Raw genomic sequence first — 288,358 nt, 5'->3', positions numbered from 1 at the left:
CATCTTAAAATCAAGAATTCTCGAATTTCAATACCCCAAAACAGAACTCACCAAACCATGCTCTTATAAAACTCTTAACGGCATTAATGTCGTGAAATACACCGTAACAACACCACTTCCAAAGGAGATACCCTACTCGGGGACACTACAGTGGAAACTTATAGATCTCTCAAACAAAAATTTCTCGGCAATAATAGGCCAAAATTTCTTAAAAGCCTTCAATGCTCAAATCAACAACACAGAGCGATATGTACAATTACTCGATAGAAAATTTTATTTTTTGGATTACGAATACCCAGAAGCAATGCACAATGCTTGTGCTCTGCAACCCGTGAACAGAGAAGAAATACGAGATCGCTTCAACCTCGCTCATTTAAATGACGAGGAACGTCGAGCCGTCGAAACCCTATTCGCGGAATCTGACGACTTATTTTTTCAAGAGGGGGACGTTTTGTCAGCAACAAACCAGATTTCCCACGAAATAATTACCACAGTGGATAGGCCTTTATATTCTAAAATATATAGATATCCCCAAATACATGAAAAAGAAATAAATAGACAGATAAAGGAAATGCTTGAGCAGAACATAATAAAAAAGAGTAACTCACCCTACAACAGTCCCTTATGGATCGTCGAGAAAAAACTAGATAATTCAGGGTCAAAAAAGTTCAGAATCGTCATCGATTACCGTAAATTAAACGAATTCACGGTCGATGACAGATTTCCAATCCCTAATCTAAACTCTCTATTGGATAAATTAGGTAGATCCCAATATTTCACAACCCTCGATCTGGCGAAGGGTTTTCACCAAATTCTCGTAAGAGAGGAAGACAGACCAAAAACGGCATTTTCAACACCGTCAGGTCACTATGAGTTTGTCAGAATGCCGTTCGGACTAAAAAATGCTCCATCGACATTCCAGAGGCTCATGAATGAAGTCTTGAAAGATCATATTAATGACAACTGTGTCGTCTACATGGACGACATATTAATTTTTAGCACTTCCCTTCAGGAACATATGACCACCCTAAGGAAAATATTTAGAACCTTGAAGGAGGCAAATTTGAAAATTCAAGTAGATAAGTGTGACTTTCTTAAGAAAGAAACACAATTTCTTGGCCACATCCTGACCACTTACGGTATTAGACCGAACCCAGACAAAGTAAATATTATACAAAATTTAAAATTACCCAAAACGGCAAAACAGATTAAATCATTCCTGGGAATGACAGGATTTTACAGAAAGTTCGTTAGGGATTATGCAAAAATAGCATTCCCCATGTCAAGGTATCTGAAGAAAAACGAGACGATCAACACTGACGACCCAAGCTATATAGCTGCATTCGAAAAGTTGAAGACACTAGTTACAAACAGTCCAGTCCTACGATACCCAAATTTTTCCAAGAAATTCACTGTCACTACAGACGCCAGTAATTTCGCGGTGGGAGCAGTGCTATCTCAAGAGAGCCACCCAATCGCATATGCATCCCGAACATTAAATCAACATGAATGCAACTACTCGACTATAGAGAAAGAGCTTCTAGCCATAGTGTGGGCCGTAAAGTACTTTCGACCGTATGTTTATGGTAGAGAATTCGACCTCGAGAGCGATCACCAACCCTTAAAATGGCTGATGGCTAAATATACGGGCAAAGATATAAGCCCAAGACTGCAGAGATGGCTCATTAATCTAGGGGAGTACAAGTTCCATATAGAATACATAAAAGGAAAAAATAATAATATTGCTGATTTTTTGAGTAGGATTAAAGAAGACGAAATTAACCTAATGGAGGTCGAATCAACAGACGAAGAAGACAACAAATCCCTGACTGAAACGGTTCACTCTAAAGAAGAGGATCAGGGTTTTAACATGCCCATACTAGAAACGGCAGTCAACAGATTCAAAACACAAATAATTTTCACAGAAAAGAAACCCAACACCATAGTACAAGTGTTTGGCAGAAAGAGAATTTATATTAGCAAAAAAGACTTGGAAAACAACCAAGCAGTAAACATCCTCAGACGAGAAATAACAGCAGGAAAGATAGGAGTTTTCTCACACCCAAGCGACCATGAATTTTACCAATTTCAAAAAATATTAACAAAGGAATACACTTCCAATCCAAAAGTAAGGTTCGTAAAATGTACCAGGTTCGCTACAGACATAGAGTCTGAAGATGAGTTGCACACCCAAATAGCTCTGTTTCATAAAAACGAGAGTGGCCATTGCGGGATAGTTGCTACCTATCAGAAACTTAAACTTAAAATTTACCATCCCAATCTAAAAACACATATCCACAGAATAATAAATAATTGCGACGTTTGCAGTGGTGGGAAATATGATAGGAAACCCATTAAAAACAACTTCCATCTAACAGAAACACCAAAAACCTGCAATGAGATAATACATGTGGACACATATGTGAATTCAAAACAATCTTTCATAATATTCATTGATAAATTCTCAAAACACGCCACTTGCTTGCCACTGACCGATAGAAATAGTATCACAATAGTAGAACACATTCAACAGTTCTTGTCCATTAAAGGGAAAGTCCAGAAATTTGTCTTCGACAACGAATTCAATAGCTTGAACGTCAGGGAATTCCTGGAAAAAGAAGGCATAGAATACCACTCAACAAAGCCAAATAGTCATACTGGCAATAGCGATGTCGAAAGACTTAATAATACATTGACAGAGAAAATTCGTACACTAAATATAGAAGAGAAAAGACCCATAATTGAACAAATGGCCAGAGCTGTATACTTTTACAACAATACACACCACACCACCACAAAATCTACACCGTTCGAAGTACAAAACCATAAAGTCGATCACAAAGAATTATATGACAGAATGTCAGCACAAAAAGCTGAAAAAATAGCAAAGCTAAACAATAACAGGGAAACTTACATAGAAACCAGAACAGAAGAATTTATAAAAAATTACAAAAACTTAAGACACAAGGAAGAACCCAAATTTAGGAAAACAAAATTACAAAACATCCATACAACAAACATTAAAAGACCTACAAAATTTTCAGATAACGCTGACACTCCTCATCATGTGCCTGCTGCCAACATTGTCGACGGCAATGATCAACATAACCCCGATCCAGGCTGAAACCGGATTCATATCGCTGGGGGAAAGTACGGTGGAGCTGGTTAGCGAATTCAAAATGGTCCTACATATAATAAGTCCAAAAGAAATATTAGAATTAACCAACATAATCCAGAATAATACGAAAATTCTGGTTAAGAAAGATAGGCAATTTTTTCAACAAATGTATGATATAAAGATTTATTGGAAATTGTAAGGATTTCTAAATTAATAACTTAAAATACATTTATGTTATTTTAATTTAAATTCATTTACACGAAACCACTATGAGAGAATCCCAGGACAGTACTATGTATTTAAAATGTAAAAATAAGAACTTTCATTATGTAGGATTATTTATTTACTACGCTTTTTTCTATATTAGGCATCGGAAATTGCATTAATTCAAGTAGCTGAATTCAATTGGGGCTTAATAATATTACAATGCACTTTGGCTAAACGAATGCCAAAAATAATAAATTTGGTATATCATAGACATATATCGTCACAGTTTCGACCGAATCCATCACACTATAGAAATGGCTGACCATCCACGTCCTTCTCGAGGCAACCATCCCTGAAGTTCAGCTGGTTCAGTTCGCCGTTGAGTTATTAATAACTAAGTCAATGAACTAAATTAAAATCATAAGAATTATTGTTAAAATATAGAATAAGCAATTTGTAATTTGAGTTCATTAGAGTTACTATTAAAATATAGAATAAGCAAATTGTAATTAAATTGAGTTCATAATATACAGAATAAGCAATTTTACAATAAATTTATTATCATATTACCGATTGCCGAATTAACAAAAACTTGTAAAATGCTAATTAAGCAATATTAACATTATTGAGGAATTGATTTAGTTAGTATTTAATGCAGAATAAGCAATTTTGTAATTAAATTAAAAGTTTCATTTTTAAACACTTTTAATAAAAGAATCAGTTGTAATTCAGAGGTGAAAGAAAGTAGTGTATTGTTTTTTTTCTATCCTTTAAAAGATAGGAACATAACTGGCGCAGTCGGCTTAAGCCTGGTGGACGACTTCGATTTACAGTAAAAACAATTCCTGAAGGACTGTGAGGGAACATCACAGAAGCAGTACGAAAATAACTTCGAGGGAATATCGAAGGAAAATTTAAAGTACCCCCTGAAGGACTGTGAGGGCACATCACAGAAAAGCGTTTTGAAGAAATATCGAATATCGGAGAATTTCAATTCCTTACCACCAGGAGCACCATGTTCAAAATCGTGCTCTTAATTTGGTGAGTAAAAATGGTGATGCGTATAAATAATTATATATAATAAAAACAAAAACAAAAAATTATTACAAACAGGCTTGTACAGCCTTAACTAAATACAACAAACTGAGATTCCTATCGAAGGACCCTCCAGTATAACAGAAACTCAAATCTGCGATTCCGTAGCCTTAAAGCCGGACCCTCCAGGTTAGAAGAGCCTATAAAAAAAAAACTTTATTATTATTATAAACAGGCTTGTACAGCCTTAACCAAATACAATAAACTGAGGTTGCTATTGAAGGACCCTCCAGTATAACAGAAACTCAAATCTGCGAAAACTAACTAATAACTTATTATTAGAGCTTAAAATGCATAGATATTCTTTTTTTTACTTGAGGTTCAACATGGTTAATACAACTAATACCACTGAAAAAACACTTAATATTATATCCATTAATGTGAATTCCTTAATCACAAAACCTAGAGGTATGATCTTGATAAGTTCTTCACACTAAACCTATCGACATATTATATTTAAAGCGTTTTTCAGTAAGAGCGTTTCAACCTTTTTTTTTGAATTAAACACAAACGGTTTGACTTTTTTAACTAATTTTTTTTATTATCGAGTTTGAACATATACATTTAAGTATGAAATTCGATTTCTTTTGCATGACCACCGCGTGCGCGTTTTACGAAGTCCAATCGTTGAACCCAATTTTCGTTCAATATTGGCTCTGAGCTCACAAATCGTCGCCGGCTTGTTACTGTAGACCAATGACTTCACATAACCCCAAAGAAAATAGTCTAGAGGCGTCAAATCACACGAGCGCGGCGGCCATTCGACCGGTCCATTTCTGGAAATAATGCGCTCATCGAACTTACTCTTCAACAAATCAATTGTAGCGGGTGCTGTGTGGCTTGTGGCCCCGTCCTGTTGAAACCACATGTCGTCTAAGTCCATACCATTCAATTGCGGCCAAAAATAATCGTTTATCATGTCGCGGTATCGATTTCCATTCACAGTAACGTGGCGATCGTTCTCGTCAACGAAAATATGGGCCAATTACGCCGTCGGCATGTAAACCGTTTCAAACAGTGATTTTTTCGGGATGCAACGGTGCCTCATGAATCACGTGTGGATTGCTTTCTGCCCAGTAACGCATATTTTGCTTGTTGACAAAGCCATTGAGCCAAAAGTGAGCTTCATCACTGAAGATGATTTTTTGGAACAGAACGATATTTTCATAAAAACAACAGAACGATTATTTTCATAAAAAATTTGCACGATTTGCAATCGTTGCTCAAGTGTGTAGCGTTCCATGATGAAATGTATACTAATGAAGTTTACAAATGACAAGCGAAAAATAAAAAATATTGCGTCGTTCGCCCTCCCTATCGGAAAAAAGTTGAAGCGCACCTATTGAAAAACGCTATATATGTATACCTATTTCTACCGATGGCGGTCAAATGACTGCCTTGAAATAAGCATTATAATCTTTTCCAGTTGAATGTAATTATTTCAGAATTTAGCATAAACAATAAACACAAAATAATTATAATATAATATTTAAAAAACATTTATTTTTCGGGCTTTAGGAGTACATTTTTAGAAAGAAGGCTCAATCAACTGAATGTGAAGGAATTCTGATCGTTTCCTTCACATTCATCTTCGGAACTGGAGAATAATCTCATTCTTTTTCGACCCCTACGAGTGTTCACAATGTTCTCATCCTCATTATCCGTAGCGTATAGCTCAGAGTCAGTGTCTAATGGATCATATATGCTATCCCCACTCCCAGAATTCTCTTCTCCATCTACTTCAGAGCATAGTTCACTTATATTATTTATTTCTTCCAGCAATTTGCATTAACATTTTAGGGCTAATTGTTTTGAATTTGTAATTCGAAAATTCACCAATAATAAAATGCAGAAATGAGTACTTACTATTTTTATTTGTTTATTACCCAAACTTTGCAGCCTATTTTATTATTACAAATATAACTTATTTGTAATGCCGCTTACAGAGCCAGTAATCTAATTTGAATGATCGTTATTTTGCCTCAACTCGTGAGTTACCAGCAGTCGCTCTGTCCTTGCATAAAATAAACTGCAAGCATGGCGTTTTCCTAGAACACAATCGCATGACATTTTCTTGGAAAACTACTGTTTTTGTGTTAAGTTTGAGATTTCAATGCAGATAACTTCATAAAATTTCATTGGTGTATTCAAAAAGTATCGCAAATTTCGTGGTTTTTCAAAAATTAATTTATTTATTCATTAATATCTATTTTGTCCCCATCAAATTAATCCCCATTAGATGTTATGCACTTGTGCCAACGTTTTTTCCAATATTCGAAGCACTTCAAAAAAGCGTTTTTTTTATCTTGTTCAGCTCCTCCTTCGATGCCGTCTTTATCTCGCCAATCGTAGCGTAGCGTCGACCTTCCATGGGCCTCTTCAGTTTCGGAAACAAGAAAAAGTCACAGGGGGCCAGATCTGGGTAATACGGTGGCTCTGGTATCATTAGTGTGTTGTTTTTGGCCAAAAAGTCGCGCTCAAGCAACGATGTGTGAGCACGCACGTTGTCGTGATGCAAGAGCCAATTTTTGTTCTTCCACAAATCCGGATTTCTGGCGGATTGCTTCGCGCAAATTACGCATAACTTGCAGGTAATATTCCTTATTGACCGTTTTACTCTGTGGGCAGATTTCATGATGCACATTGCCCCTGCAATCAAAGAAACCGAACTTGGCGCGCTTTTTTCGGTCTTGGTTCGTGCGGTAGCTTCCATTGAGATGATTGAGCTTTGGTTTCAGCGTCATATCCATGAACGATTCGTCACCAGTTATGACCCTCTGAAGTAAATTTGGGTCATCACGGACAGAGTCCAACGTCTCATTAGCAATGTTCATGCGATGCTGCTTTTGGTCGAAATTGAGCAGCTTTGGTACAAATTTGGGGCGACCCGTTTCATGTCGGAATCATTGAAAAAATCGAATGGCACGAGCCAATCATGTCTAAGTCCTCAGCAACTTCTCTAACGGTGATTCGACGATTAGCCAATACCGTTTTCTTCACTTCATCAATTTTTTCGTGTGTTGTTGAAGTGATCGGGGTAAGGCACGCTTTTCGTCGTTCACATCTTTTCGGCCTTCTGAGAACATTTTGTACCACCGATAAACGCTGCTTTGGTCCAAAGTAGCTTCTCCGTATGACAGAGTCAATATTCGGAATGCATCCGCGCACTTAACTTGGTTTTTACAGAAAATTTTATACAGGTTCTTTGATGCATCTTTTCGAATAGTTAAAAATCGAAGACGACCCGAAACACGTGCAAGCAAAGCGGCTGTCAACAATTAACTGAACATTCGAAGTGAGAGACATAAGTTTCAACATAACGCCACAAAAAAATCGAAATTCGAATATACGTAACATGCGAAAATTCAAAATGCGCGATACTTATTGAACACACTTCGCATATTCTAGCGGTCAAAAGACCGCTCAGGCTAGACAACGGTAGAGTACATATCATTATCAGGAAAAACGAAAGAAGAAGAGAAATATATATTGAAACATTAAACAGCTATATATTATAGAAAAAGTCGTGCAGTCTCAAAAGCGGTCATTTGACCGCTCTGGTAGGTTTAGTGTTACATCGTTCTATTGAACGAAAGCACAGACTTTGGTTCAGTACCTATATTCTAATACGCAAGGATAGAGCTAATTCATAAATACATAAACGTTACAAGCATCGGAAAAATGTCATGTTTAGAATCTTGTATTATAAAAATACCTACTGCAGATTAAAAATCATTATATGTCGTAGCTGTTTACTACCCAAGTGGTAATAACAATGATCATTTCGAGATGGATTTTAATATTTTATTTCAAAACTTGTGGCTAGAAAATCCCGACAATCTCTTCCTAATCGCGGGAGACCTAAATAGTAAACATGGTAACTGGGGAATGCAACTAGCAACCAAAAAAAAAGAAATTCTTCATACTATAAATGGATTGAAGAACACCAAATTAAATATCGCTGGGAACTTTACGCTTCAGCGCCATCTTTCCCCAGATCCAACTCTTTTCTTGAAGTAGGTATGTATAATAGATTCCAGACTATCTTTTAAATACTACGAATTCTCTCAGAAACTATGATTATAGGAGAACAAATTGGGATAAATTCAAACGCAAAATCATACAGAAATTATCATATGATTCTCTGGTACCCAAAGAAAGAAATTTAGAAAATACAGAAATAGGCGTTCATTTAAACGCACTATCTAATATAATATTGAAGAATATGTTCCTAAATTTCCGAAAATTGACACATATAAAATATACCACAATACTATCATCATAAAATTGCATAAAGAAAAAAGTAGTATTCTCTCTGCAATAAAAAAAAACACAATAGAAGAGAAATAATACTCCGGGACGAAATACTATCACAGCTTAAAGGTAGGCTTAAATTAATTGAGGTTTTACTATATTAAAAGAAAACATAAACTTATTATCGAATTACTACTATAAAAGAAAGCTGACTGCAAACTCGTTGGACATGTTTAAAAAAATGTAAAAAAAAGTTTTTTGAAATTAAAAACAAATTTGATATTTTGGATTACACAAAAGCTACATTTAACGAAAATAGGAAATCAAATATGCTAGAAGACAATCAGACCATAATTACTTCGCCACTTCGGGCACAATAACCGATATTTTCACGAACCTTCCAGCAAACCTGTCATCTGGCCTGGATAACATAAATAATTAATATTGTTCTAAAAAATTTACCATATATAATGACGTAAGAATGTTGCTCGCTGATTAATAATATGTTGAATAGCGCTTATTTTCCCCAAAATTGGAAAAAGGCGAAAAACATCGTTATACCCAAAAGAGACAAAGATCATAAGCCTTCTCCCTAATATCAGCAAGGTATATGAAGCTCTCATAAATAATAATATAAACAAATTTTGTGTAGAAAATAAACTTGAAAGTGAAATACAGCTTGGTTTTAAACACAGACATCTACCACTCAAGCAATTCAGTGTCTCGTCTCATACATAAACTGGAACTAGCATAAAAAATGTTGCACAGGTGCATGTCTGATTGATTTAGAAGCTGCCTTTGATAGACTATGGATAAAACGTCTAATATTTTAACTAATTAAATGCAAATTCCCTTTACATCTGTTGATGTTTATTTACAATATGATCTACAATAAAGAATATTTAGGAATAAACCTGGACAAGTTTTTATACTTCAATCAAATCACGCAAATCAACAGTTGGAGCGGGCCACAAGGGCATTCTTTTTATATAAACAATTATTCTCTTCATGACACATATCCTCTAAAATGAAAATAATCATGTACCAATGTATAATGCGACCTATAATTACATACAGTGTTCCCATATGGTTCAACATATCTACATCCTTCAAGGAAACGCAAATGTCTCAGAGCATGCACGTCAATATACAGAACTTCACATAATGATTACACAAAATACTATTCTAATAGTCACCTCTATAAAATATCTGAAGTTCACAGAATAGATAATTACATGATTAATCTCATAAAGAAGAGCATACAAAGACGCCTAAACTGCAATATGAACAATCTCATAAATGGCTCATTCTACACTAACGAAGAGTACATAAACAACTCTCCGGAACTATGATTTATCCCCCTGAGGCCTTGATCTTCTTCTTAATTGGCGCGATAACCGCTTACGCGATTTTGGCCGAGTTGAACAAAGCGCGCCAGTCGTTTCTTTCTCGTGCTAACCGGCGCCAATTGGACACACCAAGTGAAGCCAAGTCTTTTTCCAGCTGATCTTTCCAACGCAGAGGAGGCCTTCCTCTTCCTCTGCTACCACCAGCTAGCACCGCATCGAATACTTTCAAAGCCGGAGCGTTTGCATCCATTCGGACGACATGACCCAGCCAACGTAGCCGCTGGATCTTTATTCGCTGCGCTATGTCTATGTCGTCGTAAAGCTCATACAGCTCATCGTTCCATCGTCTGCGATATTCGCCGTTGCCAACGTGCAAAGGTCCAAAAATCTTACGCAGAATCTTACTCTCGAACACTCCAAGCGTCGCTTCATCGGATGTTGTCATCGTCCAAGCTTCTGCGCCATACGTTGGGACGGGCATAATGAGAGTATTGTAGAGTGTTAGTTTTGTTCGCCGAGAGAGGACTTTACTACTCAGTTGCCTACTTAGTCCAAAGTAGCACTTGTTGGCAAGAGAGATTCTACGTTTAATTTCAAGGCTGACATTGTTATCGAAGTTAATGCTGGTTCCTAAATAAACGAAGTCTTTTACAACCTCGAAATTATAACTGTCAACAGTGACGTGGGTGCCTATACGCGAGTGCCCCGACTGTTTGTTTGAAGACAGGAGGTACTTCGTTTTGTCCTCGTTCACCACCAGACCTATTCGCTTTGCCTCTTTATCCAGTTTGGAGAAGGCAGAACTAAGAGCGCGGTTGTTAAGGTCAATGGTGTCAATATCATCGGCATACGCCAGTACTTGTACGCTCTTATAAAATATTGTGCCTGAACGATTAAGTTCTGCGGCTCGTACGATCCTCTCCGACATTAGGTTAAAGAATTCACAGGACAGCGAGTCACCCTGTCTGAAACCTCGTTTGGTATCAAACGGCTCGGAGAGGTCCTTCCCAATTCTGATGGCGCTGCTGGTGTTGAGAAACGTCATCTTCCATAGCCGTATTAGTTTTGCGGGGATACCAAATTCAGACATCGCGGCATACAGATAACTCCTCTTCGTACTGTCGAATGCAGCTTTGAATTCGACGAAAAGATGGTGTGTGTCGATTCTCCTTTCATGGGTTTTTTCCAAGATTAGGCGTATTGTGAATATTTGGTCGATGGTAGACTTTCCAGGTCTAAAGCCCGACTGATAAGGTCAAATCAGTTGGTTGACGGTGGGCTTCAGCTTTTCACACAATACGCTCGCTAGAACCTTTTAGGCGATATTTAGAAGACTAATCCCGCGGTAATTGGCACAGATTGCAGGATCGCCCTTATTATGGATTAGGCAGAGCACACTTAAATTCCAATCGGCAGGCATGCTTTCCGGCCTTGATCTATCTTGACAAAAACAAATTGGTGCAAAATGATGAGGCTCTATCGATATTACTCCACAGATACCGCAGAGCTAAAGATAAATCGATAAACTCCTCTAAACCTAACGGAAATGAGCTTAGATTCGATATGACTGTTTAGGCCACACCCTAAAGTCTCATAAATGTTTAGGCACCCTAATGTTAATTGCGCCTACCGTTCCGACTGTTGCAAACCACCGGTTCCAGTCGCTGCAACGTTAAAGCCGTTAACCTTGGCATTTCCCCGCCGAACAGTTAAAACGTTTACCGTGTTAAACGCTGTTCGGCGAGGTTACTTTCGATTTTTCTAACCCAATGACCAGGACGTGTCAGCCGACCAAGGTAATTATAATTTCATACCATCGTGTATTGTATACTATTAATACATAAACTAGTATGTAACAGCCGAAAATCGGGTGGGCTTTTTCCCCACGGAAAGTAAACAGCATATGTGACCCTTTTATATATTAAAAGTTATGATGATTAGAAAAGTGTATATTTTTATTCATATGTAATATGTAAAAACTTATGCATATAACATTTTTAAAATTTTTTTCAGTTGGGGACTATGTTCATGAATACATATTTATTAGTAAAGAGAACAAAACAAAACAATTATTGAGAATCCAAATGTATACAATGCTGTGCTCATTAGAAAGAGAGCTAAACAAAGCAAACGTACTCATATATATGCGTATATGTGTGTGTCATCCCGCTTTGCATAGACACCGCTGTTATCAATATGAAAATTTTGATAACTTTACACGCAAATATTTCATGAACAAATTAACCAACTTTAATTTTTATAATTTTCCGGAAATATGCTCATCAAAACCTTTCTTTTGATATATATTTCATATCTGTACATATTGTAGTTTAGTCAGAATAAGCACCATGTTTTAAAATAATACTATAGATAACTCCGTGTTATTATATATTGTATGATATTGAAACATTTATATTTACATACATACAAATATTAAAAAAAACTGATAATAGCTCGAAATTGACACGCCTCTTACTTTTCTTTTTCTTTAAAACATATCATCGGAGCGACCGTGGAGGCCCCTCATTTTTAAGCTTCTCACCTGCGTAGCCCTAAGATGAGAACAATGACTATAACTTTCAATGAACGTAAAGCTTTAGAAGACATTAAACGCCAAAATTTTTGATGGCAAAAGGACAGCAGGGACAGCACCTTAGAATATCAAGGTATAGCTGTCCGGTCAGGCGATGCCGAGCTCGAAATACATAATATTTATATACCCCCTGTCACCTGCTTCCCGGCAGGATATCTCCCTGATATTGGTGCGCTCATCAGGGGAGAAAGCCGATTGGTAGTAGGTGACTTTATCGCGCATCACGATCTTTGGCATTCAAGCCTGCCAAATGATCGTAGGGGACAGCTATTGGCAGAGCACTCCCCCCCCCCCACTAGGGTAGTGGGCATTTGCAGCAGCTCGCCTGACATCACAATTGCTAGCGCAGGTCTGATAAATAGCATAACCTGGCGACCTATGCTATCGCTTGCATCAGACCACTTGCCCATTATCAACTCGATCGAGAAACCTGCCGACTTTGTTTCCGCGGATCACCGGTCATACAACAACTTTAACAAAGCTGATTGGACCAGATTCCCGGAATTTACTGAGGACATCTTCGCAGCCCTACCCATTCCCACCTGAAGCAGCTGTTCTGGCGAACGAGCGTGATCCCCTACGCCAGGCCGATCCCGGGGATCCTCGAATAAAGGACCTCAATTCGGAGATCCGGCAACTGGTAACCCAACACATAAGGTCCCTGTCGAACCCGACGAAGCACAACGACAAGGTGGATATCCCCTTCACCGGTCGAACTTCGTCGGATCCGAAGAGATCCGCGAGCTACTTAAGCCGGCAATTTATACTGCATCCTCCGGTCGACAGATCCAAACGTTGTGCCACCAGACGGTTGCACAAACTGCCATACAACAGCGCACCGCTTGCTTTCTCCAGCGACGAGGTTCAGGGGGCCATCAAACACATGAAACCATCTAAAGCCATTGGCCCTGACATCCTGATGTAGAAAAAGCTGGGTCCACTGGGAGTAGAATTCCTCACTAAGGTCTTCAACCTGTCTATGGCCACTCTCATCATTCCTGATAAGTGGAAATTAGTGATAGTGGTCCCTCTACCGAAGCCTGGGAAACCCGCCAACCAAGGGGAGGCCTATCGTCCGATAACTCTCCTTTCCCCAGTAGTGAAGACGCTTGAAGCCCTTCTACTCCCACTCATCACAAAACACCTGACTCCAGCCTCACACCAGTATGGTTTCCGAAGAGTGCACAGCACCACCACGGCACTCACCGTCATAAACACCCAGGTAAACCGCGGACTAAACCAACCAGCGTTGGATCTACAAAAGGCTTTCGATACAGTCAGCCACGCCACGCTACTAGATGACATTTTACAGTCGACACTCCCACCAGGGCTGAAGAGGTGGACCGCGAACTACCTGAGTGATCGTCACTCGTCGGTGATATTTCGAGACCAAACGTGAAAACAGAGAAAAAAAAAAGAGCAGGGAGTACCGCAGGGTGGTGTCCTTTCAGCCTTGCTTTTTAATTTCTACATTTCGAAACTCCCCCAGCCACCAGAGGGAGTCTTACTGGTCTCATACGCCGACGACTGCACGATAATGGCGTCGGCCAATGACGTTGATGGCCTATGCACCAAAGTAAACGACTACCTCGCCCGCCTTTCTCGCTTCTTCACTGCGAGAAACCTAAAACTTTCTCCCACTAAATCCACGGCGATCCTTTTTACCACCTGGACAACGGAGGTCAAGCTGAAACTTCAGGTACACGTCGATGATACCCCAATACCGACGGTAAATAACCCTAGAATATTGGGAGTCACCTTTGACAGCTTGCTCTCCTTCTCCGCGCACACAACCGCTATTTCAACGAGAGTACAGAATCGCAACAAGGTCCTCAAGTCGCTTGCCGGCAGCACTTGGGGCAAAGGCAAAGAAATGTTGCTGTCGACTTTCAAAGCAATAGGCTGACCGGTTCTTAACTATGCTGCGCCTGTCTGGTCGCCTGGAGCCAGTGATACGCAGTGGACGAAGCTCCAGACCTGCCAAAATACTGCTATTAGGACCGCGACAGGATGTCTCCTGATGTCCCCAATCGAACACCTGCATGATGAGGCTCATATGCTTCCTGTAAAGGAACATAACAAACTGCTCAGCAAGCAGTTTCTGCTCCGGTGTCACCGAAGGCCTCACCCAAGCAGACACCTGCTTGAGCCTGAACCACCTCCCCGGCACATCAGGAGGCACTTCCTCAACTACGTGGACGAGATCCAGGACAAAACAGACAGACCACTCCAGGATCAGGCAGTGTACAAACAGGCCATAAACGACATTCATCGGGAGACCCGAATGCCGTTATCGGAGTCCAACCACCACCTATTGCAGACGAAAAGCTCCAGCTTCCCCGAGAGCCCCGCGTAACCTTGGCACAATTACGTTCCGGATACTGTAACAGGTTAAACTCCTACTTATCCAGAATTGACCCCGACATACTAAACAAATGTCCGGCGTGTGAAGGCACCCCGCACGACACTAACCACCTTTTCACATGCCCCATCAAACCCACTCATCTACCTCCTCTCTCCCTCAGGACCCCACCCGTCGAAACAGCTAGTTTCCTGGGCCTACCGTTAGATGGGCTAGACGAAGACGACCGGTGATTATACTACACTGACAGGGCGAAGATACTGCTACAACAACTACAACAACATGGCAAAAGGAATAATATATGTGCATATATAATACTAGCGGACCCTCACCCGCTTCGCTGGGTGAAAGAAAAATATTAATGAAAAGTGTTCTTAGTTCTTTTCTTGTTTCATCATTTAATTTATGCTCGGCCATTATTTTGTGACTTATTCTAACAACAATCTTTTATTTATTTTAGTGACTTACTCTAATGATTGTAAACTAACAACTTATTCTAAAGCCTTCTGATACACAAAATTTTTTTTTTATTTTCATGCGGTGTATAAATATAAAGTAACGATGGTTTCCCTACTCGAGAACATCCTACATACAGTTGCCCATGTCCAAAGCATGGATAAGTTCGGTCAATTCCACATAAGTGAAGTGTTTGACCTTGAGACTTATTGATTGTAGTAGCAAAAGCAAGGCGAATGGGAAATTGAAGTCGCTTAAAATCAAAAGGCAAATCTGTTGAAATCATTGGAATGCGCGGAATCAAAACATCTTCACCTTTAAATTTGCCTTTCAAAATTGTTGCTTCAATTACATTGTTCATTGTCCGTTTCACTGCTAAGCTTGTCCCATTGCATAGTTTCTGCTGATTGATATTTCGCAACATAAGGATCACTGCGCCGACTTTCAATTGCAAACGATGTGGTGGCAAACCAGGCAAATTAAGTGAATTCAAAAATTCAATTGGATAATTCACTACATCGTCGGGATAAGTGATTGAATCAATTGATTTATAGGTGACAACTTCACCTGGAATTTGAGTCAAAACACTGGTATTGATTTCATTGACATCGACATTTTTGGCAGCTAATATAGCTCTCTCGCTTTTGTGCAATAGTTGGGAATACATTTTGCACTAATTGTACTCTTGATTCTGTTACGGTACAAAAATTAGTTGGAAGTGTGATCATGCCTGTATTCTTATCAATTGGCTTTCGTCCATTTCCAATTTGCAACAAATGTTCGGAAAATTCAGCAGCTGTTGGATCATTCTGTAACTGCACACGAACATTAGTAGTTAATGTGAGTTTTTGAACATATCTCCACAGATTAGAAGATTTAAGGCACGCTCTCAATTCATCAGCTGCTGTTGATTTGGGAATAACAGGCAAAGTTTTTCCAAAATCACCGACCAATAGAATTAGTGCACTACCAAATATGTTTGTGTTATTTCGAAACTCTTTCAGTGTTCTATTTAAGGCTTCCAGTGACTTTTTATGAGTCATAGTACATTCATCCCATACAATAATTTTACATGTTTGTAAAACCATTCCCATTCCAGAATTTTTAGAAATGTTGCAAGTTGGTTCTTCATTTACTTGCATATTTAATGGTATCTTTAATGCAGAATGTGCAGTGCGACCGCCATCCAATAAAGTTGCCGCTATTCCAGATGATGCCAAAGCCAATGCAATATTATTCTGTGATCGAATGGTGGCCAAAATTAACGACAACAAAAACGTTTTTCCAGTCCCACCTGGTGCATCTTAGAAGAATATTCCTCCTCTTTCATTTGCAACATTGTCTATAATTGTGTCATATGCCTGCCTTTGTTCTGTGTTTACCTTTGGTAGGTTTGTTGTTACAAATGTGTTCAGATCATTTCGATCATATTCTTTTTCACGTCTTAATTCTGCATTGTATGCATCATGCATCGGACGATTTGGTGCGATCATACCTAACTCACTCAGAGTTTTATTTGCAATCATGAGACAAAAGTCTTCGATTTTAATTAAAGCCTCATTATATAATTCATCTGTATAATTCAAATTTGGATTTGCAGTAATGCGAAGTACTTGATGTAGGATATCTTCTGTCATGTATTCTTGGTAAGTACTCCACAATTCTTTTGGGTTTGCTGGGAAACATGTAGCAATAATGATGGCAAATAGTGTTCTTATGTGGTGTGGGGAACTTGTTGCACATGCATCCATAAGAGTTGCATCCCACTGATTATGATTTTCAAGCAAATTCAATTCTTTGTATGCTTGCTGATAAGTACAACAAAGATGACCATTACCTCGTTTCAAACTTTCGAATGATCTTGGGACGGGATTATCAACTAAGAGCAAACGTAAATAGAAACATTCTACTTTACTTGGATGCACAGTGTAAAGTCGTCCGATTGCATCACCCAAATGAACACCTGGATATCCATCTACAAGTATTCCTCGTTGCCTTCGTACCCAGGACCTTGATGATGCATTCGAAGTATAATATTTAGGAACATTTGAATAGAGCAATGTTCTTGCAAATTAATCTGTTTCACATAAGTTGAAAAATGCAGTTAGTGTTGTTGCTGGTGGTCGTTCGGCCATTTGTTGAGCAGTATTTTCAGTGAAATAAACACTTTGTTCATTTTCTAAATGGACTGACAAATGAATAACAACCGGATGGCGATCTTGAATCGGAAATGATAATATTCTCCAAACTGCTTCGTTGCTACTAATGTATCTTCCCATTTGGTAATTAGTAATTTCATCATTTCGATTTACAACTCCAAATACTGCCACGTCACTTCCTTTATTGATATATTTGCATATGTGCGTTAAATGCTTTCGATAATAATTTGGAATACGGAACTATCCAACGGTTATCGATCTCCACATCTTGATCATTTATTTTCACAGTGACTGTTTTTCCATTATCTTCTGGTGATCTTCTACGGTACAATGGATATCCATCATTTCCAGTCATTGTTTCAGCAATTAATTGCCTTGGGTAGTTTTTTGAACATTTACCATCAACCATACATGGAGAATTTTGATTTAACGTACCAAACGGTCCATGAATCATGTTTTTGGTTACAGTAGTATGTAATTTTGGATCTTTATTTATATCTAGAATTTCAGCACATATAATATGATAAATTTTATCTGTGGTTACTTTTTGTTTTAACCAAATCAAAATATGCGCATGAGGCAAGTCTGTTTTTTGCCATTCCACAGAATACATGAAACATTGTACATATCCGTAAACTTTATGTTTTACAATGAAGTCCATTAGAGACTGTAGCTTTCGTCTAAACACTCTTGCAGTAATGTCATGCCTATCAGTAGCTGATTGCCCAGTATATAAATGATTCTTATCATCCCATTTCGGATTGCATGTGAAAGTTATGAATAAGTCGGGTCGACCATAACATCTGACATAACACATTGCATCTTGGGCGTATTCATGCATATGCCTTGGACTGCCTGTATACGATGAAGGTAATATTACCATTTGACCAATGTTATTAACGTTGGTATTGTTGTTAATTGCATCTCGTAAATGTATGTATTCGTCACAGCGTAATTTTCTTTAGTTGAATCTAATGTAATTCAATCGTTCTGTTTCTATTTTCGCATACATGTCAACAATATACTGATGAAATAATTTACGACATTTTAAAATGTGATTCTCTTGATTTTCTCTTATCATGATTCTGTATGCATAATAATTCATTGCGCTTACAGTTTTATTTGTTTCTTGACCATTTGCTGGATTTATTTGTTTATATCAATCGAATAACCATCTTCACCACGACAGAACATAAGAGGATATTGTAATGCATCATATTTTCGATGCGTTTCATTAACACGTTGCAGTGTATCATTTCTTCTTTGCAAAACCATATCTCTTGGTTGAAATTCATCTCCAGATATAACAATTGCAACCTCGTTGCTTGAAGTTGGTTGATTGTATCTTCCGCGATGTTCGCTGGCAGGCGTTTTATTTGCATCAATTTTAATTTTATGATTATTAGATGACAATCTTTCGATTGTTGTTTTAAAACTTTGCACCAAAACATTGTGTGTGTGTAATAAATCTTGTAACTCTCTCATAATGACTCTGTTTATATTTCTGGAAAATGCACACCGTGCTTCAAGTTCATCATCGTTGTCATTAATGAAATAAATTTGCAAAAATTTTGACTCTTGATCGGGTAGTGGTAGTAATGAACCTATTAAGTGATATGCTTGCCCTTGAATCTGAAAAAACCCATAATTTGTGTTCATAAAATCTAATGATACATTAGATATGTCAGCGAATGTTGTTGAACGTTGAAGTTTATGTATTACCTTGAACGTTGCCATGAAGTTATCGGTTATATTGTAATATTTCCAGCACCAAAAGATGTCATTTGAAAACATGAATTATATGTGGAAATTTTTTGAAGAAAATGTTTGGAATCGGGTGATGTTCCCGATAATAATGTAGCTAATGGTTCGGGCGGATATTGTATGTCTGGTAAACGAACTTTTTCTGCAGCGCTTCACATGCCTGGTGTTTCAGTTTTGAATTTCAATGCTTGACAAAATCCGCAAATTTTATCCATACTTCCAATGACAACGTATTTGTGAGATGAATAATCAAGTTGTGGATTATATTGAAATGCTGCACCATTCAAATTTACAAAACTGATATTTATTGGTCGATTCTGAGAACGTGACCTAGTACGATCTCTTTGTTAACTTAATCTATCAGCATGATTTTCCTCACTTCATTTTGTCTGTGATTTTGCACATTTCTATTGTGACGTGTATTACGTCCGATGTTAGCATGTCTTCTGCCTCTTGGCATTTCTTTTACCGAATCAAAGTGGTCTTCTTTATGTCACTCTTAGCTCTTGATTGCTACTTTTCTTGTTTTTAAACTGGAATTCAAATTAACATACTGTTAGCGCCATCTTTTAAAAATATAATTGAACTGTGAGCACGCGTTGAAATGAAAATTACACAGAACAGAAATGGGAAATGATCAGCAAAAATAATATATATTTTTGAAATTTTTCTTGAAAATATCTACGGAAAGTGTGAAAACAATCTCTTTTCTTAAATATCTTAAGTAAAAACTTCTAAAATATTAATTATTTTTGCCGATTTCGGTTGTGTGTATTTTTCACACGATTTATTCACTGTTTCACTTGTTATCAATCATTTGCAAAATTAATATATATTTTGTAAATTTTTCGTGAAAATATCGTTGGAAAATGTGAAAACAATCTCTTCTCTTAATTATTTCTGACGCACTTTTTTATCTCTTTGGTTGATGCCTGGAAACTGCTTCACTTGAACACTTTACCAAATAAAACACTTTCTTGTTAGTTTTAACACTTAGTTTCACTATGAACTATTACTGATAACCTTTGGTAATCTTCTAAGAAAACGGCCTTGCTTAAGTACTTTTTTAGCGACGACCTGTTCAGGTTCGTTGGGCTAATGGTTTTGCTTCGGTTATCCCGAAGTGTGGGTGTAAAGAAGAAGTATTTAAGCAATGTGTTAAGTTAGTCACAGCAGCATTGTGTTACGGTTAATTATTGCAGGCGGTCAGCTACAGCTGTGCCTGCTAATTTGTATGTTTCTATTCTATGCGAATGCAGGCGTGCAGCCACTGCTGTATGAATATATGTATATGTATGTATGTTTGCATTCTATTGAAATGTATGTAATGGAATGAAAATTTAGGCATAAATACTGTTGCGTTAGTTTGTACATATGTGAGTAAAATGTACACTCCATGCGACCGTTTACAATAACAACCCCACGCGTAAAAAGAACGCTGCCTCGTGTAAACTGTGTGTTGACGAAGAAGTAAAGAAGATTTTAACAAAACATAGTTACAAACCTTCTCCACATGTGTCTCTTCAATGTGGCTAAGTTTGGTTAAAATCGGTTGAGCCATTCTCCGTAAAGCTCATCACAACGCAAAAACGGCTGAATTTTTATATAGGTATGTATATAGATTAGGTTTTGGTTTTTTAATTTGCATCGTCTGTTTCTATCTTATACCCCATTAACTTGTTGCTTGTATAATGTTTTTTTTATTGTTTTTTTTTTTTTGTTTTCATTATATACCTAAAATAATCTACGTGTTTACTAATGATGAATGTGCAACCTTTCTTAGTAATTACTTAGTTAGTTAGTTAGTCAAAGATGCTGAGAGCTCAACTTTTGACATTGTATCTTAAATTTTTGTTTAAATTTATTAATCTTGTTTATTTAGATTAAGGCAATTTATGTACGAAATTTTTTCAAATAAACAGAATAAAAAAACCGATTCGAGGAAGACCGTTCAAAAGACCTCAAATTCCGGAGCATATTGAAAAAGCGCTGTTCTCATTATTACACATAGAAAAAAGACTTGCATGGGCCACAACAAATTCAGACCAGAATTGGGCAAACGTAATATTCACGGATGAAGCTTCTTTTTAGGCGAGTAGTTCATACGTCACTGCTGCTGATAATCGGTGTATTGCGGATACTCGACAGCTTCAACAAACTGTTAAAATAGATGTAGTGCAGTTTAATGTTAAAATCGTGCATTGCAGTTTATTAGAATCGAATTGGTCAAATAGTTTTCAAAATATGGCGGTCACGCTCCTATAAGATAGACTGTATATATGTATTTATGTCTAATGGCAGTTGTTGTCAGTGTTTTTCTGTAGCTAAAAAGTAGTTTTAGGTAGGGCGTTCTTTATTACTAGTATGCAAAATAACGTGCCGAATACAAAAAAAGGCAATTCACAGCATTACTAATACGTATACTTATAAATATAATATATTTCTAATCTATATTTCATTGTGAAATTATGAATTTTATATTTCAGATCTATTGGGCGAATTACATCTGCGAAAGGTAACAGCAAATACGGTCTTACAATTCAGCTATTAAAATGTTGGTTTTTTTTCACTCGAACTTTTTGCTTTTTTCCATTAGAACTAATTACTTAAGTTTAAGACGCCAGCAGTCAATTAAATTTTCTCAATTCTGACAAGCTGCAAAACATGTTTGCGATGTTCCGATAAAAATGCAGTAAAACAATTAACAGTATTGCAACTATTTAATAATAAAACACATTGAAATGGGTTTAGGGTATGATATTTAAATGGGCAGCAAGATAAAAAAGTTAGATACGGTGGTAAAGTTATATAAACACCCGCGTGTACAGTAATTGTCACAAAACGAAAGGTCAAATACAACATAATAGAATATTTTCGCATATCTCTGGAAGCGATAAATGATTCGAGCTATCCCGCCGACGACGAATATCGACCAAATGCCTTTCGCTTCCGTCTATTAAGATAGAGAGAAATCTCCGGAACGTTTTAATACTACACATTAAATAGTTTTTGAAATGAAACTGAATTCTCTATTGTACAAAAAAAGGCTTTAATCTGAAAAATAATGAAATTGAAGCAAAATGTGAATCAGGTTGACGATATCGCACAAACAATTAATGATATTTCCTTTTCATGAAGCAAAACAATTGTCAACATGATTCGTGATTCATTCTCTGTTTTAAATGTGTTACCCCACCCTCAACATAAACCCAAGACGACCGTGGTTTACCATTTTGATACAGAGGCACTTCTACCTTAAAGTAGTTAATAACTCTTACCCTACGTCCTCAATAAATATACTCCACCGTAATCAAAAAGTTCTGGAAATAAATATAGTAAAAAATTCAAAATACAAAGTTATTTTTCTTAAGTGGTATTATCGCCATCAAAGTACTGTCCATCAACTGCAACGCACATATTCGAGAATTTGATTCCTCTCTCGAAAAATTTCGGGAACTCTATTTTCGATATACCCATCAGATCTGTCTTTGATTTTTACATTACTTCCATTCGGCGGTTGACACCCTTAATGGTTTTTGATTCGATCAATCAGAAAAAAATCGTGCTAAACGACCTGATATAATTCGTCGACTACTGAAGCGTATTCGTTTCGTTCTTGGTGAAAATTTCACGGATAATGATGGCACTGTGCGACAGTGTGTTATCATATTGCAAAATCCACGTATGCGTCTCACAACGCCAAAATAAAAGTCCTTATTAACTGTCTAACCTTCTAGCAAAAATTCGTGATGAACAATAACGTTGCAATCCATAAAGTCGTAGATATCATTTTCTTTTTTGACTAAAAGCGACGTAGTTATTTTTGTCTTTGGAGCTGTCTGGATTGCGTGTCACACTCAGAAGCCAGCGTCTCGTCCCCAGTAATAAAGCGTTTGATGAATTTGGGTCGAATTCAGGGAACGTACACGAGAAAATGCGGTTGAACTCATAAACGGCAACCTAACAAAAAAGCCAAATGAATTTGCAGTTATTGCGGGAACTTTTTTATCAAGTAGGTTTACCAATCAGGATTTTGCCATATGTACTTAAAAAATGTGTCAATGTTATTTGATTAAAAAATGTATTCCTCTTTAATTGATCATATTTGCTTATTCATCGGATATCATTTTCATTGTTGTTTTTATATTTTTTCAAAATAATTTCTATAAATATACCTATATAAAATTTGTGCACATTTAATTATCAAAAATTAAACATGTTTACATTTTCTCATTGAAAGTGTCACTTACACTATATTACAATACTTTCTTTTATAACGATAATGTGGGGAGTTAGCAATTATAAGCTGTAAAAACACAAATAAATGCTAAAAACACAAAATATGTTGAGCAGCAAACTACATATAATAGAGTTTTGTGTACATAGATATCAAAGTAGGGATTCTTCTGCGAATTTCGATTTATATGTATCGGCATATTTTTTCACTTGCAAAAGACTCGGCTGCTGCAGCATTAAATTTAAACTGCTAGAAATATTAAAATCGATAGAATATTTTCAGTACTGAATCAAAGGTTTCTTTAAATCAGTAAACATAATAAACGAATCTGTATAAACGCGATTGAATGTAGAGAGTCGCGTACGTCGTTCAGCGGCTCTCGATGAATAGCATAAGTGCAAGGATACAAATGTCTCGAGGAGCGAGTTGGCGTAGTCGACAATGTAAAGTAGATATTTCACATCTCTGGAGTAAAACCAAAGGCAGGGAAGATGATTAGGATGTTCTGTGCAGCATGCTAATATTGTTAAAGTGAGTCGAGTCGTGTTTAGCATAGCAGAAGTGAGGTTTTAATTAGCCAAGAGGCTAATGAAGTTCTACTTAGAATACTATATGTAAGTATAAGAAGGGAAGTTAGTCTTATGTCTATGTTCCTATCTTTCATGGTCTATCGTCATGGTCTTCGCTGAGGTGATTCTCTTTTCTGGTAATTAATACAATTCTGTATGTTTCCGTTAGGGTGGAATGTAGTCTTTCTACAGGAGCGTTGCTCGTGCTCTGTTGAAATGAGGTAATATGCAAGTGAATTTGGAATTGCCTACAAAATTCTTTGAAAATATTGGCTGTGAACTCCGAGCCTTGGTCAGCAACTATTTTTCTTGGAATACGGTAAAGGTTAATGAATTGTTTTAGAGATTTTAGTATACATACAGAATGTCTTGATGGGAGTGTGTATGCTGCTGCAAAGTTTGAGAATTTGTCAATAACTATTAGCATTTGTTTGTGGTTTATGCTGTAGATGTCTATATGTAAGATATCTAAAGGTTTTAAGGGGGTTTCCGGTTTTTCAAACAAGGGTTTTGTGGGATTTCTGTCATATTTAAGGGTTTGGCATTTGTCGCAGTTGTTAACAATCTGTGTTATTTTGCTTTTCATACAAGGGAAATAAAATTGTCTTTTAAGATGGAGAAGCATTTCGTTAATTCCGCGGTGGTTATTATTTTCATGGTAATTCTTCATTAGTTCCTCTTGTTTGTCAGTGTCTGTTATGTCGTAAAGTATTTCTTTACATTGTATTAAACGATACATTTTATTATATTATTTGAAAAATATTTTGAGTAAACGGACTGAATAATGCGAAAAGTGTCATCGTCAGCAAATATAGCGGACAACTTATTTCGATTGAGACATTTTTTTAAAATATCTATTATTATTTCTTCTGTGTATAAAGGTTTCCTGAATATCCTACGATGCATGTTTTTGAATGGCATAATAACTGACATATCTGGAGTTTCTGATGATTTTTCGAATATGAGCTGTAGGTTAAAGTCGTTTAGGGGTTTCTCAGGGATATATATGCCGTCATTTAAATTTTCTTCTGCTGAATGCACTGTGGTGCCAGACGTACCTTTATTTGAAGCAGCATCATTTACGTTTATTTCTGACAATTTAGGTATATCTATTTTTATTCGACATAGGGCATCAGCATTTGTATTTAATTTTCCTTTCTTGTATACTATCTCATAGTCGAATTCTTCCAGTTTGAGGCGCCACCTGACTTGAATTAGGCTCTTTTAAACTCATTATCCACGTGAGTGGTCTATGATCAGTCACAATAAAGAACTTACGTCCAAACAGGTAAGGGCGGAAATATTTTGTCGCCCATACTATCGCCAATACTTCTTTTTCTATTGTTGAATAATTGCATTCGGATACTGAGAGGGTTCGACTAGCGTAGCATATAGGTTTATGCGCCCTTGGGATAGTATAGCTCCTAACGCAAAGTTGCTTGCGTCCGTGGTTAGTGTAAAGGGTTTTGCAAAATCAGGATATTGTAGAATGGGGTCGTTAGTTAAGATAGACTTACATGTTTCAAAAGCGTTCATGTATTTCTCATTAAAGTCTATGTTTTTACCCTTCTTGAGGCATTCCGTTATGGGTTTGGTTAATTTGGAAAAATTACGAATGAATTTTCGGTAATACCCGACGAGGCCAATGAAGCTTTTAATTTGCTTCTGAGTTCGGGGGATTGGAAAATTTTTTATAACATCAATTTTGGTCGGATTCGGTCGTATTCCCTCTGTTGATATAATATGCCCGAGAAACTTTGTTTATTTTTCTAGAAATTCGGATTTATCTGTTTGAATTTTTAGGTGGGATGATCGAAGCTTTTCAAAAACTAACTGGATGTTTTGTATGTGTTCTTGTAGGGATGTGGAATATATTATAATATCGTCTAGATAGACTAGGCATATTTTACCTACTAGTTCACCTAAAACGTTATCCATGACTCTTTGGAAGGATATGGTTTTCTCATTAAGTTTCCTGTAATCTATTACCAGCCGCCATTTTTGTTTACCGGTGGCATCGAGTTTTTTTGGAACTATCCATACAGGGCAACTCCAGGGAGAATAACTTGGGCGTATTATTCCCTGTTCTAACATATCTGCTATTTGTTTTTTTACTTCAGATTTGTATACTTGAGGGTATCTATAGAGTTTTGTATGCATAGGGATATCGTATGATGTTATTATTTTATGCTTGACTTGATTGGTGAAAGTCAATTTTGTATTTTCCTTAAAAAAGATATCTTTATAATTTTGGCAGAGTTTTAATAGGTGTAATTTTTCTTCACTGTTTAAATGCTCTGTTCTAAGTGTTTCTAGAATATCGTATTCACAGTTTTCTGTTTGAATTGATTCGAAGTTAAAGGCTTCTATGAACTCATGACAGTTGTATTTAGTAACTTTCAATGGTTGCTCTATGTATAATATCTGTTGTTCGTCCGAAATGTTAATAATTTCAAGTAGACTGTGCCAGTCTTTTGCTTGGTATATACCTTTAGGTATATAAAGTGAAGCAGTGATAAAAGTTTTTTCTATGTAGATATCTCCGTCCCTAACGTCTACTGGAATTTTTTTTATAAGTTTGGAATTATCAGGAATAATATGCTTCCCTGATGAGAAAAGGAATTATTGAGTTCTTTGTTACAATTTTATTTTTTTCCAAATCTATTTTGGATTCTAATTGTGAAAGGATGTCAATGCCTATCAGTCCATCGAAATAACTATGAAAATTAAATAAAAGAAATCTTAGTTCACCTGGTTCGTTAAACTCAACGAAGTTTGGAAGTCTAACCTCTTTATTTAGTTCATATTTGTTGAGGATCGCTGTTATAGTAATTGGTTTACATGTTATTTGATTTGAAGGATTTATAAATCTTGGGTTTATAAATGATGAGGAGGCTCCCGTGTCAATTAGGAATTTAAGAGGTCGTCCAAATGGGGAAGAGATATTAATGTAGCCTAACTCGTTACCATGCTTATTTATATCTAGGTATCCTGTCTGTTGCTTGAGGCTAAGTCGCGAAAATTTGTGTTGCCCTCAATGTTCGAATGATCTTTTGTTTCTTGGTACTGATCTAAGTTTTGTTGGTAACCTGCGATTGGTGGTAATGAATCTAGATAGTTGCTGTTTTGAAGGTTATAAAGCTCCCTACTCTTATATTGATTTCCGGATGCAGGAGTACGCATCGTGTGGTCGGTTTTAAAGGATCTTTGAGTTGTTGTTGGTGCTTGAGTTTTCACATAGCTGGAGCTTACACCCATAGGCTCTGGCTTACTGTATCCTTGAAACGTGTTACCTCTAAATGGGTTCTGGTTATAGTTTTGGTTCGGGAAGTTGGAGTTTATCCTACGTTGAGAGGTTTGAGCGTTATAATTCACTATTTCTTTTGACTGTTGGGGACGTGTATATTGATTGTTGTATGTAAACTGGTTTTGCTGCGGAAAAGGTGTAAATCTATTATTATACCTGTTTCCACCATAAAACGAAGTGTATGGCCTTGGCTGTCATTTATTTTGGGTTGTAATGGGATCTGTTTTCATATAAAAAATGTTTTGTTCTTTAATGCATAATGAAAATGCTTCTGCTAGTGAGTCTGGCTTGGATGCCCTTATGGTCGAGCCTAGTGATTCCCTTAATCCAATCAGAAAGCTATTTAGACACATTTCAGAATAAAGTTCTTTCTTAGATCTTACTACCCTTTCGTCTCTTTCGTGTATTTGGATATTGTTAAGTAGAGCTGCCTGGATTTCTATTATTTCGCTGTAAAATTTTCTACATTATTGAATTTTTGGCGAATATTATGGAGGTCTCTAATTAGAGAAGTTTCGGTCCTTTTATCTGAGTAGTGCAGGATAAGGTTTTGTTTAATGTCATCCCAAATAAGAGGTGTTCCGTACATATTTAACACCTCATTAGCTTGTCCGATGATTTTGTTGCGGATGGCTCGCAATAGTATCTGACCCTGTGGTGTTGCAACACAGGCTGTTATGTGAAGCAAAATTTCTTCCACGTTGTTAATAAATTCATTTAAGAGTCTTGCGTTGCCTTCGTATGTTGGCAAGTCCTTTATAGCGTCTGGAATACGGAGAGATTCAAGAGAGAATCTAAGGGGAAAATTTGGGATAGGGTTCCCTACAGTGTTTGGCTGTTCGCTTGGAGGAGTAGCCATATTATTTGCTTCTAATCGAAAAGATGTATCTGTCAAAGGAGATTCTTCGGATATTGAACTTAAACTCCTACTTTTAAAAAGTATTCCTAGTGTATTTGGGTATGGTCTAAATGAAATAGATTTACCTGTTTTCCGCTTGTTCATTTACTAGCAGTATAGTTATTTTTGCTCTATGGGAAATCAATCAATACGTGAATAATATTTAATTTTTTTTTTTGTTTATTTATAACAATAAAATATAGTTCTTAAAAATATATGTATATATATTTTTTTTTGTTTTTGTATGTAGGAATATATATGTATGTAAATATTTTCTTTTTTTATTATTGTATTTTTTGTTTCTTAATTCCTATTTTTTCTTTAATGCGTTCAAAAATTCTTTTTATTTAACATGTATGTATATATACCTTCCTCGTTTTGTTTTTTTGTTTTGTATTTGAAATAGATACAATATTTCCTTTTCTTTTTTTTTTTTTTGTGTTTTTTCAAAATTTTGATTTTATTAAAAATTTCCACTGTTTCACTTTTCCCTTATTACTTTATTATTGTATTTATTTATTTACTTACTAAGGCTACGGAATCGCAGATTTGAGTTTCTGTTATACTGGAGGGTCCTTCGATAGGAATCTCAGTTTATTGTATTTATTTAAGGCTGTACAAGCCTGTTTGTAATAATTTTTTTTTTTTTTTGTTTTTATTATATACATTTATTTATACGCATCACAATTTTTACTCACCAAATTAAGACCACGATTTTGCACATGTTGCTCCTGGTGGTAAGGAATTGAAATTCTCCGGTATTCGATATTTCTTCAAAACGCTTTTCTGTGATGTGCCCTCACAGTCCTTCAGGGGTACTTTAAATTTTCCTTCGATATTCCCTCGAAGTTACAATATTTTCGTACTGCTTCTGTGATGTTCCCTCACAGTCTTTCAGGAATTGTTTTTACTGTAAATCGAAGTCGTCCACCAGGCTTAAGCCGACTACGCCAGTTATGTTCCTATCTTTTAAAGGATAGAAAAAAAACAATACACTACTTTCTTTCACCACTGAATTACAACTGATTCTTTTATTAAAAGTGTTTAAAAACGAAACTTTTAATTTAATTACAAAATTGCTTATTCTGCATTTAATACTAACTAAATCAATTTCTCAATAATGTTAATATTGCTTAATTAGCATTTTACAAGTTTTTGTTATTTCGGCAATCGGTAATATGAAGCTTATAAATTTATTGTAAAATTGCTTATTCTGTATATTAATAATTCTTATGAACTCAATTTAATTACAATTTGCTTATTCTATATTTTAATAGTAACTCTAATGAACTCAAATTACAAATTGCTTATTCTATATTTTAACAATAATTCTTATGATTTTAATTTAGTTCATTGACTTAGTTATTAATAACTCAACGGCGAACTGAACCAGCTGAACTTCAGGGATGGTTGCCTCGAGAAGGACGTGGATCAGCCATTTCTATAGTGTGATGGATTCGGTCGAAACTGTGACGATATATGTCTATGATATACCAAATTTATTATTTTTGGCATTCGTTTAGCCAAAGTGCATTGTAATATTACTAAGCCCCAATTGAATTCAGCTACTTGAATTAATGCAATTTCCAATGCCTAATATAGAAAAAAGCGTAGTAAATAAATAATCCTACATAATGAAAGTTCTTATTTTTACATATTAAATACATAGCACTGTCCTGGGATTCTCTCATAGTGGTTTCGTGTAAATGAATTTAAATTAAAATAACATAAATGTATTTTAAGTTATTATTTTACAAACCCTTACAATTTCCAATAAATCTTTATATCATACATTTGTTAAAAAAATTGCATTTTAATATGTTTTTATATACGTTAGTCTGTCAAGAACGTGGTTCTGCTTCCCACTAAAATTGCAAACATCTGTGAAGAGTTTTTGGAATGAACGACTGAAGTCATGGAACTCTGCACACGAGAAGTCATGACTAAATCACCAGTAGCCAGATTTTTATAAATAGCTGCATACTTGTAGTTTTAAATTTGGTGGTAAAGATGGTTTTTGGTGGTAGATACATTGTACATACAAATTTGTAATTTATGAAGACGTGTGCCAGTTATTTACCTTACAAATGCTAAAATATATTTATATTTGTAATTAATTTTCCCAATAGGTTGCAACAAGCTCAGTTAAGTATTTTACTGGCATATATGTACATAATTGTGTGCGTATTATAATTATAATTTAATATTTATTAATTATATAATGTATTGTACTCACCACTTGAAAACAATAAACTAAAATTTTCTAAATATATATTGTCCCTTTTTGTGTAATATAAAATATTTAAGAAATTATTTTCAATCAATTGTGTTTTTGATTCAGCTAAAGGATCTTCATACAGATGTTAGCAAGCAGAGGTTTCTTCACCACCTAAAGTAAATGCCACATTTTCCAATTCAGGCAATAAATGCATTTTTTTGCAATTAACATCGGTATCCAAAGTGTGTATTTTCTATGGAAAATATATAAAGCATACAAAAACTTACAATTAGCCAAAAAAGTTAATATATAAAATTTTAGGGGGAGTTGTGCCATGGTACAGAAGCGTAAACGAATAATAATTTAAAGGTGAAAATTAAGGTTTTCTCAAAGTTATTCTTCGATTTTGTTTCCGAATATATGTAGATAGGGCTTTAGGGTTGCTTCATAACTTTAACGAGTACTTGTTTATTCGTTTCTTGTTAGTTGATCCCGCTGTTTCTTGTTTGTTGATCTCGCCGTTTCTAGTTGAGGGAAGGCACTTTAACATTAAACCCAACCTTTGTTGACCTATTAAAATGTGGCTTTCAGCAATTACTTGCATATATGTACTAACATAAAAGAAAATGAAAATCCGTGATTGGTAGCCTTGGAAGGTAGCCACTAACGATGCAATTTCATTGTGCCCTCGAAAAATTTACGAAGAAATTACCAAAAGTACTCGATTTCAAGGTAAAAATAGAGTTTTTATATACTTCCCTATAAAGAGGCATCTTGTCAAATATGCGCTACATTGTTACGAATTTTGTTACGTTAAAATCCAAATAAATAATTCCTCTGAGTTCGATAACTAGATTGTCAAATAAAAGTCACAAATTATTGGCAACACAACTTGCTTTACTTTATTTCCAACACTTAACTTCTTTACTTTACATGTACACGATCACTTTAAGACTGAATACCCTATGCGCATGCACCTCTGCTTATGTTCATGTGCCTAATAACTATCGTAATTTCTAGATCTAGAAGCTCATATCTTCTGGCGAGTTCCGTCCGCCATCTGCTGCCGTCATCAAGCAGAATTCATGTTTTTGTTTAGGTATATATGTATATAGTTGGCGCTACACCCTTTTTTGCGAGCTTGGCCGAGCCCGTCTTCTATTTTTGATGTGCGTCTTGACAGTTTTCCACAAAAGGAGGAAGCAAAAGTTTTATGCCACCTCCGACCATCAGGTGGTACAAATACACTCGTATGTTTGCCATTGCCAGCCGAGGAGCGGCCGCTATTAGAAACAACTTTTTCTGTCATTAAACGGGTTGTGCCCGGGGTCTCGAAGCCACGCAATTCCGGATGCGAATTTCACAATGAGAATAAAATTTTGGAATTTCATAGAGAACAGTCCCCACTCCTTTATGAGAGATTAGTCAAATTCAAACTGGAATTATCCCGGCTTCATGGACGCCAGTGCGGAGCCGTTGCGATTGATTTTACTGCAAATTATGCGGCTCGTCTGTGGATTAGCTATTGAAATTTATTGCAGTGTGCTTCAGATTTAACAGTTAGTGGTTGTGTTGCCATTAATATCTAGTTGTAAGTAGCACTTATGTATGTAGAATGTTCATGTTTTTTTCTTTGTGAGCTTACGTTAACATTGTTCATATCACAATTTCACAACGCACGCGCGTTCATTGACCGTTCGAGTATCCTTTATTTATGGTGTTAAGGGTTTAACACTAGAAAGACCGAAATTTTGAGTTACCTGAAAAGGCCAATGTTGTATTTACGTTTCATGCTTTTATACTTTTGATTTAGTCATTATTAACTTAAAGTAACATATAAAAGTAATGAATGAAGCATAATTTTCGGAGCACCGAGGACATTTGGATATGTTCTATCAAAAATTTGATTGCGGTCATTTAACAGCTTTGATCTATCTTGTGTTACCATACTTCTTCCTGTGTACCGGAAGAAAATTGCGAAAGGTGTTAACTGTAAGTGTACCTATGAAATCTATTACATTCCGTGATTGAAATCGTTACACGTTCCATAGTTTCGTACTCAATTTCGTGGTTTTAATTTTTATTTTCGCTACTGCTCTCAAATTGAGCAGATCTTTAGTAAGTATTGCAGATAGCGCAAAACGTTGTAGCAACTGCTTTGCTCTGCTCCAAGTAGTGTTAAGTTTCTGCTAGTAGCACACAGCAATAGTCACAAAATGTTATAAGATGTTATTTATTTAAAAAAATGGATTTTTTCAATTTATTGTGATCAGGATAAGGTTTCGAATAAAATTTTATCAACACATGGTTTATTGACATTTGATAATTGAAACCAACGGAAATAGGGGTGTCTGTAGATTTTGTCCATCAGCCCCGAAGCCTTCCAGCAGGGGTGAAGCGGGCGCAGCATCTGTGATCCCCTTGTGTAATGCCCTTTCGCCTATGTACACATCAATGGGAATGAGATTGGTGTTGCTTTAGTAAGCTCTGAGGAGCCGCGGAGGTTACGATTGTAGTGCTCGCCTGATGGCAAGAGCGACATGTGGGTTCAACCGTGTGGTCACTGTGAGCCTTAAGACTTGAGAAAAAATATGATGAAGCCCTACCCGTATAATTCCAATAGCCGAGATAAGCAAGTTTTTGAGAATATTGTAGAGCACTCATCCGGTATTCCGCCAAACTGATCTGGTATCTTCCTCACTCCACTGGATTTAAAAGTCGAAACGGTACAAAGGATTACTTTTAACACGCGTTCCCCTTATGGTTTTTGATTCGATATTGTTAACAGTTTCCCGTTCGGAACAGTATGTATATAGCTTATCCGTAGTGTTGTGTGCTTGACCGAACTCTGTCTTCTATCAGTTATGCAACCCAGTTTGCATTTATTGAACAGACAATGGATAAGGGAGGAGTTGAACATTTTAAAACGGAATTGAAAACAGAGTACCGAAAATCTTGGCTTATCAAGAACGTTTTGGTTCCAAGAAGATAACAACCCGAAATACACAGCCGCGACCATTAAGCTTTAGCTCTCGTACAACACTCCAAAACAGATCAAAACACTCCCACAGTCGCCGAATCTCAATCCTATGGAGCATTTCTGGGATCCAAAACATGTAATAACAAATAAAGTAGCTTTGTGAAGTGTTATGCGGGCAGAAGGGGCAAATATTCCAACCTAATAAAAAGAGCAGTTAGTCAACTTAATGAAAAATATACTGAGTGAGGTCCTAAAACATTGTGGCTATCCAACAAAATATTACTTTTTGTTGTTGTACATTATTTGCTGCAATTACTTACCGTTATGTAAACAATGAAGTGAGGAATCTTGTTATTTTCTTTTGCTTTTGTAGCTTAGGAATGTAGTAAAAGAATAAATAAATAAAATAGGTTTTCAAATATAGATTTATATTGTGTTTTTAATCAATTTAAAAATATTTGTAAGGTATATGCAGACTTTACGGGCTATGTCTATACAGTCTGTCGCACGGAACTGTCACCTGCAAAATTCAAACTTAGAGTTCTGTTATAAAAAATTTAATTCCTGCTAAATCTATATATATAAAAATTAATGCCATTTTTCGTTGAGACTTTATAACTCAAGAACGGGCTCACCTATCCAAACCAAATTTTTAGGCTTTGTTTGGACTATTGAGTAGATGGTTTGTGTTTTGAAATTTTAATAATCGGATCCCAGCGTCTCGAGAAATAGGCCAAAACATGAACCCGGGTAACCCTAGGATGTGTTTGTACAATATGGGTAGCAAATGGGAGCTGCTGATGATTCTATAGTATAGAGTATTTTTGATGCCGCTCCGTGACTAGGGTCTCGAGATATCGGCCAAAATGTGGACCCCGATAACTTAAGGATGCATTCGTACAATATGGGTAGCAAATGGGAGCTGTTGATGATTGCTATAGTATAGAGTATTTTTAATGCCCCTCCGTAGCTAGGGTCGCGAGATATAGACCAAAACGTGGACCTGGATAACCCTAGGATGTGTTTGAACCACATGAGTATCCATTGTAAGTTGTTGATAAATGCTAATGAAAAGAGGACTTTTATTTTCGCTGGGTAACTAAGGACTCCAGATATAGACCAATTGGGAACTCGCCTTCAGGTTAAGAGATTGCATTCTTATGTACTACACCCAGTTAAAATGGTATATTCAATCACATAACAATATATTCTTTTTACCTGAAGGCGAGTTCCCAATTGCAAAATCAGAAACAGAGAATCGGCCGTTGGAATGTATCAAACAACTTTTTTATTGTACTTACCTTTCTACTTCCACTCATTTCGGTGTAAGAATAAGCACAAAGTATTTTTATTTGAGAATGGCACATTTTGTTCGTGCTTACATTTTGTGTGAAGAGATATGTGAACGTAGACAAAAATGTTAATCAGCATGTTAAAAACAAATCAAAACAAACGTCATTACTTATTTCCTTCATTTCAATTTATCATCAAGCTGGTTCGTTATTGCCATACCCCGACGCTGATTATCAATTTTTGCAAATATATTTTATTGGTGATGAAAATCGTGAATTGGATCAACGTTGTGCAATTGCTTTGAATACAAGGCGAGAAATTATTTGTGAGCTACAAAGGTTTTTCCATCAACATAACGCATTAGTTCAATTGTTCAAAATTGCTCTCGATCGTATGCCATCTAATAATCACAAAATCGTAATAAGGGCTGATAGAACACCTTTTGGAGAGCATGAAAGGCGATTCAATGCACCGACAATTGATTAGGTTGCAATTGTAATTCGTGGTGATCAGTTTCAATCGCCTGATATTATACTTCATCGTAGAAATGAGCAATTGCAACGTGTTTCGGAACTTCATCGTAGTTACGACGCATTACAATACCCAATATTGCACTGGAAAGGTGACGATGGCTACCATATCAATATACCAATGATTGATCCACGAACAGGTAAATAATATTTTCAGTGAGTTGACATTTCATCATTTGTAGAAATTTCTTAAGTCACATGTTCCACTTATTTTCATGTTTACATGTACAGAAAAAGTTAGTGCCATGCATTTTTATTCTTATCGATTGATGGTTCGTCCACAAGAACAAAATTATATCTTGAGATGTCGTAAACTATATCAACAGTACATCGTTGATATGTATGCCAAAATAGAAACAGAACGTCTTAGATTTATTCGTTTCAACCAAGCAAAATTAAGATCTGAACAATATATTCATTTGCAAGATGCGATAGCGAATGATGCTAATATTGATGACATCGGACGTTTAACTATATTGCCATCTTCGTATATTGGTAGCCCACGGAATTGAACGAATATGCACAAGACGCAATGTGTTATGTACGCAAATACGGTCGACCGGATCTGTTCATTACATTTACATGTAATCCCCAGTGGGATGACATCAAAAACAATTTATTTGCAGGACAGTCGACAACCGATCGTCATGACATTACTGCGCGTGTTTTTCGGCAAAAATGTAAAGCACTTATGGATTTAATTGTGAAATTATATGTATTTGGGGAGGTACGTTGCCATATGTACTCCATAGAATGGCAGAAAAGGGGATTGCCGCACGCACATATGCTAATTTGGCTGGTACATAAAATAACTCCGGATCAAATCGATAGCCTTATATCAGCTGAAATTCCTAACCACACTGCTGATCCTGAGTTACCCAAGGCAATTTACTTCAGACACAATAACGGGCAATGACGGAAATCCGTTGTATCGACGTAGATCACCTAATGATAATGGCGAAATGGCAATCATTAGAATGCATAACCAGGAAGTTGAAGTTGATAATCGTTGGGTGGTTCCGTATTGTCCATTATTATCGAAAATATTCAAAGCTCATATAAATGTGGAATATTGTAATTCTGTCAAATCCATTAAATATATTTGCAAGTATGTAAATAAAGGGAGCGATATGGCTATTTTGGTGTTGCTGGTGATAATAGAAATGATGAAATTACTCAGTATCAAATGGGTCGCTATATTAGTAGCAATGAAGCTGTCTGGAGGATTATGTCGTTTCGAATGCACGAAAGACATCCTGCGGTTGTTCACTTGGCTGTGCATCTTGAGAATGGCCAACGTGTTTATTTTAATGTAGCAAATTTGTTGGAAAGAGCAGCGCAACCCCCAGCAACTACGTTAACAGGTTTTTTCAAATTACGCGAAACTGATACATTTGCGATAACTTTGTTATATTCTGAAGTGCCTCAGTAGTACACATGGAATGTGTCTTCGAAAAAATTTCAAAGACGTAAACAAGGAACAGCAGTTCATGGACATCCTGGAATTTTCCAAACAGATGCAATTGGCAGAATATATACAGTGCATCCAAACAATGTTGAGTGTTTTTATTTGAGATTGTTATTAGTTAACGTGAATGGCTCAAAATCATGTCAAGAATTGAGAACAGTCAACGGTCAAACATACCGTGAAGCATGCCAACTTTTGCATTTGTTGGAGGATGATGCACATTGGGACTCAACACTTCATGATGCATCTATTTCGGCTCATCCTCAATAAATACGAATGCTGTTTGCCGTTATATTATCAACATGTATGCCATCAAATCCACTTGAATTATGAAACAATTATAAACATAATATTGCAGAAGATATTTTAATTCGTATGCGTCATCATCCAAGAAATCCTGATTTGTTGATAACTTTGGAAATGTACAACGAAGCTTTGATAATAATTGAAGATATGTGTCAACGGATTGCAAATAAAACATTAGTACAATTGGGTATGACCGCACCAAATCGTGACATGCATAATCTGTTTGATCGTGAATTGCAACGTGAGCAGGAATTCAATTCTAATGATTTGCGTTTATTTGTACAATCGAATATAACCAAAATGAATATTCAGCAAAAACATGTATATGACACAATCATGCAAGCTATTTCCAATAATGCAGGTGGGTTATATTTCTTGGATGCACCTGGTGGCACAGGCAAAACGTTCGTTATATCACTGATTTTAGCCACTTTTCGATCGGAACAGAAAATTGCATTGGCACTTGCATCTTCGGGAATTGCTGCTACATTATTAGAAGGTGGTCGGACAGCGCACTCTGCATTAAAATTGACATTGAATGTACAGGTGATTGAAACTCCAACTTGCAATATTTCAAGAAATTCTGCTATGGCAAAAGTTCTGCGATTAACGTCAATTATTTTATGGGATGAGTATACAAAGGCGAATAAAAAATTACTAGAAGCATTTAATCGAACAATGCAAGATTTACGTGGTAACCAACAGCTTTTTGGTGGTGCTTTGATATTACTGTCAGGGGATTTTCGACAAACATTGCCTGTCATTCCTCGGTCAACTCCTGCTGATGAAATAAATGCCTGTTTGAAGTCATCAGCTCTTTGGAGATGTGTACAAAAATTGCCACTGAACATTAATATGCGTATTCACCTACAAAATGATCCAGCTGCCCATGAGTTTTCAAAACAATTGTTACAAATTGGTGATGGCAAAATACAAATCGACAGAACCAACGGATTGATTACTGTACCGAACAATTTTTGTACAATTACGAAATCGATAGATGAATTGATTGAATGTGTTTTCCAAATATTCTTCAGAATTACAGAAATCATGATTGGTTGAGAGAACGCGCCATTTTAGCACCGAAGAACATTAATATCAATGCCATTAATTTTCAAATTCAAGCAAAACTACCAGGTGTAGTCACGACATATAAATCAATTGACAGTGCTATGAATCAAGATGAGGCAATGAATTATCCAACTGAATTTTTAAATTCATTAGAACCGGCTGGTATGCCACCGCATTGCTTGAATCTGAAAGTGGGTCTTTTGATTATATTATTGCGAAATATTAATCCACCAAAACTGTGTAATGGCACCAGATTGGCAGTGAAAAATGTATTGTCAAATTTGATTGAAGCTACGATCTTAACTGGTAAATCAAAAGAAGAAGTTTGTTTAATACCGCGTATCCCTATGATTCCAACTGATATGTCATTTGAATTCAAACGATTACAATATCCTGTGCGTTTATCATTTGCGATGTCCATCAACAAAGCTCAAGGGCAAACACTTAACGTTTGTGGTGTGAATTTGGAGGAATCATGTTTTTCACATGGCCAACTTTATGTTGCCTGTTCCAGAGTCGGTACCCCCAGGCGTTTATTTATTCATGCTCAAAATGGAAAAACCAAAAATATTGTTTATTCAAATGTTTTGGATTAAGTTTTAAAATAGCTAGCAAATAATTAAATATATTTTTTTTTTTTAAATGAGTTTGATTTAATATTTCACTTTATACGTAGCGAAGCACGTACCGGGCCGCTAGTAGGCGTATAATTTTCCTATATTTATGACACATTTAAAAAGCATACGTTGTTTTTACAAATGAGCTCCTCGTATTTATTTATTTATGTATTTATGCATCTGCACCAAAAATATTTGAGCTCGTTACAATTGAATGGGTGCAACAGTACACCGAATTTAAAAACACTGACGATTTCCCCGGATCAAGGCAAAAACGACCTCTCCGAAGCAAGTTCAGAAGATCATTGATTTAATTTTGAGACAACCCAACTTATCTTTGCGTCACGCTGAGCAGTTTTAAAGCAGTAATAGACGTCTACCGTTTGCGACAGTATATTATATTCGTGTTCATTTAAGACGCCACAGAATCAATTAAAAAAGTTATTTCACAAACATTTAAAGAACTGTTTATAAGGAAAAAAACACTAATTGGTCAAAAGTTACGAATAATCATGCTCAAAACTCAAGTAACTTAATGGTCACTGACCACATGTTTTCTGTAAAAGTGCAAAATAGAAATAAAAGAAAAAGCAACAATATGGAAGGACCATCCGCTGTCAAGCAAATCAACAATAATAACGAATGTGTAATAAATTTCAAAGAATATGGACACAAAAGCAAAGCAAAATAAGTGGCGAGCAAATAAGCTCCAACAACAAATCCGCACTGATCGAAAAATGACAAGTGCACAGAAACAAACAAGTCATTGAACAACACCAGAAGTGACAACAAGTCTAAAAACAAAGTGCCCCAAAGTCCTTGAAAAATAAAACATATTTATTAAAAGGGCTAAATGAAAATATAAATCCGAAGCTTACTTTAAAAGAGTTAGAAGAACACCAAACTGACAATTAAAAATTCATAAGGCACAGTTTTCTCCGAAAAAATCCAGGCATAACGCAACCGCATTGCCAATCTTTATGGCACACATAACACCTGAAAGTAGCATAAATGCACTCAAAACAAAAAAAAAACCATTCAATATAGATGCATAAATTGGGAACGCCTGAAAAAGAAGGTATTGCACAATGTGGCAATTGTCAAGGTTTTTTTATAGCGCAGCCAATCGCCACCTACCGCCCAAATGCGTTTACCTCACAACAGCAAAGATTGCAAAATGGAAAAATCTAGCGATAACGATGAAACCAAAGTATGTTGTGTTTATGTAAAAATACGGGCATCCTGATTCATACAAGGGATGTGAAAAATATACTAAGCTTAAATTGAAGCTTATTGAAAAGAAAAAGAACATTGCAAAAAACTTATTAAACAACAAAACTTTATTAACCCAATTATAAAATTTACCGATCTCTTTGCTAAATCGACATCCACTCAAAATGTTAGTAATAATGAAAAACTAACTAATAACTTATTATTAGAGCTTAAAAAGCATAGATATTCTTTTTTTTTACTTCAACATGGTTAATACAACTAATACCACTGAAAAAACACTTAATAATATATCCATTAATGTTAATTCCTTAATCACAAAACCTAGAGGTATGATCTTGATAAGTTCTTCACACTAAACCTATCGACATATTATATTTATATGTACACCTAATTCTACCGATGGCGGTCAAATGACTGCCTTGAAATATAATCTTTTCCAGTTGAATGTAATTATTTCAGAATTTAGCATAAACAATAAACACAAAATAATTATAATATAACTAGCGGCCCGGTACGTGCTTCGCTACGTATAAAGTGAAATATTAAATCAAACTCATTTAAAAAAAAAAATATATTTAATTATTTGCTAGCTATTTTAAAACTTAATCCAAAACATTTGAATAAACAATATTTTTGGTTTTTCCATTTTGAGCATGAATAAATAAACGCCTGGGGGTACCGACTCTGGAACAGGCAACATAAAGTTGGCCATGTGAAAAACATGATTCCTCCAAATTCACACCACAAACGTTAAGTGTTTGCCCTTGAGCTTTGTTGATGGACATCGCAAATGATAAACGCACAAGATATTGTAATCGTTTGAATTCAAATGACATATCAGTTGGAATCATAGGGATACGCGGTATTAAACAAACTTCTTCTTTTGATTTACCAGTTAAGATCGTAGCTTCAATCAAATTTGACAATACATTTTTCACTGCCAATCTGGTGCCATTACACAGTTTTGGTGGATTAATATTTCGCAATAATATAATCAAAAGACCCACTTTCAGATTCAAGCAATGCGGTGGCATACCAGCCGGTTCTAATGAATTTAAAAATTCAGTTGGATAATTCATTGCCTCATCTTGATTCATAGCACTGTCAATTGATTTATATGTCGTGACTACACCTGGTAGTTTTGCTTGAATTTGAAAATTAATGGCATTGATATTAATGTTCTTCGGTGCTAAAATGGCGCGTTCTCTCAACCAATCATGATTTCTGTAATTCTGAAGAATATTTGGAAAACACATTCAATCAATTCATCTATCGATTTCGTAATTGTACAAAAATTGTTCGGTACAGTAATCAATCCGTTGGTTCTGTCGATTTGTATTTTGCCATCACCAATTTGTAACAATTGTTTTGAAAACTCATGGGCAGCTGGATCATTTTGTAGGTGAATACGCATATTAATGTTCAGTGGCAATTTTTGTACATATCTCCAAAGAGCTGATGACTTCAAACAGGCATTTATTTCATCAGCAGGAGTTGACCGAGGAATGACAGGCAATGTTTGTCGAAAATCCCCTGACAGTAATATCAAAGCACCACCAAAAAGCTGTTGGTTACCACGTAAATCTTGCATTGTTCGATTAAATGCTTCTAGTAATTTTTTATTCGCCTTTGTATACTCATCCCATAAAATAATTGACGTTAATCGCAGAACTTTTGCCATAGCAGAATTTCTTGAAATATTGCAAGTTGGAGTTTCAATCACCTGTACATTCAATGTCAATTTTAATGCAGAGTGCGCTGTCCGACCACCTTCTAATAATGTAGCAGCAATTCCCGAAGATGCAAGTGCCAATGCAATTTTCTGTTCCGATCGAATAGTGGCTAAAATCAGTGATATAACGAACGTTTTGCCTGTGCCACCAGGTGCATCCAAAAAATATAACCCACCTACATTATTGGAAATAGCTTGCATGATTGTGTCATATACATGTTTTTGCTGAATATTCATTTTGGTTATATTCGATTGTACAAATAAACGCAAATCATTAGAATTGAATTCCTGCTCACGTTGCAATTCACGATCAAACAGATCATGCATGTCACGATCTGGTGCGGTCATACCCAATTGTACTAATGTTTTATTTGCAATCCGTAGACACATATCTTCAATTATTATCAAAGCTTCGTTGTACATTTCCAAAGTTATCAACAAATCAGGATTTCTTGGATGATGACGCATACGAATTAAAATATCTTCTGCAATATTATGTTTATATTTGTTTCATAATTCAAGTGGATTTGATGGCATACATGTTGATAATATAACGGCAAACACCATTCGTATTTGTTGAGGATGAGCCGAAATAGATGCATCATGAAGTGTTGAGTCCCAATGTGCATCATCCTCCAACAAATGCAAAAGTTGGCATGCTTCACGGTATGTTTGACCGTTGACTGTTCTCAATTCTTGACATGATTTTGAGCCATTCACGTTAACTAATAACAATCTCAAATAAAAACACTCAACATTGTTTGGATGTACTGTATATATTCTGCCAATTGCATCTGTTTGGAAAATTCCAGGATGTCCATGAACTGCTGTTCCTTGTTTACGTCTTTGAAATTTTTTCGAAGACACATTCCATGTGTACTACTGAGGCACTTCAGAATATAACAAAGTTATCGCAAATGTATCAGTTTCGCGTAATTTGAAAAAACCTGTTAACGTAGTTGCTGGGGGTTGCGCTGCTCTTTCCAACAAATTTGCTACATTAAAATAAACACGTTGGCCATTCTCAAGATGCACAGCCAAGTGAACAACCGCAGGATGTCTTTCGTGCATTCGAAACGACATAATCCTCCAGACAGCTTCATTGCTACTAATATAGCGACCCATTTGATACTGAGTAATTTCATCATTTCTATTATCACCAGCAACACCAAAATAGCCATATCGCTCCCTTTATTTACATACTTGCAAATATATTTAATGGATTTGACAGAATTACAATATTCCACATTTATATGAGCTTTGAATATTTTCGATAATAATGGACAATACGGAACCACCCAACGATTATCAACTTCAACTTCCTGGTTATGCATTCTAATGATTGCCATTTCGCCATTATCATTAGGTGATCTACGTCGATACAACGGATTTCCGTCATTGCCCGTTATTGTGTCTGAAGTAAATTGCCTTGGGTAACTCAGGATCAGCAGTGTGGTTAGGAATTTCAGCTGATATAAGGCTATCGATTTGATCCGGAGTTATTTTATGTACCAGCCAAATTAGCATATGTGCGTGCGGCAATCCCCTTTTCTGCCATTCTATGGAGTACATATGGCAACGTACCTCCCCAAATACATATAATTTCACAATTAAATCCATAAGTGCTTTACATTTTTGCCGAAAAACACGCGCAGTAATGTCATGACGATCGGTTGTCGACTGTCCTGCAAATAAATTGTTTTTGATGTCATCCCACTGGGGATTACATGTAAATGTAATGAACAGATCCGGTCGACCGTATTTGCGGACATAACACATTGCGTCTTGTGCATATTCGTTCAATTCCGTGGGCTACCAATATACGAAGATGGCAATATAGTTAAAAGTCCGATGTCATTAATATTAGCATCATTCGCTATCGCATCTTGCAAATGAATATATTGTTCAGATCTTAATTTTGCTTGGTTGAAACGAATAAATCTAAGACGTTCTGTTTCTATTTTGGCATACATATCAACGATGTACTGTTGATATAGTTTACGACATCTCAAGATATAATTTTGTTCTTGTGGACGAACCATCAATCGATAAGAATAAAAATGCATGGCACTAACTTTTTTCTGTACATGTAAACATGAAAATAAGTGGAACATGTGACTTAAGAAATTTCTACAAATGATGAAATGTCAACACACTGAAAATATTATTTACCTGTTCGTGGATCAATCATTGGTATATTGATATGGTAGCCATCGTCACCTTTCCAGTGCAATATTGGGTATTGTAATGCGTCGTAACTACGATGAAGTTCCGAAACACGTTGCAATTGCTCATTTCTACGATGAAGTATAATATCAGGCGATTGAAACTGATCACCACGAATTACAATTGCAACCTAATCAATTGTCGGTGCATTGAATCGCCTTTCATGCTCTCCAAAAGGTGTTCTATCAGCCCTTATTACGATTTTGTGATTATTAGATGGCATACGATCGAGAGCAATTTTGAACAATTGAACTAATGCGTTATGTTGATGGAAAAACCTTTGTAGCTCACAAATAATTTCTCGCCTTGTATTCAAAGCAATTGCACAACGTTGATCCAATTCACGATTTTCATCACCAATAAAATAAATTTGCAAAAATTGATAATCAGCGTCGGGGTATGGCAATAACGAACCAGCTTGATGATAAATTGAAATGAAGGAAATAAGTAATGACGTTTGTTTTGATTTGTTTTAACATGCTGATTAACATTTTTGTCTACGTTCACATATCTCTTCACACAAAATGTAAGCACGAACAAAATGTGCCATTCTCAAATAAAAATACTTTGTGCTTATTCTTACACCGAAATTAGTGGAAGTAGAAAGGTAAGTACAATAAAAAAGTTGTTTGATACATTCCAACGGCCGATTCTCTGTTTCTGATTTTGCAATTGGGAACTCGCCTTCAGGTAAAAAGAATATATTGTTATGTGATTGAATATACCATTTTAACTGGTTGTAGTACATAAGAATGCAATCTCTTAACCTGAAGGCGAGTTCCCAATTGGTCTATATCTGGAGTCCTTAGTTACCCAGCGAAAAGAAAAGTCCTCTTTTCATTAGCATTTATCAACAACTTACAATGGATACTCATGTGGTTCAAACACATCCTAGGGTTATCCAGGTCCACGTTTTGGTCTATATCTCGCGACCCTAGTTACGGAGGGGCATTAAAAATACTCTATACTATAGCAATCATCAACAGCTCCCATTTGCTACCCATATTGTACGAATGCATCCTTAAGTTATCGGGGTCCACATTTTGGCCGATATCTCGAGACCCTAGTCACGGAGCGGCATCAAAAATACTCTATACTATAGAATCATCAGCAGCTCCCATTTGCTACCCATATTGTACAAACACATCCTAGGGTTACCCGGGTCCACGTTTTGGATTATATCTCGAGACCCTAGTCACGGAACGGTATGAAAAATACTCTATACTATAGAAATCATCAACAGCTTCCATATGCTACCCATATTGTACAAACACATCCTAGGGTTACCCGGGTCCACGTTTTGGATTATATCTCGAGACCCTAGTCACGGAACGGTATGAAAAATACTCTATACTATAGAAATCATCAATAGCTTCCATTTGCTACCCATATTGTACGAACACATCCTTAAGTTATCGGGGTCCACATTTTGGCCGATATCTCGAGACCCTAGTCACGGAGCGGCATCAAAAATACTCTATACTATAGAATCATCAGCAGCTCCCATTTGCTACCCATATTGTACAAACACATCCTAGGGTTACCCGGGTCCACGTTTTGGATTATATCTCGAGACCCTAGTCACGGAACGGTATGAAAAATACTCTATACTATAGAAATCATCAACAGCTTCCATATGCTACCCATATTGTACAAACACATCCTAGGGTTACCCGGGTTCACGTTTTGGCCTATTTCTCGAGACGCTGGGATCCGATTCTTAAAATTTCAAAACACAAACCATCTACTGAATAGTCCAAACAAAGCCTAAAAATTTGGTTTGGATAGGTGAGCCCGTTCTTGAGTTATAAAGTCTCAACGAAAAATGGCATTCATTTTTATATATATAGATATTTAAAAACCATTTATTTTTCGGGCTTTAGGAGTACATTTTTAGAAGAAGGCTCAATCAATTGAATGTGAAAGAAACGATCAGAATATTGAATTCAATGTTCTCATCCTCATTATCCGTAGCGTATAGCTCATAGTTAGTGTCTAATGGATCATATATGCTATCCCCACTCCCAGAATTCTCTTCTCCATCTACTTCAGAGCATAGTTCACTTATATTATTTATTTCTTCCAGCAATTTGCATTGACATTTTAGGGCTAATTGTTTTGAACTTGTATTTCGAAAATTCACCAATAATAAAATGCAGAAATGAGTACATACTATTTTTATTTGTTTATTACCCAAACTTTGCAGCCTATTTTATTATTACAAATATAACTTATTTGTAATGCCGCTTACAGAGCCAGTAATCTAATTTGCTTGATCGCTATTTTGCCTCAACTCGTGAGTTACCAGCAGTCGCTCTGTCCTTGCGCAAAACAAACTGCAAGCATGGCGTTTTCCTAGAACACAATCGGATGACATTTTCTTGGAAAACTACTGTTTTTGTGTTAAGTTTGAGATTTCAATGCAGATAACTTCATAAAATTTCCTAGTTGTGTTCAAAAAGTATCGCAAATTTTGTGGTTTTTCAAAAATTATTTATTTATTCATTAATATCTATTTTGTCCCCATCAAATTAATCCCCATTAGATGTTATGCACTTGTGCCAACGTTTTTTCCAATATTCGAAGCACTTCAAAAAATCGTTTTTTTTATCTTGTTCTGCTCCTCTTTCGATGCCGTCTTTATCTCACCAATCGTAGCGTAGCGTCGACTTTCCATGGGCCTCTTCAGTTTCGGAAACAAGAAAAAGTCACAGGGGGCCAGATCTGGGGAATACGGTGGCTCTGGTATTATTAGTGTGTTGTTTTTGGCCAAAAAGTCGCGCACAGGGAACGATGTGTGAACAGGGGCGTTGTCGTGATGCAAGAGCCAATTTTTGTTCTTTCACAAATCCGGGCGTTTCTGGCGGATTGCTTCGAGCAAATTACGCATAACTTGCAGGTAATATTCCTTATTGACCGTTTTACTCTGTGGGAAGAACTCATGATGCACATTGCCCCTGCAATCAAAGAAAACGGTAAGCAAAACTTTTACATTCGTGCGAACCCCATTCAGATGATTGAGCTTTGGTTTCAGCGTCATATCCATGAACGATTCGTCACCAGTTATGACCCTCTGAAGTAAATTTGGGTCATCACGGACAGAGTCCAACGTCTCATTAGCAATGTTCATGCGATGCTGCTTTTGGTCGAAATTGAGCAGCTTTGGTACAAATTTGGGGCGACCCGTTTCATGTCGGAATCATTGAAAAAATCGAATGGCACGAGCCAATCATGTCTAAGTCCTCAGCAACTTCTCTAACGGTGATTCGACGATTAGCCAATACCATTTTCTTCACTTCATCAATTTTTTCGTGTGTTGTTGAAGTGATCGGGCTAAGGCACGCTTTTCGTCGTTCACATCTTTTCGGCCTTCTGAGAACATTTTGTACCACCGATAAACGCTGCTTTGGTCCAAAGTTGCTTCTCCGTATGACAGAGTCAATATTCGGAATGCTTCCGCGCACTTAATTTGGTTTTTCAGACAAAATTTTATACAGGTTCTTTGATCCATCTTTTTGAATAAAAATCGAAGACGACCCGAAACACGTGCAATCAAAGCGGCTGTCAACAATTAACTGAGCATGCGAACCCGTCGGCATGAGTGAGAGACATGAGTACCAACATATCGCCACAAAAAAAACGAAATTCGAATATACGTAACCTGCGCAAATTCAAAATTCGCGATACTTTTTGAACACAATTCGTATATTCTAGCGGTCAAAAGACCGCTCAGGCTAGACAACGGTAGAGACATATCATTATCAGGAAAAACGAAAGAAGAAGAGAAATATATATTGAAACATTAAACAGCTATATATTATAGAAAAAGTCGTGCAGTCTCAAAAGCGGTCATTTGACCGCTCTGGTAGGTTTAGTGTTACATCGTTCTATTGAACGAAAGCACAGACTTTGGTTCAGTACCTATATTCTAATACGCAAGGATAGAGCTAATTCATAAATACATAAACGTTACAAGCATCGGAAAAATGTCATGTTTAGAATCTTGTATTATAAAAATACCTACTGCAGATTAAAAATCATTATATGTCGTAGCTGTTTACTACCCAAGTGGTAATAACAATGATCATTTCGAGATGGATTTTAATATTTTATTTCAAAACTTGTGGCTAGAAAATCCCGACAATCTCTTCCTAATCGCGGGAGACCTAAATAGTAAACATGGTAACTGGGGAATGCAACTAGCAACCAAAAAAAAGAAATTCTTCATACTATAAATGGATTGAAGAACACCAAATTAAATATCGCTGTGAACTTTACGCTTCAGTAACGCCATCTTTCCCCAGATCCAACTCTTTTCTTGAAGTATGTATAATACATTCCAGACTATCTTTTAAATACTACGAATTCTCTCAGAAACTATGATTATAGGAGAACAAATTGGGATAAATTCAAACGCAAAATCATACAGAAATTATCATATGATTCTCTGGTACCCAAAGAAAGAAATTTAGAAAATACAGAAATAGGCGTTCATTTAAACGCACTATCTAATATAATATTGAAGAATATGTTCCTAAATTTCCGAAAATTGACACATATAAAATATACCACAATACTATCATCATAAAATTGCATAAAGAAAAAAGTAATAATCTCTCTGCAATAAAAAAAAACACAATAGAAGAGAAATAATACTCCGGGACGAAATACTATCACAGCTTAAAGGTAGGCTTAAATTAATTGAGGTTTTACTAAAAGAAAACATAAACTTATTATCGAATGACTACTATAAAAGAAAGCTGACTGCAAACTCGTTGGACATGTTCAAAAAAATGTAAAAAAAAGTTTTTTGAAAAACAAATTTGATATTTTGGATTACACAAAAGCTTTATTTAACGAAAATAAGAAATCAAATATGCTAGAAGACAATCAGACCGATAATTACTTCACCACTTCGGGCACAATAACCGATATTTTCACGAACCTTCCAGCAAACCTGTCATCTGGCCTGGATAGCATACCTAATTAATATTGTTCTAAAAAATTTACCATATATAATGATGTAGGAATGTTGCTCACTGATTAATAATATGTTGAATAGCGCTTATTTTCCCCAAAATTGGAAAAAGGTGAAAAACATCGTTATACGCAAAAGAGACAAAGATCATACTGTTATAAATAACTTACGCCCCATAAGCCTTCTCCCTAATATCAGCAAGGTATATGAAGCTCTCATAAATAATATTGTAATATAAACAAATTTTGTGTAGAAAATAAACTTGTAAGTGAAACCAGCTTGGTATTAAACACAGACATCATACCACTCAAGCAATGCAGTGTCTCGTCTCATACATAAACTGGAACTAGCAGAAAAAATGTTGCACAGATGCATGTCTGATTGATTTAGAAGCTGCCTTTGATAGACTATGGATAAAACGTCTAATATTTTAACTAATTAAATGCAAATTCCTTCTGCATCTGTTGATGTTTATTTACAATATGATCTACAATAAAGAATATTTAGGAATAAACCTGGACAAGTTTTTATACTTCAATCAAATCACACAAATCAACAGTTGGAGCGGGCCACAAGGGCATACTTTTTATATAAACAATTATTCTCTTCATGACACATATCCTCTAAAATGAAAATAATCATGTACCAATGTATAGTACGACCTATAATTACATACAGTGTTCCCATATGGTTCAACATATCTCCATCCTTCAAGGAAACGCAAACGTCTCAGAGCATGCACGTCAATATACAGAACTTCACATAATGATTACACAAAATACTATTCTAATAGTCACCTCTATAAAATATCTGAAGTTCACAGAATAGATAATTACATGATTAATCTCATAAAGAAGAGCATACAAAGACGCCTAAACTGCAATATGAACAATCTCATAAATGGCTCATTCTACACTAACGAAGAGTACATAAACAACTCTCCGGAACTAGGATTTATCCCCCTGAGGCCTTGATCTTCTTCTTAATTGGCGCGATAACCACTTACGCGATTTTGGCCGAGTTGGACAAAGCGCGCCAGTCGTTTCTTTCTCGTGCTAACCGGCGCCAATGGACACACCAAGTGAAGCCAAGTCTTTCTCCACCTGATCTTTCCAACGCAGAGGAGGCCTTCCTCTTCCTCTGCTACCACCAGCAGGTACCGCATCGAATACTTTCAAAGCCGGATCGTTTGCATCCATTCGTACGACATGACCCAGGCAACGTAGCCGCTGGATCTTTATTCGCTGCGCTATGCCTATGTCGCCGTAAAGCTCATACAGCTCATCGTTCCATCGTCTGCGATATTCGCCGTTGCCAACGTGCAAAGGTCCAAAAATCTTACGCAGAATCTTTCTCTCGAACACTCCAAGCGTCGCTTCATCGGATGTTGTCATCGTCCAAGCTTCTGCGCCATACGTTGGGACGGGCATAATGAGAGTATTGTAGAGTGTTAGTTTTGTTCGTCGATAGAGGACTTTACTGCTCAGTTGCCTACTTAGTCCAAAGTAGCACTTGTTGGCAAGAGAGATTCTACGTTTAATTTCAAGGCTGACATTGTTATCGGAGTTAATGCTGGTTCCTAAATAAACGAGGTCTTTTACAACCTCGAAATTATAACTGTCAACAGTGACGTGGGTGCCGATACGCGAGTGCCCCGACTGTTTGTTTGAAGACAGGAGGTACTTCGTTTTGTCCTCGTTCACCACCAGACCCATTCGCTTTGCCTCCTTATCCAGTTTGGAGAAGGCAGAACTAAGAGCGCGGTTGTTAAGGTCGATGGTGTCAATATCATCGGCATACGCCAGTACTTGTACGCTCTTATAAAATATTGTGCCTGAACGATTAAGTTCTGCGGCTCGTACGATCCTCTCCGACATTAGGTTAAAGAATTCACAGGACAGCGAGTCACCCTGTCTGAAACCTCGTTTGGTATCAAACGGCTCGGAGAGGTCCTTCCCAATTCTGATGGCGCTGCTGGTGTTGAGAAACGTCATCTTCCATAGCCGTATTAGTTTTGCGGGGATACCAAATTCAGACATCGCGGCATACAGATAACTCCTCTTCGTACTGTCGAATGCAGCTTTGAATTCGACGAAAAGATGGTGTGTGCCGATTCTCCTTTCATGGGGTTTTTCCAAGATTAGGCGTATTGTGAATATTTGGTCGATGGTAGACTTTCCAGGTCTAAAGCCCGACTGATAAGGTCAAATCAGTTGGTTGACGGTGGGCTTCAGCTTTTCACACAATACGCTCGCTAGAACCTTTTAGACGATATTTAGAAGACTAATCCCGCGGTAATTGGCACAGATTGCAGGATCGCCCTTATTATGGATTAGGCAGAGCACACTTAAATTCCAATCGGCAGGCATGCTTTCATCCGACCATATCTATCTTGATCCGGCCTTGATCTATCTTGACAAAAACAAATTGGTGCAAAATGATGAGGCTCTATCGATATTACTCCACAGATACCGCAGAGCTAAAGATAAATCGATAAAATCCTCTAAACCTAACGGAAATGAGCTTAGATTCGATATGACTGTTTAGGCCACACCCTAAAGTCTCATAAATGTTTAGGCACCCTAATGTTAATTGCGCCTACCGTTCCGACTGTTGCAAACCACCGGTTCCAGTCGCTGCAACGTTAAAGCCGTTAACCTTGGCATTTCCCCGCCGAACAGTTAAAACGTTTACCGTGTTAAACGCTGTTCGGCGAGGTTACTTTCGATTTTTCTAACCCAATGACCAGGACGTGTCAGCCGACCAAGGTAATTATAATTTCATACCATCGTGTATTGTATACTATTAATACATAAACTAGTATGTAACAGCCGAAAATCGGGTGGGCTTTTTCCCCACGGAAAGTAAACAGCATATGTGACCCTTTTATATATTAAAAGTTATGATGATTAGAAAAGTGTATATTTTTATTCATATGTAATATGTAAAAACTTATGCATATAACATTTTTAAAATTTTTTTCAGTTGGGGACCATGTTCATGAATACATATTTATTAGTAAAGAGAACAAAACAAAACAATTATTGAGAATCCAAATGTACACAATGCTGTGCTCATTAGAAAGAGAGCTAAACAAAGCAAACGTACTCATATATATGCGTATATGTGTGTGTCATCCCGCTTTGCATAGACATCGCTGTTATAAATATGAAAATTTTGATAACTTTACACGCAAATATTTCAGGAACAAATTAACCAACTTTAATTTTTATAATTTTCCGGAAATATGCTCATCAAAACCTTTCTTTTGATATATATTTCATATCTGTACATATTGTAGTTTATTCAGAATAAGCACCATGTTTTAAAATAATACTATAGATAACTCCGTGTTATTATATATTGTATGATATTGAAACATTTATATTTACATACATACGAATATTAATAAAAACTGATAATAGCTCGAAATTGACACGCCTCTTACTTTTCTTTTCCTTTAAAACATATCATCGGAGCGACCGTGGAGGCCCCACAATTTTAAGCTTCTCACCTGCGTAGCCCTAAGATGAGAACAATGACTATAACTTCCAATGAACGTAAAGCTTTAGAAGACATTAAACGCCAAAATTTTTGATGGCAAAAGGACAGCAGGGACAGCACCTTAGAATATCAAGGTATAGCTGTCCGGTCAGGCGATGCCGAGCTCGAAATACATAATATTCATATACCCCCTGTCACCTGCTTCCCGGCAGGATATCTCCCTGATATTGGTGCGCTCATCAGGGGAGAAAACCGATTGGTAGTAGGTGACTTTATCGCGCATCACGATCTTTGGCATTCAAGCCTGCCAAATGATCGTAGGGGACAGCTATTGGCAGAGCAGATAGACGATTCGACATTCAGCACTGTAAACGACGACGCCCCCACTAGGGTAGTGGGCAATTGCAGCAGCTCGCCTGACATCACAATTGCTAGCGCAGGTCTGATAAATAGCATAACCTGGCGACCTATGCTATCGTTTACATCAGACCACTTGCCCATTATCATCTCGATCGAGAATCCTGCCGACTTTGTTTCCGCGGATCACCGGTCATACATCAACTTTAACAAAGCTGATTGGACCAGATTCGCGGAATTTACTGAGGACATCTTCGCAGCCCTACCCATTCCCACCTGAAGCAGCTGTTCTGGCGAACGAGCGTGATCCCCTACGCCAGGCCGATCCCGGGGATCCTCGAATAAAGGACCTCAATTCGGAGATCCGGCAACTGGTAACCCAACACATAAGGTCCCTGTCGAACCCGACGAAGCACAACCACAAGGTGGATATCCCCTTCACCGGTCGAACTTCGTCGGATCCGAAGAGATCCGCGAGCTACTTAAGCCGGCAATTTATACTGCATCCTCCGGTCGACAGATCCAAACGTTGTGCCACCAGACGGTTGCACAAACTGCCATACAACAGCGCACCGCTTGCTTTCTCCAGCGACGAGGTTCAGGGGGCCATCAAACACATGAAACCATCTAAAGCCATTGGCCCTGACATCCTGATGTAGAAAAAGCTGGGTCCACTGGGAGTAGAATTCCTCACTAAGGTCTTCAACCTGTCTATGGCCACTCTCATCATTCCTGATAAGTGGAAATTAGTGATAGTGGTCCCTCTACCGAAGCCTGGGAAACCCGCCAACCAAGGGGAGGCCTATCGTCCGATAACTCTCCTTTCCCCAGTAGTGAAGACGCTTGAAGCCCTTCTACTCCCACTCATCACAGAACACCTGACTCCAGCCTCACACCAGTATGGTTTCCGAAGAGTGCACAGCACCACCACGGCACTCACCGTCATAAACACCCAGGTAAACCGCGGACTAAACCAACCAGCGTTGGATCTACAAAAGGCTTTCGATACAGTCAGCCACGCCACGCTACTAGATGACATTTTACAGTCGACACTCCCACCAGGGCTGAAGAGGTGGACCGCGAACTACCTGAGTGATCGTCACTCGTCGGTGATATTTCGAGACCAAACGTGAAAACAGAGAAAAAAAAGAGCAGGGAGTACCGCAGGGTGGTGTCCTTTCAGCCTTGCTTTTTAATTTCTACATTTCGAAACTCCCCCAGCCACCAGAGGGAGTCTTACTGGTCTCATACGCCGACGACTGCACGATAATGGCGTCGGCCAATGACGTTGATGGCCTATGCACCAAAGTAAACGACAACCTCGCCCGCCTTTCTCGCTTCTTCACTACGAGAAACCTAAAACTTTCTCCCACTAAATCCACGGCGATTCTTTTTACCACCTGGACAAAGGAGGTCAAGCTGAAACTTCAGGTACACGACGATGATACCCCAATACCGACGGTAAATAACCCTAGAATATTGGGAGTCACCTTTGACAGCTTGCTCTCCTTCTCCGCGCACACAACCGCTATTTCAACGAGAGTACAGAATCGCAACAAGGTCCTCAAGTCGCTTGCCGGCAGCACTTGGGGCAAAGGCAAAGAAATGTTGCTGTCGACTTTCAAAGCAATAGGCTGACCGGTTCTTAACTATGCTGCGCCTGTCTGGTCGCCTGGAGCCAGTGATACGCAGTGGACGAAGCTCCAGACCTGCCAAAATACTGCTATTAGGACCGCGACAGGATGTCTCCTGATGTCCCCAATAGAACACCTGCATGATGAGGCTCATATGCTTCCTGTAAAGGAACATAACAAACTGCTCAGCAAGCAGTTTCTGCTCCGGTGTCACCGAAGGCCTCACCCAAGCAGACACCTGCTTGAGCCTGAACCACCTCCCCGGCACATCAGGAGGCACTTCCTCAACTACGTGGACGAGATCCAGGACAAAACAGACAGACCACTCCAGGATCAGGCAGTGTACAGACGACATTCATCTTAAGCTCCCGACCCCCGAATGCCGTTATCCGAGTCCAACCACCACCTATTGCAGACGAAGAGCTCCAGCTTCCCCGAGAGCCCCGCGTAACCTTGGCACAATTACGTTCCGGATACTGTAGCAGGTTAAACTCCTACTTATCCAGAATTGACCCCGACATACTAAACAAATGTCCGGCGTGTGAAGGCACCCCGCACGAAGTCGCTTAAAATCAAAAGGCAAATCTGTTAAAATCATTGGAATGCGCGGAATCAAAACATCTTCACCTTTAAATTTGCCTTTCAAAATTGTTGCTTCAATTACATTGTTCATTGTCCGTTTCACTGCTAAGCTTGTCCCATTGCATAGTTTCTGCTGATTGATATTTCGCAACATAAGGATCACTGCGCCGACTTTCAATTGCAAACGATGTGGTGGCAAACCAGGCAAATTAAGTGAATTCAAAAATTCAATTGGATAATTCACTACATCGTCGGGATAAGTGATTGAATCAATTGATTTATAGGTGACAACTTCACCTGGAATTTGAGTCAAAATACTGGCATTGATTTCATTGACATCGACATTTTTGGCACCTAATATAGCTCTCTCGCTTTTGTGCAATAGTTGGGAATACATTTTGCACTAATTGTACTCTTGATTCTGTTACGGTACAAAAATTAGTTGGAAGTGTGATCATGCCTGTACTCTTATCAATTGGCTTTCGTCCATTTCCAATTTGCAACAAATGTTCGGAAAATTCAGCAGCTGTTGGATCATTCTGTAACTGCACACGAACATTAGTAGTTAATGTGAGTTTTTGAACATATCTCCACAGATTAGAAGATTTAAGGCACGCTCTCAATTCATCAGCTGCTGTTGATTTGGGAATAACAGGCAAAGTTTTTCGAAAATCGCCGGCCAATAGAATTAGTGCACCACCAAATATGTTTGTGTTATTTCGAAACTCTTTCAGTGTTCTATTTAAGGCTTCCAGTGATTTTTTATGAGCCATCGTACATTCATCCCATACAATAATTTTACATGTTTGTAAAACCTTTCCCATTCCAGAATTTTTAGAAATGTTGCAAGTTGGTTCTTCATTTACTTGCATATTTAATGGTAACTTTAATGCAGAATGTGCAGTGCGACCGCCATCCAATAAAGCTGCCGCTATTCCAGATGATGCCAAAGCCAATGCAGTATTATTCTGTGATGGAATGGTGGCCAAAATTAACGACAACAAAAACGTTTTTCCAGTCCCACCTGGTGCATCTTAGAAGAATATTTCTCCTCTTTCATTTGCAACATTGTCTATAATTGTGTCATATGCCTGCCTTTGTTCTGTGTTTAACTTTGGTAGGTTTGTTGTTACAAATGTGTTGAGATCATTTCGATCATATTCTTTTTCACGTCTTAATTCTGCATTGTATGCATCATGCATCGAACGATTTGGTGCGATCATACCTAACTCACTCAGAGTTTTATTTGCAATCATGAGGCAAAAGTCTTCGATTTTAATTAATGCCTCATTATATAATTTATCTGTATAATTCAAATTTGGATTTGCAGTAATGCGAAGTACTTGATGTAGGATATCTTCTGTCATGTATTCTTGGTAAGTTCTCCACAATTCTTTTGGGTTTGCTGGGAAACATGTAGCAATAATAATGGCAAATAGTGTTCTTATTTGGTGTGGGGAACTTGTTGCACATGCATCCATAAGAGTTGCATCCCACTGATTAACATTTTCAAGCAAATTCAATTTTTTGTATGCTTGCTGATAAGTACAACAAAGATGACCATTAACTCGTTTCAAACTTTCGAATGATCTTGGGACGGGAATATCAACTAAGAGCAAACGTAAATAGAAACATTCTACTTTACTTGGATGCACAGTGTAAAGTCGTCCGATTGCATCACCCAAATGAACACCTAGATATCCATCTACAAGTATTCCTCGTTGCCTTCGTACCCAGGACCTTGATGATGCATTCGAAGTATAATATTTAGGAACATTTGAATAAAGCAATGTTCTTGCAAATGAATCTGTTTCACATAAGTTGAAAAATGCAGTTAGTGTTGTTGCTGGTGGTCGTTCGGCCATTTGTTGAGCAGTATTTTCAGTGAAATAAACACTTTGTTCATTTTCTAAATGGACTGACAAATGAATAACAACCGGATGGCGATCTTGAATCGGAAATGATAATATTCTCCAAACTGCTTCGTTGCTACTAATGTATCTTCCCATTTGGTAATTAGTAATTTCATCATTTCGATTTACAACTCCAAATACTGCCACGTCACTTCCTTTATTGATATATTTGCATATGTGCGTTAAATGCTTTCGATAATAATTTGGAATACGGAACTATCCAACGGTTATCGATCTCCACATCTTGATCATTTATTTTCACAGTGACTGTTTTTCCATTATCTTCTGGTGATCTTCTACGGTACAATGGATATCCATCATTTCCAGTCATTGTTTCAGCAATTAATTGCCTTGGGTAGTTTTTTGAACATTTACCATCAACCATACATGGAGAATTTTGATTTAACGTACCAAACGGTCCATGAATCATGTTTTTGGTTACAGTAGTATGTAATTCTGGATCTTCATTTATATCTGGAATTTCAGCACATATAATATGATCAATTTTATCTGTGGTTAGTTTTTGTTTTAACCAAATCAAAATATGCGCATGAGGCAAGCCTCTTTTTTGCCATTCCACAGAATACATGAAACATTGTACATATCCGTAAACTTTATGTTTTACAATGAAGTCCATTAGAGACTGTAGCTTTCGTCTAAACACTCTTGCAGTAATGTCATGCCTATCAGTAGCTGATTGCCCAGTATATAAATGATTCTTAATATCATCCCATTTCGGATTGCATGTGAAAGTTATGAATAAGTCGGGTCGACCATAACATCTGACATAACACATTGCATCTTGGGCGTATTCATGCATATGCCTTGGACTGCCTGTATACGATGAAGGTAATATTACCATTTGACCAATGTTATTAACGTTGGTATCGTTGTCAATTGCATCTCGTAAATGTATGTATTCGTCACAGCGTAATTTTCTTTAGTTGAATCTAATGTAATTCAATCGTTCTGTTCTATTTTCGCATACATGTCAACAATATACTGATGAAATAATTTACGACATCTTGATTTTCTCTTATCATGATTCTGTATGCATAATAATTCATTGCGCTTACAGTTTTATTTGTTTCTTGACCATTTGCTGGATTTATTTGTTTATATCAATCGAATAACCATCTTCACCACGACAGAACATAAGAGGATATTGTAATGCATCATATTTTCGATGCGTTTCATTAACACGTTGCAGTGTATCATTTCTTCTTTGCAAAACCATATCTCTTGGTTGAAATTCATCTCCAGATATAACAATTGCAACCTCGTTGCTTGAAGTTGGTTGATTGTATCTTCCACGATGTTCGCTGGCAGGCGTTTTATTTGCATCAATTTTAATTTTATGATTATTAGATGACAATCTTTCGATTGTTGTTTTAAAACTTTGCACCAAAACATTGTGTGTGTGTAATAAATCTTGTAACTCTCTCATAATGACTCTGTTTATATTTCTGGAAAATGCACACCGTGCTTCAAGTTCATCATCGTTGTCATTAATGAAATAAATTTGCAAAAATTTTGACTCTTGATCGGGTAGTGGTAGTAATGAACCTATTAAGTGATATGCTTGCCCTTGAATCTGAAAAAAACCATAATTTGTGTTCATAAAATCTAATGATACATTAGATGTGTCAGCGAATGTTGTTGAACGTTGAAGTTTATGTATTACCTTGAACGTTGCCATGAAGTTATCGGTTATAATATTTCCAGCACCAAAAGATGTCATTTGAAAACATGAATTATATGTGGAAATTTTTTGAAGAAAATGTTTGGAATCGGGTGATGTTCCCGATAATAATGTAGCTAATGGTTCGGGCGGATATTGTATGTCTGGTAAACGAACTTTTTCTGCAGCGCTTCACATGCCTGGTGTTTCAGTTTTGAATTTCAATGCTTGACAAAATCCGCAAATTTTATCCATACTTCCAATGACAACGTATTTGTGAGATGAATAATCAAGTTGTGGATTATATTGAAATGCTGCACCATTCAAATTTACAAAACTGATATTTATTGGTCGATTCTGAGAACGTGACCTAGTACGATCTCTTTGTTAACTTAATCTATCAGCATGATTTTCCTCACTTCATTTTGTCTGTGATTTTGCACATTTCTATTGTGACGTGTATTACGTCCGATGTTAGCATGTCTTCTGCCTCTTGGCATTTCTTTTACCGAATCAAAGTGGTCTTCTTTATGTCACTCTTAGCTCTTGATTGCTACTTTTCTTGTTTTTAAACTGGAATTCAAATTAACATACTGTTAGCGCCATCTTTTAAAAATATAATTGAACTGTGAGCACGCGTTGAAATGAAAATTACACAGAACAGAAATGGGAAATGATCAGCAAAAATAATATATATTTTTGAAATTTTTCTTGAAAATATCTACGGAAAGTGTGAAAACAATCTCTTTTCTTAAATATCTTAAGTAAAAACTTCTAAAATATTAATTATTTTTGCCGATTTCGGTTGTGTGTATTTTTCACACGATTTATTCACTGTTTCACTTGTTATCAATCATTTGCAAAATTAATATATATTTTGTAAATTTTTCGTGAAAATATCGTTGGAAAATGTGAAAACAATCTCTTCTCTTAATTATTTCTGACGCACTTTTTTTATCTCTTTGGTTGATGCCTGGAAACTGCTTCACTTGAACACTTTACCAAATAAAACACTTTCTTGTTAGTTTTAACACTTACTTTCACTATGCACTATTACTGATATCCTTTGGTAATCTTCTAAGAAAACGGCCTTGCTTAAGTACTTTTTTAGCGACGACCTGTTCAGGTTCGTTGGGCTAATGGTTTTGCTTCCTTTATCCCGAAGTGTAGGTGTAAAGAAGAAGTATTTAAGCAAAGTGTTAAGTTAGTCACAGCAGCATTGTGTTACGGTTAATTATTGCAGGCGGTCAGCTACAGCTGTGCCTGCTAATTTGTACGTTTCTATTCTATGCGAATGCAGGCGTGCAGCCACTGCTGTATGAATATATGTATATGTATGTATGTTTGCATTCCATTGAAATGTATGTAATGGAATGAAAATTTAGGTATAAATACTGTTGCGTTAGTTTGTACATATGTGAGTAAAATGTACACTCCATGCAACCGTTTACAATAACAACCCCACGCGTGAAAAGAACGCTGCCTAGTGTATACTGTGTGTTGACGAAGAAGTAAAGAAGATTTTAACCAAACATAGTTACAAACCTTCTCCACATGTGTCTCTTCAATGTGGCTAAGTTTGGTTAAAATCGGTTGAGCCATTCTCCGTAAAGTTCATCACAACGCGAAAAACGGCTGAATTTTTATATAGGTATGTATATAGCTTAGGTTTTGTTTTTTTTAATTTGCAACGTCTGTTTTTATCTTATACCCCATTAACTTGTTGCTTGTATAATGTTTTTTTTTATTGTTTTTTTTTTTTTTTTGTTTTCATTATATACCTAAAATAATCTACGTGTTTACTAATGATGAATGTGCAACCTTTCTTAGTAATTACTTAGTTAGTTAGTTAGTCAAAGATGCTGAGAGCTCAACTTTTGACATTGTATCTTAAATTTTTGTTTAAATTTATTAATCTTGTTTATTTAGATTAAGGCAATTTATGTACGAAATTTTTTCAAATAAACAGAATAAAAAAACCGATTCGAGGAAGGCCGTTCAAAAGACCTCAACTTCCGGAGCATATTGAAAAAGCGCTGTTCTCATTATTACACATAGAAAAAAGACTTGCATGGCCCCAACAAATTCAGACCAGAATTGGGCAAACGTAATATTCACGGATGAAGCTTCTTTTTAGGCGAGTAGTTCATACGTCACTGCTGCTGATAATCGGTGTATTGCGGATACTCGACAATTTCAACACACTGTTAAAATAGATGTAGTGCAGTTTAATGTTAAAATCGTGCATTGCAGTTTATTAGAATCGAATTGGTCAAATAGTTTCCAAAATATGGCGGTCACGCTCCTATAAGATAAACTGTATATATGTATTTATGTCTAATGGCAGTTGTTGCCAGTGTTTTTCCTGTAGCTAAAAAGTAGTTTTAGGTAGGGCGTTCTTTATTACTAGTATGCAAAATAACGTGCCGAATACAAAAAGAGGCAATTCACAGCATTACTAATACGTATACTTATTAATATAATATATTTGTAATCTATATTTCATTGTGGAATTATGAATTTTATATTTCAGATCTATTGGGCGAATTACCTCTGCGAAAGGTAACAGCGAATGTGGTCTTACAATTCAGCTATTTTTCACTCGAACTTTTGCTTTTTTCCATTAGAACTTATTACTTAAGTTTAAGACGCCAGCAGTCAATTAAATTTTCTCAATTCTGACAAGCTGCAAAACATGTTTGCGATATTCCGATAAAAATGCAGTAAAACAATTAGCAGTATTGCAACTATTTAATAATAAAACACATTGAAATGGGTTTAGGGTATGATATTTAAATGGGCAGCAAGATAAAAAAGTTAGATACGGTGGTAAAGTTATAAACACCCGCGTGTACAGTAATTGTCACAAAACGAAAGGTCAAATACAACATAATAGAATATTTTCGCATATCTCTGGAAGCGATAAATGATTCGAGCTATCCCGCCGACGACGAATATCGACCAAATGCCTTTCGCTTCCGTCTATTAAGATAGAGCGAAATCTTCGGAACGTTTTAATACTACACATTAAATAGTTTTTGAAATGAAACTGAATTCTCTATTGTACAAAAAAAGGCTTTAATCTGAAAAATAATGAAATTGAAGCAAAATGTGAATCAGGTTGACGATATCGCACAAACAATTAATGATATTTCCTTTTCATGAAGCAAAACAATTGTCAACATGATTCGTGATTCATTCTCTGTTTTAAATGTGTTACCCCACCCTCAACATAAACCCAAGACGACCGTGGTTTACCATTTTGATACAGAGGCACTTCTACCTTAAAGTAGTTAATAACTCTTACCCTACGTCCTCAATAAATATACTCCACCGTAATCAAAAAGTTCTGGAAATAAATATAGTAAAAAATTCAAAATACAAAGTTATTTTTCTTAAGTGGTATTATCGCCATCAAAGTACTGTCCATCAACTGCAACGCACATATTCGAGAATTTGATTCCGCTCTCGAAAAATTTCGGGAACTCTATTTTCGATATACCCATCAGATCTGTCTTTGATTTTTACATTACTTCCATTCGGCGGTTGACACGCGTCCCCCTTAATGGGTTTTGATTCGAATCAGAAAAAAATCGTGCTAAACGACCTGATATAATTCGTCGACTACTGAAGCGTATTCGTTTCGTTCTTGGTGAAAATTTCACGGATAATGATGGCACTGTGCGACAGTGTGTTATCATATTGCAAAATCCACGTATGCGTCTCACAACGCCAAAATAAAAGTCCTTATTAACTGTCTAACCTTCTAGCAAAAATTCGTGATGAACAATAATGTTGCAATCCATAAAGTCGTAGATATCATTTTCTTTTTTGACTAAAAGTGACGTAGTTCTTTTTGTCCTTGGAGCTGTCTGGATTGCGTGTCCCACTCAGAAGCCAGCGTCTCGTCCCCAGTAATAAAGCGTTTGATGAATTTGGGTCGAATTCAGGGAACGTACATGAGAAAATGCGGTTGAACTCATAAACGGCAACCTAACAAAAAAGCCAAATGAATTTGCAGTTATTGCGGGAACTTTTTTATCAAGTAGGTTTACCAATCAGGATTTTGCCATATGTACTTAAAAAATGTGTCAATGTTATTTGATTAAAAAATGTATTCCTCTTTAATTGATCATATTTGCTTATTCATCGGTTATAATTTTCATTGTTGTTTTTATATTTTTTCAATATAATTTCTATAAATATACCTATATAAAATTTGTGCACATTTAATTATCAAAAATTAGACATTTTTACATTTTCTCATTGAAAGTGTCACTTACACTATATTACAATACATTATTTATACTTTCTTTTATAACGATAATGTGGGGAGTTAGCAATTATAAGCCGTAAAAACACAAATAAATGCTAAAAACACAAAACATGTTGAGCAGCAAACATCATATAATAGAGTTTTGTGTACATAGATATCAAAGTAGGGATTCTTCTGCGAATTTCGATTTAAATGTATCGGCATATTTTTTCACTTGCAAATGACACGGCTGCTGTTATTTAATTTTTAGCATTAAATTTAAACTGCTAGAAATATTAAAATCGATAGAATATTTTCAGTACCGAATCAAAGGTTTCTTTAAATCAGTAAACATAATAAACGAATCAGTATAAATGCGATTGAATGTAGAGAGTCGCGTACGTCGTTCAGCGGCTCTCGATGAATAGCATAAGTGCAAGGATACAAATGTCTCGAGGAGCGAGTTGCCGTAGTCGATAACGTAAAGTAGATATTTCACATCTCTGGAGTAAAACCAAAGGCAGGAAAGATGCTGAGGATGTTCTGTACAGCATGCTAATATCGTTAAAGTAAGTCGAGTCGTGTTTAGCATAGCAGAAGTGAGGTTTTAATTAGCCAAGAGGCTAATGAAGTTCTACTTAGAATACTATATGCAAGTATAAGAAGGGAAGTTAGTCTTACGATTGTGACACAGCGCGCCCTTTTGGAAAATCTACCATGATAACTCAACGTCGAACTGAACCTGCTGAACTTCAGGGATGGTTGCCTCAAGAAGGACGTGGATGGTCAGCCATTCCTATAGTGTGATGGATTCGGTCGAAACTGTGACGATATATGACTATGATACACAAAATTTATTATTTTTGGCATTCTTTTAGCCAAAGTGCATTGTAATATTATTAAGCCCCAATTGAATTCAGCTACTTGAATTAATGCAATTTCCGATGCCTAATATAGAAAAAAGCGTAGTAAATAAATAATCCTACATAATGAAAGTTCTTATTTTTACATTTTAAATACATAGTACTGTCCTGGGATTCTCTGATAGTGGTTTCGTGTAAATGAATTTAAATTAAAATAACATAAATGTATTTTAAGTTATTATTTTACAAATCCTTACAATTTCCAATAAATCTTTATATCATACATTTGTTGAAAAAATTGCATATTTATATGTTTTTATATACGTTAGTCTGTCAAGAACGTGGTTCTGCTTCCCACTAAAACTGCAAACATCTGTGAAGAGTTTCTGGAATGAACGACTGAAGTCATGGAACTCTGCACACGACAAGTCATGACTAAATCACCAGTAGCCAGATTTTTATAAATGAGCTGCATATTTGTAGTTTTATATTTGGTGGTAAAGATGGTTTTTGGTGGTAGATACATTGTACATCCAAATTTGTAATTTATGAAGACGTGTGCCAGTTATTTACCTTACAAATGCTAAAATATAATATATTTAGATTTTTTATTATTGTAATTTTCCCAACAGGTTGCATCAAGATCAATTAAGTATTTCCCTGGCATATACAAAATTGTATGTGTGTTATAATTATAATTATAATATCGTACTCACCACTTGTAAACAAATTGGTACCTCCACTCAAATTTTCTAACAAATATATTGTCCCTTATTGTGTAATACAAAATATTTAAGAAATTATTTTCAAACAATTGTGTTTTTGATTCAGCTGAAGGATCTTCATATAGATGTCAGCAAGCAGAGGTTTCTTCACCACCTAAAGTAAATGCCACATTTTCCAATTTATGCGATAAATGCATTTTTATGCAATTAACTTCGGTATCCAAAGCGTGCATTATCTATGGAAAATATATGAAACATACAAAAACTTACAATTAGCCAAAAAAGTTAATATATAAAATTTTAGGGGGAGTTGTGCCATGGTACAGAAGCGTAAACGAATAATAATGTAAGGGTGAAAAGTAAGGTTTTCTCAAAGTTATTCTTTGATTTTTGTTCCGAATATATGTAGATAGGGCTTTAGGGTTGCTTCATAACTTTAACGAGTACTTGTTTATTCGTTTCTTGTTAGTTGATCCCGCTGTTTCTTGTTTGTTCATCTCGCCGTTTCTAGTTGAGGGAAGGCACTTTAAAATTAAACCCAACCTTTATTGACCTATTAAAGTGTGGCTTTCAGCCATTACTTGCATTTATGTACTAACATAAAAAGAAATGAAAATGCGTGTTTGGTAGCCTTCGAAGGTGGCCACTAACGATGCCATTTCATTGTGCCCTTGAAAAATTTATTACAACTCATGAAAAGAGTTACCAAAAGTACTCGATTTCAAGGTAAAAATAGAGTTTTTATATACTTCCCTATAAAGAGGCATCTTGTCAAATATGCGAATTTCATATATAATTACTAGCAAACCCGGCCCGCTTCGCTGGGCACACTAAAATAGAATAGATATGGTTTAGAACAGAAAAGATATAGTTTTCATATTATTTATTTCTTTATTCTCATACTATTTATTTATTTATTCAATACCACGTTTTGGTCTCTATCTCGAGACCCTAGTCACGGAGCGGCATGAAAAATACTCTGAACTAAAGCATTCACCAACAGTTTCCATTTGATACCCATATTGAACATACACATCCGAAGGTTACCTGAGTCCACGTTTTGACCTATATCTCGAGACCCCTGTCACGGAGCGGAATGAAAAATACTCTGAACGAAAGCATTCACCAACAGCTTCAATTTGATATCCATATTGTACAAACACATTCTAGGCTCCATGTTTTGGTCTCTATCTCGAGACCCTAGTCACGGAGCGGCATGAAAAATACTCTGAACTAAAGCATTCACTAACAGCTTCCATTTGATACCCATATTGTACATACACATCCGAAGGTTACCCGGGTCCACGTTTTGACCTATATCTCGAGACCCTAGTCACGGAGCGGCATTAAAAATACACTGCACTAAAGCATTCACCAACAGCTTCCAATTGATATCCATATTGTACAAACACATTCTAAGGTCCACGTATTGGTCTCTATCTCGAGGCCCTAGTCACGGAGCGGCATGAAAACTACTCTGTACTAAAGCTTTCACCAACAGCTTCCATTTGATACCCATATTGTACATACACATCCGAAGGTTACCCGGGTCCACGTGTTGGTCTCTATCTCGACGCCCTAGACACGGAGCGGCATGAAAACTACTCTGTACTAAAGCTTTCACCAACAGCTTCCATTTGATACCCATATTGTACATACACATCCGAAGGTTACCCGGGTCCACGTTTTGACCTATCTCTCGAGACCCTAGTCACGGAGCGGCATGAAAAATACTCTGTACTAAAGCATTCACCAACAGCTTCGAATTGATATCCATATTGTACAAACACATTCTAGGGTCCACGTGTTGGTCTCTATCTCGAGGCCCTAGTCACGGAGCGGCATGAAAAATACTCTGTACTAAAGCATTCACCAACAGCTTCGAATTGATATCCATATTGTACAAACACATTCTAGGGTCCACGTGTTGGTCTCTATCTCGAGGCCCTAGTCACGGAGCGGCATGAAAAATACTCTGAACTAAAGCATTCACCAACAGCTTCCAATTGATATCCATATTATACAAACACATTCTAGGGTCCACGTGTTGGTCTCTATCTCGAGGCCCTAGTCACGGAGCGGCATGGAAAATACTCTGAACTAAAGCATTCACCAACAGCTTCAATTTGATATCCATATTGTACAAACACATTCTAGGCTCCACGTTTTGGTCTCTATCTCGAGGCCCTAGTCACGGAGCGGCATGAAAAATACTGTGAACTAAAGCATTCACTAACAGCTTCCATTTGATATCCCTATTGTACAAACACATTCTAGGCTCCACGTTTTGGTCTCTATCTCGAGGCCCTAGTCACGGAACGGTATGAAAAATACTCTATACTATAGAAATCATCAACAGCTTCCATTTGCTACCCATATTGTACATATACGGCCGAAGGTTACCCGGGTCCACGTTTTGACCTATATCTCGAGACCCTATCTACCAATAGGTATTCAAACTATACGGAAACCATTTTCAATACCTACTTAACAATGTGTGTAAGTTTGGTTTAATTCGGTTTAAAGACACGGCGGGTCCACGTTTTGGCATATATTTCGAGACCATAGTCATCAATAGGTATGAAAATTACCCCACATTAAAGCACTTATCGACAGCTTTCATTTGATGCCCATATTGCACATCCACAACCAAAGGTTACCCGGGCCCACGTTTTGACCTATATCTCGAGACCCCAGTCACGGAGCGGCATGAGAAATACTCTGTACTAAAGCATTCACCAACAGCTTTCAATTGATATCCATATTGTACAAACACATTCTAGGGTCCACGTGTTGGTCTCTATCTCGGGACCCTAGTCACGGAGCGGCATGAAAAATACTCTGAACTAAAGCATTCACCAACAGCTTCCATTTGATACCCATATTGTATATACACATCCGAAGGTTACCCGGGTCCACGTTTTGACCTATCTCTCGAGACCCTAGTCACGGAGCGGCATTAAAAATACACTGCACTAAAGCATTCACCAACAGCTTCCAATTGATATCCATATTGTACAAACACATTCTAAGGTCCACGTGTTGGTCTCTATCTCGAGGCCCTAGTCACGGAGCGGCATGAAAAATACTCTGAACTAAAGCATTCACCAACAGCTTCCAATTGATATCCATATTGTACAAACACATTCTAGGGTCCAAGTGTTGGTCTCTATCTCGAGGCCCTAGTCACGGAGCGGCATGAAAAATACTCTGAACTAAAGCATTCACCAACAGCTTCCATTTGATACCCATATTGTACATACACATCCGAAGGTTACCCGGGTCCACGTTTTGACCTATATCTCGAGACCCCAGTCACGGAGCGGCATGAAAAATACTCTGAACTAAAGCATTCACCAACAGCTTCAATTTGATATCCATATTGTACAAACACATTCTAGGCTCCATGTTTTGGTCTCTATCTCGAGACCCTAGTCACGGAGCGGCATGAAAAATACTATGAACTAAAGCATTCACTAACAGCTTCCATTTGATACCCATATTGTACATACACATCCGAAGGTTACCCGGGTCCACGTTTTGACCTATATCTCGAGACCCTAGTCACGGAGCGGCATTAAAAATACACTGCACTAAAGCATTCACCAACAGCTTCCAATTGATATCCATATTGTACAAACACATTCTAAGGTCCACGTGTTGGTCTCTATCTCGAGGCCCTAGTCACGGAGCGGCATGAAAACTACTCTGTACTAAAGCTTTCACCAACAGCTTCCATTTGATACCCATATTGTACATACACATCCGAAGGTTACCCGGGTCCACGTGTTGGTCTCTATCTCGAGGCCCTAGACACGGAGCGGCATGAAAACTACTCTGAACTAAAGCATTCACCAACAGCTTCCATTTGATACCCATATTGTATATACACATCCGAAGATTACCCGGGTCCACGTTTTGACCTATATCTCGAGACCCCAGTCACGGAGCGGCATGAGAAATACTCTGTACTAAAGCATTCACAAACAGCTTCCAATTGATATCCATATTGTACAAACACATTCTAGGGTCCACGTGTTGGTCACTATCTCGGGACCCTAGTCACGGAGCCGCATGAAAAATACTCTGAACTAAAGCATTCACCAACAGCTTCCATTTGATACCCATATTGTATATACACATCCGAAGGTTACCCGGGCCCACGTTTTGACCTATATCTCGAGACCCCAGTCTCGGAGCGGCATGAAAAATACTCTGTACTAAAGCATTCACCAACAGCTTCAATTTGATATTCATATTGTACAAACACATTCTAGGGTCCACGTTTTGGTCTCTATCTCGAGACCCTAGTCACGGAGCGGCATGAAAAATACTCTGAACTAAAGCATTCACCAACAGCTTTCATTTGATACCCATATTGTATATACACATCCGAAGGTTACCCGGGTCCACGTTTTGACCATTTTCCCGGCAATTATTCAAATTTTTCTCACCTTTTAAACCTTCCCTAGACCTCCAGGAATAATTCAAGACCAAGATAAGATAAATCCGTTCAGCCATTCTCGAGTTATAAGCGAACATAGGGACAGATTTTCACATTTATATATATAGATAGATAGATAGATATATGTATACGCTATATTGTTACGAATTTTGTTACGTTATAATCCAAGGAAATAATTCCTCTGAGTTCGATAACTAGATTGTCAAATAAAAGTCACAAATTATTGGCAACACGACTTGCTTTACTTTATTTCCAACACTTAACTCTTTACTTTACATGTACTCGTTCACTTTAAGACTGAATACCCTATGCGCATGCACCTCTGCTTATGTTCATGTGCCTAATAACTATCGTAATTTCTAGATCTAGAAGCTCATATCTTCTGGTGAGTTCCGTCCCGTCATCTGCTACCGCCATCAAGCAGAATTCATGTTTTTGTTTTGGCATATATATAGTTGGCGCTTACACCCTTTTTTGCGTGTTTGGCCGAGCTCCGTCTTCTATTTTTGATGTGCGTCTTGACATTTTTCCACAAAAGGAGTGAGCTACAGTTTTATGCCACCTCCGAACATCAGATGGAACAAATACACTCGTATGTTTGCCATTGCCAGCCGAGGAGCGGCCGCTATTAGAAACAACTTTTTCTGTCATTAAACGGGTCGTGCCCGGGGTCTCGAAGCCACGCAATTCCGGATGCGAATTTCACAATCAGAAAAAAATTTTAGAATTTTATAGAGAACAGTCCCCACTCCTTTATGAGAGATTAGACAAATTCAAACTGGAATTATCCCGGCTACATGGACGCCAGTGCGGAGCCGTTGCGATTGATTTTACTGCAAATTATGCGGCTCGTCTGTGGATTAGCTATTGAAATTTATTGCAGTGTGCTTCAGCTTTAACAGTAAGTGTTTGTGTTGCCATTAATATCTCGGTTGTAAGTAGCACTTATGTATGTAGAATGTTCATGTTTTTTCTTTGTGAGCTTACGTTAACATTGTTCATATCACAATTTCACAACGCACGCGCGTTCATTGCCCGTTCGAGTATCCTTTATTTATGGTGTTAAGGGTTTAACACTAGAAAGACCGAAATTTTGAGTTACCTGGAAAGGCCAATGTTGTATTTACGTTTCATGCTTTTAACTTTTGATTTAGTCATTATTAACTTAGAGTAACATATAAAAGTAATGCATGAAGCATAATTTTCGGAGCACCGAGGACATTTCAATATGTTCCGTCAAAAATTTGATTGCGGTCATTTAACAGCTTTGATCTATCTTGTGTTACCATACTTCTTCCTGTGTACCGGAAGAAAATTGCGAAAGGTGTTAACTGTAAGTGTACCTATGAAATCTATTACATGCAGTGATTGAAATCGTTACACGTTCCATAGTTTCGTACTCAATTTCGTGGTTTTAATTTTTATTTTCGCTACTGCTCTCAAATTGAGAAGATCTTTAGTATTGCAGATAGCGCAAAACGTTGTAGCAACTTTTTGCTCTGCTCCAAGTAGTGTTACGTTTCTGCTAGTAGCACACAGTAATAGTCACAAAATGTTATAAGATGTTATTTATTTAAAAAAAATGGATTTTTTTCAATTTATTGTGATCAGGATAAGGTTTCGAATAAAATTTTTTCAACACATGGTTTATTGACATTTGATAATTGAAACCAACGGAAATAGGGGTGTCTGTAGATTTTGTCCATCACTGTATGCCCCGAAGCCTTCCAGCAGGGGTGAAGCGGACGCAGCATCAGTGATCCCCTTGTGCAATGCCCTTTCGCCTATGTACACATCAATGGGAATGGGATTGATGTTGCTTTAGTAAGCTCTGAGGAGCCGCGGAGGTTACGATTGTAGTGCTCGCCTGATGGCAAGAGTGACATGTGGGTTCAAACCGTGTGGTCCACTCACTGTGAGCCTTAAGACTTGAGCAAACATTTGATTAAGCCATGCCCGTATAATTGCAATAGCCGAGATAAGCAAGTTTTTAAGAATATTGTAGAGCACTTATTCGGTATTCTGCCAAACTGATCTGGTATCTTCCTCACTCCACTGGATTTAAAAGACGAAACGGTACAAAGGATTACTTTTAACCCGCGTTCTCCTTATGGTTTTTGATTCGATATTGTTGCCAGTTTCCCGTTCGCAACAGTATGTAAGCTAACGCAATACTTCACACACCTCAACCAAAATATCATGCTAACCCAACACTCCACACGCGCATCGTTTTAGCTAACGCAATACTTCACACACCTCAACCAAAAAGTCATATTAACCCAACACTCCACACGCGCAACGCTTTTGAGGAAATACCAGAGCAGCGATTGGCGTTCCCGTGGGAAACGCCTACTCAGCAAAGTACTGGTCACGTTGCAAGCAAACGGCCTTAGCTTTTAGTCTTAGTATTAGAATTAAAATATTTTTAAGTTCAGTTGTAAAGAAATTATGAACGAATAAAGACCGGTCTCGTCCGGAACAATTTTTTTTATAAACTACCACGACCGGGTAGTTTAACTGGCGTCCAACGTGGGGCCCAGTCGCAAGTGCAAAAACAAAGGAAAATTTCCAAAACCCCTGGCGGAATATCCTTCGTCGCGAGTGAAAGGAAGAATAAAATTTCCAAGGCCCCTCAAGTAGTGGCGGAATATCCTTCGTCGCGAGTGGAAAAAAAAGAATAAAGTGCCAAAGGCACCTCAAGCAGTGGCGGAACAATCTTCAACACTTCAGCACCAAAAATAGCAGTAAGCGACTGGGCAGCCACAACCTGGAGGAACGCTTCAGTCAGTGGACACAAAGCGTGTGCGGGTACAGGACCCGGAGTCATCGCGGGAAGAACCCTCAGAACAAAACGAATAAGTCCTGCACGTCACCTCACAGGATGGAGATCTATTTAATTGTGTAAGTCCTTAAATTCAATATAGTTTGTAAGTTTAAGAAAATCAATGTAATTAAATAAAAAATGAAGGAAAAAATCTAGAAAGAAAAATTTTGTAAGTTTAAGAAAATCAATGTAATTGAATGAAAAGTGAAGAAAAAAAATCTAGAAAGAAAAAATTTTGTAAGTTTAAGAAAATCAATGTAATTAAGTGAAAAGTGAAGAAAAAATCTAGGAAAAAATTTTTGTAAATTTAGAAAATTTAATGCATGTTGATTAAGAAAAAAAGGGAAAAAATCCAAAAGATAAAAAGAAAATCCAAAATGCGTGACGACAATATATCTTCAATACTCAGACCTTCCGTGCTGAGCACTGGCACCGCGGCCAGCAGCAGTGCTTGACAGGATTAGAAGACACAATCCGTAGAGTAGTCAAAAATATTTTTCAAAGTGAAGGACAGAAGCTGCACAAGTTAGTTGCACAAGGGACCACAGATTCGGACCGTGTCCCAGAAATAGCTGGAACAATAAGAGAATTTGCAGGAAATCCAAGTGAGTTTAGTTCCTGGAAAAAAGTATAGAGAGACTTTTAGAGTACTATGGACAGTATCAGGGGACTCCGAGATATTTCGGGATACTTATGACAATAAGGAATAAAATTGTAGGTCATGCAGACGAAGTTTTGGAATCTTACAATATTGCATTAAATTGGACGGCCATTCGCTCCTGTTTAACTTGGCACTATGCTGATAAACGAGATCTAAAAACTCTCGAGTACCAACTTTGTAGCTTGGTTCAGGGATGTTTACAGATTCGGGATTTTTATCAACTAGTCTATTCCCACCTGTCCTTAATATTGAATAAAATATCTTGTATGGAGGAGAGCCCAGAAGCTATAAGAGTCTTAACGAACATGTATAGAGAAAAAGCTCGAGATGCTTTCATAAATGGACTCAACGGCGATATGCCAAGGCTTCTAGCGGTAAAGAAACCAAAGGACCACATTCACTTCATCTATGTGAAATCCTCGAAAACCAAGTAAATTTTTCCCCTCATAATAGGTCAAATAGACAGGCACCTCCAGCTCCTGTAAAGTTAAATGAACAAGGGAATATGCCTCTAAATACGCGAGCATCCTACCATATTCCTCGACCATATCACCCACAACAAACCCATCCACCTCTACCACCCAGAAATATGTCACAACACTGCCAAAGGACTTCACCTGCTCAATTTGATTGGAATACACAACGACCTTCTCAACAGTATCCTACATCCTTTCAACTGCCAACTCAACCCTGGCTTTCTCAACCTTACCCTCAGGTCAGAAATACATTCACACCCGCTCGCCCAGTAGCTCCAAAACCATTACCGAGACCGGAACCCATGGAAATTGATCGTTCCATGCAATCTAAGGCAATTAATTACATGAATAGACCAGGACCAAGTAAACCAGCTGAAAAGAGGCCATCCAACACTTCTCATCAAATACCATACAAGTCTCAGAGGAACTTTCATATTGAAAGTGAACGGGAAGAACAGGAAGTCCAACAGGAAAGAAATCCAAGCCATCCCGATTCCACAAAATCCTGGAGAAATCGTCCATTTACTCCACAGAAAAAAGGTTTATTCTCACTTCTGTTGACAAATATTCCAAATACGACAAGTAAAAATAATCCCATCCCGAGCAGTAGAGCACATAAAAGATCCAATACGTGAACTAATGATTGCATTTGGAATTCCCAAACCTGTTGTAATTGACAATGAGAAATCACTGAACTCTGCCTCAATTTCATCGCTATTGAAGGATCAAATGAACATCGAAATATTTGTTACACCGCCTTACGCTAGCACGACAAACGGACAAGTGGAGAGATTTCACTCTACTCTTTCTGAAATTATGAGATGCTTAAAATCCGACAACAATAGTCTGACTTTCGAGGAACTACTTTTTAAATCTGTTAAAGAACACAACTCGTTAATTCATTCAACCACCAAGAAAAAACTGCTAGAAACATTTTTCGGTACCAGAGTTACCACAGACCCCCAAGAGTTAGAAAGACATAGACAACAAAATATAGAATTACTTACAAAAAAGCAAATAAAGGACCTTGGCTACCACAATAAAAACAGGAAAAAAACGAATGATTACTTCGTACGTGAAGAGATATTTGTCAAAATAAATAAAAGATTAAGCTCTAAACTATCATCAAGATACAAGAAAGAAATAGGTGCAGAAAATAATAGGACTACAGTCAAAACCCAATCAGGCCGAACACAAAAGTAATATCAGAAGGTAACCTTATAGTCTAAGAGCTGGCTACATGAAAGTGCCCGCATCAGGTACATGGCTAATTTATTTTTAAAATAATAGTATTAGTGTAGACGAATATAAAAATGAATGTCTGCCATTGCAAAACTGGGGCGCAAAGGGGGGATACGCAGTGAAAGGGGTGAATTTTGGGTGGGAAAAAATTCATAAGGTACAGGGATTCTATGTACGGGAAAAGTTTGGTTATATATTTGAGAAAGTGTAAAAAAATTGGCAGACATTTTGCGAGGGGCTAACTCGCCGGCAGACTGCGCTGAAGATTGCAAAAATTAATTAAAAAAAAATCATAAGGTAAATGAATTCCAATTATTGTATTTTAAAGTTTAAACATTCCAAAAGTCATTTACAAAATGGCAGACAAAAAAGTGAGGGCTAAGGCCGCGGCAGACGACGTTAAAAAGTGCGCTACACATCAACATTTTTAGTCACATTCTTGATATGAAATTCATTATTTTATAACTTTTATTTTTAGGGAATTTTATAAACAATTTGTTTTTTTTTTCAACGTTAATATTATGGTTGTTTATAAGTATATCAATTTAAAAGCCATGGCATCCGATCAACTATTGTATCCCATACATTCGATGTAACAGGCTTAAAAAGAAGTCAAGATATCACCGGAGACTTAGAAAAACACCAAATTAAAAAAGTACTACTCAGTTGCAGAATTTTATAACTATATTAAAACAAAATATGAATCCTTTCAACACCGAAGATACTCAGAGTAGCGAAGACACTCAGAGCAGCGAAGATACTCGGAGCAATGAATTGTTTAATATTGCAACTGGACGAGCAGCATCGAAAGAAGTGAGCGACTTTTTATTAAATATGGAAAGAACTGACCGTGGTTTAAGAGAAAAGTTTATTTCTGAATGTGCTGCGTCTGATGATCGTTTCGAATTAACTATTAAACAAAATAAAATACTGAATTTCGCTACTTCAACCCAGAAAAGATTTGTCTCGATAAATAATAAAGTTCAAGAAGTACGACTACAGCGTGACTTGTTCGGCCGAATGTTAGCTATTTCAATGAATGACAATGCTAATGTTGAAGAAATATTGACTAATCCTCTAACACCCGTTCCAATGTGTATGTGTCACTTGGATGGATCGATTTATAAAACAGATAAATCTGTTTTGTTGAAGTCGTTGGAAAAAGATGTTCAAAGTACAGCCCCAAGCTACACTGACATTTGTTTAACAGACGGATTCTTTCTCATACATTGTATCAAGGATTTACCAAAAACATTCGGAAGTACCTCCAAAAAAATACTTCAAATGGTATCTAACAATGCAGCCCGTGAAATTCATGTAATTTTTGATAGATATTGGTCCCCATCTATCAAAGATTACGAAAGATCTCAGCGAAGCGGTTCCTCTGGTAATCGTATGTACGTGATTTCTGGACCTGAACAATCAAGACCATCAGACTTTAATAAAGAACTGGCAAAATCAAGAATTAATTCCATTCTTTCAAAATAAAAAAGTGCTACTAAATTTTGATAACTGTTATCAATATGAAGCTGTGAATGAAAGCATATTATTTTCAAAAAATGATAAGTTTACTCTCGATTTGCATGAAGAGGCGGATTCAAAAATAGTATATCATGCGTGCAATATCGAGTCAACAGCGAACATTCTAATAAAATGCTCAGATACGGATATTTTAATTATTATGTTGGCTAATATGATTCACGTACAACACAATAGCAAAGTTTATATTCAAACAGGGGTTTGGAATAAGCAACGAATAATTGACGTATCGACGTTGCATGAAAAGTTAGGCGAGATGATGTGTCAATCTCTGCCAGGATTTCATGCTTTAACTGGCTGCGATTTTAATCCCGCATTATTTCGCAAGGGAAAGCAACGTCCTTTACAGATTTTAAAGAAAAATGAAGACTTACAAAAAGCATTCGGTCAAATTGGACATGAAGACTGTGATGAAACCGCTGTTTTCCCGATTCTTGAAAAGATTATCTGTAATTTGTACAACTTTCCGTTGTTGAGCTCCGTAAATGAAGCACGATTCGCCTTATTTTTTAAAATATATAAGGTCAACGATTTGGAGGAACCTTTCCAGAAAAAAAATTGCAGAATTTTGACTCATCCACTTTGCCTCCTAGCCAGGCTGAATTAACGCAGCATTTATTGAGGACCAAATATATTGCTACAATATGAAAAAATGCTCATAAGAAAATTCCATCATATTTACGACCAGAAACTTGCGGATGGATATTAGTAGAGGGAAAGTATACATTTAAATGGTTCGACGGACCACAGCTGCCTAGTACAATACTAGATATTATTGATCCTGGAACAAACGAAGGTAATATATTTATCCACAGAACAATCCATTCTATTAAATGCCTAAAAATCATTTGGCTTTGTGCTTTGTTACAGGCGATGAAGACGTTAATGCAGAAAGCGAGTCAAATGAAGATGAATATAGCGATAGCGAAGGAGATATCACGTCCGAATCAGATTCCGATTGCGAATGTGACTAAAAATGTTTATGTGTAGCGCACTTTTTAACGTCGTTTGCCGCGGCCTTAGCCCTCACTTTTTTGTCTGCCTTTTTGTAAATGACTTTTGGAATGTTTAAACTTTAAAATACAATAATTGGAATTCATGTAACTTATGATTTTTTTTTAAATTAATTTTTGCAATCTTCAGCGCAGTCTGCCGGCGAGTTAGCCCCTCGCAAAATGTCTGCCAATTTTTTTACACTTTCTCAAATATATAACCAAACTTTTCCCGTACATAGAATCCCTGTACCTTATGAATTTTTTCCCACCCAAAATTCACCCCTTTCACTGCGTATCCCCCCTTTGCGCCCCAGTTTTGCAATGGCAGACATTCATTTTCATATTCGTCTACACTAATACTATTATTTTAAAAATAAATTAGCCATGTACCTGATGCGGGCACTATCTATGTAGCCAGCTCTCCGTCTATACCATCCAAAGCGTACTTGGTTCACCAGGCCTCATAACAAGAAGAAACATCACAAAAAAAAAAAATATATATATATTTTAATTATAGAAAATTTTTAAGCTTGAACTCAATTTCTTCATATAAATTTAAATTCGCATCCATCGAATTAAATTAATTTCAAGATATTAAACCAAACTTAGTTCTATTAAATTGAATTAATTTTGATACAATTAAAATCAAATGAATTTTAATATGATTAAATTGAATTTGAAAATAATTAATGTAATCTTTAGCGAATATGAAAAATCGAGTAAAATGCCATAGGCGTTCGATCATTAGATAACACTAGTTTACAATTTTTCACTTTTAAAAATGGTCCTCGACCAAAAAGCGTTTTTTAAACTAATTTGACGTCGCTGAAACCAAAAATGAATTTTATTTTTTTTTTTCAAAGAACGGTTTTTTGGGCAATAGTGCAGATATTACCTGCAATCTCGAAAACAGTGCGCGCCATTTGCATAATAATGGCAATATATAATTCGTGTCAATGGAAGCCGTAGTTTTCGCAAAACAGGTGGTGAAAGTAAAAAAAAGGCATTTTTGTCGTTTTTTACTAAATTCTCAAAGTTTATTAACTTTTTTCTGGAACAAAAATTTTTTTTATATCGACATAAGATAAGTTTTCTGAAAGACAATTTTCTCACCTACATTTCAAGCCTAAGTTTGTCTGAATCGACGAAAAATTGTAGAGGTTATAACATATTATGTGAATGAAGACAATTTCATCATGTGTCATATATCCTTTTGATGTATACAATACGGTTTCGAACAAAAGTAAATCATGCCAGCCTGCGTATTGAGTCACGCAAAATAACTGTTCTTAGGCTCACTATAATTAAAAACAATATTTATTTCATACAAATAGATATATATATTTATATACACTGAAGAGCAAAAGTGGAACAATAAATTAAACAATTCTATTCGAAGTAGTATATTGTTTTTATTAACTAACTTTTTTCAAATTTAATTTTATATTTCGGTTTTTTAATATATTTCTTGTCATAAATTCACATAAAAAGAAAGAGGTTGTCTGTAAAGTCGGTTTACTGACGATAGTTTAACGTGACAGCGTCATAAGAAAATACTAATGTAATGGTTGCAATTTTCAAAACAAAATTTTAATTTTATTTGTCTGATAGATATTTTGTATGGATATAGAGGAGGAGGTAAATGGAATTGCAATGGAATAGGTCAAGTTACATTTACACAAACGTGAAAAATGACGAAACATTTATCAAATTCATGAAAGATATGTTCAATTTCGATTGTGCATCAGACGTTAATAAGTCAACAACACTAAGATGCACCATCATCGATTTGCCTTTTTCAAGACACTTTACACTCGAAACACTCCCTTTCATTTCCTACTTTTTCTATCATCGTCCTATTCTCAACAAAGAAATGGTTCATTACCATGCACACAGCAAGAAGGCATATTCAAATACAAGTATGTGAATTTATATACAAATGCGCATATACATACATATATATGCTCACTCAAGTAGGACAGAGCCAGATGTCGAACGTTGCCGAACGCGGGGCCCGATTGTGCTCTTTGTCGTTCGTTCCGCGCTCTCGCTTGCAGTTCAAGCACATTAGCTTACATTTGCTTGCGTACGGAATAGATTCATATATTTGATATGTCCATATGACTTGATGCATACAAGATTTGTTCTTTTTGAAAATTGCGCGAAATTGTATATGTATATGCATATTTATATACATATATTAGTGTACAACATATCTTATAAGGTATATGGTAAATATTACCATACATTTTTTCCTTCATATATAATAAAAAAATTAATAATAATAACATTAAAACAGCAGGTATTATTAACAAACTTGGTTTTATTTTAAATTCTTCAAGTGAATAAAATGAATAATAATCAATAAAAAGGCATATGCAAATACAAATACGTTAATTTATATATGTACATATGCGCATATACATACATATATACGCTCACTTAAGTAGGAGAGAGCAAGATGTCGAACGTTGCCGTTCGTTTGCTTTTTTTCCTTGTCGTTCGTTCCGCGCTTTCGCTTGCAGTTCATTCAATGCAATGAGCAAGGTAACGGCAATGAGCAAGGTAACGACATATGAGCAAGGTAACACTAATGAGCAAGGTAACGACATATGAACAAGGTAACACTAATGAGCAAGGTAACGACACATTTTTTCGTGCGTGCAGCCTGTTAAATCGAATTATAAGACGTTATCACGTCAAAAGAATAAAGTATACAGATGAAAATAAAAAAATCGCTTGAATATGGAATTAACTGGATTGTTCCAGTTTTGCACTGGATGAAAACTTCTAGATGCTCCACAAGTAGTAGTATTTTGTCCACAACCCCCTCGATTTTTTTAGGTCCTGGAGTCCACGAGGCATGCTTTCATACAAGTTCTGTATATAGTCTGGTGGAATCGCGAACCACTCCTCCTGTATCCGCTCCCAAAGCTCTTGCATGCCTTTGGGTGGGTTTGCGTAATTTGCCAACTGCCGCTTCAAAAAACTCCACAAGTTTTCAATTGGATTCATGTCTGGACTTTGCGGCGGTCACTCCAATGTCTGAAAAGCTTGGGATCTCAACCAATTTTGCCCTACTTTTGACGAATGTTTTGGATCGATGTCCTGTTGAAAAATAACACGCTTCTCTTGCATACGTAACATATCGACAGCAACCGGCAAATTCGTTTGCAAAATTCTTAAGTATTGGTGTTTGTTCATTTTACCGTCGATTTTCACAATGGGACCAACTCCAAAGGAGTAATGCATCCCCAAACCATCAAACAACCACCTCCAAATTTAATCTTTTGATTAACTTGGTGTGCTTGAAGTGGTCCATTGGAATTTGTCCAATACCAGGACCTCCCGTCAGACTGGAAACGGTTAGTTTTAGTCTCATCGGACCAAATTACCTTAAAAAAAAAGATGAGAAATTAGAAAGCTCCTATATATTAAAATAATTTGTCCGTACTCTTTTCCAGTCATCAACTGTCCAATGCTCTTGACGTCTTAAAAAGGCTTTTCTAGCAGAAATGTTTTTAGCTGATAAAGCAGGCTTCTTTTGTTTCTCTTTTGCTTTGTATCCTGCTTGCCTTAAGGCCCGTCGTAAAGTCCACACGCTTACTTTTTGGTGCAAAAGAGATAACCCTTCCTTCGGCGAAGACAATTTGTTTGCATTTAGAAGCATACCAATATGTCTAGCATCGCGCATGGTAATTTTTTTTGGTCTGCCTCCTTTGCTGACTCCGATCCTTTCGACATTATTTGCTTTTCCAAGCCGTAAAACCGAGGTATGGCTAAGTTGCAGCTTTTTTGCAATATCACGGGCAGACTGGCCGTAACGTAAAAATTCGAGCACTCTTTTTTTTAAATTTGCACAAAGAGAACGTATTTTTTGAAAATTAATACGTTTTGCAAAAAAAAAATCACCGCACATTAACGAAAATGACAAATGAGATTAAAAATTCATCCGTTACTATGGTCGAGCAAAACTGGAACAATGCAGTTATTTTTTTCCAACTGCTTTAGACGGCGCTGTCATATTAAATTTAACTATTTTTGATGGTCATACGATAACTTAAACTAAATAAAAGAGAAATTTTGAAAAAAATTATGCGAAAATTTTCGGACAGAATCAAAACATATCTGTATATCTCAAACTCAATTTTATTGTTCCACTTTTGCTCTTCAGTGTATATATATATATGTCGAAGAATAGGCTTATTTGCCCATTGTACCAATTCCAGCTAATTGCCCATTGTACCAATTCTAGCTAAATAAGAGGCATGACCTTGTAGGTATGACCATTGTACGTCTGTATACAATTTTCGGTGGCGCCATATTGCTGCAAGTATAAATTTGTGCACGACGACAGAGGAAAAGAGACGGACTCTGTTATCGAGTAAGGTCTGGTCGTAAGGCGCGGAATACATAAGTGAAAGAAAGAGAGCAATAGAATAATGCGATGATGAAATTCTACAAGCTCCTTTCGTAAGTCCGTCAGGCGGTCGGGCAGTTGAGATTGCGCCTTGCACTAGAGCAGAACTTACTTTGTTTTTCTTTGTTTATATCTGTGTTATAAGAAAATACACTGAAATGTGCAAGCACGAACCAGATAAATTCTGTTTTATTTGTGGTTTACCAGGCGGTTTTCAGTAAGAGCGCTTCAACTTTTTTTTTGAATAAAACACAAACGGTTTGACTTTTTTAACTAATTTTTTTTTATTATCGAGTTTGAACATATACATTTAAGTATGAAATTCGATTTCTTTTGCATGACCACCGCTTGCACGTTTTACGAAGTCCAATCGTTGAACCCAATTTTCGACCAGTCTTTTGCATAAATCGGCCGAAATTCCAGCAATTTCGAGTTCAATATTGGCTCTGAGCTCACAAATCGTCGCCGGCTTGTTACTGTAGACCAGGGGTGGGCAAAAGCCGGCCCGCGGGCCGGATCCGGCCCTCTTGCTAATTTTATCCGGCCCGTTGAAAAATTCCGCACATAAATTTTTTTAAACTCTTTTATGAGATTTTGTTGACATCAGCATTATTAGTGTGGGTACTGTATATATAATAGTCTTAATAAAATGGGCGGTCGGCTAACTACACTAGTGTGGACGCTTTTCAACCATAGAATATTTACGTATATAAAATTATAATAATATAATATAATATAAAAATATAAATTTACATAAACCAACACACAGTTTTCAATAAAATTACATTATGTACACAAGACTAATTAAAAGTAGAAGTCGAAAAGGATATAACGAGCTTTGGACTCTACAAACTCACTTAAATTCAAATTATTACATTTCAATTGAATTAATTTTAAGACCAATAATTATAAACATTTCAACACGTCATTTCTCCATTAAGCAAAAACGAACCGTTTTCGTCTGTTATTTTTGGCGCGTTTCTTCTGGCAGTCTGCCATTTCGCCTATCAGCTGTTCAAAATCCCATAATGTGTGAATGCTGCCAAGTTTTGAAACGTCCTCATGGACGCGCTCTCTCTCAAAATGAATAAGTTTCACATCTAGTTATCTATGGCATATGCTGCACTCCTCTCACTTTTCGAGGAACGACAGGTCGCACCACGTGTATTGTTAATTTTGATTTAGTACTGATCGCATACTCTTTTTTGTTCGAGTCTAATATTAGTTTGCAAATATAAAATTGAAAAAGTGGACTTTTTGTAAGTAAAATTTTAAAACATTGGTTTTATTTTATTGTATTAATTAAATTATAGGTTTGTAGACCTTTGTAAAATGAGTCAATCTAAAAAAAGAAAAGTTGATTTGGAATGCAGAAACTTCAATGAAGCTTGGACGGTAAAATATCTTTTTACAAACATAAATAAGAAAGCAATTTGTTTAGTTTGTCAGGAAACAATTGCTGTTTTTAAAGAATACAATTTAAACAGGCACTTTACAACAAAACATCCAAAATATGCATCACATTCATTAAAAGAACTTCAAACTGTAGCAGAAAACTTGGCAAAAAACTTGAATAAGCAAGAAAATATATTTACCAAACAAAGTAATATAGAGAAATCTACAACAAAAGCAAGTTATGTTGTCGCACACAAAATTGCTAAGTTATGTAAGCCGTTTTCTGAAGCAGAATTTGTTAAACAATGCATGGTACAAGTGTCGGAGATATGTTGTCCTGAAAAGAAACATATTTTTGAAAATGTAAGCCTTTCAAGAAGAACAATAGTACGACGGATTGAAAATATTTCAGGAAACTTACTTGACCAGCTAAGAACAAAAATTGCTGATTTTACCTATTGTTCTCTGGCTTTAGATGAGTCCTGCGATATTACTGATACAAGTCAATTATTAATATTTATTCGCGGCATTAACAAGAAATGCGAAATTAGCGAGGAACTTCTTAGTGTGCATCCAATGAAAGATACAACTACTGGTGAAGACTTTTTTCTCGCTCTTGAAGAGTGTTTAGTTAAAGTAAGTTTAACTTGGAATAAAATAGTAAGCGTCACTACGGTGGTTGTCCTAATTTAACAGGGAAAAATGTAGGCTTACTTAAACGAATTCGCGACAAAGTAAAAAAGTTACAACCAGAACACGATATATTATTTTTGCACTGCATTATTCATCAAGAAGTGCTATGCAGAAAGGTTTTAAAACTGAATCACGTCGTTACTGTTGTGACCAAAGTTGTGGATTTTATTCGAGGACGTGCCGTACGTAAACCATCGACAGTTTGTTGAATTTTTGAAAGAAATAGAAAGTGACTTCTATGAAATTCCTTATTACACTGAAGTGAGATGGCTAGCATTGGTAAAGTTTTGGACAGATTTCAATATTTGCTTGATGAAATAGTATCCTTCTTGTCGATAAAAGAAAAACTACATGATTTTCCTGAATTGCAAAATAGAGCTTGGCTAAACGATTTCTCATTTTTAGTAGATATCGTAAAATATTTGAATGAACTAAATATAAATCTACAAGGGAAAAAACAATTCGCTTTCAATATGCACTCAAACGTCAAAGCATTTATGACAAAACTAAGTTTATTTGCTGAAAACTTTAATAATAAATTATTAAATCATTTCCCCTCATTGCAAGCACGGCGAGAATCATTGAAAAATACAGATTTTTTTAAATATAGTACAATAACACAAGACCTGCATTCTGAATTCCAAAAAAGATTTCAAGATTTCAAAGCTATTGAAAAACCTTTATCATTAATTAGCCAACCTTTCAATTTCGATGTGCAAGAAGCCCCTGTTGAAATTCAACTAGAACTAATTGACTTACAATCAAATATTTTACTAAAAGAAAATTTTCACTCAAACGAATTGAGTGCTTTCTATGGCGCTTTGAATGATGAACATTTCAAACATTTTTTGAACTATGTTCAAAAATACCTTGTTTTATTTGGTTCGACATATATTTGTGAAAGAACTTTTTCTTTAATGGTTTCCACGAAAAATAAATATCGATCACAAATTACTGACGAAAATCTACACTCGGTATTAAGGATTGCTGCAAGTGATTTGGAACCCAATTTTGAAGAAATAATGTCAGATGAACATTCGAGATTTCACGTTTCGCATTAACTTTAAATATTTATTTTACCGTTTGATGTTTTTCTTTTCTTTTTTGAATTCTATTTACTATTATATTTACGAAATGCAATATAAATGTTAAATTGTAATAACTATGTGTCAATATAAAATAATTTGTATCATTAAGACATAAAAAAGTAACAAAATAAAATGTTTCATTGACTGGTTTATCTAATAGGCATTTATTTATAAAAATATTTCTTTAAAAATTACGTGACATATTTTATTCAAATTGAAATGATACTTAGTGTTTCTGTCAAAAAAAAAATTGGCAGGGAAAAAACTCCATCCAAAACATCCGCTTGTGCAAAGCATATGCGGTATAGTCCTCCGGCCCGGGAGACATTTTGAAAATTTCATTTTGGCCCGCGCTTTAAAGTATTTGCCCACCCCTGCTGTAGACCAATGACTTCACATAACCCCAAAGAAAATAGTCTAGAGGCGTCAAATCACACGAGCGCGGCGGCCATTTGACCGGTCCATTTCTGGAAATAATGCGCTCATCGAACTTACTCTTCAACAAATCAATTGTAGCGTGTGCTGTGTGGCTTGTGGCCCCGTGCTGTTGAAACCACATGTCGTCTAAGTCCATACCATTCAATTGCGGCCAAAAATAATCGTTTATCATGTCGCGGTATCGATTTCCATTCACAGTAACGTGGCGATCGTTCTCGTCAACGAAAAAATATGGGCCAATTACGCCGCCGGCATGTAAACCGCACCAAACAGTGATTTTTTCGGGATGCAACGGTGCCTCATGAATCACGTGTGGATTGCTTTCTGCCCAGTAACGCATATTTTGCTTGTTGACAAAGCCATTGAGCCAAAAGTGAGCTTCATCACTGAAGATGATTTTTTGGAAAATTTATAAATTTTCATAAAAAATTTGCACGATTTGCAATCGTTGCTCAAGTGTGTAGCGTTCCATGATGAAATGTATACTAATGAAGTTTACAAATGACAAGCGAAAACTAAAAAATATTGCGTCGTTCGCCCTCCCTATCGGAAAAAAATTGAAGCGCACCTATTGAAAAACGCTTTATATCTTCAAAGAAAGTGCTCGAAAAAAGCTGACCACGCATTTATTAGCAGCTTACGAGCAATATTTTGGTTTACGAGCAAAAGATATGGACAAAACGTGGAATCCAAACTCTGTCTGCGCTACATGTTCTGCACGTTTGAACGAATTTACCAAAGGCTCACGGTGATACTTATCTTTTGGTAAGCCATTTGAGTGGAGGAATCCTATTGATCATGTGAGTGATTGCTATTTTTGCCTGACTAAACTTCGAGGAGGAAAATATAGCAAAAATACGTATCCCGAAGTGTCATCAGTGACAAAAACCGCACCATATTCTACCCAATATCCAAACCGTGAACCACCAACACCAAAAGCAGAGTCCCTCAGTTCTCAAGGAATAACAGCTTCGATTTCGAGTGTCGGCAGTTCCCCAAGCACATCGAGTCAGAAGGCAGAGCCAATTAATCAGAGAGCATTAAACGATTTATGTCGTGATCTCAAGTTATCGAAAGAAAAATCAGAACTCCTAGCTTCACGTCTACAGGAACGCGGTTATTTGAAATCAGGTACTAACGTAACGTATTACCGAAACCGCAATAAAAATTTCGAACAGTATTTCTCAAAAACAGAAAATTTTTGCTACAGCAATAATGTTAATACGTTGTTTGCGGCACTTGGAGAAACTCATGATCCAAATGAGTGGCGTCTATTCTTTGATGGTAGCAAGTGTAGTATTGAGGCTGTCTTACTGCACAAAGGCAACAAGAAACCATCGATCCCCGTTGCTCATTCTACGAATGTCAAAGAAACTTATGAGACAATGAAAGAGCTACTTCAATTAATTGACTACAGTTCGTATAACTGGAAAATGTGCTGTGACTTGAAAGTTGTCGCTCTACTGACTGGTCTGCAGGGTGGCTATAGCAAATACAGTTGTTTTTTGTGTCTTGGGATAGCAGAGCGAATGACAAACATTTCACTCAACAAGTTTGGCCGAAGCGTATGGAGCAGTGGCGGATTTACACTAAGTGCCAACGGTGCCTGCGCACAGGGCGGCAGATTCTAGAAGGGCGGCAAAACTTGGAGAAGAAAATTGAAAAAAAAAAAATATGTATACTCGAGGAGCGGCGGGTATTAGGGGCCACGTTAGGGAAAACGCTTATGGAGAAAATAAGAAGCTCATCTCGAATTAGTTTCTAACAGTTGAATGAATGAATTTGAAGAGGTCGAGCCAAGGAGCACCAGGAGATTTGGTGGCTCCTAAAACACTCAGGCTAAAAAGCCCATTGTATTTAAAGCTCTGGAAAGGGGGTAGATAGTTAAGGAGGGAGGGAGAAAAGTATCAGAGAAAGAGATAGGAAAGAATAGAGACAGAGATAGAGATAGTTAGTCCTGTGAGAATTTTCCAGATTCTTTGGCGAATCTGTAAATATCCTCCAGTTTTAGAGAACGAATATTACTCATTCCCATGACATCGGAACCCAATACCCGTAGTCGCGCTCTAGCAAAGGCAGGACACTCACAGAGAAAGAGCTCAGTGCTATCCGCCTCCTCCAAGCAGGACAGGCATACCGGGTCCTCGATGATTCCAATGGTGGTCATATGCTGACCCCATGGGTTGTGTCCTGTAATGATGCCGACCATCAACCGAATGTCTTTCCTTCTAAGTTTTAGTAGAAAGTTTGACAGTTTTCTGTTCGGACTTGTCACAAAACACTTTGCAGTTCTGCAGCGTTCTAGACCGGACCATCGCTCTTTATGTAGATTGCCTACATAATCGTTGATCCAGTTCTTGATTCCTGCGGGACTGATTCCGATTATTGGCTCTGGCCTCTGTGGGGGCACCGCTGATCCACGGTTGGCCAATTCGTCGGCAATTTCGTTTCCTTGAACACCGGAGTGTCCCGGAACCCATATAAGTACAAGCCTGTTTTGTCTTGCGACAGAATTAAGCTTCTTCTTACATTCTTGAACAATCTTCGAGGTTTGCTTCGCGTTCTCCAGGGCCTTCAATGCAGCCTGACTGTCACTGAAGACTCCAATCTGTTTCCCGCTCCATCTCCTCTCGATTATCCATTCGGCTACTTTTAGGATGGCAAAAACTTCTGTTTGAAAAACAGTTGCCATTCCCCCCATAGCATAGTGATACTTATTACTATCGTTTAAGTACCATCCGGCTCCAGACCCTATTTCAGTCTCGGACCCATCGGTAAAGAAAATATCCGTCAAACCTCCCTGCATGCATTCTGGATTGCTCCATTGCTCACGCAATGGAAATCTGACATCAAATTTCCTTCCGAACGAAACTGTGGGTATCAGGTCATCTTTAGGTGCCAAGAACAGTGGATACTGCTCCGACAGCAACTTAAAGATTTCTCTGTGTCCCGAAGTTCCATCTTCGTGCCAGAAACCATATTTATGGAGTCTACACATTGCTTTTATTGCTTCCTGTTGTATCTTAAGATCCAGGGGGAGCAGATTAAGCATAGCATTTAGGGCATCACCAGAGGTTGTACTCATGGCACCCGTGATGCATAAACATACACTTCTTTGCAGCCTGTATAGTTCCCGGATTGTGGACTTAACCATGCTCCGTCGCCACCAGACCACAGAAGCGTAAGTGATGATTGGTCTGATAAGTGCCGTGTATATCCATAGGACCACAGCAGGTTTCAGACCCCAAGTTTTGCCAAAGGCTCTACGGCATTGCTGAAAAATCTTCAATGCACGATTCACCTTCAGTGAAACGTGTGTCTCCCAGGTCAGCTTCTTATCCAAGATTACTCCTAGATATTTAACTTCGTTGGAAAGACCAAGTGTCACACCTTTCAGTGTTGGAAGACTGAGTCCATCCAATTTCCGTTTTCTCGTAAACAAGACTATGGTTGTTTTGTTCGGATTAACAGAAAGACCTTGTCTCATGCACCAATCATCGATTTTGTCAAGGATACTCTGCACTTTCGTGCAAAGCCTCCTTAAGGATTTATCCGATGTTAGCGCACAGACGTCGTCCGCATATGCTTGGACGTGAAAGCCGAGTTCCTGCATCTCCGCTAATAGGGAGTCTACGACGAAGCACCACAGCAGCGGAGAAAGAACACCCCCTTGGGGACATCCTTGCTTGGCCCTGACTGTGATTTGCTCGTCGTCGCTCCCACCAGCGGTTAACAGCCTCTCAGAGAGCATGGAGTATATCCATTTTATAATGGCTTGATTAACTCCGTGTCGTTCGGCAGAAGAACATATCGAGCCGAAAGTGGCATTATCAAAAGCCCCCTCAATGTCCACGAACACGCCCATTGTGTATTCGTCAGCTTCCAGCCCAGCTTCAATCTTGCTAACAAGATCGTGTAAGGCTGATTCACATGATTTTCCAATCTGGTAAGCGTGTTGATTTCTACTAAGTGGACTTCTCGGCAATACCCCCACTCGAATATGTTTCTCCACCACTCGTTCCAGACTTTTCAACATGAACGATGTCAAACTGATTGGTCTGAAACTTTTTGCTAGGGAATAGTCATCTTTTCCTGGTTTTGGAATAAATACTACTCTTACGCGTCGCCATTGGGATGGTATATAACCAAATGCAAGAAAGGCTGTGAAGATCCTTTTCAGGGCCTCAATCAGCCTGTCTCCTCCTTTTTTAAGCATTACTGGATATATTCCGTCAGGTCCAGGGGACTTAAAGTTGTCAAAGGAAGATAAGGAAAACCTTATCGATTCCCTTGTCACTATCCGACTAGCAATATACCAGCTGTACCTAGAGGTTCCACCGTTGCCACCGTCATTGTTCATGCCACTCTCAGCTTCAGAGAGAGTTCTACTACCCGGAAAATGGGTTTCGAGTAGAGCATTAAACGTTTCCGATTTGGAAATGGTGTATGAACCATCAGGTTTTCGAATGGAATCCAGCCTTACTGAGCGGTCTAAATGAAGGACCTTACAAAGTCTCGCTGTTTCCCTCATTTCTTCGACGTTACTGCAGAAATTTCTATAGGATTCAAGTTTGGCTTGCCGTACTTTTTTCTTATATTCTCTCTGTGTAAGTCGATGATTGGCCCAGTCCTCTTCTGTTTTGGTCTTCAAGGCCTTATTAAGAAGTTTCCTGGACCGTACACGAAGCTTCGACAGTTCAGGGTTCCACCAAGGAACCGCTTTCCCCTGTCTGCTTTGCCTGAGTGGACACAGTTCCTCAAAGCAGTTGATTAAAGTACCTTCTAATTTCTTAGTAGCATCTTCAATCATTTCTGCTGATTTGAGTTTTTTCAGGTTTGGTAATCGCTCTGTTACAAGCTCACCATACCTGTCCCAGTCCACATTTCGAGGATTCCTACCGGAAGGTATTGATATTGTGTCAATTCCCAGTCGGAATTCGATAAGACGATGATCAGAAAGAGAGTCCTCTTCCAAAACTCGCCATCGGTTGATTTGATTTCCAACTGACCTATTGGTAAGTGTTAAATCAATCACCTCTTGTCTCCTTCTGGTCACAAAAGTTGGTTTGTTACCAGTGTTTTGGATGACCAAATCGGATGACAGGATAAAATCCAGTAACTTGAGACCTCTGGGGTTGCATTTGCTGCTTCCCCACACAATGTTCTGTGAATTTGCGTCACAGCCCACTATTAGCCCCAGATTATTGGATTCTGCGTACTTGACCACTTCTCTTAGCTCCCTTGAAGGAGGTGGCTGTACAGAGTCATAGGGTAGGTAGGCCGAAACTATGATAGCTTCGACACTGTTCCCACTTTTCTAGTACTTTATTTTTGCAGCAACGATATCTCCAGAGCATAGCTCTTTTAACATCGTGTGTTCGATCAACCTCGGCATGATAATACATGCTCGCGGTCTCACATTCCCTTCACAATGAAGTATTTGTCCCCACGACATAGCACTTAGACTACAGATACGCTTGTGACATACCCATGGTTCTTGTATAAGTATTATGTGTGGGTTTGTTTGCAGTTTTGCATGCCTACGGCACAAGAGAGCCGTAGACGCTTTGCTATGCTGCAGATTTATCTGTGTAAATATTACTTCAGTCATGAGACTGAGTATATTTACGCTTTGTCCTCCACCTTATCCTGGACGCGGAACTGGATCCGCCCCAGATGTAGGTGAGGACGGCAACCGTACTTCGACTTAAGCACCTTGAGGGACCCAAGATCGATACCCAGTACCAGGTGGGAACCCGCCTCCGAAGTGGTAGCGGATTTCTGCCTGGTGCACGAGTATACTCTCCAGAGAGTCGTGTCAAGATCCTTATTCTGAACACGGATGCGTTTGAGGAGTTCTGCTGAATTACAGGAAGGACCCGGAATCCAGACACTCGCTCGTACCAGCCTTTCTTTGCTACTCTCAACAAGAATAAACTTGCTGTTTTCGCAGGCTGGAATCTTTGCTATAACTTTTTCTAGCCATTCTCGGGAAAAAGCATTGGAACAGTGCACCTTTACGATGCCGTCTACCACGCTTTTCCCCTCGAACGTCGGCGCGTCTTTCGACTCACCGATAACAGTTCTGTTTTTCATCACAGTTAGTGATTCATCTATTTCAGTTAGTGATTCATCTATGCGAGAAATAATTGTAAGAAAAGCAAAGTTAATTTCTGAACGTTAATTATACGTTCCTAAAAAAAGTGTTTTGGCCCACATTACCCGACAGTGTCGGAAATTGTGGGAAACCAAACCTTTTATTGAAAAACGTCATGGTTTTAATGTATAAAATAACATTTTTACTTAAATTACGTAAAATCTCTCGAATGCATTAGTGTGTATGAAAAAATGAAGTACTTCTTTTCATATATTATAAATATACAATATATAATTCGAGTGACAAAAACTGTTATTTCGAGAATTACTTATCAAACAATGTTGATTCATGATACTTGTTGTAATTAGTAGTTTGTTTGCAATTCCATCTTCAGAAACCTTCGTGCACGCAGAAATAATCGTTATCTATGGTTATATAATACGTGGCCCACAATACCCGCCAGAGCGATTTTATTCATTGACTTCTCTAGGACATAAAAATTGATTTTATTCGCAATAACAAAAATATTTCGAAGTTGGAGAGAGTGCGGTTAGCGCAAATGTGGCGCAGGAAAAAATTGATCACTCATTCGATTTTGTATATTAAATTGTTAAAAACCGAAAGTCCTTCTAAAACAAGGTTAGAAAGCAGGTGCATACAGTAAAAGCATTCAAATGCCTTTTTATTAACATATGTTCTTAATAATACATAGATAACCGTATTGATGTCTACTATCTTTGACTACTATGGCAAAATCATTCAAACTCCGATCTTATTCAAGGAAGATGTAAGTGAGAATGCTATAACGCGACAAGAAGCTAGAGTACTGAGGATTCAACTAGAGAGACTTGAGATAACATTCATGCACATTCTTTGGCATTTTTTACTAGCACGATTCCTCGCGGTTAGTAAAAGATTACAGAAAGTTGAAATCAACATTACTGATGTAGTTAATGACTGTCGTGGACTGATAAAAGTAGTAGCAGATACACGAATGCAATTTGAAGTTTATGGAAAAGAAGCGTTGAACATGTCAGAGAGTCAAGAATATCAGACGACTGTTTCGAGAAAAAGAAGAAGAAAGTTACAAGCTGACGAATCAGTTGACAGGAAGCGATAATTTTCGAGTAAATACCTTCAATATCATACTAGACAACGTTGATTCAGAATTGAGAAAGAGAAGCCAAGCATATGAAAGATTATACGAGAAATTTTCAGTGATTACTGATTTTTGAGGTTTGAATTTCAAAGAGCTTCGTGAAAGATCGGAATATTTGAGAAAAGCTTATACTTCAGACCTTGAGATTTCATTCACTGACGAAATGATTCATTTTCACGCGTACTGTTCTGAACGAAAAATAGAACGTAACTCGCCATCCGACCTTCTGAAACTTCTGCGGACGAACGAGTTATACACTGAGTTTCCAAATGTGGAGATAGCATATCGAATAGTAGTCTGGTAACTTACACGTTTTTTAAGGGCATGTTTGGGACATTTTTTGGAAGGGAAAATAAAATTCAATCGGTTTGATTTTCTGATATGTTATTAAAGGTATCAGAAGGTGTACAAAAAACATTTTTTTGTTTTTTTTTAATGTTTTGATACTATTTTTGTACACTGCAGCAAGCGGCAAAAAAAGAGGTATAGTGGCTGGCCGGCGTGATTTCGTCACTTGTGGTCATCTGAAACAGAAAAATCAAATTGCTTATTAATCAGTGTGCTTGTCGTTCTGGCGGGTAGTAAGATCAAATGATTTTGACAAAAAATAACATATTAACAATAACATAATAACAATTCTTACTTCGTAAGAAAATTGCCTTTTTTTTAAAGTGGAAATCGGACTAAAAAATGGAAAGTTAGGGACGAAATAAATTAAATCTACTACCCGCCAGAACTATTGATGTGTAGAAAAACATATCTAAATTTCAGCTCAATCCGTTAGATAGAGAATTTGTTTTCACGACGGGCATCCGGAAAAACGTTGTTTTGAGAAAAACGCGTTTAAAGTTTTACCGGCTTAGCGCGCACAAGTACGAGCCGCTCTCCTGTATGTGCTATAATTTCGTCAATATTTTGAATTTCGGTCTAAAATTTGTACAGTATATTACCAATATATCGCACTTTCAAAATATGTAAAAAACCGAAATTCGAAATTTTCAAAATAAGTTACCAGACCTTACCTTAACACATTACCGTCAACAAACTGCAGCGCAGAACGCTCATTTTCTGTTTATTGTGTAACGACTATTTTCTGTACTATAATACAAACACGCACACACAAATTTAAAAAATTAAGGCGGCATTCTTCATGGTGCACAGGGCGGCATTTTGTGTAAATCCGGCACTGGTATGGAGCATGTCGTGGGAAAAAACAACGTTACCAAAAAAGCACTTGTTGAGAAAAAAAAGTTATTTTCCCCCCTTTGCATATAAAACTTGGGCTAATGAAGAATTTTGTGAAAGCTTTGACAAAAAAACCGGAAAACGCAGCCCTTAAATTCTTGAAAACCAAGTTCTCAAGATTGTCAACAGAGAAAATCAAAGCGGGTATATTCGTCGGTCCACAGATAAAGAAATTGTTTACGGACACAGAATTTCAACAATGCCTTGACAGTTCCGAAGCTAAAGCTTGGAAAGCTTTCCAAAAAGTTGTTCATGGATTCTTGGGAAACAACAGGGGCAACAACGACCGTCAATTGATTCATACAATGATGAAATACTTTAAAACTATTGGTTAGTATTGTAAAACGTACGTACTCCAAAATATATTTGTCATATAAATTGATTGGAAAATTTACAATTAACTTTGTTTTTGTTAACAGGTGCTCGCATGTCGTTAAAAATGCACCTACTTCACAGTCATTTGGATTTTTTTCCTCCGAATTTGGGGGCTGAAAGTGATGAACAAGGCGAGCGATTTCATCAAGATATTGCTACGATTGAAAAGCGTTATGAGGGCTTTTGGGGATCAAGGAATGATGAGCGACTACTGCTGGATGCAACTTCGTGAAGATTCCGTGCAACATAAAAGAAGAAGTTCGAGAGTAAAAACGTATTTTCGACCTCAAACATAGCCCATCAAAAGCTTAAAAATCACGTTGACTTTATGGGTCATAACTTCTACAATTTTTCGTCGATTCAGACAAACTTAGACTTCAAATGTAGGTGAGAAAATTGTCTTTCAGAAAACTTATCTTAGATTGCAGGTTTTAACTGCACTATTGCCCAAAAAACAGGTTTTTTGGGAATATCTCGGAAACCGTTCTTTGAAAAAAAAAATAAAAATTGATTTTTGGTTTCAGCGACCTCAAATTAGTTTAAAAAACGCCTTTTGGTTGAGGACCATTTTTGGTGTAAACTAGTGTAATAGGAAAAATCGTTAAAAATGCTATAGGCTTTCGATCTTTAGATAATAAGAAAAATCGTTAAAAATGCCATAGGCGTTCGATCTTTAGATAGTAAAGAATAACGTTAAAAATGCCATAGGCGTTCGATCTTTAGATAATAGAAAAAAAAAACGTTATAAATGTCATAGATATAAATTTAAAAATTAGATAAATAACTATAGGTCTATAGTTACAACCTTTTTACAGTACCCTTGCCGCCAAATCCTAGATTATACGAACGCACAGCTTATAACCTTGAAGGATGGAACAGCAAGAATACAGGAAGGAACATTTAAAATTATTCATATAATAGACACGAGACAGTACGACAACTTAACGAAAGAACTTGAAAATACTATCGCACAAAATATCCAAATCAACCATTCATTACATCCTTTCCTTAACCACGAGATAATCCAAATTCGCACACTTCTTTCAATACTCACCCCTCGAATTAAAAATAAACGTTCATTAGATTTTATAGGCACAGCATGGAAATGGATTGCTGGTAACCCAGACCACCATGACTTAGAAATAATTAATAAAAATATTGCAAATTTACTAGAAAATAACGATAGACAAGTAATAATAAACAAAAAATTTTTAGATAAAATAAATAAAGCAAGTAATAACACATATGAAATACTTAAAAGCTTAAAAAATAATAAGAAAAATGTAAAATTAGAACTAGGTCTTAAAATTAAATATAAATTACAATTAATTAAAGAAGAGCTTATTAATATTGAATACGCCTTACATTGGGCAAAATCAAATATTGTTAATTCATTTATATTGACGATTCTAGAAATAAGCACAATTGAAAATATTATTGGAAAAGAAGAAATACCTTACATTAATATTGAAGAAGAACTAGAATTTACCGATATTAGAATAGCCTCAAATGGCACTTCTATAATTTATATTCTAAGCTTACCTACTACTAATAAAGAAACTTGTGAAAAGATAATGCTCAAAGGAGTAAAAAAGGAAAATGAAATTAATAAAATTGATTATGAAAAGATATTAAAATGTAAAACGAAAATATACGGACTAAAAAATGAATGTAGAGTGTTGCTCAGAGTACGCTTTATTCAAAAGGACAGAAAAAATTAACAAGAAAACGGAAGTGCGGAATATTGAATGTATGTTGAAAATATGTGACAGAATAAAAATGTTGAACAATTACAAAAATGATTTATAGATGGCGCAAAAAACTCGTAGACGGAATTGCTTCGCACTGTTGCATTTCTCCAACACCTCCCCTCGAAGAATTTCGGATGCGGCATACCATACCCAGATCTGTGATGCACCGGTAGTGTTTTTCGGCAGGTAATCCTTTTGTGAGCACATCTGCAGGCATATCTTCAGTTGGCATAAAATTTAGTATGATATCGCCGTTTTGATGTTTTTCTCGTATGAAGTGGTGACGTACATCTATGTGCTTGGTTCGCGAGTGATAAGCGCTACTCTGCACTAACTTTTGTGCACTTTGGCTGTCGTTATATATTATAATTGAGCTATCCTTTAATCCGATTTCCTTTATAAGATTACGCAGGTATAAGGCCTCTCTTGTCGCTTCACATAAAGCCATATACTCGGATTCAGTGCTCGACAGTAAGACAGTCCTCTGCTTGCGTGCCTCCCACGATATTGCAGCTCCAGCAAGTATAAAGGCGTAGCCGGAATAAGATCGCCTATCCGCCATATTCGCGCCCCAATCTGCATCAGCAATTGCATATAATTTTTTATTTGATTCTTTGTAGAAAATGCCGTAGTTTGTTGTACCTTTTAAGTATCTTAAAACACGCTTAGCTGCCTTCCAATGAATTTCGGTGTAGTTCGAATTGAATTGGCTCAAAAAATTAATGCTGAAAGCCAAGTCTGGACGCGTTGTAACAGCCAAATATAATAAGGCACCAATCAAACTTTGATATGGATATTTTTTCATTTCAGTTTCATCACATACAGCGGGTTTTTCTAGCTTAGTGTTGAATTCTAGTGGAGTTTTGACTGGTTTGCAGTCCTCCATATTAAAACGTTTTAAAATTTGTTCTGCATATTCACGTTGATTTAGGAACACACTGTGTCTTTTGAGATCTTGGTGAAATTCTATGCCCAAACAAGTTTTTACTGGACCTATGTCCTTCATCTCAAAGCTTGCAGCAAGAGACTGTTTGATTTCAATTAAGAGCGATTGATCATTTGTAGCTATTAATAAATCGTCCACGTAAACGGTAATCAGCGCAAGACTCGAATTCTTACGCATAATAAAAAGGCATTGATCACATTTCGATGAATGAAATCCCATTTCACGTAATTTAGTTCTCAATTTCTGGTACCACTGAAAACCAGATTGTCTTAAGCCATAAAGCGATTTTCGCAATTTGCATACGGGGTTCTTGTTTTCGGATAAAGCTGTCAACCATTTGTCTGCTATAGCTCGAATTTGACTAGCTTTTGGATCAGCTGTGTCCGGAATCTTACCTGAGATGACTTTTTTGAGGATCACTTCCATATATTCTGGTATTTGCATATAAACGCTTTCATCTAGATCACCATTCAAATAAGCAGTGATGACATCCATTTGGTGTATCTGAAGATTCATTTCCGCTGCCAAAGCTGCCATTGTTTTGATTGATGTCAATCGCGTGACTGGTGAATATGTGACGTTGAAATCCTCCCCTGGACGTTGCGAGCACCCTTTTGCTACGAGACGTGCCTTCTTCTTATTGCCCTCTTTTGTTCGAAAAACAAATCGATTGCCAATAATCTTTCGCTTGATAGGTTGCTCCACGATGTCCCATGTTTCATTCGAAATCTGTGCGATGTACTCATTTTCAACAGCTACTTGCCATGCTGCTGCTTCATCGCTGCTAAATGCCTCTTTTAGTGTCACTGGATCTTCACACGTTGCCATATTAACATATTCACAATCTTCAAAATCAGAGCTCGATTCTGACACACTGTCATTTGCTTGTTCCTTTGTGTTACTGGCCGCCTTTTGATATATCTTTCGAGGTCGTCCCCTTAAGCCAACTCTCATTAATCTTGGCCTACCTCTGCCGTATTTCGATTTCGAAGATGGAGAAGCATCTTCACTTTCACATTCACTGACTGATTTTTCAGCAATGTCTTCGCAACAAGTTTCGTTTCTAACCGCTTTCAACTCCAATTCTATTTCGAAATCTTTTTTCTCGTTATCAGATTTGTGAAACCTTTCTTCAAAGAACTTGACATCGCGGCTCACCAGAATTTTTCGTTTTTTGGGAGACCAGAGTCGATAAGCTTTAGCCTCATTTGAATATCCCACTAAAATACACTCTTCAGATCGTGGGTCAAATTTACCGCTTTGGTTGCCTTTCATCAACACGTAACATTTAGCACCGAACGGTCTGAAATGAACAACTGTGGGGATTTTCCTGATATAGTTCGCTGTGTTAATTGCTTCTGCCCAAAATGTCCCTGGTAGATTCGCCTGCGCCAACATGCATCTAGACATTTCCAAAAGCGTTTTATTTTTTCGTTCTGCGATGCCGTTTTGCTGTGGTGTATAAGGCGCACTCAACCGCCTCCTAATTCCACAATCGTCCAGATATTTTTGAAAGTTGCCGTTAATATATTCTAAGCCGTTGTCTGATTGGAGAAACTTTATTTTCTTTCCTGTGAATGTTTCGGCAGAATTTTTGAAAATTTTAAACATTGGCAGTACGTCAGATTTTCGTTTTATAAAATAAACTTCGCTGTAACGAGAAAAATCGTCCGTGAATGTCACAAAATATTTCGCACCTGAGTGTGAGCAAACCCTCATAGGCCCACAGACATCACTGTGCACAATTTCAAGCAGTTCTGTGGTACGCTGCTCACTTTGCTTAGGAAAGCTCTCTTGTGTTTGTTTTTGGCTAACACAAATCTCACAAGTCGCAAATTTTTCATTGCTGTCAAAATTCATACCATGTACCATACCTGCGGTACGTTTTAAATCGGTTTCATTGAGGTGACCCATACGAATATGCCAGGTGTTAAGGTTGATAGGCTTCGCTTCAAAAATATTTGCTGTCGGCTGTGAACTTTTAAGATAATATAACCCACCAATGCGTGTGGCAGTAAGTACAGGCTTACCTTTCTCTATAATAAGTGCTTTATCTCGCTTAAATATTACCTCAAATCCCTTTTCTGTAATCTTCGAGACTGAAAGTAAATTTGTTCTCAGATCTGGCACGTACATAACTTGTTCGAATTTTATCGGTGCTTATTTCCCTTCTTCGTTAATAACAACCCTGACGTTGCCTATGCCAGCGATATTCGCTGTATCGCTGTTTGCCAAACTAAGTGTTCTGCTTATTTCTTTGAAGTTAGTGAAGTTGTTTTTGTTGGAACTCATGTGAGAGGAACAACCACTATCCATACACCAATATTCGCTTGAATTCTTTAGCAAGAGAGCCGATTCGAACAACATTGATTTTTCGATCTTTTCTTCAGTAGCGTGACGTGCATTCCAGTTGGAAGTTTGGTTGTTTTGTTTTGATCGAATTTTACGAATATTATTTAACTAAACTATCTGTCCCGATAGTTTTATCCAACGCAATTGAAAAAAATTTTATTTTTCTTTTCGATTTCGTGCCTGGGCCCATAACCTGTTGCTCAGAGTACGCTTTATTCAAAAGGACAGAAAAAATTAACAAGAAAACGGAAGTGCGGAATATTGAATGTATGTTGAAAATATGTGACAGAATAAAAATGTTGAACAATTACAAAAATGATTTATAGATGGCGCAAAAAACTCGTAGACGAAATTGCTTCGCACTGTTGCATTTCTCCAATAATAATAATAAAAATAACAATTTGTAATGAAAAAGATTTTATAGAAATAAATAATAATAGCTGTATTATTAATCTTATAAACAGTAGACGCTCAAATTGCACGCTTATCAACGCTGACCACATTAGCAACCTAGAAGAAGTACAACCCGGAATACTATTTTTGAACAATTATAATGGTTTAATCAAAATAGATGGCAAATCAATAGAACTGAATGGAACATTCATAATCCAACACCACAACTCCACTATCAAAGTGCAAAACAAAAATTTCTACGTACATGAAATGAGTAATTTACAACCTCTTCCACCTGTTCTACAAAAATGAAACCCGAAGACGCCATTCGAAGAAATATTATCCTTGCAGATGATGAAAGGTCTCCAAATACAAAACTTGAAGAAGCTGGAGACGATCAACAAAATCAATAAAGTGAGTTTAACCTCCAATACAGCACTCACAATATCCATAATAATAACTGTCATACTTCTTCTTCTCTTCTTAATTGGCGCTATAACCGCTTACGCGATTTTGGCCGAGTTTAACAAAGCGCGCCAGTCGTTTCTTTCTCGTGCTAACCGGCGCCAGTTGGACACACCAAGTGAAGCCAAGTCCTTCTCCACCTGATCTTTCCAACGCAGAGGAGGCCGCCCTCTTCCTCTGCTACCACCAGCTGGTACCGCATCGAATACTTTCAAAGCCGGAGCGTTTGTATCCATTCGGACGACATGACCCAGCCAACGTAGCCGCTGGATCTTTATTCGCTGCGCTATGTCTATGTCGTCGTAAAGCTCATACAGCTCATCGTTCCATCGTCTGCGATATTCGCTGTTGCCAACGTGCAAAGGTCCAAAAATCTTACGCAGAATCTTTCTCTCGAACACTCCAAGCGTCGCTTCATCGGATGTTGTCATCGTCCAAGCTTCTGCGCCATACGTTAGGACGGGCATGATGAGAGTCTTGTAGAGTGTTAGTTTTGTTCGTCGAGAGAGGACTTTACTACTCAATTGCCTACTTAGTCCAAAGTAGCACTTGTTGGCAAGAGAGATTCTACGTTGGATTTCAAGGCTGACATTGTTATCGGTGTTAATGTTGGTTCCTAAATAGACGAAGTCTTTTACAACCTCAAAATTATAACTGTCAACAGTGACGTGGGTGCCGATACGCGAGTGCGCCGACTGTTTGTTTGAAGACAGGAGGTACTTCGTTTTGTCCTCGTTCACCACCAGACCCATTCGCTTTGCCTCTTTATCCAGTTTGGAGAAGGCAGAACTAACAGCGCGGTTGTTAAGGCCGATGAACTGTCATACTACTCGCACTTAAAATTTCCGGAAAAAGAAAGCCGAAGGTCTTTCAAGGGAATTGTAATAAACCAAACGCCCATGGTACTCCTGAATCTACGGAGATGCGAACAGAGACGTCCGCACTTGAGGAGAGAGGAGCTAACGCAATACTTCACACACCTCAACCAAAATATCATGCTAACCCAACACTCCACACGCGCAACGTTTTAGCTAACGCAATACTTCACACACCTTAACCAAAATATCATGGTAACCCAACACTCCACACGCGCATCGTTTTAGCTAACGCAATACTTCACACACCTCAACCAAAAAGTCATTGTAACCCAACACTCCACACGCGCAACGCTTTTGAGGAAATACCAGAGCAGCGATTGGCGTTCCCATGGGAAACGCCTACTCAGCAAAGTACTGGTCACGTTGCAAGCACACGGGCTTAGCTTTTAGTCTTAGTATTAGAATTAAAATATTTTTAAGTTCAGTTGTAAAGAAATTATCAACGAACGGTCTCGTCCGGAACAATTTTTTTTATAAACCACCACGACCGGGTAGTTTACCTTGTGTATAGTTGGCGCTTATCCGTAGTGTTGTGTGCTTGACCGAACTCTGTCTTCTATTTGTGGTGTGTGATATTTTTCCACAAAAGGAGGGACCTACAGTCTTATATCACCTCAGTTAAGCAACCCAGTTTGCATTTATTGAACACACAATGGATAAGTGGGGGGAGTTGAACATTTTAAAACGGAATTGGAAACAGAGTACCGAAAATATTGGCTTATCAAGAACGTTTTGGTTCCAAGAAGATAACAACCCAAAATACACAGCCGCGACCGTTAAGCTTTAGCTCTCGTACAACACTCCAAAACAGATCAAAACACTCCCACAGTCGCCGAATCTCACTCCTATGGAGCATCTCTGGGATCTGTTAGAAAAAAATTCCAAAGCATGTAATAACAAGTAAAGTAGCTTTGAGAAGTGTTATGTTGGCAGAAGGGGCAAAGATTCCAACCTAGTAAAAAGAGCAGTTAGTAAACTTAATGAAAAATATATTGAGTGAGGTCCTAAAACATTATGGCTATCCAACAAAATATTACTTTTTGTTGTTGTACATTATTTGCTGCTCCTCATCTGCACCAAAATATTTGAGCTCGTTACAAATAAATGGGTGCAACAGTACACCGAATTTAAAAACACTGACGATTTCCCCGGACCAAGGCAAAAACAACCTCTCCGAAGCAAGTTCAGAAGATCATTGATTTAATTTTGAGACAACCCAACTTATCTTTGCGTTACGCTTAGCAGTTTTAAAGCAGTAATAGACGTTCTACCGTTTGCGACAGTATATTATATTCGTGTTCATTTAAGACGCCACAGAATCAATTAAAAAAGTTATTTCACAAACATTTAAAGAACTGTTTATAAGGAAAAACACACTAATTGGTCAAAAGGTACTAATAATATGAATGAGCATCATGCTCTAAACTCAAGTAACTTAATGGTCACTGACCACATGTTTTCTGTAAAAGTGCAAAATAGAAATAAAAGTAAAAGCAACAATATGGAAGGACCATCAGCTGTGAAGCAAATCAACAATAATAACGAATGTGTAATAAATTTCAAAAAATATGGACACGAAAGCAAAGCAAAATAAGTGACGAGCAAATAAGCTCCAACAACAAATCCGCACTGATCGAAAAATGACAAGTGCACAGAAACAAACAAGTCATTGAACAACACCAGAAGCGACAACAAGTCTAAAAACAAAGTGCCACCTATTATAATTTACGATATTGGGCCAGCCGAACTAATTGAGGTGTTAACTAAAGGCATACAAATTAAAAACTTTAGAATCAAAGAAACCAAAGAACAAAAACAAACTCTGTACTTACAAGATTTAAAAATGGCACAGTGGCATGTGGCACAGTTTTCTCCGAAAAAATCCAGGCATAACGCAACCGCATTGCCAATCTTTATGGCACAAATAACACCTGAAAGTAGCATAAATGCACTCAAAACAAAAAAAAAATCATTCAATATAGATGCATAAATTGGGAACGCCTGAAACAGAAGGTTTTGCACAATGTGGCAATTGTCAAGGTTTTTTTATAGCGCAGCCAATCGCCACCTACCGCCCAAATGCGTTTACCTCACAACAGCAAAGATTGCAAAATGGAAAAATCTAGCGATAACGATGAAACCAAAGTATGTTGTGTTTATGTAAAAATAAGGGCATCCTGATTCATACAAGGGATGTGAAAAATATACTAAGCTTAAATTGAAGCTTATTGAAAAGAAAAAGAACATCGCAAAAAACCTATTAAACAACAAAACTTCATTAACCCAATTATAAAATTTACCGATCTCTTTGCTAAATCGACATCCACTCAAAATGTTAGTAATAATGAAAAACTAACTAATAACTTTTTATTATTAGAACTTAAAAAGGCGATGGATAATTTCAGAGAGCAATTTTTAAACCTCCAAAAACAACAGCAAAAGCAAGCTTCTTGCATAGATATTCCTTTTTTTTTTTATTGAGGTTTAACATGGTTAATACAACTAATACTCTGAAAAAACACTTAATATTATATCTATAAATGTTAATTCCTTAATCACAAATCCTAGAGGTATGATCTTGATAGGTTCTTTACACTAAACCTATCGACATATTATATTTATATGTACACCTATTTCTACCGATGGCGGTCAAATGACTGCCTTTGAAATAAGGATTATAATCTCTTCCAGTTGAATGTAATTATTTCAGAATTTAGCATAAACAATAAACACAAAATAATTATAATATAATATTTAAAAAACATTTATTCTTCGGGCTTTAGGAGTACATTTTTAGAAAGAAGGCTCAATCAACTGAAGATTCAATATTCTGATCGTTTCCTTCACATTCATCTTCGGAACTGGGGTGGCTTCGGGTGCCTTTTATATGTCGGGATTAGAGAACAAAAACAAATTTTAATCATCGAAAATCACTTTATTGTTTTTCAAAATATTCTCCATGAAGATCTATACAATTTGCATGCGTTTGAACCAATTGTCGAAGCACTTTTGCCACTCTGAATGAGGTACCTCCAAAACATGCATTCTGAATGCCGCAACCGCTTCTTCAGGTGTCGAAAAACGTTGACCTCTCAGTTTGTTTTTTACGTACGGGAATAAACAAAAGTCATTCGGTACCACGTCAGGACTATACGGCGGATGACCCATTAATTCGATGTTTTGGGTGCTCAAAAATGCAGTTGTTTGAGCCGATGTGTGAGAGCTCGCATTATCCTGGTGAAGAGTGATCCGTCTTTGGCGATTGGTTTTCCTAATTTCTTGGAAGACAACTGGCAAACAAATTGTTGTGTACCACTCAGAATTTACTGTTCTGCGTTGTTCTAGTGGTACGGTTGCGACATGTCCAGTTTTTCCGAAAAAACAGGCGACAATTTGCTTGGAAGTGCTTCGTGCTTCGATCAATGGTTTTCGGAACAACAACTGATTTTGGACGACCTTCACGAAATTCGTCTTGGAGTGAACTACGACCACGATTGAATTCACCATACCATCGATAAACACTGATCCTTGATGGAGCTTCATCGCCAAAAAATGAATTAAGTTCATCCATGCAATGTTGCTGAGTTAATCCACGTCGAAAGTTGTAAAAAATAATCGCACGAAAACGTTCACGATTTAATTCCATTTTTGGACCGAGATGAATCTTTTAAGTTACTGTAAACAACACAAATAGCGCTGGTATTTCAAAACGTTCTGAGTACGTAAAAGCCAAAAAATGTCAAATGTCAATGTGGGGTTGCGATACAGCTATCAGTTGCCAGATTGCAACACCAGGGTTGCCAAATCCCGACATATAAAAGGCACCCCTCGTAATCTCATTCTTTTTCGACCCCTACGAGTGTTCACAATGTTCTCATCCTCATTATCCGTAGCGTATAGCTCAGAGTCAGTGTCTAATGGATCATATATGCTATCCCCACTCCCAGAATTCTTTTCTCCATCTACTTCAGAGCATAGTTCACTTATATTATTTATTTCTTCCAGCAGTCGCTCTGTCCTTGCGCAAAACAAACTGCAAGCATGGCGTTTTCCTAGAACACAATCGGATGACATTTTCTTGGAAAACTACTGTTTTTGTGTTAAGTTTGAGATTTCAATGCAGATAACTTCATAAAATTTCCTAGGTGTGTTCAAAAAGTGTCGCAAATTTTGTGGTTTTTCAAAAATTATTTATTTATTCATTATTATCTATTTTGTCCCCTTCAAAGTAATCCCCATTACATATTATGCATTTGCGCCAACGTTTTTTCCAATATTCGAAGCACTTCAAAAAATCGTTTTTTTTATCTTGTTCAGCTCCTCCTTCGAAGCCGTATTTATCTCACCAATTGTAGCGTAGCGTCGACCTTCCATGGGCCTCTTCAGTTTCGGAAACAAGAAAAAGTCACAGGGGGCCAGATCTGGAGAATACGGAGGCTCTGGTATCATTAGTGTGTTGTTTTTGGCCAAAAAGTCGCGCACAAGGAACCATGTGTGAACAGGGGCGTTGTCGTGATGCAAGAGCCAATTTTTGTTCTTCCACAAATCCGGGCGTTTCTGGCGGATTGCTTCGCGCAAATTACGCATAACTTGCAGGTAATATTCCTTATTGACCGTTTTACTCTGTGGGAAGAACTCGTGATGCACATTGCCCCTGCAATCAAAGAAAACGGTAAGCAAAACTTTTACATTCGTGCGAACTTCATTGAGATGACCGAACTACATTGAGATGATTGAGCTTTGGTTTCAGCGTCATATCCATAAACCCACGATTCGTCACCAGTTATGACCCTCTAAAGTAAATTTGGGTCGTCACGGACAGAGTCCAACGTCTCATTAGCAATGGTCATGCGATGCTGCTTTTGGTCGAAATTGAGCAGCTTTGGTACAAATTTAGGGCGACCCGTTTCATGTCCGAATCATTGAAAAAAATCGAATGGCACGAGCCAATCGATATGTCTAGGTCCTCAGCAACTTCTCTAACGGTGATTCGACGATTAGCCAATACCATTTTCTTCACTTCATCAATTTTTTCGTGTGTTGTTGAAGTGATCGGGGTAAGGCACGCTTTTCGTCATTCACATCTTTTCGGCCTTCTGAGAACATTTTGTACCACCGATAAACGTTGCTTTGGTCCAAAGTTGCTTCTCCGTATGACAGAGTCAATATTCGGAATGCTTCCGCGCACTTAATTTGGTTTTTCAGACAAAATTTTATACAGGTTCTTTGATCCATCTTTTTGAATAAAAATCGAAGACGACCCGAAACACGTGCAATCAAAGCGGCTGTCAACAATTAACTGAGCATGCGAACCCGTCGGCATGAGTGAGAGACATGAGTACCAACATATCGCCACAAAAAAAACGAAATTCGAATATACGTAACCTGCGCAAATTCAAAATTCGCGATACTTTTTGAACACAATTCGTATATTCTAGCGGTCAAAAGACCGCTCAGGGTAGACAACGGTAGAGTACATATCATTATCAGGAAAAACGAAAGAAGAAGAGAAATATATATTGAAACATTAAACAGCTATATATTATAGAAAAACTCGTGCAGTCTCAAAAGCGGTCATTTGACCGCTCTGGTAGGTTTAGTGTTAATAAAGCATAAACCAGACATCGTTCTATTGAACGAAGCTAAACTAAACAATAGGCACAAAGCTTTGGTTCAATACCTATATTCTAATACGTAAGAATAGAGCTAATTCATAAATACATAAACGTTAGAAGCATCGGAAAAATGTCATGTTTAGAATCTTGTATTATAAAAATACCTTGTTTACTTCCCAAGTGGTAATAACAATGATCATTTCGAGATGGATTTTAATATTTTATTTCAAAACTTGTAGCTAGAAAATCCCGACAATCTCTTCCTAATCGCGGTAGACCTAAATAGTAAACATGGTAACTGGAGAATGCAACTAGCAACCAAAAAGAAGAAATTCTTCACAAATGGATTGAAGAACACCAAATTAAATATCGCTGTGAACTTTACGCTTCAGTAACGCCATCTTTCCCCAGATTAAATACTACGAATTCTCTCAGAAACTATGATTATAGGAGAACAAATTGGAATAAATTCAAACGCAAAATCATACAGAAATTATCATATTATTAATTTTAAATTTAGAAAATACAGAAATAGGCGTTCATTTAAACGCACTATCTAACATAATATTGAAGAATATGTTCCTAAATTTCTGAAAATTGACACATATAAAATATACCACAATACTATAATCATGGAACTGCATAAAGAAAAAAGTAATATTCTCTCTGCAATAAAAAACACAATAGAAGGGAAATAATACTCCGGGACGAAATACTATCACAGCTTAAAGGTAGGCTTAAATTAACTGAGGTTTAACTAAAAGAAAACATAAACTTATTATCGAATGACTACTATAAAAGAAAGCTGACTGCAATAGACCCTCTCAAGACTCGTTGGGCATGTTTAAAAAAATGTAAAAACACACTTTAAGCCATATACTGTACTCGAATTGAATAAAATTGAAATACCTGTAAGCTCTAAACATATGCTTACATACATACATAATTGGCGCGTACACCTTTTTTGGGTGTTTGGCCGAGCTTCTCCTCCTATTTATGGTGTGCGTCTTGATGTTGTTCCACAAATGGAGGGACCTACAGTTTTAAGCCGACTCCGAACGGCAGATATTTTTATGAGGAGCTTTTTCATGGCAGAAATACACTCTGAGGTTTGCCATTGCCTGCCGAGGGGCGACCGCTATTAGAAAAATGTTTTTTTTAATTTTCGTGTTTCACCCAGATTCGAACCGACGTTATCTCTGTTAATTGCGAATGGTAGTCACGCACTAACCTATTCGGCTACGGCGGCCGCCAAACATATACTTAAAGAGGCTAATATAGACGAAACTAAAATCGGAACTACATCCGACTATCTTATAGCAAGAGAACAAGACCTCATACTTAACTCCATAGGTTCATATATGCATTCTGATCCGCAAAGCAGAATGATCCTGATAATTATACTCACAACATAGCAATAAAATCAACCAGTTTTCAGAAATTAAAAACAAATTTGATATTTTGGATTACATAAAAGCTACATTTAACGAAAATAAGAAATCAAATATGCTAGAAGACAATCAGACCGATAATACTGTACGACAGTGATATTATACTTTTATTTGTAGGTATAGTAAAACTAAGAACAATGGTATAGGAGAAATTTCCAATATACCCCCAAAATCTCATTTTTTGGCCATAAAACCGTTTTTCAGTAGGTTGATGTGAACAATCACTCCTAACTTCGCCAATTTCCATCCGATTTCGAATTTGTTTTTTTAGTTCGAAAGAACAAAAACAAGCCTTTTTGACAGTTTGTTGACAATTTTTCTGAAATGACAACTGACGAGACTGTAGACGAAAGTATTTGGAATTTTTTTATTTTATCTCTATTTTTTCAACTTTGACATAATTTGTACGATATCCGATATTGTAGATTTTTTTTAGTACACTGCTCTTATAGTAAATTTAATTTTGCGTCGAATGAGCTATATTTGACTGTAATTGAATTAAAATTATTAGAGTTGTGTCTTACAGAGAAGTAATAATTTAAAACTGATGAAGAGAATGACAAATGTACCGTACCGTACTAAACTCCAAAGGGCCGTTTCCAATGCATTTTTAAGTTTGGAACCAGTTCCGCTGTGTACTGCACCGTACCGCACCGTACCATACCGTACAGGGCTGCACTGCACAATACTCCAATAAATATTATGTGTTTATAATGACACTTGTTATCATTTTCATGCTTCGAAACACATCCTTATTCCCATTTAGCGTAAGTTATACCTACATACCAAATTAGTAAAAAAAAAAAAAATCTTAAAACCCACACAACTTTATTAATTTTAATTCAATTACAGTCAAATATAGCTCATTCGACGCAAAATTAAATTTACTATAACAGTAGTGTACTAAAAAAATCCTCAATATCGGATAATATCGTAAAAATTATGTCAAAGTTGAAAAATAGAGAAAAAATAAAAAAATTCCAAATACTTCCGTCTACAGTCTCGTCAGTTGTCATTTCAGAAAAATTGTCAACAAACTGTCAACAAGGCTTGTTTTTGTTCTTTCGAACTAAAAAAACAAATTCGAAATCGGATGGAAATTGGCGAAGTTAGGAGTGATTCTTCACATCAACCTACTGAAAAACGGTTTTATGGCCATAAAATGAGATTTTGGGGGTGTAGTGGAAATTTCTCCTATACCATTTTTTTAGTTTTTCTATAGCTACAAGTTGTGCTAGGTCTCCATAAAAGTATATTTAATTTTTTTTTATCACACAGTGTAATTACTTCGCCCCTTCGGGCACAATAACCGGTATTTTCACGAACCTTCCAGCAGAACTGTCATCTGGCCTGGATAACATGCCTAATTAATACTGTTCTAAAAAATTTACCATATATAATGATGTTAGAATGTTGCTCACTGATTAATAATATGTTGAATAGCGCTTATTTTCCCCAAAATTGGAAAAAGGCGAAAAACATCGTTATACCCAAAAGAGACAAAGATCATAAGCCTTCTCCCTAATATCAGCAAGGTATATGAAGCTCTCATAAATAATAATATAAACAAATTTTGTGTAGAAAATAAACTTGAAAGTGAAATACAGCTTGGTTTTAAACACAGACATCTACCACTCAAGCAATTCAGTGTCTCGTCTCATACATAAACTGGAACTAGCATAAAAAATGTTGCACAGGTGCATGTCTGATTGATTTAGAAGCTGCCTTTGATAGACTATGGATAAAACGTCTAATATTTTAACTAATTAAATGCAAATTCCCTTTACATCTGTTGATGTTTATTTACAATATGATCTACAATAAAGAATATTTAGGAATAAACCTGGACAAGTTTTTATACTTCAATCAAATCACGCAAATCAACAGTTGGAGCGGGCCACAAGGGCATTCTTTTTATATAAACAATTATTCTCTTCATGACACATATCCTCTAAAGTGAAAATAATCATGTACCAATGTTTAATACGACCTATAATTACATACAGTGTTCCCATATGGTTCAACATACATTGTGTAAAATAAGTACCCGGAATTTATAATTTAAACTCTCCCGGGAATACCTGACACTTCAAATTTGGTTTTTTCATGTTGGTACACATGTCCTTGAATGCACAAGCCTTATTAGAACGGGATCTATTACTTAGTGTGTTTTATTCTGCAGTCAAAGTGAGTTGATCTTTTGTTTACTTGGCGAATTTTACTATGGATTTTTGCAAAAAGAGCATCGGAAGGAGGTCTCTGAAGACATGGTTTCCCGAGCTAATACGGACCCTACGTTCATGAAACGCATAATAACTGGTGATGAGACATGGGTCTACGAGTACGATATGCAAACCAGTCAGCAATCGTCTGAATGGCGCTTCGAGAACGAGCCGTATCCAAAAAAACCACGCCAAAGCCGGTCAAAAGTGAAGGTTATGCTCACGGTTTTCTTTAATTACCAAGGCGTGGTGCACTCTGAGTTCCTTCCAGAGGGCCAAACGGTTAATAAGGAATATTATTTATCCGTTTTAAGGCGTTTACGTGAAGCCATTCGCCGTAAACGGCCCGAACTGTGGAAGGACAATTCGTGGATTCTGCACGACGACAACACGCCATCGCACCGAGCCTTGATTGTACGCGAATACAAGCCCAAAAACTTAATAAATAATTACTATCGAACAGCCACCGTATTCGCCAGATCTCGCACCCTGTGACTTTTTTCTCTTCCCAAAACTAAAATTGCCACTTCGGGGAAGGCGTTTTGAGTCGATTGAAGACATTAAAAAAAATTCGCTAAAGGAGCTGAAGGCCATCCCGGCGCCGGCCTACCAGCGGGCCATGGATGACTGGGTTGTTCGTTGGAATATTTGTATCGGCTCAAAAGGAGCCTATTTTGAAGGCGATCCAACAAATAATGATGAATAATATGAAAAAATGTGTCTTTTTTTTAAATTCCGGGTACTTATTTTACACAATGTATCTCCATCCTTCAAGGAAACGCAAACGTCTCAGAGCATGCACGTCAATATACAGAACTTCACATAATGATTACACAAAATACTATTCTAATAGTCACCTCTATAAAATATCTGAAGTTCACAGAATAGATAATTACATGATTAATCTCATAAAGAAGAGCATACAAAGACGCCTAAACTGCAATATGAACAATCTCATAAATGGCTCATTCTACACTAACGAAGAGTACATAAACAACTCTCCGGATCTAGGATTTATCCCCCTGAGACCTTGATCTATCTTGACAAAAACAAATTGGTGCAAAATGATGAGGCTCTATCGATATTACTCCACAGATACCGCAGAGCTAAAGATAAATCGATAAAATCCTCTAAACCTACCGGAAATGAGCTTAGATTCGATATGACTGTTTAGGCCACACCCTAAAGTCTCATAAATATTTAGCCACCCTAATGTTAATTGCGCCTACCGTTCCGACTGTTGCAAACCACCGGTTCCAGTCGCTGCAACGTTAAGGCTGTTAACCTTGGCATTTCGCCGCCGAACAGTTAAAACGTTTACCGTGTTAAACGCTGTTCGGCCAGGTTACTTTCGCTTTAATTTTAAATTTCATTTTCACTACGATTTTTCTAACCCAAGGATCAAGACGTGTCAGCTGACCAAGGTAATTGAGACATTTATATCTACATACATACAAATATTAATAAAAACAGATAATAACTCGAAATTGACACGCCTCTTTATTTTGTTTTTCTCTCATCTGCGTCGCCCTCCGTAAATGACTATACCTTTCAAAGATCGTAAAGCTTAAACGCCAAATATTTTGATGGCAAAAGGAATAATATATGTATGTGCATATATAATATTAGGCTTTTTTTTTTAATTTGCATCGTCTGTTTTTATCTTATACCCCGTTAACTTGTTGCTTGTATAATGCTTTTTTTTTTCATTATATACCCAAAATAATCTACGTGTTTACTAATGATGAATGTGCAAACTTTCTTAGTAATTACTTAGTAATTATTATCACAAAAGTATATAGAACATGTTAGTCAAAGATGCTGAGAGTTCAACTTGGGACATTGTATCTTAAATTTTTGTTTAAATTTATTAATCTTGTTTATTTAGATTAAGGCAATTTATGTACGAAATTTTTTCAAATAAACAGAATAAAAAAACCGATTCGAGGAAGACCGTTGAAAAGACCTCAAATTCCGGAGCATATTGAAAAAGCGCTGTTCTCATTATTACACATAGAAAAAAGACTTGCATGGCCCCAACAAATTCAGACCAGATTTGGGCAAACGTAATATTCACGGATGAAGCTTCCTTTTGGGAGAGTAGTTCATACGTCACTGCTGCTGATAATCGGTGTATTGCGGATACTCGACAACTTCAACAAACTGTTAAAATCGATGCAGTGCAGTTTAATGTTAAAATCGTGCAGTGCAGTTTATTAGAATCGAATTGGTCAAATAGTTTCCAAAATATGGCGGTCACGCTCCTATAAGATAGACTGTATATATGTATTTATGTCTAATGGCAGTTGTTGCCAGTGTTTTTCTGTAGCTAAAAAGTAGTTTTAGGTAGGGCGTTCTTTATTACTAGTATGCAAAATAACGTGCCGAATACAAAAAAAGGCAATTCACAGCATTACTAATACGTATACTTATTAATATAATATATTTCTAATCTATATTTCATTGTGAAATTATGAATTTTATATTTCAGATCTATTGGGCGAATTACATCTGCGAAAGGTAACAGCGAATACGGTCTTACAATTCAGCTATTAAAATGTTGGTTTTTTTTTCACTCGAACTTTTGCTTTTTTCCATTAGAACTTATTACTTAAGTTTAAGACGCCAGCAGTCAATTAAATTTTCTCAATTCTGACAAGCTGCAAAACATGCTTGCGATGTTTCGACAAAAATGCAGTAAAACAATTAACAGTATTGCAACTATTTAATAATAAAACACATTGAAATGGGTTTAGGATATGATATTTATATGGGCAGCAAGATAAAAAAGTTAGATACGGTGGTAAAGTTATAAACACCCGCGTGTACAGTAATTGTCACAAAACGAAAGGTCAAATACAACATAATAGAATATTTTCGCATATCTCTGGAAGCGATAAATGATTCGAGCTATCCCGCCGACGACGAATATCGACCAAATGCCTTTCGCTTCCGTCTATTAAGATAGAGAGAAATCTCCGGAACGTTTTAATACTACACATTAAATAGTTTTTGAAACGAAACTAAATTCTCTATTGTGCAAAAAAAGGCTTTAATCTGAAAAATAATGAAATTGAAGCAAAATGTGAATCAGGTTGACGATATCGCATAAACAATTAATGATATTTCCTTTTCATGAAGCAAAACAATTGTCAACATGATTCGTGATTCATTCTCTGTTTTAAATGTGTTACCCCACCCTCAACATAAACCCAAGACGACCGTGGTTTACCATTTTGATACAAAGGCACTTCTACCTTAAAGTAGTTAATAACTCTTACCCTACGTCCTCAATAAATATACTCCACCGTAATCAAAAAGTTCCGGAAATAAATATAGTAAAAAATTCAAAATACAAAGTTATTTTTCTAAAGAGGTATTAAAGTCCAAGGTATTAAAGGTATCAAAGTACTGTCCATCAACTGCAACGCACATATTCGAGAATTCGATTCCGCTCTCGAAAAATTTCGAGAACTCTATTTTCAATATACTCATCAGATCTGTCTTTGATTTTTACATTACTTCCATTCGGCCGTTGACACGCGTCCCCCTTAATGGTTTTTGATTCGATCAAACAGAAAAAAATCGCGCTAAACGACCTGATATAATTCGTCGGCTACTGAAGAGTATTCCTTTCGTTCTTGGTGAAAATTTCACGGATAATGATGGCACTGTGCGACAGTGTGTTATCATATTGCAAAATCCACGTATGCGTCTCACAACGCCCACGTATACGTCTCATAACCCCAAAATAAAAGTCCTTATTAACTGTCTAACTTTCTGGCAAAAAAATCGTGATGTACAATAACGTTGCAATCCATAAAGTCGTAGATATCATTTTCTTTTTTGACTAAAAGCGACGTAGTTCTTTTTGACCTTGGAGCTCATTCGGAACTTTCTACTCACTGGCCTAATGTCTGGATTGCGTGTCCCACTCAGAAGCCAGCGTCTCGTCCCCAGTAATAATACGTTTGATGAATTTGGGTCGAATTCAGGGAACGTACATGAGAAAAGGCGGTTGAACTCATAAACGGCAACCTAACAAAAAAGCCAATTGAATTTGCAGTTATTGCGGGAACTTTTTGATCAAGTAGGTTTACCAATCAGGATTTTGCTATATGTACTTAAAAAATGTGTCAATGTTATTTGATAAAAAAATGTATTCCTCTTTAATTGATCATATTTGCTTATTCATCGGATATAATTTTCATTGTTGTTTTTATATTTTTTCAAAATAATTTCTATAAATATACCTATATAAAATTTGTGCACATTTAATTATCAAAAATTAAACATGTTTACATTTTCTCATTGAAAGTGTCACTTACACTATATTACAATACATTATTTATACTTTCTTTTATAACGATAATGTGGGGAGTTAGCAATTATAAGCCGTAAAAACACAAATAAATGCTAAAAACACAAAACATGTTGAGCAGCAAACTACATATAATAGAGTTTTGTGTACATAGATATCAAAGTAGGGATCCTTCTGCGAATTTCGATTTATATGTATCGGCATATTTTTTCACTTGCAAATGACACGGCTGCTGTTATTTAATTTTTAGCATTAAATTTAAACTGCTAGAAATATTAAAATCGATAGAATATTTTCAGTACCGAATCAAAGGTTTCTTTAAATCAGTAAACATAATAAACGAATCAGTATAAACGCGATTGAATGTAGAGTCGCGTACATCGTTCAGCGTTTTGCAAAATCCGAACGCGATTGAATATAGAGAGTCGCGTACGTCGTTCAGCGGCTCTCGATGAATAGCATAAGTGCAAGGATACAATTGTCTCGAGGAGCGAGTTGCCGTAGTCGATAACGTAAAGTAGATATTTCACATCTCTGGAGTAAAACCAAATGCAGGGAAGATGCTTAGGATGTTCTGTACAGCATGCGAATATCGTTCAAGTGAGTCGAGTCGTGTTTAGCATAGCAGAAGTGAGGTTTTAATTAGCCAAGAGGCTAATGAAGTTCTACTTAGAATACTATATGTAAGTATAAGAAGGGAAGTTAGTCTTACGATTGTGACACAGCGCGCCCTTTTGGAAAATCTACCATGATAACTCAACGTCGAACTGAACCTGCTGAACTTCAGGGATGGTTGCCTCAAGAAGGACGTGGATGGTCAGCCATTCCTATAGTGTGATGGATTCGGTCGAAACTGTGACGATATATGACTATGATACACAAAATTTATTATTTTTGGCATTCTTTTAGCCAAAGTGCATTGTAATATTATTAAGCCCCAATTGAATTCAGCTACTTGAATTAATGCAATTTCCGATGCCTAATATAGAAAAAAGCGTAGTAAATAAATAGTCCTACATAATCAAAGTTCTTATTTCTACATTTTAAATACATAGTACTGTCCTGGGATTCTCTCATAGTGGTTTCGTGTAAATGAATTTAAATTAAAATAAAATAATTGTATTTTAAGTTATTATTTTACAAATCCTTACAATTTCCAATAAATCTTTATATCATACATTTGTTGAAAAAATTGCTTATTTATATGTTTTTATATACGTTAGTCTGTCAAGAACGTGGTTCTGTTTCCCACTAAAATTGGAACTCTGCATACGACAAGTCATGACTAAATCACCAGTAGCCAGATTTTTATAAATGAGCTGCATATTTGTAGTTTTATATTAGGTGGTAAAGATGGTTTTTGGTGGTAGATACATTGTACATCCAAATTTGTAATTTATGAAGACGTGTGCCAGTTATTTACCTTACAAATGCTAAAATATAATATATTTAGATTTTTAATTAATTTTCCCAACAGGTTGCAACAAGATCAATTAAGTATTTCCCTGGCATATACAAAATTGTATGTGTATTATAATTATAATTATAATATCGTACTCACCACTTGTAAACAAATTGGTACCTCCACTCAAATTTTCTAAACATATATTGTCCCTTATTGTGTAATACGAAATATTTAAGAAATTATTTTCAATCAATTGTGTTTTTGATTCAGCTGAAAGATCTTCATATAGATGTCAGCAAGCAGAGGTTTCTTCACTACCTAAAGTAAATGCCACATTTTCCAATTTATGCGATAAATGCATTTTTTTGCAATTAACATCGGTATCCAAAGCGTGCATTATCTATGGAAAATATATGAAACATACAAAAACTTACAATTAGCCAAAAAAGTTAATATATAAAATTTTAGGGGGAGTTGTGCCATGGTACAGAAGCGTAAACGAATAATAATGTAAGGGTGAAAAGTAAGGTTTTCTCAAAGTTATTCTTTGATTTTTGTTCCGAATATATGTAGATAGGGCTTTAGGGTTGCTTCATAACTTTAACGAGTACTTGTTTATTCGTTTCTTGTTAGTTGATCCCGCTGTTTCTTGTTTGTTGATCTCGCCGTTTCTAGTTGAGGGAAGGCACTTTAAAATTAAACCCAACCTTTGTTGACCTATTAAAGTGTAGCTTTCAGCCATTACTTGCATTTATGTACTAACATAAAAAGAAATGTCAATCCGTGATTGGTAGCCTTCGAAGGTGGCCACTAACGATGCCATTTCCTTGTGCCCTTGAAAAATTTATTACAACTCATGAAAAGAGTTTTTATATACTTCCCTATAAAGAGGCATCTTGTCAAATATGCGAATTTCATATATATATATTGTATATACCTATGTATACACGTTCACTTTAAGACTGAATACCCTATGCGCATGCACCTCTGCTTATGTTCATTGGCCTAATAACTATTGTAATTTCTAGATCTAGAAGCTCATATCTTCTGGTGAGTTCCGTCCCGCTATCTGCTGTCGTAATCAAGCAAAATTCATGTTTTTGTTTTGGCATATATATATATTAGTTGGCGCTTACACCCTTTTTTGCGTGTTTGGCCGAGCTCCGCCTTCTATATTTGGTGTGCGTCTTGACATCTTTCCACAAAATGAGTGCGCTACAGTTTTATGCCACCTCCGAACATCAGATGGTAGAAATGCACTCGGACGTTTGCCGTTGCCAGCCGAGGAGCGACTGCTATTAGAAACAGCTTTTTCTATCATTAAACGGGTCGTACCCGGGTTCTCGAAGCCGGCTACTGAAATTTATTGCAGTGTGCTTCAGCTTTAACAGTTAGTGTTTGGTTTGCCATCAGTATCTCGGTTGTAAGTAGCACTTATGTATGTAGAATGTTCATGTTTTTTTTTTGTGAGCTTGGGTTACATTTTTCATATCACAATTTCACACCGCACGCGCGTTCATTGACCATTCGAGTATCCTTTATTTATGGTGTTAGGGGTTTAACACTAGAAAACCGGAATTTTGAGTTACCTGGAAAGGCCAATGTTGTATTTACGTTTCATGCCTTTATATTTTTGATTTAATCATTATTAATTTGGCAGTACACTCCCTACTGCTGACCCTGGAAAGAGGTGGTTGCCACGTCACAGTTTACGCAGATGACTTTGCAATTGCCGTTAAAGGCAAATATCCCAACACTCTGATGGATATTCTGCGCTCTAACATGGCCACACTTAGAAGCTGGACTGAGGCTCCTATAATCTCCGCGCTAATTTTTAAGGGTGTGGAGATTCCTTTGAAAGAGAATGTCAAGTGCCTAGGACTCATTTTAGACAGGAAACTCACGTGGAAATCTAATATTGAGGAAAGAGTGAAGAAGGCCAACGTTGTATTATATACATGCAAAATAGCGGTCGGTATCAAATGGGGACCAACACCTCGTATTACGCACTGGCTCTATACTTCTGTAGTTAGGCCAATCTTAATGTATGGAATACTTGTATGGTGGCCATCTGCTCAAAAGGCGACTTACGCTAAAATCATGATTAAGGTCCAAAGAACAGCTTTTTTATTCATCTCTGGCGCTTTAAGGTCTACCCCAAACAAAGCGCTGGAAGTGCTAATCAATTTACCTGCCCTAAACTGGTAGAGAAACACAAGGCCGCCGCCTCGACGCTCAGACTCAGAAGTGTGACGCTATGGAAAGACCGATGGCTTGGCCACACTTCTATTTTGCACTCTCTGAATAGTCACAAACAAGAAATAGACTACTCTATCCCTAGACACAACTTTGAAAGGCTCTTCATGGCGAGTATACCGTCAAGGGGTGGCAGACACCAAGGCCATGGAGAAGGGGGGAATTAAACTTTTATACAGATGGTTCCAAACTAGACGATAAGGCTGGCTATGGAGTTTTCTCGAAGGAATTAGGATTGGAATTATCCGTTCGACTACCAGACTACTGCAGCGTCTATGAGACCGAGGTACTAGCTATAAAAGAAGTGGCTACATATCTAAATACGCACGCCGTAACAAAAACGACTATAAATATATTCTCGGATAGCCAGGTGGCCATCAAATCAATGAATGCGGCTTTACTAAGATCAAAGATTGCACAGGAAAGCCGAGCAGCCCTAAATGATATTAGCGTCGTATTCAATGTCAGCCTTATTTGGATTCCGGGACATAAAGATATTGAGGGAAACTGTAGAGCTGATGAGCTAGCCAGAAAAGGTACTGATCTTCAACTGTTCCGTGATAAAAGTACCATTGGAATACCTTTGGCTACGAGTAAATTAATAATAAAAAACAACATTACCCAAGAGGCCAATAGGTCATGGGAAGAAGAAGATACATGCGTAACAGCCAGGCTACTATGGCTGCAAATAAATAGGAAAAGGACAAAGGAATTGCTTAGCCTCTCAAGAGACAATATCTCTAAGGTCGTGGCTTGTTTAACCGGTCACTGGCTATTTGGCAGGCATTCCTCGAGATTAGGAGTTTTCTTCCATGAATATTGCAGACGTTGCAGAGATGAAGACGAGGAAGAAACGGTCGAGCACTTCCTTTGCAATTGCCCAGCCCTAGCTAAATCAGAGCAGGTTGTCTAGGTAAATACGATTTTAATTCTCTTACAGAACTGTCTGGCGTGGGGTTGGCGTCTATACTACGTTTCATAAGAGCCACAAAATGGTTCCACAAAGGAAGATAAATGAGGTTCCCGTGTAGCACAGTGGTATCACAACGGACTTGTAAGGTCTAAGTGAGTTGGTCGTGCAGATCGCCTGCCACCATAATCTCACCTAACCATTAGCTTAAAGTAACATATAAAAGTAATGAATGAAGCATAATTTTCGGAGCACCGAGGTCATTTGAATATATTCTATCAAAAATTTGATTGCGGTCATTTAACAGCTTTGATCTATCAGTGTTACCATACTTCTTCCTGTGTACCGGAAGAAAATTTCGAAAGATGTTAACTGTAAGTGTACCTATGAAACCTATTACATGCAGTGATTGAAATTGTTACACGTTCCGTAGTTTCATACTCAATTTCGTGGTTTTAATTTTTATTTTCGCTACTGCTTTCAAATTGAGCAGATCTTTAGTAAATATTGCAGATAGCGCAAAACGTTGTAGCAACTGCTTTGCTCTGCTCCAAGTAGCGTTAAGTTTCTGCTTGTAGCACACAGCAATAGTCACAAAATGTTATAAGATGTTATTTATATTAAAAAATGAATTTTTTAATGTTTATTGTGATCAGGAAAAGGTTTCAAATAAAATTTTATCAACATATTTTTCAATAAACCATTTGATGATTGAAACCAACGAAAATAGGGGTGTCTGTAGATTTTGTTCATCACTATATGTCCCGGAGCCTTCCAGCACTGGTGACGCTGCCGCAGCATCAGTGATCACCTTGCGTAATGCCCTTTCGCCTATGTACACATCAATGGGAATGGGATTGATGTTGCTCTGAATTTTAAAATTTGAAAGATCGATCCAAGGAGCACCAAGAGATTTGGTGGCTCCTAAAACCCTCAGGCTAAAAAGCCCAGTAGTAAGTAGTCAAGGAGGGAAGGAAAAAAGTATCAGAGAAAGAGATAGAAAAGAATAGAGACAGAGATAAAGGTAGTTAGTCCTGTGAAATTTTTTCAGATTCTTTGGCAAATCTGTAAATATCCTCCAGATTTAGAGAACGAATATTACTCATTTTCACGACATCGGAATCCAAAACTCGTAGCCTTGATCTAGCAAATCTATTTGCCTCCTCCAAACAAGACATGCACATTGGGTCCTCAATTATTCCAATGGTGGTCATATTTTGACCCCATGGGTTGTGTCCTGTAATTATACCGACCATCAATCGAACGTCTTTCCTTCCAAGTTTTAGTTGAAATTTTGACAGTTTTCTTTTTGGACTTGTCACGAAACACTTTGCAGTTATGCAGCGATCTAGACCGGACCCCCGATCTTTATGTAAATTGCACACATAATCGCTAACTCAATTCATGATTCCTGCGGAACTGATTCCGATTATTGGTTCTGGCCCTTGTGGGGGAACCGCTGATCCACGGTTGGCCAATTCATCGGCAATTACGTTTCCTTGAACACCGGAGTGTCCTGGACCCCATTTAAGCACAAGCCTGTTCTGTCTTGCGACAAAGTTAAGCATCTTCTTATATTCCTAAACAATCTTGGAGGTTTGCTTCGCGTTCACCAGGGCCCTCAGTGCAGCCTGACTGTCACTGAAAACTCCAATCTGTTTCCCGCTCCTTCTTCTCTCGATTATCCATTCAGCTACTTTCAGAATGGCAAAAAAAGTTGGCCTCATAGCCCAGTCTGGCAAAGAGTGAGAGATCTCGCTTCCCGCGATAACCACGTGTCCTGGGATCCATGTTAGCATCAGGCTATTATGTCTACCGACATAGTTCAGCCTGAATTTACAGGACTCGACTACCTTTGAAGTGGTTGGGGGGCTGTCTAAGGTCATGAGGGCAGCTTGGCTGTCGCTGCAGACACATATAGATCTGCCTCTCCGTCTATTTTACACAACAAAGTGCATCGCTTCTTAAACAGCATACACCTCCGCTTTAAACACAGATGCATGCATTCCAAGAGCAAACTGCAGTTTTGTCCCACTGGATTCCTCGTAGACCCCAGAGCCGGAGCCGTGCTCATCCTGGAGCCATGCGTGAAAATGCGAAAACAGTGTTTTCCGGGTTCATTTTCTGAGTTTGACCACAGTTGAGCCTCTGGCAACACCACACTGTATCTCTTCTCAAGTACGACTTTGGATGGCATAGGTGATAATAGGTCTTATCATAGCCGTGTAGATCCATAGAACCTTGCTAGAAAGACCCCACGTTTTTTCCAAAAACCCCGTTGCACTGTCAGAAGGCTGTCAGTGCTTTGGATGTCTTTGTTTCAACGTGTGATTTCCAGAGGAGCTTACTGTCGAGGATTACTCCAAGATATTTAATTTCCTTGGATAGCTGAGTTGTGACTCCTTTTAGCTTAGGCAGAACGAGCCCATCAAGCTTCCTCCTTCTGATGAAAAAGACAATACCAGTCTTGGTGGGATTTGCCGATAGCCCATTCGCAGAGCACGAAGTGTCAATCATATGCAGAGTTTTCTGCACTTTCCTGCAGATGTTCATAAGCGAAGGGCCTGTTACCAAACAAGCAACATCGTCCGCATATGCTTGTGCGTAGACTCCCGAGTCGTTTAAGGTGGTGAGCAGCGGATCGATCATCATGCACCAGAGCAATGGAAACAGCACACCGCATTGGGGGCAACCTCTATTAACCCCGAATGATACCAGCAGATCTTCCTCTGCTCGTACCAAGACGATTCTTTGGACCAGCATCGAACGAATCCAATTTACTAACACCTGGCCTACACCGTGCCTACTAGCAGAGCTATACATACTGTCAAAAGTGGCATTATCAGACGCCCCCTCTATGTCTAAAAAGATGCCCATAGCGTAGTCCCTAGTGTCGATGGCCAGCTCTAGCAACAAGGTTTTGCAGTGCCGTCATGCTGAAATGGAGACAGAGGATGAGCCTTGTATAGATTAATCTCTACCATAGTAAGGCGACGCCAGCTATACTCATTCTCCTTCTCGTGGAAAGAGTACTGAATATTGCGCTCAGCCAAGAAACAAGGATCATAAAAAGTCGGGTTGAGCAACAAGAACATAAAATAGTATATGCCAACGACAAAGGTAAACCCAGGTCGCGCATATTGGTAAATCCAGAAAAAACGGATCTGATACTGTTCAGCACAAAACATAAACCACCTGCTAATTAACACATATCCCTTAGACCACCAGACCACCTTAAACCACTTAGAGTAACAGAGAGGGCTAAATATCTAGGCCTAGTACTGGATAGGAAGCTTAATTGGGGTATCACAGTGGCAGATAGGGAACGCAAGACTATGACGGTGTCCTACTCCTGCGGAAGGCTAATTGAGATAAAATGGGGCGTTAGAACCCAGAATGATACATGGTAAGTGGTGACTCCAATTCTCTATTATCGTATTGTAGAATGGTGGAATGTCCTTGACAAGAGTGTGAACATCAAAAAAATTGCCAAGGTTCAAAGACTCGCGTCTATTCTTAAAATCGGTTCGTTGTCAACCGCACCATCGAAGTCATTGTATGCGGCATTAAACTTCCTTCCGGTAGACCTGAAGGCAAGATATATCTCGCGCAGTGTGGCAATAAGACTGAACACTTTAAGTCAGTGGCCAAACACAGATTACAGACAAGGTAAAATCCTGGCTGGGATTTCGGGGCTTTCTGGTCTGGTAGACTATGCACTCCCGCCTGCACTTGGGATTGCAACGTTCACGACCCTTCTATCTTCAAGGGAAGAGTGGGAACGGGACGATGTAAGGTAGGGCGAGTCCATCCATGTATACACAGATGGCTCAAAGCTCGAGGGCAGAGTGAGCGGAGGTATATATACCGAACATCTGGGGACCTCCTTCCTTCAGTTTTCGGCTTCCCGAATATTGTAGTGTCTTTCAGACTGAACTGATGTCAATAATTAAAGCCGTGATACTGATACAGTGCGATGTCATTCGTGAAGATGATATCTACATTTCCACTGATAGCCAAGCCGTGATAGAATGTGTTTTTTTTTTTTATGAGGAGCTTTTTCATGGCAGAAATACATTCGGAGGTTTGCCATTGCCTGCCGAGGGGCGACCGCTATTAGAAAAAACTTTGCGAATAAGTCTTGGCAAATAAGCAGCCCCCGAAAATGAGCAGAAGAGACAGAGGACGCTGTATAAAGCTTGCTGTTCCGATGAGGTTTCAGTGTGTTTTTGCGAGTCGATACCGCATTTACAAATAAGTGCCCCCTTCACCATGTAACGGCATGGTGAATATAAAATAATTCAGTGGCGTCTGACTCATAGTGGGCGGCTACCTGGTCCGCGACTGTTCTCCATGTTATGGGCGGCTGATGATAATATGACAGTGGTCCATAGGCTCATAATATGATCCGTAAGGTCTGTTTATGGCATACTGGATCGGAAGCAGATTGCGACCGGGCATGGGCAGTAAACCTCTGTAATCTGACTTACAGAAGGGTTTATTGCATCTTCGCCTTATTAAAACCTCAGGTCCCACAAAGTGCTCAAAGCGCATACTCTTAAGTTACTGTATAGATGAGATTCAGATTACTCCCCATTAGCTCCCGTTTAAAGTCTAGCTCTGAACGCTGGTACATATAAGGGCCAGTGTTAACTCTACGAGTAGTATGGACTCCCTGTTCCATAGATAACCATAGAACCTACGGAAACTACACATTTGTGAAGAGATAGTGGCTGTGATTTTCGGCGCATAAAGCATGGACAATATTGAGAGAAAACAAAAAACAAAGCCAACGAAGAAAGCAACAATAATGCTGTTGATGACGGGGCAAAATCACCTCATCCCAAGAAAATAACGTCAAAATCACGCAGAAATCGACATCTTCTGCGTCCACAGAAAAATAGCAGACGGTTCAGAGAAAAAAGTAGCCAACAAAGGCTAGGAAAAGCCACGGGTCGTTTCGACCTAGATCTTGCTTGATTGTATAATACTCCAAAAAAAGATGGAAGGCACAACACACATGGTATGCGCAGTGAAATCCAGAGTAGAATTGAAAGATCTCAGTCAGAGGGTCAAAACAATGCGGACAATACAAAAAAGTGGGCTCCTCATAGAGCTAAAAGACATCGAAACGGCGCTGGAAGGCGATTAATCTGAAGCCCCACACTGTAACAATACAATACAAAGCACAACTGAGGAGCTACTTGAAGCGATCACAGAGCAGGCGCAAGTGAAAATCACGGATAAAACAGCCATCATAAGTGTCCGCACTTCATTTGGAGGCATACAGTCAGTCTATATTTTACACCAGGCTGAAGATGCTAAGAAGGTACTAGCACTTGCCCATGCGGCAAGGATGGGCATCAGACGAAATGTCCACGTTATCAAGAAGCCGTACGCAAGAAAAGAACATGAAGACTTTGCACCTTAACATTGCATGTGGTAAGGCAAACGGTTGCAGAAAACAAAGTGGATATGGCTCTCTTTTTAAAAATTTTCGTAGACATCAACTCGCACAATTGGATAACCGATTCTGACAAGCTGGCAGCAATCTCGGTGGTGGGCAGTAAAACACTCCAGAATAGGATGTCTGTTGCAAATACGGGATTCACATGGGCAAAGCTAGATGGTTTATATTATGTGAGCTGCTATGCACAACCAAGGTGGAGCTTAGAAGATTTTGAACACATGTTGACAGCACGGAAGATATGGCGGAACAGATTTCCGAACACTTGAAAGATGCGTGTTATACTGCTATGCCAAGATGCAGATTTAACAACAAAAGAAAACCCGTCTATTGGTGGACAACAAAGATAGCTACTATACAGTAATAAAACGCGATAATGGTAATGGAGCTTTTTCCCCAACAGGAGGAAACTAGTGATCGACACTAAATGGTGACTGACATTGACTACATTCCGCCAGATACAACAGAAAAAGTCTTAAGCACGTTGAGGCGCATAAAAGACAACAAAATATCAGCCCCAGATGGCGTTCTTAACATCGCCTTTAAGACAGAATATGTTTGAAACATGTCTTAATAAAGGGACCTTCCCGCGCAGATGGAAATTGGAACAGCTAGTGCTGTTACTCAAAGCAGGCAAGCAGCCAGACCAATCCTCGGCATACACACCTTTGTGTATGCTCCACGGTGGGTAAAGTGTTCGAGCATATCATTCAAAGCTTTCTGAAATGCCCAACCGACCTATCTGGCAAACAATTTGGCTTTAGACGAGCTAGATCAACCGTGGACGCTATTAGAACGGTGAAAAATATAGCGCACGACACCAATAGCGGAACACACACACGCATGAAGTTCTGTGCAGTTATCACGCTAGACGTCAAAAATGATTTCAATTTGGCGAGATGGTCCAACCTATTGCTGTCCTTAAGAAATTCCCAAGTCCCTGTATATCTACTACTTACAAGACGAAGCTACTGTAGTAATAGAAGCTTTCAGTATGATACGGATGACGGTCCAAAGACATACAAAGTCACTGGTGGCGACCCTCAGAGATAAGTCCTTAGACCCCCACTGCGGAATGCCATGTACAACGGAATGCTTAGCTTAAAATTGCCGAATAAAGCAACACTGCTAGGCTATGCCGATGACATCGCTCCCGTGGTCACGGGCAAGAAGCTAGAAACCCTGCAGAAGAAGTGTAATGATGCAGCAGTTAGAGTTCAGCAATGGCTCTCTGCAGCGGGGTTGAAGTTGGCAATACAAGAAACAGAAACGGACCTCGTAACTGCGCGAAGAAAAAAAGAGCTCATGAAACTGTGAATAGGTTGCCACGAAATAGATTTAAGCAACATTTAGCACTGTGGGTTCCAAAGCAGCCGCAGTCAACGGTGCTTTCACAAGAATTCTTCCAAACATAGGCAAACATAGGGACCGCAAGGCACCAGATGGCGCCTTCTGGCAAGGGTGGTGGATTCTGTCATCTTATATGCTGCTGCAATATGGGCAGGAGCTAAGCCATCGAATGTTAGACCCGTAGCTCAAGTGTACCGACGAAATGCACTTTAGACTCGCGTGCGGATACAGGGCCATATCAGACGACGCGGTTCGGGTCATCGCTGGAAAGCTGTTTTGTTGCAGCAGTAAAAGAAACTATCGATAGCGTATAATGTTTATACACCCAAGTGAGAGGAACCTGGGAGCATGCCCTACATACCACTGGTATGATGGTACAGAGACATGAAGCTGCCTACAAATATGGTGGACCCAGACGTGGATGAATAGTATTGGTCCATTTCATGGATGCCGTTCCGGCGCCTCCCGAAGTAATGCATAAAGTAGTTCCGGGAAGCGAACCTCTCCAAGAGGAGGAATTCCTCTCTAGAAGTATATTCACGATTTTAGATACATGTACCTCGAGCTTGACTTGTTTACAGTAGCACAGAAAACAAACTATGTGACATATCACGCTGAAATTTGCCAAGTAAGCTTATAACAGTCCTACCAAAAAACAAAAAATTTTTTTTTGCCATATGTCATCCGCGGACCGTTTTATTGATAACGTCTCGTTCATATTTGAGCAGAAGGTATGCTTAGCGGAGGAAACGTTTCCATCACAATAGAAGCGGCAACGGCTGGTCCTACTGCCCAAGCCCGGCAAGCCACCCACGGAGCCGTCTAGCTTTAGACCATCCTGCCTGCTCGACTCTGCTGGTAAAGTACTGGAACAAATCATCTATAACCACCTCAAAAACGAGATTGATTCCGACAAGGGAGGTTCTGAAAACCACTTTGGATTCAGAAAAAGAAGATCCACCGTTGACGCTGTGAATATTGCCAGCAAAATTTGCTCAACGGACGAAAAGTGGTACCCGATGGCTCGAAGGTTTCAAATAGTACTGCTTAGTAGTAACTTTGGATGTAAAAAACGCATTCAATACCGCAAACTGGATAAAAATCCTGGACGTACTGGACAAGATTGGAGTATCCCCTTACCTGGGAGCAATTTTATGAAGCTACTTCGAAGAACGCGTACTGGATTGCGACACCGCAACAGGTAGGAAGAGTTACAAGGCATCAGGCGGGGTCCCCCAATGTTCTGTGCTTGGACCATTGCTCTGGAATACCATGTACAATGACTTTCTACGCCTCAACATACCCAATGGTGCCAAAATTATCGGATCCGCTGAGGATACCGCAGTAGTAATTACTGCTAGGAGACTAAGCAACATCTGCGAAAAAGCTAATTGGACTATAGCGACCGTTAACTCATGGTTGGTGCAAAACGGCCTTAAACTCGCCGAGCAAAAACCGGAGTCCGTTCTTATAAAGCGTCAGCGACTGTAGAAACATTAGCGAGGACAATGTTAAATACGCGCGAGCCAAAGCAACGACTAGGCTAACTTCAAACAGGCGTGGTGAAGAACCAAATCGTATACGGTGCTCCTATCTGATATCTGGCTACGTAATATTCGTCTTATTTTCGCGGTATAAGAAGTCGCGCTAGTTATCGCTGGAATACATCCAGTTGACAAACTCGCAACGCTGCGTAGCACGGAAAACAAATACCAAAACTTGGCAGCATAGATTGAGCAATTGATTGGCTGGAAAGAAAACACAACTGCCTCAGTTTTTAGCCGAGCATGGATGCTTCACAGCATACCTCTATCGGTTTAAACACGAATCGCATCCTAGTTGTGTATAGTGTGGGGAAAACGCTATAGATCTCCACCACATATTCTTCGAATGTAAGCGATTTAACGGCCCTAGATTGAAGGTTCGCAGCATATTTGGCGGAAATTATGAACCTGAGTCATTCGTGCAATCCATGCTACAAAGCAGGGAAAAATGGACGACAGCATGCGACGCCATTCCAAAGACAATGAAGAAATTAAGGATCCTTGAAAACTGCGACCTAGGAGCGGCAACTATAACGGGACGGAAGCGAACTTGGCATTACACCGCAAGACGCTTCTGTCAACCAAATTTCAAACCATTTAAAGACTAATTCACGTGGAACGCCAACCAGATACAACCGTACAAATAAGAACACGGTAAAAATTTGACAATACTTGTTTCTTGTCTTTCGCAGGAAACATTCAAAGCGTAAGAACGGACTTTGATAATATATATTTATCAAAAAAAATTGCATATTATAAGAAAGCCGTGGGCCAAGGTAAAAGATAAATATTAAAAAAAATTGCATATTATAAAAAAGAGCCGTAAGCTAAATAGAAATATAAAGATAATGATGATGATCCCAAGCACACAGCAAAAATAGTAAAAGAATGGCTGCTTTATCGTACTCCTAAGACATTGGATCATCCTCCACAGTCACCGGACTTAAACCCTATTGAACATTTGTGGGAGCATTTAGACCACCAAATCCGGAAAAGGACAATCACCAATATGGATATGTAGAAACTCGCTATAAAGGAAGAGTGGGATAAAATTTCATTTGACGTGACAGAAAAACTAGTTGAGTCGATGCCCCGAAGACTGTCTTCCGTTATCAAAGCACAAGGGAAATCAACAAAATACTAAATTGATATCATTTTTGTAAAATATATCTCTGTACACTTTATTTTGACGCGAAAAATATGCACTAAATTTTGTTTGTCTTAAAACTTTCGTTGTTGTAATTTATTTTTTTGTTGTTTTCTAGTAATTAGTAGAGAATCAAATATATATATATGTATATAACTGGCGCGTACACCCTATTTGGGTGTTTGGCTGAGCTCCTCCTCCTATTTGTGGTGTGCGTCCTGATGTTGTTCCACAAATGGAGGGACCTACAGTTTCAAGCCGACTCCGAACGGCAGATATTTTTTTGAGGAGCTTTTTCATGGCAGAAATACACACGGAGGTTTGCCATTGCCTGCCGAGGGGCGACCGCTATGTGTTTGTTTTTTCTTAATTGTGGTGTTTTCACCGAGATTCGAACCGACGTTCTCTCTGTGAATTCCGAATGGTAGTCACGCACCAAGCCATTCGGCTACGGCGGCCGTCGGGAAATAATAATTTCGTAATTATTTGCCTTCAAAATGCGCTCGGGAACTTCACTATAATTTGCAAAATTACACTATATATTTTTTAACAGTTCACTAAAATTCACCAAATACACACTCACACGCGTGTTTTTACTTATTTTTATCCTTTTATTCGAATTATTTTTATTAAAATTAAATGCAAATGTATTTGTCGATATAATCACTTTCCATTTTTAAACGCGAATAAGAAGAAGATTGGAATGACAACAGTATGGTGTTGCCGGATGCCTGCAAATGAAAACAAATCTATGAACAAAAATTAAGTATTTGAGTTTAGTGTTAATGATTACTATTTTTGTGCTTCCTTACTACATACACGCATATGACGTTTTAACTTTGGGTTCAAAGGTTTTAACACGGAAAGGAGTTCTACGCAAAAATACTGTGGATTGCGTAGCCGGAGTTGGACTGATGAGGGTTATTTTTTTTTAAAGGAAACGAGTTTTTTAATAAAGACAACTACGACCACCCTATTTGTTTTGCATATAGTCGAATTTTTGTGAAGAAAATCTGTTTATAAAAAGCATGAGGACCCATTTGTAAAACTGATCGAAGCAATACAATACACTTATAAACCGTAATTTTTGGCTTTTAATTACTTTATTATTTTTTGTGATACGCTTAATATCATTGTTTTTAAGTTTAAATGAGTTGTATGTTTATATTTTCAAAAATATTTCTCAATTTTAAATTACAGCAAAAATACTGCAGTTTTACAATGAACCTTCCACTGAACATCCCTGCATACGAACTTCGTTTTTATTTCAGGTGTATGGCAACACCAACTTTACGCTAAATTACACAACTTTAACATTAAATTACTTAAAAACTATAAGCCTCCGGCAGGAGCGGTTTTCAGTTTTAAGGTGGGGATACACACCTCTTTAAACCTTTTTTTTCAAAGCGATAGACATTATACTAAATATTTCCCAAGAATGTTTACTCTGCAACCTATCCACTTTACAACGGGATACCACAAGGTTCCCCCTTGTCAGTAACTCTATTTTTAGTAGCTCTCGATGACTTAAGTCATCTTCTTCTAAAGCAGCTCCTCCTCCTATTTGTGCCACGCGTCTTGATGTTTTTCCGCAAATGGACAGCTTTAAGCCGACTCCGAACGGCAGATATTTTTTTTATTAGGAGCTTTTTCATGATAGAAATACAGTCGGAGATTTGCCATGCCTGCCGAGGGGCGACCGCTATTAGAAAAAACTTTGTCTTCATTTTGGTGTTTCACGGAAATTCGAACCTACGTACTCCGCATGGTAGTCACGCACCAACGCATTCGGCTACAGCCAGCATTTACATATATGTTTATAACAAAATTGCAATTAATATTAAATATGACATTCACTCAATAGTAAATGGAATAGGTATTGTATGTAAAAATACTTTTAGAGAACGCTGTATAGTTTAATAAACAGCCTAGTTGCCAGGTTAAATATTATAATTAAGTATCGTTCATCCTATAAGGGTCAAGTTCACAACAATACCCATCTCTATATAACCACGCTAATAGTTTTATCCAAAATCGACTGCGTCCTGCCGATTTATGGGCGAGGTGCCAACAGCTCTTTAATACTTATTAAATCTATTAACCTACGTAGGTCTAGAATAACTCGAACGGCTAACCTAGTAACTGAGGGCGGGTTCACCTCTATTTAAGACCGGATACTTTACACGCGATGCCGTCAAATATCCAAACCATGCTGCAAAACTAACTCAGCCCTTTCCAAAGATGTTCAACAGCTGAAATCCAGAAAACGTCCATTGAAGCACAATACTGGAGCTAATAAACGTAAAACGATTACACATTATATGCACTGATAGCCTTTCTGTATTTGAAGGCGTCAGAAACCTCACTAACACCAGTGAACCCATAGCGGCCATGAAGCAAATTCTAATAGATCTCCGAAAGACTGGCATACCCGGTAACGAACGTGCTGATGAAGCCGCGAAATCTCGATTTCCCATTTGTTTCCTTTCTCCAGTGTTAAAGTATCAAAAGTCGCCTCCTGCTTCGCTACCAACCGAACAACTACAATCACGCGTGAACAATAAACAAATGCTTCGTTAGACTCCGCTTAGGACACTCTACCATCACTCATGCACATCTGCTAAGCAATGAGCCCCTGCCAACGTGTCGATTTTGCCTTACAGCCACACTTACGATCCCTTATATCCTTGTAGAATGTCCCCTCCTTACTCAATCTAGAAATGGTTTTTTCCAAAGCCCAAATCCCTTAAACCTTTTGAAAGAACCAACAATAGACAACGCGAAAGCAATATGTAATTTTCTATTGTAATATATAACTGTATACTAAATTTAATCTAACTTTAAACCATTTTGTATCAAAGCTGGCAGCTAGTGCATTCATTAATTATAAATTTTAAATTATAATATAATTAATTATAATTTTTAAATTATAATAGTAATTATATAATTACAATAAATTATAATTAATTATAATTTTTAAATTATAATAGTAATTATATAATTATAATTATAATAAATTATATAATAAATTATAATTATAATAATTTTTAATCAGACGATAGTGGTCACCATGTTTATACTGGCGGCTCAAAGACAACGGCACTGGATCGGTAGTGTACACGGAACAATTATCCTTAAATTGATCCTTAAGACTTTCAGACCGGTGTAGCGTTTTGCAAGCTGAGATCTACGCTATAGACCAAGATAAAGACGATAAGGCTAATGTACTTACCTCCGGCATACCTCACCATTTTTGTTGATAATCAAGTTGCGATCAAGGCATTGGTCTTAGCGCACATCAATTCAAAATGTGTTGAAGAATGTCGGTCTCGCTCATCAAACAACATAACACCACACTTTTTTCGGTCCCCGGCCACTCTAGAGTGGAGGGAAATAAAAGAGCGGATGAGTGTGCAAGGAAAGGCTCTGAACTGGATCTTCAGCAAGTGGTAGAGGGCATTAGCATTCTTCCCCTGAGCGTAATCTCGGAAACCAATAGAAGGTGGTATCTAACTACTAACTGCAGGGTCTCCAAATCGCTCTGGCCAAAACTGAATCTTAAAAGGACAAACTGTCAGCTTGGATTCAACAGATGAACTACTAGCGTCCTCACAGGTGTTATAACGGGTCACGGCACTATTGCAGCCGAGCCAGTAGAATGGGTGTGCTTCACTATGACTTCTGCAGGAGTTGTGGAGATGAAGAATAAATTTAGTCGGTACAACACCACCTCTTTGAATGCCCTACACTTCACAGAAGACGTGCCAAATATCTTGGCGATTTTTTCTTTGAAGACCTGAAAAATTTGCAAAATGTTTCGCTAGAGGGACTAGCTACCTGCTTAAAAAGATCTAGGTGGTTTGTTAGGGGACGGAAATCAAATGCAGGTATCATAATGGGCCTTGCGGCCACTGAGTGTCTTGTCTTGAACAAGCAACCTGGCTAACCTTACCTAACCTAAGGCAAAATTTGATAAATACAAGGGTAAATATGCCCACCGAAAACTGCTCAAGTTCAAAGGCAAAACTTCTAAATAAAAGAGGCTAAATATGCCCACCAAAAAGTGCTAAAGTTCAAAACAAAAGAGGAAGCCCAAAGTATATGGTAAGACGAACTGGGTTACTCAAGAGGCAAAACTGGCAAAAAAAGAACAAGAAAAATCTTGTTCGCGCACACAATTTTTTTTGTTTACCGGATGAGTTTCGGCAAGGTCACAGGATTCAAAAATTTAACACATACGAGTCACATAAAGCATACATAAAAAATTTTTTTTTAAGAATAATGAATTCTCAGATCCTACGGACTTGCCAGTAATTAACTTGGGGACGGAAATATAACTTAGAAATACTTAGTTAGAAAGGCAAAAAATGCAAAGATAAAAAAATTATAATTTGTAAATCCTGCTCACTAACCATACAAAATAAGTGAAATAATTACTAGCAAATAGTTAAGGAAAAAGTAAATAGTAATTTAATTAGAATATCCTTTCCGTCCCTGAAAATAAATACAAATAGTAAAACGTAATGTATAGTAATCAAAAATTGTAATAAATAAAAATATTTAAATTTAATATATAGAAATAAAAAATTGTAATAAATCAAAATATTTAAATTTATTATATAGAAATAAAATTTTATAACCAAATAATCACATTTAGTAAACCTTGCAGAATAACCTTTCAATAGGCCAAAACTAATTTCAAATATTTCCAATTTTTTCCGAATCATGATAAGACAGATAACTTTTTATAACGGGCGTATCTGGCTCTAATATCTACAACAACAACTCTCTGCTGGTGACGATCGAACATGGGCATGGTTGGATCTTGAATGGACACTTCAGTTTAGCCCATGTAGTGGGCCTTAACTACTTCAACATAGCATTGAATAAATTGAACTAGATATGAGTAGGCCAAGAGTAACGCGCTCAATCGATTTGATTGGTTAAACATGGAAGTGGATCGGCAGGTGCCCAGATGCAACTAGGGACGACATTTTGCGAAGCATGAACGATGTGGTAATCAACAACAACCACCAGTACTGCATCAATGAAAGGCTATTTACTCTCAATGTCAAAGGTGAAACCAGAGGGATACCAACTTTTAACTGCACGAGCTGGTGTTATAAGAGGTCAACAAGTCGAGCCAAGTTATGAGATGATTCTGGTAAATATAGAGGAAACGTGTGACCTAAACGAAAATTGCCCTTTCATCGGTAATTCAACAACCTCAACTAAATCGCAAACAAAACTTCCTGAAGACAGATTCGTAAAATGCGGTGACGTGAAATGCCACTTTGAACCAAGTAATAACAGAGTCACAGAGATGATTTACGCCACAACAATATTCCTGACAAACTTTCGAGGTCAATTGCAAGCGGGAAACTACTCCAAGTTTCTCAATGAACGAATGTTATCCTACTAAATTTTTTAGTTTTTTTTTTTGCATTGAAACGTAACAAAACATAGCTTTACATTTCATAGTATTACACCTAACTGCTAAAAGCTATCAAGTACTGTTTTTCGGGATTATTACTTGATAACATACACACCAATAAAATTGTATAACATAACTACGACGCGTTGCCCACTAAGTCTCGGGGCTTGATTCTTCGTAGTCTTCTTGTGTATATGGCTTCTCTACGTTCTGAAGCTTCCGGGTTTATGTGCTCTTCCAGCCTTTTTTCATGATTTGTAGCAAAGATAGGTATAATGTTTACAACCTTTTCTATGGGCAATCAACCATTCAAGCTTTTTTAATTTTTGTCAATTTCGGTAGCTTTTATTTTGACATGTCCATTTCTTTTTAGCCTCGTGTGCAATTTCATTCCCAAGTATTTAGCAGTATTATTATAGGGCACTGTAATAATACGTTCACGCTAAACTCAAAATCCGTAATAAAAAAGCGCGATTTCCCATACAAAATTTCTCTCCCAAAATCTGAGATTATAAAACAATCCTAGATAATTACGATACTTTTTGACATACAACCCTGTGTTATCGATAATTATTATTACGAATGCAAGCAGAAACATCAAAATAAAAACTAAATGAAATGGAAGCTGGCAGAGAAAACAGCTCTGTTAATATAATTCTAATAAAAATTTTTGTGAAATATTATTAATTATGGATTCATTTTACAGAAAAAATCGTGTGTCCATAACCGATTTGTCCTCTTATTACTTATTATAAAATGTAATATAGAATATCCCATGCACATTGCTGCCATAATTTTTTGCAACCTCAGTAAACGTCGCATACGTATCTCCGCCAATTGCGCAATGAAATTAGCTATTCCTTCTCCTTATATGATATTTTCTTCATATCGTTAATAATAATTAAAGAAACCAAAAACACGGAATATTCCATCAAAATAATTTCTATGAAGAAAAACCTCTCAAAGTAGTATTGACAGCTGATTGTCAATTTCGCAGGTAATCTGCCATATGTGAACGGGTAGATTAATTTGGTGGATATATAGGTGATAAATGCATATGTGAACGTATTATAACCGAGGATATTTTCACCGGAATAGAAGTAATCTTGTTGCTTGTGAAGTCAACTTGCACAGATTTGATCTCGTTTAGTTTAATATTCCAGGTTTAGTACACATTTCATCTACAGATGCTTGTAACATTCTGTTTGAATAGTGCTCGTTGTCGTCAACAGTCATTATACTTGTATCATCAGCAAACCTGGCTAATCTGCTTGTAACGAGTGATTTTTTAGCTATGATCTTTTTAAACAGTTGGTTTAAACAGCTGACGCACGTTTCGTGTTTTGTTTCACTGTCAAACACCTTCTGTTTGATCGTCGTATAAACGCACAACGCTTGCAAATCATTGAATTTTATTATAAAAATGTGTGTTCTGTTAAGAAAGTTTATCGCGCGCTTCTTCCATTCCAGTGATGAGCCACATTTTCACCTCCGCGGATTCGTCAATAAGCAGAATTGCCGCATTTGGGCAAATGATAATCCAAGAGTGATTGCCGAAAAACCAATGCACCCACAAAGAGTGACTGTTTGGTGCGGTTTATGGGCCTGCGGTATCATTGGGCCGTATTTTTTCCAAACTGAGGCTGGTCAGGCAGTAACTGTGAATAGTGTTCGCTATCGTGAGATGACATCCAACTTTTTATGGCCCGAATTGGAAGATATGGATGTGGACGATATGTGGTTTCAGCAAGACCACATGACACACAGCGCGCGTAACAAGGGACTTGTTGAGAGGCGAGTTCGGTTAACATTTTATTTCCCGTTCGGGACCTGTCAATTGGCCACCCAGATCGTGCGATATAACGCCTTTAGATTATTTTTTGTGGGGCTATGTTAAAGCTCATGTCTATTCAGACAAGCCTGCTTCAAATAACGCATTCGAAGACAACATTAAAAACAATAAAAAATTTATAATTAGCGCGTACACTTCTGTTAGGTGTTTGGCCGAGCTCCTCCTATTATGAGGAGCTTTTTCATGGCAGAAATACATTCGGAGGTTTGCCATTGCCTGCCGAGGGGCGACCGCTATTCGAAAAATATTTTTATTAATTTTGCTTTCACCGAGACTCGAACCAACGACCTCTCTGTGAATTCCGAATGGTAATCACGCACCAACCCATTCGGCTACGGCGGCCAGAAGACAACATTAAAGCATTTATATGTGAGATACCGGCCGAAACATTGGAAGGAATGGACCATTTGAAGCGCAGTCGCGGTCAACATTTGCATGAAATAATCTTCAAACATTAAATTATATGGACTGTACTATCGATTTAAATAAAAATTCATGCATTTTTCTGAATTTTACGTGTGTTTTTTTTGAAAAACTTTCCTATAGCTCTTATAAAATCACCCTTTAGTAAAAACTGGTAAATCTGCTGTGTAGAGTAAATATAATACTGGTCCAAGAATGAATCCTTGAGGTACACCCGCTTCAATTTTTTTAATGGTTGAGTAAACCTGATTTTGTTTGATTTGATTCGAGTAACTCTATGTATTGGTATGGCAGCATTGTTTTTAGTTTGCAGATCAGACCTGCATTCCACACTTTATCGAATGCCTGAGCTACATCAAGAAAGATTGTTAAACAAACTTGGCTGTTTTCTATATCTTCTTCAAGGGTGTATACAAAGCGATGTATTTGATCAATCGTGGAATGTTTCTCTCGAAAACCAAATCGGTGAGAAAGTTTTGGCTGCTTGTATACTATTATTTGGTTTAGGCGTTTGGAAAATAATTTTTCAAATAGCTTTCCGATTACTAGAAGTAATGCAATTGGGCGGTAGGATGTGACCTCATTGGGGTTTTTCTCCAGCTTTGGATTAATTTTCATTTCAGAAATCTGCACCGGGCTTTAGTACATATTTGCATTTCAAGCATGCATTCATTTTAAAGTTAGTTTTATTAATGCTTGATACATTTTTTAGAAGACCGGCTGTGATTAAGTCATATCCTAGACTTTTCTTTAATTTTACGTTTGAAATTTTCTTGGCGATATCATCAATGGTAACTGCTTTCCTTTTCATGTGGTTGAAAAATGTTTTAAAGGTGTTGTGCGAATATCTCGGCCTTATCCAGATCGGTTTTTGCCCATGCTCGATTACCATTAGAGTGTAATCCGAAGTTTTCTGCGGAAACAAGTTTTGCAGTTTCGCATTTCATATTTTATTTTGGCGCTCTTGGATCTTGAATATCACCACTTTGGTCGACCTGTTTAATACAGTTTTAAGAGATGCGGACCATCTTTTCCGATTTTTGTCTGCCATCTTTTCAGATTTTTCTTTTATTAGTTCAATTATGACCCCAATTCAAAGAAGTGAAGTGAATGGTCATGTCGAAAAACTCCATTCAACGATTATCGAGATTTAATTTCTGTCTAAAAATGTTGCAGAAAGCCTTTGACAAGTGTGCTTTATCAAAAATACGGGTCTACGAGTAGTATAAGATAAGACTTTTGGCCAGTCCGGTCGCCCAGCAACGTCTTCAATGGGTGAAAATGTCGACAAAGTCAAGGAAATGGTGCTGGAAAACCATCATTTAAATTTGAGGGAGGCAGCTCGTGACACTAGCGTGCCTCACGAATCAATTCGCATGGCCGCTCGATTCCTTCCAAGAGAGTTGAATTTCTTTCAAAAAATTCATCGGAAGAAGGTGGCTGAAGACATATTCGAGCAAGTGAATTCGGACCCATCGTTTATCCAGCGCATCATAAGAGGTGATGAGACGTGGGTATATGAGTGTGAAATGCAAACCAGTCAACAGCCGACTTAATGGCGCTATCCACCCAATACCTCGTCAAAATCGGTCAAAAGTGAAAGTCATGTTACTCGTTTTCTTTGATTATCATGGTATTGTGCACTCGGAATTCTTTCCAAATGAATCTACGGTAAATAAAAAGTATTATTTGGGAGTTATGCGACGTTTGAGAATGTGAGGAAACGGCCCAATTTGTGGAAAGAAAACTCATGGATTTTGCACCATGATAACGCACCGTCTCTCAAGGCTCATATTGTGAACACATTTTTGACGAAAAACTCGGCAAATATCGAACAACCACCGTATTCACCGGATTTACCCCCTGCGACTTTTTCCTTTTCCCAAAACTTAAATTGCCACTCCGTGGAAGCCGCTTTGAGTCGATAGAGGCCATTAAGGAGAATTCGCTGAAAGAGCTGAAGAAGATCTCTTCAAATGCATTTAAAAGATGCTTTGATGACTGGACTAATCGTTGGCATATCTGTATTGCTTCGAATGGAGTCTAATTTGAAGGCGACAAAATAAATTTTGATGATTAAACAATTATTTTGCGTTTTATTAAACAATTCCCAGTACTTTTTTGACAAAATGTATTTATGTCTCCACCGAGAGATTAGGAGCACTAGGCCAAAGTAACTAGTTTATATTTCAATCTATCGTTATAACACAAAATATCACTCTGTAACAAAAAGGAAACGCGGTGATATTTATTTCAATAGGACTTAAAGAAGAAATTACCAAGGTCTGACTGATTTCCAAAACAGAGTCCAGAAAGAAAATAGGGAAGAAATCGAGAAAAATCAAGAATTAAGAAATCTTGGTTTTAACAAGAACAGGAGAGCGGCAAAAAAGTTTATACCGGTAGATGAGATATTCGTTAGAGACAAACAAATAAAATCAAAGCAGAAGGCATTGTATAAAAAATAAATTGTGGGAAAGCACAATAGAAAGACTTTAGTAACAAACAACAATAGCGGAAAAAGTTCAAAAGCTCAAATTAAAGCTACCGTATTCACCTAGTAGAAAATATATAATTTTAAGCCCGATAAAAATCATTATAATTAACTAAGAGAGCACTAAGGGTAAGGCAGCCTAAAATAATAAAAAAATATATATATAATATATAAATATAAATGTATATAAAAATAAAAATAATAATAGTCATGTTCTAAAAGAAACAACCTTATAGCAAAAGATCACAGCAAAACCTGCTAAATAAAAGAGGCTAAGTCCGCCCACCAATAACTTCAGGTATCAAAAATCTCTAGAAACTATTAAAATAAAGTACTTTTGTTACGAAAAGTGAAGAGAATTCCATTAAGTTGATATAAAGAATATTAAAAAAAAAAACAAAAAACATTAGGTACCGAAGGGTTCTAATCTACAAGAGCGAGCTTAAAAGTGGGACAAATCGTGCCTTCGTAGGTTGTGACGCCACCGAATATGAGAAATGGTTATGTCGCTCCTAAAACGGATACACACGATGACCCATAGTTGGTTCGAGATATGCGAAAAAGGACAAATGAATGAAAAGCATGCAAATGCAAAATTCAAATGCGAAAAATGCATGAAAATAAAATAGATTAAAAAAAAACAATAATGAACCAATTAAATGCATACAATTATATCAAATGAAATAAAAACACGAAATACTGCTTATAAAGGAGAAAACTTTGCCCAAAATATAATATACTTATATAAAAAGACGAAAAAATTACCAAAAAGAACAAATCAGAACAAGAAAAATCTTGTTCGCACACACAACTTTTTCCTTCCACTTTGGCTATTGGTTTACCGGAGGAGTTTCGGCAAGGTCACAGGATTAAAAAACTTAACACGTATGCGTCACATAAAGCGTACATAAAATAAACATTTTTTTAACCTAAAAAAGCTACGCCAATATGTGTACAAGTACAATGGAAAAAATTGCGGAGAATGAAGGAAAGCAAGTTTTAAGGAAATTGTTTTTATCATTATAAGACATTTGTATTTAATACTTAATTTTTATTATTGTAATATAATTGAAAGTAAGAAAAATGTTCCAAAACGTCAACAGGGTTGCAAAGCATAACTACAAATTATAAATATTTTACTGATGCAATACAGTATTCATACAGCATTGATGCAATACTTTTACATTGTATACATACGATTTGGAAAACGTGCATACTTAAATTATGTACCTTGCATTATCATGATTGCAGGGTAGTTTGAGCGAAAGGATAATGAATTTCAATTTAGCGGGAGATGCGACCGCTGGCGAACGGCCACACAATGTACTAGGACATTTTTGTTTTCCGGTATTGTTTTTTTTTGTTCTTTTAGTGTTTTTGCGCCTTCTGTTTTCTTCTTCACTATCTTGAAAGGTCGCGAAATCATTTGGCCACGTGGTTCGCATTCTGTGAGATTCGGCATTACTTCGTCCTTGAGCAGTAAAGAGAATATGGTGGAATCATCTCAGAACCTTATCTTCAGCTCTCATTTCTTTCCTACGCCGGCTTATAAAGCAGACCTTGATATTAACCACCTGATGAACTTCATCAGTGGCATGAAGCGGTTAACACAACCGTAGCTCAGTCATCGATCAAAAACCCAAAACAAATAAATAATTTATTGTCCAAATAAATAATTTATTGTCCAAATAAATATTCCACAATAAATCCTCTCTGAGTTCGATCACTGGATTGTCAAATAAAATCTCACATTAATGGCAACACAACTTCCAATATTTTACATGTACACGTTTACCTTACAACTGAATACTCTGTGCGCATGCATCTCTTCTTATATAGGTACATGTGCTTAATAACTATCGTAATTCCTAGATCTGGCCACTCGTATCTTCTGGCGAGTTCTGTGTCGGCATCTGCTGTGGCCATCAATGCGAATTCATGTTTTTTTAGTATCTCATTCGATCACTATTGTTTCCAGTAGGTTCACGTAGTTTCCCTACAATATGTGTTCATGTTTGACTCAGGGCACTTTTTGTATTCATTTGAAATGGACCGGCATGTCCCTCGCAGCGATTCCTGCTCGACAACTTTGTTGATACTTTCACATGCAAATTTTCGCCAAGTGAACCGAAAGCGGCAAATAGAAGCGATCTACTATAACAAAAAAATTAACTCGGCTCGATACTAGATGACAAGACAGAAGTTTCCAGAAGATACGAGTTGCCACATCTAGAAATGTCTGTAGTTTATAGGCGTGGGTTTGAATCTCTGGGCATGAAACACGATTTGATCGAAAAACTTTTTCAAATATCGGTCGCCCCTTAGCAGGCAATGACAAACCTAGGAGTGTATTTGTTCCATGAGAAAGCTCCTCATAAAAAACATTTGCCGCCCAGAGTCTGCTAAAAACTGTAGATCCCATTTGTGGAACAATATCTAGACGCACGCCTCAAATATGAGGAGGAGATCGGCCAAACACCCAAAAACGGTGTAAGCGCCAATTATATACATATATATGTATAATATATATTTAGGAACCAGCATTAACACCGATAACAATGTCAGTCTTGAAATCCAACGTAGAATCTCTCTTGCCAACAAGTGCTACTTTGGACTAAGTAGGCAACTGAGTAGTAAAGTCCTCTCTCGACGAACAAAACTAACACTCTACAAGACTCTCATCATGCGCGTCCTAACGTATGTCGCAGAAGCTTGGACGATGACAACATCCGATGAAGCGACGCTTGGAGTGTTCGAGAGAAAGATTCTGCGTAAGATTTTTGGACCTTTGCACGTTGGCAACGGCGAATATCGCAGACGATGGAACGATGAGCTGTATGAGCTTTACGACGACAAAGACATAACGCAGCGAATAAAGATCCAGCGGCTACGTTGCCTGGGTCATGTCGTCTGAATGGATAGAAACGCTCCGGCTTTGAAAGTATTCGATGCGGTACCAGCTGGTGGTAGCAGAGGAAGAGGGCGGCCTCCTCTGCGTTGGAAAGATCAGGTGGAGAAGGACTTGGCTTCACTTGGTGTGTCCAACTGGCGCCGGTTAGCACGAGAAAGAAACAACTGGTGCGCTTTGTTCAACTCGGCCAAAATCGCGTAAGCGGTTATAGCGCCAATTAAGAAGAAGATATGTATAATATATAAGCAGAGGTGCACAAAGCAATCAGTTTAAAGATAAGCGGGTGAACGTGTTAACGTGAACTAAAGCGATTCAATAAAGAGAGCAAGTTATGATCCTAAGGCTGCGATAAGGGTGATGCTGGAGCTGACACCGCTTCACACAGTTATTCAGCAATCAACCAAGCGTACTTTGTTGAATATTAATAGGGAATGTTTCTGAAAAATTAATCATCTAAGAACATGGAATCTCCTGCTATGGCAGGAAATTGACGCGGTGCAGGGGCTTAATCGAATCTCAAAACGGATTCGAACACCAGAGGGAATTGTCGTTCAAACGATAACTCACTATGTTGTCTAATGCCGCTAGAGAACGATGACCAAGAGCTGTCGCCTCCTAATCCAGGGTGTTATGCGTTACTGTGCCCACTGGAGCAGCCTGGAGATAAATTCGGCTGTAAATAAAGGCGCCTCTTCAACAACGGGCCGTATTGAGGAGGCACTGTGGCCTTACCGCGGCAAAGGACGCTGGCGTGGCGAAATCTTGCGATCCCAAGAAATGTAAGGACTGCCGATCTTGGCTTGTTAAGCATGCGGTCTTACGAATAAGATGAACAATAATAAAAACCAAAAAACCAAAACAATACCAAAAAATAGCAAGAAGAAGCTGAGCAAACATCTCCTCGCGGAGTTCTCAGAGGCGGAACTGTCACTATTTGCGGAACACGCCCGTGAGCCCGGGGTGTACCACGAACCAGTCCTTGTTGCCCAGAAAACGAATAGGTCAGCCACCACAGACTCAGCATCTAAAACAGTAAGGCGAGGAGACCTTCAGAGAAAGTACCGTTTGTTCTCGCCGGATACCTGTCGGGTTAGTAACCGACGGGAGGTGTCTCAGCAGCGAGATCGGAAGCCATCTCCAGCAAGCAGGAGCCGCAAACCTTTCTGGCACTCTGAGTCCGGGGAAGTCATCTGACTCAAGCAGGGGAAAGGGAAGGTGAAGGAGGGGCATACGCCCGTCTCTCCCGCCACCTGGACAAGCTGGCGCGTTGGACGACCCTCACAGGGCAGGGTTGAGTGGCGGCGGGGTGAAATGGTGCCTGTGCTACCCAAACTGTCTCACTCTCGAGGTAAGCGGAGAAGGACGCTGGCTGAAAGCAGCACACCTCCCTGCCCTGCAGCTGCCGCTAATGGCCGCGCCCCGACTCCCAAGGTACGAGAGCGGTCGAAGCGTAGCAAGTGCAATGGACGGGGCTCTCGGTTATTCGAATTTGTCGCATCCTCTTGCCTAGACATACATAACAAAGGCACACAACCTACGTTTGGAACTACTAGAAGGCAGGAGGTGATTGATCTCACCCTAGCAAACTCAAAACTTCGGTGGTCAATCAAGAACTGGAGAGTCCTTGCCGAAGACTCCGGCTCAGACCACAGGTACATTGAGTTTCAGTGTGGCGAGAAGGCACAAATGCCATTGCCCTCTATAAACCCCCAAAAAAAAACAGATTGGCAGAAGCTTAGGGGACGTTGCGGGACCTTGACGTGACGCCACGAAGACTTCGGAAAGAACAAGCCATTGAGGCTCAACAGCCGCCGGAACTCAAAGCTGCCCTAACTGAATGTTTTGAGTCAGCCTGTCCAATTCGACCTCTTCCTAACCGGACACCCGTTCCTTGGTGAATCGAGAGCTCCAGATGTTGAGGCGTGAGTCGAGAAAGCTTCTAAACCGGGACCTCAAGACTAACCTTGCTGAGGACTGGGAGCGATACCGTGATGTGCAGACGAACTACAAAAGGCTTATTCGGGAATCGAAAAGAGACTCAGATAAGGATTTCTGCAGCGGTATTGAATCTCTGAGTGACACGGCGTCGTCCCAAATGTTGGAAGAGTCGACTGCACCAGCTCCAAAAGCGTTTAACCCATCAGCATGACTTTTTGCATGCTAAAAACTCCCGAACGACTGGTGGATTTGCGCATACGTCAGAAGTCGCTGAAGGCTCACCCCCTGTCTCCATTTCGGCATGCCTATCAAAGTGGAAAATCCTGCGAGTCGGTACTGCAAAACCTTGTTGCTAGGGTAGAGCTGGCCATCGACAGGAGGGACTACGCTATGGGCATCTTTTTAGACATAAAGGCGGCGTTTCATAATGCCACTTTTGACTGTATGTGTAGCTCTGCTAGTAGGTGCGGCGTAGACCGGGTGCTAGTGACTTCGATTCATTCAATGTTGGCCCAAAGAATCGTCTCCGTACGAGCAGAGGAAAATCTGCTGGTGTCATTCGGGGTTAATAAAGGTTGCCCCCAAGGCGGTGTGCTTTCTCCATTAGTCTGGTGCATGGTGATCAATCCTCTGCTCGCCACCTTAAACGACTCGGGAGTCTACGCACAAGCATATGCGGACGATGTTGCCTGTGTGGTAACAGGCCCTTCGCTTATGAACATCTGTAGGAAAGTGCAGAAAACTCTGGATGTGATTGGCACTTGGTGCTGTGCGAATAAGCTATCGGCAAATCCCACCAAGATTGGTATTGTCCTCTTCACCAGAAGGAGGAAGCTTGATGGACTCGTTCTGCCTAAGCTAAAAGGAGTCACAATCCAGCTATCCAAGGAAATTAAATATCTTGGAGTAATCCTCGACAGTAAGCTCCTCTGGAAATCACACGTTGAAACAAAGACATCCAAACCACTGACAGCCTTCTGGCAGTGCAAAGGTGTCTTTGGGAAAACGTGGGGTATTTCTCCTAGCAAGGTCCTATGGTTCTACACGGCTATGATAAGACCTATTATCACATATACATCAGTGGTCTGGATGAGTAGACTCTCTATCGTGGGAGTCAGGAGGACCTTAAGAGGTAGTCGAGTCCTGTAAATCGAGGCTGAACTATGTCGGTAGACATAATAGCCTGATGCTAACATGGGTCGCGGGACACGTGGGTATCGCGGGAAACGAGATCTCTGACTCTTTAGCCAGACTGGGCTCTGAGGTCAACTTTTTTGGCCCGGGGCCCGTTCTGCCACTCCCTTCTGCAGCCATCAAAGCCACGGTTAGCAAACGGGTTACTCTAACCCACAAGCGAGCTTGGCAGGCTGAAAGAAGGTGCAGATGGATAAAACTGATGTTACCTTTCATGTTCGACGGACTGTCGCAGTTCCTCCTGTCACTAAGCAGAGGGGACTGTAGGAGGCTGGTTGGACTGATGATGGCCCACTTTCTATGGGCAAAGCACATGGAAAAGGTGGGCATCTCAGACAGTCCACTTTGCCCCTCATATGGAGAGGAGGATGAGACGGCGAACCACTTTCTGTGCGTTTGCCCCGCCTTCGCTCGAATCAGGCTTGAGGTCTTTGGCACTGATGTGTTAAGAAGCGGGCACCTTGGCTCCTTGGCACCACAAGATCTACTCAGATTTCTTCGGAGGTCGAGTAGATTAAAAGAAAATTAAGAAGGGAACCCGAGTGCAGAACAATGGATGTAATTATGTCTGAGTGCTGCACTTGCTAGTCTGTCCCGAAACCCCAGAAGCAGCTCGCCAACTTGTAGAGCAACGGCCGAAGGAAGTGCCTGACCCACCCCATGGAGCATCGATCGCCAAGCGGGACCAATACCGCTACAGGGCAGGCAGGAAAAGAACTGCACCTATACCCGTCCTAGAACAGGGAAGCAGGAAACCACCCCGGATCACCCCACAGGCGCCCAGTGCTAAGAGGCAGCGAGCACATCCATTGCCTCCTTCAGTATGACACAGGGAGCGGAAGGGTATTCCTCCCCCGGCAGCCCCGCTGGATAATGATGGACAGCAGACAAGCTATTCGAATGCTTTGAAAGGCATCCGCTTGGCAGTGCTGCCCAATAATTATCCTGAAGACACGCTAAGGCAGGAAAACCCAACTGTGCTTCAGGAGGCTATAATAGATGGGGCCTTTAAAGGTTGGACTCACCCGCTGTCTTTTTGTGGGGTCTACTACTTCGGGGCGAATCTACTACTTGTGGACTGGAAGTATGAAGATCGCGAAGTGGTAAGCAGGCGTGGCATCTAACCTCGCGGCATGGAAAGATCCGCAGCTTCACACAGAAAGGGGGGACGATAACCCCGCCCATATGCACAATGTCACAAAGTACCTGCCGAAAGTCTGCGTAATATACAGTAGGACTGCTGAAATCTCAGAACAGCGACTTGAAAACCGAAGTGTGGCTTAACCTGAGCATTGACGAGTACTCGTTCGAAGCCGTGAAAAGGCTACCGACTGAATTACCGGCTCAGCTCTATCACCACGAAACCATGCAGGGAGAAGGCTGCCGGGGTTAAAGAAGACCAGCCGGAACAAATGGTTACGGATGAGGGTAGCGATCCGTCGGCTAAAACAGTCCCTGCGTCTACCATACCAGCTATGGTAGAAGTCCCTTCTTATGGAGAACCCAGGTAAGTCACAAGGCAGACACAGTCCCCAGGCAAGTTACTTTATCCAGGTCGAATGGTCTCCTAAACTATATTGGTAGACGTAAATTACTCAGCTTGCAGAGTTTGGAAAATAGAAGAACATATTTTTCAATTATATTTGTATATAATCTTTTAAATTGAAAGCCTTTCAAGCCGCAAGAAATTGTCTGATCGTTGGAAATGTACAAACCATTAACTTAGAATTTAATGAGCCACTCACACACAAGATGCATTCGCAAATGCAAAACTATTGTATAATTATGCCAAAGATCTAAACTTTAGCTTAGAATTAAGTAGATTTCAGTTAAATTTGTCAAAATTGTTTAACTAATGTTTATGGTGCCAGCACTCACCGACGTAAACGCAGGCCCCTGTCAGCTATTACGATGAAACTATTGAGAGCCCCATGTAAATGAAAAATCACCACCCTTCCCTTCCGCAGTATCGTAGAATTTATGGTATGATTTTGGAAATTTCTGTAGAATCATGTCAGCTGATTGCTCTCTTACCACACAGTGTTGTCAAACAGTACATTTCGAAATCATTTACAAAATAAACTTAGAAAAATATTAATTTTTATTAAAATAACTTAAAAACAATGTTGAATAATGTTAATTATAGATAAATGAACTATTTGCTTTTGGTGATTTTTGGCTTTGGTTCTTAACAGTTGCAACATCAGCATACTTTATGTGCTTTCGAGTTTTATAATGATGACGGTTTACGTCCGTTTTACAAAAATAACAATCATCTGGTTTATGATAAGGCTGATGATGCCACATCATCGGAGAACATAAGGAAATTCGACTTTTCTGGCAACGTTTTGATTTATATCTCTTGAATTTCAATGAACACTCAGTACAAGCAAATTCCGGTTCATACCAGCGATCAGAAGTATTATATGTAAGCTTAAAGAAATCGTTGTAGCCATCAACCAGAGCTTTATTACTCTGTAACTTCAAATAATGCTTTTGATCCACAAACCACATATGAAACCAAATTTATTACGATTATCGCACATTTCTTTCTCACAAATTGAAGCAAAACAATAAAACTTTCACGTTTTAATAAGATCAAATTATAATAACAAACTTCTTTTGTTAATCAATGTACAGTGTGAACTTTGGTACACTTGGGAGCTTTTTCATATTTCTATTGAAAAAAAAAATGTGTGATAATATGTCAGATATTTTCGTAAGTTCTAACCAGTCCTGTTGTATGCAGTACAGTGTACTCTTATGTGTACATATATACTGCAATAAATATTACGTATCTATAATAATCAATCAAAATACGTCCTTATTCCCATTTAGCGTAAGTTATACCTACATACCGAATTCGTAAAAAAAAAACAAAACAAAATCTTAAAACCCACACAACTCTATTAATTTTAATTCAATTACAGTCAAATATAGCTCATTCGACGCAAAATTAAATTTACTAAAAACTAAAAAAAATCCCTAGTATCGGATAATATCGTAAAAATTATGTCAAAGTTGAAAAAATAGAGAAAAAATAAAAAAATTCCAAATACTTCCGTCTACAGTCTCGTCAGTTGTCATTTCAGAAAAATTGTCAACACACTGTCAAAAAGGCTTGTTTTTGTTCTTTCGAACTAAAAAAACAAATTCGAAAGCGGATGGAAATTGGCGCAGTTAGGAGTGATTGTTCACATCAACCTACTGAAAAACGGTTTTATGGCCATAAAATGAGATTTTGGGGGTGTAGTGGAAATTTCTCCTATACCATTTTTTTAGTTTTTCTATAGCTACAAGTTGTGCTTCTTCTTCTTCTTAATTGGCGCGATAACCGCTTACGCGATTTTGGCCGTGTTTAGCAAAGCGCGCCAGTCGTTTCTTTCTCCTGGTACCGCATCGAATACTTTCAAAGCCGGAGCGTTTGTATCCATTCGAACGACATGACCCAGCCAACGTAGCCGCTGGATCTTTATTCGCTGCGCTATGTCTATGTCGTCGTAAAGCTCATACAGCTCATCGTTCCATCGTCTGCGATATTCGCCATTGCCAACGTGCAAAGGTCCAAAAATCTTACGCAGAATCTTTCTCTCGAACACTCCAAGCGTCGCTTCATCGGATGTTGTCATCGTCCAAGCTTCTGCGCCATAAGTTAGGACGGGCATGATGAGAGTCTTGTAGAGTGTTAGTTTTGTTCGTCGAGAGAGGACTTTACTGCTCAGTTGCCTACGTTTGGATTTCAAGGCTGATATTGTTATCGGTGTTAATGCTGGTTCCTAAATAGACGAAGTCTTTTACAACCTCGAAATTATAGCTGTCTACAGTGACGTGGGTGCCGCTACGCGAGTGCCCCGACTGTTTGTTTGAAGACAGGAGGTACTTCGTTTTGTCCTCGTTCACCACCAGACCCATTCGCTTTGCCTCTTTGTCCAGTTTGGAGAAGGCAGAACTAACAGCGCGGTTGTTAAGGCCGATGATATCAATATCATCGGCATACGCCAGCAATTGTACGCTCTTATAAAAAATTGTGCCTGAGCGATTAAGTTCTGCAGCTCGTACAATGCTCTCCAACATCAGGTTAAAGAAGTCACACGACAGCGAGTCACCCTGTCTGAAACCTCGTTTGGTATCAAACGGCTCGGAGAGGTCCTTCCCAATTCTGACGGCGCTGCTGGTGTTGAGCAACGTCATCTTACATAGCCGTATTAGTTTTGCGGGGATACCAAATTCAGACATCGCGGCGTACAGGTAACTCCTTTCCGTACTGTCGAATGCAGCTTTGAAGTCGACGAAAAGATAGTGTGTGTCGATTCTCCTTTCATGGGTCTTTTCCAAGATTTGGCGTATTGAGAATATTTGGTCGATGGTAGACTTTCCAGGTCTGAAGCCACACTGATAAGGTCCAATCAGTTGGTTAATGGTGGGCTTCAGCCTTTCACACAATACGCTCGCTAGAACCTTATAGGCGATATTTAGAAGACTAATACCGCGGTAATTGGCACAAATTGCAGGATCGCCCTTCTTATGGATTGGGCAGAGCACACTTAAATTCCAATCGGCAGGCATGCTTTCATCCGACCATATTTTGCATAGAAGCTGATGCATGCACCTTACCAGCTCCTCGCCGCCATGTTTGAATAGCTCACCCGGCAGTCCGTCGGCGCCCGCGGCTTTGTTGTTCTTTAGCCGCGTTATCGCTATTCTCACCTCGTCATGATCGGGTAGCGGAACGACAATTCCATCGTCAACGATTGGGGTATCGGGATCTTCACTTTCTCGGTGACATGCGCAGCTGTCACTGTTTAATAAGTTCGAGAAGTGTTCCCTCCATAATTTAAGATTGCTCTGTACGTCAGTCACCAGTTCGCCGTCTTTGTTCTTACAGGAAAACGCCCCGGTCTTAAAACCTTCTGTAAGCCGCCGAACTTTCTGGTAGAATTTTCGGGCGTTGTTCCTGTTGGCCAGCATCTCAAGCTCTTCGCACTCACGTATTTCGGCCTCTCGTTTCTTCTTTCGGATAATACGTCTCTCTTCCTTTTTCAGCTCTCTGTAGCGATCCCTCGTCGTACCAATTGTTTTTTCGGGCTCGCCGGAATCCGATTTCTTCTTCGGCGGCGGTAGGTAGAGAACGAGAAATGTTGCTCCATTGTTCGTGGATGCCGGTTTGTTGGGCAGTACTCTCTGAGAGCAGGAGTGAGAGTCGAGTGGCGAATCTTCTGGCTGTCTGTTGTGATTGCAGCTTTTCGATGTCGAACATTCTTTGCGTAGGTAGATGCACGTTTTTTGCTGCACAGAGGCGTGTGCGCAGTTTGGCTGCAACAAGGTAGTGATCCGAGTCGATGTTGAGTCCTCGGATCGTACGTACATCTAATACACTAGAAGCGTGTCTTCCATCTATCACAACATGATCGATCTGGTTTCGTGTTTTTCGATCAGGAGACAGCCAGGTGGCTTGGTGAATCTTCTTTTGCTGGAATCTGGTGCTTCAGACTACCATGTTTCGGGCCCCGGCGAAGTCGATCAGCCTCTGTCCGTTACCGGATGTTTCGTTGTGCAGGCTGAATTTTCCGACTGTGGGACCAAAAATTCCCTCCTTGCCCACCCTGGCGTTGAAGTCGCCAAGCACGATTTTTATGTCGTGGCGTGGGCAGCGCTCATAGAAAGAATCTTTGGTCGCATCGTCCTTCTCTTCCGTCGGGGCGTGGGCGCAAATTAGCGATATGTTAAAAAAACGGGCTTTGATGCGGATTGTTGCGAGACGCTCGTCCACCGGAGTGAACGACAGTACTTGGCAACGAAGTTTCTCTCCCACAACAAATCCGACACCGAATTTGCGCTCCTTTACATGGCAGCTGTAGTAGACGTCGCAAGGTCCTATGGTTTTCTTACCTTGCCCCGTCCATCGCATCTCTTGAATGGCAGTGATGTCAGCCTTTACTCTCACGAGGATATCAACCAGCCGGGCAGAGGCACCTTCCCCATTAAGGGACCGGACATTCCAGGTGCATGCCCTCAAATCATATTCCTTATTTTGTTTGCAGGGGTCGTCATCAGTATAGGGAGGTCTCATCCGAGGCTTTTTCAAACTTTTCATTGGGGGGGATTTTTAAGTGGCGGGTCCCAAACCCAACGCACAACCAGCTATCCTGGAATGTTTCGCCTTCTCACGTTAGCTCACTCCCGAACGGGTGTTCGGAAGCTACCCAGAGGATACGTGGTCTAATCCCGGCCGTTGTGAGCTGCTTGAACCATATGCAGAAGAATCGTCCTGGCCATTCCCAAGTGAATGGCGATCAGTAACTTTCCCCAATTGCGTGGACTTCTACACATGGAACCATCCTGCAAGTTGTGCTAGGTCTCCATAAAAGTATATTTAATTTTTTTTTTTTTGTCACACAGTGTGATTTGTTTTGTTAGTGGAATGAACAAATAAGCGATTATGATATTTCTTAGATTGCGTCGCGAAGTTTGGCTTAGAAAGGGATTAGCTAGCTTATATCAATTGGTATTATCGTTAATAAAAATTGTAGAGGAGATTTTATTAGAAGTAACCTACTCCTATCATACAATGGCTGCAGGCCTAGTAACTTACGCCAGTTAATGTAATGTGAAGTACAATTTGGCCAGTTCAACTTATACAAAGCGAATTTGGTAAATACTTTTTGTATTCTCTCAATTTTCGGAATCTCATAGTGTTGATTCCATATTAAAATATGCGGCGCGATTTTTTATCATGGAAATATGAAGAGCCTTTTAAGTTTGAGGATCTTTGAAACCACCAGTGCTTCTTCTAATGAAACCGAACATCATACAAAATTATGGAGTTATTAAAAAGTATGTATATATTGCATCCTACTTAACCTGGTTGTTGCATTGACTATCTGGTTTGGGATGGCATTTGGGATTGCATGGCATGAGCCAACCGATATAACAATTTGCCGACATCCTCTGCAATTCGACGATTCTCCCTAACAATTTTCTTCTCAAACCTTTTCATCGGTTGTTGATGTGCTGGGGTGTCCAGAGCGAGCGTCGTCATTCACATCTTCTCGACCTTCTGTGAAAACATTGTACCACTTGTTAACATTTTTTTGACCCAGAGTACTCTCACCGTACGCCAATGTCAACATTTCAAGTGTTTTTGAGCACTTAATTCCATTTTTTACACGAAACTTGATGCAACCTCTCACAAACAAACTAAACATGATATCAGGTCAATCCATAAGTTCGTGCGTATTTTACCCATAATTTCACTTTTGTACGAGTTTTGCATACAAAAAATTATTCGCGGGATATAACGGAACTATTTATATTTTCTTTGATACATTGTGCATTCAACAAATGATTTTAATCGCGGATAGAAGCACGTGTTGTTAAAAAATAAAATGGAATCTTCGAACGCGTATAAGAGGCATATTTTGTATTTTTTTTATAAAAGTGGTAAAAATGCAACAACTGCTGCTGCAGAAATAAATACTGTTCACGAAGAGGATACCCAGAGTTTAAGGACTGCGCAAAAGTGGTTTTAAAAACTCCGAAGTGGAAACTGCGTCGTGGAGGATGCCCCGCGCCCTGGTCGTCCTGAAGTCTTTAGCTCCGACGCCTTGCTCGAACTCGTGGAAGCTGAACCAAATTTGACAGTCGATATGATATGGGAAAATGGATCCACATAGACTTTCCGTCGCCAACCTTCAGCAGAGAGTGAATGTGTGTTCTCAGCTGCTGCAACGGCTTGAAAGTGAAAGTTTTTTGAACCGTATCGTTGCTGGTGATGAAAAATGGGTCCTTTACAATAATCCTGTTCACAAACGCCAATGGTAAGATAAAGATAACACACCAGAACCGACCCCCAAGAAGATTCTCTTGGCCTTCACCCCAAGAAGATTCTCTTGTCTATTTGGTGGGATATGGCCGGTATTGTTTATTATGAACTTCTGGAACCAAACCAGACGATAACTGCTGATTATTATTCCCATTACTTAGTTTTTACAAAGTTTTTTTTTCACCACGACAACGCAAGATCTCATACCGCAAGGCAAGCATTAGGCAAGCTGAACGAGCTCGGATGGGAGCTATTGCCGCATCCACCATACTCTCCGGATTATCACCTTATCCGGGGACTTCAATCCCCTATGAGTAACAAGAACTACTCCTCAAAAGATGCTATAAAAAGGGATACGAGGGGTGCCTTTTATATGTCGGGATAAGAGAACAAAAACAAATTTTAATCAAAAATCACTTTATTGTTTTTCAAAATATTCTCCATGAAGATCTATACACTTTTGCATGCGTTTGAACCAATTGTCGAAGCACTTTTGCCACTCTGAATGAGGTACCTTCAAAACATGCATTCTGAGTGCCGCAACCGCTTCTTCAGGTGTCCAAAAACGTTGACCTCTCAGTTTGTTTTTTAGGTACGGGAATAAAAAGAAGTCATTCGGTGCCAAGTCAGGACTATACGGCCGATGATCCATTAATTCGATGTTTTGGGTGCTCAAAAATGCAGTTGTTTGAGCCGGTGTGTGAGAGCTCGCATTGTCCTGGTGAAGAGTGATTCGTCTTTGGCGATTGGTTTTCCTAATTTCTTGGAAGACAACTGACAAACAAATGGTTGTGTACCACTCAGAATTTAATGTTCTGCGTTGTTCTAGTGGTACGGTTGCGACATGTCCAGTATTTCCGAAAAAACAGGCGACCATTTGCTTGGAAGTGCTTAGTGCGCACAACTTTTGTTGGATTTGGCTCATCTTGAAACACCCATACAGTCGACTGCTGTTTACTTTCGGGCTGAAAGTAGGTGAAAAGGTGATTCATCACCTGTCACGATGTCATAGACGTGTTTCGAAGCCCCGCGATCGTATTTTTTGAGCATTTTCTTCGACCAATCGACACGAGCCTTTTTTTGAGCGATTGACAAATTGTGTGGGATCCAACGCGAACAAATTTTTTTGACAGTCAAATGTTTATGCAATATTGAATGTGTGCGGGCCCCACTAATGCCTAGATGTGCAAAATTCCAAGTCGATCAGATTTTTAGAAGCCAGGGAAAATTAAGCTCATTCATACATGCATACATACATACATACAACCCGATCTAATAAAAGCGTGTTAATGTTAAAAATAAGGTGAATTTTAAAATTTCGCCTGCTACGTACATTCGACTTTCGATTATTATTTGTTTTATGTTGGTACACTCGTCCCGAATATATGTTTACGGTTTTAGCAATACATCAGGTCAGTCCATAAGCCCGATCTAATAAAAGCGTTTTAATGTTAAAAATAAGGTGAATTTTAAAATTTCGCTTGCTACGTACATTCGACTTTCGATTATTATTTGTTTAGAGTTGGTACACTCGTCCCGAATATATGTTTACGGTTTTAGCAATACATCAGGTCAGTCCATAAGTTCGTGCGTTTTTTAAAGGTGGTTTTAAAATTAATAAAAACGATGTTTAAAGTATTTGTTAATCAATAATATATTTTCCTTCATTATTTACAATGTCTTTCCAACGTTTAGGCAGATTTTTAATTCCATGCTCAAAAAATTGTTTGTCCTTGGAGCTTCGATACGAGGGGTGCCTTTTATATGTCGGGATTTGGCAACCCTGGTGTTGCAATCTGGCAACTGACAGCTGTATCGCAAAGTTTGACATTTTTTGGCTTTTACGTACTCAGAACGTTTTGAAATACCAGCGCTATTTGTGTTGTTTACAGTAACTTAAAAGATTAATCTCGGTCCAAAAATGGAATTAAATCGTGAACATTTTCGTGCGATTATTTATTACAACTTTCGACGTGGATTAACTCAGCAACATTGCATGGATGAACTTAATTCATTTTTTGGCGATGAAGCTCCATCAAGGACCAGTGTTTATCGATGGTATGGCGAATTCAATCGTGGTCGTAGTTCACTCCAAGACGAATTTCGTGAAGGTCGTCCAAAATCAGTTGTTGTTCCGAAAACCATTGATGCTGTGCGCGAACTGATATTGCAAGATCGTCATGTGACCTATCGTGAGATTGAGACAATCTGAGGCATTAGTGGGACCAGCACACATTCAATATTGCATAAACATTTGACTGTCAAAAAAATTTGTTCGCGTTGGATCCCACAATTTGTCAATCGCTCAAAAGAAGGCTCGTGTCGATTGGTCGAAGGAAATGCTCAAAAAATACGATCGCGGGGCTTCGAAACACGTCTATGACATCGTGACAGGTGATGAATCATGGATTTACGCGTATGAGCCCGAAAGTAAACAACAGTCGACTGTATGGGTGTTTCAAGATGAGCCATTCCAACAAAAGTTGGGCGCACTAAGCACTTCCAAGCAAATGGTCGCCTGTTTTTTCGGAAATACTGGACATGTCGCAACCGTACCACTAGAACAACGCAGAACAGTAAATTCTGAGTGGTACACAACCATTTGTTTGCCAGTTGTCTTCCAAGAAATTAGGAAAACCAATCGCCAAAGACGGATCACTCTTCACCAGGACAATGCGAGCTCTCACACACCGGCTCAAACAACTGCATTTTTGAGCACCCAAAACATCGAATTTATGGGTCATCCGCCGTATAGTCCTGACTTGGCACCGAATGACTTCTTTTTATTCCCGTACCTAAAAAACAAACTGAGAGGTCAACGTTTTTGGACACCTGAAGAAGCGGTTGCGGCATTCAGAATGCATGTTTTGGAGGTACCTCATTCACAGTGCCAAAAGTGCTTCGACAATTGGTTCAAACGTATGCAAAAGTGTATAGATCTTCATGGAGAATATTTTTAAAAACAATAAAGTGATTTTCGATGATTAAAATTTGTTTTTGTTCTCTAATCCCGACATATAAAAGGCACCCCTCGTATAATTAATATTTAGTCGCAGTCACCGTCAAGCATGCGCCGCGATCGGTCACAAACGCTGTTCGATTGATTATTCTGATTCACATTCGTACATACAGTGGGGTGCACAAATGAGTACATGTTTGTACTCCGTACACTTCCAAGTGCATAACAGTAACAACAATAAAGCAATTCGAAAAATTGTTTTTTATTTAATTTTTTATTCAATTCTTAGTAAAATAAATAATAACACAAAACAAAAGGAGCAAATTCTAGGAAATAAGCGAATAAAACAAAAACAGCTTCTATGTACTCAATTTTGCACCTTTCACCAATTGTACGGATGGAGTATGTTTTTAGTATTTTGTCCATAAACCTTTATTACTTATGACATTTTTCATACGGTTTGGCATAGGGTATATTCAGAAACGCATTATAAATGCACAGTAATTGCAGCGCTAGCAGCACTGCCAATGTGACAAGTGTTGCAATTGATAGATTGGCAGTATTAAAATTTTTCCTGCAAATAATGCGCGACGTTTGATACAAAAATGGCGTTTTGGAACGCGATGCATTTGCAGTACTGCCATATTTGCATTTCTGAACGCATTGCCAACACTGCAAAAGTACGTTGCGCATTATAATGCGTTATTGAATATACCCATACTTCCTACTAAATTTTGTGTAATTTCAGCCGGAACAGTTTGCCATTCGTGCAGTACACGCCGCCACAATTCGTCTGTATTGGCTGGGGCTCTTTGATATTGTCCTAACCGTCTTTTCTCGATTGACCACAAGTTCTCAATCGGATTGAGGTCAGGACTTTGAGCGGGCCACTGCATTACCTCGAAATTATGCCCACCTAGCCATTCTTTCACAATAATGGACGTATGTTTGGGGTCGCCATCCTGTTGAAATATTACTTCTTCTTCAGGATAAGCGGCTATGTCAACAAAATGGGGAAGATGAGTCTTTAGAATATGCAAATATTCCTCCTTCATTATTCCGTCAATTTTTTGCAATGGCCCAACTTGCCACCACGTGAAACAGCCCCATACCATGACGTTTCCGCCACCGTGTTTCACCGTTTCTTTAATATGGTGTCTTTGTATGGTTTCTCCGGGACGGCGCCAGCAATAGTGCTTACCATCGGACTGAAACCGATTAAATTTTGATTCATCTGACCAGATTACCCGCTTCCAGTCATCTTCAGTCCAATTTTGGTGTTCCCTGGCGAATTTCAACCGCGCCTTAACATTTCGTTCCGACAGTGCAGGTTTTGGTTTTTTTTTACCGCTGAGATATAGCCGATGTTATGAAGGGCTCTTGCTGCAGTCCATCGGCTAACGGGTTTATTTATAGCTATAGCCGTGTCCTTTGGGGTTAAACATTTGTCCTTTTTCAATTGTGACATCATGACACGTGCATCCGAATCCGTTAAAAGTTTTCGGCGACCTCTAACTTGTGCTTTAGTGACCACCCCTCTCCTTTTCTGGACTCTTATAACCACTGATTGGCTTATGTTCAGCTGCTTGGCTATTATTCGCGTCGCGGAACCAGCATTTGTCATGGATATAACACTGTCCTCAATTTGTCGGTCGCGATAATTTCTCCATGACTTTAATTACGTATTAAATTGTTTCACTAACTTCCTCTATTTTATTAAATTTAAATGTGCCGCGTTCACAGTTTGCTTTAAACTAAGTAATCTTAAAATTTTCGAGAAAAAAACCAACGGTAAACAAATTTTTTCGCTGATATTATTGAGAGAATTGAGATCTTGCAGGTGCAAAATTGAGTACATAGAAGTTGTTCTTGTTTTATTCGCTCATTTCCTAGAATTTGTTCCTTTTTGTTTTGTTTTATTATTTATTTTACTAAGAATTGAATAAAAAAATTTTGCGAATTGCTTTATTGTTGCTACTGTTATGCACTTGGAAGTGTACGAGCATCATATTCAACCCGTCACTATGTCTTTGGCAATACGGTAAAATCAACTCAACCAACCACCATAGAAAAAAAACTCACGTCAAACATTTCAATAAGTAATACAAATTATCTAAACCAAAAGAATGCGACAAACCATAACTCAACAGAAAAAACAAAAGTAACACAAACAATCACCAACAATAATTTAATACTAAAAACTACTAAAGGCAACAACTATTCTTCGCACAATGAAAAAACCAGATCATCAGCAGATTTGATAAACGGTACAATGCGTACTCACTCTGCCAACAACACCAAAAGCGATACTTTAATCGACAACACAATGAAAATAGAAACTTTTCCACAACAACAAGCAGCCATCGATATCACCAATGTAAATACAATGGATATTGAAACTTTCAAAACACAACAGCCAACAACAGCTCAATTCTCCGGAGCCTCAATGCTATCATTCAGCAACAGTACAAACTCCACTCCCACGCAACCATTCTCCATCGAAGAATACTTAAAAACAAAATACCCAAATTATACAACCAACAAATAACATTCATTCCTACATTTATATTTTTAAGCCCAAACTATTGTAGTAATATACATTTAAAAACTTAAGGAGATATATAATACTATACCTAACATTCATACTTAAAAGTCGTCACTTACGCTCTTCATTTTTTCTTGATTTCTCTTTAATTATTATTATTATTATTTTTTCTATTTTTTTCATTTTGTTTTTCTTTTCTTATGTCGTTCTTAATTGCACAGTGGAACATAAAAGGTTATTTTAATAACTACAATGAACTAGGCCTATTAATTAAAGACACAAATCCTAATATAATATGTCTACAAGAAACCCACATTTCGTATCACACTAAACAGGTAGTAACTCACAAAAGCTATGTGGGTCATTTCTTTAATTCTAATACCACATCCAAACAAGGGATAACCATACTCGTGAAATGAAATAACCCACACCGGGAAATTTTTCAGAATAGTATCCCACAATCCATAGCCATAGAATTCAGCACATCACCTCTTTCTACAATAAACACCTACATACCGCCCAGCCAATCATTTTCCGAAAATGACATTTTCACACTTTTATCACGTTCCCAAAGTCCACGTATCCTTCTCGGGGACTTCAATGCTTGGAGCCTTTTTTGGAGCTCACCAAAATCAAATGCTCGCGGCACCATCATCAAAAATGTTGCTATAACAAAAAATCTCATTATTTTGAACAACGGGTCGCCAACGCACTTTTCCTTACACAATTCATTCACATACATTGATCTTACACTAGTGGAGGCACAGTTAAGCCCCAGGTGTGATTGGTTCACTCTAAAAAACTTATATGGCAGTGATCACTATCCTATTCTCTGCGCAAGACTAACCACATGTGACCTTAATAAATCTCCCAAATTTAAAACGGATGCCGCGGACTGGTATCGATATCAACTTTTGTGTGAAAAAATGTCTCTGATTGTAGCTCAACCAACGTTCATCAATTCGCAGCAAAAATCACTAAAGCCATTAAATCAGCAGCCAATGAAGCTATGCCTCAGAGCAATATTTCCCAGTTAAAAAACTGTTCTGCATGGTGGAACCAAGACCTTAACAATCTTCGAACCAGTAAACAATCACTTTGGCAAATCTACAAATCTTTGCCTTCCAACCGTATTCTAATTGCCTATAAGAAAGCTAACGCCCTCTTTAACCCTTAACTGGTATCGTAAATTTGACTAACGAAACTAGTATCGTGGGGGCCGCGCGGCGCCCTATTAAAATTAGATTCTAGGATACAAATGTCTACAATTTTTTTAAAGAATTATTTTGATAGGACAAATAACAAGCTTGTTTTATGAAATTAATAAGTTTTTATTCATATACTTCTTTTAACTTATTTACTACAAGAGATCACAAAATTTGGACAATTTTTTGGTATTTTTTTCCTACCACTATAAAAATAAAAAAAAAATATTATTTCGAAAGTCTTTAGCTAACATATGTATGCTTTCTTATTTCTTATAAAATCAACTTTGAAAAAATAAACTAAAACATAAGTATTTCAACGTATTAGAAAAAAATCAAGACAAAATTATAAACCGAAGAGTTTAGGAACATTATAAGTGGACTAATTTCAGTCTTGACAACTATCACACAGTACTTTTGTGCTACTGTGCAATTTGCAAATGAAATGCTTGCAATTATTGCATTTTGTAACAAATTTCCCGTCTTTTTTTCTATCACATAAGTAACAGCGCCCTCTTTTTAGATCATTTGGGCTCGAGGTGGCAACTTCAGGCGTGGAGTTAGTCACAGATGTTGCAGTTATATTATAAGATGCTACTAAACGATCAATCTTTTCTCGCAGTTCTCGTGGGTACATTGAATACTCAGCTTTCCGATTTATGACATGTTCTTTTATTAATTCCATCCCAGCTGATTTTATGTAGTTCTTCCTTTTCATTTGTTTTTTCAGTATTTGAACTTTTCCATAACACATAGCCGTTCGCACAAGCAATATTTAGCATTCCAGCAAACACTACACTTGGCCAACGTCGTGTTCTGCGAGCTACAGAGTAATTAGCGCACTTTTGGTCTAAAGCATCAACTCCACCTTTTGTCGAATTGTAAAACTCTATTATTTCAGGTTTTCCAGATCTTTCATTGACAGTTTGGTCGTGGTGCATTGAAGAAATCATTATTACACTCTGATTCTTTTTCGGTACAAAAGAAGCTAGTGTTTTGCTCGCCGTAAATCCAAAGATAGTTGTTCCAGGTTGACGTTGTTTATTTGGTTGAAATTTCACGTTTATTTTTTCTCAATGTCCCAACATAAGTCAAATTCTTTTCCAGCAATGTATCTACCAGCTCCACAGAAGAAAACCAATTATCTGCTGTTATATTTCTGTTTGATCCAAAAATTGGAGTAGCTAACTGTAGTACGGATTGTGTATTTATGGATTCTTGACACCTGGTACGATCATGCTGTTTCCCAGTATATATGAAAGCATTATATAAATAGTGAGTCTTAGCATCACATAGGCATAATATTTTGATGCCATATTTAGCTGGCTTTGATTTCATGTAAACCCGGAACAAACATCGGCCTCGAAATGGACATAACATTTCGTCAATGGTTATATGTCCCGAACAACTGTAATTCTTCTGACAATTTTCTATAAATCTGTCAAGAAATCAATGCCGCCCGATTTACAGTCTTTCGTTCCTCCCTTGATGCAATATCATCAAACCGTAGATTTGCCAAAATGAACCAAAATCTTTTCAATGCCATGGTTGTTCTAAAAATTTCGCGACCAGTTCCGTCTGTGGCCCACAAAGATTCTACATCTTCATGTCCAGATTTGAATACTCCGGCCAGTAACATAAGACCTATAAAAGCTTTCATCTCCGTTTCAGAAACATGATTTGTCCAAAACGCCACTGTGGAATACTTTTCTGAACTCTCTGTAATCTTTTCGTTTGTATAGTTAGTTATAATTTGTATAATATTACCATCTATAAGTAGTTCAAATGATTCTTTGGTAGTCATCTCATTTTTTGACGCTGCTGGACCAATCAATCCAGGTCTTTGTCTAACGATGTTATGTTGACGAGTTCGTGAAGCTGCTGGTGGATTTTTAGACCATTTGTATTTATTTTTTCCATAGTAACTGCTCTGACTCGGTCTTGCAACAGGTTCATCTTCACTCTTTGAAGAACTTGCTTCAAGTTCTGGACCCAGATCCTCACTGCTATCTGAGTCTTGTGTTGGCGGCTCCTCACAATCGCTAATTCCATCATTGTCACTGATTTGTTCTTCTAGATGGCCACCGAGTACTGATTCGGAGTCAGAATCCTCGTTCAGAATTTCTTCTATAGTTCTATTACTCAAAGGTCTCGCCATTTTAGCAAAATAACTGTAAAACAAACAAATAAGTTAAATAAAATATTTACTAAAAACTTACGGAACTGGTATAGTGGGGTCCGCACGGACCCCGCAACGTACGTAGCTCCGCTCTGGTAAAAGCTTCAGCGCCGAACGTCCGACACCCGCCGCGTGTCGCGACGTAATGAGATTACTCAAAATGGCAGCCGCGTACTATGCGTAGTTTTTAAGAAATTCAAAAAAATAAAATGCGTGGGGTCTGCGCGGCCCCCACGATACCGGTTAAGGGTTAAAAAACGTGTCAAAGAAGCCAAACGAGCATAAATAACAACTTTCACTAAAGAAATTAACCCGTCTTCAACACCAAAAAAAAATTTGGTCCTCTATCAAAGCTCTTACGGGTATCCCTTCAGCACCTATCAGTTCCATAGAACTCTCAACCGGATTAATAACCAATTCCCTAGACATTGCTAACAAATTCGCTAAAACTTTGTCAGAATATTCAAGTGACTTCAATTTCCCTTCAGAATATCTTAATAAAAAAATAATAATTCTGCAATAGTCGCACCTTCCGAGACAGCTATCAAGCAATGCCCTTGCACTGGAAACTGATTTTAGCCATATTGAACTAGAAACTTCACTCCAGCATGCAAGAGGGAAAACTCCAGGCAGATACCTGCAAAAGCACTCTTCTATCACTCTACAACGACATGTTTAAAACTGGTAACTACCTCTCACACTTGGCTGTCTGCCTAAAAATCACCTCGATAGCTACAGACCCATATCACTTCTCTCTTGCTTAGGAAAAACCTTTGAAAAAATGATAGCAAAACGGCTTATGTGGTTCATAACAAAAAAAACGGGTTTGTGAGTCCTAATCAAGTTGCCTTTGAAAAACACCACAGCACCTTGGAAGGTCTTATTCCTCTGCAACACAACATAGCAGATGCTCTGTCATCAACACACCACGTAACATTACTGTCGACAGATTTTGAAAAGACCTTTGACCGCATTGGAGTCCATGTTGTTCTTGAACAACTTGCAGCGTGGCATATTGGCCCAAAAATTTACCAGTTGGTAAAGTCGTTTTTAACGAATCGTACATTTCAAATCAAAATCAATGGTGCACCTTCCTCAATGCACCGCCTTGAAAACGGTATACCCCAAGGCTCTCCCCTCTCAGCGCTTTCGAGGAAATAAATAAAATTGCTTCCGAACAAAAAAGTTTGGTCTTCCGGATATATGCTGACGATGCTTTCTTTTGGACACAAGTCAAAAACATCAATAAAGTACAATCAATATTCGAAAAGGGGCTTGACGATATTCGCTCCTGGAGCAAACATTCGGGAGCAATTTTATCATACAGCAAATGCAAGACACTCCGAGGGTATTTCTGCCATGAAAACGCTCCTCATAAACATATCTGCCGTTCGGAGTCGGCTTGAAACTGTAGGTCCCTCCATTTGTAGAACAGTATCAAGACGCCCGCCACAAATAGGAGGAGGAGCTCGGCCAAACACCCAAAAAGGGTGTACGCGCCAATTATATATATATATATCTATATATATAAAAATTAAGCCGAAAAAAAGTGTGCATTTCTCCGGGGTAATCTCAGCAACGCGTGTAAGGAAAACAATGAACGTTTCACACATTGTTGGTGTTGCTTTGGCAAAGGTTTCTGTGAAGTTTGGTTGAAATCCGATAACGCGTGTGTGTGCGGTGCGTCGGTTAAGTGAGTGTGTTTTTGCTATTTGCCGCACGTATTTTTTGTACCGCACATAGCATTCATTAGAATTGAATACATTTTGGTCGTGTGTCTGGGCCGATTATTATGAAATTTGGTATATATATATATTTTTCCACGGTGAATGTTAGTATAATATGCCTTTTGATTCCACTCGCCACCAGGTGGCGCTGCCGAAGGCCAAAACGAGGACCCGGGTAACCCTGGGATGTGTTTTTACATTATGGGTATCAAATCAAAGCTACTGATGAGTGCTTTAATACAGGGTATTTTTAGATCTCTGAGTGACCAGGGTCTCGAGATATAGCCGAAAAGGTGGACCAAGGTACCCTTGGATGTGTTTGTACAATATGGGTATCAGATGGAAGCTGTTGATGAAAGCTTTTAAGTGAAGTAATTTTTACTGCCCGTTTCCGGGATAAAGAAAGGAGATGGAGCTGGAGATGGAAGAGGAAAAGGAATAGCTACAGGAAGAGGAAGAGGATGAGAAAGAGAAAGAGGAAGACCACTTATTATTAAAAATTAAAAAAAAATTCTAAAAAAATTTTAAAATGTTACATATACGCTTATTATATAAACGTTAATCTGAAGTCAGTTATAGTGAAAAATTCATTGTATCATTGCCGGCGTGATTGGTGATCGTTTCCTTAATTTTTTGCAGAAAGGTTATGCTAATATGAGATATTACCTACATATATCATTCATATATTCACGTATTACCTGTGTACTCACAAATATACGGTTGAAGCAAAAATTTATGTCAGTTTTTTTACTTCGCCTGGAAAAGTTTATATAAATTTAAGAAGAGTAAATAGAACTTATTTTATATCAGACTTCACGCAAAAAGTCATTTGCACCTGCACACATAGCTGGGTTAAAGCGGGGGGGAATAGAACAGTTCTCTTCTCCTTCTCCGCTTTTTCGCATACGTAATTGTATGGGATGAGTGCACGATGGCACATAAAATGTTTAGTGCTGCTGGCAGGTGATTTTAGACAAACACTGCCTGTTATTCCTCGAGCAACTGTAGCAGATGAATTGGCTGCATGTTTGAAATCATCATATTTGTGGAGACATGTTCAAACACTCAAACTAACTACAAATGTACGTGATCCATCAGCTGCTGAATTTTCACTGCAATTATTGGATATTGGAAATGGCAAAGTTCCTGTCGATAATTTAACTGGCTTAATAACTTTACAACCAAACTTTTGTCAAATAAGTCAAACGAAAGAACAGTTAATTCAAAGTAAATATTTTCCCAAATTTGCCTCAAGATTACAAAAATCATGATTGGCTTGGTGAACGAGCCATCATGGCTGGCAAAAATAAAGATGTGAATGAAATTAATGCGGCTATTTTGGCTAACATACCAAGTCCAGAACAAACATATCGATCCGTTGACACTATTACAAATCAGGATGATATTGTAAATTATCCCACTGAATTTTTGAATTCCCTTGATTTACCTGGATTACCGCCACACATTCTAAACTTGAAAATAGGACCACCGATTATTATGTTGAGAAACATAAATCAACCACGACTATGTAATGGCACTCGATTAACAGTTAAGAGATTGATGAATAACGTCATTGAAGCAACAATTTTGAATGGAAAATACTCTGGTGAAGACGTTTTAATACCGCGAATACCAATGATACCATCGGATATGTCGTTTGAATTCAAACGTCTTCAATTTCCTGTTCGCCTTGCATTCGCGATTACTATTAATAAGTCACAAGGCCAATCTTTATCAATTAGTGGTATTGATTTAGAATACCCATGTTTTTCTCATGGCCAACTTTATGTTTCATGCTTAAGAGTTGGTAAGCCATCGGTATTGTTCACTTATTCAACAACGCATGGAAAAACGGAGAATATTGTATACCAAAGAGCATTACAATAAAAAAAAGTAATAAAGTAAATCACATCAAACGTTTTTTAATTGCTACTACTATTTAAAACTTCTTTCATTACTATTCATGCGCGAGAATTTTTATAAAATACACACAGTATTTTTCGGCTTAATTTAATTAATTAATCTAGATTTTTTTAAAGACTACCAGCGGAACGGGCGGGTTTTCGCTAGTATATATATAAATGCAAGACACTGCATATCTGCTGGGAGAAACGATGTCCACAAATACAAATTAATCATCAAAATACAAATATAGCTGAGGCTAATGCGCCGTAGATACTTTCTGTTGTATTCGACAACAAATACACTTTTAGAGATCATTGTCTGTACCTCAGGAATAGTCTTACTACCCGGCTTAACATCATCAAATACCTCTCATCTAAGCACCTTCATATCCACACAAACACCCTCATTAGCATAACTAGAGCTTTATTAGTATCAAAAATAGACTATGGACTGCCTATTTATGACGATTGCGCAATTTCGAACCCAAAATTACTACACAAGCCTTACCATACCGCAGTTGGTAGAAGCCTTATCGGCGTTCCAACATCTCCTACTAAGTGCATACTTTCCGAGGATGACCTACCCTCTATCCCTGATAGATACGGAAGTCTCAACTTTAGGCTAACCTCGAAGCTTTTGACCACCACCAATAGACTTCTTCTTAATACCTTGACTGCTTCCAAACACAAGCGAACATACAAGATAAAGTCCGCTATACGAGAGTGCATTTCATCACTGTATAACCTGAGAACTCAAACCCCAAAAACATTGCTTAATTGTGTCAACAGGCCCCCTGGACCTTATCTCCCACCGCAATAAACTCTGACCGCCACAATTTCTATAAAAATAACTCTAGCTCCGAACTATTCAAACAACTCTTCGGCAAACTAGGCAACAGAGAAGAGTTCGCTAGTACAACTCACATATTTACAGAAGTTTCTAAATCCGGCAATAGCACAACTTTCGCTGTAGTACACAACAATGGTGCCCTGATAACAAGGGGTTTGTTACCAAGTTATAGCTCAATATTTTCATCCGAAGCAACCGATATTCTTAATGCAGTAGACTTTGCGTCAAAATCGAAAGATAAATTCGCCATATCTACTATTAGCTTTTCGGTAATACAAGGGCTATCCAACATTTACGGTAGTAGTCAAATTCTCTCCCAAATACGGGACTACTTAATAAAAGATGGAAACAAAATTCGTATCGTCTGGATACCAAGTCACAAAGGCATTTTGGGAAATGAATCGGCAGATCTAGCGGCCAAATACATGCACGAATCCCCAGTCTTTCTATTTACTCCGCTTGTCTCTAAAGACCTTCAAGTTTACATAAACAGTTATCTCCTTCGACAAAAATATGCATATTTGTATATGTATATTTGCGAATTTGACTTAGTGCAGGTGGGACTGAAACATTATGTGCTCCAGAAGTTTGACAGAACTCTAGGGTACGACATCTGTTTTTTATTATAAATTATATCTTATATACATAGGTATATATATAATATATATAAATCAAATATAAAAGTAGAATATAACCTTAAATTTTTTTCTAACCTGAAAATAGTTAACTAAAGTATTTATGTTTGTAAAATATTAAAAACTAAGGAGATAAGAACTCGAATTAACTCGGAATAGAACAGTTCTCTTCTCCTTCTCCGCTTTTTCGCATACGTAATTGTATGGGATGAGTGCACGATGGCACATAAAATGTTTAGTGCTGCTGGCAGGTGATTTTAGACAAACACTGCCTGTTATTCCTCGAGCAACTGTAGCAGATGAATTGGCTGCATGTTTGAAATCATCATATTTGTGGAGACATGTTCAAACACTCAAACTAACTACAAATGTACGTGATCCATCAGCTGCTGAATTTTCACTGCAATTATTGGATATTGGAAATGGCAAAGTTCCTGTCGATAATTTAACTGGCTTAATAACTTTACAACCAAACTTTTGTCAAATAAGTCAAACGAAAGAACAGTTAATTCAAAGTATTTTCCCAAATGGTGAACGAGCCATCATGGCTGGCAAAAATAAAGATGTGAATGAAATTAATGCGGCTATTTTGGCTAACATACCAAGTCCAGAACAAACATATCGATCCGTTGACACTGTTACAAATCAGGATGATATTGTAAATTATCCCACTGAATTTTTGAATTCCCTTGATTTACCTGGATTACCGCCACACATTCTAAACTTGAAAATAGGACCACCGATTATTATGTTGAGAAACATAAATCAACCACGACTATGTAATGGCACTCGATTAACAGTTAAGAGATTGATGAATAACGTCATTGAAGCAACAATTTTGAATGGAAAATACTCTGGTGAAGACGTTTTAATACCGCGAATACCAATGATACCATCGGATATGTCGTTTGAATTCAAACGTCTTCAATTTCCTGTTCGCCTTGCATTCGCGATTACTATTAATAAGTCACAAGGCCAATCTTTATCAATTTGTGGTTTTGATTTAAAATACCCATGTTTTTCTCATGGCCAACTTTATGTTTCATGCTTAAGAGTTGGTAAGCCATCGGTATTGTTCATTTATTCAACAACGCATGGAAAAACGAAGAATATTGTATACCAAAGAGCATTACAATAAAAAAAAGTAATAAAGTAAATCACATCAAACGTTTTTTAATTGCTACTACTATTTAAAACTTCTTTCATTACTATTCATGCGCGAGAATTTTTATAAAATACACACAGTATTTTTCGGCTTAATTTAATTAATTAATCTAGATTTTTTTAAAGACTACCAGCGGAACGGGCGGGTTTTCGCTAGTATATATATAAATGCAAGACACTGCATATCTGCTGGGAGAAACGATGTCCACAAATACAAATTAATCATGAAAATACAAATATAGCTGAGGTTAATGCTCTTGGTATTGTATTCGACAACAAATACACTTTTAGAAAACATTGTCTGTACCTCAGGAATAGTCTTACTAGCCGACTTAACATCATCAAATACCTCTCATCTAAGCACCTTCATACCCAGAATAACACCCTTATTAACATAACTAGAGCTTTATTAGTATCAAAAATAGACTATGGACTGCCTATTTATGGCAATTTCGCAATCTCGAACATAAAATTACTAATTACACATTACTATTATACACATAATAGACATACGTGCAAATTTAAATACTAAACGTGTACCTATCTTTGGCTCCAAAAAACCCTCCGAACTTTTGAAAAATACCATAACAGAGAATGTCATTAAAATATATATCTTTATTAAGGCAATCGGCCTAATTGAAAGCTTGTAAAATTTTCATTTATCCTATACCCTAAAACTTAAACATAATCTCATAATTACCGAAGGCCCAAGCAGCCAGCTAGTGTGTTCTTTTTTTTAAGTAAGTGAAATATTTTATATTATTCTAATAAATAATAATAATAAAATATTTAGTCGGCAAGCCTTTATTTTTTCTCACAGCATTCAGTCTTCCTGGCTTGGATTCGAACAGCTTCTTGCATTTTAAATGATCTATTTCCCCCACTCTTCTTTAATAGCATCTTCTAGGTCTTTCTTGTTTCTAATAACAAGGCTTTTCAATTGGTTTTTCAAGTAGTTTAGGGCAGTTGTACATAAGCCATAAACGGACATCAAGTGGTTATGTTGTCTTGATAGTACTGGAAATTGTCCTTAATTCCTAACTTTTGAGCACTTTGGACCACATTTTCTTTCAAAATTGTTAGGTATTGTTTGTGGTCCACATTGCCGTTAATGAAGCACGAATTTCCAGTAGCAGCAGCGGACATACAACCCCATACCATTACCGACCCATCCCCATGTTTAACTGTCCAGCAACTCCTCTGCACACATATGATTGTCCATCTGACCTAAATAACCTCGAAATCCTTATCCCCATGACGGTTATTCTCGTTGATGAAAGGTTTTTTTCGTGCAACTCTTCCATTATAATTATTCTTTCGCCGCACTATACGTATAAAGCGTTTTTCAATAGGTGCGCTTCAACTTTTTTCCGATAGGGAGGGCGAACGACGCAATATTTTTTATTTTTCGCTTGTCATTTGTAAACTTCATTAGTATACATTTCATCATGGAACGCTACACACTTGAGCAACGATTGTAAATCGTGCAAATTTTTTATGAAAATAATCGTTCTGTTGCTGCTACTTTAAGAGCATTTTTTCCAAAAAATCATCTTCAGTGATGAAGCTCACTTTTGGCTCAATGGCTTTGTCAACAAGCAAAATATGCGTTACTGGGCAGAAAGCAATCCACACGTGATTCGTGAGGCACCGTTGCATCCCGAAAAAATCACTGTTTGGTGCGGTTTACATGCCGGCGGCGTAATTGGCCCATATTTTTTCGTTGACGAGAACGATCGCCACGTTACTGTGAATGGAAATCGATACCGCGACATGATAAACGATTATTTTTGGCCGCAATTGAATGGTATGGACTTAGACGACATGTGGTTTCAACAGGACGGGGCCATAAGCCACAAGCCACACAGCGCACGCTACAATTGATTTGTTGAAGAGTAAGTTCGATGAGCGCATTATTTCCAGAAATGGACCGGTCGAATGGCCGCCGCGCTCGTGTGATTTGACGCCTCTAGACTATTTTCTTTGGGGTTATGTGAAGTCATTGGTCTACAGTAACAAGCCGGCGACGATTTGTGAGCTCAGAGCCAATATTGAACGCGAAATTGCTGGAATTTCGGCCGATTTATGCAAAAGAGTGGTCGAAAATTTACTTCGTAAAACGTGCACGCGGTGGTCATGCAAAAGAAATCGAATTTCATACTTAAATGTATATGTTCAAACTCGATAATAAAAAAAAAAAATTAGTTAAAAAAGTCAAACCGTTTGTGTTTTATTCAAAAAAAAGTTGAAGCGCTCTTACTGAAAAACGCTTTACTTTCAGGGTTGCAGTTAATATACAAGGTATTGGGCGACTTTTGTTGCGAGATTAGGAGCGCTCAAATTTTGATTTTTCTTAATTTGTTGCACTATCCCCCGTTCATCTGCATCCGAAAACAGTTTTGGTCGTCCCGATTTCTTCTTACTTTCCACGGATTTTGCTTCTTTGAAACATCTTATCACTGTCGTATATGGTCGATCGGGGCCTATCCCCTATTTCTGCGATTTCCCGAACGGTTTTACCTTTTTCTTGATGACTAATAACTAAATTTCTCACTTGAATTGAGCTTTGACCACGCTGTCTACCCATGTTTATAATTTGAACTTTTATTCAACAAAACACGACTGAAATTTTATTTTAATTTATTACGTTTGGTTCTTTTTTTGCACTGTTCTACCAAGAGTATATTAATTGTAGGACTGCACGTTTTAAAGGTGATTTCCCCCGACTTTTTTTACATCAATCTTGCGAATGCTGCATGATACATTCATACAAGGAGGTAATGGAGTTGTAAATTATTATTACTATTTTTAAAATCCTCTTTGAATACCTAATAGAAAAATATAAAAATACAGATATTTAACTTGCATTTCTCACAAAACCTTTGAATTTGAAGCTGCATGCCATGTTTGTCCGAGTTCTTTATTAAGCCATATATAATATATGTATATATGTATATATCAGGTCAGTCCATAAGTTCGTGCGTATTTTACCCATAATCTCACTTTTGTACGATTTTTGCATACAAAAAAATAATCACGGAATGTAACGGAACTATTTATATTTTCTTTGATATATTGTGCATTCAACAAGTAATTTTAATCGCAGATAGAAGCACGTGTTGTTAAATAATAAAATGGAATCTTCGAACGCGTATAAGAGGCATATTTTGTATTTATTTTATAAAAGTGGTAAAAATGCAACAACTGCTGCTGCAGAAATAAATACTGTTCACGAAGAGGATACCCAGAGTGTAAGGACTGCGCAAAAGTGGTTTTCAAAATTCCGAAGTGTTAACTACGAGGTGGAGGATGTCCCGCGCGCTGGTCGTCCTGAAGTCTTTAACTCCGACGCCTTGCTCGAACTTGTGGAAGCTGAGCCCAATTTGACAGTCGATATGATAGCTCAGAGGTTAAATTCATCGCATGGAACAGTTCACAAGCTCCTGGTTCAGTTGGGAAAGGTTTCAAAGCTGGGAAAATGGATCCGCATAGACTTTCCGTCGGGAACCTTCAGCAGAGAGTGAATATGTGCTCTCAGCTGTTGCAACGGCTTGAAAATGAAAGTTTTTTGAACCGTATCGTTACTGGTTATGAAAAAGTGGTCCTTTACAATAATGCTGATAGCAAACGCCAATGATTAGATAAAGATGAAACACCAGAGCCGACCCCTAGAGATGGCCTTCAGCCCAAGAAGATTCTCCTGTCTATTTGGTGGGATATGGCCGGTATTGTTTATTATGAACTTCTGGAACCAAACCAGACGATAACTGCTGATTATTATTCCCATCAGCTATCAAACCTGAATGAGGCACTTAACAAAAATCGACCTCTTTAGTGAGTAGACGCAAAGTTTTGTTTCACCACGACAACGCAAGACCTCATACCGCAAGGCAAACATTAGGCAAGCTGAACGAGCTCGGATGGGAGCTATTGCCGCATCCACCATACTCTCCGGATATTTCACCTTGTGATTATCACCTTTTCCGGGGACTTCAATCCCATATGAGTAACAAGAACTACTCCTCAAAAGAAGATATAAAAAGGGATATCGAAGCGTATTTTGGCTCCAAGGACAAACAATTTTTTGAGCAGGTAATTAAAAATCTGCCTAAACGTTGGGAAGACATCTATACTGTAAAGGTGAATGTCTGCACGTTGTCCGCGCATCACTACGAAACGACAACACCAAATGACGTAACCATTTTTAAACATTCATATTTTCACCCAATGAAGGTTATAGACATATTTTGATGAGCTAGACGAAGACGACCGGTGATATGCCTACACTGACAGGGCTACATTTACCAAAAATCCTGACGTGATGGAGCATTTTGAAGGTCAGATTCGTTTTCAGCGCATAAAAAACTACAAGAAACAAGTACAGCCATTCTAGAAACTCACCCTCGCAGGACTGTGTAATCGAATATTTGCTTAAATTTAATCTATATAATATATATAAATGTGAAAATCTGTCCCTATGTTCGCTTATAACTCGAGAATGGCTAAACGGATTTATCTTATCTTGGTCTTGAATTATTCGTGGAGGTCTAGGGAAGGTTTAAAAGGTGAGAAAAATTCGAATAATTGCCGGGAAAATGGTCAAAACGTGGACCCGGGTAACCTTCGGATGTGTATATACAATATGGGTATCAAATGAAAGCTGTTGGTGAATGCTTTAGTTCAGAGTATTTTTCATGCCGCTCCGTGACTAGGGTCTCGAGATAGAGACCAAAACGTGGACCCTAGAATGTGTTTGTACAATATGAATATCAAATTGAAGCTGTTGGTGAATGCTTTAGTACAGAGTATTTTTCATGCCGCTCCGAGACTGGGGTCTCGAGATATAGGTCAAAACGTGGGCCCGGGTAACCTTCGGATGTGTCTATACAATATGGGTATCAAATGGAAGCTGTTGGTGAATGCTTTAGTTCAGAGTATTTTTCATGCGGCTCCGTGACTAGGGTCCCGAGATAGAGACCAACACGTGGACCCTAGAATGTGTTTGTACAATATGGATATCAATTGGAAGCTGTTGGTGAATGCTTTAGTACAGAGTATTTCTCATGCCGCTCCGTGACTGTGGTCTCGAGATATAGGTCAAAACGTGGACCCGGGTAACCTTCGGATGTGTATATACAATATGGGTATCAAATGGAAGCTGTTGGTGAATGCTTTAGTTCAGAGTATTTTTCATGCCGCTCCATGACTAGGGTCCCGAGATAGAGACCAACACGTGGACCCTAGAATGTGTTTGTACAATCTATATATATAAATGTGAAAATCTGTCCCTATGTTCGCTTATAACTCGAGAATGGCTGAACGGATTTATCTTATTTTGCTCTTGAATTATTCGTGGAGGTCTAGGGAAGGTTTAAAAGGTGAGAAAAATTCGAATAATTGCCGGGAAAATGGTCAAAACGTGGACCCGGGTAACCTTCGGATGTGTATATACAATATCGGTATCAAATGAAAGCTGTTGGTGAATGCTTTAGTTCAGAGTATTTTTCATCCCGCTCCGTGACTAGGGTCTCGAGATAGAGACCAAAACGTGGACCCTAGAATGTGTTTGTACAATATGGATATCAAATTGAAGCTGTTGGTGAATGCTTTAGTTCAGAGTATTTTTCATGCCGCTCCGAGACTGGGGTCTCGAGATATAGGTCAAAACGTGGGCCCGGGTAACCTTCGGATGTGTATATACAATATGGGTATCAAATGGAAGCTGTTGGTGAATGCTTTAGTTCAGAGTATTTTTCATGCCGCTCCGTGACTAGGGTCCCGAGATAGAGACCAACACGTGGACCCTAGAATGTGTTTGTACAATATGGATATCAATTGAAAGCTGTTGGTGAATGCTTTAGTACAGAGTATTTCTCATGCCGCTCCGTGACTGGGGTCTCGAGATATAGGTCAAAACGTGGGCCCGGGTAACCTTTGGTTGTGGATGTGCAATATGGGCATCAAATGAAAGCTGTCGATAAGTGCTTTAATGTGGGGTAATTTTCATACCTATTGATGACTAGGGTCTCGAAATATATGCCAAAACGTGGACCCGCCGTGTCTTTAAACCGAATTAAACCAAACTTACACACATTGTTAAGTAGGTATTGAAGATGGTTTCCGTATAGTTTGAATACCTATTGGTAGATAGGGTCTCGAGATATAGGTCAAAACGTGGACCCGGGTAACCTTCGGACGTATATGTACAATATGGGTAGCAAATGGAAGCTGTTGATGATTTCTATAGTATAGAGTATTTTTCATACCGTTCCGTGACTAGGGCCTCGAGATAGAGACCAAAACGTGGAGCCTAGAATGTGTTTGTACAATATGGATATCAAATGGAAGCTGTTAGTGAATGCTTTAGTTCACAGTATTTTTCATGCCGCTCCGTGACTAGGGCCTCGAGATAGAGACCAAAACGTGGAGCCTAGAATGTGTTTGTACAATATGGATATCAAATTGAAGCTGTTGGTGAATGCTTTAGTTCAGAGTATTTTTCATGCCGCTCCGTGACTAGGGCCTCGAGATAGAGACCAACACGTGGACCCTAGAATGTGTTTGTACAATATGGATATCAATTGGAAGCTGTTGGTGAATGCTTTAGTTCAGAGTATTTTTCATGCCGCTCCGTGACTAGGGCCTCGAGATAGAGACCAACACTTGGACCCTAGAATGTGTTTGTACAATATGGATATCAATTGGAAGCTGTTGGTGAATGCTTTAGTTCAGAGTATTTTTCATGCCGCTCCGTGACTAGGGCCTCGAGATAGAGACCAACACGTGGACCCTAGAATGTGTTTGTACAATATGGATATCAATTCGAAGCTGTTGGTGAATGCTTTAGTACAGAGTATTTTTCATGCCGCTCCGAGACTAGGGTCTCGAGAGATAGGTCAAAACGTGGACCCGGGTAACCTTCGGATGTGTATGTACAATATGGGTATCAAATGGAAGCTGTTGGTGAAAGCTTTAGTACAGAGTAGTTTTCATGCCGCTCCGTGTCTAGGGCCTCGCGATAGAGACCAACACGTGGACCCGGGTAACCTTCGGATGTGTATGTACAATATGGGTATCAAATGGAAGCTGTTGGTGAAAGCTTTAGTACAGAGTAGTTTTCATGCCGCTCCGTGACTAGGGCCTCGAGATAGAGACCAACACGTGGACCTTAGAATGTGTTTGTACAATATGGATATCAATTGGAAGCTGTTGGTGAATGCTTTAGTGCAGTGTATTTTTCATGCCGCTCCGTGACTAGGGTCTCGAGATATAGGTCAAAACGTGGACCCGGGTAACCTTCGGATGTGTATGTACAATATGGGTATCAAATGGAAGCTGTTAGTGAATGCTTTAGTTCAGAGTATTTTTCATGCCGCTCCGTGACTAGGGTCTCGAGATAGAGACCAAAACATGGAGCCTAGAATGTGTTTGTACAATATGGATATCAAATTGAAGCTGTTGGTGAATGCTTTAGTTCACAGTATTTTTCATGCCGCTCCGTGACAGGGGTCTCGAGATATAGGTCAAAACGTGGACTCAGGTAACCTTCGGATGTGTATGTTCAATATGGGTATCAAATGGAAGCTGTTGGTGAATGCTTTAGTTCAGAGTATTTTTCATGCCGCTCCGTGACTAGGGTCTCGAGATAGAGACCAAAACGTGGTATTGAATAAATAAATAAATAGTATGAGAATAAAGAAATAAGTAATATGAAAACCATATCTTTTCTGTTCTAAACCATATCTATTCTATTTTAGTGTGCCCAGCGAAGCGGGCCGGGTTTGCTAGTATAATAAAAAATCTTAGTTTCTCCTATTTCCCCCTATTTATAGCACACTCTAGACTTCATAATTCGCATAAGCTGTTCAACTATGACCCAAATGCAAAGTTCAAAAACAGTTTGAGATAGAAAATTAATAAAAATAATTTTGCTTCATATTTTTCTGATTGGTTGTTTTGATTTTATTCAACGAGGCATAGCAGCGGATGCCGGGTATTGTAATATTATGGTTATTAATAAAAAATTACTGTCTATGAAATAATTGTTTGTAATTCTTTTATATACATATCCTAAACCCCTCAAAAGTACTCCTAGGCGAGCCGGGTCGCGGGTTAAAGCTAGTTGTAAATAACGAAGGAAAATATATTATTGATTTATAAATACTTTAAACATCTTTTTTATTAATTTTAAAACCACCTTTAAAAAACACACGAACTTATGGACTGTCCTGATAGTTTTTAACTAGTTAGTACTCATTATATAATTTGACACAGTTTGTTATGCAAACCCAAGCACTTGACAATTAATAACTCTGCAACGGACTTACGAGTAAGGTCGACGAGATAGTTGACTTTATGATCCGGCACAGTATTAAAATAGCTGCGGTCCAAGAAACAAAGTTGCACGCTAGGTCATCTCTGATCACCATGGATGGCTATAACGTGCACAGACACGATCGCGAGCGAGACAATGGTGGTGGCCTAGCGTTTATAGTCCACCACACAGTGCAGTATCGCAGGGACAGCACCTTAGAATGTCAAGGCATAGCTGTCCGGTCAGGCGATTCCGAGCTCGAAATTTTTAACGTATATATACCCCCTGTCACCTGCTGCCCGGCAGGATATCACCCTGATATAGGTGCGCTCATCAGAGGTGAAAACCGATTGGTTGTAGGTGACTTTAATGCGCATCACGATCTTTGGCATTCAAGCCTGCCAAATGATCGTAGGGGACAGCAATTGGCAGAGCAGATAGACGATTCGACATTCAGCACTGTGAACGACGACGCCCCCACCAGGGTAGTGGGCAATTGTAGCAGCTCGCCTGACCTAACAATAGCTAGCGCGGGTCTGATAAATAGCATAACGTCGCGACCTATGCTATGGCTTGCATCAGACCACTTGCCCATTATCGTCTCGATTGAGAGACCTGCCGACTTCGTTTCCGCGAATCACCGGTCCTATTTTGACTTTAAAAAAGCTAATTGGGCCGGCTTCACGGAATTCACCGAGGACACCTTCGCCGCTCTTCCCATCCCCACTGATGTGCGCGTAGGCGCACTTCCAGCTGGAAGTTATAAGGACATCCGTCCTCATTTCCCAGCCGAAGCAGCCAGTTTAGCAAATGAGCGTGACCACCTACGCCACGCCGATCCCGGGGATCCCCGCATAAGGGATCTCAATTTGGAGATCCGGCAACTGGTAAATCAACACAAGCGGACTAAATGGGTTGAGCACCTGAAGACTTGTAACCTCACCTCTGGGGTGAGTAAGCTCTGGTCCACCGTTATGGCTATCACCTTCAACGGTTGTACTTCGTCGAACCCGAAGAGATGCGCGAGCTATTTTAGCCGGCAGTTCATACTGCATCCTCCGGGCGACAGAACCAAACGACGTGTTACCAGAAGGCTGCACAAACTGACGAACGACAGCGCGCCACTTACTTTCTCCGGTGATGAGGTTCAGGGGGCCATCAACAAGTCGAAATCATCGAAATCCATTGGCCCTGACGGATTAAACGCGCTGATGCTGAAGCATCTGGGACCCCTGGGAGTAGGATTCCTCACAAGGGTCTTCAATTTGTCCCTGGCCACTCTCATCATCCCTGGCAAGTGGAAAGCAGGGAGAGTGGTCCCACTACTGAAACCTGGGAAACCCGCCAACCAAGGGGAGTCTTATCGGCCGATAACTCTCCTTTCCCCAGTAGTGAAGATACTTGAAGCTTTTTACTTCCTCTTCGGTTTCTAATAATTAATACACATATTGAAGACCAAATTATACTTTTCCCAATAATTCCTTTGAGTTCGATACCTGATTGTTAAATAAAAATCATAAAATAATGACAACAAAACTTGCTATTGAATTTCACAGTAATTCACGCTCTACTTAACACTTATTACTTTATGCGCTTGCACTTCTACTCATATAAATGTGCCTAATAACTATCATCATTTCTAGATATAGCAACTCGTCTCTGCAGGCCACTTCTGTTGTTGTTGTAGCAGCATAAACATTCCCATACTTACATACGGGGAATGCTGCTGGAGTGACAGTTCTTCGCCGGATATAAATCCGGGTCGTTTCGGTAACGTAGAACCGACTGTCGTGGAACCGCCACTTCTGGCTTGTCGTCTGGTGTGAATGCAAATTCATTTGTTTTAATATCTCCCGATATTCTTCGATCCAAATGGAGGTAGAAGTACCAAATTACCTGCGCTAAATCTTTCGGAGTTCACAACGCGGTCAAATTTATCCTTCGTCTTATTATGCATAAGCTGGATATGTTGCCTCACATAATGGGGTAATTCGTCAGTCACCCTGTAGTGTTTCTAAACTATTAACTTCGTCCTTTGCAGGAGCGGCGCCTCTTTCAAACGATAAATCACCCGGAAGCCTTAATCGCTTGAGATGGTCCTAGCGAGTGATTGGCCAATAGTTCCATGTACCGCTGAGCGATAGGCCTACAAGACTACATGAAGTATGTTTGTGTTGTGTGTACCTTTCGCCGGTGATCGTCTAGAGTGCGGTTAAATATTCAACCATTCCATCCGATTGCGGGTTCTTTAAATACCACGGACTCTTGTCAAAACCAAAGCAATACTTGCGCAAAAACCTCAGCAATAGTTTTGGCCTCTTTGATTGGGAGAGCGTACATTTCTGACCACACTATCCTGTTTTTCCAGCTGCACATTCATTTGCGACGAAAGCTCCATTGACATTTGTGACATCTGACATTATTTCATACAATTGTTACAAAATCGCCACGTTTTCTTCAATAAAATGTTTCACAATAATTCCTCTGAGTTCGATCACTGAGTTGCTAACTAAAAGTCACAAACTAGTGGCAGCTAATTTGATTTCTTGAATTATTAGTTCACGTTTACACGTGCGCACGCATGGGCATGGTTTTGGCAGTGATAGGTTGAAATTCAACCCCAAGCTCGATACAAACAGTACTCAAAAGTTTTTGACGAATTCCAATTGAAAAAATGGGACTCGTTGACCCGCTTTCCGTTTACGGGGAGGCTCTGCCGTGGATGTGTTGTTAGTGATGTGATATTAGAACACGTTCTGTATGCTTCACACTCACAAGCGCGAGAGCAAATCCAAGGTATTCTACGTATAGCATTAGCTCATATTTTTTGGCCGAATTCTAGTCATGACTTACTTCAGTTAACAACACAAAGCAGTTAGCAGCGGATGTAACAATAAATTGCTGAGCCAACATACCATCGCTTTGTTTCCATTCTACAAGAGTAAGCTTCTACCAATTGATCAATATGATAATGCAATAATTTCTGATAGTTTTTTCGGTTGATTTAAAATCACATTATCGCTGTGATGTATACTTCCCAATATCGTAAAACTTATTACGTAAATGAAACTTGCTATCTGAAAAAAGCCTACTTTTAAACAGACAATAAACGGTCGTCTTTGTTAGTACTACACAAGGGAGGAAACCGTCTGATATTGCGAACAGTGCCAACAAGAGAAATATTTTATTTGAATAATTATTATGCCAAGAAATTATTGGCTGTAATATTGCAGCCATGATAGAGGTGGGCCAAATCCAAAACAACGCGTTGCCTTGACATATCTCTGGCTGTAAGTTTATCGACGATATAGGAAAATTGAAAAAAATTGTGTGCGAACATCGGCCGCTGTGGAAGATTTCAATCCATTAGCAGGTTTACTAGGCCTCTATAGCATAAATGGGCATCTTCTCTTGAAAGGATTATATGTCCATCTATAGTGCGACGTATCTACGTTCTCGTAAGGTGAAAACAAATCTAGCTTGTCAGTAGGCCTCCAAGACCTACGATTGTCTCTATCGTCAAAACGAAGAACGCTGTTTGTTTCAGTAAAACGATCTCTTAACAGAAGGTCGCGAAATATATATTTCATCCCAAAGACTAGACTCCCTCCATGAGATCGGTATACACTTACATAAAATGGTTAAAAATAAGCTACCATTTGATATTTGGGTTTGAATTTATTTTACCTGTCAAATTCAATACACCTAGATATGCGTCGAACTCTTCTCGGTTTCTTTCAGTACCTTCCATATTACTGAACTCAATGGTTATTTTCCTTATTATCTTTGTAAAACATATGTAGGTCAAATGAGTCCTTGATAGATGATGTAATGCCCAGAACAAGAGTAGTTCCAGTTTTTCCTGAAATTATATTTCCTTTTCTTGCCCTATTATAACAGACGATAAGGACCACACCCCATATTTATCTTTAGAAAAGTATGTCGCTGTTGAATTACCTGCATCACGACGCTCCGCCGAGTTAGCTGGATTTTCATACTCGGTAAGATGCATTCTATTTCCAAATTTACTAAAAAAAGCATAGACAACTGAGGCATCATAATTGTGATTCGAAAGTTAAACTACTGTTATATACAAATCATCATCATTCAAAATAAATTATGTTATGAACAGCAGTCGATTCAAAATGTTTCAGTTATAAGTAAATCTTTAGCAGTACAATACACGGTTTATTACTGGTAATCGGATGAATTTAATGGTACAATATGTAAGTTTTAAAATAATTTGTATGTAAAGGGTGATCAGATTGGAGGTAGTTTTTCCAATAGGGTTTTTTTGGCAGATCACGAGTGACTACTGTCAAACGGAATATATATATATATATATAATTGGCCCGTACACCCTATTTGGGAGTTTGGCCGAGCTCCTCCTCCTATTTGTGGTGTGCGTCTTGATGTTGTTACACAAATGGGAGGACCTACAGTTTCAAGCAGACTCCGAACGGCAGATATTTTTATGAAGAGCTTTTTCATGGCAGAAATACACTCGGAGGTTTGCCATTGCCTGCCGAGGGGCGACCGCTACAGAAAAAGGTTTTTTTAATTTTGGTGTTTCACCGAGATTCGAACCTACGTTCTCTCTGTGAATTCCGAATGGTAGTCACGCACCAACCCATTCGGCTACGGCGGCCGTCAAACTGAATACATAATTTTTTTCAGTATTCATTCCCATTTCATCATGGAAAGACTTACACCTCAACAACGTTTACAAGTCGCACAATTGTATGTATTATGAAAATCGACGCTCTATGAAAAGTGTTCATCGCGCGCTCAGGCCAACATATGGTGTGCATAACCGTCATACGTTTTTAGCTTAAAACATTGAAAACAACCATTTAGTGTGGCCTATGGGCTGCAAGAATCATCGGCCCATATTTCTTCAAAGACGAGGCTGGCGCCAATGTAATAGTGAATGACGAATGCTATGGCGCCATGATAAACGCCTTTTTGATATCGAGAATTGTACCCGTAATCTCCACAACATTTGGTTCCAACAAGATGGCGCTACTTGCCATAGAGCCCGTCGTCGTAATTCGGGCGACGTAGCCGAATGGGTTGGTGCGTGACTACCATTCGGAGAGAACGTAGGTTCGAGTCTCCGTGAAACACCAAAATGAAGAAGAAATGTTTTCTAATTTTTTCAAGACTCGCCCCACATATAGGAGGAGAGGTCGACCAAACACCTAAAAAGGGTGTAAGTGCCAATTAAATAATATATATATATATATATGTAAAATCCAAATGCTTTGCAGATAAACCATTTGAAAAAAAGGCCTGAATGGTTCTACACAAATATAATACATATTTTATTTCAATTTAAAATCCGATACCTCTAAATTGATCACCCTTTATTTAATAAATCATAGTATTTAGGATATAGTAAAAGCATATTTTAATTATGCTTGTTATTTTGAAGATAGTGGCGCAGAAGTGTTAGAGGCGTAGACAATTAAATTAAAATTAAAATTAAAATTTAAATTTAAATTCTAATTTAAATTTTAATTTAAATAAAAATTAAAATTTAAATTAGAATTTAAATAAAAATTAAAATTTAAATTAGAATTTAAATTAAAATTTAATTGTGGTCGTTTTAATTTGGGATATTTTACGAACATACTTTTGTTAACTAGTTTTTAAGTTAAATTTGTATTCTGCCTCAGCATATTCTGTTTGTTGTTTTACAAATTTGATTTTTGTAACGCACTTTTTGTGCCATACTCAAAACTTACAATATTTTCTATATTTCTTTAAAACCATTTTCTTCTTCTTCTTAATTGAATGTTTTTCATTGTTTTTGTATTTCAATGTTCATAAATTCATTTAAATCCTAATTTTTGGTTATTTATGTAATATACTTTATACTGATTCTTCTTATTTTTATTGTAAACATATGTATATTGGGTTGTCCGGAAAGTAATTGCCGATTTTACATATAGATGGCGTTGATAATTATTTTAAACAGTTTATTACTATTTATTTCAATTTTTTCTTTTGACAATTATTAGCTGTCACTTTTAACTTGCTTTAGAAAAAAGTGCGAGTAAATTTTGTTTATATTTGTTTGTTTTGCGTCAATTTTTATATCGAGCCTTCAAAAGAGCATTTTCGTCATATTTTACTTTTTTATTTAACTAAAGGAAAAAGCGCAGAGAAGGCTGCTAAAAAGTTGCGTGATTTCTATGGAGGTAAAGCCTTAAAAGAAACACAGTGCCGAAATTGGTTTATCAAATTCCATTCTGGAGATTTTTCACTTTAAGATGAGCCACGTTCAGGTCGGCCAAGTGATGTCGATGAAAACGTTATCAAGGCTTTCATCATGTAACTTTGCGTGAGATTGGAGAGAAATTAAATATACCAAAATCAATCGTTAATGAGCATATAAAGAGTCTTGGACTTATAAAAAAGCTTGATACGAAGTGTGTTTAAAAAGTATCGCGAATTTTGTGTTTTTTCAAAAATTATTTATTTATTCATTAATATTTGTTTTGTCCCCTTCAAAGTAATCGCCATGAGGTATTATGCACTTGAACCAACGTTTTTCCCATCTTCGAAGCACCTAAAAAAATCATTTTTTTTTTACCTTCTTCAGCTCCTCCTTCGATGCCGCCTTTATCTTGTCAATCGTAGCCCACCGTCGTCCTTTCATGAGCCTCTTCAGTTTCGGGAACAAGAAAAAGTCACAGGGGGCCAGATCTGGGGAATACGGTGGCTCTGCCATCATTAGTGTGTTCTTTTTGGCCAAAAAGTCGCGCACAAGCAATGATGTGTGAGCAGAGCAGGGGCGTTATTTTTGTTCTTTCACAAATCCGGGCGTTTCTGGCGGATTGCTTCGCGCAAATTACGCATAACTTGCAGGTAATAGTCCTTATTGACCGTGGGAAGAACTCATGATGCACAATGCCCCTGGAATCGAAGAAAACGGTAGGCAAAACTTTAACATTCGACCGAACTTAGCGCGCTTTTTTCGGTCTTGATTCGTGCGGCAACTTCCATTGAGATGATTGAGCTTTGGTTTCCACGTCATAAACATAAGCCCACGATTCGTCACCAGTTATGACCCTCTGGAGCAAATTTGGGTCGTCGCGTCCAACATCTCATTAGCAATGTTCATGCGATGCTGCTTTTGATCAAAACTGAGCAGTTTTGGTACGAATTTTTCGGCGACCCGTCTCATGCCTAAATCATTGAAAAAAATCGAATGGCACGGGCTAATCGATATGTCTAGGTCCACAGCAACTTCTCTAACTGTGATTCTTCGACTGGCCAATACCATTTTCTTCACTTCATCAATTTTTTCGTCTGTTGTTGAAGTGTTCCGGCGTGAGGCACACTTTTCGTCATTCACATCGCCCTTCTGAGACAATTTTATACCACCGATAAACGTTGCTTTGGTCCAAAGTAGATTCTGACACAGTTAACATTCGGAATGCATCCGCGCATTTAATTTCGTTTTTCACAAAAATTTTATACAGGTTCTTTGATCCATCTTTTTGAATAGGTAAAAATCGAAGACGAGCCGAAAGACGTGTAAGCAAAACAGCTGTCAACAATTAGCTGAACATTCAAAATAGCCGAACTCGTCGGCATGAGTGCGAAAATTCCAATATACGTAACCTGTGAAAGTTCAAAATTCGCGATACTTTTTGAACACACCTCGTATTTGAGTACAACATGAATTAAAAGAAATTCATTTAACAAACCGAATCAACGCTTGTGATATGCATCTTAAACGCAATGAAGCGCAAAAAACCACTTCAAAGGCTGATATTCACCAAAAGAAGATTATGCTGTCAGTTTGGTGGGACTGGAAGGGTGTGGTATATTTTGAGCTGCTTCAGAGCAACCAAGCGATTAATTCGGATGCCTACTGCCAACAATTGTTCACTAAGTTCAGTGTTTTGCAAATAAAGGCCAGAAGTTCTTCTGAGCGCGGAATAATGAATTTGCCGGGAAGATGGCAAAGGTTATCGAACTAAATGGAATAAATATAATTGATTAAAGTGCAGTCTAAGTTTTAATAAAAATATATTTACTTTCCTTTAAAAAACCGGCAATTTCTTTCCGGGCAACCCAATATATGTATGCTGTCTTCGTAGCTGTTCGTTCCCCCGACAGTCGGTTCTAGGTTACCTAAAGGACGCGGATTTATATCCGGCCAAGGACTGTTCTCATATATACATGGGAAATGCTTATGCTGCTACAAGAACAACCTGCCGTTGTAGCTGAATGAGTTGCTGGGTAAGTTCCACTCGGAAGTGCACAGGTTTAAATCCCCGAGCATGGTATTGCATGATATGATATAAACAGTGTTTTCTAATAGACAATGGCGAACCTCCAAAGGCATTTCTGCCAGGAAAAAAGCTCCTCATAAAAAACCATCTGCCGTTCGCACTCGGTTTACAACTGTAGACCCCTTCATTTGTGGAACAACATCAAAACTGACGCCACAAACAAGAGGAGAAGCTTTGCGAACCGATCGGCTAGAATAGCAACGAAACAGATCCCAAAACAAAAATTTGTATTCGCCTTGATGGGGACAGCAGGTGGCGAGACAAAACTCGCCAGAATATGCGAGCTCCCACATCTCGAGATCACGATAATTATTAAGCACATGTATTTAAGTAGAGGTGAATGCGTATGGGGTATTCATTCTTAAGTTTAGAGCGTTAACTTGTAAACGAGTTGTAATAAAGTAAAGTAAATTGTGTTGCCATTAATTTGCGACTTTTGTTTGACAATCAATTAATCGAACTCTGAGGGATTATGGTGAGATTTTTATTTGGATTTTAACGAAACGAAATTTGTAACAATTGATATCAGAAGTGGGATTGTTGAGTAAAGAGAAATGGCAACGTTAAGTGAGCATAAAATTAAACATCTTAACAAAGAATTGAAATAGCGTGGGTTGTTATCTACTGGAGAGAAAGCGGAACTACGAGCACGGCTGAGCGAGCCTATGGAGGCATTGGGCGTCGATGTAGACGAACATGTGCTGCAGTGGAAGCTGAGGAATTATCGACCAAAGTGAAGAGAAGGCAGAGCCTACAGGACCATCACCAGATATAGACATGCGAGTGATTATGGCTGCATTTCCGAAAGTTTCACAAATGTTAGAGGATAAGTCCGCAACTGGGAAAACAGGACCCACGTATATCCAAGTTAGAAGCTGAGAAGACACATATGAACTCGCAAATGGAAACGATTGAGACTAAAGTAAATGCCGTGAGTTGCAACTGGAAACGATTGAAGCGCAGATAGATGCAGCAAAGACTTGCCTCTGTGAACTAGAATTTAAGCTCCAGTTGAAAACAACAACAACAAATCTTTGGAGTATTACAAAAAACGCTGCTACATTGGATGCCTCGCTTAAGGGTCCCGCCTCCGAAGTACTACAGGTAGTTCCCGAAGCCGATCGGGGTAGCGATAAGTATCTGATAGCAGCAATAGCACTTCAACCATTTCACCTATCTACATCTGCGGTGTTATAACTGCGGAAAGACCGGACATATGGCACACAATTGTATCAAGTCAGCCCAGAAGTTCGACGTGGGCGTGTTCGTCGACATTGTGCGCTAACATCGGATAAATCCCTAAGGAGGCTTTGCACGAAATTGCAGAGGATTCTGGACAAAATCGATGACTGGTGCATGATACAAGGTTTTTCCGTTAATCCGAACGAAACCACCATAGTCTTCTTTACGAGAAACGGAAACTGGATGGACTTAGTCTTCCAACACTGAAAGGTGTGACACTTGGTCTTTCCGATAAAGTTAAATATCTAGGAGTAATCTTGGATAAGAAGCTGACTTGGGAGACACACGTTTCACTGAACCCTTTGGTAAAACCTGGGGTCTGAAACCTGCTGTGGTCCTATGGATATATACAGCACTTATCATACCAATCATCACTTACGCATCTGTGGTCTGGTGGCGACGGAGCATGGTTAAGTCCACAATCCGGGAACTATAAAGGCTGCAAACATGTATATGTGTATGCATCACGCATGCCATGAGTACAACCTCTGGTGATGCCCTAAAGGCCGGCGGTCCAATTAGATGTCCTAAATTCAGTAGTTTTCGCGAAGCGTTGTAGGATGAGAAAAAAAACACTTAGCCAAATGAAGTTTTGGGGATAGTTTAATATATATTTGAACTAAAAAAAAAAATTTGTACAATCTCCAACAATATATTGTCAGCCGAGTTATCAATAGATTCCCAGAGCGCCTTGCCACTGAAGTATCCAACTTCTGTACAAGATACAACTTGCAATTTTCATCTGAAAACAAAAAAAAAAAAAGATTATTAATTTTGATGTAATTATCTTCGATGTGAACTAAGAAAATTGGGAGAAACACGTAAAATTCGAATTTTTGGGGAAGGTACAATAGAAAAAAAAGTGGTTTTTCAAGGAAAAAAAAACTCTTCAACTGGGTAAAAAAGTCGCTTAAAAAAAGTTTTTGGATGTTTTTTTTAGTTCAAATAGAAGAGAAAACGGGGAAATCCCCATTTGTTCTCCCGCCCCTTTTAAAAAAAGGGGTATAAGGGGGGGTAGAGGGGTGTATCCCCATCTTAAAACTGAAAACAGAACCTACCGGAGGCTTATAGTTTTTAAGTTATTTGAGTTTAAAAATTGTAAAATTGACCAAGAATCCTCCTATTTTGGTTGCTACAACCAGCCGAAGTGCTGCCAGACATCGTATAAATAAACAATTTTAGAAGATAATAAATGAATAGAAATACAAAATTTTACAAATTATTTCTATATTATATACGTCTATTCATATATATATATATATATATATATATATATATAGGTATATTTATGGATATATGTATATATTTATATACATATATATATTAATGCTTGATTTTCAGTAAAGTATGTTTGATTGTATGCATTTTGAATATATGATATATATATATGATATATATATTTTTAATTCCAAATTTTCACTATATTATGAATATATGATGTATATATATACATATACATATTTAAAAAAAAAGAAAAAAAAGCGCCGCAGGCGAAAATTTGGAATAAAAAATCGCGCGATTTTTAATTCCAAATTTTCACTATATTATACATATATATATTTAAAAAAAAAAAAAAAAAGCGCCGCAGGCGAAAATTTGGAATAAAAAATCGCGCGATTTTTAATTCCAAATTTTCACTATATTATGAATATATGATATATATATATACATATATATATTTAAAAAAAAAAGAAAAAAAAGCGCCGCAGGCGAAAATTTGGAATTAAAAATCGCGCGATTTTTAATTCCAAATTTTCACTATATTATACATATATATATTTAAAAAAAAAAAAAAAAAAGCGCCGCAGGCGAAAATTTGGAATAAAAAATCGCGCGATTTTTAATTCCAAATTTTCACTATATTATGAATATATGATATATATATATACATATATATATTTAAAAAAAAAAGAAAAAAAAAGCGCCGCAGGCGAAAATTTGGAATAAAAAATCGCGCGATTTTTTATTCCAAATTTTCACTATATTATGAATATATGGTATATATATATACATATATATATTTAAAAAAAAAAGAAAAAAAAGCGCCGCAGCCGAAAATTTGGAACAAAAAATCGTCTATGCTGTCCACAGTATTTTTGCGTAAAACTTTCTTCTGCGTAGGCGGCCTTCGGCCGCACTTCAAAAAAATAACCCTCATCAGTCCAACTCCGGCTACGCAATCCACAGTATTTTTGCGTAGAACTCTTTTTCGCGTGGGCGGCCTTCGGCCGCGCTTCAAAAAAATAACCCTCATCAGTCCAACTCCGGCTAGGCAATCCACAGTATTTTTGCGTAGTACTCCTTTTCGCGTGGGCGGCCTTCGGCCGCGCTTCAAAAAAATAACCCTCATCAGTCCAACTCCGGCTACGCAATCCAGAGTATTTTTGCGTAGTACTCCTTTTCGCGTAGGAATTTTACGTGAAGCTGAACTGTATTTCGAAAATCACATCGATATTGTATTTATATATATTTATGAACTCGATATATACACCTTAGAGGTTGTAAACCCCCATTCCCTCATTATTCTAACAAAAAAGAGTGTGTGGAAATTATGTTCCTATGTTGCTTCGTTTTCAATGGCATTCTATTATTTTTTTTATTTTTTGCTTCTGGCAGCACTCCATTCAGCCATGCTTTTCAGTTAGCATATTTGGAGTTAGCAACTTAAAAATGCAATATAAATGGTTAATTTGTGGTATAAATAAATAAAAAGAGTTAAAAACGTATGTGTATGTTAATATAGTTTCAATATTTATTAAAATAAATGTGATAAATGCACTTATTCTATCAAAATTTGGTGAAGATAAAAGACAAACTTTATCAACAAATAACTTAAAAACTATTATTAACAGAATAGTGTTGGTGCTAGTTTTAGCAAAATAAGCACGAAGTGAACATCTCCTGTGAATTTCATTGAAAAATTCGTAATATTTCTCTCAAAAGAAGTGATGGGAGAACACATGGGGTCGGAGCCGAGAAAACAATACTGAAGATAACGCATTTTGAATGAAATGGATAGCTCGTTTAGGTTTTTTGCAATCGTGTACATAAGTTAGGTAAAATCGTGAAAATGAAAAGCCGAGAAAACGCGCTTCAAACTACAACAATAAGCGCACGGTTGCTCGACGCCGCACTACGCTCGGCTCTGTAGCTCTGCAAATACTTGGAATTTAACTCTGAAAACTTGTGTCTCATGTTCTTGAATATCTAAGCTATTGATTTCAGGAAAAAAAAAATCGATTTTTTTGACCTTTTAATTGGCCCGCCGGCCTAAATGCTATGCTTGGTTTGCTCCCCTCGGATCTTAGGATACAACAGGAAGCAATAAAAGCAATGTGTAGACTATATAAATATGGTTTCTGGCACGAAGATGGAACTTCGGGACACAGAGAAATCTTGAAGATGCTATCTGAGCAGTATCCACTGCTTTTGGCACCCAAAGACGACCTGATACCCACAGTTTCATTTGGAAGGAAATTTGATGTCAGATTTCCATTGCGTGAGCAATGGAGCAATCCAGAATGCATGCAGGATGGATATTTTCTTAACCGATGGGTCCAAGAATGAAATAGGGTCTGAAGCCGAATGGTACTTAAACGATAGTAACAAGTATCACTATGCTATGGAAGAAACGGCAACCGTTTTCCAAACGGAAGTTTTTGCCATCTTGAAAATAGCCGAATGGCTAATCGAGAGGAGATGAATCGGGAAACAGATTGGAGTTTTCAGTGGCAGTCAGGTTGCACTGAGGGCCCTGGTGAACGCGAGGCAAACCTCCAAGATTGTTTAGGAATATAAGAAGATGCTTAATTCTGTCGCAAGACAGAACAGGCTTGTACTTATATGGGGTCCAAGACACTCCGGTGTTCAAGGAAACGTAATTGCCGATGAATTGGCCAACCGTGGATCAGCGGTTCCCCCACAAGGGCCAGAGCCAATAATCGGAACCAGTTCCGCAGGAATCATGAATTGGATCAGCGATTATGTAGGCAATCCACATAAAGAGCGATGGTCCGGTCTAGAACGCTGCAGAACTGCAAAGTGTTTTGTGACAAATCCGAACAGAAGACTGTCAAACTTTCTACTAAAACATGCAAGAAAAGACGTTCGGTTGATGGTCGGTATCATTACAGGACACAGCCCATGGTGTCAACATATGACCACCATTGGAATCATTGTGGACCCAATGTGCCTGTCGTGTTTGGAGGAGGCGGATAGCACTGAGCACTTTCTCTGTGAGTGTCCTGCTTTTGCTAGAGCACGGTTACGAGTTTTGGGTTCCGTTATCGTAAAAATGAGTAATATTCGTTCTCTAAAATTGGAGAATATTTACAGATTTGCCAAAGAATCTGGAAAATTCTCACAGGACTAACTATCTCTGTTTCTGTCTCTATTCTTTCCTATTTCTTTGTCTGATACTTTTCTCCTTCCTTCCTTGACTATCTTCCCTCTTTCCAGAGCTTTAAATACTATGGGCTTTTTAGCCTGAGTGTTTTTGGAACCACCAAATCTCCTGGTGCTCCTTGGCTCGACCTTTTCAAATTTCAAAATATTATCCTTTGGTCACCCACAATAACACTCATACTGAACGAAAACCTTTTTGTCTTTTTGATTTGAGATACCTATGAGTCCCGGAATCCGTGTCGCCGGCGAAATACCTTTTTTTTCACACACTTGTCTAATCAGTCGTTGGTCAGAATGTAGACTGTGTTGATTTTTTTCGTACATCAGCCCCACAATCTCAGCTGGTTCCGCCAGCCGATCAGCTGATTCTTTCAAATCCGCTGAGAGCCAGTTAACGGTCTGATATTGGCCACACCTTCCGAATTTTTTGCACTATGGCTTTAACCGCGCTAATTCGGTTAGAGACTTCGGTGTTTATCTAGACTCTAAGTTCGGATTTATCAAACGGAACCCCCAAGAACACCCGCTGACAATAAGAAGTATATTTGCATGCCTAGTAAATATTTTTGAGTACGCAAGCTCTGTCAGGGATCCTGGGTTCGCCATACATTCAGATCGATTGGAGGGTATTCAAAACAAAATTCACTAAACTTTCTCTTCGCAGAATGTTTTCTCAGGATACCGTGGCAACATAAAATCTCCATCGTCGAATTTTGAACTTACTGAGGCTTTCAAACAATAGACAAATTATGGATAATAGAATGGATTGACGTGAACTATTTTACCTCTCTTGCTTTTTAACATACCCTCAGACCTATAAGAGATAAGCCCATATATTACGTAAAATATGATATAGCTACTTATGGCTTGAATGAACCAATTCATAAGTTTACGTCGCTGATTAATGTTATTCCGGCACATATATGTAGGTGTTGAATTAACCAGAAAAATATTCGAATAATGGCTTTGTGAATATTTCAATAATAATTTTCTATTACCTATATGTAACGCAAAACATAAATATATATGCAGTTCTTTTATTTTATAGTTTTTGTGTGAATCTTTGAGAGTCAAGACCGCCACATCACCTTCTGAAAAAAACTGTTGGTAGGACAAGGAATTCCAAGTTGCCGCAGAAAGTAAAGGCTGCCCATTGGACCTCGCTACAATTGAGTGCAACGCGAGCGATGTGGGATTGCTACCGAGCACTGCGAAAGGAAGAAAATCGTTTTACCCGAATAAAGAAACGAGAGACCAAATGCGAGTGCAATGCACAAGCAACAGCTACGGGATGTCTCCTGTAGTGGAATTCACTAACGTAATTGAACTATATTCGCGTTGTTATCTTTCCTTAACCCATCTCATAACAAACATCGATAAGACAAAATTAGCAGTGTTCACAAGTCGACTATTGTAAACAAGACAACAACAATTTTAGTGCGGTTAGCTCAACGAGAAAATAAGAATTGGTGGTTTCAATTAAAATGGTATTACATAATCAAAAAGTTATTTTAAAATAGCCCGAATATGTATTTCGACGTTTGTTGTGGGATGTGACAATCGTTTCCATTTGTGTGCATGGGAGTTCCAAAAACATTTTCGGTTAACTCCAGACGTGGTTGAGGTCCTCATTTCTCAGTTTGACAGTCATTTTGGACTTTCCGGATTAACAGCGATTTCGAATGAAAACCAGGTAGATCTTGTAATCTTCCAGTTTATTCAATTCTAAATTCTGCTTTTATATTACTGGGTTCTAGTTGAACTGATTTATCAGGGAGCGATGTTAGCAATGGCCCATAGGTATATATATTTATATATCAGTATATAGGTACTTAATATGAAAAAAATTCACGGTTCACCAAATATTTTTGTATTCGTTAAGAAAAATGGGCGTATGGAAAACAGCTCAAGCGCGTGAGGGAATATGTGTAGGGCTCGTTTTATGCAGCCTTCTCCTATGCAGGTATTTTGCTTTTGTAAGTAGATACAATATTTGGAATATCAGCTGGAGGGCCGCAAATTTTATTGTATAAATAATGATCAAAGGGATATATTTTTATCAACATTTACGGATAAAATATGTATGCAAATTATACTCATTTTTGCGACAAATTTCACTTGTTAACCAAGGAGTGGGGAGCTAAAGAAAATCGCATTGCAGTGATTGCATTACATAAGTGTGGTTAAAGTGCAAGTGAGATTTACGAATTGCTGAAAAAATTTAATATTTGGAGAATGTTTGCTTTCACTTGTTAACCAAGGAGTGAGGAGCTAAGGAAAATCGCATTGCAGTGATTGCATTACATAAATGTGGTTAAAGTGGAAGTGAGATTTACGAATTGCTGAAAAAATTTAATATTTGGAAAATGTTTGCCTTAGGTATGAGGGTCACAGTCTGGCAAACGCAAGTCCTTGTAATACTTAAACAAGTTGATTGGATAATTTGCGTTAGAAGTGAAGGAATTAAAATCAGGATCTGTAGCGACAGCTAAGCTAGTCTAAGGGCCTTAGAAAACGCTCACACCTCGTCAAAATATGCTCGAGAATGTGAGCTGAGGCTAACCTCTGTTGCAAGGTGGAATGAGCTTGATTTAGTGCCGGGGCACTGTTAGGGTGGTAGCAAAATTCTTTCTAAGACAGAGGAGAAAGCTACGAGCACTGGCACGGCTAAAGATCGGGACTCTATGCAATCTGGTTTGGAGCACGTACGATAGTGCAGATCATTTTCTTTGCGACTGTCCGGCTTTCGCCAGATTTAGATGGTATATTTTTAAGTCGAACGTATTGAGATTTGACGAGCTACATTCTCTTTCCCTCTAGAAACTGCAAAGATTGGGCAGTATGTAAACGAATAATGAGTCCTATACACACCTGTCCATTTTTATCCTTTAAATACTATAAATTGGTCTTAAGGGGGAAGTCTACTGTGACAAGGGAAAAAACAGGCTTATTTTCCGGATTTTATTTCTAACAAAATATTGCTCGTACATAAAATCTATTTAAACTCTTATCTTTATTACATATTTAAGTTTTTGAAAAAAAAATTTTAAGTCAAAATATTCAAAATGGCCGCTGTGGCACTTCTGCAAGCGCAGGTCCGCTTTTCTTAGGTGCCTAAACGGTGTACATGAAATCTTACGTTTCGGTGATCTAAAACAAAAAAACAAAATATTGTTATATTATCATATACATAGTATTGACTCTCGTCTGACGTAGGATTATGTCGATAAAAAATTTTGGCGTTGAAAAAAAAATTCTTGAAATTTTTTTCTTTTTTTTTGCCTAAAATTGATGTTACTATTGTTTATAACAATTTAACAAATAACGATATCAAAAAAATCCTATGTCAGACGAGAGACACTATTACAGAGAATATATAATTAAATTTTTAAGCTGATTCATTTATCAGAACTCGAGATATCGTGTACACCGTATACAAAAACTTAGTTTCGAGAAAAATGCGTTTAAAGTTTCAGTTTTCAGCGTTTAAAGCTTTGGAGCGCTTCGGGAAAAGGTCGAAATTTCAACGAAGAAAAATTTAGCCAGCTGTAACACATATTGTACCTTATTTAAGAGGGTTCAAAGTATTTTTTAAGCTAATAAAAAAAAAATCGATTTTTTGAAAAATTCACAGTAGACTTCCCCCTTAGGTGCTATGAGCAGTGTTGCTTGTGTGCTAGGAAAAAAATGTCCACCCAATTCTACCCTCGTCACTGCCGACAGCTATGAATCTGAAATTGTACACCTTCATTAGTACATTGAACCAGCATTAGCATAGATAATAATATCAGCCTTGACTTGGCGCTGATGAGGTGGCCATTCAAGTTCTCAAGAAAAAGACTCTGTCCAAATGGCACCGGTTAGTACGTCAGGCGCTCTTTGATAAATAATAATAAGAAAAAGTACTGCAACTTCTTCTAGTATATTTAAAAACTGAGTAATATTTGTATAAATAGTGCTATTTGAATACTTACTTCATCCCTGTATTTAGTGACGTATATATAGAGCTCTTTCAATGCCGCTATCATGTCGAATTCATCACTCTGTTGGACTGATAGTTGCTGCATAGCCGTGTTCATTTCCTGATCACTTATCTGTGGCAAACGTGAGACTTCGCGGTAAAATTGTTTAACCATCTTGCGGTACTGGGGAATGTCCTTTAAAAAATAAGAGATTATTCAAAAGTTTTTCACTTCACTTTCGAAACAAACCTTTGCAAATAACAATTTGTTCGATGGTGAATCTTTACCCAATCTATGTTCCGTTGTGGAACATGCGTCCATAAAAGTTTGCGCTATAACACTTAGGCATGAATCCAATGTTACTGTCTTATTTACATCAAAAATGAAATCAGGATTTTTTATAAAATTGACCCAAAAACGCAAAAGTAAACTGTTTGATTTCCAGGCATGAAGAATTTCCGTGTCGACGAACTCATGCCTTCGCACCGCTTCATCAAGAAGATCGAATAACCATTTAACAGCCGGTGGTAATTCCTCATTTACTGTTAGTATCGTGGCAAAAAAATCGTCAACAAATTTTTGAATTGTTCCCTTAGCAGCCAATAATCTTGTTAAATATACTTCAGGTATAGTTTTGTTTACACGTTCACTAGTTGCATTGCAAGCAGAAGCAGTAACGTTTCCTCCAGAAATTACAGAGTTTTTTATATTCATATAATGATCAGCCGCTACTGGTTTTACCAGATGATACACTCTCGGCTGCTGCAACCCACTTTCGATGTCGTTGTTAATAATAATATGAGATTGGGAATTGTTTATGTAATAAACTACAAAAAAAATAATAATTAAGTGCACCACATGAAAGTTACAAATAATTGTCTTACAATTATGATACGGTGGTTGTTGTTTGCTATAATGTCTGTTATAACTATCACCTTGACGTGCTATTAGAGACATTACAGCTGATTCCTTGACACCGTAATGCGCAAGTGTATTGAGACGTTTCCAACCATTTATCGTTTTGGTAGTTAGATCTTCATCCTGCAAAGTTAGGTGGCCGCCACGGCCATGACGCCATTCTAAGTCGACTTCATGCACTGATGGTCGGCAAGAAAATGGCGTATTTTTAAATAGGGCATCTAATATTTTTGATTTGACTTGAGAAATAGTATCCCAATCGAGCACTTTGCATTGAACCTTCTCATCAAGGTCATCCTGAACAATATGCAGTACCACAACGGAATGTGGAATTTGCTCGTGCAATAAACGCTCTTCCGACAACGAGTATCGAGCCTCATGTGTTATAGCGTCTACAAGACCTTTTTCGATTTGATGTTTAATTGCTTTGAAAAGTAGAAATAGACTCGAACCAGCATATTCTTTTAAGTAATCGTACATGCAAATTGCCATGTAATTTGTAAGCATTTTTTCTACAACACTTTCTGTTCGTCGTAGCATTAAATGTGGATGCTTCCCCACCACTGACTTATCTACTAACCGTAGCAATAAGCATTTTAAAATCTCCGTCGCATATTCCATTTTGTTCATCAAAACTATCGTTAACAGCGAAGCAACATTAACTCTACACAAGTACAAAAATTCCAATATATCGCATTCAACGTTACTAATAATGCGTTTCACAATATGACTACTTACTTGTCGCGGATATTAAATGTTTTCTGAGACTCCAAAGTTTCAATAAAAGTTAATACAAAATATTTATTGCTTATCAGTTGTCCAAATTGAAGCATAGCAGTATCGTACGGAGTGTGAGGATTATTCATTCGTAGCTATTAAAAAAAAATATATATATATAACCGTACATAATGATTTTTGTGCAGCTCGATAGTTATTAAAAAATACGTTAAATTTCAAGTATGTTATCTGCAAATGTTCACCTAGTAGATTACAGCTGTTTCGATTTGCACCAATGTAAAAAAAGAGCTTACCTTTGGTGCTATCAAAATTGGATGGTCTGAAACTCCAGGAAAAAACACTTTCATTATGTAATTGACGTGGTCGAGGGTAGGTATCCCGCTGCTCTCCAAATCAGCGGTCAAATCAGTCATGTCGGTTTGTAGTTCAGCAAAAGCCTGTTTACATTCCGAACGCACATTGCTTTCTAAAGTAATCATTTGAATTTGTATGCGTTTATATTCACGCTCTGCTTGTGTTGATTTTCGTCTGTAGATTATTAGGACAACAAACAAGGCCACCAATGCGATGAGAACTGTAACAACAATACCGACAAACGCATTCGAAAATGAATATGGCTTGAGTAGATCGTACTTTAAGTAACCAATAACAAATCGCAAGTTTCGACCAACTTTTACAACAACTAACGGCAAAGAGTTGGGCTGTTCGACGCCATTTTCATCAGTTGATAAAGGCTGTTTCTCCGGAGGAATACAAACTAATTGATTCAGAGCTAAACTAGTAATATTACACTGCAATGTGCCAATTGTTACATTTACATCATACTCGTCTGCAGCGAGGTTTAATTGTTCGCCTTCTATTACTAGTGTATCACCTTTATAAAGCTTAACTCCATCTGGAAAAGGAGTGTACTTTGGGTCGGGCACATAAACAATTGCACTACGTAAGTTCTGAAAATATTTGCTCAAATCACGTACCCATTGCACATTATCCATAATAAAACCAACTTGAAGGTTGAATTGGGTTTCCTGTATCCTTACAAAAGCGGCCATGTCAGGATTTACACCTGATCCACCAAAATAACCACTGGCTGCGTTGATGACTGTTGTATATGAATATGAATTGTCTTTAACTTGTGTGCTCCGCTTTCTTACGCTTTCAAAATTAAATTTCGTAAGTGATGAAGCGTAAGGATTTGGAGCTGCCGTTTGGATTTGTTCTAAAGAGGCCTTATATTCTAAATATTTTTCATTTACTGACGGTGATGGGCACTCCATTTGGTTTGGATTTATGACAGTACAAGCACTTTTATTAATGCGCTCATTGTCAATAGTAACTTCTAACTCTGGTTTCTGTATCGAATTGAGGTGTAAACCGTGGACTGTCATAACTCTTCCACCGCTGGCAAAACTACGCAATGGTTTTATTTGCATTATTCGCGGGTCTTGTGTGTAATTAAATATAGAGCATATTCGTGTCGTAGGTATTTGGAAATTATAAGCATAGTTTGTACCAATTTCAGGAGATACGAATTGATGTTGATTATAAGAGTTTCCATGCGATTGAATTTGTGGTAACTTAGGATTGTTACAGGAGAATGTACGATTGGCACCATCTATAACTAATTGTAAAGTTCGTATGGGCTCTGGTTGTGTAGCTTCAGATGTTATACAAGTTAAACGTGATGAAGATGCCTGAGTAACGTTGATGTGACATTCATACTCATCCAGAAAGGCCCGTATACGCGAGCCTATGTTAAGATATTTTCCCATGAGTGAAATTTGTGTGCCACCCGATTTTGGTCCGATTGTTGGTTGTAAACCATTAAGCTGGATATTCTTGAAATGAAACTGTACACTGGACTCTGTGTAGCCGGCTTCATTGGCAACTTTTATGGGTGCAGAGAGCTCATATGCAACAGCACCAGTTCTACACTCAATTTTTACAGATATTTCATAATTAACCAATTCACATGGAACATTGCCAATTGATATTTTCCCACGCACATCTTCTTCTCGTATACCTAGATTACTGCCTTCAATGGTAATTAAGGTTCCTCCTTCAATTGGACCTGACAGTGGTTTAATCATATCAATACGGGGACGCGGACATTCATTAGCACGAGCCATCAAATATGGTGCGTCATATGACGCTACAGTATGTTCGGGGACTTCAGGCGAACAGGTCTCATTGTAGACACACGAATTACCGCACCACGCGCATTGGTATTTTGGATCTCTTGTAACGCATAAACTACAATCAGCATGCTCCCGATGTGAGCCCAATACATCACATTTATACAGAATAATTGTTGCCGTATCCACATAGTGTTGACGATTCCATGTAATATCCACTTTAGCCTCATATTCATGGGTATTCGTTTCATAAAAGTACTAGATTTCGCAAAATTATTATAAACTAATTAATTGATAAAACTGCATTGATCTTAAAAACTTACCGGTGTCTTTTCGCATACAACAATTTTATTTGATTCGATGCGAGCTGGTAGAAGCATTTGGGATGTTTCAATCTGAACCGTACATAGAAAGCCGGAATGAGCACTTTTTGGTTTGGGAAGGTTTTCAATTTCTAATTTTATTTCTTTTGGCACTTGCACAGGTAGCAATATTAGTTGACGCGAAGGTTTTAAATGTGGGCAAATTTCTTCGTTACTAATTACACTCTCCATATTTCTGCATTGTTCCATTTTATGAACGCATTTATTGTCAAAGATACACCAGTTACAGTCCCAAATACTACGCACGCATTTCTGACAGGTATTGTGACGTGCGCAGTCAAAAAATGCAAAGGAACGGGACACAAAATCTTTATTGGTTTCAGAACTTCGAACAGAAAGAGGCACAAGAACATGGTCCATATTCGAATTGATATTGGGTCGTTCCTCTATCGGTGGTGTCATACAAGCTAATCCATTTTCAAGTGCATCAGCGTCAATAGGAGTTGAGTTTCCGAAAACGCAACGATACTTAGCGTTGAATGGTTCTGGCAACGTACGTATAACCAAGTGCACCTGTGTAAGCTCAGTGATTGGTATTTTGTCCGGAACAACAGATTCGAAATCAATGCATTGTTGGCCGCTTCCTAAGGAAAGCCATCGAGCAGCAGCAGTATCCTTTTGACAGGTAGATCGGACAGTACAACGTTTCTCCAAAGAACACCAGCCACAGAATGGATCACGTGATTCTAAACATGAAGAACAGTTTGAATAAACTGAGCAGTGTTCTATACGAAGTTTGGTTATCTGTTTGAAAAATTGTATATGGAAAGATACATTAGTTGATATGTTTATCGAGCAAGTTATTATTAAGGCACGCAAGGGAATCGCGGTGCAACTGAAGGATAAAAATTATAAGTGACTAATAATAGGGCGGCCGACTTCCTAAACTTCGCTTTACAATTTAGCACTGCTAAGCGAAAAAACCTACAATGCAATTTTTTAATACCACTGCGATGATGATTTGCATCATAAAATTCTGTGATGAGCAATTTGCGTATGTTATCAGTATCAATAACTTGAAGCATTCATTTATGAGCATAAAATGACTATGCAACATCCTCTTTCTCGTTTATTACGATAACTTTTGACTTTGTACTTATGTAAGTCAACCGACATCTCAATGCACTATAGCACAACAGCTATATAAATTTGTGTTTGTTTACTATTTGAAGCAACAAAGTTGTTTCGTTTTAAAAAGATTGCTGTTCACAGAAATGTGCATGAAAGCAGCAGTTTTAATACATTTAATAAAAGAAAAAGCCATTAGACATGAGTGTCACAACCCACACCTCCACGGTAAGGAGCTTATCGGCGCAACACAACTCTCCAAACAAGCCCATCCCCTTCTCTCCTGCTCCAACTCCAGTGGGGGAGCAAACCAGCAGCTCTTGTTCCCCCGCACAGTCTGCTCCGTGCGTAAAGCCAAAATACCTCGAAACCTGGCATCAGTCACATGCAGTTTCTGCAATGGCTGGTGCCACTTTCGGAGATGCTCTGGCCTGCGCACCACTCGTGAGTAGACAACTGACTACGTTGAACCATGCACCCGCAACCGCCTCCCGTGGCGCGACCGCCCACCAGTATCAGCCCGCAACAACAACAGCGGAACGCACAGCAGTCCCAACGTTGACAAGCACACGCTTCCCTCACACCCCGAATTACAACAGTCCTACCGAGAAGCTTCAAGCTTCTGAAACAATGTCCTCAAATCGCTTGCCGGCAGCACTTGGGACAAAGACAAAGAATTGCTGCTATCGACATTTAAGACGATTGGCTGGCCGGTTCTAGACTATGCTGGCATGCTGTGGATAAAGCTCCAGACTTGCCAAAACACAGGTATTCGGACAGCGACGGGTTTCCTCCTGATGTTGCCTCTTCAACACCTTCACAACGAGGCACAGATGCTCCCAGTAAAGGAGCACAATAAACTACTCAGTAAACAGTTTCTGATTGGGTGCTACCGCAGGTTTCACCCTTGCAGACACCTGCTTGAGCCAGAGGCGCCTAGCAGGCACCTCCTCAGTTACCCCGACAAGATCCAGGACAAAACGAAAAGACATCTACTGGACCGCATAGTGCTTAGACAGACAATAAGCGACATTCATCGGGAGACCATCACCACCTTCTTAAGCTCCCGACCACCGAATGCCGTAATCGGAGTCCAACCACCGCCTACAGCAGATGAAGAGCTCCCCGTGAGACCCACGTGACACTAGCACAATTATGTTCTGGATATTGTAGCAGGTTACAACATACCAAACATATTTCCTGTATGCGAAGGCACCCCGCACGACGCTAACCACCTTTTCACATGCCCTTCTAAACCCACTCATCTAACCCCTCTCCCTCTGGACCCAACCATGATTTCTGGGCCTACCTTTAGATGAGTTAGACGAAGACGACCCTTCGACACTACACAGACACAGGGCTTGTATTGCTGCTACAACAACAACAACTGCACTTATTCTACAAAGGAAGAAAATACAGGTACTCGTATGTGTCTCGCCCCGTTCATTATAAATATTCGAGTTTATTTTGCATGCATTATATAAAACATAATGATTTAATAATATTAAATTAATTTATATTACACAAATAATGCCAAAAGCCCTGAGAAATATTGCATATTCATATGAGGAAAGGAAAAGAAAAATTACACCCTTCCACAAATTATATATTGAATATGATAAAATTTAATGATTTACTTAAATTTTATTGTAACAATTGAAGTTTGCACCCAACTAATTTGTAGGGCTTGTGTACACACATAAATTCAAAACACTTGGACATCGCTCACACTACCTTTTGAAACTATCCTTTTGGAGTAGCAGCTATAGAATACACTCTTTCATAACTGAGATAAGGAAAGCAGCAATAACACAATATCTGTAATCAAACGAGTTGTTGTGTTGTGAGTGGGTTTCTATTTATATTTGTGGCCTTGGACAATTCCAGTGTTTTCAAGCGCCATCAGACTTTGTCATGGAAAGCTTGACATATTTTACCACAAACGCACGCAGAACGTTTTGATGTGTGAACCATATTAGTGGTGTTTACAGTGGGCTTAAAAGATCGCTTCATGCTTAAAAAGGTTCTAAACAGTGGACAATTTCGTGGAATTATTTTTCGCAATTTTCAAAGCAGATTAACAAGGCATGAATGGGCGAAGGCATGAATCCGTTAATCGGCGTACAAGCACCGTAAATAGTGGGAAGATGAATTTCTTATTCAGCGATGATATATAATATCAATTGTTGTATGATATATCGGTGTTGTGCGCGAAATGATTGAACATCGTCATGTCATATATCGTGAGACTGAGGCACCCTTAGACATTAGTATGATGACAACAATAAGATTTTGCATGATCACCTTGTGTTACGAAAGATGTGTTTGTTGTTATACGATTTAAAAATGGCCTGGAAACGCTACTGGACAAAGTGCTTCAAAACTTGGTTCAAACGAATACAAAAGTGTATTAATCATCATAGAATATATTTTGAAAAATAAATAAAGTAATAAAAGTGATTTGTAGTCTATGACTTTAAAGAATTGTTGATGTCTTAACAGTGACAAGTTTTATGTTACCTATTTGAAAAAAAAAATGCTTTCTTATCAATGCAATCCTTAATTGTGTTAACAATGTAAATTCCATCACATCCAAAGTGTAAATATTTTAAGAAATTCCAGAATGTCTGCAATGTTTACACCAATTGGTATCAGACAAAAACATGCCATATAACTTATAATGCCAATAATCTGCTATCCCAAACTAGTCTTCAGCCACAAAATTAATGTAGCATATAATCATGTTACTCGCGAATTTGAGTATATCTCCAGCTGAAAGTTATGGCTACTTAGATGAGAAATATCTGATCTACATCAAAGCAAGCAACTTCTTTTTTTCGACATATGTTGGATAAGACAGCTGGCTTTATTTATGGGAAATTATCTTTCAAACAATCGATGAACCGATTTAATTGCACCTAAATGCAACTGTAAGACTGTTTTCCGGCAATGCCGTCCGTATCTGGAACTCAATTCCAACTTAATTCGAGGCAACTTCAAAAATGCTTTGTATTCATGTACATTATTACCGCCAGCTGCGAAGATGTTTGAAGTAACTAACCAACTTTGGATTTCACAAAGAAGACATGGGATCGTTGGAGTGGAAACAGCAAAATGGGATTGAAATATTGGATTGGCCTACAGAGTCACCTGATACTCTATTAAAAATGTTTGGGAATAGTTAAGCAAAAACTCAAAGGAAAACAAATACTGACGGTCAAACAGTTATCAAGGCAAATTCGGAAATTGTATTTCTGCGAATCTCCGTACTCGGTCGATGCCGCGGAATTTTTTGAGAATAACTTCGCCGCTCTTCCCATGCCCCTCCATGTGCGCATACCGCAAGATGATCACTGCTGCTATGACTCGCTTCATACCTACTGAACAGCTTACGGAAATCCGTCCAAATTTCCCAAAAGAAGCGGCTGTTGTGGCAAATGAGCATAACCACCTATGCCAGACCGATCCCGGATACCCTTGTATAAGGGATCTCAAAATGGAGATTCGGCGGACTAAATGGGTAGAACATTTGAAGACCTTTCACCTGTGGTGTGGGTAAGCTCTGGCCTACCATAAGGTCCCTGTTTAACCTGAGGAAGTTATTGTGCAGCGCGCAATCATTTTTGGTTATTGTGGTTAGTCGCACCCGAAGAGAAACGAAAATTTATTTTGCATCTTCCTTTACACAGAGTCAGGGGTCGTGTTATCAGACGGTGGCACAATATTTTAAGCAACAGTGCACCGCTTGCCGTCACCAGCGAGCCTCCAAAGGCATTCATCTAAAAATGTCCATGTCAAAAAACATAGAGAGTAAGTAATCTCACAAAGGCCTTCACTCTGTCAATGGCTAATAGGAACTGGGCGACGGACTTAACGAAAGCCTCTTCTGTAAGAGAAGAGTGCAACAGCATTGGTCTTATAGAAATCTTTCGACACTGTTAGCTATTCCACGCTACTAGTTGACTTCGAATAGTCCACAATGACTGAACGCAGTGATTTGCAAATAACCTGTGTGGTCGACACTTGTCAGTAACATTTCGAGATCAAATCTATAAACAAAGGAGGATAAAGCAAAGAAGGGTATTTTTATGTTTCGAAACAGTTTAATTGGAATTTAAAATAGCTCGCTCTGGTCTTATGAAAAGAAACTACGGAATGTAATATAATAGACTCGGCAGTCATAGTGCTTCGTCGGCTTACACAGGGAGCTTCCAGCGAACCAGAATTCTTTCCCACCAGAGATAAGGTTGCATGTTTTTCTTCTATCCCATCCGCTAAAGTTAATCAACCTGGCAGCGGGTGACAGGATTTACCTCCTTAAATGTTTTTTACTGGACACGCTTGACCAGATAGATAAGTATTGGCATTTTAAGGTTATTGTCCTACTGCTAAAGAACGTTAAACCACGGTACACATTTGTTTCCTAGACGGCTACTATTATTACACAATGGTTTATAAAATTAGCAATATCTTTTACTGTAAGTAACTTTATACTCCTCGGGAGGATGGTCGATTTTCGGGGTGTGAGCGAAAAGGGGGATTGTCTACTACAGGTATTGCAAGTTAGAATGATGGCCGAAAGCGATTAGAGAACTCTGCATTAAGGGGCACTGTAGTCATTCGTTCAATATCGGGAAATACACATGACAGAGCCTCTCTAAAATTGGCACCAGCCAAGGCATTACTTGCACTGACACACGGAAAGTGAAAAGGACAGTAGGAGAAGCGAAGTCCCCTGGTGGGTGCTTTGAGTAAAAACTGGCATGTTTCGCCAGGGTTTTAATAATTAATTAATATTAGTACTAACTGTCAAAATAGTCAAAGAATCCGTATAGAGAAGAATGTTTGAAATTCGAAAACTCCATCATGAGGATACCCCTAATAACAAGACTCTATATTACTTGTACACTATATCAAATATCTTTTTTATACTTACCTTGCGTTTCGATAGTACATACAAGAACTCCCTGTTTGAAGACATCATGGTATCTTGAAGAATTTGATTGCCTGGATCAACAACTATCTCTTCGTATTCACCCGCATTATGGCCAGATATCAAAACCTTTTTTATTGTGCCAGCCTCAGTTCCCAAAAAAGCTAACGAATGAGGACCAGTAGTCGTTGCAGTGACTGATGTTATACTAACGTTATCAAAATTAAACAGCGCTTGAGATGTAATCGCTGAAGATCCACTAATTTTTAAGCCCACCGTACAAAAATCTTGAATATTACCTATGGTCTACAAACAAAAAATAAGATATTTGTAAAACCAAAACATCAAGCCACGTTAAATCGAAAAAAAAAATACTTACGCCAGCTACTGGACAGTGACCATCGTCGATAGTACCAGATACATAACCTAAGTTGCGATCCTTAATAGTACCATTAAAACACATATGTATATTTTCATTAAACACTTCTTCAATATCTTTCAGACTATATATACACATAGCCGATTTGGCTTCCACTTGGTCGGTAATTTCTTTTGATGGCGAGAAGACTGTAACTAAAACAGAATCATCACGCTTGATTCCCATCTTTTTTGCTAGTTTTTGGCCAGCTTGTGCAATCTTTGCATCGCGTAGTATATTATAGTCAGTATTATCCTTAGTTGCAAGACACTGAATGGTTACCTCAGTATAGGTATCGTAATTTGGATCCGTCACGCATATACGTGCTAATCGAGTCACGTAGCCGGCTTCATCAGCTAGATGAGACCTTTTCTGCACCAGCGCAAAATAGGCATATTCTGAAGAGTTAAACCCATACACATAGTTAACAAGAAAGTGATCTCGATATTTCACATCTATATTAATAATAGATTGTTGTATTGAAAATTCAACATAATTTAAATCGTCTAACCGGCGTGACGAAATCGCTGGTACGTCATGCCTATAATCGCCAACATTTGTAAATGTTGTGCCGACATAGAGAATATCTTCGTCTTTCCATGAATATTTTGCGGGGCCGATAAAAGCATACGTGGAGGCAAACTCATCGTTAGCAGCCAAAGGAGTTTCAATGAATTGTGGCGAATTCGGAAAATTGGTAAGATTATACATTTCACAAGCACCTATATATAAATAATATTTGATATATATTGGCATATCATTTAAAGTTAGTAAACCACTCACCTTGTCGAACACTGCCACATACAATGAGTATTCCCATACCCTGCGCATAACTAACTATTAGGATTTTATTATGGTTATTAACTAGTGTTGTCTCGACATCATCGGGGCACCCACTTGCGTGACATTGTGGCGAATCATACTTAGGTCCGGTTAATGCCTGAGATAACACCCTCAAATTTTCATTCAACTGTAGGATCTTATTAGTTGAACCAGCGTAAAAAACATTACGCTTGAAATCATATGCTAAATGAGTAAAATAGTTTTTGTACTGGAAACCACTTAGTATGGTTGGTGTCGAGCGATTGAAAGCATTCAGTGCGCTTGTTATTATTGAAGAAGTGACTCCATCAGATCCTCCTTCAATGTTACTACCTCCAAGAGCCACGGCAGGCAAACTGAATTGCGCCACTATATCACTTGACGAAAACTGTAGGCCCATCTGCGATGTATTTGTACTCGTTGAACTCGACAGAGTACTCTTTACTGTGCTGCTACCACTTCTGTTTCGACTGCTGCCATCAGTCAATGCTGTAGCAGCAGTAAAAATACTACAGCATACGAAACAGATAGCGCAAATTGTATAAAACCTAAACAATTGTAAGAAACTTCGTAGTTTTTGCCTTCGCCAAATATTTCTTCGTGCAAAACCATTGTCGTGTGTACGATTGTAATCTTGAGTCATCAAAACGAGATTATCAGCATATTTTATCACAAGTCGTAAGCTGTGAGTCATTGTTGCAATTGTTATTCGAATGACATCAATGACTTTCTTATACGCCGTGTATACTCTGATTCGTGGGAGTGGAGTTGTTATACTACATGTAATTAGTAAATATCACTGATCTACTATTAAAACGGCTATTTTAAGGATTTTGCATACGCTACGTATTCCTAGGCAACATGACTTTTGTTTTTTGTACACTTGAATCCAATTTTGCCACTTTGATACCATTTCATTACTTTCTTATTTAGCGATTCAATTATTTTCCTGAATATTGAGTTAAAATTTTCTCATATCCCCGACGAGTACGATGCTATCAGGTCATTTTTCTGTCTATTTTTTTTTTTTTTTTTTGCTGCTGTTGCTCTTCTTAGATAAATATGTTCACTCTCCAATTAAGGTCCTTTTTTATCTTTAGATATAAAATATACTGAAAGTTTATAAAATAATATTATTAAACTACATATGAAATTACCCTACATCACTTTCATTTTCAAACTATGCTCTCTAAAGGGTCTTTCAAAAGTAGACCCTAGATGTCAATAATAAATGATTCGTAACGGTACGTTTTTGTGATCTGTCAAATTTGTTTATTTATTTACTTTATTTATTTATTCATTAATCTCGAACAAAATTCAGAACAGACATTTAAGAGATTAGTTCAAAACTGCAATACAAGTAATTTATAATATTTACGATTAAAAAGTGTAGTAGAATTAGACTATCAACATAAGAAACTATTAAATTGCTAAATATATTAAGCTAAAATTTAATTTTAACGGAATTAATTGTTTTGAAACTAAAATAACAAATATTTAGGAAGTATTATTTTGATTTGTAACACAGAAAGTAATTTTTATTTGCATTTGAAATACGTGTTCAGCCCCAAAAAGTCCAAGTCCGAAAAGGTTAAGAGATATATAAATTCAGAGAACGTTCTAACGAGTGGCACATTAGCACTATATATATAGGGTTTAATTGAAAAGTAATGAGCCTTCCGCGCGGAGCGTCTGCCAAGCGATCAACCGAATCACCTGGTGGGGTAAAATGATAGTTGGACCTTCCCCTTCCACTAGAAACCGGTCCCAGTTCGCTGGCAACAGCGGTACAATCAACATCGCTCCGCGCGTGAAAGCTGTTTTAAAAGTGTGTTAGGATTTTGCAGTGGCGAAAATGCAGCGATCGTTGGAGCAACGTTACTCGATCAAATTTTGCGTAAAGCTAAACAGTTTGTACCTCCAAGAAGCACTGTAAACGCGGCATTTTACAAATAAGTGCTCCTTCGGCTGAAAAACCGCGTAGCTCGGGTTCGGCCCGACCTCGTCAACAATTGGACCCTTCATCACGACAATGCGCCGGCGCATACCGCCTTCCTCTGCACCTCTGCATTGTCCAATATGGAGATTCCGGTGCTTCCACACTCTCCCTAAAGCCCAGATCTGTCCCCTCCGGACTTCTTCTTGTTCCCGCGCCTGAAAAGAAAGCTGAAGGGGAGGCGTTTCGACTCCATCGAGGCGATCCAAAAACTGTGACAGCCGAATTGAACGCGATTCCAGCGGATGAGTTAAAAAAATGTTTCCTGCAGTGGAAGAACCGCTACCAGCGGTGTATTGACGCTCAAGGGTACTATTTTGAAGAATATTAGTTGTATAAGCCAAAAGGTTTAATAAACCTTCTTTAAAAAAATAAGGCTCAGTACTTTTCAATCAAACAGATATAGACTTAAAAGAAAATAAACAATTACTAAATGAGTTGCGCTCGATCCCGATGAAGATGCAATGTCTCTTCGTAAGAAAAGTAAAACTGTGGACACTAACAGATCAAACTTCTGGACATCTATACAGGATCTAGAAGGTGATGAATGTGACATGGTACGTAATGGGACTTTCCAAAAAATAAAGCTACATATAAAAGAAACGCCTCCGCATATTAAGGTTTTCGCTAGTGACTTTATAGAGAACCTTTTAGTATGAAAAGCCATAATCGATTTTTATGATATATAAAAAAATATCCGTCGGCGGTTGGTTTTTATAAAAAAAAAATTATAGTAAAATGACCTTGAAAACAAAAAAATGGATTTGGACTGAAGTGCAAAGAAGTGAAATTAGTTAGAAAAACATCCGAAGGCTACAAAGATACTCTTGATATTTTATACTTTGAGCGTGGCTCAGTTAAGCTGCACGATTTCAAGCGTGACATAAAAACCCATTTTCACATTATTATTGCGGGTTCCAATCGAGCAGCGTTTTTTTTTTATGTGGAGCTTTTTCATGGCATAAATACACTCGGAGGTTGCCATTGCCTTCCCAGGGGCGACCGCTATTAAAAAAATTTGTTTTTTCATTTTGGTGCTTCACGGAGTTCACACGGTGACAGGTTCGAACCTACGTTCTCCGAATGGCAGTCTCGCACCAACCCATTCGGCTACGTCTGACAGCAGCAATTTGTTCACTGAAATGTAGAACTAAATATGAGCAATTTAAAGCTATCGCACAATTAGCAATTAAGTTTCTGTACTCTAGTAATTAGTATCTGTATCTCAGCTTAAAACAATTTTCTGGATCTGTTGCAGTACCCGAAATAAGAACTTTGAAGACCAATTTTCTCAAACTAGATAGTTTATTACATTTCAGATTTAATAAAAACAAGAAACTATTTCCATACAAAATTTAGACAACTCAGTAAAACACTGATCCGTGCATATCCGCAAACAGATCTCACAGTATAGGAATGCCAACTGCAATAAGAAACTTAGTTTAATTGAAAAGAGAGCAAGCGATTCTGGAACATTTGTAAAATAATGCGAAGAAAACATTCGGAAATCCAACCTCTATCCTAAGTCGCGAAAAAAACCAAATTTGTTTGCATATAACTTTTAAGAAAATAGCAAGGTGCCCAATAAATTGGGAACTCCACTCGTCTCAAACTTAATTGATGCAGCTATAAACCAAATAAATTCGCAAGATGTAGACACTCAAATATCTATACAATATCTATACGTGGATTTAGAATATGTACATGTTCATATTCTGCATGATGCAACACTGAGGTAATCTGTTGGACATGATGACATACAAAATATACAACACATATACTTCATGTTTTTGATAAATTTCTGCATCAAATTACAATATTTCCCTAGAGCGAAAATAAGTCCAATTCGTAAGCCGGGCAAGCCAGCAAACATAGCTGATAGCTACCGGCTTGCGAAAATTCTCCACTGAACCATCTGCGAGCGTGCCGGCGTGAAAAAAGCACACCAATTGCCCTATTTTAGGCGGTACTTAGCTAAGTTAAGGTTACTATGGTTAATGTTCGATACTCTGCAATACTAAATTAATATTCAAAGTATTTTAAAGTGGATTAAAGTGTAATGCGACCCGTACCGTGAATATGTTAGGCTTGGAGCCCTTTTACAAATAACCAAGTCTCGAACGGAGCTTACGGATACCTGGCGTCCTCCATAACAACTAGCCTTACCCCAGTAGTTCAGAGCTATGCATGGGCGGACATCTTTTCTCCGACACTCGTGGGTCCAAAATGAATAGTCCAAGCAAAATAATCAAGAAAAGGAGATCGGTACTCCTTTTAACAGACCGACAGCAACAACCAGTTCCGCAAACCGAGCAATGGTTGCACCGAGCTCCAAAAAACCACTGCATATCGGCCAAATAAGTCGAACAAAACAAATAGTGACAACCGGGGCGAAAGCTAAGCCAGTCACTACAACATCAACAGTATTTGCTACGGGTCCTAGCACACGCAAAAGTGCATTAGCCGAGCAGTCAACTGCGATTCAACTCGCTAAAACGGTCCCGGCCGGAAGCACAGCTACTGCTAGCTCCGGTACCGAAAGATGGCCGCTTCTGAGGGTGGTAGATCAAGCGAAAGCGGGCTACCAGGATCGTAGAAACGCTGCAAGGCTACTAAGGAGGGTGAATGGAGCCCAGCCTGAAGAGCATGAGCTCACACAGCAGCTAAAGGAAGCGATTAAGAGAGCGAAGTCAATCATTCCCGACTTCAACACCGACTTTAAGCTGGTTCAATCTGAAATCCAAAAAGACAACGGTCCTTGGAGGAAAGTAAGCCTAATGCAAAACCATAGGCATGACGCCCAAAATATCCATTGCGGAGATTGCGACAAACCGCATCATCATAGGAGGCATGATTCCAGAGATCCAATGGAAATGATTTGAGGCTGAGCTAACGAAAGTGGCACTGGGTGGCAGATTACACTGGAGAAGCCCGGCCAATTCTCTTCGTGCGAAGATTTAGGCTAGCACCAAGGCCAGATAAAAATTATAGTTTGTGACGATGCACAACTGTATAAAACGGCCATCTCAAAAGTCGACGAAGTATACCCTAATGTCAAGCTGGTTGTAGACAGGAAGGATATTCCGTCCAGGCCATGCGCAAGGGATCGATTACCGTGAACTGTTCAAGACCCGAAGGACATAATGCAGCTTATTCGGGTCTGCAATCCAGATGTTACAACGCAAAAGTGGAAATTCATCAAGATTGTCAATAACAGGAACAGCGCAGAGGAATCGAAAGAACAGAAATGCGCTACCATGCAAGCTCTCCTATTACTGACTGAAGACTCAATAATGTAAAAATTAAGTTTAAGGTTTATTAAAGTGACACGGAGGCAATAGAACTCTTGGCCAAGAAGACGAACATCGAGGCGAATTCTCAGACTCAGAACTGGGCTTGGGAAGGATGCACTTCGAACGGAAGCGCAAGTATTCTGTGCGACAGCGTCAATATTTCGAAAAGGAACTTGTATGCGAAGGTAAGGAAGATCCAGAGGAAGCCGGGTTTGCCCTCCTGGATCGTCTGGCCGAAGATCAAGAAGTGGATGAGGACTCAGGAACATTGGGTACGGGATGGCGAAACTTGCGGCGTGGGGACTTCCGGCTATAAATTATGTGAGACCAATTGTGAAGGTATTAAAAGGGCATGTATAACTGCAAAACCATAACTATATTTATGATTCAAATTTTCAGTGATGCATATGGTACGACGGCGAGTTGGGAAGTGAGCGGAAGCAACATCGGCTGATCTCGTTTTTTTTTGCTGGGGACGACTTAGGTCCTCTGCCGTCGCCGCTTATAAGAGCGGCTGCGAAGCACACAACCGTGAAATCCTCCTAGGAGGTGTCGCCGATGCGCACCATACCGTACGGGGCAGCTCATGTACCAACGAACGTGGTGCTGCAGAAGACAGTTTAATATACCAAGTGACACCCAGATAAACGGGAACTTAAAGGAAGTATTTATAATTTCCATCATATCGAAATGGCCGCAATGATAATAGAAAATCATTAAATCAACACGTACAAATCCTTACGGGCGTATGTAGAATTCCGCTAAATAAAGCCTGTCCCATAGTTAAGTATAAGGGAAAGAAAAAACCACCCTGGAGGTCAGAAGACCTAACAACCTTGAGAATTGATTGCAGAAGACAGTTTAATACCACAAACCAGACGAGAGTGTAAAGACTGATACTGCCACTACATTAACTTAAGAATATATAAAATGAAGTTAGCGAAAAGGTCTGGCTCGAGAACGTTCTGTGGAGAAATCTAAGGAACCATAAAAGCATCTAGACTGGGTAAAATCTTAAAAAAAAAATCATTATTCCACGGGATACCTCAAAAACCGGATCAGAGTTGGACTAACTTGAGTGAAGGGACACATACTTACCAAGCAACGAATCACCTAACATGACAGTTAAAAATCGAATAGAAAAATCTAATTGTGCCATTAATGATATAGTCTCTTAAACTAAGATAACATGGGCAGTGAACTCTTTCGAACCATTTACATTAGAAGGTAAAAATGGATTCTTCTTGGCTGAAATACAAAACTCACTCGGCTATATTATGGAGTGGTTATCTGTTATATTCAAAGCAAATTTGAAGCTCAAATGCGTTCCATCCTTATGGAGAGAAGTAAAAGTTGTTTTTATTTCTAAGGCAGGAAAAAGCTCACACATAATACCCGAGGATTTCGGGCTAATAAGGCTACCCACATTTTTACTAAAAGCTTTAGAGGGAAACATAGAAGAGTATATTAAAGATAATATCAACCCCACTCAGCATAGTATCTCGCAACACGCGTACTGCAAAGGAAAATCTACAGAAACAGCACGTAACTCACTTGTTACAAAAATTTAAGTCAAAATATAATAGAAATTACACACTGCTAGTTCAAAAACATCCTACCGGATACCATAATAAAGGCACTGACTGATATCGGAATCTCTGAGTCTCTGGTTGAGTTCATCAAAAAATTGCTTATGACCAGATTTGCGATCGCAACCCTAGGAGCCTCAAATATCAGGAAGAGGCAGTATGGGAACATCTCAAGGCGGTGTACCCTCCCCTCTCCTCTAAGTTCTAGCAATAAACTTCTTGCTAAAGAGCCTAGCCTATTTTCTAGAGTGGATGGTTCCATATATGTGTAAGTCTACGCAAGTAGGAAAGTCACTGAGAGAATCCCATTCTCTTGGGAGTACCCAGGTCAATGCTTCTGCATATGGTCCAAGCAGCGCGTTCCGGGTTTGCCCACGTATCCTCTGGATAGCTTCCGAATAGCCGTTCGAGAGCGAGCCAATGTGAGAAGACGAAGCAACCCCGTCACTGAACATGGCTGCCGATTGTGAAAGGTCGAAGTCTACCATCACACAACTGATGGGCCTTTTCAGTCAATACGTCAAATCTTGGAAAAGACCCATGGAAGGAGAATCGACACACACCATCTTTTTGTCGATTTTAAAACTGCATACGACAGCACGAAAAGTAGTTACCTATATGCCGCGGAGTCTGAATTCGAGGTTGTAAAAACCTTCGTTTATTTAGGAACCAGCATTAACTCCGATAACAATGTCAGCCTTGAAATTAAACGTAGAATCTCTCTTGCCAACAAGTGCTACTTTGGACTAAGTAGGCAACTGAGCAGTAAAGTCCTCTCTCGACGAACAAAACTAACACTCTACAAGACTCTCACCATGCCCGTCCTAACGTATGGCGCAGAAGCTAGGACAATGACAACATCCGATGAAGCGACGCTTGGAGTGTTTGAGAGAAAGATTCTGCGTAAGATTTTTGGACCTTTGCACGTTGGCTACGGCGAATATCGCAGACGATGGAACGATGAGCTGTATGAGCTTTACGACGACATAGACATAGCGTAGCGAATAAAGAATCAGCGGCTACGTTGGCTGGGTCATGTCGTCCGAATGGATTCAAATGCTCCGGCTCTGAAAGTATTCGATACCGTACCAGCTGGTGGTAGCAGAGGAAGAGTAAGACCTCCTCTGCGTTGGAAAGATCAGGTGGATAAGAACTTGGCTTCACTTGGTGTGTCTAACTGGGGCCAGTTAGCACGAGAGAGAAATGCCTAACGCGCCAAAAGAAATGACTCAGCCAAAATCGCGTAAGCGGTTATCGCGCCAATCAAGAAGAAGAGAATTCGGCAAGCAAATAGCTCTCAGATTAAGAGAAATTGATTTACTCAGAACGAACCGTAGGGGGCACTCCTGGATTTCTGTAAGACCAAGGACATTAACTTAAATAAATCCTTCCTCACGGCGTTTCCTTCGAAAGATTAATGGGATAACGGGCTTATTGTTAACGAAAACGAAACGTACAAATGGTTAAAAATTACATAACAAAGTAGGCAGAGTGGTTCACTCCGTTAAACTTGGTGATAACCAATTATTTCGCCTACCTGATCATTGTAGTTTATTTCAAACGGAATCACGGCTATAAAGAAGGGGCTTACAGCGATGAAAACGAGAGTATTATCCACAAATGAAGTCTTCATTTACTCAAACAGTCAAGTAGCTATAAAAGCTCTAGAAACCAGAACACACTCGTCGAGGGCAGGCATAGAATATTTTAAACTTCTAAACGACGCATCTCAGTATTACACAGTACACCTTATCTGGCAGACAGGCCACAGAAATAAAGCAGGATAAAACTTCGATACCTATGCCCATAGCCACTCGTTAATTACTAATAAATAGGGAAGTACATGATGAGTACATGCGAACTAAGCCATCAGACATGGCCAAAATTGAACAACGGTCGCTCAAAAAACTGGTAATTATTTAATAGGAAACCACGCCAGAAGGTTGGGACTCCCATACTACGATTTTTGTAGAAGCTGCCTTAACAAGGAAGAAGAGAAACCAATCAGATACCTCCTATGTAAGTGTGAAGACTTAGCTAGAAGGATACTTCCCCTCTTGGTAGTGCATTCTTAAAAGATGTATAGCGCATCTAAAACTAACGAAGTTTTGCTCGTTTATAAAAGCTATAGAATGGTTTAAAAATAAACCCATAGTGTACGGACAAGCTCCAGTGGCATCACAGCGGATCTACGACAGGTATAAGTGTATCATTACAACAACCACCCTACCCCTCCAACACCTTCTAAGAAGCTAAAACAAGATTTTTGAAAAAATTATTAAAAAAAAAATATATCAGTTCTTAGACACTCATACAAACATACCAAACAAGCAATTTGGATTTAGGCAACAAATATTGCACGACTGATCAAACGAATCTATAACTACGCCAAGTCTAATTTCGCTCACAAGAATTCAATCAGTTTAATGCTTCTTAACGTTGAGAAAGCTTTTGAGCCGATATGGCGATATGACGGATGCAGAAATCAAATACTGAAAGATTCGACTGATGCGTCAGGTTATTGTCTCCGGTTCTGAAGCCAACCATAAGGTGACGTGTGCGTATCTGGCCAACTTCGAGTGGACCAGGACCGTGGTCAATAACGTGCGCCCCATGGGGACCACTCGCTTCGCAGTCTACAGCGAGGAGAGTGTACCCCTCAGGGAGGCCATCTGCTGGATTCCGGATCCAGACCTATCTACGGCGGATGTCCTATCCAGTCTACGTGCCCAGAATCCGGACATCAGCTCGAGGCTTGGCGAGTCCTATCGTACACCAAGAGCAAAAACCGGGAAGGAAAGGAAGGGGCTGTCTTGTGGTGCGGGTGGATGAGGCCAGTGCTAATGTCATGGACTCACGTTACGGGAACCGTCTGAGTCTTTTCTTTGGGACGGTTAGTTTCCACGTCTTTCCCAAATGATTGGTTCGGACGGTTCCTGTAGCTACCCTCTCTTGACGGTGATACAGGTTAACTTGCGGCATTCCAAAGCCGCTACCGCACTACTAAATAGAAGGCTTACCCAGCTGCCCCTGGGTCTTTAGGGGCCGCCTCTGTGGCTTAAGCACGTTGAAAAGGGCCACGTTATTATATGGCAGGAGATCAAGTAGACCTAGGCCCGGTCTTATAATATCATCCCATTTCACTGTGACGGGTCTTGAGCAATTCTGTTGCCAAGACCTGGTCGCGGCTGAGGTGTGTTATAGGGGTAGACGCGGATGGTCGAAGTTTGTGATTCCATCTGCTTATTTTTCTACGACGCTCTGAAAGGGCCACCCCCCGGAAAGGCCACTAGTATCGTGAGGTTTTGTGAGCGGCGCAATCTGGGCCTTATCCTATGTTGCGATGCTAATGCCCAGCATACAGTCTGGGGCAGCAGTAAGTGTAATAAACGGGGCTTTCGGTTATTCGAATTTATCGCGTCCTCTTGCCTAGACATACATAAAAAGGGCCCACAGCCTACGTTTGCAACTGCTAGAAGGCAGGAGGAGATTGATCTCACCCTATCAAACTCAAAACTAGGGTGGTCAATCAAGAACTGGAAAGTCCTTGCGGAAGATTCGTGTTCCGACCACAGATACATTGAGTTTCAGTGTGGCGAGGAGGCACAAATTCCATTGTCCTCTAGAAACCTCAGAAAAACAGACTAGCAGAAGCTTAGAGGCGTTGCGGGACCTTGGCGAGACGCCACCAAGACTTCGGAAAGAACAAACCATTAAGGTGACTGTTGAGAAACTCAACGCTGCCCTAACTGAATGTTTTGAGTCAGTCTGTCCAATTCGACTTGGTGGAATCGAGAGCTCTAGAGGTTAAGGCGAGAAAACTTCTAAACCAGGCCCTCAAGACTAACCTTGCTGAGGACTGGGAGCGATACCGTGATGTTCAGAAGAATTACAAGAGGCTTATTCGGGAATCGAAACAAATTTCCTATAGGGAATTCTGCAACAGTATTAAATCTCTGAGTGACACGGCGAAATTGGTTAGGATTGGTGAGACACTCATCTTGCTGATGAAATCTCACTTTCTAGGTAATCAGATAAGAATTGGCCGGCAACAGCACTTAACAAAAGAGGCGGTTGTAAGAGCTCCTACACCTTCCCGGCATGACTAGTACATTCACAGATCTGTGGTGAATGAGGCCGCCATTCGTTTTACAATCAAATCTTTTGGCGGCTACAAGTCGCCAGGGCCAGATGGCATATATCCTGCTATGCTGAAGGAAGGCGCAGAGCTCGTGACAGCAGTCCTAAAGGAAAATATGTCCGTTTCCACGACAGTCGGTTCTACGTTACCGAAACGACCCAGATTTATATCCGGCCAAGCACTGTCACTCCAGTAGCAATCCCTGTATGTAAATATGGGGAATGTTTATGCTGCTACAACAACAACAACAAAATATTGTCTGCATGCCTGGCACTGGCCTATACACCACGCTCTTGGAGGATGGTGAGGATCGCCTTCATCCCAAAGGTTGGAAGACACGACCACACCAGCCCCAAAAACCTTAGGCCCATACGCATGACTTCTACCATGCTGAAAAGTCTCGAACGACTGGTGGAATTGCGCATACGTCTGAAGTCGCTGAAGGTTCACCCACTCTCTCCATTTCAGCATGCCTATCAATGTGGAAAATCCTGCGAGTCGGCACTGCAAAACCTTGTTGCTAGGGTAGAGTTGGCCATCGACTACGCTATGGGCATCTTTTTAGACATAGAGGGGGTGTTTTTTAATGCCACTTTCGACAGTATGTGCACCTCTGCCAGTAGACATGGTGTAGACCGGGTGCTGGTGAATTGGATTCGCTCAATGCTAGCCAAAGAATCGTCACGGTGCGGAGGAGGATCTGCTAGTGTCATCCGGGGTTAATAGAGGCTGCCCCCCAAGATGGTGTGCTGTATCTATTGCTTTGGTGCATGGTGATCGATCCTCTACTCACCACCTTAAACGACTCGGGAGTCTACGCACGAGGATATGCGCACGACGTTCTCTGTTTGCTAACGGGCCCTTCGCTTATGAACATCTGTAAAACAGTGCCGAAAACTCTAGATATGCTGAACACTTGCTGTGCTAATGGGCTATTAGCAAACCACACCATAACTGGTATTGTTCTCTTTACTAGAAGCAGGAAGCTTGATGGACTCGTTCTGCCTAAGCTAAAAGATGTCACAATCCTGCAAGGCAAGGAAATTAAATATCTTGGAGTAATCCCCGATAAGAAGCTGCTCTGGAAATCACACGTTTAAACAAAGACATTCAAAGCATTGACAGCCTTCTGGCAGTGCAAAGGTGATTTTTAGAAAAACTCGGGGTCTTTCTCCTAGCAAGGTCCTATAGATCTACACTGTAGCCAACTGTTGCGTCGGAGCTTTTCCCCGACTACTTCAGGCCCGGCATTAGATGCTCTGATTAGTCTACCACTTGATGTTTTCATCCACAAGGGGAATTAGTACGACCCCTGTACGGCAGTGGACCACAGAGTAGGCATGGACTTTGACTCCATGCTATCCAGAAATGTGCTTGCCAAGAGATACAGTGTGGTTTTGCCAGAGACAAAACTAAGATCAAACTCAGAAAATGAGCCCGGCAAACACTGTTTTCGCGTTTTCACGGATGGCTCCAGGATGAGCACGGCTCCGGCTCTGGGGTCTACGAGGAATCCAGTGGGACGAAACCGCGCTGTCCCGACAAAAAAAAAGACAAAAGAACAGGTTCGAAACTAGGTAGTTATGATATTCCATGATCCAATACCGGAATATACACTTTCCAGAAAAAGTATCCATACATAAAGAAATGAAAGGAACATATTAAGAAATTTATTGTAAAAAAAAACTAAAAAATCTTAAACTTTTATGAAAAATGTGTAGTAAATACATCTTTAGAAATGAAACTTCACAAAACAAAAAACTTCACTTCAACGAAGCAGAAAAAGTATTCATACATTGCAATGTACGGTTGAAGTATTCATATTTAACAAAAAAAAAAAGGTGTTACTAACTTGTGGGATAACCTTTTTTCGTTTGCGTACCTTCACAAGTCGATGTGCATGGGATGAACCAATTTAGAAGTATCCTGTTTGGTAATTTTGCTGCATCCATTAATTACTAGTTTTTTAAGTATTTCATTGCAGGTAATGCTATGCTGACGGATCCTGCGCCCCAATATACCCCATAAATGCTGAATGGCATTGAGATGTGGGAATTGGGGCGGAGTGCGTAATTGGTGATTTGTGCTATACCGTAACCAGAGCTTAACATTATATGCCGATTGCTTGGGATCATTATCATGCTGAAATCAGAAATCATCACCAAGCTCCAACTGTAGAACGCTTTGCATCATGCTAGTCTTTAAAATATTTAAATAAGAAAATTGATCCATTGCTGATTCTATAAAAACAAGTTTGCCAACTCCTTGCGTCGCCATACACCCTCAGACCATCACATTTCCTCCGCCAAGCTTCAAAGTTGGTACAAGATTTTCTTTTTCGAGGTCAATACCGGTCTTACGCCATACTAGTTTTCTTCCTTTAATGCCAAATATGCCTTATTCGCTTTCATCCGAAAATAAAACACGTTCCCAAAAACATTCGTTTGTAAAATCCATGTTTTTTTCAGTTGATTTAAGATATGTACGGTTTTGTACGTGCTACACGCCCCCGATATACCCATCTTTCTTCAGTATTTTACGTACAGTATCGTCGTGCACATGCTTGCCAGAAGAATTTCAAATGTTTTTACATATTTGAGAATTCGTAATTCGAGGATTATTTTGCAATATGGGCCATTTTTCACGTACGGTTAGCTTGCTAGGTCAACCAGAACATGGCTTTGACTCAATTGAATCCGAAAATAGAACACGCTCCCAAAATTCTGGAGCCTTGTTAACATATTCGTCTGCAAAATCCATGCGTTTTTTTTTTGTTAATTTAGGATATGTACGGTTTTCTACGTGCTACACGTCCACGACACCCATCTTTTTTCAGTATTTTACGTACAGTATCGTCGTGCACATGCTTGCCAAAGGAATTTGAAATGTTTTTACATATTTGAGAATCCGTAATTCAAGGATTATTTTTCACTGATTGCAATATGGTCCGTTTTTCACGTACGGTTAGCTTGCTAGGTCGACCAGAACATGGCTTTGACTCAATTGAACCAATTGTATTGTTGCACGACGTACTACACAGAAGAGTGACTTCTTCCCATGATTTGCCAAATTTCGCGGAAAGATTTGCCTTCATTTCTAAGTTTCAGGTTAACTTTCTCTCGCCAACCCCACATTCCTTAGTTTTGAGGCCCGTCGCTATTTTTGTACACAAAAGCTTTAAAATAACTCCAAAGTAATAAATTAAAACCGTATTGGGTATGAATATGCCGCTGCATACTGCGGGGAATCCCTGTTTTCATGTGTACGGAAACTTTTTTCGCTTTGTTAAAGAGAAGTTTTTTGTTTTTGTTTGGTGAAATTTAATTTTTAAAGATGTACTTAGGAAACAATGTATAGAAATTGTAGAAAAATTACTGACTAAACCTTTCTCATAAAAGTTTAAAATTTGCTAGTTTTGAACACGCTTTTATTAGCTCGGGTTGTATGTATGTATGTATGTATGACTGAGCTTAATTTTCACTGGCTTCTAAAAATCTGATCGACTTGGAATTTTGCACACCTATCAAGGACCGATGACAATGCAATAATTTGATAAAAGTTTTCCATTACCCTTATTAGGATTGCAGGATTAATATTTTCGTTTTTAGATCTTCTGTAGATCTTTATTTCTTAAGACGTTGCTTTCATTTCTTTGCGTACGGATACTTTTTCTGGCACGAGTATTTTGGGATGATTTTTAATACACAATAAAGTATCGTTTTGCGATCACGTAAAGTACACACAAGAGAAAGTAAATTTCGCGATTAAATTGTTATCCCTATATATTATAATAGATGCTTAGGGTTAAGCGATGAAAATAAAATAATAATTTACAAGTCTATATTTCAGACAATATATCTGGCCGGCCCGGAGTAATATCGCAAAGCCGCAAATCTGCAAATCTGCAAAAATAAGATACTCAAAGTGATGCTTCGACATCCATGGGACTTCTCCACCAGAAAGCTTCATGAGGAGTCAAAACTTAGATATTGCCAGATCAAATACAAAATTTGACTGAAAGATTTAAGTTTCGATGCAAATTTTCGGATAATCTGCTCAGTTCAGTTTGGGAAGAACTCAAGCGCTGAGACTGACGGTGGTGCTCCCGATGCACAACAGCCAGTAAACAAAAACGAACCAGCTGTAAGGGGCAAGAGCTACTTCCCACAAGTGAATGGCCCACAGTCTCTGTCCTGCAAGTTGGTAGGAAAAGCAACAACTTTACCATAAAGGGAACTGTAAATAGTCTATCGCGCTTGCTTAGCCGAAATACAGGAGCGATGAACTCGATCATTCGGTCAGACTTGATAAACGGCAATGTGGAGCCACAGGTTGGCTACAAGCTCCAGACGACTACAAGAAAGAGAGAGATTTATTTGGATTTGGGTAAAAGGCTTCTGTCGTGTTAAAATATGTAGATAACTCTGAGTACCGTGTATGAACACAGAGTACAGTCCAGAAAGGTAAACCTAAGTCACCGTCAACTGATTCCGCCAAAATCTGAAGCAGTCATATGGGCAAATGTGGTAGGAGGCCGTGAAATAGATTAATCATGGTAGGAACACTAGTAAACACGGGAAATGACACGAGGATTCCAGTAAGAGCACTAATGATTTCAAGTCACCAGTTATTATGGATAAAAGACCAGTGATTGTAAATGGCCAGACTATAGAAGCCATGAAATAGATTAATCATGGTAGGAACACTAGTAAACACGGGAAATGACACGAGGATTCCAGTAAGAGCACTAATGATTTCAAGTCCCCAGTTATTATGGATAAAAGACCAGTGATTGTAAATGGCCAGACTATAGAAGCCATAGCGAACTGCGACAAATCGCAACAAGACAGTAAAAATTCCAGCAAGTAGGTAGGAAAACCCCGGACTTCATAGGGATTTGGTTGCATGAAGTAAAAGGACTGGAGATGACGAATGCTAGGAGATTGCTGGAGAAATACGACTGGGTATTACGGTGATTATGAAAAGTTTGGAAGCACCACCATCGTGAAACATCGAATAGACCCAGGTGATGGTGATGCAAAGCCAATTTGTCAAGTCATACACCGAGTTCACTAGCAAAGCGCGAAAAAGCAAATTAGATAATCTAAGAAATGCAGCAAAGTGGAGTAATTGAGCCCTCAATAGGTGCGAGGAGTGCACTGGTTAAAAAGAAAAATGGTAACACTCGATTTTGCATAGAAAAGAAAGCTGAATGAAGTTACGAAAAAGAACACGTTCCCACAATAGTCGTTTATGTTGCTACAGCAACAACAATGAAAACAGACAGCTACTCATTGCCACGAATAGATAACACACTCGATACATTTCCCGGTGGAAGGACAAATTGCATGGTGGATCGAAAGGGTGCGAAATTATGAATTATGAGATCGAGCATCGGAAAGGGGGAAAACATGGAAATTCTGATCCACTACCTCGGTGACTATACTACACTACCTTGTTCTATACAGTGTAAGCATTGTTTTTAAGTCGAGAGATCCGAGTCATATATCAACTTTAACAAAGCTAATTGGGCCGGCTTCGCGGAATTCACTGAGGACACCTTCGCCGCTCTTACCATCTCCACCGAAGTGCGCCTAGGCGAGCACGCATTCCGTAAGGTGCTCACATCTGCTGCGGCTCGCTTCATTCCTGCTGAAAAGATTCGGGCATACGTCATAATTTTCCAGTTGAAGGAGCCGTTTCCGCAAACGAGCGTGACCCCCTACGCCGATCCCGGGGATCCCCGCATAAGTGATCTCAATTCGGAGATTCGGGAACTGGTCACCCAACACAAGCGGACCAAATGAGTAGAACCCCTGTTCCATGGCAGCCGGTTTTAAGTTCCCGGAATGACTCGGGTTTTTCCCGACCAAGAGCTGCCGCCCCAGTAAACTAGCCCTGTCTAGTGAACAGCATATCACCCCACCCCTTACGTCACAGGAGCAACTCCTTGCAGCAACCTCGCTCCAAATGCTTCTCCTCAGGGCTGGAATTGAATCCAACCCTGGGCCAGAAGTATTCTATTGCTGCGTCTGTCATAAACGGCTCCACCTCGGCTAGGTGCAATAAGTGCAATGGGTGGAGCCACCTCAAGACCTGTTCAGGCCTTAAGACCCACACGGTATGTGGCCACGTGTTGCTCCCGCCAGCAGGCGTCTGATGCCTCCACGGCTACTACTCCCCCTGATAGGCCGGCACCCCCAACCGCCACCTCAAGCCATGCCTCCATAGAGCAACACAACTCCCCCGAATTAGCCCATCCCTTTCCCTCCTGCTCCAACCCCAGTGCGGGGACAAACCAGCAGCTCTTGGTCCCCCGCACAGTCTGTTCCGTGTGTCAGACCGGAAAACCTCGGAATCTGGTATAAGTCAAATGCAATCCTTGCAGTGGCTGGTGCCATTTTTGGCGGACTAAATGGGTTAAGCACTTGAAGACCTGTAACCTCACCTCTGGGGTGAGTAAGCTCTGGTCCACCGTTAGGTCCCTGTCGAACCCGCCGAAGCACAACGACAAGGTTTGCACTTCGTCGGACCCGAAGAGATGTGCGAGCTACTTTAGCCGGCTTTTTATACTGCGTCCACCGACCGACAGAACCAAGCGTCGTGCTACCAAACGGCTGCACAAACTGACGAACGACAGTACGCCACTTGCTTTCTCCGGTGATGAGGTTCAGGGGGCCATCAATAAATCCAAAATATCAAAAGCCATTGGCCCTGGCGGACTAAACGCGCGGATGCTGAAGCACCTGGGACCATTGAGAGAAGGATTTCTCACAAGGGTTTTCAATCTGTCCTTGGCCACTCTCATCATCCCTGACAAGTGGAAAACAGGGCGAGAGGTACCACTACTGAAACCTGGGAAACCCGCCGACCAAGGCGAATCTTATCGTCCGATAACTCTCCTTTTCCCAGTAGTGAAGACCTCCTACTCCCACTCTTCACGAAACACCTGGCCCCAGCCCCACATCAGCACGGTTTCCGACGAGTGCATCGAACCACCACTGCACTCACCGCCATAAACGCCCAGATAAACCGCGGGCTTAACCAAAACCGCCCCTGTTCAACGTCTGCTGTTCAACTTCTACATCTCGAAGCTCCTCCAACCACCAAAGGGAGTCTCCCTGGTCTCATACGCTGACGACTGTACGATAATGGCGTCGGGCAATGGCATCGATGGCCTGTGTTCCAAAGTGAACAACTATCTCACCGATCTTTCTCGCTTTTTCACTGCGAGGAATCTACAACTTTCCCCCGCTAAATTCCCGGCGACCCTCTTTACCACTTGGACAAAGGAGGTCAAACTGCATCTCAAGGTAAAAGTCGATGATACACCAATTCCGACGGTAAACAACACCAATATTTAGGGTGTAACCTTGGACAGTTTGCTCTCCTTCTCAGCGCACACAACCGCAATTGCCACTAAGGACCAAAATCGCAACAAGGTCCTCAAATCGCTTGCCGGCAGGACTTGGGGCAAAGACAAAGAACTGTTGCTATCGACATTTAAGGCAATTGGTCGGCCGGTTCTGAACTATGCTGCGCCTGTCTGGTCGCCTGGAACTAGTAACACGCAGTGGATAAGGCTACAGACATGCCGAAATACTGCCATTCGGACAGCGACCGGTTGTCTTCTGATGTCCCCTGGTCAACACCTCCACAACGAGGCACAAATGCTCCCAGTAATGGAGCATAACAAACTGCTCAGCAAGCAGTTCCTGCTAGGATGTTACCGCAGGTTTCACCCTTGCAGACACCTACTTGAGCCAGAGCTGCCTCCTAGGCACAGATCCAGGACAAATCTGACAGAAATCTACTGCACCTGACAGTGTTTAGACACTGAATAAAATAGGCTCCCGTCCTGTAAGTGCCGTAATCGGAGTCCAACCACCACCTATTGCAGATGAAGAGATCCAGCTTCCCCGTGACACGTGTAACACTGGCACAATTGCGTTCTGGATGCTGTAGCAGGCTAAACTCCTACTTATCCAGAATCGAACCCAACATACCAAACATATGTCTGGCATGTGAAGGTACTGTAGTATGATTATAAGTTGAACATGCCTAATGTAGTATACTAAGTTGTTTTTAATTTAATTAATGCATGCTTCATATTTCAAAGGTTCATTGCATGAACTGCACAAGCTGACACAAGCATTTTTCGGCATGTGCCTAAATTGTTTGTCCGCACACTCAGTGGAATCAAATTACATCTCTCTTTGTTGCTAAAATTTGTTAAATAAACGTTAAGTAAACATGTGTTATAGAATATGTAGAAATAAGTAAAATAAGTATAAAAGCTCAACCATATCTTAATGATCAATCAATAAATATTTGGCAATACAACCTGCCGGTTATCCGGCATTGGTTATCGAATAGAAAATCGGCTTTTATTTATTACATGGCGATCCTGCCAGCTTGAGCATTGATTTTGCTAAGCTGTTAAATGCAAGTTTCTTGCACAATCAAAGCGCAAAATGTTGCATGAGTGCTTACCATATCTGCACCAAAATTGCAATATATTTGCAAGTGCCCTAAAAAGCACCAACAATTCACAAAATATTAAGTCCTGACGTGATCAGCCAAATCGATCCGTCAGCTGCGGAAGGAAGAACCTGGTTAAGCCAATACAACCAGAAGAAAAATAGATATCCAACCCAGCTCAAGGGCCGCAACCAATCTCCTCTGAGGGATACAGAAAACGGAACGGCCTTAACAAAAAAACCACAGAAGTTAACATTCCCAAAGGTGAGCAAACCAAAAAGAAGAGGAGGCTACACCACCAGACTAAAGAGGGAAATAAGCTTACTCATCAGGGAGGTAAACCAGCAACCACCACCATCCTGGGAGAAATCTAGCGCAATATGGGAGCGCATAACCCAACTACAATTCCTTCTCCAGCAGAAGAAACAAATCAAGTAAATGCATATCTTTTAAATAAAACACTGTGCATGATTGAATGCAGACAGTTAGACTCTGTAAGCGTTAACCGCTCGAGACAAAAATAATTTTCCGACAAATTTTTTTCCTATTAATATGGAAACAATTTAAAAAAAAAAAGTTTTTATATAAAATTAAAACTTTCGACATTTGGCAAAGCTAATAATAAATATATCCAAATTTTTTTTCTATAAAAGAATTACCCAAAATGTTTTTAAAATAAATCAAATATAAAATAATGAATAAAAATTATTTTTAATTAAATTGTTCATGTAATTATATAAGGCTCCCCATAATAATTCATATATGGGTAAAATTTGACTAAACATTTTTAAATAGTAGTTGACACTATAGTAAAATTTTTTATTCTGGACATTCCAATACTCATTTTAAAGACATATCCAAATATGGGACTTTTGGATGTAAAGATGGTAGACTCAACAGCAAACGTTATTAACAAGGTAGACGTTACTTCAACGGACTTAGAAATAATCACAATTTTATTAATTATAATGGTAGCTTTAGAGAGTGCAAACATTTGCATACAAATTTATAGAATGCACAACGAGTGCTTAAAGAAAAAATGCAGTAATAGCATAGCAAACAACTTAGAACAAGTCCAAAAACTGTAATATTTTTTTAGAAAAAAAAAAAAACTTAACAGATGGACAAATGGTTAATTATACAAAAAAAATTACATTTAGAAAGGGACAACTTTAAAAAAGTACAATATATAAATGCATAAGTCAGAATAGATATATTAAGCCAGATACAGTTAGAAAACATTTCGAAAATCTAGTTAATACACTAGAATCAATTAGAAAAACTATCCAAGAGAATTATAGCAAATTTACTAATATACATCAAAAAGAAACACGTGACTTATTTTGGCAATTAAGCGACTTATTGTTAAAAATAATAGCCAAGTATAACATTAAACAAGATATATCCCATTCACTAAGTGAACCAATAACGCATTCCCATGGCAGCCGGTTCTACGTTACCGGAATGACTCGGGTTTTTATTCCCGACCAAGGGCTGCCGCCCCAGTATACTACCCCTGTCTAGTGCACCGTATTTTACCCTAAATCTTTCGTCACAGGAGCAACTCATTGCAGCCAGTTTGCTCCAAATACTTCTCTTCCGGGCTGGCGTCGAACCCAACCCCGGACCTGAAGTATTCTAATGCTGCATCTGCCACAAACGGCTCCACCCGAACTCCACCTCGGTTAGGAGTGGTGCCATCTTAAGACCTGCTCAGGCCTTAAGACACACAGGGAGTGGTCCACAAGGTATGTGGCCACGTGTTGCTCCCGCTCACAGGCGGTTCCCGCCTCCACGGCTACACTGCCCTTAGTGCCGGCATATCACACTGCCGCCACTAACAACACCTCAACGGTCAGGAGCCCCCAAGAGCAACACAACTCCCTCTCCAACCCACAACCCTCCTGCTCCTACCCCAGTGCGGGGACAAACCAGCAGCTCTTGGTCCCCCGCACAGTCTGCTCCGTGTGCCAGACCGTAGTTCCTCGGAACCTGACAACTGTCCAATGCAATTCTTGCAGTGACTGGTGTCATTTTCGGAGGTGCTCCGGCCTGCACACCACCCGTGAGTGGACACGCGACTACGTTGCCCCCTGCTGCAGAGCTCTGCACCCGCAACCGCCCCCCGTGGCGCGGCCATCTGACAACATCAGGCCACTTCCCATTTTGCGGAACGCACAGCAGGACCAACGCAGACAACATCACGCATCCCTCACCCCCCCGAATTACGACGACACTCCCGCGAAGCTTCAAGCTTCTGCAACTGAACTGCAACGGACTCACGAGCAAGATTGACGAGATAGTCGACTTCATGAGTCGGTTCGGAATCAAGATAGCTGCAGTCCAGGAGACAAAACTGCACGCTAGCTCCCCCGATTACCAGGGACGGCTACAATGTGCACCGAAAGGACCGCGAGCGAGACAACGGTGGTGACCTAGCGTTCATAGTACACCATTCAGTGCAGTATCGTCTTATTGATGAAGGCATCGACCGCAGGGACAGCACCTTAGAACGTCAAGGTATAGCTGTCCGGTCAGGCGATGCCGAGCTCGAAATTTACAATATTTACATACCCCCTGTCACCTGCTGCCCGGCAGGATATCTCCCCGATATTGGAGCGCTCATCAGGGGAGAAAACCGATTGGTAGTAGGTGACTTTAACGCGCATCACGATCTTTGGCAATCAAGCCTGCCAAATGATCGTAGGGGACAGCTATTGGCAGAGCAGATAGACGATTCGACGTTCAGCACTGTAAACGACGACGCCCCCACCAGGGTAGTGGGCAATTGTAGCAGCTCGCCTGATATAACAATTGCTAGCGCTGGACTGATAAATAGCATAACATAATGCTATCGCTTGCATCAGACCACTTGCCCATTATCATCTCGATCGAGAGACCTGCCGATTTTGTTTCCGCGGATCACCGGTCATACATCAACTTCAACAAAGCTGATTGGACCAGATTCGCGAAATTTACTGAGAACATCTTCGCAGCCCTACCCACTCCCACCGATGTGCACGCAGGCGAACGCGCATTCCGCAAGGCGATTACAGCCGCCGCGGCTCGCTTCATACCTCCTGGACGGATCCGGGAATTACGTCCCAATTTCCCAGCCGAAGCAGCCGTTATGGCAAACGAGCGTGACCGCCTACGCCAGGCCGATCCCGGGGATCCTCGTATAAAGGATCTCAATTTGGAGATCCGGCAACTGGTCACCCAACACAAGCGGACCAAATGGGTAGAGCATCTGAAGTCCTGTAATTTCACCTCTGGTGTGAGCAAGCTCTGGTCCACCGTAAGGTCCCTGTCGAACCCGACGAAGCACAACGACAAGGTGGATATCACCTTCAACGGTCGTACTTCGTCGGACCCGAAGAGATGCGCGAGCTATTTTAGCCGGCAATTTATATTGCATCCTCCGGTGGACAGATTTAAACGTTGTGCCACCAGACGGCTGCACAAACTGCCCTACAACAGTGCACCGCTTGCTTTCACCAGCGACGAGGTTCAGGGGGCCATCAAACATATGAAACCATCAAAAGCCATTGGCCCCGACGGACTTAACATGCTGATGCTGAAAAAGCTGGGTCCATTGGGAGTAGAATATCTCACAAGGGTCTTCACCCTGTCCATGGCCACTCTCATCATTCCTGATAAGTGGAAATTAGGGAGAGTGGTCCCACTGCTGAAGCCTGGGAAACCCGCCAACCAAGGGGAGTCTTATCGTCCGATAACTCTCCTTTCCCCAGTAGTGAAGACACTTGAAGCCCTTCTACTCCCACTCCTCACTGAACACCTGACTCCAGCCCCACACCAGCATGGTTTCCGTAGAGTGCACAGTACCACCACGGCACTCACCGTCATAAACACCCAGGTAAACCGCGGACTAAACCAAAACCGCCCCTGCGAGAGGACTGTCCTAGTAGCGTTGGACCTACAAAAGGCTTTCGACACAGTCAGCCACGCCACGCTACTAGATGACATTTTACAGTCGACACTCCCGCCAGGGCTGAAGAGGTGGACCGCGAACTACCTGAGTGGTCGTCACTCGTCGGTAGTATTTCGAGACCAAACCTCAAAACAGAGAAAAATAAAGCAAGAAGTACCGCAGGGTGGTGTCCTTTCACCCTTGCTTTTTAATTTCTATATTTCGAAACTCCCCCAGCCACCAGAGGGAGTCTCACTGGTCTCATATGCCGACGACTGCACGATAATGGCGTCGGGCAATGACATTGATGGCCTATGCTCAAAAGTAAACGACTACCTCGCCAGCCTTTCTCGCTTCTTCACTGCGAGAAACTTAAAACTTTCTCCCACTAAATCCACGGCGACCCTTTTTACTACCTGGACAAAGGAGGTCAAGCTGCCACTTCAGGTGCACGTCGTGGATACCCCAATACCGACGGTAAACAACCCCAGAATTTTGGGAGTCACCTTTGACAGCTTGCTCTCCTTCTCAGCGCACACAACCGCTATTGCAACGAGAGTACAGAATCGCAACAAGGTCCTCAAGTCGCTCGCCGGCAGCACTTGGGGCAAAGACAAAGAAATGTTGCTGTCGACTTTCAAAGCAATAGGCCGACCGGTTCTGAACTATGCCGCGCCTGTCTGGTCGCCTGGAACCAGTGATACGCAGTGGACGAAGCTTCAGACCTGCCAGAATACTGCCATCAGGACCGCGACAGGATGTCTCCTGATGTCCCCTATCCAACATTTACATGACGAGGCGCACATGCTCCCGGTTAAGGAGCACAACAAAATGCTCGGCAAGCAGTTTCTGCTTGGGTGTCACCGTAGGCCTCACCCATGCAGACACCTGCTCGAGCCTGAGCCACCTCCCAGGCACATCAGGAGACACCACTTCCTCAACTACGTGGACGAGATCAAGGACAAAACGGACAGACCACTCCAGGATCAGACAGTATACAGACAGGCAATTAACGACATTCATCGGGAGACCCTTACCACATTCTTAAGCTCCCGACCCCCGAATGCCGTTATCGGAGTCCAACCACCACCTATCGCAGACGAAGAGCTCCAGCTTCCTCGAGAGTCCCGCGTAATCTTGGCACAATTACGTTCTGGATATTGTAGCAGGTTAAACTCCTACCTATCCAGAATCGACCCCGACATACTAAACATATGTCCAGCATGTGAAGGTACCCCGCACGACACTAACCACCTCTTCACATGCCCCATCAAACCCACTCATCTAACACCCCTCTCCCTCTGGACCCAACCCGTCGAAACTGCCAGTTTCCTGGGCCTACCGTTAGATGAGCTAGACGAAGACGACCGGTAATTACACTACACTGACAGGGCGAAGATACTGCTACAACAACAACAACAACAACACTTAACTTCAACGAAATTTTGTTAACGTCCACATTAGAAGCAGTTTCAGAAGAAACAACAGATTCCGATACAGACATAGGTTCTGATCAAGAAGTCGAAATGACTCAAAACATAGTAGAATTTCTAAACACAGCCGCAAGGCTAGTGATTGATTTCGACGGTAAGTCAGAAAATTTACGTTCATTTCTAGATGCTCTAGCACTTCTAGATACAATAAAAGGTTAACACGAAACCACAGCTATATCACTTATTAAAACAAAGTTAAAAGGAAGCGCGAGAAACCTTATTACAGCGGAAACCACTATTGCAGCAGTTATTGCCACACTTCAAAGGACAGTCAAAGGTAAATCTGTTGAAGTACAATAATATCGGCCAAAATAATGAATATAAGGCAAAACAGTAAGCCAGCTAACAATTACTGTAACGAGATCGAGACTTTTACAAAATCGTTAGAAAATGCTTATATTACGGATGGATTATCTACTGAATTAGCCAGCAGATATTCTACTCAAATAGCAGTAAAAGCAATGACCAAAAATTGCAGCCTTGAAAAAGTGAAATTGATTATGGAAGCAGGTCAATTCAATAACATGAATGAGGCAATAAGTTAATGGTTAATGGTTGTAGAGGGTTAAGGAGTAGCCATTTAGCACTGCGACCATATTGATCTATTGTGCACCCTATGCTGTCTATTGACTGTTAAGTATGCTTATGAATTGTACCAGCTCCTTCTGAGGGAGTGATTGAAGGTCTTCATCTGTAAGCATGAACTTGTTTAAAAACCTTTTTCTTCTATGCGTCAACCCCGGACATTCGATAATGAGATGTTCCATAGACTCCTCATCTTCGCAGCAGAATCTGCAGGTGCTGGTGTTAGTTATGCCTAATTTATGTAAGTGTTTGTTGCAGGTGAAGTGACCCGTGAGGGCGCCTGTGAGAGTGCGAATGCTCTTTTTGTTTAACGTGAGGGCCATGTTGGCTCTTTTAGCGTTGAAACTTAGGAACTTTTTGGAGTGTCTAAGACCCTCTACATTGTTCCAATGCTGATTTAATAGAGTTTTGGCCCAGTATTTTATTTTTTGTTTTAGGTTGTTTTTGTTGAATCCGAACATAGGACTAGGTCCGATGAAGTTTTCATCTGCCCCTTTTTTGGCTTGAACGTCTGCCTTTTCGTTGCCGTCATATCCCTCATGTCCCGGTACCCAAATTAATGAAACATTGTTTTTGGATGCCAGATTATTGAGTGCCTTGTGGCATTCTAAGAGGGTTTTTGAGTTGTATGTATAGCTATCTAGAGCTTTTAGGACTGATTGGCTGTCCGAGAGTATTTTAATTCTTACTCTCTTGTGGTTTCTGCGTTGCATGATGTTTACTGCTTCCATTATTGCGTATAGTTTCGCTTGGAAGATAGTGGTGTCCCTGGTGAGAGTGTATGATTTGTGGATTCTGGGCCCCACTACACCTGCTCCTACACCGTAAGGTGTTTTTGATCCATCAGTGTACCATTTTTGTGAATCATCATTCATCCATTTCGGGTTTGTTTTCCACTCTATCCTCTCTGGAAAGGTAACTGAGTATCCTTTTGTGAAACAGAGGGTTGGGTCAATGTGGTCTGAAACTTGAGCCATGCTTATGGTGTTTTTGATTTTGTTTAGGATATTTAGGTGACCGGTGAGGTTGCCCAATTTGAAATTTACTTTCATGTGTAGCATGAGTGCTTGCGTAGCTGCTTCCTCTTGGATTGCTATATGAAGTGGTGGGAAATTAAGGAGTGCTTCCATGCCAGCTGTTGGGGTAGTTCTCATAGCCCCTGTGATGCATAGGCAAGCAAGCCTTTGTACTTTTCCCAGTTTGGTTATCGTTGTTTGTTGGATAGATTTGCTCCACCATACTAGTGCCCCATACAGTATGATTGGTCTAACCATTTGGGTGTATATCCAGAGGGCCATACTAGGGCTGAGGCCCCAGGATCTCCCTAGTAATTGTTTGGTTGTCCACAAGGATTTCGTGGCTTTTTTTGTTATATTATTTATATGTGATTCCCAAGTGAGTTTTTTATCTAAGGTTAAACCTAGATATTTGACCTCTTCCTTTAGTTCTATCACTGTTTCATTTAGTTTCAATGCAGGAAACTTTAACTTTCTTTTTCTTGTGAAGGGGATTATTGTGGTTTTGTTAGGGTGGATCGACAGCCCCTCCTTTTTACACCATTCCCATGTTGCGTTCAAGGCATTTTGCATTAAGTCCGTTAGTGTCCTTTCATGGTTGCCTTTTATTATAACAGATATGTCATCTGCATAACCAATGGTTATGAATCCCTTGTTGTTTAGGTGCTGCACCAAGTCATCAACTAGTAGGGACCATAGCAGTGGAGAAAGAACTCCTCCTTGCGGACATCCCTTTACTGTTGTGACATTCAGTTCAGCTTGTCCTAGCGAGGCTTTAATAATCCTCTGATTAAGCATTTGGCTTATCCAGTGAGTTATTATTGGGTTTGCACCTCTTTTTTCGAGTGCTGTTTCCATGGATTTGTAATTAGTAAATTTATAGGAAGTTGTACCGAAACTACTGGTCAACAAAATACAATATTACATTTTTGCCAAAGACCATTTAATAATTCTAACAATCGATTTCCAAGAAACGCCAGATTTCAGAGAAGAAACAATTTCTCAAATAATCAAAATAAAGCAAAATATAACGGCAACTACAGCAATAACAGTTTTGGCAATAGTAACCAAAACTACGGAAATAGCAATAGAGGTCGCTTCAGACCAAATAGACAAAATCAAAACCGGAACGTAACAAACAATGTCAGATGTACTCAGTTCGAAGAAATTAATCCGGAAAACTAGAAACTACCTAATACCTCATGCATTTCACGTTATACATGACAATTTTCCAATACCTTGCGATGGCATAATAGGCATGGATTTTATGAAAAAATTCAATTGCATATTGAACTTTACACAAAACCATGATATCCTAATATTAAGACCGGATAATTTGTCACTTAACATACGGTCAGAAGTAATATGCAAAACTATTGAATGAAAACACATGAAAAACAGTTAACAAAACTTTTCTAAGAATACAGCGACATTTTTGGGTTCGACACCGAACTAGTTACAACTAATAATTTTTACAAACCAAAATTAACGGTTAGAGACACACAACCGGTATACATAAAAACCGTACCGTATACCCCACACACACAAGGAGGAGATCGAAAAACATGTGAACAAACTCATAGAAGACAAAATAGTTAAACCATCATTTTCTGAGTACAATAGTCCAATCCAACTAGTACCAAAAAAGTCACTACCAAATTCAGTCGAAAAAAGGTGGATACTAGTAATCGACTATAGACAAATAAACAAAAAGTTAATAGCATATAAATTCCCATTACCAAGAATGGACGATATTTTGGATCAACTCGGAAGAGCTAAATACTTTTCCTGTTTAGACTTAATGACCGGATTTCATCATATAGAACTTGAGACAAAATCTAGGGATATAACATCTTTTTCAACCAACAATGGTTCATATAGATTCACTAGATTACCGTATGGTCTAAAAATAGCCCCTACTTCATTCCAAAGAATGATGACGATTGCTTTCAGCGGTTTAAAACCTGAGCAAGCCTTCTTATATATGAATGATTTAGTAGTCTTTGGTTGCTCTGATCAACATATGCTTTCGAACTTAAAAGACGTTTTTAATTTATGTTGAAAACATAATCTAAAATTACACCCAGAAAAAAGTTCAATGGCAATGAAATATTAATCAAAGTAAAAGTAGAGCTACTAAAGACACTAAAGCTGTAAATGATATTCTAAGACAATATCTCGACGATCCAATTCTTGGAGGACACTGCGGAATCTTAAGAACACTTATGAAAATAAAAAGACATTACTTTTGGAAGGGTGTGGCAAAAGATATTACTAAATACGTAAAGACTTGTGACAAATGCCAGAAAACAAAAATAACAAAGCACCAAAAAAGTCCAATGACTCTAACACCAACACCGTTAAGTGCATTTGACTCAGTTTTTGTTGACACAATTGGTCCCTTACCTACCTCAATAAATGGAAATGTTTATGCAGTCACGATAATATGCGACTTGACAAAGGTTACAATACCAATACAAAACAAAAAACGCAAAAACGGTTGCAAAAGCAATCTTTGAACATTTTATTCTTACCTACGGTCGAATGAAGACGTTCATTTCAGACATGGATACAGAATATAAAAATTCAATCCTAACGGAACTATGCGAATTGCTAAGAATGGACAATTCAACCTCAACCGCATACAGACATCAGTCAATAGGTATTGTCAAAGATATAGACAAAATAACACCACTCTATAACATAGACAATTAAGCTAAGGAAGGTAAATTTAAATTAGAAATACCACATAGGAGAGCTACAATTATGTTATAACAATCTAAACTTAAGCAAAAAACTAATTATGATAGGAATACATTAGATTACAACTTTAGTATAGGAGACCTAGTTTTACTTAGATATGAAGCGGCCCATAAACTAGAACCCTAATATGGTGGGCCTTATAAAATTAAAACAATAGATAATAATACTCATAATGTAATAATAGTTGATAAGAAATCCCTAAATGAACGAAAAGTTCACAAAAATAGATTTAAGATATACCAACAATAACTATATATACACATAGTACCGCGCGGTCCTCAACAAATAAATAATATAATGTTAATTTTAATATAATTATAAATCTTTCATAAAACCACTTAAACTTAAATTTGTACATAATATTAATCATTTTTCTAAACGAATGTTCATACAATACAGTTGTATGAGCATTCTTCTAAAGAAGGGAGGTGTAGTATGATTATAAGTTGAACATGCCTAATGTAGTATACTAAGTTGTTTTTAATTTAGTAAATGCATGCTTCATATTTCAGAGGTTCATTGCATGAGCTGCACAAGCTGACACAAGCATTTTTCGGCATGTGCCTAAATTGTTTGTCCGCACACTCAGTGGAATCAAATTACATTTCTCTTTGTTGCTAAAATTTGTTAAACAAACGTTAAGTAAACATGTGTTATAGAATATGTAGAAATAAGTAAAATAAGTATTAAAGCTCAACCATATCTTAATGATCAATCAATAAATATTTGGCAATACAATCTGCCGGTTATCCGGCATTGGTTATCGAATAGAAAATCGGCTTTTATTTATTACAGTACCCCGCACGACACTAACCAACTTTTCACATGCCCTCTAAAACCGACTCATGTAACACCCCTCTCCCTCTGGACCCAACCCGTCGAAACGTATGTTTCCTACCTTTAGATGAGCTAGACGAGGACGACCGGTTATATGACCTACACTGGCGGGGATTCTCTTACTGTTAACAAACAAACAAGTAGAGCACCTGAAGACCTGTAACTTCACCACTGGTGTGAGTAGGCTCTGGCCCACCGTAAGGTCCGTGTCGAACCCGACAAAGCACAACGATAAGGTGGCAATCACTTTCAACAGTTGTACTTTGTTGGACACGAAGAGATGCGCGAACTGTCTTATCGGCCGATAACTTTCCTTTCTCTAGTAATAAAAACTCTTGAAGCCCTCCTACTCCTACTCTACACGAAACACCTGACCCCAGCCACATATCAGCATGGCTTCCGAAGAGTGCACACTACCAACACAGCACTCACCACCATAAACACCCTGATCAACCGCGGGTTTAACCAAAACCTCTCCTGCGAAAGGAATGTGCTAATAGCGCTGGACCTAAAGGGGGTTTTCGACACTGTCAGAATGCGACGCTACTAGATGATATTTTACAGTAGACACTCCCGCCAAGGCTGAAGAGGTGGTAGGCGTACTATCTGAGCGATCGAGACAAAATCTCTAAACAGAGGTAGGTAAAGCAAGGAGTTCTGCAGGGTTGTGTTCTTGCACCGTTACTTTTCAACTTCTATATCTCTAAGCTCCCCCAGCCACCAGAGGGAGTAAGTCGGGCATTGACATTGATGGCCTGTGCGCCAAGGTGAACTACTACCTCACCTGTATTTCTCGCTTCTTCACTGCGAGGAATCTACAACTTTCCCCCACAAAGTCCATGGGGACCCTTTTCACCACCTAGTCAAAGGAGGTCAATCTGCAACTTAAGGTAAAAGTCGATACACCAATACCGAATGTTCACAACCCCCAAATCGTGGGAGTTGTCTTCGACAGTTTGCTCTCCTTCTCTGCGAGTACAAGCGCTATTGCCTCTAAAGTTCAAAATCGCAACAAGGTCCTAATTCACTTGCCAGCAGCAAAGCCAAATGCTATAGATATTTGAGGCAATTAGCCGGCCGGTTCTAAACTATGCTGCATAGCCTGGAACTAGTGACACGCAGTGGACGAACCTGCAGACTTTCTAAAATACTGCTATTCGGACAGCGATGGTTTGCCAATACCTACGAAATCCAAGATAAAACACGACTATAACTATGATGAAGAGCTTCATCTGCCACATGAGACTCCCGTAACTTTCACCCGTAATGCGAATGTCGACTGACAGTAGAATAAACTCGTCTTTGTCTGGCTCATCTAACGGTAAGCTCAGGAAACATGTTGTTTCGACGAGTTCGGTCCAGCAGGAGAGGAGTGTTTGATGAGTAGGTTTTAAAGGGCATGTGAAAAGGTGGTTAGCGTCGTGCGGGGTACCTTCACATGCCGGACATATGTTTGGTATGTCGCGGTCAATTCTGGAAAAGTAGGAGTTTAGCCTGCTACAGCACCCAGAACGCGATTGTGCCAGTGTTACACGTGTCACGGGGAAGCTGGATCTCTTCGTCTGCAATAGGTGGTGGTTGGACTCCGATTACGGCACTTACAGGACGGGAGCTTATTTTATTCAGAGTCTAAACACTGTCAGGTCCAGTAGATTTCTGTCAGATTTGTCCTGGATCTTGTCGGCGTAGTTTAAGAGGTGTCTCCTGACGTGCCTAGGAGGCGGCTCAGGCTCAAGCAGGTGTCTGCAAAGGTGAAACCTAAGGTAGCACCCTAGCAGGAACTGCTTGCTGAACACTTTGTTGTGCTCCATTACAGAGAGCATTTGTGCCACATTATGAAGGTGTTGAATAGGGGACATCAGGAGGCAACCGGTCGCTGTCCGAATGGCAGTATTTTTTCATGTCTGTAGACAGGCGCAGCATAACTAAGAACCGGCCGACCAATTGCCTTAAAAGTCGATAGTAACAGTTCTTTGTCTTTGCCCCAAGTGCTGCCGGCAAGCGATTTGAGGACCTTGTTGCTATTTTGGACTTTAGTGGCAAATGCGGTTGTGTGCGCTGAGAAGGAGAGCAAACTGTCAAAGGTTACACCCAAAGTTTCGAGATTGTTTACCGTCGGAATTGGTATGGTATCGACTTTTACCTTGAGGGACAGTTTGACCTCCTTTGTCCAAGTGGTAAAGAGGGTCGCCGGGAATTTAGCGGGGGAAAGTTGTAGATTCCTCGCAGTGAAAAAGCGAGAAAGATCGGTGAGACAGTTGTTCACTTTGGCACACAGGCCATCGATGTCATTGCCCGACGCCATTATCGTGCAGTCGTCAGCATATGAGACCAGGGAGACTCCCTTTGGGGGTTGGGGGAGTTTCGAGATGTAGAAGGTGAACAGCAAGGGTGAAAGGATACCACCCCGCGGAACACCTTGCTTAATCTTCCTCTGCTTTGATATTTGGTCTCGAAAAATCACTGACGCGTGACGAGCGCTCAGGTAGTTGGCGGACCACCTCTTTAACCCTGGCGGGAGTGTCGACTGATAAATATCATCTAGTAGCGTGGAATGGCTGATTGTGTCGAAAGCCTTCTTCAGGTCCAACGCTACTAGGAGAGACCTCTCATAGGGGCGGTTTTGGTTAAGCCCGCTATTTATCTGGGCGTTTATGGCGGTGAGTGCTGTGGTGGTGCTATGCACTCGTCGCAAACCATGCTGATATGGGGCTGGGGTCAGGTGTTTCGTGAAGAGTGGGAGTAGGAGGTCTTCACTGCTGGGAAAAGGAGAGTTATCGGACGATAAGATTCGCCTTGGTCGGCGGGTTTCCCAGGTTTCAGTAGTGGTACCACTCTCCCTGTTTTCCACTTGTCAGGGATGATGAGAGTGGCCAAACACAACTTGAAAACCCTTACGAAAAATCCTACTCCCAATGGTACCAGGTGCTTCAACAGCAGCGCGTTCAGTCCGTCAGGGTCAATGGATTTTGAAGATTTTGATTTTTGATGGCCCCCCATTCCCATGGCGGCCGGTTCTACATTACCGGAATGACTCAGTTTTTTTCCGACCAAGGGATGCCGCCCCAGTAAACTAGCCCTGTCCAGTGATGGCTGTTATGTTATTTTGTTCTTTCTGAGTTTCCTTTCTAAGAGCTCCCAGACATGCTCAATTGGGTTCAGATCCGATGATTGAGGTGGAGTCTTAAGCCGCTTACAGTGGTATATAAGCCATTATTGCACGAGATAAGATGAGTGTTTTGAGTCATTGCCTTGTTGAAAGAAGCACCCTTTAGCATCCAGTCCAAGTTTACCGGCACTATCATACAAATTATTATTCAAAATATTTACATACAGATGTTTGTCCATTTTATCATAAATAAAAACCATTTTCCTACTCCAGATGCAACTATGCACCCCTAAACCATTGTATATCCTCCTTCTTGCTTAATAATAAGAATACGATTTTTTTTCATTTTGTCCTGTATTTTCTTTTCGCCAAACTTTTCGAGGCCCATCTGACCCGGAAACAATAAATTTCGACTCATTACTCAATATGACGTTTTCCCAAAAAGAATCTGGCTCATTTATATAGCGTTGGGCGAACTCTGAAATGTAGGACTTGCGGCGTGCCACTCTGCTATGATAACCAGCGTTTTGCAGACAATTACGGACTTACTGGGGCTTAAGATCTTACTTTTTTATGCAAAGACTCTAGAATATTTCGGCATAGCACCGTGGAGGTTATTTTGGGATTTTGCGCGACTGATGTGACTATATTGCCTTCCGCACGTGAAGTCAATATTTATCGCAAAGGGTAAAGGGTAAAGTACGGTGCACTAGACAGGGCTAGTGTACTGGGGCGGCAGCCCTTGGTCGGGAATAAAAACCCGAGTCATTCCGGTAACGTAGAACCGGCTGCCATGGGTGGTGGTGATTAGCTTCCACTTTACTAGTATTAACGTAATTAGCAATAACACTTTGCACCGTATAATTCGATTTGCCAATTTTTGTCGATTTCGCGCAGAGACTTGTTTTCCAAGTACAATTTAATAACAATTTTACGCATTTCGAATGGTAAATCCGCACTTTGCCCCATTTTGTCACTTTAAATCGAAATATTACGCGTAACTAAAAACCACGTAACTGATAACCAATCTTCTTTCGTTTTCAGCAATATTAGTAAAACACAAATGATTTTCACTGTTACTTTCACAGCAACAATATCATAAGCTGAAAGTGTACGAATAAATGTTTTGCATCATTTTGATACGTCTGCCTGCTTTCCTTGGAATCCCTCAGTGTGATTTGAGATAACGGGAGTTTTGTTTGCGGCAATTCATTAGGAATGTAGCACTCTTACAGTGACCCAAAATAAATATATTGTCACAGCAAATATTTTGCGCAAAGCTAAAATTTTTACGTATTACGCATGGTGTACGGATAAATTGTGTGACCACTGTATACGTCCAAAATACCATAATATTTCATTTATTAAATCTCTATTAGAATATTTTACATTTAACCACTTTGCCCATGATCTCACTGGTGCTACCAAGCTGTTCAGCTCTGTTGCTATGGATTGGTGGTTGGTTTTGCTAGTATCTTTGCACGGATCCCTTTCCCTAAATCTTGATGAACATGCATCAGCTGGACCAGGCGCGCAACTTGTTAACTTGCTTAACACTTCAGCTCTGTAATACACAAGTTCTTTTAATTCAATTTTATTGATTTTCTACAATTTTAAATACAAATAGCTTACTTATTTTCCATTATTTTACTACCTCCTTTGCGCATATAATTTCCTCGGCTAATTGTTGCAGAACCATACGCGATTGAAAACTGTTCACTGTCGCTGATTTATCGAGTGATCGACACTCACAATAGTATCGATAAAAGCTCAATAGTCGTTTATCTACGGATAGTGGCCATTCGCAATAGGGGTGTTTGACTCCATTACGTTCTGGATATTGTAGCAATTATATACAACTTAGTCTTGCTATAAATTCTGCGACAAATTTTAGAATGCATACGGCGTATGCATTGTCTACTCATAAATTATACTCAGTTCCGTGACAAATTTTGCTTGTAAACAATGGAGCGAGGAGCTAAGCAAAATTGCAATGCAGTGCATAACTGTGGTAAAAGTGCAAGTGAGATTTACGAATTGCTGAAAAGCTTAATATTTCGAGAATGTTTGTTTACCGCACGGTCAGTCGTTTTCCTAAACGTCTGAAGTGACAGTCAGAAAAAGAAGTGGTCGTCCTCGCGCGCTTCGAATCAGTGCAGCCCTAAAAGCCAACCAAGAAATAATTCGCGGAAATCCCCTTAGAATGCAGGGAATCAAGTCCAGGCAAATTAATGTATCAACCAGATCCATCTCAAGGCTAATTAGAGATGATGGCGGTGAGCATTCATGAAAATATTCTCTTCATAGATGAGCACATTTTCACTGTTGAAGAAGTTTCTAGTAAGCAAAACGACAAAATCTATTCTAAGACTATTATGGACGCAAAAATGTTGTTGCAAGGGTTCAGCGTGGACACCATCCAGCTTCCGCAATGGTTTGATGGGGAGTGTCTTGTAAGGAGAGTCATTTCTTCGAAAAAGGGGTTTAGACCGGGTGAGCAGTAGTATCTTCATTGAAGAGCGTTGGATCTTACAGTAAAATTCCGCTCCAGCTCACAAGCAAAAAACCACCCAACAGTGGCTAAAAACCAATATTCCTGGGTTCATAGACGCAGAACATTAGCCGTCTGGAACTCCAGATCTGAATCCATTGGACTACAGTTTTTGGTCACAATAGGAGAGCAGACCCTGTTGAAGACATCACAGAAATTTGGAGTCTTGGCGCGAGCACCGACGTCAATATTCATTGAAACCGTGCGTGCTGCAATAGCCGAATGACCTAATCGTTTGGAGACTTGTGTAAAAGGGAATGGTGACCATTTCGAATGAAATTAAAAAATTTTTTTTTTTATATTTTACATGATTAAATAAAACTAACTTCATTAAAAACAGTATTATAATTTCAATGTTATAACACAACTTATGACAGGGCTAGGTATATAAATGGCGCCTACACCCTTTTGGGGTATTTGGCCGAGCTCCTCCTCCAACTTATGGTGTGCGCCTTGATATTTTTCCATAAAGGGAGAGCCATACAGTTTTAGGCCGACTCCGAATGGCAGATATTTTTTATGAGTAGTTTTTTCATGGCCTAAATACACTTGGGGGTTTGCCATTGCCTGCCGAAAGGCCATCGCTATTAGAAAAACTTTTTCTTCATTTTTGCTGTATCCCGGAGATTCTAACCTACGTACACCGACATCATATTGACAGGGCATGAAGAACTGCTGGAGCAACAAATGCTTTATAGCACGCGATTTATGATAACTCAACGTAACTTTTTTTATTTAGTTAATATTAAAGATCTTATCATATCCATCTCCTTGCCTTGGATGAGGCTTAAGTGGTGATTACATGAGAATTATCTCACCACGCACTAAGAGGGAAGCTTCATATGGGAATTGCCTAGCCATCCATCTGCAGAGTAACGGTGCCCATTCAATCAGTGCAGAGATTACCGTACCGATGACGATCCCACTGTTATTCCTTGGGCTGGTATCCCAGTTTGTCTTCTCCTTGCCTACCTTAATCCAGTTACGCGTCAGAGTGACCACGGGATTTTTTACAGCCGTATCTGTTATAACGGCGCTCTCCCTCCTAAAAGCTTTAGTCTGTCACGCTCGCTCCGTCGAGCAGCGCGGACGATTATGAAAATGAAATATAGAAAAATTAAACCTAGTCTCGGACAACTAAGGCATAAACAAACGCAAACTCAATACTTCTGTATGATCAGATCTTTCAATAGCAAAGCTAGCTCCCGCTCCGTCCCTTCAGGAACCGCCTCTACGTGAATGCGGTCTCTTACTGGCCACCAAAGCAACAATCCCAGCCTGTCTGGTACCAGCAGTGGGTCCTGGATTCCAGGACATAGTAACATTGAGGAAAATGAGACTGCTGATGAGCTCTCCAGGAAGGGTACTGAATTGATCTCAGGGATCTCCTACCCGGTCATCGGCATTCTCTGACTATTATTAAAGGGAAATTGCACAACTAATTTCTCAGGAAAGCACAGATCAGATGAAGCACCATTTCTGCATATGCTATTTCGAAAACCCTTTGACGCCAGTACAATAGACGGAGGACTCAGAAAGTTTTGGGGACTCCACGCCATTCAATTACAATAGTCGTAGCTGTGGCCATTGGACGATCGGCACACACGCGGAAAAGCTAGTTTTACTATGTAACCCCCATTGCAGAAGCTGTGGGGACGTTTCCGAGAAGGAGGCAGTTGAGGATTTTCTCTTTAAATGTCCAGGCTCGAGAGATGGGCGATTAAGGTCACTATGTGATCGTTTCTTCGGTAGCCTGGAGCGGTGCGCCAACCTAAATCTCATCAATCTTCTCCGTTACATCAACAGTATTTGCCTATTGGAGGCCATTCACTTGGGAGTGGTCAGGACGATTCTCCTGCATACGATCTGAGCAGCTCATAACTTTCGGGCTTCGGCCAAATATCCCATGGATAGCTCCCGAACATCCGTTTGAGAGCGAGCTAACGTGAGAAACCGAATCAACCCATGATATATGGTTAAGCGCTGGTGAGAATAGCGATAACGTGGCTAAAGAACAACAAAGCCACGGGCGCCGACGGACGGTCGGATGAGCTTTTTACACATGGCGGCGAGGAGCTGGTAAGTTACATGCATGTCTGACGATTGCAATATAAGTGCGCTCTGAATAATGCACTAGAAGGGTGATTCTGTAATCTGTGCTAATTCTCGCGCTATTAGTATTCTAAATATCGTCTATAAGGTTCTAGCGAGCGTATTGTGTGTAAGGCTGAAGCCCACCATCAACCAACTGGTTGGACCTTATCAGCGTGCATTCCCAGGACTGTCGGTTTTACGTAACTTGACCTACCCGGAATTATATCCGGCCAAAAACTGTTACTTCAGCAGCATTCCCGTATATTCAAAATACGGCAAGTGTTGAAAAATACCTATGAAAGGAAAATCGACACACTCCATCGTTTTGTCGATTTGAAGCTGCATACGACAGTATGAAAAGGAATTACCTATATGTCGCGAGGTCTGAATTTGGTGTACCCGGGAAACTAATACGGCTATGCAAAATGACGTTCCTCAATACCAGCAGCGCCGTCAGCACTGGGAAGGTCTCTCCAAGCCGTTTGATATTGAACGAGGGTGACCTTTGGCGTGTGACCCCATTAACCTGATGCGGGAAAGGATAGTACGAGCCGCAGAACTTAATCGCTCAGGCACAATTTTTCGTAACACAATTGTTGGCACATGCCGATGATATTGATATCTGATATCAAACCGGATAAAGAAGCAAAGCCAAGAGGTCTGGTAGTGAACGAGAACAAAACGAAGTACCTGCTATCATCAAACAAACCGTCGGCGCACTGGCCTATTGCCACCCACTTCACTGTTGAGAGTTATGAATTTGAGGTTGTAAGAGATTTATATATTTTATTTAGAAACCAGCATTAACACCAATTCCAAAGTGAGCCTTAAAATCCATCGAACAGTCTCTCTCGCGAACAAGTGCTACTTTGGACTATGTAGGCAATTGAGCAGAAAAGTCCTCTCTCGGCGAACAAAACTAGCACTCTATAATGCTTTCATCAAACCCGTCCTAACGTATGGCGCAGAAGTGTGGACGCTGACAACATCCGATGTGGCATCCCTTGGAGTCTTTGAGAAAAATATTCTAAGGAAAATTTTTGGGCCTTTCCTCGTTGGTGACGGCGAATATCGCAGGCGATGGAACACTGAGCTATATGAACTTTACGACGACATAGACATAGCGCAGGGAAACAAATTACAGCGGCTACGTTGACTGGGCCATGTCCATTCCCATGGCAGCCGGTTATACGTTAGCGGAATGACTCGCATATTCCCCGACCAAGGGCTGCCGCTTCAGTAAACTAGCCCTGTCTAGTGAACCGTTTATCACCCCCAATCTATCGTCACAGGAGCAATGCTACGCAGCATGCCTGCTGCAAATACTTCTCGTAAAGGCTGGTATCGAACCCAATCCTGGACCAGCTTTATTGTACTGCCCCATCTGCCACAAACGGCTCCACTCGAACTCCACCTCGGTTGGGTATAACAAGGTGCAAGCGGCCCTTGCCTCAAAGGATGTATCATTGAATGTGCCGGCACTGTAAATTGCCGCCAAAAATCAAACCTTAACGGTAAGGAGCTCATCGCTGCAACACAACTCCCTCAACCTAGAACCATAACCCTCTAGCTCCAACCCAAGTGCGGGGACAAACCAGCAGCTCTTTGTGCCTCGCACAGTCTGTTCCGTGTGTCAGACTCGGTTCCTCGCAACCTGACAGCAGTCAGCAGTCCGACAGGGATGGCTATAACGTGCACAGAAAGGATCGCGAGCAGCGAGAGAGCGGTGGAGGCCTAGTTTTTATAGTCCACCACAGAGTGCAGTATCGTCTTATCGATGAAGACATCGACCACAGGGTGCTCGAAATATTTAGCATATATATACCCCCCGTCACCTGTTGCTCGACAGGATATCACCCTGAAATTGCTGCGGTCATCAGCCTATTGGTAGTAGCTGACTTTAATGCACATCACAATCTTAGGCATTCAAGCCTACCAAAACATTGTAGGGGACAGCACTTGGCTCAACAGATAGACGACTTTACTCAACCACCAGGGTAGTGCGCAATTGCAGAAGCTCGCCTGACACTACAAGTGCTAGCGCCGGTCTTATAAATAGCATAACCACTTGCACATTATCATCTCGATAGAGACACCTTTGTTTCCGCGGATCACCGGTCATACATTAACTTTAACAAAGTTAATTGGGCCGGCTTCGCGGAATTCCCTGAGGACACCTTCGCCGGTCTTACCAGCCTAGCCCACCCTAAGGTCCCTGTCGAACCCGACAAAGCACAACGATAAGGTGGCAATCACTTTCAACAGTTGCACTTCGTCGGACACGAAGAGATGCGCGACCTATCTTATCGGCCGATAACTCTCCTTGACGAAAACTCTTGAAGCCCTCCCACTCTTCATGAAACCCTTACCCCAGCCACACATCAGCATGGCTTCCGAAGAGTGCACAGTACCACCACAACACTCACCGTCATAAACGCCCAGATCAACCACAGGCGTAACCAAAACTGCTCCTGCGAGGACTGTCCTAATAAAGCTGTACCTAAAGAAGGCTTTCGACACTGTCAGCACGCCACGCTACTAGATGACATTTTACAGTCGACACCTTCGCCAGGGCAGAAAAGGACGTCCGCGAATTTCGAGACCAAATCTCTAAACAGAGGAAGATAAGGGAAAGTGTTCCGCAGGGTGGTGTCCTTTCACCCTTATTTTTCAACGTCCACATATCGAAACTCCTCCAACCACCAGAGGGAGTGTCCCTGGTCTCCTACGCCGATGACTGCACGATAATGGCATGTTACAATGACATGATGACCTGTGCGCTAAAGTGAACGTCTACCTTACCTGCTTTTCTCGCTTCTTCACTGCGAGGAACCTACCACTTTTGCCTACGAAGTCCACGGCGACCCACTTTACCACCTGGTCAAAGGAGGTCAAACAGCACTTAAGGTAAAAGTCGACGACACACCAATACCGACTGTCAACAACCACATAATCTTGAGAGTAGCCTTCAACAGTTTACTCTCCTCTGCGAATACAACTGTTATTGCCTCTAAAGTCCAAAATCGCAGCAAAGTCCTCAAATCGCTTGCCGGCAGCATTTGGAGTGAAGACAAAGAAATGTTGCTATCGACATTTAAGGCAATTGACCGTCCGGTTTTAAACTATGCTGCGCTTGTCTGGTCGCCTGGAACTACTGATTCGCAGTGGACGAAGCTTGAGACTTCCCAAAACAATGCCATTCCGACTGCGACAGGATGTCTTTTGATGTCCCCACTACGACATCTACATGACGAGGTCCATATGCTCCCTGTAAAGGAGTATAATAAACTGCTCAGCAAGCAGTTCCTGTTAGGGTGTCACCGCAGATCCCACCCATGCAGACACCTGCTAGAGCCTGAGCCGCCTCCTAGGCACGTCAGGAGGCACCTCTTCAATTACGCCGACGAGATCTAGGACAAAACAGACCGACAATTACTTGATGGGACAGTGTACATCCCGACATTTAACTCAGACAGACATTTGCTCAGCAAGCAGTTTCTGTTAGGGTGCTACAGTAGGTCCCACCCATGCAGACACCTGAGAGGAGATCCAGGACAAAGCAAATAGAGAATCACTGGACCAGACAGTGCACAGACATACTATAAACGACATTCACTGGGACACAATTACCACCTTCTTAAGCGTCCGACCCCCGAATGCCGTTATCGGAGTCCAACCACGCCCCATAGCACATAAAGAGCTCTAGTTAAGCCGAGAGACTCGCGAAACTTTGGCACAATTATTTTCTGAATACCGTAGTAGACTAAACTCCTATCCAGAATTGACCCCGACATACTTAACATATGTACAGCACGTGAGGGCACTCCGCCCGATACTAACCACATCTTCACATCAAACCTACTAATCTAACGCACACTTCCGGTGATCTACACTAGACTGACAGGGGTAAGTATACTGCTACAACAACAACTGGGTCATGTCGTCCAAATGGAAACAAACGTTCCGATTCTGTAAGTAATCGATGCGGTACCAGCTGCTGTTAGCAGAGAAAGGCCGCCCTTTACGTTGGAAAGATTTTGTGGAGAAAGACTTGGCTTCACTTGGTGTATCCTATTGGTTCCAGTTAACACCAGAAAGAAACGACTGGGGCTCTATGTTAAGCTCGGGCAAAATCGCGTTCCGATTGTCGCGCCAATTAAGGAGAAGAAAAACTAACCGCATAGGAAAGCTTTGGCCGGAATCCCGCATTGATGTGGTCCCCCGAGAAGACATCCCCAACCGGCCAAGATCAAGAGCCTGGATGCTAGACGTCCATACTGATCCATAGGAAGTTCTAGAACTGATCAAACTAGGCAAACCAGCGATTGAAAGGTAGCGAAGATGGGCGAGTGGATGGCAAAAGTAGACTAGCCGGGATAATCTGAAATGAGGAATCATTGTACGCACTCGCCGGCCGGAAGTGGAAGATAAACTGTGACTTCCAAACCCTGACCCTCCATGTCTAAAGACAGGATGTAGTCAAAGTAACTCCGCAGGAAATGCTTCATGCAGGGATGACAGAAGTTATGACAGATAACGATGAGGTGACGTCCAACTCCAGTATGGTAGGCACACTGTTTGAAAGCGTTTCCACGACAGTCGGTTCTACGTAACCGGAACGACCCGCATTTATATCCGGCCAAGGACTGTCACTACAGCAGCATTCCTCGTATATGCAAGGGGAATGTTTATGCTATTACAACAACAACAAAGCGTTACCTTAGAGAACATGGTGGGCACATGGTGGAGTGTAAACTGTCGAAGATGATTCCCAACATTTTGGGATTGTTAACATTCGGCATTTGTGTATCGTCGACATTTACCTTAAGGTGCAGTTTGAGGGTCGCCGTAGACTTCGTAAGAGAAAGTTGTAGGTTCCTTGCAGTGAAGAAGCGAGAAAAGCAGGTGAGGTAGACGTTCACTTTGGCGCACAGGCCATCAGTGGCATTGACCGACTCCACTAGTGCAGTCGGCGGCGTAGGAGACCAGGAAGACTCCCTCGTATGGATTTTCGATATTTGGACGAAAAATAAGGGTGAAAGGACACTACCCATGCGGAACACTTTGCTTCATCTTCCTCTGTTTAGCGATTTGGTCTCGAAAAGTTACTGACGAGTGCCGACCGCTCACATAGTTTGCGGACCTCCTTTTCTGCACTGACGGGAGTGTCGACTGTAAAATGTCATCTAGTAGCGTGGCGTGCTGACAGTGTCGGAAGCCTTCGCAGTCCATGCTGATGTGAGGCTGGACCCAGATGTCTCATGTAGAGTGGGAGTAGGAGTAGGAGGGCTTCAAGAGTTTCTTCCTTTCTACTGGGGGAAGGAGAGTTATCGGCCGTTAAGAATCCCCTTGGTTGGCGGATTTCCCAGGTTTCAGTAGTAGGAGCGCTCTCCCTGATTTCTACTGGTCAGATATGATGAGAGTGGCCATAGACATATTGAAAGGTACTGACATAGTGAGGTACTTTACTCCCAATGGACCCAGCTTTTTCAGCATCAGCGTGTTGTGTCCGTCAGGGCCAATGGCTTTTGATGCTTTCGTTTCGTTGAGGGCCCCTGAACCTCATCATTGGAAAAAGTAAGTCGCGCTGTTGTTAGATAGTTTGTGCAGTCGTCCGGTGGCAAGCCGATTGAATTTGTCCGGGCGGAGGATGCGGCTCCCGCATCTCTTCATGTCCGACGAAGTGCAACTGTTTAAAGTGATAGCCACCTTTTCGTTGTGCTTCGTCGGGTTCAAAAGGGACCTTACGTTGGATCAGCACTTACTCACTTCCGTGGTGCAGTTACAGGTTTCAGGTGCTCTTCCAATTTATTCAGCTTGTAAGGAGTGACCAGTTGCCGAATTTCTCTTATGCGGGGATCCCCGGGATCGGCCTGGGGTAAGGGGTCACGGTCGTTTGCTAAAACGGCTGATTCTACTCGGAAATTGGGACGTATGTCCCGGATTTTTCCTGCAGGAATGAAGCGTGCCCCAGCGACTGTGAGCATCTTGTGGATTGCGCGTTCGCCTGCGCGCATGTCGGTGGTGATGGGGAGAGCGGCGAAGGTGTCCTTGGTAAATTCCGCGAAGCCGGCCCAATTAACTTTGTTGAAGTTAATGTATGGCCGCTGGTTCACGGTAAACAAAGTGGGCAGGTCTTTCATTCGAGAGGATAATAGGCCTGACGGAAGCGATAGCATAGATCACCAGGTTATGATATTTATCGGACCAGCACTAGCAATTGTTATGTCAGGCGAGCTGCTGCAATTGCGCACTACCCTGGTGGGGGCGTCGTCGTTTACTCGTTTGTTGGACCGCAGCTATTGGCATTCCGTGTCGGCTCGTAAAGTCGATTATATCATCTGTCTTGGTCGTGATTCCGGTACAGTTAAATTTACGCGGGGTGTGAGGGACGCATGAGGCTGTCTACGTTGGCCCTGCTGTGCGTTCCCTTGTTGTTATTGCGCCCTGATGGTGGTAGGCGGCCGCGCCAGAGGGGGCGGTTGCTAGTACTGGGCTTTACGGCAGTGGACTACGTAGTTACGTGTCCACTCACGGGTGGTGCGTAGTCCAGAGCATCTCTGAAAGTGGCAATCGCCATTGCAAGCATTGCACTTGACTAATTCCAGGTTCCGAGGAACCGGGGCTGACGCACGGAACAGACTGTGCGCGGGACCAAGAGGTGCTGGGTCGTCTCCGCCTTGTTTTGGAGCATGACGGTTGTAGGTCTGAGTTGAGGAAGTTGTGTTGCATCGATGAGCTCCTAGCTGTTAAGGTTTGATTTGAGGCGACGATTTGCAGTGCCGGCACATTCGATGATACATCTTTTGAGGCAGGGGCCGGTTGATGCCGGGAGCAACACATGGCCACATACCGTGTGGACCACTTTCTGTGAGTCTTAAGGTCTAAGCCGGTCTTAAGATGGCACCACCTGTTGCACCTAACCTGGTGGAGCCGTTTGTGGCAGATGCAGCAGTGGAATATCTCCGGTCCAGGGTGGGGTTCGATACCAGCCCTTAAGAGAAGTATTTGGAGCAAACTGGCTGCGTAGGATTGCTCCTGTGACGACAAATGAGGGATAAGGCACGGTGCATTTTACAGGGCTACTCTACTGCAGCGGCAGCCCTTGGTCGGAAAAAACCCGAGTCACTCCGGTAACGTAAAACCGGTTGCCATATGAATGAAGCAAGCAGTTTCTGCTAGGGTGCTATCGCAGGTCTCACCAATGCAGACACCTACTTGAACCAGAGTGGCCTCCCAGGCACGTCAGGAGACACCTCGTCAATTGCGCCGACGAGATTCAGCACAAAACAAATCGACAGCTACTGGACCGTACATTATTTATACAGACTATAAACTACCTCGAAAGACTCGCGTAACCTGGGCATAATTACGTTCTTGATACTGTAGCGGGTTAAACTCTTACCTATGCAGAATTGACCAAGACATATTAAACATACAGTGAGTCTTAAAAGTATTGACACAATCGAAAAATCTAAGTTCTCAGTGCTATAACTTTTCTTCTAATGAAAGTATAAAAAAAATAGAAATCGGTATTTTCTAAATGTATTTATTTATGACGTATCTGAGCAAAAAAAATAATATCGACATAGGTTTACAAGCTCAAACTTGAAAGGTAAAATAAGGCACAAATTCACATCAAAAAAGTGTTGGCACATTTTTATGTTAGCTTATGCTTTTGGCGTCCTAACGGTAAACTCCCGCTACTTTCACTCTGGCTTTTTACTTATTGGTCCAGCGTTCGAAACATTGTTATGCATTATTGCAATACTGGGAAAATAACCGAATGACAGGAGTGAATTGTGGTGTCCACGGTGGCACAAAATCCAAAAACTTCGGCTGTCAAATTGTCAATTTCAACACCCAAACTGTTCAGAATCTATATATATAAATGTGAAAATCTGTCCCTATGTTCGCTTATAACTCGAGAATGGCTGAACGGATTTATCTTATCTTGGTCTTGAATTATTCGTGGAGGTCTAGGGAAGGTTTAAAAGGTGAGAAAAATTCGAATAATTGCCGGGAAAATGGTCAAAACGTGGACCCGGGTAACCTTCGGATGTGTATATACAATATGGGTATCAAATGAAAGCTGTTGGTGAATGCTTTAGTTCAGAGTATTTTTCATGCCGCTCCGTGACTAGGGTCTCGAGATAGAGACCAAAACGTGGACCCTAGAATGTGTTTGTACAATATGAGTATCAAATTGAAGCTGTTGGTGAATGCTTTAGTACAGAGTATTTTTCATGCCGCTCCGAGACTGGGGTCTCGAGATATAGGTCAAAACGTGGGCCCGGGTAACCTTCGGATGTGTATATACAATATGGGTATCAAATGGAAGCTGTTGGTGAATGCTTTAGTTCAGAGTATTTTTCATGCGGCTCCGTGACTAAGGTCCCGAGATAGAGACCAACACGTGGACCCTAGAATGTGTTTGTACAATATGGATATCAATTGGAAGCTGTTGGTGAATGCTTTAGTACAGAGTATTTCTCATGCCGCTCCGTGACTGGGGTCTCGAGATATAGGTCAAAACGTGGACCCGGGTAACCTTCGGATGTGTATATACAATATGGGTATCAAATGGAAGCTGTTGGCGAATGCTTTAGTTCAGAGTATTTTTCATGCCGCTCCGTGACTAGGGTCCCGAGATAGAGACCAACACGTGGACCCTAGAATGTGTTTGTACAATATGGATATCAATTGAAAGCTGTTGGTGAATGCTTTAGTACAGAGTATTTCTCATGCCGCTCCGTGACTAGGGTCTCGAGATATAGGTCAAAACGTGGGCCCGGGTAACCTTTGGTTGTGGATGTGCAATATGGGCATCAAATGAAAGCTGTCGATAAGTGCTTTAATGTGGGGTAATTTTCATACCTATTGATGACTAGGGTCTCGAAATATATGCCAAAACGTGGACCCGCCGTGTCTTTAAACCGAATTAAACCAAACTTACACACATTGTTAAGTAGGTATTGAAGATGGTTTCCGTATAGTTTGAATACCTATTGGTAGATAGGGTCTCGAGATATAGGTCAAAACGTGGACCCGGGTAACCTTCGGACGTATATGTACAATATGGGTAGCAAATGGAAGCTGTTGATGATTTCTATAGTATAGAGTATTTTTCATACCGTTCCGTGACTAGGGCCTCGAGATAGAGACCAAAACGTGGAGCCTAGAATGTGTTTGTACAATATGGATATCAAATGGAAGCTGTTAGTGAATGCTTTAGTTCACAGTATTTTTCATGCCGCTCCGTGACTAGGGCCTCGAGATAGAGACCAAAACGTGGAGCCTAGAATGTGTTTGTACAATATGGATATCAAATTGAAGCTGTTGGTGAATGCTTTAGTTCAGAGTATTTTCCATGCCGCTCCGTGACTAGGGCCTCGAGATAGAGACCAACACGTGGACCCTAGAATGTGTTTGTACAATATGGATATCAATTGGAAGCTGTTGGTGAATGCTTTAGTTCAGAGTATTTTTCATGCCGCTCCGTGACTAGGGCCTCGAGATAGAGACCAACACTTGGACCCTAGAATGTGTTTGTACAATATGGATATCAATTGGAAGCTGTTGGTGAATGCTTTAGTTCAGAGTATTTTTCATGCCGCTCCGTGTCTAGGGCCTCGAGATAGAGACCAACACGTGGACCCTAGAATGTGTTTGTACAATATGGATATCAATTCGAAGCTGTTGGTGAATGCTTTAGTACAGAGTATTTTTCATGCCGCTCCGTGACTAGGGTCTCGAGAGATAGGTCAAAACGTGGACCCGGGTAACCTTCGGATGTGTATGTACAATATGGGTATCAAATGGAAGCTGTTGGTGAAAGCTTTAGTAGAGAGTAGTTTTCATGCCGCTCCGTGTCTAGGGCCTCGAGATAGAGACCAACACGTGGACCCGGGTAACCTTCGGATGTGTATGTACAATATGGGTATCAAATGGAAGCTGTTGGTGAAAGCTTTAGTACAGAGTAGTTTTCATGCCGCTCCGTGACTAGGGCCTCGAGATAGAGACCAACACGTGGACCTTAGAATGTGTTTGTACAATATGGATATCAATTGGAAGCTGTTGGTGAATGCTTTAGTGCAGTGTATTTTTCATGCCGCTCCGTGACTAGGGTCTCGAGATATAGGTCAAAACGTGGACCCGGGTAACCTTCGGATGTGTATGTACAATATGGGTATCAAATGGAAGCTGTTAGTGAATGCTTTAGTTCAGAGTATTTTTCATGCCGCTCCGTGACTAGGGTCTCGAGATAGAGACCAAAACATGGAGCCTAGAATGTGTTTGTACAATATGGATATCAAATTGAAGCTGTTGGTGAATGCTTTAGTTCAGAGTATTTTTCATGCCGCTCCGTGACAGGGGTCTCGAGATATAGGTCAAAACGTGGACTCAGGTAACCTTCGGATGTGTATGTTCAATATGGGTATCAAATGGAAGCTGTTGGTGAATGCTTTAGTTCAGAGTATTTTTCATGCCGCTCCGTGACTAGGGTCTCGAGATAGAGACCAAAACGTGGTATTGAATAAATAAATAAATAGTATGAGAATAAAGAAATAAATAATATGAAAACCATATCTTTTCTATTCTAAACCATATCTATTCTATTTTAGTGTGCCCAGCGAAGCGGGCCGGGTTTGCTAGTACCCTATATAAGGCTGGGTATCATGGCCGGGTTCCTCGACCCAAGCCCTTCATTTCGAAGGTAAATAAGAAAGAGGCTAGAATTTTCTAAACAGCATTTAAATAAGCACGACTTTTTTAGAACACCACCATATTTAGTGATTAGTCAAAATTCATTTTATTTGGATCAGATGGAGAACACAAGATTTTTCGAAAGCCGAATGAAGAGCTTCAAGAAAACAACCTGCTCAAGACAGTTAAACACGTCCACTGTGATGGTTTGGGGGTGTTTCGCGCCATTTGCTGTCGGAAAGCTTGTGTTCATAGATGAGACAATGGATAAGCATGTGTATCGCGACATTCTTTAAGAAAATGTACGTCCAAGTGCCGAAAAACTGGGCCACAATGGGACAACTTGACAATTTCAACAAGGTAATGATCCAAAACATTCGTCTTTTCTTGTGCAGGAGTGGACTTAAATCTTATTGAGTGTGGCATCTTCTGGAACGGAAGATACAATAATCGCTGAATGGATTAAAATAACACCTTCCGAAACTTCAAATCTAGTAAATAGTATAAAGAGACGTTCGCAGGTCGTTATTGTGCCTTATTTGACCTTTCAAGGTTGAGCTTTTAAACCTAAGTCGAAATTAATTTTTTTTGTTCAGATACGTAATAAATAAATTCATTTAGGAAATACCGTTTTCTATTTTTTTATATTTTCATTAGAAGAAAAGTTATAGCACTGAGAATTTTGATTTTTTGAGAGTTTTTTTGACGCACTGTATGTCCAGCATGGGAAGGTATCCCACACGACACTAGCCACCTCTTCATTTATTCATTTAGTAAGTCAAGAAATACAAAGTTTCTTACAGACTACATAGAACTAAGAGTAGTTCTAAGAATTATATAGGGGTTTCCAATCAGAGGTGTTATTTTGATATTCAAAGAAAAATTATATTTTTAATATAAATGATCGGATGTTTATTTCTTTATAAAGAGGATGGTATGCGTTAATAGTGGAAAACTGACCACCACGAGCACGCTTTCAGGACAATATACTTTTCATGAAATTTTCCATAACCGAATTGCAAAGTGGTTGCCCTATGTCCTGGATAGCCTCACGAATTCCATCTTTGAGGTCTTGAATCGACCCTAGGCTGTTGGCGTAGACCTTCTCTTTCACGTGGCCCCATAAGAAAAAAGTAACAAGGTATTAAATCACAAGTTCTCGGTGGCTAATTGTGATCACCTCTTCGAGAGATAACACGGTCCGGAAACTTGTGTGGCACGTAGCGCATTTTTGTTAGAAATATACGTTGTCCAGATCAATACCATCGAATTTCGGCCATAAAAAATCGTTAATCATCTCTCGGTGACGCAATACATTCCAAAATAACACCTGTTATTGGAAAACCCTTTATATATGTACACATATGTTTCGATACTATTTAGAGAAATCATTAAGTGATAATTTAAACTTAAATTTAGATAGCGATAAATCAAAAGCCATAGAACTTGAATATCGTTGATCTCATTCAACGGCCCTCTTCCTCTGGACCTAACCTATCGAAACGGCAAGTTTCCTGGGCCTACCGTTAGAAGAGCTAGACGAAGATGACCGGTTATCTACATAACACTGACAGGGTTACGTACACCGCTACAACAACGTAAGGATTGCTCCTGTGACGATAGATGAAGGGTAAGGTACGGTGCACTAGAAGGGCTAGTTTACTGGGGCGGCAGCCCTTAGTAGGGAAAAACCCGAATCATTCCGGTAACATGGTAATGCTCTACTATGGTATTGTAGTATGGTGAATGCTCTTGAGAAGGGTGTGAATATCAAAAGAATTGACAAAGTTCAAAGAATCCCATCTCATAATCCGTGCTATATCAACCGCACCATTGAAGGCATTATATGCAAGTTTAAACTTCCTTCCGGTAGATCTGCACTCAGTGCGGTAATAAGGCTGAACACTTCAAGTAAGATGTCAAACACGGACTAAAATAAAAAAATAAATAATTGGCGCGTACACTTCTGTTAGGTGATTGGCCGAGCTCCTCCTCCTATTTGTGGTGTGCGTCTTGATGTTGTTCCACAAATGGAGGGACCTACAGTTTCAAGCCGACTCCGAACGGCAGATATTTTTATGAGGAGCTTTTTCATGGCAGAAATACACTCGGAGGTTTGCCATTGCCTGCCGAGGGGCGATCGCTATTAGAAAAAGGTTTTTATTAATTTTGGTGTTTCACCGAGATTCAAACCAACGACCTCTCTGTGAATTCCGAATGGTAATCACGCACCAACCCATTCGGCTACGGCGACCGCCTCAAACACGGACTAGTCACGTTAAAATCCTGGTTGGCATTTCGGGGCTGCCGGGACTGGTGGACTCTCGCCTGCACTTGGCATTACAACGCTCACGACCCTCCAATCCTCAAGAGAAGAGTGGGAGTAGGGCGAGTCTAGCCATGTATACACAGATTGCTCGAAGCTCAAGGGCAGAGTGACCGGAGGTGTATATTCCGAACATATGGGCATCTCCTTCAGTTTTCGGCTCCCCGACTACTGTAGTGTCTTTCAGCCTAAACGGACGGCAATAATGAAGGCCGAAGGTTGTAAAAATGTATCAAATTATACCAAAAATATAACGAATGCACGAAAATTATATTTTCCTGAATGTATTATAGATCTTATAGGACTCTAATAAATAAGTAAATAAAAATAATATTTTACAGGTCAACACCACCATTTAATTTATATTTGCTCTCAATAGCGCAAAGGTGATTTTCAGTGATCGTATTTAATAAATTTTGAATAATTTGTTTAAACTAAACGAAAGTATAAAATGGATGTAAACATGAAAATTTAATGATTTACTGGTTGCTTTAAGGCAGGATGAGAGCGATTAATGCAGACTTATTTTCGAAATTTACGAAAAAAAGTGCAATTTTTTTTGTTAAATAGGTGCACAGAAATCTTAAAATTTTAAATTAAAATTTAGACCTTTGGCTAGAAATGCGTGTTAAATTTTGTTGGGTAACGACACCCATTTGGACATAATAACTCGAAAAAAGTGGTATTTTGTGCCCCTAATTATTTATTCAAATTACCGTATTAGACCACTTGAACACTAATCTTTATACTATCAGCTAAAATATTTTGCTAAATCAGTCGCCGACTATCATTCGAAGCGTTCAGACTTCGTTTTTCTCTGTGACTAGTTCGTGGCATATATTTGTTATTTTTCCCGAACTCAATAAAAACTACCCTACTGCACATAACCCTAATTTTATATTGATATCTTCTGTCGGCAATACTAAGCCTCTTTCTCAGCTGACCTCTTTTGCAATTAAAAAATCGACTCAAGCTATATCGACCGAAGAAGATAATTCGGGAGTCAAAAAGGGCTTCTTTTAGGGAATTCTGCGGCGGTATTGAATCTGTAAGTGACACGGCGAAACCGGTTAGGATCCTGAAAAGGGATCCAACCGCAAAGCTGCGGTCACTTAGGAAATCTGATAGCTCCCTCGCGGAGAAGCAAAGTGAGACACTCGGCTTGCTGATGGACTCTCACTTTCCACGTAATCAGATAAGAATTGGCCGGCAACAGCACTTAACGAAAGAGGCTGTTGTCAGAGCTGCTACACCTTCTCGGCGTGACTGGTACGTTGCCAGATCTGTGGTGAATGAAGCCGCCATTCGATTTGCCATCGAATCTTTTGATCAGATGGCATTTATCCTGTCATGCTGAAGGAAGGCATAAAGTCCGTGACTGCAGCCCTGAAGAAAATTTTCACTGCGTTCCTGGCACTGGCTTATATACCACACTCGCGGAGGATGGTGAGGGTCGCCTTAATCCCTAAAATTGCGAGAGGTGACTACACCACCCCCAAAAGCTTAAGTCCCATCAGCATGACCTCTTTCATGCTGAAAAGTCTCGAACGGCTAGTGGAGTTGCATATGCGTCAGAAGTCGCTGAAGGTTCACCCACTCTCTCCATTTCAGCATGCCTATCAAAGCCTTGCAAATCCTTGTAGCTAGGGTAGAGCAGGCCATCGACAGGAGGACCTACGCTATGGGCATCTTTTTGGATACAGAGGGGGCGTTTTGATAATGTAACTTTCGACAGTATTTGCAGCTCTGCCAGTAGACATGGTGTAGACCGGGTGCTAGTGAATTGGATTCGTTCAATGCTAGCTCAAAGAATCGTCACGGTGCGGGCGGAGGAGGATCTGCTGATGTCATCCGGGGTTAATAGAGGTTGCCCCCCAAGATGGTGTGCTCACCACCTTAAATGATGCGGGAGTCTACACACAAGCATATGCGGACGACGTTGCCTGTTTGTCAACGGGCTCTTCGCTTATGAATATCTGTAGAAAAGTGCAGAAAACTCTGGATATGAATGACACTTGGTGCTGTGCTAATGGGCTATCAGCAAACCCCAGCAAAACCGGTATTGTCTTTTCCAAAAGGAGGAAGCTTGATGGACTCGTTGTGCCTAAGCTAAAAGGAGTCACAATCCAGCTACCCAAAGAAAGCAAATATCTGGGAGTAATCTTCGATAGTAAACTTCTTTGGCAGTCACACGTTAAAACACAGACATCCAAGGCACTGACAGTCTTCTGGCAGTCCAAAGGTGTCTTTGAGAAAACGTGGGGTCTATCTCCTAGCAAGATCCTATAGATCTACAAGGCTATGTAAGACCCTTTATCACCTATACATCAGTGGTCTCGATGAGCAGACCAGGAGGAGGACCTTATCAAGACACACTGTGACCATCTGTTGCACCGGAGCTTTTCCCGACTACTTCAGGCCCGGCATTAAATGCTCTGGTGTTTGTACCACCACTTGATGATTTCATCCAAGGAGAGGCCTTGAAAGCCATCTGCAGGCTGAAAGACAATGGGAACTGGTGCGGCCCCTGTCTGGCATTGAAAAACAGAGAAGGCATGGACTTCGATCCAAAGATTCTCTCCATGCCATCCAGAGTCGTATTTGAAAAGAGATACAGTGTGGTGCTGCCAGAGGCTCAATTGTGGTCAAACTCAGAAAATGAGCCCGGGAGCACGGCTCCGGCTCTGGGGTCTACGTGGAATTCAGCGAGACAAAACTACACTTTGCACTTAAAATGCATGCATCTGTATTTCAAGCGGAGGTTTATGCTGTTCAAGAAGCGATGAACATTGTTGTGGAAAACAGATGGAGAGGTATATCTGTATGTATCTGCAACGGCAACCAAGCTGCGCTCATGAACTTAGACAGCCCCCAACCCCATCAGGGGTAGTCGGGTCCAGTAAATCCAGGATGAATTATGTCGGTAGACATATGCCTGATGCTAACATGGGTCCCGGGAGACGTGGGTAAGGAGACCTCTGACTCCTTAGCCAGGATGGGCTCTGAGGCCAACTTCTTGGGCCCGGAGCCCATTCCGCCCCTACCTTCTGCAGCCATCAAAGCCACGGTTTTCAACCCTAAATTTATATTGATATCTTCTGCCACAATACTAAGCCTCATTCTCAGCTGAGTCCATTTACCAACTCCGCGCCGGTAACTTACTCGTCTTAACCCGCAACGCTCGAATTGCAGATAAGTTCCTAAAAGTTCTGTTCCTAACCTATGTCCTATTAATGTTATGTTACATGAGACATTGAATTCTGTGAAAGGTGTAGTCTACTCACCTTGTCTAAAGTACGTTGCGGAAAACGAAATAATCGGAGAAATGAAGGATCCACATGTTACGGGTGTTTACAAAATTGCCCGCCAAATTGAGACAAAAACAATTTATACTGGACAAATTGTTCTAACCTTTGATCTTTTCCTGCTTCCTGACTCCGTGGAATGGTACAAAGTCAAGGTTCAACCTTATATCTTGAGCCCAATGCATTGCAGACTCTGCCAAAGGTTGGAACATACCCATAAAAGGTGCAATAGTAATAATTGCAACCTTCCACCTCACGATTCCGACAAGTGTATCCATACTCAATGCGCTAACTACGCCGAAGAGCACCCCTCTTCGGACAGGAACTGCACCAAATATATCCAGGCCAGAGAAATCCTCAAGAAAAAACACTATGAAAATAAAATTTTGACAGATTCTTCTACATCATCAATACAAATTAACCCCTCCATTTTTATTCAAAACTTACTAAAAAATACGGACTACTATCTTATAAAAACTGTCAGTACTAGAAAAGATCTCTCAACAGATAATTACTTCGAATAATTATAAATATTTCAAACATTTCTAAAGGCATTTTCTTTAAAGGCAACTTTATAAAAGACTCAGAATTTTCCTTATTTTTCATGAACCTAAATATTCTACAATGGAATATAAATATATTTATCACAATATTTTCTCCAAATTGCAAGTGCTTATTAAGCAATTCAACTTAAGCCTCATTTCTATCCAAGAAATCCATAGCTGCCACAATGCTACCCGAGCCCTCCTAAACAGTTACTCCTCCTACTTCGTAAATGCTTGATCAAACACCAGGGCCAAACAAGGTTTTGGTGTATTAGTTAAGAAGGTCATTCCACATAAAAATACAGAAAAGACTAACATTAAAGGAGTTATGATCGAATTTGAAATGAGCATCAAATTCATTGTGGTATCGGTCTACATTCCTCCCTGTTAACACACCCCTTATAGTACTTGGCGATTTCAATAGGTGGAACAATTTATGGGGCTCCAACTCCAACAACCACCCAGGCTTCATTATCAAAAATGCTATACGACTGTCAGACCTCTGCGTTCTGAATGATGGTAGTCCGATTCACTTTTCCACCCACTCTTCCTTTCCCCATGTTGATATATTCTTTTGTTCTCCGCCGTTATTCCCTCTATTAAAATGGCAAATACTAGGTGATTTCTATAACAGTAACCACTTCCTAATAATCTTAAATCTCTCAATGAACCCAAATAGTTCCTACCGTTTCAAAGCTCCCCCGAAATTCCATTTAGACCACGCCGATTGGTCCAACTTTGCAAGGCAGGTTGATCACCAATTGGACGCTCGCATTCAATCCAACTCCCCGAACCATGAAGCTGCCAGCATTGCCAAAGCTATCCGTTTTATCCCCCAAGCATCCCACACCCGGAAAAACCATGTCCCTGGTGGAATAAAGAAGAGAGAATGAGAGAAATGAAATCCCAAAAAATTTGAGATTCTTAAAATTCACAATATCTATCCCTCCCAACTCTTCTACTGTCGATATTTCGAATAAAATTAATAAATTATGCAATCGGTACCCATACCAACCTGTCGCTGCAATTGAAACCAACAACTACATTTCTTCCGACCCATCCATAATTTCTCACCAATTTGGCACAGTGTACAAATTTTTCTAATCATTATAGGAGAGAAAAAAATACTATTCTAGGAAGACGCATCCAAAAGCGGTACTCATAAACCAATTAAAAAACCATTTTCTGACATTTATCCTTGAGAAAAATGAATACCTCAGGGTTCTCCTTTATCTGTCGTCCTTTTCAACATCGCCTTTAATGGAATTAAGTATATTATAAAATCCAATAGTCTGGTAGTCACTGTCTATGCAGATGACGTCTACATACTCTGCAAAAGGAACAATAATATCGAAACGATCTCAATTTTCAAAAATTTAATAAAGGACATCTTGGAATGGGGTGATTATTTTGGAGCCAAGATATCTCTACAAAAATCCAAGACATACTATGAAGCTGAAAATTGGACTTTGTGGTTCACAGATTGCTCAAAATCTGATAACGTATCATACACGCGCACTTTGCAGTGGTTGACACAAATGGAGACACTCTACGGCTGCAAACTTTGCCGGACTGTGCATCTGTTTTTACTGCAGAAACAGTCGCCGTTTATCATGCTATAAACATGGCTTTGGAAAATGATTGTAAATTCTCATATGCCCGACAGCAAATTTATTCTAAAAGCCGTTCTATAGGAAAAGACGAGAACAAGATGGCAGACAGTGCTTCCAAACAAGCCTCTTCAGCACCGATAACAAAAGATCCCATAAAAAGAGAGATATGCTGTCAGCAATTAGACGATATCTCAACACCAAAACGAAACTAGAATGACCTGATTTACACGAGGAGACATCTGGAAGGGAAACATTTTGTTCGGTGGCGAAGGACGGTCGGGGAAGAGAGAAGGGATTTTGTCTCCCGTACTCGGCGACACGCTTTGCTCTTCTTATTCGTATTTCCAATCTTTCCAATTTTTGACAGTTGCTTCTTTCTTTTCTTTCTTTTGTGGGAGAAGGTTCTGAGTTATGTGTTGGTTTTCAAGCAAACGGAAGATAACAAAGATGACAAACATCCGAACACTGCTTGGGAAATGCACGATTATTTTTGCTAGTAAAGTAGGTATAATTTAAAATATATTATGGGGCATGTTTATGTTGAATTCTAATTTTCCTCGCATTTCTAGTTACTCAAGTTAATTTTAAGTTAATTATTTACATATGAAGTATTTTTAATTTAATTTTTTTTATTCAAGTATAAGAATTTATAAATATATTTCAATAAAAAAACAACAAATTATTTATTATTTAACCAGTTTGCATTTTTCATTCATATATTTAAGAAACTGTTGTCGAACGCTCTCTGCTTTACATGTAAGCGCGTTCTAGAATACATCCGAACCAGATGATGCTAAAGTGTTAAATGTCAAAATGTCGCGGAAACATTTTTGCCCGTGTGAACGCGAATGAAACTTCAAAAGAGAATTTCCAGTGTCTCCCTTCCAGATGTCTCCTCGTGTAAATCGGGTCAATGGCTACACTACACCCACCACCACTGCAGTACCATAAACCGAGAGCATATACCTCCACAATACCCCACCGGCGTATGGAAAACACAAATAAAACATTTCTCCCGGCTACGTCTTGGTCCCACTATTGACACACATAAACACATTCTGACCCAGGAGCCACCTACAGCTGGCGCACACTGCGGAGGAGCTCTCTCTCCTTATAAAACATATTTCAAAATCGCACATCCGAGCGAGAATTCGCATTAAGTATAAATTTATCGTAATTAGTTTGTAGTATATAAGTGTATAAGTAAAAGCATATTTCATTTTATTTCTGAACAAGCATTCTAGTCATACAGTTTTTAAATATTTTTTGTACAGCTGATAGCCCTAGCAGCTAATCCTCTTTTTCAATATTACGGTAATTAATTTAGTTAATTTGTTAATAAATAATAATAATAAAAATACTTTGCTAAATATTGTTAACTATTTCACAATAATTTAATAGAAGTGTGAAGTAACACGCCCGTGTTTTAGATCTTCTTCTTCTTAATTGGCGCGATAACCGCTCACTCGATTTTGACCGAGTTTAATAAAGCGCGACAAACGTTTCTCTCTTATGCTAACCGGCGCTACTTGGACACACCAAGTGAAGCCAGTCCTTTTCCACCTGATCTTTCCAACGCAAAGGAGGCACCTCTGCTACCACCAGCTGGTACAGCAAGAGGCTATTGGAAATTATTTTTAGTGCAACAAATATCAATTTGAAAAAGTTGCATATTTCTTACAATCCAAAGGGTTTTCCAATAACAGGTGTTATTGGTGAATGGATTGCGCTATCGAGATTGATTAACGATTTTTTATGGCCGGAATTGGATGGTATTGATCTAGACAATGTTTATTTTCAACCACACGGCGCTACGTGCCACACAAGCAACGAAACCATTGATTTTTTACGGGAAAAAAGTTTCCGGACCGTGTCATCTCTCGAAGAGATCACAATTGGCCACCGAGATTTTGTGACTTAACACCTTGACTTTTTTCTTTGGGGCCACGTGAAAGAGAAGGTCTACGCCGACAGCCCAGGGGGGGCAGCCACTTTGCAATTCGGTTATGTGAAAATTTCATGAAAAGGATATTGCCCTGTAAGCGTGGTCGTGGTGGTCATTTGCCTGATGTTATTTTCCACTATTAACGGCATACTTTCCTCTTTAAGATGAAATAAACATCCGATCATTTTTATTAAAAAATACAATAGCATTTTTCTTTGAATATCAAAATAACACGTCTGTTTGGAAAACCCTTTACATGAAAATTTTCCCAATTTGATTAAGTTATAAAAAAGTTTTGTAAGAAGGCTATTGAATTAGTCAAATATTTTATTAACGAGTTCAAGGGATTAAGAAATGGTTTACAGTTGTGGAAAGTAGCATAAATATTTTAAAAAAGGAGGGAAGTGGTCGGTCAATTGTCTAATATCATAATTTTACAATTTAGTAGGAAAAAATAAAATAGGACAGACTGCGCAGTCATCTACAAATTATTGGGATGTGATCCACTAATTCTTGTGGTTTCTGCGAACAATTCCAGGAGACTCCCATGCTTCGTTTCCTTGAATGCAGCGCTTTAGCGTAGAAAAGAAGAAAGGCACCTACGCTGAGCCCAACCCTGATCTATCTTAAATTTAATAAGGGAACTCGGTCTGGATGACTGTAATGAGTAGAGGGCACAAAATACAGGGTTTGATTGAAAAGTAATGAGCCTTATTTTTTTAAGCAGTTTTATTAAACTGTTTGGCTTATACAATTAATATTCTTCAAAATGGGACCCTTGAGCGTCAATACACCGCTGGTAGCGGTCCTTCCACTGTAGGAAACATTTTTTAAACTCATCCGCCGGAATCGCGTTCAATTCGGCTGTCACAGTTTTTTGGATCGCCTCGATGGAGTCGAAACGCCTCCCCTACAGCTTTCTTTCCAGGCGCGGGAACAAGAAGAAGTCCGGCGGGGACAGGTCTGGGCTGTAGGGAGGGTGGCGAGGCACCGGACCCCTCATCTTGACCAATGCAGAGGTGCAGAGGAAGGCGGTGTGCGCCGGCGTATTGTCGTGATGAAGGTTCCAATTGTTGACGAGGTCGGACCGAACCCGGGCGATGCGGTTTTTCAGCCGAAGGAGCACTTCTTTGTAAAATGCCGAGTTTAAAGTGCTTCCTGGAGATACAAACTGTTTAGCTTTACGCAAAATTTGATCGAGTAACGTTGCTCCAACGATCGCTGCATTTTCGCCACTGACAAATCCTAACACACTTTTAAAACAGCTTTCACGCGCGGAGCGATGTTGACTGTACCGCTGTTGCCAGCGAACTGGGACCGGTTTCTAGTGGAAGGGGAAGGTCCAACGATCATTTTCCCCCACCAGCCGATTCGGTTGATCGCTTGCCAGATGCTCCGCGCGGAAGGCTCATTACTTTTCAATCAAACCCTGTACCATGAGGTCGAAGTGAAATCCTCATTATGCGCGCGCACGATTAGTCGAAATGAGCGAAATCGGTCGATAACCACGCCCACCTGCCATATAACGATAATTTAAAAACGAGGAAAATTAAATGAAATTTGCTACCAATGAAGTAAATACAACGCAAGTAAAATTTAGAAAACTGGATGGTGTCTCTCCCACCTTTGGGTAAAAGTGTACATCTCGATAGTGACTTAATATATTTCGCCCAAATTTGGTACTTTTTTTGCTCCCCACTTCCTTTACGTCTCACATCATTATTATAAAGATTGGATAAAACCGTGTCTACCTTTTTATGTGTTAATTTCAGTCCGTCTCTCTGATGTTACAAGCTAGAAATAATTCTCATTGTCTATAAGTTTGTTTGATTCCCAAATTAAATTTTACTGAAATGTGCAGAGGTATGTAAAGTTCGATAGGAATTTGACCTTCATTATCTGTTTTAAATAAAAATATAAAATATTTTATTTTCAATAGATTTTCATTGTAGGTTACTAACTGTCAAAATTTAAAAAAAAAATATAGAAATAAAAAAATGTATGCCTCTAATGTATACATGCATACGAGTATACTTATATAAATTATAGTGTTTGATTAAAATCGTCAATGAAGTGAAAAATTTTACTAAATTTTATTGCAAATTAATAATAATTCAACCTTTAGACATAAAATAACTTTGGTGAACTTAGCTAATATTAATTTTTTTTTTTTTAATCAAAGTGTGCAATTATTTTAGAATAATTAAAAGCAAATTTTAATAAGCAATAATAACACTGGTAAGCAGCCATTTTGGCGCAACTGCCTAGGTATGTCATCTTTAGTCATCTGGGTGTGCTGGATCCGAAAATCATCAGCATTTTGCCTCATCAGGTCAAGTTTTCAAGATATTGCGAAAAAATCATTTTTGTACTAATGCAAAAATTCAGCTTTTCTTATTGACAACACACCAAATCGGGTGATTATATACCCAGTGAACAATAAAAAAATTTTTAAGGGTATTTCAATTTAACAGACCATAAGAATAATGTTAAAATGATCGAAAACATAGGCCCCTATTATGAGTTGCATTCGATCTTCGATATTCGTTGGTTGTCGAAGATCGAAAATCGAATGTCAATTTGGTATTATGAGCGGTGCAACGCTGTCGAAATTTTCGTTGCATACCGAATTTAGAGTCGAATGCAATTTTGCTTTCGATTGTGTAGCGTATTGTGGGAAAACTTGTTAAAATGTAAGTTGTTTGCGATTATTTATTGTTTTATAGTAACTAAATAATAAATATATACTAATTTTGTTAATATTATGCAGGTCGAAAGTCGTGAGTACCAAACAGCAATTAGAAAGGCTAGTTGCATTAATGGAAGAGAATCCACAATTCGCAAAAGGGATTTCCACCAAAGTACAAGCAGCAAAAAAATGGGAGGAATTTACAACGGAGCTGAATTGCTTAGGACCACCAGTTAGAACGGCAGCAAAATGGATTAAGGTTAATAATAGTTTTTTTTTTTTGTGATGTTTATAGAAATACATTTTTATTTTCCCTTGGCAGGTACGGGATGAAATACATAGAGGAACTGAAATACATATTTTTTTCGAATGACGAATAATTTAATAAAGAAAATTTATAACAAAAATAAAACAAAAACTGTGGCGTTAAGGTTTCTATTTAATACTTTTTAGATTTTTCTATAATATTCTAAGAATTTCATTTCTTATGTTTTCTGCTTCTCCGTTATTTGGCTCCACTTCAATATCTTCAGCATCATCGTTGAGGGTCTCATCGGATAACTCTTCATCCGGAAGTTGAACATTATAAAACAAGCAAATGTTGTGCAAAGCTGCACACACATTAATAATTTGTGTTGCTTTTTTTGGAGAATAGTGAAGAGCTCTTGGCTCGGGTGCACTGCTGCAACTGGTTTTCTGTACTGGGCAGTAGGTTCATAAACGCCTCTTTAGATAATCTAAAGTTCTTTAAAAAACTGTAAGGAAATTTCTGTAATATTAAGTACGTCAACACATTTTGAAAATACCAAACTTACTCAGTGGGAGCCATTTCTAGGGGGTTGGATGCGCCCCTCAGCTGTTTTCTACTTCTAGCTAGTTCCACTAATCTTTCATCGACCGATGAATTGTCGAAACACAACTCCGTTGTACTTATTTTCACAAAAAATACTTTTTTTTACTTTTAAAAATGTTAGCAAAGAATTTCAACACAATCGGTTTTTCTTTTATTTTAATTTGCTGTATCAGCTGAGAAAAAATTATCTATTGTAAATGCGTCGAACGATCGAAATTCACAATAGTCCTATTCTTCAACGAATGAGCACCATAATACCAAATGAAAATTCGTTCGATCAGCACTTTCGACTATAGTCGAAGATCGAATGTTGCTCATAATAAGGGCCATAGTTTTCTTGCTCGACTTTACAAGTTCATGAAATTCGCATGGGTAAAAATTTCATAGTAAATGTACATGGGTTGAAAAGTCCCGTGTCTAACACATAGATGTTACTAGTTGTATTGCATTCACCTCTTTTTCAGTTAGTACTAACCTTAAAAAGACAACTGTCAGCTTCATTCATATTCTATTCATTAGTTCGTCAGTTATTGTGCCAAGAGTGGCGTTGCTTTTGTTATTTTTAAAACTGTGGATCAAAAAGAATCTCGTGTTTTAACTTAACACTGCTTCTTGATGGGGAAAAATACCGTTCTTGCAAATCAATGGCTTGAAAAGTGTTATGGGGACTCCGTTCCATTAGAAAGAACAATAAAACGATAGTTTGCTGACTTCAAACCTGATTGTAGAGACACCGATGATGCACAACGCAGTCCAAATAAGGCGATAACACCAGAAAACACCAAAAAAATCCACAAAATCGTTTTGAATGATCGAAAAGTAAGGTTGCCCGAGTTAGCAGCTTCAAACTGCGCTTTGAGCTATCTATAAATAGGCGCCATTCATGTGATATGTGCTCAGTCAGACCCTTTTTTTTCTAATATATCAAACCCTTAACATCGGTGAAATAAACAAGATTATCTTCTTTCGTAAAAAAAGACAGCACCGCTTCTTCTCTGTTTAGATATATCGTAATTTTAGTACCCGGAGCAAGTAAGTGTTTGTCATTAAACCTTGATGCTAATAACTCAGATGAAATTTTTGAGATACCGAGGTCTCTTAAGTCACTTTGATCAAAAAGTTCAGGTCCTGAGGTCGTTCCAAGAAAATCAGTATCATCCTCATTCGTTTTTCAGAGAACGCTGGAAACCTTGATTACATTACATTTATTGGTGTGAGCTCCATTCCAAAGCTTTTGTTTTGGGGGATCTAGTAGAGGAGTATCCTCTCAGCGTGGAAGTGGTCGACGTGATATTTGAATAATTTTTTTCATCTTATCGATACAAAGAAACAACACAAATTTATGCAAATGTTATATAGATTAAACATGGACAAATATACTTTCTAAAATGTTTGAGGTGAAATCTTCACCCCTCATGATAGTAAACAATTAAAAATAAAAATAAATAATTGGCGCGTACACTTCTGTTAGGTGTTCGGCCGAGCTCCTCCTCCTATTTGTGGTGTGCGTCTTGATGTTGTTCCACAAATGGAGGGACCTACAGTTTCAAGCCGACTCCGAACGGCAGATATTTTTATGAGGAGCTTTTTCATGGCAGAAATACACTCGGAGGTTTGCCATTGCCTGCCGAGGGGCGACCGCTATTAGAAAAATGTTTTTATTAATTTTGCCTTCACCGAGATTCGAACTAACGACCTCTCGGTGAATTCCGAATGGTAATCACGCACCAACCCATTCGGCTACGGCGGCCGCCAACAATTAGTTTCCTGAATATTGAGTGAAATCTTACTCTGTGAAATCTCACTGTAGTCAAATTAAGATATAATATATTACTATTTTTAAAGCGGACTGCAAAAACCATCAGCGCATTTGTGCACAGATTAGCACATCTAGATACAGATAAGAGCGTTAGTATCCATTCGGACGACATGACCCAGCCGCATGACGTAGCCGCTGTATCTTTATTCGCTGTGCTATGTCCATGACGTCGTAAAGCTCATACAGCTCATCGTTCCATCTCCTGCGATATTCGCCTCAAAAATCTTACGCAGAATCTTTCTCTCAAACACCCCAAGCGTCGCTTCATCGGTTGTTGTCATCGTCCACGCTTCTGCGCCATACGTTAGGACAGGCATCATGAGAGCCTTGTAGAGTGTTAGTTTTGTTCGTCGGAGAGGACTTTACTACTCAATTGGCTACTTATTCCAAAGTAGCACTTGTTGGCAAGGGAGATTCTACGTTAGATTTCCAGGCTGACATTGTTATCGGTGTTAATGCTGGTTCCTAAATAAACGAAGTCTTTTACAACCTCCAAGTCATAACTGTCCACAGTGATGTGGGTGCCGATACGCGAGTGCGCCGACTGTTTGCTTGATCACAGGAGGTACTTCGTTTTGTCCTTGTTCACCACCAGACCCATTCGCTTTGCCTCATTATCCAGTTTGGAGAAGGCAGAACTAACTAACTAGCAGCGCGGTTATTAAGGCCGATGATGTCAATATCATAGGCATACGCCAATAATTGTACGCTCTTATAAAATACTGTGCCTAAGCGATTAAGTTCTGCGGCTCGTACGATCCTCTCCAACATGAGGTTAAAGAAGTCACACGACAGCGAGTCATCCTGTCTGGAACCTCGTTTGGTATCAAACGGCTCGGAGAGGTCCTTCCCAATTCTTATGGCGCTGCTGGTGTTGAGCAACGTCATCTTGCAAAGCCGTATTAGTTTGCTGGGGATACCAAATTCAGACATCGCGGCATACAGGAAACTACTTTTCGTACTGTAGAAGGCAGCTTTGAATTCGACGAAAAGATGGTGTGTGTCGATTCTCCCCTCATGGGTCTTTTTCAAGATTTGGCGTATTGTAAATATTTGGTTGATGGTAGACTTTCCAGGTCTAAGGCCACACCGATAAGGTCCAATCAGTTGGTTGATGTTGGGCTTCAGCCTTTCACACAATACGCCCGTTAGAACCTTATAGGCGATATTTAGAAGACTAATCCCGCGGTAACTGGCACTGATTGCAGGATCTCCCTTCCTATGAATTGGGCAGAACACACTTAAATTCCAATGTGTTGTTGTTGTTAACAGCATAGGTAGCCCTGTCAGTGTAGGCATATCATCGGTCGTCTTCGTCTAGCTCATCTAGGGGTAGGCCCAAGAAACATGCTGTTTCGACAGGTTGGGTCCAGAGGGAGAGGGGGGTTAGATGAGTCGGTTTAAGGGGGCATGTGAAGAGGTGGTTAGTGTCGTGCGGGGTACCTTCGCATGCCGGACATGTGTTTGGTATGTCGGGGTCGATTCTGGATATGTAGGAGTTTAACCTGCTACAGTATCCAGAACGCAGTTGTGCCAGTGTTACACGGGTCTCACGGGGAAGCTGGAGCTCTTCATCTGCAATAGGTGGTGGTTGGACTCCGATTACGGCATTCACAGGACGGGAGTTCAAGAAGGTGGTAACGGTCTCCCGGTGAATGTCGTTTATAGACTGTCTAAATACTGTCCGGTCCAGTAGGTTACGGTCAGTCTTGTCCTGGATTTCGCCAGCGTAGTCTAACAGGTGTCTCCTGACGTGCCTGGGAGGCGGCTCGGGCTCAAGCAGGTGTCTGCAGGGATGAGACCTACGGTAACATCCGAGCAGGAACTGCTTGCTGAGCAATTTGTTGTGCTCCACAACTGGGAGCATTTGTGCCTCGTTATGAAGGTGTTGAATGGGTGACATCAGGAGGCGCCCGGTCGCTGTCCGAATGGCGGTATTTTGACAAGTCTGTAGCTTTGTCCACTGCGAATCACTAGTTCCAGCCGACCAGACAGGCGCAGCATAGTTAAGAACCGGCCGGCCAATTGCCTTAAATGTCGAAAGCAACAGTTCTTTGTCTTTGCCCCAAGTGCTGCCGGCCAGCGATTTGAGGACCTTGTTGCGATTTTGGACTTTTGTGGCAATTGCGGTTGTATGCGCAGAGAAGGAGAGCAAGCTGTCAAAGGTTTCGCCCAAAATTTTGGGGTTATTTACCGTCGGAATTGGTGTATCATCGACTTTTACCTTAAAGGACAGCTTGACCTCCTTTGTCCAGGTGGTAAAGAGGGTCGCCGTGGACTTGGTGGGGGAAAGTTGTAGATTCCTCGCAGTGAAAAAGCGAGAAAGGTCGGTGAGGTAGTTGTTCACTTTGGAACACAGGCCATCGATGTCATTGCCCGACGCCATGATCGTGCAGTCGTCAGCGTATGAGATCAGGGAAACTCCCGCTGGTGGTTGGGGGAGCTTCGAGATGTAGAAATTGAACAGCAAGGGAGAAAGGACACCACCCTGCGGTACGCCTTGCTTAATCTTTCTCTGCTTTGAAGTTTGATCTCGAAATATCACTGACGAGTGCCGACCGCTCAAATAGTTCGCGGACCACCTCTTCAGCCCTGGCGGGAGTGTCGACTGATAAATGTCATCTGGTAGTGTGGAATGGCTGACTGTATCGAAAGCCTTTTTCAAGCCCAACGGTACTAGGACAGTCCTCTCGCAGGGGCGGTTTTGGTTAAGCCCGCGATTTATCTGGGCGTTTATGGCGGTGAGTGCAGTGGTGGTGCTGCGCACTCGTTGGAAACCGTGCTGATGTGGGGCTGGGGCCAGGTGTTTCGTGTAGAGTGGGAGTAGGAGGGCTTCAAGTATCTTCACTACTGGGGAAAGGAGAGTTATCGGCCGATAAGACTCCCCTTGGTTGGCGGGTTTCCCAGGTTTCAGTAGTGGGACCACTCTCCCTGCTTTCCACTTGCCAGGGATGATGAGAGTGGCCATGGACAGATTGAAAACCCTTGTGAGGAATCCTACTCCCAGGGGTCCCAGATGCTTCAGCATCAGCGCGTTTAAGCCGTCAGGGCCAATGGCTTTCGATGGCCCCTGAACCTCATCACCGGAGAAAGTAAGTGGCGCACTGTCGTTCGTCAGTTTGTGCAGCCTTCTGGTAGCACGACGTTTGATTCTGTCGCCCGGAGGATGCAGTATGAACAGCCGGCTAAAATAGCTCGCGCATCTCTTCGGGTCCGACGAAGTGCAACCGTTGAAGGTGATAGCCACCTTGTCGTTGTGCTTCGTCGGGTTTGACAGGGACCTAACGGTGGACCAGAGCTTACTCACCCCAGAGGTGAGGTTGCAGGTCTTCAGGTGCTCAACTCATTTAGTCCGCTTATGCTGCTTTACCAGTTGCCGGATCTCCAAATTGAGATCCCTTATGCGGGGCTCCCCGGGATCGGCCTGGCGTAGGTGGTCACGCTCGTTTGCTAAACTGGCTGCTTCGGCTGGGAAATGAGGATGAATGTCTTTATAACTTCTAGCTGGAATGAAGCGAGCCGCAGCAGCTGTGAGCACCTTGCGGAATGCGGGTTCGCCTACGCGCACATCAGTGGGGATGGGAAGAGCGGCGAAGGTGTCCTCGGTGAATTCCGTGAAGCCGGCCCAATTAGCTTTTTTAAAGTTAAAATAGAACCGGTGATTCGCGGAAACGAAGTCGGCAGGTCTCTCAATCGAGACGATAATGGGCAAGTGGTCTGATGCAAGCGATAGCATAGGTCGCCACGTTATGCTATTTATCAGACCCGCGCTAGCAATTGTTAGGTCAGGCGAGCTGCTGCAATTGCCCACTACCCTGGTGGGGGCGTCGTCGTTCACTGTGCTGAATGTCGATTCGTCTATCTGCTCTGCCAGTTGCTGTCCCCTACGATCATTTGGCAGGTTTGAATGCCAAAGATCGTGATGCGCATTAAAGTCACCTACAACCAATCGGTTTTCACCTCTTCTTGGACCGCAGCTATTTTAATACTGTGTCGACTCATTAAGGCAACTATCTCGTCGACCTTACTCGTAAGCTTAAATTCCAATCGGCAGGCATGCTTTCATCCGACCATATTTTGTATAGAAGTTGATGCATGCACCTTACCAGCTCCTCGCCGACATGTTTGAATAGCTCAACCGGCAGTTCGTCGGCGCCCGAGGCCTTGTTGTTCTTTAGACGCGTTATTGCTATTCTCACCTCGTCATGGTCGAGTAACGGAACGACAATTCCGTCGCCGACGATTGGGGCATCGGGATCTTCACATTCTCTGTGACATGCGCAGCTATCACTGTTTAACAGGTTCGAGAAGTGTTCCCTCCATAATTTAAGATTGCTCTGGATGTCAATCACCAGTTCGCCGTCTTTTTTCTTACAGGAAAACGTCCCGGTCTGAAAACCCTCTGTAAGCCGCCGAACTTTCTGGTAGAATTTTCGGGCGTTGTTCCTATTGGCCAGCATCTCAAGCTCCTCGCACTCACGTATTTCGGCCTCTCGTTTCTTCTGTCGGATAATACGTCTCTCTTCCTTTTTTAGCTCTGTGTAGCGATCCAACATGGCTCGCGTTGCGCCCGATCGCAGCGTGGTTCTATAGGCGGCATCCTTTCTTTCGGCAGGAACATGACATTGCTCGTCGTACCAACCGTTTTTTTGGGCTTGCCGGAATCCGATATCTTTTTCGGCGGCGGTACGTAGAGAACGAGAAATGATGCTCCATTGCTCGTGCATGCCCTTTTGTTGGGCAGTACTCTCTGAGAGCAGGAGTGAGAGTCGAGTGGCGAATCTTCTGGCTGTCTGTTGTGATTGCAGCTTTTCGATGTCGAACATTCTTTGTATAGTTAGCTGTACGCTTTTTGCTGCACAGAAGCATGTGTGTAGTTTGGGTCCTCGGATCGTACATACATCTAATACACTAGAAGCGTGTCTTCCAGCTTTCACAACATGATCGATTTGATTTTGCGTTTTCCGATAAGGAGACAGCAACGTTGCTTGGTGTATTTTCTTATTCTGGAATCTGGTGCTGCAGACTATCATGTTTCGGGCCCCGGCGAAGTCGATCAGCCTCTGTCGGTTTCCGGAGGTTTCGTCGTGCAGGCTGAATTTTCCGACTGTGGGGCCACAAATTCCCTTCTTGACCTCCCTGGCGTTGAAATCGCCAAGCGCGATTTTTATGTCGTGGCGAGAAGGAATCTTTGGTCGCATCATCGTTCCTTTTCGTCAGGGCGTGGGAGCAAATGAGCGAGAAGTTAAAAAACGGGCGTTGATGCGGATTATTGCGAGACGCTCGTCCACCGGAGTGAACGACAGTACTTGGCGACGAAGTCTCTCTCCCACAACAAATCCGACACCGTATTTGCGCTCCTTTACATGGCAGCTGTAGTAGACGTCACAAGGTCCTATGTTTTTCTTGCCTTGCCTCATGTTCGCGTGTTCGGAAGATACCCAGAGGATACTTGGGCTAATCCCGGAAGTTGGGAGCTGCGTGTACCATATGTAGATGAATTGTGAATGACGATCAGTAAATTTCCCCACTTGCGTGGACTTCTACATATGGAACCCTCTTCACGTGTAATAAAGAGGGAATTTTAAAAATCCTAAAGTGGGCACCACAATCGATACTAGCGGTAATGACTGTTTCTTTGGTGAACTAAATTTTGGTCAACACCACCATTTAATTTATATTTGCTCTCAATAGCGCAAAGGTGATTTTCAGTGATCGTATTTAATAAATTTTGAATAATTTGTTTAAACTAAACGAAAGTATAAAATGGATGTAAACATGAAAATTTAATGATTTACTGGTTGCTTTAAGGCAGGATGAGAGCGATTAATGCAGACTTATTTTCGAAATTTACGAAAAAAAGTGCAATTTTTTTTGTTAAATAGGTGCACAGAAATCTTAAAATTTTAAATTAAAATTTAGACCTTTGGCTAGAAATGCGTGTTAAATTTTGTTGGGTAACGACACCCATTTGGACATAATAACTCGAAAAAAGTGGTATTTTGTGCCCCTAATTATTTATTCAAATTACCGTATTAGACCACTTGAACACTAATCTTTATACTATCAGCTAAAATATTTTGCTAAATCAGTCGCCGACTATCATTCGAAGCGTTCAGACTTCGTTTTTCTCTGTGACTAGTTCGTGGCATATATTTGTTATTTTTCCCGAACTCAATAAAAACTACCCTACTGCACATAACCCTAATTTTATATTGATATCTTCTGTCGGCAATACTAAGCCTCTTTCTCAGCTGACCTCTTTTGCAATTAAAAAATCGACTCAAGCTATATCGACCGAAGAAGATAATTCGGGAGTCAAAAAGGGCTTCTTTTAGGGAATTCTGCGGCGGTATTGAATCTGTAAGTGACACGGCGAAACCGGTTAGGATCCTGAAAAGGGATCCAACCGCAAAGCTGCGGTCACTTAGGAAATCTGATAGCTCCTTCGCGGAGAAGCAAAGTGAGACACTCGGCTTGCTGATGGACTCTCACTTTCCACGTAATCAGATAAGAATTGGCCGGCAACAGCACTTAACGAAAGAGGCTGTTGTCAGAGCTGCTACACCTTCTCGGCGTGACTGGTACGTTGCCAGATCTGTGGTGAATGAAGCCGCCATTCGATTTGCCATCGAATCTTTTGATCAGATGGCATTTATCCTGTCATGCTGAAGGAAGGCATAAAGTCCGTGACTGCAGCCCTGAAGAAAATTTTCACTGCGTTCCTGGCACTGGCTTATATACCACACTCGCGGAGGATGGTGAGGGTCGCCTTAATCCCTAAAATTGCGAGAGGTGACTACACCACCCCCAAAAGCTTAAGTCCCATCAGCATGACCTCTTTCATGCTGAAAAGTCTCGAACGGCTAGTGGAGTTGCATATGCGTCAGAAGTCGCTGAAGGTTCACCCACTCTCTCCATTTCAGCATGCCTATCAAAGCCTTGCAAATCCTTGTAGCTAGGGTAGAGCAGGCCATCGACAGGAGGACCTACGCTATGGGCATCTTTTTGGATACAGAGGGGGCGTTTTGATAATGTAACTTTCGACAGTATTTGCAGCTCTGCCAGTAGACATGGTGTAGACCGGGTGCTAGTGAATTGGATTCGTTCAATGCTAGCTCAAAGAATCGTCACGGTGCGGGCGGAGGAGGATCTGCTGATGTCATCCGGGGTTAATAGAGGTTGCCCCCCAAGATGGTGTGCTCACCACCTTAAATGATGCGGGAGTCTACACACAAGCATATGCGGACGACGTTGCCTGTTTGTCAACGGGCTCTTCGCTTATGAATATCTGTAGAAAAGTGCAGAAAACTCTGGATATGAATGACACTTGGTGCTGTGCTAATGGGCTATCAGCAAACCCCAGCAAAACCGGTATTGTCTTTTCCAAAAGGAGGAAGCTTGATGGACTAGTTGTGCCTAAGCTAAAAGGAGTCACAATCCAGCTACCCAAAGAAAGCAAATATCTGGGAGTAATCTTCGACAGTAAACTTCTTTGGCAGTCACACGTTAAAACACAGACATCCAAGGCACTGACAGTCTTCTGGCAGTCCAAAGGTGTCTTTGAGAAAACGTGGGGTCTATCTCCTAGCAAGATCCTATAGATCTACAAGGCTATGTAAGACCCTTTATCACCTATACATCAGTGGTCTCGATGAGCAGACCAGGAGGAGGACCTTATCAAGACACACTGTGACCATCTGTTGCACCGGAGCTTTTCCCGACTACTTCAGGCCCGGCATTAAATGCTCTGGTGTTTGTACCACCACTTGATGATTTCATCCAAGGAGAGGCCTTGAAAGCCATCTGCAGGCTGAAAGACAATGGGAACTGGTGCGGCCCCTGTCTGGCATTGAAAAACAGAGAAGGCATGGACTTCGATCCAAAGATTCTCTCCATGCCATCCAGAGTCGTATTTGAAAAGAGATACAGTGTGGTGCTGCCAGAGGCTCAATTGTGGTCAAACTCAGAAAATGAGCCCGGGAGCACGGCTCCGGCTCTGGGGTCTACGTGGAATTCAGCGAGACAAAACTACACTTTGCACTTAAAATGCATGCATCTGTATTTCAAGCGGAGGTTTATGCTGTTCAAGAAGCGATGAACATTGTTGTGGAAAACAGATGGAGAGGTATATCTGTATGTATCTGCAACGGCAACCAAGCTGCGCTCATGAACTTAGACAGCCCCCAACCCCATCAGGGGTAGTCGGGTCCAGTAAATCCAGGATGAATTATGTCGGTAGACATATGCCTGATGCTAACATGGGTCCCGGGAGACGTGGGTAAGGAGACCTCTGACTCCTTAGCCAGGATGGGCTCTGAGGCCAACTTCTTGGGCCCGGAGCCCATTCCGCCCCTACCTTCTGCAGCCATCAAAGCCACGGTTTTCAACCCTAAATTTATATTGATATCTTCTGCCACAATACTAAGCCTCATTCTCAGCTGAGTCCATTTACCAACTCCGCGCCGGTAACTTACTCGTCTTAACCCGCAACGCTCGAATTGCAGATAAGTTCCTAAAAGTTCTGTTCCTAACCTATGTCCTATTAATGTTATGTTACATGAGACATTGAATTCTGTGAAAGGTGTAGTCTACTCACCTTGTCTAAAGTACGTTGCGGAAAACGAAATAATCGGAGAAATGAAGGATCCACATGTTACGGGTGTTTACAAAATTGCCCGCCAAATTGAGACAAAAACAATTTATACTGGACAAATTGTTCTAACCTTTGATCTTTTCCTGCTTCCTGACTCCGTGGAATGGTACAAAGTCAAGGTTCAACCTTATATCTTGAGCCCAATGCATTGCAGACTCTGCCAAAGGTTGGAACATACCCATAAAAGGTGCAATAGTAATAATTGCAACCTTCCACCTCACGATTCCGACAAGTGTATCCATACTCAATGCGCTAACTACGCCGAAGAGCACCCCTCTTCGGACAGGAACTGCACCAAATATATCCAGGCCAGAGAAATCCTCAAGAAAAAACACTATGAAAATAAAATTTTGACAGATTCTTCTACATCATCAATACAAATTAACCACTCCATTTTTATTCAAAACTTACTAAAAAATACGGACTACTATCTTATAAAAACTGTCAGTACTAGAAAAGATCTCTCAACAGATAATTACTTCGAATAATTATAAATATTTCAAACATTTCTAAAGGCATTTTCTTTAAAGGCAACTTTATAAAAGACTCAGAATTTTCCTTATTTTTCATGAACCTAAATATTCTACAATGGAATATAAATATATTTATCACAATATTTTCTCCAAATTGCAAGTGCTTATTAAGCAATTCAACTTAAGCCTCATTTCTATCCAAGAAATCCATAGCTGCCACAATGCTACCCGAGCCCTCCTAAACAGTTACTCCTCCTACTTCGTAAATGCTTGATCAAACACCAGGGCCAAACAAGGTTTTGGTGTATTAGTTAAGAAGGTCATTCCACATAAAAATACAGAAAAGACTAACATTAAAGGAGTTATGATCGAATTTGAAATGAGCATCAAATTCATTGTGGTATCGGTCTACATTCCTCCCTGTTAACACACCCCTTATAGTACTTGGCGATTTCAATAGGTGGAACAATTTATGGGGCTCCAACTCCAACAACCACCCAGGCTTCATTATCAAAAATGCTATACGACTGTCAGACCTCTGCGTTCTGAATGATGGTAGTCCGATTCACTTTTCCACCCACTCTTCCTTTCCCCATGTTGATATATTCTTTTGTTCTCCGCCGTTATTCCCTCTATTAAAATGGCAAATACTAGGTGATTTCTATAACAGTAACCACTTCCTAATAATCCTAAATCTCTCAATGAACCCAAATAGTTCCTACCGTTTCAAAGCTCCCCCGAAATTCCATTTAGACCACGCCGATTGGTCCAACTTTGCAAGGCAGGTTGATCACCAATTGGACGCTCGCATTCAATCCAACTCCCCGAACCATGAAGCTGCCAGCATTGCCAAAGCTATCCGTTTTATCCCCCAAGCATCCCACACCCGGAAAAACCATGTCCCTGGTGGAATAAAGAAGAGAGAATGAGAGAAATGAAATCCCAAAAAATTTGAGATTCTTAAAATTCACAATATCTATCCCTCCCAACTCTTCTACTGTCGATATTTCGAATAAAATTAATAAATTATGCAATCGGTACCCATACCAACCTGTCGCTGCAATTGAAACCAACAACTACATTTCTTCCGACCCATCCATAATTTCTCACCAATTTGGCACAGTGTACAAATTTTTCTAATCATTATAGGAGAGAAAAAAATACTATTCTAGGAAGACGCATCCAAAAGCGGTACTCATAAACCAATTAAAAAACCATTTTCTGACATTTATCCTTGAGAAAAATGAATACCTCAGGGTTCTCCTTTATCTGTCGTCCTTTTCAACATCGCCTTTAATGGAATTAGGTATATTATAAAATCCAATAGTCTGGTAGTCACTGTCTATGCAGATGACGTCTACATACTCTGCAAAAGGAACAATAATATCGAAACGATCTCAATTTTCAAAAATTTAATAAAGGACATCTTGGAATGGGGTGATTATTTTGGAGCCAAGATATCTCTACAAAAATCCAAGACATACTATGAAGCTGAAAATTGGACTTTGTGGTTCACAGATTGCTCAAAATCTGATAACGTATCATACACGCGCACTTTGCAGTGGTTGACACAAACGGAGACACTCTACGGCTGCAAACTTTGCCGGACTGTGCATCTGTTTTTACTGCAGAAACAGTCGCCGTTTATCATGCTATAAACATGGCTTTGGAAAATGATTGTAAATTCTCATATGCCCGACAGCAAATTTATTCTAAAAGCCGTTCTATAGGAAAAGACGAGAACAAGATGGCAGACAGTGCTTCCAAACAAGCCTCTTCAGCACCGATAACAAAAGATCCCATAAAAAGAGAGATATGCTGTCAGCAATTAGACGATATCTCAACACCAAAACGAAACTAGAATGACCTGATTTACACGAGGAGACATCTGGAAGGGAAACATTTTGTTCGGTGGCGAAGGACGGTCGGGGAAGAGAGAAGGGATTTTGTCTCCCGTACTCGGCGACACGCTTTGCTCTTCTTATTCGTATTTCCAATCTTTCCAATTTTGGCAGTTGCTTCTTTCTTTTCTTTCTTTTGTGGGAGAAGGTTCTGAGTTATGTGTTGGTTTTCAAGCAAACGGAAGATAACAAAGATGACAAACATCCGAACACTGCTTGGGAAATGCACGATTATTTTTGCTAGTAAAGTAGGTATAATTTAAAATATATTATGGGGCATGTTTATGTTGAATTCTAATTTTCCTCGCATTTCTAGTTACTCAAGTTAATTTTAAGTTAATTATTTACATATGAAGTATTTTTAATTTAATTTTTTTTATTCAAGTATAAGAATTTATAAATATATTTCAATAAAAAAACAACAAATTATTTATTATTTAACCAGTTTGCATTTTTCATTCATATATTTAAGAAACTGTTGTCGAACGCTCTCTGCTTTACATGTAAGCGCGTTCTAGAATACATCCGAACCAGATGATGCTAAAGTGTTAAATGTCAAAATGTCGCGGAAACATTTTTGCCCGTGTGAACGCGAATGAAACTTCAAAAGAGAATTTCCAGTGTCTCCCTTCCAGATGTCTCCTCGTGTAAATCGGGTCAATGGCTACACTACACCCACCACCACTGCAGTACCATAAACCGAGAGCATATACCTCCACAATACCCCACCGGCGTATGGAAAACACAAATAAAACATTTCTCCCGGCTACGTCTTGGTCCCACTATTGACACACATAAACACATTCTGACCCAGGAGCCACCTACAGCTGGCGCACACTGCGGAGGAGCTCTCTCTCCTTATAAAACATATTTCAAAATCGCACATCCGAGCGAGAATTCGCATTAAGTATAAATTTATCGTAATTAGTTTGTAGTATATAAGTGTATAAGTAAAAGCATATTTCATTTTATTTCTGCACAAGCATTCTAGTCATACAGTTTTTAAATATTTTTTGTACAGCTGATAGCCCTAGCAGCTAATCCTCTTTTTCAATATTACGGTAATTAATTTAGTTAATTTGTTAATAAATAATAATAATAAAAATACTTTGCTAAATATTGTTAACTATTTCACAATAATTTAATAGAAGTGTGAAGTAACACGCCCGTGTTTTAGATCTTCTTCTTCTTAATTGGCGCGATAACCGCTCACTCGATTTTGACCGAGTTTAATAAAGCGCGACAAACGTTTCTCTCTTATGCTAACCGGCGCTACTTGGACACACCAAGTGAAGCCAGTCCTTTTCCACCTGATCTTTCCAACGCAAAGGAGGCACCTCTGCTACCACCAGCTGGTACAGCAAGAGGCTATTGGAAATTATTTTTAGTGCAACAAATATCAATTTGAAAAAGTTGCATATTTCTTACAATCCAAAGGGTTTTCCAATAACAGGTGTTATTGGTGAATGGATTGCGCTATCGAGATTGATTAACGATTTTTTATGGCCGGAATTGGATGGTATTGATCTAGACAATGTTTATTTTCAACCACACGGCGCTACGTGCCACACAAGCAACGAAACCATTGATTTTTTACGGGAAAAAAGTTTCCGGACCGTGTCATCTCTCGAAGAGATCACAATTGGCCACCGAGATTTTGTGACTTAACACCTTGACTTTTTTCTTTGGGGCCACGTGAAAGAGAAGGTCTACGCCGACAGCCCAGGGGGGGCAGCCACTTTGCAATTCGGTTATGTGAAAATTTCATGAAAAGGATATTGCCCTGTAAGCGTGGTCGTGGTGGTCATTTGCCTGATGTTATTTTCCACTATTAACGGCATACTTTCCTCTTTAAGATGAAATAAACATCCGATCATTTTTATTAAAAAATACAATAGCATTTTTCTTTGAATATCAAAATAACACGTCTGTTTGGAAAACCCTTTACATGAAAATTTTCCCAATTTGATTAAGTTATAAAAAAGTTTTGTAAGAAGGCTATTGAATTAGTCAAATATTTTATTAACGAGTTCAAGGGATTAAGAAATGGTTTACAGTTGTGGAAAGTAGCATAAATATTTTAAAAAAGGAGGGAAGTGGTCGGTCAATTGTCTAATATCATAATTTTACAATTTAGTAGGAAAAAATAAAATAGGACAGACTGCGCAGTCATCTACAAATTATTGGGATGTGATCCACTAATTCTTGTGGTTTCTGCGAACAATTCCAGGAGACTCCCATGCTTCGTTTCCTTGAATGCAGCGCTTTAGCGTAGAAAAGAAGAAAGGCACCTACGCTGAGCCCAACCCTGATCTATCTTAAATTTAATAAGGGAACTCGGTCTGGATGACTGTAATGAGTAGAGGGCACAAAATACAGGGTTTGATTGAAAAGTAATGAGCCTTATTTTTTTAAGCAGTTTTATTAAACTGTTTGGCTTATACAATTAATATTCTTCAAAATGGGACCCTTGAGCGTCAATACACCGCTGGTAGCGGTCCTTCCACTGCAGGAAACATTTTTTAAACTCATCCGCCGGAATCGCGTTCAATTCGGCTGTCACAGTTTTTTGGATCGCCTCGATGGAGTCGAAACGCCTCCCCTACAGCTTTCTTTCCAGGCGCGGGAACAAGAAGAAGTCCGGCGGGGACAGGTCTGGGCTGTAGGGAGGGTGGCGAGGCACCGGACCCCTCATCTTGACCAATGCAGAGGTGCAGAGGAAGGCGGTGTGCGCCGGCGTATTGTCGTGATGAAGGTTCCAATTGTTGACGAGGTCGGACCGAACCCGGGCGATGCGGTTTTTCAGCCGAAGGAGCACTTCTTTGTAAAATGCCGAGTTTAAAGTGCTTCCTGGAGATACAAACTGTTTAGCTTTACGCAAAATTTGATCGAGTAACGTTGCTCCAACGATCGCTGCATTTTCGCCACTGACAAATCCTAACACACTTTTAAAACAGCTTTCACGCGCGGAGCGATGTTGACTGTACCGCTGTTGCCAGCGAACTGGGACCGGTTTCTAGTGGAAGGGGAAGGTCCAACGATCATTTTCCCCCACCAGCCGATTCGGTTGATCGCTTGCCAGACGCTCCGCGCGGAAGGCTCATTACTTTTCAATCAAACCCTGTACCATGAGGTCGAAGTGAAATCCTCATTATGCGCGCGCACGATTAGTCGAAATGAGCGAAATCGGTCGATAACCACGCCCACCTGCCATATAACGATAATTTAAAAACGAGGAAAATTAAATGAAATTTGTTACCAATGAAGTAAATACAACGCAAGTAAAATTTAGAAAACTGGATGGTGTCTCTCCCACCTTTGGGTAAAAGTGTACATCTCGATAGTGACTTAATATATTTCGCCCAAATTTGGTACTTTTTTTGCTCCCCACTTCCTTTACGTCTCACATCATTATTATAAAGATTGGATAAAACCGTGTCTACCTTTTTATGTGTTAATTTCAGTCCGTCTCTCTGATGTTACAAGCTAGAAATAATTCTCATTGTCTATAAGTTTGTTTGATTCCCAAATTAAATTTTACTGAAATGTGCAGAGGTATGTAAAGTTCGATAGGAATTTGACCTTCATTATCTGTTTTAAATAAAAATATAAAATATTTTATTTTCAATAGATTTTCATTGTAGGTTACTAACTGTCAAAATTTAAAAAAAAAATATAGAAATAAAAAAATGTATGCCTCTAATGTATACATGCATACGAGTATACTTATATAAATTATAGTGTTTGATTAAAATCGTCAATGAAGTGAAAAATTTTACTAAATTTTATTGCAAATTAATAATAATTCAACCTTTAGACATAAAATAACTTTGGTGAACTTAGCTAATATTAATTTTTTTTTTTTTAATCAAAGTGTGCAATTATTTTAGAATAATTAAAAGCAAATTTTAATAAGCAATAATAACACTGGTAAGCAGCCATTTTGGCGCAACTGCCTAGGTATGTCATCTTTAGTCATCTGGGTGTGCTGGATCCGAAAATCATCAGCATTTTGCCTCATCAGGTCAAGTTTTCAAGATATTGCGAAAAAATCATTTTTGTACTAATGCAAAAATTCAGCTTTTCTTATTGACAACACACCAAATCGGGTGATTATATACCCAGTGAACAATAAAAAAATTTTTAAGGGTATTTCAATTTAACAGACCATAAGAATAATGTTAAAATGATCGAAAACATAGGCCCCTATTATGAGTTGCATTCGATCTTCGATATTCGTTGGTTGTCGAAGATCGAAAATCGAATGTCAATTTGGTATTATGAGCGGTGCAACGCTGTCGAAATTTTCGTTGCATACCGAATTTAGAGTCGAATGCAATTTTGCTTTCGATTGTGTAGCGTATTGTGGGAAAACTTGTTAAAATGTAAGTTGTTTGCGATTATTTATTGTTTTATAGTAACTAAATAATAAATATATACTAATTTTGTTAATATTATGCAGGTCGAAAGTCGTGAGTACCAAACAGCAATTAGAAAGGCTAGTTGCATTAATGGAAGAGAATCCACAATTCGCAAAAGGGATTTCCACCAAAGTACAAGCAGCAAAAAAATGGGAGGAATTTACAACGGAGCTGAATTGCTTAGGACCACCAGTTAGAACGGCAGCAAAATGGATTAAGGTTAATAATAGTTTTTTTTTTTTTTGTGATGTTTATAGAAATACATTTTTATTTTCCCTTGGCAGGTACGGGATGAAATACATAGAGGAACTGAAATACATATTTTTTTCGAATGACGAATAATTTAATAAAGAAAATTTATAACAAAAATAAAACAAAAACTGTGGCGTTAAGGTTTCTATTTAATACTTTTTAGATTTTTCTATAATATTCTAAGAATTTCATTTCTTATGTTTTCTGCTTCTCCGTTATTTGGCTCCACTTCAATATCTTCAGCATCATCGTTGAGGGTCTCATCGGATAACTCTTCATCCGGAAGTTGAACATTATAAAACAAGCAAATGTTGTGCAAAGCTGCACACACATTAATAATTTGTGTTGCTTTTTTTGGAGAATAGTGAAGAGCTCTTGGCTCGGGTGCACTGCTGCAACTGGTTTTCTGTACTGGGCAGTAGGTTCATAAACGCCTCTTTAGATAATCTAAAGTTCTTTAAAAAACTGTAAGGAAATTTCTGTAATATTAAGTACGTCAACACATTTTGAAAATACCAAACTTACTCAGTGGGAGCCATTTCTAGGGGGTTGGATGCGCCCCTCAGCTGTTTTCTACTTCTAGCTAGTTCCACTAATCTTTCATCGACCGATGAATTGTCGAAACACAACTCCGTTGTACTTATTTTCACAAAAAATACTTTTTTTTACTTTTAAAAATGTTAGCAAAGAATTTCAACACAATCGGTTTTTCTTTTATTTTAATTTGCTGTATCAGCTGAGAAAAAATTATCTATTGTAAATGCGTCGAACGATCGAAATTCACAATAGTCCTATTCTTCAACGAATGAGCACCATAATACCAAATGAAAATTCGTTCGATCAGCACTTTCGACTATAGTCGAAGATCGAATGTTGCTCATAATAAGGGCCATAGTTTTCTTGCTCGACTTTACAAGTTCATGAAATTCGCATGGGTAAAAATTTCATAGTAAATGTACATGGGTTGAAAAGTCCCGTGTCTAACACATAGATGTTACTAGTTGTATTGCATTCACCTCTTTTTCAGTTAGTACTAACCTTAAAAAGACAACTGTCAGCTTCATTCATATTCTATTCATTAGTTCGTCAGTTATTGTGCCAAGAGTGGCGTTGCTTTTGTTATTTTTAAAACTGTGGATCAAAAAGAATCTCGTGTTTTAACTTAACACTGCTTCTTGATGGGGAAAAATACCGTTCTTGCAAATCAATGGCTTGAAAAGTGTTATGGGGACTCCGTTCCATTAGAAAGAACAATAAAACGATAGTTTGCTGACTTCAAACCTGATTGTAGAGACACCGATGATGCACAACGCAGTCCAAATAAGGCGATAACACCAGAAAACATCAAAAAAATCCACAAAATCGTTTTGAATGATCGAAAAGTAAGGTTGCCCGAGTTAGCAGCTTCAAACTGCGCTTTGAGCTATCTATAAATAGGCGCCATTCATGTGATATGTGCTCAGTCAGACCCTTTTTTTTCTAATATATCAAACCCTTAACATCGGTGAAATAAACAAGATTATCTTCTTTCGTAAAAAAAGACAGCACCGCTTCTTCTCTGTTTAGATATATCGTAATTTTAGTACCCGGAGCAAGTAAGTGTTTGTCATTAAACCTTGATGCTAATAACTCAGATGAAATTTTTGAGATACCGAGGTCTCTTAAGTCACTTTGATCAAAAAGTTCAGGTCCTGAGGTCGTTCCAAGAAAATCAGTATCATCCTCATTCGTTTTTCAGAGAACGCTGGAAACCTTGATTACATTACATTTATTGGTGTGAGCTCCATTCCAAAGCTTTTGTTTTGGGGGATCTAGTAGAGGAGTATCCTCTCAGCGTGGAAGTGGTCGACGTGATATTTGAATAATTTTTTTCATCTTATCGATACAAAGAAACAACACAAATTTATGCAAATGTTATATAGATTAAACATGGACAAATATACTTTCTAAAATGTTTGAGGTGAAATCTTCACCCCTCATGATAGTAAACAATTAAAAATAAAAATAAATAATTGGCGCGTACACTTCTGTTAGGTGTTTGGCCGAGCTCCTCCTCCTATTTGTGGTGTGCGTCTTGATGTTGTTCCACAAATGGAGGGACCTACAGTTTCAAGCCGACTCCGAACGGCAGATATTTTTATGAGGAGCTTTTTCATGGCAGAAATACACTCGGAGGTTTGCCATTGCCTGCCGAGGGGCGACCGCTATTAGAAAAATGTTTTTATTAATTTTGCCTTCACCGAGATTCGAACTAACGACCTCTCGGTGAATTCCGAATGGTAATCACGCACCAACCCATTCGGCTACGGCGGCCGCCAACAATTAGTTTCCTGAATATTGAGTGAAATCTTACTCTGTGAAATCTCACTGTAGTCAAATTAAGATATAATATATTACTATTTTTAAAGCGGACTGCAAAAACCATCAGCGCATTTGTGCACAGATTAGCACATCTAGATACAGATAAGAGCGTTAGTATCCATTCGGACGACATGACCCAGCCGCATGACGTAGCCGCTGTATCTTTATTCGCTGCGCTATGTCCATGACGTCGTAAAGCTCATACAGCTCATCGTTCCATCTCCTGCGATATTCGCCTCAAAAATCTTACGCAGAATCTTTCTCTCAAACACCCCAAGCGTCGCTTCATCGGTTGTTGTCATCGTCCACGCTTCTGCGCCATACGTTAGGACAGGCATCATGAGAGCCTTGTAGAGTGTTAGTTTTGTTCGTCGGAGAGGACTTTACTACTCAATTGGCTACTTACTCCAAAGTAGCACTTGTTGGCAAGGGAGATTCTACGTTAGATTTCCAGGCTGACATTGTTATCGGTGTTAATGCTGGTTCCTAAATAAACGAAGTCTTTTACAACCTCCAAGTCATAACTGTCCACAGTGATGTGGGTGCCGATACGCGAGTGCGCCGACTGTTTGCTTGATCACAGGAGGTACTTCGTTTTGTCCTTGTTCACCACCAGACCCATTCGCTTTGCCTCATTATCCAGTTTGGAGAAGGCAGAACTAACTAACTAGCAGCGCGGTTATTAAGGCCGATGATGTCAATATCATAGGCATACGCCAATAATTGTACGCTCTTATAAAATACTGTGCCTAAGCGATTAAATCCTGCGGCTCGTACGATCCTCTCCAACATGAGGTTAAAGAAGTCACACGACAGCGAGTCACCCTGTCTGGAACCTCGTTTGGTATCAAACGGCTCGGAGAGGTCCTTCCCAATTCTTATGGCGCTGCTGGTGTTGAGCAACGTCATCTTGCAAAGCCGTATTAGTTTGCTGGGGATACCAAATTCAGACATCGCGGCATACAGGAAACTACTTTTCGTACTGTAGAAGGCAGCTTTGAATTCGACGAAAAGATGGTGTGTGTCGATTCTCCCCTCATGGGTCTTTTTCAAGATTTGGCGTATTGTAAATATTTGGTTGATGGTAGACTTTCCAGGTCTAAGGCCACACCGATAAGGTCCAATCAGTTGGTTGATGTTGGGCTTCAGCCTTTCACACAATACGCCCGTTAGAACCTTATAGGCGATATTTAGAAGACTAATCCCGCGGTAACTGGCACTGATTGCAGGATCTCCCTTCCTATGAATTGGGCAGAACACACTTAAATTCCAATGTGTTGTTGTTGTTAACAGCATAGGTAGCCCTGTCAGTGTAGGCATATCATCGGTCGTCTTCGTCTAGCTCATCTAGGGGTAGGCCCAAGAAACATGCTGTTTCGACAGGTTGGGTCCAGAGGGAGAGGGGGGTTAGATGAGTCGGTTTAAGGGGGCATGTGAAGAGGTGGTTAGTGTCGTGCGGGGTACCTTCGCATGCCGGACATGTGTTTGGTATGTCGGGGTCGATTCTGGATATGTAGGAGTTTAACCTGCTACAGTATCCAGAACGCAGTTGTGCCAGTGTTACACGGGTCTCACGGGGAAGCTGGAGCTCTTCATCTGCAATAGGTGGTGG

The 288,358-nt window shown here is 39.4% G+C and overlaps 3 protein-coding genes across 7 annotated transcripts in view; 1 reads left to right on the top strand and 2 right to left on the bottom strand.

Moving 5' to 3' along the window:
- The window catches only part of LOC128870296 (uncharacterized), a 4,542-nt gene extending 1,225 nt beyond the window's left edge, over positions 1-3,317 (top strand). Inside the window, exon 2 of the mRNA XM_054112901.1 lies at positions 3,045-3,317. Coding sequence (XP_053968876.1) covers positions 3,045-3,317 — 273 coding nt within the window. The remainder of the gene's footprint in view (positions 1-3,044) is intronic.
- Positions 3,318-41,291: 37,974 nt separating this feature from the next.
- Positions 41,292-42,239, bottom strand: LOC128870295 (uncharacterized). Its single transcript, XM_054112900.1, has one exon. It carries the CDS (start codon positions 42,237-42,239, stop codon positions 41,292-41,294), a length of 948 nt encoding a protein of 315 aa, XP_053968875.1.
- Positions 42,240-64,101: 21,862 nt separating this feature from the next.
- On the bottom strand, positions 64,102-261,263 carry LOC128870469 (plexin-B). 5 transcript variants are annotated; one of them, XR_008455384.1, is made up of 13 exons: positions 260,450-261,261; positions 204,963-206,113; positions 204,141-204,901; positions 203,765-204,067; positions 197,701-198,504; positions 195,536-197,635; positions 195,243-195,376; positions 194,471-195,168; positions 193,836-194,413; positions 193,599-193,781; positions 115,602-115,845; positions 64,526-64,770; positions 64,102-64,392 (listed from the first exon to the last, which is right to left on the bottom strand). XR_008455384.1 is itself a non-coding variant. In XM_054113141.1 (11 exons), exons 2-11 carry the CDS (start codon positions 205,693-205,695, stop codon positions 132,590-132,592), a joined length of 6,318 nt encoding a protein of 2,105 aa, XP_053969116.1. In that variant the 5' UTR covers positions 205,696-206,113; positions 260,450-261,263; the 3' UTR covers positions 132,508-132,589. The 5 variants fall into 5 exon arrangements, 3 of the variants coding, with proteins under 3 accessions (XP_053969116.1, XP_053969118.1, XP_053969117.1); XR_008455383.1 differs by lacking the exons at positions 64,102-64,392; positions 64,526-64,770 and adding an exon at positions 114,038-115,473; XM_054113141.1 differs by lacking the exons at positions 64,102-64,392; positions 64,526-64,770; positions 115,602-115,845 and adding an exon at positions 132,508-132,613 and having other exon boundaries at positions 260,450-261,263.
- Positions 261,264-288,358: the final 27,095 nt, after the last annotated feature.

Source organism: Anastrepha ludens, chromosome X (assembly GCF_028408465.1).
Source record: "Anastrepha ludens isolate Willacy chromosome X, idAnaLude1.1, whole genome shotgun sequence".
Lineage (NCBI taxonomy): Eukaryota > Metazoa > Arthropoda > Insecta > Diptera > Tephritidae > Anastrepha > Anastrepha ludens.
Note: the sequence above shows the minus strand (reverse complement) of the source record. Positions and strands in the feature narration are given on the sequence as shown.

What these genes read in the sequence shown, in the direction of transcription:
- LOC128870295 (XM_054112900.1), bottom strand. Translation starts at nt 42,239, where the DNA reads ATGTACAACGAAGCTTTGATAATAATTGAAGATATGTGTCTACGGATT.
- LOC128870469 (XM_054113141.1), bottom strand. Translation starts at nt 205,695, where the DNA reads ATGACTCACAGCTTACGACTTGTGATAAAATATGCTGATAATCTCGTT. An exon ending in ATGTGGCAGTGTTCGACAAG is followed by an intron (nt 204,902 to 204,962) that starts GTGAGTGGTTTA and finishes ATTTATATATAG; the next exon opens with GTGCTTGTGAAATGTATAAT. An exon ending in ACATTTAATATCCGCGACAA is followed by an intron (nt 195,169 to 195,242) that starts GTAAGTAGTCAT and finishes GTACTTGTGTAG; the next exon opens with AGTTAATGTTGCTTCGCTGT.